At 36.1% G+C, this 220,634-nt stretch overlaps 5 protein-coding genes and 1 long non-coding RNA gene across 20 annotated transcripts in view; 2 read left to right on the top strand and 4 right to left on the bottom strand.

Moving 5' to 3' along the window:
• Positions 1 to 1,592: 1,592 nt before the first annotated feature.
• LOC147846683 (caskin-1) lies at positions 1,593 to 66,460 on the bottom strand. Its single transcript, XM_087236701.1, has 11 exons — positions 65,902 to 66,460; positions 27,173 to 27,224; positions 22,922 to 23,019; positions 20,866 to 21,011; positions 20,333 to 20,428; positions 16,341 to 16,462; positions 14,318 to 14,426; positions 12,294 to 12,402; positions 12,105 to 12,199; positions 9,065 to 9,179; positions 1,593 to 1,966 (listed from the first exon to the last, which is right to left on the bottom strand). The coding sequence occupies exons 1-11, from the start codon at positions 65,993 to 65,995 to the stop codon at positions 1,704 to 1,706; spliced, it is 1,299 nt and encodes a 432-aa protein (XP_087092827.1). The 5' UTR covers positions 65,996 to 66,460; the 3' UTR covers positions 1,593 to 1,703.
• An 8,887-nt stretch (positions 66,461 to 75,347) lies between these two features.
• Positions 75,348 to 127,054, top strand: slc5a10 (solute carrier family 5 member 10). Of its 9 annotated transcripts, XR_015476198.1 has the most exons (16): positions 75,348 to 75,489; positions 75,826 to 75,897; positions 78,180 to 78,284; positions 79,794 to 79,853; positions 82,879 to 82,983; positions 86,079 to 86,184; positions 88,310 to 88,390; positions 93,443 to 93,648; positions 96,208 to 96,343; positions 108,618 to 108,725; positions 108,836 to 108,986; positions 110,994 to 111,162; positions 118,804 to 119,019; positions 121,481 to 121,571; positions 124,754 to 125,632; positions 126,872 to 127,054. XR_015476198.1 is itself a non-coding variant. In XM_087236694.1 (15 exons), exons 1-15 carry the CDS (start codon positions 75,379 to 75,381, stop codon positions 124,948 to 124,950), a joined length of 1,914 nt encoding a protein of 637 aa, XP_087092820.1. In that variant the 5' UTR covers positions 75,348 to 75,378; the 3' UTR covers positions 124,951 to 127,054. The 9 variants fall into 9 exon arrangements, 5 of the variants coding, with proteins under 5 accessions (XP_087092820.1, XP_087092822.1, XP_087092821.1 ...); XM_087236694.1 differs by having other exon boundaries at positions 124,754 to 127,054; XR_015476199.2 differs by lacking the exons at positions 75,348 to 75,489; positions 75,826 to 75,897; positions 78,180 to 78,284; positions 79,794 to 79,853 and adding an exon at positions 81,422 to 81,798.
• On the bottom strand, positions 93,280 to 106,323 carry sack1gb (scaffolding CK1 anchoring protein Gb). Of its 3 annotated transcripts, XR_015476197.1 has the most exons (6): positions 105,107 to 106,323; positions 102,977 to 103,144; positions 102,758 to 102,882; positions 98,908 to 100,141; positions 96,314 to 96,381; positions 93,280 to 96,077 (listed from the first exon to the last, which is right to left on the bottom strand). XR_015476197.1 is itself a non-coding variant. In XM_087236692.1 (5 exons), exons 1-5 carry the CDS (start codon positions 105,563 to 105,565, stop codon positions 95,595 to 95,597), a joined length of 2,469 nt encoding a protein of 822 aa, XP_087092818.1. In that variant the 5' UTR covers positions 105,566 to 106,323; the 3' UTR covers positions 93,280 to 95,594. The 3 variants fall into 3 exon arrangements, 2 of the variants coding, with proteins under 2 accessions (XP_087092818.1, XP_087092819.1); XM_087236692.1 differs by lacking the exon at positions 96,314 to 96,381; XM_087236693.1 differs by lacking the exon at positions 93,280 to 96,077 and having other exon boundaries at positions 96,200 to 96,381.
• A 71-nt stretch (positions 127,055 to 127,125) lies between the features above and the next one.
• grapb (GRB2 related adaptor protein b) lies at positions 127,126 to 152,463 on the bottom strand. 2 transcript variants are annotated; one of them, XR_015475764.1, is made up of 6 exons: positions 152,120 to 152,423; positions 149,471 to 149,568; positions 145,050 to 145,169; positions 130,326 to 130,494; positions 129,188 to 129,440; positions 127,126 to 127,665 (listed from the first exon to the last, which is right to left on the bottom strand). XR_015475764.1 is itself a non-coding variant. In NM_001030080.3 (5 exons), the coding sequence occupies exons 1-5, from the start codon at positions 152,195 to 152,197 to the stop codon at positions 129,261 to 129,263; spliced, it is 645 nt and encodes a 214-aa protein (NP_001025251.2). In that variant the 5' UTR covers positions 152,198 to 152,463; the 3' UTR covers positions 127,126 to 129,260. The 2 variants fall into 2 exon arrangements, 1 of the variants encoding a protein (NP_001025251.2); NM_001030080.3 differs by having other exon boundaries at positions 127,126 to 129,440; positions 152,120 to 152,463.
• Positions 152,464 to 161,766: 9,303 nt separating this feature from the next.
• LOC147846682 (uncharacterized) lies at positions 161,767 to 166,873 on the bottom strand. Its single transcript, XR_015476235.1, has 3 exons — positions 165,324 to 166,873; positions 165,101 to 165,198; positions 161,767 to 163,048 (listed from the first exon to the last, which is right to left on the bottom strand). It is a non-coding gene; the product is annotated as an uncharacterized LOC147846682 (long non-coding RNA).
• Positions 166,874 to 190,424: 23,551 nt separating this feature from the next.
• The window catches only part of cacna1hb (calcium voltage-gated channel subunit alpha1 Hb), a 184,317-nt gene continuing 154,107 nt past the window's right edge, over positions 190,425 to 220,634 (top strand). For 2 of the 4 annotated variants that reach the window (XR_015476168.1, XM_087236665.1), the window contains exons 1-2: positions 190,425 to 190,740; positions 192,627 to 192,921. The gene's annotated coding sequence lies outside the window, so the exon portion shown is untranslated. Of the gene's footprint in view, positions 190,741 to 192,590; positions 192,922 to 220,634 lie in introns of all 4 variants that reach the window. The other 2 variants (XM_087236664.1, XM_087236666.1) reach the window with 2 other exon arrangements.

Below are 220,634 nucleotides of genomic sequence, written 5' to 3'. Positions count from 1 at the left end.
GGCGTGGCTTGTGAGCTTCATTATCATACTGAGATGCTGATTGGTTGTCTGAGTCAGATGAGCCATCCCCCAAGTCAAAAGGACACTGCTAAGCAAAGATATGCATGTAGGCCAGTTATAATGGCAGTCTATGGGACCAGTTTGGGGGCGTGGCTTGTGAGCTTCATTATCATATTGAGATGCTCATTGGTTGTCTGAGTCAGATGAGCCCACCCCCATGTCTCTATGACACTCCTATGTAATGTTATAGATGTGTGACCTTTATAATGGAAGTCAATGGGATCTGCAATGGGACATCCCACCCCATGTTAAGTCAATGGGGCACTTATTAAGGGTCTTTAAGTGGTTTGGGGGGGCGTGGCCTGTGAGCTTCAAAATCATAATGAGATGCTGATTGGTTGCCCTAGTCAAATAAGCCAACCCCCAAGTCTGTATGACAGTGCTGTACTTTGATTGACATATGACATTTATAATGGGAGTCAATGTAATGAATGGGAGTCAATGGGCAATGTAAAGTCAATGGGAACCCTTTTGGGACGTCCTACCACCCCAGGGGTACAACCTATACCCCCTTTCAGGGTATGTTCTCACTTAGGCTGCAACCCCCTACAGATGTTGTGAATCCCATATTTCTGTGAAATTCACACTCGGCGCTGTGATTCGTCAAAGTTCGGCTCCATGTAAAGTCAATGGAGACTTTGGGACGTCCTAGCTCCCCAGGGGTACAACATTTACCGCCTTTCGGGGTGTGGTTTGAAGCCTCCTATAACCCTTTCGAGATGTCGCGAATCCCATGTCTCTACGATATTCACTGTTGGCGCTACGGCGATTTCCGGGAATAGTATCTACGAGTGTCTAGAAAATGAATGGGAGTCAATGGGCCAATGTAAGTCAATGGGAGCACTTTGGGACGTCCTAGAGCCCCAGGGGTGCAACTTAAACCCCCTTGCGGGTTATGTTCTCACTTAGGCTGCAACCCCCTACAGATGATGTGAATCCCATATTTCTATGAATTTCACACTTGGTGCTATAATCTGTCAAAGTTTGGCGTAATGTTAAGTCAATGCGTTTTGGGGGGTGGTTTTGGGGCCCCTGCGGGGCCCCAAAACCACCCACCCCTTACAAAAGTCATAGCACACCATTCCCGATAAAGCCGCACGATTTGAGCCCACTTTCAAGGGTCTGGGACGAAAGCTGCGGGACTAGTTACGCGCCGAAAAAGTGTACGGAAGAAGAAGAAGAAGAAGAAGAAGAAGACAGAATAATAAACCACAATAGTAAGAATGGACTTTGCCTAAGGCAAACCCCATTAATAATAATAATAATAATAATAATAATAATAATAATGTTTTTAGGGATTTTTGCACTAAATAAAATTTGCTGATTTTTCAAACTACTTATTTAAAATGAGCTGAAACAACACAATTCTTGAGTTTTTAGGGGGGGGGGGGGGTAATGTAATTGTTTCATGTTAACTTATTTAATGTTGTCCCAACACAAATTGATTGTGTGGAGCCCAGTATTTTTTACAGTGTTAATGGTAAAGATACCAGAAGGTTAAATCTGCTGAATCCGGCATAACATGTTGACAAGTTAAACACAATGGAAAAAAGAAACAATAAAGCTTTTGAAAATAAATATGGTAAGTGTATGATATGATATGCTCATGATGGATAAATGTGTGTGTTGTTTTTCTGCTGATGTCAGTGTGTATGTGTGTTTATACCTGTGTCTTTTTGCGGCTCCTCTGAGCAGGAGGAGGCTGGTTCAAACCCAATTGTGCTGCAGGTGGGCATATTATAGCCAAATGAGGTGAAGAGGGGCTGATGGGTGAGGGGGAGGGCAGGGGGTGGTGGAGGGGTGAGGGGCAGGGAGAAAATGTGGGACGAGTCACCGTTCACCATGATAACTGAACCAATTGCTGGCGGACGGATGTGTATCTTAAGATACTGTTGGGTTGAGGGACCTGGGTACGACAGAACGGCAACACCCAAAAAACACAAACAACAACAAGAACAACAGAAAACAGGAAAGGAAACACAAAACAAAACATGTTCAAGCAAAAGTAGCTAACTCTATCAGTGAGCTTAGCTTTATCCTCGAAGTTAACATGCAAGGTGAAAAATGAAGTTACATAAACATTAGAAACACTAAATTAAAAAAGGTGTACTCATGCAAACTATTTCAAGAAAACATATAACTACAAATGAATTCCACAGAACAAAAAATACTTAATAACTATGATCTATGTGCTATGCTATGTTATGCATGCAGACTACATTCATGCATGAGAAAGGGGGGTAATAGGGATTTCAAATGTTGAAGTGTCATCTACTGTATGTACAGCATTTAAAAACAATCAATATTGGTGCACTACAATATTGAAGTGACAATAAATAAATAAAATAAATAAATAAATAAATAAAATAAATAAATAAATAAATAAATAAATAAATAAATAAATAAATAAATAAATAAATAAATAAATAAATAAATAAATAAATAAAAAGAGTAAAGTATTGCCCGGCAGTGCATTTTGTGGATACACAGCCCATAGAGCCTCATGAGAGTCTATGGCATGTACCTGTACAACTGATTTTAAAAATCAATATACTGATTGCCCTTCAACAAGAGGTTATTTTGGGTGTAAGGCCTAAATAGAAGTTTGTAAGAGCAAAATAAGGACTTTGAAAAAAAAAAGATAATGAGCTTTCAATTAGAATGGTAAGAGGAAAAATAAAAGTTCTGCTAAAACTATTTAAAATACCTTTCCAGGTTCACTGTTTGGTTTTAGGCTGCACAGTTTGGTCCAAAATTATCTTACTACTACAACTATTACTACTACTGCTTCTGCTAATTTGATACACAGCCTCAATGACCATTGGCACTAGTTAGGCAGTAGTTTGAGAACCATGTGGCATAAAATAATAGTAATTATTAATTAATAAAAAATAAAAAAATACAAATCTAAATATTCTGACACTGCTGTTGTTGTTTCTTCACTCTTAAAGTCAGCATGAAATGTAAGATAAGGCTGTCCCTTTTTATTGTGACTTGACATGAAGTGGTTTTGAGAAATGAGAAACAAATGTAGGGTGGTTAGGAACCGATTGGTGGAAGATGCTAACAAAATGCAGGAAGATTTGCACGATAGTTTGTGAAGGATTACTGTTCACTGGAATCACCACTGGCACCTTCTGGTGTAGAATGTATCCAGATGTCCGATGATGATGAGAACGAAGAGTTTTACTGAAAGAAATTCGTATTCAAACCACTGCCTCCAGCGAAAGCCGGGCAAAATGAGACACACATTGATACCCCTGCCCAAAAGGACTGATAGCTCCTCCCTAAAGGCCCTGATAGCCCTGCCCTAGATGCACTGATAATCCCGCCCTAAAGGATTGAAAACCCCGCCTTAAATACACTGATAGCTCCACCCTATAGGACTGGTAACCCTGTCTTAAATGCACTGATAGCACCGCCCTTAAAGACTGATAACGCCGCCTTAAGTGCACTGATCGCCCTACCCTGAAAGACTGATAGCCTTGCCCTAAAGGACTGATAACCCTGCCTTAAATGCACTGATAGACCTGCCCTATAGGACTGATAACCTCGCCCTAAATCCACTGATAGCCCCGCCTAAAAAGGACTTGTAACCCTGCCTTAAATGCACTGATAGCCCCGCCCTAAAGGACTGATAACCTTGCCTTAAGTGCACTGATGCCCCCACTCTTTAAATGCACTAATGGCACTTCCCTAAAGGACTGATAACCCTGGCTTAAATGCACTGATAGCTATGCCCTAAATGACTGAAAACCCCACCCTAAATGCACTGATAGCTCCGCCCTAATTGACTGATAACCCCTCCTTAAATACACTGGTAGCGCCGCCCTAAATGCACTGATTGCCCTGCCATAAATGCACTAATAACCCCACCTTAAATGCACTAATAGCCCAACCCTAAAAGACTAATAGTCTCGCCCTAAAGGACTGATTACACCACCTTAAATGCAGTGATAGCACAGCCCTAGACAACTAATAACCTTGCCTGAAAGGACTGATTACCCCATCTTAAATGCACTGATAACCCTGCCCTTAAGGACTGATAACCTGCCTTACATGCACTGAAAGCACCGCCTTAAAGGACTGATAACCCCGCCTTAAATCCACTTATAGCCCCACCCTAATGGACTGGTAGCCTTGCACTAAAGGCACTGATAGCCCTGCCTTAAATGCCCTGATAACCCCACCCTAAAGGACTGATAACACTGCCATAAATGCATTGTTACCCCCGCCCCAATGAGAAGAAAAAATCAATTAAACTAATGAAGTGCACACAGACATCATTTGCTACTATCAAGCACTGCAATACACACATAAAAATAAAAAGAGTCAGTTTTGTTTTCATGCCGACTTTAAGAAGCCGTGTTTGCCACTGATGTGTGTGTATATGAATGTGTGAAAGCCTGTCTGCATGTGTGTGTGTGACTGCAGAAGTGCGAGTTTCTGATGTGGGCTGAAGGAAAATAAAGAGGGGGATGGAAAGGATGGTACAGGTGGACGCAAAGACGACTGAACAGTGACAGAGAGATGAGCCGCTCTCCTCTGCCCTCTTCTCCACTCTCTCTCTCTCTTTCATCTCCTCCAGCTGACGCCTCTAATTACAATCACTTGACTGGTGATACAGGGCAGGACAGTTGGATACAGAGTGAATGAACACACAAACACACGCACACACACAAAGATAGAATGGGCATTCATGTGTTCTCATGTATTTAAATACTCCAACAAGACAGCATTAAACAATCATGAAAATACACAAATTCACTTTGTTTACAACAATACAACGAATAATTGTTTATGACACAAGGTTGCTAGGGTGTTCTGGAAGGTTTTTTAATCTTGATAGTAATTGTGTGTTGTGTTGCTATGCAGTTGTTAGGTTGTCCTGGGCAGAATTCAGCGTGTTTCTCTGCAGTTGCTACAGTAGGTTGTTTGTTATAGATTTTGGTGCAGTTGCAAGAATGTTTTTGTTAGCTTTTATTTTGTTGCTTTGCAGTTGCCAAGGTGTTACTGGATGTTTGTGGTGTATTGCTATGCAGTTGCTGGTTGTGCAGGGCAGTTTTAGTTTGTTGCTATGTAGTTGCTTGCTAGGATGTGGATGTAGACTGCTTTGCTTATTCTGCCTCTAGACTGCTTTGCTTATTCTGCCTCTAGACTGCTTTGCTCATCCTGCCTCTAGACTGCTTTGCTCATTCTGCCTCTAGACTGCTTTGCTTATTCTGCCTCTAGACTGCTTTGCTCATTCTGCCTCTAGACTGCTTTGTTCATTCTGCCTCTGGACTGCTTTGTTCATTCTGCCTCTGGACTGCTTTGCTCATTCTGCCTCTAGACTGCTTTGTTCATTCTGCCTCTAGACTGCTTTGCTTACTCTGCCTCTAGACTGCTTTGCTCATTCTGCCTCTAGACTGCTTTGCTCATTCTGCCTCTAGACTGCTTTGCTCATTCTGCCTCTGGACTGCTTTGCTCATTCTGCCTCTAGACTGCTTTGCTCATCCTGCCTCTAGACTGCTTTGCTCATCCTGCCTCTAGACTGCTTTGCTCATTCTGCCTCTAGACTGCTTTGCTCATTCTGCCTCTAGACTGCTTTGCTTACTCTGCCTCTAGACTGCTTTGCTCATTCTGCCTCTAGACTGCTTTGCTCATTCTGCCTCTAGACTGCTTTGCTCATCCTGCCTCTAGACTGCTTTGTTCATCCTGCCTCTAGACTGCTTTGCTCATCCTGCCTCTAGACTGCTTTGCTCATCCTGCCTCTAGACTGCTTTGCTCATTCTGCCTCTAGACTGCTTTGCTCATTCTGCCTCTAGACTGCTTTGCTCATTCTGCCTCTAGACTGCTTTGTTCATCCTGCCTCTAGACTGCTTTGCTCATCCTGCCTCTAGACTGCTTTGCTCATCCTGCCTCTAGACTGCTTTGTTCATCCTGCCTCTAGACTGCTTTGTTCATCCTGCCTCTAGACTGCTTTGCTCATTCTGCCTCTAGACTGCTTTGCTCATTCTGCCTCTAGACTGCTTTGCTCATTCTGCCTCTGGACTGCTTTGCTTATTCTGCCTCTGGACTGCTTTGCTCATTCTGCCTCTAGACTGCTTTGCTTATTCTGCCTCTGGACTGCTTTGCTCATTCTGCCTCTGGACTGCTTTGCTCATTCTGCCTCTGGACTGCTTTGCTTATTCTGCCTCTGGACTGCTTTGCTCATTCTGCCTCTGGACTGCTTTGCTCATTCTGCCTCTGGACTGCTTTGCTCATTCTGCCTCTGGACTGCTTTGCTCATTCTGCCTCTGGACTGTTTTGCTCATTCTGCCTCTAGACTGCTTTGCTCATCCTGCCTCTAGACTGCTTTGTTCATCCTGCCTCTAGACTGCTTTGCTCATTCTGCCTCTAGACTGCTTTGCTTACTCTGCCTCTAGACTGTTTTGCTCATTCTGCCTCTGGACTGTTTTGTTCATTCTGCCTCTAGACTGCTTTGCTCATTCTGCCTCTAGACTGCTTTGCTTACTCTGCCTCTAGACTGCTTTGCTCATTCTGCCTCTAGACTGCTTTGCTCATTCTGCCTCTAGACTGCTTTGTTCATCCTGCCTCTAGACTGCTTTGTTCATCCTGCCTCTAGACTGCTTTGCTCATTCTGCCTCTAGACTGCTTTGTTCATCCTGCCTCTAGACTGCTTTGTTCATCCTGCCTCTAGACTGCTTTGTTCATCCTGCCTCTAGACTGCTTTGTTCATTCTGCCTCTAGACTGCTTTGCTTATTCTGCCTCTAGACTGCTTTGCTTATTCTGCCTCTAGACTGCTTTGCTCATTCTGCCTCTAGACTGCTTTGCTCATTCTGCCTCTGGACTGCTTTGCTTATTCTGCCTCTGGACTGCTTTGCTCATTCTGCCTCTGGACTGCTTTGCTCATTCTGCCTCTGGACTGCTTTGCTTATTCTGCCTCTGGACTGCTTTGCTTATTCTGCCTCTAGACTGCTTTGCTCATTCTGCCTCTGGACTGCTTTGCTTATTCTGCCTCTGGACTGCTTTGCTCATTCTGCCTCTGGACTGCTTTGCTCATTCTGCCTCTGGACTGCTTTGCTCATTCTGCCTCTGGACTGCTTTGCTCATTCTGCCTCTGGACTGTTTTGCTCATTCTGCCTCTAGACTGCTTTGCTCATTCTGCCTCTAGACTGCTTTGCTCATCCTGCCTCTAGACTGCTTTGTTCATCCTGCCTCTAGACTGCTTTGCTCATTCTGCCTCTAGACTGCTTTGCTTACTCTGCCTCTAGACTGCTTTGCTCATCCTGCCTCTGGACTGTTTTGCTCATTCTGCCTCTGGACTGCTTTACTCATTCTGCCTCTGGACTGTTTTGCTCATTCTGCCTCTGGACTGTTTTGTTCATTCTGCCTCTAGACTGCTTTGCTCATTCTGCCTCTAGACTGCTTTGCTCATTCTGCCTCTAGACTGCTTTGCTCATCCTGCCTCTAGACTGCTTTGTTCATCCTGCCTCTAGACTGCTTTGCTCATCCTGCCTCTAGACTGCTTTGCTCATCCTGCCTCTAGACTGCTTTGCTCATCCTGCCTCTAGACTGCTTTGTTCATCCTGCCTCTAGACTGCTTTGCTCATTCTGCCTCTAGACTGCTTTGCTCATTCTGCCTCTGGACTGCTTTGCTCATTCTGCCTCTGGACTGCTTTGCTCATTCTGCCTCTGGACTGCTTTGCTCATTCTGCCTCTGGACTGTTTTGCTCATTCTGCCTCTAGACTGCTTTGCTCATTCTGCCTCTAGACTGCTTTGCTTATTCTGCCTCTAGACTGCTTTGCTCATTCTGCCTCTGGACTGCTTTGCTCATTCTGCCTCTGGACTGCTTTGCTCATTCTGCCTCTGGACTGTTTTGCTCATTCTGCCTCTGGACTGTTTTGCTCATTCTGCCTATGGATTCCTTATTGCTGCTTGCAGCTATATTAAATTTACAATTTTGTTCTGATAATAGTAGTGACGTCAACGTAATTTAATACTTCGTCAATTTATCTATTAAATGCATGAAAAGCCTAGTTCACACTACAGGATTTTAAGCCAGATTGGAGATTTGATAGATTTGAAAGTTAACAAGTTTGCTGACAGATCAAGCTGCATGGGGAAAAAATCAGGGGTTCTTGGCGCTCTCCATTCTTTATATGTGAACTACTGAAAAATGCATCAAAGAGGCTCGCTGACGCGTCGCTGTCACCTCGCAGATGGAAATCCAATATCTAGCATGCTAAATATTCCAAACCAGTCGGCCAACTTGACCCCATGTGTGGTCAGATGTAGTGACTAGGTGCAGCCAATGAGAGAGCATATCAGCATGTCTGTGATGGGCCAAAATGGGCATCGATGCACTCGCTTCAATCTGCGTTTACACTAAAAATATGATCTTGTTGGTAATACAGCCTAGTCAAGCAAGTAAAGCTTCTAGAAAAGGTCTGGGCTTCGCTTTCATTTTCACTTTAATAAACAGGAGCTATTTCGCGACACAGAATATGCTCTTTTGAAAGACAAAGCCGAAATAAATTTATGTTTTTGTTATCAGAAAGTTTTTGTTTATGCTAGCAGGAAGTTTCTGGGCAAAAAAGACATGCAAAAAAGTAGCAGAAATGCATGTAGTCATTTTGACCACTATGGTAATTAAATCATTTAAGTAGTGTCACGTAATGTGAACACCACAGTGATTTAAAGACACAAAATCAAGTCATGTAGTATGAACAGCACAGCGATCTGTTGATGTTTAAAGTCACGTAGTGTGACCTAGGCTTAAATTAATAAAATGCCCATCCTTAACTCACACACACAACACACAAATACACAAACACTCATTCTGTATGTATGCAGAAATGCATGCACTAAATACAAACTCACCCGATCACACACACATGAAGATTTACTGAAGTGCCAGCCAGATGAGCTTCAGACTGACTTTGATGCAGAGTGTATTAAAATGTGCATATGTGTCACATGACATCCTAGGAGGCTCATGTGATGATGCAGTACCACACCTGCCCTTTTGATGACTTCTACCATGTTGGACGGGAAGTAACCCACTCTGTCATTTCCTGTACGGTTGTCATGAATGCAGCCTTTCCATCGCCCGTCTGAATGCTGCTCCAAGACCTGAAGGTCACACAGAACTGTTGTAGAATGCAGCAAGAATCAACCAAAATGCATGCATACATTGTACCATTTGATAAATTGATAATTATTTAATTAATATTTAATAATTTAACACTTTATAATAAGATTTAATTCAATGGCAGTTATTTTTTTAGCACTTGCATCAAAAACTCATTCATTCATTAATTTTCCTTCAGCTCAGCATTCATCAGGGGTTGCCACAGCAGAATGAACCATCAACTTATCCAGCTTGTTTTATGCAACAAATGCCCTTCCAGCTGCAACCTAGTACTGGAAAACATCCATACACACTCATTCACATTCATACACTACAGATAATTTAGTTTATTCAATTCCCCTACAGCGCATGTCTTTGGACTGTGGGGGAAACCGGACCACTTGGAGAAAATCCACACGAACATGGGGAGAAATGTAGCTTTTAGCAGTGGTTCTACCAGGAAGACCTAATGTCACGTCACTCATCACAATCAATTTTAACTAATAGCCACGAGACACAAGGAATATATAAGCTGTCCATTCATTTAATTAATTTGGTTGCAGGTACCGACGCAGACGTTCACCCACCATCCTCCCCACCACCACCAGGTTGGCCCTGTCCAATGGGGGAGGGCTCCGCCCCTGCCTTCATCCTTGGCAGTCATAGCTGGATCTAAAAGCTTTCAAACCAAGCTACTGATGGGGCCTCCGCCAAAGAAATTCTATGTTTTGTCAAATGATAAATGATAAATATAAATAATAATACAAATAATATTCATCAATAAATGTAATTCAATATCATAATTATCTTTCTGGACTTTCTGGTCACTTGCAAACTACACACAGAAATGCCAAATGATGCAGCTGGGACTTGAACCAGCATCCTTCTTGCTGTGAGGCAACAGTGCTTACCACTGAGCCATAGTGTTGCCCTGCATTATAAACTATGCTCTTATAATCTATACATTTTATTTTACTATTTCAATTATAACAATAATAACAAATTATTATTTCTGTGTTTTTGTTTCTTTAAAATAAATGCAACACTTTAAACACTATTTAAGATTTTATTCATTAATAGTTTGCCTAGTTTATACATTATTATTATGGACTAATTCTGAAATACTACCACAATGTTCTAATTTAACATATATTAAATTTACATTTGTTTCTAATCTTTGTTTTTAAAGATGTTACTTCAGTCCTCACTGTCACATGATTTTTCAAAAACATCTTTTATTGGTCATTGCATACACTGTATCTGCATACTGCATACAATTTATCCATGTTGTCTGTACACAAATCGATTAAGTTAGCACTTTTAACAAAATTATGTGGATTGAACATAAAAAAGTAAGTTGTCCCAATGAAATCTCAATAATTGTGTTGTTTCAGCTAGTTTTAAATAAGTAGTTTGAACAAGTAAAAAATAAATAAATAAATATATATATATATATATATATATATATATATATATATATATATATATATATATATATATATATATATATATATATATATATATATATATATATATATATATATGTATATATATATTTTTTTTATTATTATTATTATTTCTTTGAGTATACATAAGCAAAATAGAAATGCTTGATTAGTTATAAGACTTAGTGCTGGACAATAATAAAAAAAATTAAATAAATAAATAAATAGAAATTAAAGGTGGGGTTTGCATGTTCATTGTAAGAAAGTTAAGATCGGGAGGTGGGGGTGTGGTGGGATTGGGGGGATGACAGAACGAAAGTAAGGAGAGAAAAGTGGGGAGCAAAGGTTAGGGGTGGTTGTTGGGGTGTTGCGCCTGAAAGTTAATATTAGAGGGGGGTTATCACAGGCTAAATTGAAGATCTAATAGTATCTTTGATCTCTGTGGGCCCCCAAAAAGGGCATGGGCCCTTGGAATCTTCCTAACTTTCCCCTCCTAGCAGCACCCCTGCATTCCGCTGTGGTGACCCCTGATGAATAGAGGGACAAAGCCGAAGGAAAATGAAATCAAATGAAAATTAAAGGTCAACATGCCCAGCCATATATCTTATTTATTTTTAGATTTGATTTTATTTATAACATCTGTATTAACAGTTCAGTTTAATTGTGCAGGTGCATTTGTGCCCCTAAATGTGTGTATTTTGATCATTTTGGTGCCATGTTGTCCACAAGTACACTTTAAAGTCTAAACCTGTTGCAAGACATCTTTGGATTTAAAGGGATAGTTTACTAAAAAATTAAAATCCTGTCACCATATACACATCCTTCCCTTGTTAAAAACCTGTTGAGTTTCTTTCTTCTGTTGAACACAAAAAAAGATATTTAGAAAAATGCTTGGAAACAACTATTGACTTCCATATTATTTGCCTTTCCTACTATGGATGTCAGTGGCTACCAGTTTCCAACATTCTTTAAAATATCCGAAAAGTTTGGAACCACTTGAGAGGTGAGTACATTTTCATTTTTAGGTAAATTATCACTTTAAGACTTAGTTAAGCTTCAAAAAATCTAATTATTACTATAAAATAGAGCCAGCACAGTGGCTGAGTGGTTAGCACTGTTGCCTCACAGCAACCAGGCCGCTGATTTGTGTCCCAGTTGGGCCACTTGGCATTTCTGTGTGTAGTTTGCATGTTCTCCCCGTGTTGATGTGGGTTTCCTCCGGGTGCTCCGGTTTCCCCTACAGTCCAAAGACATAGGTGGCTATATAGGCTATAGGTGAATTGGAGAAACTAAATTGTCTGTAGTGTAAGAATGAGTGTGTATGGGTGTTTCCCAATACTGGGTTGTGGCTGGAAGGGTATCCGCTGCATAAAAAAAATGCTAGAATAATTGGTGGTTCCTTCCGCTGTGGCGACTTCTGAAATAGAGATTAAGTGGAAGGAAAATTAATGAATTAATACTCTAAAAGAATTGTTTCTTTACCGTAATGATGTCGCCTGCTTTAATGTTGAGGCTTGTAAGGTCATAGTTGTTGCAGTAATCTTTCAGAGCCCTCACTTGCATGGCAGCCGATGCGTCTGTATGCAGGAACACACAGAGAAAACAACAAGCTCACAAAGCCTCTGACATTTTTATGTGAATCTGTGTTTTTATAAACGTCTCCTACTGTACCTCTCAGCATCTGTTTGATTTCCTTGCTGGCTTGAGTAGTGGTGAACTGGTTAACAATATCCAGCGCTGTCTGACAATATGTGTTCCTTACTCCTGCACTGATACCACTCTGAGGAGAGAAGTCACAACACACATTCACATCATACAGTACATAGAGGTTACACTGTCTATATAAACATCACATAAAGTTCCCTCACTTACAGATATGAACATAAACACCAGCAAGCCCATGAACACAAATAAAGCTTTGCCTAAATCAAATACACTAGACAACAACATAATATCCCTCTTTTTTTTTTTTTTTTTGTGGAAAAAATATTGTAGTTTGTATTAATAGTTTGGATTAAATTGTATACTCTTGAATCTTAAATCAATAAAGAGGACCTGTTATGCTCCTTTATACAAGTTGTAAAAAATGTCTCTGGTGTCAGTAGAGTGTGTGTACGACGTTGCAGCTCAAAATACTCCACAAATAATGATTTATCACTCTTTGAAAATATTGGTGACTGCTGCTTTAAATTCAAATGAGATTGGGCTCTTTTAAAAAAAAGAGTTGGAGCTGCAACTGCCTGTGAGTCAGCATAGTGGCAGATTCAAAAACAAGACTAAAGTCCTACACTAATGAGGGAGAGATTGTCACTAGTGGGCGAGGCTTTCCCCCTTTGATGACGTACAAAGGGAGAATATCAAACAAAGTGTTTCTGCAGACACTAAATAAAAATAAAATAATAGTTTTTTACTTATGAAGCTGGTTATATTAACATGATATGTATGACTGTTGCTACACAACTGTGTTTAAACCTCTTATAAAAGATTTTTTTGCAAAATAGGTCCTCTGTAAGCAGGCCCGGATTGGCTAATCGGGAGGACCGGGAGAATTCCCGGTGGGCCGGTCCGTTTTTTGGCCGCGAGGGCCGGTGTCCCTAGCTCCAGAATCTGTTGCTCTCAGCAGTCACACTTTTTAAATAATTTTTTTTTTTACTTGACCACAGTCTTCTTATTCATTATTTTACCACAGCTCTGCTCTTTTTATATATGTTTTTTTTTTTATGTCATCATTAGCCTGCAGGTTAATGATGATATAACTCAGACGGGCCACCTCAAAACTCATAGCTGTTGTGGTCCAGTGCTTTGCACATTAGGTTATGAAGCTGCGGACCTGGGTTTGATCCTCATCTGAGTAATTTTTTTTTATTTTATTTTTTTATTGTTAAGACATAATACTGTTAGGGTTGTTGAACATTTGATGTTCTAAAGCAGCTGTTTTCTAAAAAAAAGACGTGATAGTGTAATTAGAAACTGAATTGGAAATGTCCTTATTTTAATATAGTCAGTCGTGAACTGAGGTGGGCCGGTCTGAGGCTTGAAACTCCAGGGCTGAAAAGGAGTCCCACTCCGGCCCTACCTGTAAGGTTCATGTGCCTTAAAGGGATAGTTCACCCAAAATGTATGTGTTTTCCCTACTATGGTATGGTGTGGTTACAGGTTTCCAGCATTTTCAAAACATCTTCTTTTGTGTTCAACAGAAAAAAAAACTCAAACTAGTTTGGAACAAGTCGAGGTTGAGTTAATGATAATATAATCTTAATAAATAAATAAATAAATAAACTATTCAAAATTGATCATAAGAAAGTTCTAAGAGAAATGTTGACTCGTTGCATGATAAATAAAATTAATTTAAGCAACTATATTAAAACATTCTGTTTAAATAAATTCTGCTTTTTAACTTTTATAACAAAAACAAAATCCTAAAAATGTCAGAAACTAGAGTAATAGTGCTGAAAATTCAGCTTTGCTAACAGAAAAATAACATTACTTTAAATTGCAATAACATTTTACAAAATTACAGATATAAATTTTAAATCAGTGAAAAAAAACAAAGAAAAAATCTTCAAGGTATATTTAAAAAGAAATTTATTTATGCATGAATGTTTGCTTTTGACATGATAAAGGATTATTTTTCACACCACACAATAAAATTCAGCTTTTTTCATGTTCTGTATGCATTCAGATGAATTACTCACATCCAGCAGCAGTCGAACAGCCTCAGTTTTCCCACAGAGCGCAGCTTCATGCAGCGCAGTGCCTGATTTCGTCTGTCGGTTTATATCTATACCAGCCTGGATTAGTAACCTGAACACACACAAACATAAATTATTAAAGCCAGTATGTTTTTCAGTTTAAACCCAATAAATGTTCTCTTTTACAATATTATTTCAAAAAGCTCAAACACAGCCACTATGTTTTTTACAGTATGTGGTAGACTTTTGAAAAAATTATAGATTTCTCCAGACTTCTAACCACTTCTTTTATAGGGAACAATTAGAAACAAATAGAAAGTCCAAACTTTAGTTCTGTTTTGAATATTTCCTTGGTGCTGATTAACAGATCAAAGACAATTTCACTGTATTTCCTATAATATATACATACAGTTGAAGTCAGAATTATTAGCCCCCTTTAAGTTTGTTTCTTTTTATTTTGTATTTTCCATTGGATTCAAGTCAGGTAATTGGCTGGGCCATTTTACAGCTTGATTTACTTTCTCTGAAAGCATTTGAGAGTGTCCTTGGCTGTTTTGGATCATTGTCTTGCTAAAACGTTCACCATGGTTTCATTTTCATCATCCTGCTAATGTAGATGTTGGACAGAAGCAGCGAATATTAATTTACAATGATGAAGAGCAGAAGGTTTCTGAATAACTACTGAAAGATTTCTGCTGCTCTCTGGGCTTTCACTGCCTTTCTACACCTCCCTTTCTTTATGTGTTCAATACTTTTTCCCATCGCCATTTCATTCTTTTTAAAAGCATAAATTAATTTGTAAACTAATTATACTGTATGTGTTTTCTTTGCATTTACTTTATGCATTTCTTAGGTTGTGACCAACATCCAGGGAAATTTTCAAATCAACGCTTTAGAACGCTTTTTAGTTCTCTGAGAAAAATGGTGATGTGTTCAATACTTATTTTCCTTGCTATATTTAACTTTAATTATGTATATAAAACTTCAAATCAATCTAAAAATAAAAAAGAAACAGACTAAAATAAAAATGGAAATCACTGATGATTACAGTAATTTACATAGATCATGATTTGAATATTTGTCTATCTGGATGAACAAATACAGTCCCATATGCATGTGCTGAAATCTACATTGCATTTACAACTAAAGCAGCTGAACTGCAGCCAAGAGAAGCACTCGATCAGTCCAGATTTGAGAGCTGTTTGGAAGAAACAGTGCAGCGATTTGGCTAAAAAAATCAATCCCTTAAAAAGCCTTATAAATGTTATTTACAGGTCAGATTGTGCTCGTTTGCTTGATGAGAAGCCCTGATTTTAAAATTGAGCATCTAAAGAGTGTCCTTCACACCCGTCTAACCAAACACACATTCATAGTGATCCACAAGCAACCTAAAGTGTGTGATGAGCGATGAAATCACTAATTAACGTTGTGCGTCAGCAGGCAGTGACGGCACTGTCCATCAAAGGGAAAAACGAGGACACGCTGTTTGAATGTGTGCGCGTGTGTGTGTGTCTATGTGTGTGTGTGAATGTAATGAATGAAGCCTCCAGGGACTGATCGGACAGTGTCTTTCGTTTCTCCCATCATCCCCGATCTCTTTGCTCCTGACCTGTCTTGGCACATCAGTCATGCAACAGAGACAGTTTTGTGTCAGTGAGCTAAATGCTGTGTCAGGCTTTCACGCCGTCAATGTCTGTCCCCTTACACCGAATTGATGACTGCTAATTCAAAGCAATAATAAAACTGGTGAAATGTCTTGTAAATAACTTCAGTTATAACAATTTAAATACACATCAACTACTATTACAAACGTTTTTCTAATGTTTTTTTTTTAAACTAAGTCTCATTGTCAAAAAGGCTAGAATACAGTAAAAACACTACTGCAAACTTAAAATGTAACGAACATTTTAAATATATGTTCTCTCTTTATTGTTTATCAGCTGATGGATATGGGCCAGTAGGGGCCTTCTGTGCGATCAGGAACAGAGTCTTCATAACAGCAGTAGGAAGTCCGTTGAGCACCTACTTGATGATCTCAATATGTCCATTCTTAGCAGCCAAATGCAGCGGGCTGATGCCATTGGGGTCGGACGGCTTTGGCTCTAACATAGCAGCACACATGTTACTGTTCAGGAGCAACTGGACCACCTGTAGAACACACGGAAACACACATGCAAGCATTCAAACACACCTTACACACATTTCATTTCTGCTATTTTAATATATTATACTACAAATTAGGGTCTGAAAATGCAATAGAACCAAATACCGGCCATTTTGACTAAGGATAAGTTATGTTATAATATGATAAGTTATGACTAAGGATACATATATTTCCTGTAGTTTCTTTCCAACCTGCTTTTGTATTTTATATGATCCTGGAAAAACTTGATTAGCTGCTTTAGTGTGTTTATAAAGATAAAAAATATGAAAATTAATATTCCTTGTCTCTCAGTGGATATGTACTGTATGATTGTCATTAATATTGTTATCGCAATTAGGGCAGCACGATATTAAAAAATTCTAATAATGGAATATTTGATTTTTCTGCAATAAATATTGCAAAATGAATACAGTTTTAAAAGATGGTTTGAATAGCTCGATTTGAAATTTTGGGCCCTATCATACAACCGGCGCAATGTGGTACAAGGCACGATGCAATAGTTTTTTGCTAGTTTCAGCTCGGCGCAAGAGTCGTCTTTACGTTTTGCGCCACGCGGTTTAAATAGCAAATGCATTTGCGCTCAAATGTGCGCCCATAGGAGTTCTGATCTAAAAAAGGAGGCATGCTGAAGTGCATTGCTGGCGTGTCGCTATTTTGAGAAACTAAATTAGATTGTTCAATAGACCAGAACAAAGCCGGTCTATTGTCCAGCGCAGAGAGCGTTAGTCGTGCGCTTTGCTTACACATTGCTTAATACAGACACGATGTAGGTTTTTTCAGTTTATTCATAACAATTTGCTTTTGTATAATGTTATTATGATTAGCTGTATTATTTATTATATGCATATTTATATTTGTTTATATTAAATATGTATTTATATGTATTTATATTATTTATATTTATATGTATTTATATTAAAAACAAGCTTTGCCCACCTGTCAAGTTTTTGACCATATGGGGCACATCATGTGTTTTTGGAAATAACTCAGTTTTTTGACCACACTTCATTATTATTGTTCATTTATTAGTTTACTGGAAATTAGAACTGAATTTAGAAATAGTTTTTAAACTAATCTTTGCACTAAACAAACATAATTAATTATGTGTAGGCTAATAGATGTCTGTGCGTAAAACACATTTCCCTATCCACGAGAGTGAAAGTGAAAGTAAATAATGAGGAGGCTAATTCTCTCATTCTCATGCTGTAGATGCTCTGTTTAACTGTTTTCTTGCAACTGAAATGCTCAGTTTTTCCACTTACAAAGTCCGTCATGTAAATATGTATGTGCTATGGCGCGACGCAACTGGCTCTTAAAGGGAATGGGAGATGAGACTTTTTATTCTCAAAACACACCTATAACTCATTAAGAGATAAGCTCAACCCTGTTAGACCATGCGCCACGGCGCAAAGTGATTTTTTTCCGTCCTTAAATTAGCAAAAGTGAATTCCGTCACGCCCCTAATGTGTTTGCGCCCTGCGCTTTGCGCTTTGCACATGGATCGTCAAAATAGGGCCCTTTCTGTTGAAATACAGTCGTCAACATTTGAAGTGGATCGAAAAAAGTTTAAGATAAAATGGGTGTTGTTCGATAGTTTAGGACAATTTTGTTGGAAGACCCTCCTCAAATGGTGACAACTGTAGTCTGACAGGTACAGAAATTGAATAATCACAATGCAGAAAAATGCTCTTACCTTGCTTTGTCTCGTTTCAAGTTAAGATATTTCAAATTTTTAGATCAAGTAAAATATATCGTTTTGTTTTTACCTTAAGTCCAAATTTTGAGTTTTTCCTTTAAACAAGCTAAATTATCTGCCAGTGAAGGAAATTAAATAAGCTTGCTTTTGCTTTGAAATGTAGATATTTGGACTAAACAAAAACTAGACATAAACTCCAATGATTCCGTATAAATAATTAAATGTAATCAATCTCTGTTACACCTTTAAACATCATAATTGTATGTGTCCAAATGTTTTAATCTCTTTTAAAATGCTCAGTCAAAAAATAAAAATAAAAAAATTAATTATAAACTTTCACTCTATTATGGTTAAACTTGACCCTACAAATTGCTTGTTCTGTGGTTCCTGGTCAACTATTATTCAGACTCAACACTGCATATCTTGCGATGCGACTATTGGATATGCGCACAATGCGATATCAGCACTGAAACAATATATTGCGCAGCCCTAATCACAATAATACTGGAAAATATTGTAATGTAGTTTTAAGTCCATATCACCCCTCCACACGGCCTGATAATTCAAACTGAAAAAAGTATTATGACACATCACACCTGTCCCTGTATGGCTTTAAACCAAACAGCAAAAGGTATTTGATCACTGTTGTTCAGCCAGAAGACTTTGAGGTGTTTGCTGCTGTCAGTCACTCTGAGCGTTACGCTAAGCTGACATCAGCTTTGCTGACATGTTTGTGGAGCGAGATATTTTGGAGAAAGGGAGTGATCTACTTCAATATCTGAGTCTGTCAGAAAGTCAGTGAAACTGAACATCGCTTACTGCAACTTTAGAATACATCATGTAATTTTGCTTTTATAAAGGGATCTGATCATGCTTTAAAAAAAGTCTAAGGTGTCACCAGGATGCTTTTGTAAAGTTTCAGCTGAGCAAAGTACAACAGAGTAAAGTATTTCAGCTTGATGTATAGTATAACTTTTTGAGAGGAAGCAAAAGCACACTGCATTAACATTCTATCACTACAAATGCAAAACATAACATTATTTGCAACAATATCATTTGACCCCTTTAAATTGACTAAAACTTCAGAGTAAATTATTTATTTTTATTATAATAATATAAAATATTTATGTGGTAAAGCTTTTGCTAAATTACCAACAATTATGATAATAATAATAATAATAATAATAATAATAATAATAATATTAAAAACAATAACATTTATGGAAAATATTCAGAATAAATACACTGTACAAATACCAGCTAATGAAATGTTGACAGAGTAATGTTGTTTTATCTTAGATTTGGTTAAAAAGACTTATTATATCACAGTAAGATTGTAGACTTTTACTTTTAAAAATTAATGGTCAAATCCAGGGACTAATGAGCACAAATAATAAAAAATAAATTAATAATAAAATAAAATAAAAAAAATAATAAAATAAAATAAAATAAAATAAAATAAAATAAAAAAAATAAAATTCATTCATTCATTCATTCATTCATTCAATTTCTTGTCAGCTTAGTCCCTTTATTAATCTGGGGTCGCCATAGCGGAATGATTCGCCTAAATGAAATTAAATGAAATTAAATTAAGTTAAATTAAATTAAATTAAATTAAATTAAATTAAATTAAATTAAATTAAATTAAATTAAATTAAATTAAATTAAATAAATTAAATTAAATTAAATTAAATTAAATAAATTAAATTAATAAATAATAAAAATTAAATAAAATTAAATTAAGTAAATTAAATTTAAAATTAAATTAAATGAAATTAACAAAAATAAATAAATAAACAAAAATATTTAAATAAATTTAAGTCAACTGAATATTAAAAACTGTGATAGTATCTACTGAATACATCATACAGTAGACGGTTTGGACTGACATGGCAGTGGGTAAATAATAACAAAAGACTAATTATCCATGAGCTATCCCTTTAACAAAACCCAGGTCAGCATAAAGAGCTCTGAAAGAATCTGTTGTGCTCGTTTGGAAAGCGTGAATGTGCCTGAATGTGGGGCTTTCTGCATTTGGCTGAGGACGTGAGAAGAGGTGTAGTTCCCAGAATCCCACAGGGGTGCAGTGCTCCTCATCCATCTATCACAAACCCCTGTGAACATGCAGACAGACACACACAAACAAAGCGTAACTGACCGTGACTCGTCCAAATTCACAGGCCAAGTCTAGAGGAGTTTTCCCAGCGTGGTCTCTGAGGCAGGGGTTCGACTGATGTTGAAGCAGCATCTCACTCTGTAAACACACAGTACAGTACAGCTGTCATGCGTTTGTGTTTGTGTGTACTGGTTTTAGTGGTTTATGAGGACACAAGTTTGTTTAATGACATCTCAGGTAGCAAAGAATTTGCTACAAGAATCTGTACAGCATGAGGACCAAACATGGTCCAGAGATGGCACCATCTTTAGGGCAGCCCAGATGTTATAAACTGATATGTGGGCCAGATACGTTTGGCCTATCTTGACCCACATTTAAAATACATTTTAATTATTTTTGAGTTAAGAAAAAAAAATTTACCACTAAGGGCACATCAAGAAAAAACATGCACATAGGGCCCCTAAACTGCAATGCTTCATGGGTTTATCAGTTAAAACATACTAGAAATTATTTATTAATAAAGGTAAAATGTGTCTCCAACTCTAGAATTGTTTTGTTTACATGCATGTACTTACTCCTTCATAATGTCCGTGCTGTGACGAGAGGTGTAAAGGAATCTGTCCCTCGTCTGATTGGCTGTTGACTGATGACCCCGCCTTGAGAAGCATTTTCATCGGCTCGCACTTACCCTGCCAAGCAGCATAATGTAAGGGTCGCATCCCTTCAGAAGAGAGAAGAGGCAGAGTTTTAATATTAAAGTTGAAGTCAGAATTATTAGCCCCCTGAATTAATAGACCCCCTGTTTATTTCCTCCCCAATTTCTGTTTAAAGGAGAGAAGTTTTTTTTTCAACACATTTCTAAACATAATAGGTTTAATAACTCATTTCTAATAACTGATTTATTTTATCTTTGCCATGATGACAGTAAATAATATTTTACTAGATATAGACGGCAGAGGGGATGGCACTAGATAAAGTGACATTTAAATGCTTAACTAGGTTAATTAGGTTAACTAAGGCAGGTTAGAGTAATTAATTAATTAATAATATATATATATTTTTTTGTGGGCGAGGCAGTGGCGCAGTAGGTAGTGCTGTCGCCTCACGGTTCATATATATATATATATATATATATATATATATATATATATATATATATATATATATATATATAAATACATACATATATATATATAAATACATACATTTTATATATATATATATATATATATATATATATATATATATATATATATATATATATATATATATATATATATATATATATATATTTATTTATTTTTTTTTTTTTTTTAAGATACTTTTGTTCTGAAATTATGGATTGAAATTGATTGATTAAAAGTAGCATTCATAAAAAACAAATGTTGTTTTCACTGTTGTCGTATTACTATTTATTTATCAAAGAATCCTGAAAAAAATATTAGGCTTCATAATGTTCTCAACATTTCAACACTGATAATCATAAGAATGTTTCCCAAGCAGAGGTTTCTGATTTCTGAATGAAATTCACATGACACTGAAGACTACAGTAAAGACAGAAAATTCATAGAAGGATTTTTTCAAAAAACAATTGTATACAGTCATGCCATATTTATTGTCTTTGATAATTTCATAATTGTTTTTTTTCATAAAGTTCTTACAATATACAGTATGTCACTCTAAAAAATATCTTGTGATTTCAAAATCATTGACTGTTATAAAGTCTATTGAAATGCAGGTTCAATAGACTGTTGAAGATTTATTTTATGTTATGAAAGCAAAAATAACTGTATGAATCTTTATAAACTGTACATTATACATTATAAAAATGTTTCCAATTCAATTCATCTTTATTTCTGTAGCACTTTTACAATGTAGATTATGTCCAAGCAGCTTCACATAGTTCTAGTCAACTGAAACTGTGTCAGTCCAGTTATTTTAGAGTTGAATTTCAGTTTAGTTCAGTTCAGTGTGGTTTAATTTTACAGCTGAAATTATAAAACATTGAAGAGCAAATCCATCGATGCGCAGCTCAAAAACTCCCAAACGAAGAAAGCCAGTGGCGACAGTGGCGAGAAACAAACTTTACCAGTTGACCAAAGTGTATTTGGTATGATATGTAATTAATATCCCACAATCAAGAGTAACAATACATTTTTTTTGACTTAGTTATATTTTTTTTCTATTTTTCCAATAAAAGTTATAATTGTAGTCAATAAAAAACGGAGCTAAATATTCATGGATCTCAGAGGAACACTGCAATGCTTCATTCCAGAATGAATCTATTTTTGTATGAATCATTTGAGTCAACAATTCAGTGATCCATTCATAAAGAGTCTTTTGCTTCATTTCCTCACAAAGAAGCTGTTTTGAATTAATCATTTGAAAGAATAATTCAATGAGTCGCTCATTAAGGCAGAACTGGCACCATCTACAGGCAGTTTCAGTGTTTTATTTACTCATATATGACAGGCCTACACCAGCCAAGATTTCAGCGTAAATCACCCCATCAAAATCATCCACAATTTACTATAATGAAATAATTTTTGTCAATATTGCAGCATAATAACAGCTGATAATCAATTTATTTGTACACTGAGAATAATGTACATATCATAAAAAAACCTTCACCTTTCTGGTCTTTGATGTCAACAACAGATTGTGACTCGAGCAACAGTGAAATCAGCTCCACGTTTCCATTAAGAGCAGCATGATGCAGGGCAGATAACCTGTAAAACACACAAATATGATTCAACCACTTTAACAACATTAACATCTTTTCTGATTAAAGGTGTAAATCGTGGAATAATATTAAAAAAGTTAAAGCAGGAGTAATATTTGACACTTTCATTCATAATTCGCCGTACAGTAATTTGACTCTTAATTGACTCAGTATGATGAGAAGACCATGTCATACTACTAAAAACAAGAGAAGGGTTGGATTGTAAGACATTACTTGTGTTACTATAGGCTATTAACTATTTATATCTCAAGTAATTATGTAAGACATTTCCGCTACATTTAAAATAATTAATATGACAAAAGAGGTTATGACACACAAAATGACAGAAGATATTAAGTTAATATTCTTGCATTAAAAGACATGTCAAAATTACAATGTTTTATGTTAGAATTGTAGCTTTAATGTCCTAAAATATTACTTTTCATTCCTTGAGTGGTATAAATGAGCTCTCAAACATTTGCACAGTCCTCAAAGCCATACAATATTGCTTTAATATGACTGAATATCTTTCACCTTCATATGGTAGCAAATCCCTTAGCTGTCAGAAGTAATGTGTGTTTAAAATAGAAGCAAAAGTGGGACCTTACATTAAAGGTATCAAAAATAGGTTAAATCCTTTTAATATGACATACAGACTGCACTAAAACACTCACAAGCTATAGAGGATTTGATGAAATACTGATCACTGCACATTTTACCGATTGAGTTTTTTTTTTTTTTTCATATAATTTTTTTTATTCTGTGAGCAGAGATACGAATGATAGCACAACCTCACATCAATAAAATTGTATAGCTGTCAGAAACACTGTTGACATATTTTATTACTAAGGATTGAAAGACAGCAGGAAGTTCAGGCAGCAGAAAATATTTTGTACATCTCAAAATCTGTTTTTGATTAAATTTTAAACCACCATATTTATTTTCCTCAGGTAGAGGCAGAGATTGACTTCATGCGCAGAGTAAAAGTCATGAAATTTAGAGTGTTACCACCAATAGTCATACTTAGACATGCATTCTTACAGCCAAAAATAAAAACATTTTATGGAACATGTATTTTGTCAACCCAGGCTCATTCTGATTCTGATTATCCATATCTATATTTCTGGAGAGAGCTAAATACGTCCCAGGAGCTTGCAGCATTTGTTTTTGCAAGTCCACAAGAGGTCGCTGTGTATGCTTTTTCAGATCTCAAATTTCTCTTGCGAGTGCCATTTGTTCTCACGTAAATCCACCAGAGGCCGCTGTCGACTAACTGATTTACTGACTGACCAACTAACCGATACCCCCACCCACTCTCTTCTCTAAACCCAACCAATAGTATTTTAAAAACCACTGAGTGACCTGCTCACCCCCTTCCCTATGCTGTGTGTTAACACCAGATAAGGAATGCATAGATAAATCGCACTATTAGCGCATAAATACACATGTGAACGTTTTGAGTTTACTCACTTCATTCGCGTGTCAAATCTGCTTCATCTGTGCATCAAATTCACTTCACAATAGACGTGGATTCACGTGATGGGCAGGGCTTCTGTCTGCCCCGTAAGTCTAGCTTCGTTGCCTAATAGCTAAAATGGGTTTTATTGAGAGAATAGCTGTGTTTATGTGTTTTATGAAGGCTGAAATACAGCATCAATTCATTTAGAGCCGTGTCTGAGTCCACTAGATCCTTTCAGAGGTGCACCCAGCTCTGTGCTTTTGACTGAGCCGAGCCCAGTTTGATGAACTGTTGCCGGTGTCGGCAGGAGGACACCAACAACAGGTGCTACGTCATAATCACACCCTCACAAGAGCAAGCTCCTGATTGGTTAATGCGGTGTGAATGTCCTCTAAAGTTCATATTTTTTAACTTTGTGATTTGCGTGATTTCGCGATTTGCGCGAAACACGCGTTAAGCGCGTCAATTGCACAAAACGATCAACTCGCACCGATTCATTCTCATGTATCGTACTGCAGGATGTCTGTTTGCTCCTTTGCATTGACTTAACATGTAAATCACTCACACTTGATACTTCTTCTGTGTCTGGTGTGAACGCAGCACTAAACCCAACCTAGTGTTTTAAAAAGCAATCCAGAAAAAATCTGAAAACAATTTCAGATTTTACCACATTCTCAACCTTTTGTTTACTTGTTTATTTTTTTAGCTTATTTTTAGCTTATGGAACCATTTTTTACAGGACTCGAATCCTATTGTCGCAGTCAACTCTACTCTACGTCTCAAGTCCGCAGATGTACATGGCGAGCAAATGGACAAACTGGTAACAGTGAGAAAGCTGGAAAGTGGGTAAGCGCTGAAAAGGAATGGCATCATTCCACCCCATAGTGTTCGTTTTAACAACTAACAAAAATGCAGCCATACATAGCTCTTGCTACATAATTCGAGATCTCCAGAAACGTACAGTATATAGGCAGTAACTGAATAAATGATCGTTTTGTGAGGATCTTCTAATTTCCCACCCTGTTCTTCTTTTGTGGTCTAAATACTGGTCTATATTCTCCAATATAACCTAATTTATCCAGTCATAATACTTCAAAATCTTACAAATCAGCTCTTCTTTTCAATCTAAGCGCTTTAAGCCTTGTGCGTAACTTTAAGAGAGTCCCTAATCGGTCTTCATTGCAGCTCAACTCTGCCACTTTACTCCGATCCCTCCCTTTCTAACTGAGCAGGAGGCTATGACCTACTTCCATGAGTAGGAGATTTCTCTCTGCCAGAGCCCCAAGCCACGAGCATGCACGCACAAACACACACACACACACACACACACACACACACACACGCATGCACACAAAAACACTTGAACACCTATCTTTATGGGGACTACCCATAGACGTAATGATTTTTATAATGAATAAACCAGTGTTTCCCAACCCTGTTCCTGGAGGCACATCAACAGTACATATTTTGGACGTCTCGCTTATCTGACTCATTCATTTCAGGTTTTTGAGTTTCTTCTAATGCTCTGATGATTTGATTCAGGTGTGTTTGAATAGGAAGAGGCTGACAATGTGTACAGTTGGTGTGCCTTCGGGAACAGGGTTGGGAAACACTGGTATAAACTACCTATTCTAACCCCCAACTGGAAACATTCATTCATTCATTCATTCATTCATTCATTCATTCATTCATTCTTTTTTTTCGGCTTAGTCCTTATTCATCAGGGGTCACCACAGCGGAATGAACCATCAACTTATCCAGCATATTTTTATGCAGCAGATGCCCTTCCAGCTGCAACACTGGGAAACACCCATACACTCTCATTCACACACATACTCTAAGGTCAATTTAGCTTTATCAATTCAACTGTACCGCATATCTTAAGACTGTGGGGGAAACCGGAGCACCCAGAGAAAACCCAAGCTTGCTGTGAGGTGATCGTGCTACCCACTGCACCACCATGATGCCACCTCACAGGAAACATTCAGCATTTTTACATTCTACAAAATACTTCATTCTAGTCTTCATTCACATTCATTTGCAAGACATTTTCCTCATGGAAACCAGAATAAATATCTCGACAAGGTAAAAATGACTTGTTTTGCTATACTTGTGGGGACATTTGGTCACTCCTTTTCTGTAGTTGTATTCTGAACTGTGGAAATCTTGAAAATTTTACAGTAATTCACCATAAATGCTTGTTCACCAAATAATATGAGCATGCAATGATAATAGATTGTATAATAGTAACCAAAAACATTATTAAACTCAATGGCCATGCTGACCAATAACATCCACTTTTAACAATCCAGTTAATTACTGAAATCTGGTTAAGTTTTATCAAGGTTTTTTCAGGTTTGTTGGGTTTACCTTGTTTCTGTTTGTTATTATAGGCAATATCCTGAAAAGGGTCTGGCTGCAAACTGGGTGCAGATGCAAACTGAGCAGCATGCACACACCTAACCCTGCCCCTAACCCTACCCCTCCCAGTGACATCATTGGCTTTATTGAGTGAATTGTGTCTGGGATTGCATGTCTGCAGTCGGATACTATTGGATATCATCTGAACAATCCACATCAGCTGATCACTGTTTAGTTTATTGAATATTTTATGAATAATCTCTAAAAAATCAATTTAACTGATAGTTTTCATGTGTGTGTAAACAGTCAGTGATGTTGCTGCAGTATAGCTGAAACTCACCCGTCTGTGTCCTGGAAGTTCACATTCACCTTCTTAGCAGCACCCAGGAGCTCTGCAAAAAGAAGACAAAAGAGTTTTACCTCTGAAAAAACAATAATGATGAAGCATTTTATAACTGTGAATGCATATTTGTTTTTTTCGTCTGGCTTATTTATCGGTTGCTAAATAAACTGAAGATTTAACTGCTTTCATTGATTCAGCTTGACTAATAAAAACATGACTATGGAATCATCTCCAGAAGGATTGGTTTCAGACACTCAAATGTAGCTACGAGGCAAGTTTAGAATAAAAACATATAATTATATGTTCATTTTTACTTGCAAAATGTGCAGAAAATTGCCAGATGAATATGATAATTTTACGAACATTTAAAATGTGTGTTGTTAGATGGTAAAATAATGCAGTTGATTTCTCTACATCAAATATTTGTTTTATAGGGGTGTCAGTGGGTTTTGGATTTAGTTTGCATTACCTCAGATTTAATTTAAACTTATCAGATGGAGTGGGATATTCTCTGAGCAGAACAAAAAATAAAGTTGGTCTATGAGTGCATGGACAATGGCCTGGTTCCCATATTAAAAACACTTCCCTTTCAAGACCAAATAACTTATGTGCATCCTTGAATTCTAAATCAGCATGTTACATTTGAAGAATTGAAAATTAAAATTAAATATGTTTCAGGAAATATAGCATATGTTGTTAATATCCATATAATTAAATTATTAATATTTAATTCTGAAAAACTACAAAAACATGTAAATTTGCATAGTAAGATAAATGAATGTATTTTCATTTAAATTAATTAGTACTTTCTGAACATTTTTATACTTTATATTTGTGTACAGTTGAAGGCAGATTAATTACCTTTCTTGTGGCAATTTTTTTTTTCATTATCTTTAATATTCTATTTTAATTCTCAAAAAAAAATTCAAGGGATGTTTACCAAAGAAAAGATTTTTACAACCCATTTTAAACCTGATAGTTTTAATAACTATTTTATTACAACGAGGCGCAAGTGGGTTTTGCGCAACTTGTTGCTATTTTCAGACCAGCGCAACCCTACATTTCACCTTTTGTGCCACATTGTTTAAATAACAAATCTGTTTGTACCACTTTGTGGACTCATGGGTGTGCAGGTCTACAAAGGAGGTGTGTTAAGGCGCATTGTTTGTGCGTTGCTATTTTTAAAAACTGAAATAGACCACATCATTGACCAAGTAAAAGCTGGTCTAAAGTCCAGCATTAGTTATGCGTCTATGCAGGTCCAAATGCTTGATATACAAAGGATGTAATAAAATACACAAATATCTTTAGATATGAAATAAATAAAGGAATAAAATGTTACAAAAATTCTTATTTACTACATAAATATAAAAACCACTACCTCCATGCGTCATGTCGTGGGGCTTTTTCAGTTTATTCATGATAATTTGCATTTGTATAATGTTATTATTATTAGCAGTATTATTTATTATATACATATTTATATTTGGTTAAATAAAATAAGTTTAGATTTGTCCACCTGTTGAGTTTTGGAGACATATGCATCACCATATGAGGCAAAAGAATAGGACGTGTGTTTGGACATAACTCCACAAATTATTGTTCATTTATTCTTTTGCTGGAAATAAGAACTGAATTTAGAAATAGTTTTGAAACAAATCTTTGCGCTTAATAAACGAAATTAAATATGCAGGCTCATGGATGTCTTCAGTGAAGTGTATACAACACCGTTTCCTTATCCACGAGAGTAAAGGAATAAAATAAAGAGTAAAAGTAAAGTAAAAAGCAAGTAAAGAGGCCGAACGAAGGAGGCTCATTCTTTGCAGATGGTTTGCTTAAATCTTTTCTCGCTATTGGAGCATTTAGCTTTTCCACTTACAAAGTTTGCCATGTAAATAGCATGACTCTTGACTCAAAACAACTGACTCTTAAAGGTAATGGGAGCAGGACTCTGATTGGTTTAATGCACATTATGCTCAAAACACACCCAGAACTCAATAAGAGAATAAGCACAATCCTGTTAGACCATGCGCCGGGTCGCAGAGTGTATATCTCCATCCTTAAAATAGCTAAAGTGGATTCGGACACACCCTTAATGCTTTTGCGCTATGCGCTTTAGACTTTGCACCTAGATCTTTAAAATAGTTCCAAAGGTTTAACTAGGTTGGTGAGGTCAACTAGGCAAGTTACATTATTCATTGGACAACAGCGCTTTGTTCTGTAGCCAATATAAAAGAAAAAATAAATCTTAAAGATGATAATGATAAATAATTGACCTTAAAATTTATGAAAATGTGAAAAGAAAGACTTTTTACAAAAGAAAATACTGTGAAAAATGAATTGCTCTGTTAAACAGCACTTGGGAAATATTCACCAAGTGAAATTTCACAAGAGCTAGAGCTAATAAATTTGCTTTCAACAGTACACAAGCAACGTAAACTGATTAGCAGGTATAAATGTTTACACTGAGGACTAAGGTCAGTCACAGAGGGGATTCCTCTCAGCCAAAGCCAGCAGGTAGACTTTCCATTCATTAAACTCAACCACATTTAGCAGTAAAATACTGACAATCCTAATCAAGACCACCAGAGTAGTGTGTTAAATTCTGGGTGATATTTCCATCAAATGTCTATGGCTTGATTTATTAATCTCCAGATGTATGTGTGTGTGTGTGTGTGTGTGTGTGTGTGTGTGTGTGCATGTTTGTGTGTGTGTGTGCTAAATGAAAGTGGTCCAGATGGCAGCTTTCTCCGAGGGTGAGACAGGGAGTGGGGGGTGCGGAGACTGACAGAAAGCGAGAGAATATCACTAAATGGTGAAATAAACAACCTGTATGTGAATGTGAGTGTGTGTGTGTGCGTGTGTGTGTGTGTGTGTGTGTGTGTGTGTGTGTGTGTGTGTGTGTGTGCTGCTCATCTGACCTTAATAGCAGTCTTATTCTGCTAAACATGCTTAAGAAGCTATTCATTATGCATAAACGATATTATTATTCAAACTAGCTGATCACAGCCTAATCAATTATGCTTATGCCATGGTGGTGGTGATGATGAATTAGTTCATTAATTTCCCCATTTAACATTATCTCTTGAAAACAGTAAATTAATAGATATGTAATTGCACATTTAATACACAACAACTAATTAAGCATCTCATTTTCGTCAGGCACATTCCCAGACATTCAGTCACCTTCAGAAAGCCGAGTGAATAATGAGGAAAACGCAAATGAGCATTTCCATGACGACTCAATGTCACTGTGATTCTAATTAGAGAATGTGACAGAAACGCCATGGCAACGCATCACCTGGAGTTGGTATGCTGCAGTGATGTTATGATGATAAACGAGGAAGTAGACATATACATTTTGCACAGGTGCACATACAGTCACACACCAGGAGGTGTTTGGGAACTCAGTTATAATCCTTCCATGCGATAAATTATTCATACCATTATCACTGCAACCCCATTGGTGCCTGTTGCTATGGAAACCTTGACCTTAACCATGACAATAACAATCAGGGTTTGCCCAGCCCTTGCTGATGAGCACCAAAAAAAAAAATCTGTGGTATCCTAAAGTCCCAGTTAAATCAAAGATAAACATTTTCCGTGTCATACATTTATATATTGTTTTTAAAGAGCCACTATTTTGCATTATTAAAGGGCATATGGTTTTAGGGTCTCCAACAACAGGCTGATATGCATGCAGGGTCAAAAACACTGTCTTTGTCTTTTAATAAGCATTTATTTTTCCCTAATTATCTCAACGACTCCCAAATGATTCGTTCAGCGATTCATTTGTTACCAAACCCCTCCTTAGTGCGAAGCTAATCGATGCTGATTGGTTCGATGACCCAGTCTGTTGTTATTGATCGACTGTGATCAGCACGAGACAGAGAGAAATGCCCACCATGGCTATGAAGTGGCACACAGTATGCAAGAGCCCAATGCAGGTATGCAATAAAGCATTGCCGTTGAACACCAGCATATTGCACTACTCTTAAACCTAACCCCAAGTAATAACAATGACACACATTCAGTATTAATCCACAAACTTCCAAAAGTTGAACTATTTTGGAAATTTACAGCACTGTGTGTGTGAGAAACAGCTGATGGTGGCCATAGCAAAGACAAACAACAGAGGATCGCCACTTCAGAAACGCATTTAAATCGGTAAAGGAAGAAGCATGAGTCTCGTTTTTAACGTGGTTTTGGACAAAATATGTGAACAGCCCCAGAGATACAGAACAAGCACTGATCTATACTAGATACGTGATTACAAGCTGCGTGGGGCAATTACAATTTATAACACACAATCAAACACATATTTTGCAAATTACACAAAACTATTTTAATTCCACTTACAGTTGAAGTCAGAATTATAAGCCCCCCTGAATTATTAACCCCCTGTTTATTTTTTCTCCCAATTTCTGTTTAACGGAGAGAAGATTTGTTCAACACATTTCTAAGCATAATAGTTTTAATAACTCATTTCTAATAACTGATTTATTTGATCTTTGCCATGATGACAGTAAAAAATATTTTACTTTATTATATTTTATATATTATATTTAAAAAAATAACTGCTTTTATTCTAGCCAAAATAAAACAAATAAAACTGTCTCTATCAGAAAAAAATATTATCAGACATACTGTGAAAATTTCCTTGCTTTGTTAAACATCATTTGGGAAATATTTAAAAAAGAAAAAAAAAATCAAAGGGGGGCTATTAATTCTGACTTCAACTTTACATGTTATGATCCGGAGGAAGAAATAACTGGTCCATATGAACTGTAACAGTTACTGACAAAGCCCTTGTCAAAGTCTGACAAAGTCCCAAACATACGTAAGAGTCTCTGCTGCTCCTTCTTTTAACCTTTCTGTCGTGTTTGGGTCAAATATGACCGGTTCAAAACTTAAAACACTCATAAATATTGTGTCGTACAAATGATTGTCTAAAGGCCTTAAAATATCCTCCACACTATGCGCTCAAACATGTAAAAGCGATGATCACTTCCTTTATTGAATTTTGAGTGTTTTGATCAACCTTGTTACACTTGTGGTGTTCCCGGTCAAAAGTGACCACCATGGGAAATGACTGGGTATCCAGATTATTTTGTTAGATATAAAAATATGACTGCTCCCGTTCAAACTACACCAGAGTTACCAACAGTATAACACATTTTATTCACAAATTTATTCCCGCAATAATTGATTTATTCCAACATAGATTTCTATCAGGGTATGTACACTGGTGCTGCAAGTTGGTAGCTGTCCGCAGAGCCCATCTACGACTCAGGGCACTGTTGATACTTTTGCCGCGCCACAAAGCGCCATCTGAATATTAAATAACATTATACATTTCATGATAAGTTTCATTTTAAATAACATGTGAATGTGCACGTCCAGCGATGGTTACTTCCAACTTTTACGTGCACAGTGCAGCGGGGAGCTGAGCGGCGCATCCGATGTGCGACCAGTTTCAGAAGACTAGAACCTCAGGTTTAAGGTGGCACTCATGTCTCATCACAAAGGGACAAACAAGACTTTTTATCTACAATCCTTGCACAACCTACAGTTTTATCTGTTATCTCTCTCTTTTGGTAGTATAGATTTTGGAAACTAGATCTAAATTTAGCAGGAACGGTTGGGTCGGGTAGAAAATTATTCTTAGCGGGCAGCGGTTAAAGGGTCACGAAACACCAAAACACATTTTTTGAGCTGTTGACAGTCATATATGTGTCCCATGCTGCTAAAAACACTATTAGGACACATATATTTCCCTAAAAAGTGAAAATAGATTATTTTTGCGTTACTTCGAGCAAATTAGTTCTTCCAGTTTACAACAAATTTTTTAGCTGCGTCACACCGATTAGATCCTTGCATGTATTCCAGCGTGTAGACTGGCTGTCTGTACCTGCAAGTACTTCATGACGTCTCTGAGTGTGCTGCATTTATTCATGAGAAAGGCTTGGTTCAAACCAATCAGCGCGCTCTATTGTGTATAAGGTGCAACTTCATTGATATGCATGATAGCTTCGTAGAATGTTTTACCTCAAACAGTGTTCAGACGGCAGAGAGATGCCACGTTGTGTTGCCAATACATGTGGGAGAAGAAGAATTGTTTGGAGATACAGGTTGTCAGTGTTGCATTTTTAAATGTTTCACCCTGCTGAAACAGTGGGGTTTCATGGCCCTTTAAACTAAGACCGAATATACAGCGGTAGTGGTCGGGAGCAGAATAAATTCTGGCGGGAGCGCAATTAAAAATCAGTCCTTCGCAGATCTCTCGTTGAGTGTTCATTTAATGTTTCCTTTAAGCTAAAGTGCTCCAAAACAGTGACAAAATTTGGACTTCATTCAAAAATTGCAGTTTCTCACTTTCATTAAATACACAACCTCCTCTGGCCAAGAGACACAACAAAGCGAAGACCAATAATGCAGCTTTTTCACTTTTTTTCACCTATTTTTTGAGTGCCTTGGGATTATAATTTTTATGAATCCCTTCTCCAAAGAGCACCAAAACAACAACTACTCCTGAAGCATTTCTTGTTTGATTCTGGATTATTTACATCAGACCTATTTGAATTGTACACTCAATGCTGTATTTTAAAGTGGAGAAACGGTTAGACAGACTCTGCATGATTATTATAGACTGTGACTGTCATGAGTCAGATGTGCTTTAGCTCAACTGACTGGCAAAGCTGTAGTATAAATGAAATGTCATTGGCTATTTTTAAAAAAGGGGAGGAGCTACCCTATGTTTCACGTTAAATTTTATATCACACATACACATTATGTGAACAAACTCTCCATTCCAAGTCACTTCAGGGGTCCTTTAAACAGAATTTAATAATCATCTTCCCATTGGATTCTCTGTCAATAATGCATTCATTTTATTCAGAGCTTTAGGCTCCAAAGGCCCCAGCTGGAGTGTTTGAGAGTGCGTGAGGAAATCTTGGAAATCTACAAATGGTTAAAGGTTAAGATGACATAATCCATCATCTGCCATGGCAAAATGCTGAAATCCAGTTTTTCTTCATAAGGCTTCTCCTTGAGTAATGCTTAAAAGAATTGAAATCCCTGGCACTATGCTGGCTTATGGCCTTTTAAGGTGTTCCTGTTTTGCTGATTTTAAAGGTTCCACATCTTGTTGGAACAATAGGTTTGTGTGGATTCAAGGTAGAAGATTGAGATTAAGATTGAATTTTCTCATAATATACAGTTAAAGTCAGAATTATCAGCCCCCTTTTGATTTTTTGATTTTTCTTTTTTTAAATATTTCCCAAAAACAATTTAACAGAGCAAGGGAATTTTCACAGTATGTCTGATAATATTTTTCTTGTGGAGAAAGTTTTATTTGTTTTATTTGGGCTAGAATAAAAGCAGTTTTTAATTTTTAAAAATCATTTTAAGGTCTAAATTATTAGACTCTTTAATAAGCTATATTTTTTGATAGTCTACAGAACAAACCATCGTTATGCAATAACTTGCCTAATTTCCCTAACCTGCCTAGTTATAATAATAATAATAATAATAATTCAGGGGGAATTTTGACTGCTCTTCAACTTTATTTTAAATTACTTAATTTTTCAAACAGTCTCAAACAAAACTGGTTCGTTCTAAACTAACACTTTCCAATACTCTATTTTGATTGGTCAGTTTCTTGTAATTGGACAACCCGTGTCAAAAAGCAAACAGCCAATTCTGCTCAAAAGTCTTCTTTATAACGATTATAATAGCTTTTGCATATACATATGTTTAACTGTGTGTATACATGACAGTTGATGTATTATATATTGGTGGTAGTAGTAATATAAATAATAATAATAATAATAATTTAGGTAAGTTTTTACTTAGTTTGTGGTCTCGTACACCACAATGGGTGTATGTTTGTGCAAGTGTTTTATACATGTAAGCCAGTAGTTAATTTACACTACCTGACAAAAGTCTTGTCGCCTATCCAAGTTTTAGGAACAGCAAATAATAACTTGACTTCTAGTTGATCATTTGGTATCAGAAGTGACTTATATGAAAGGCAAAAGCCTCTAAATTACACTTATTTTACCGAAATAAAATATGATCATGCCTTGATTTTTAATTCTTTGATTAGGACAGTAAGGTCTGGCTATGCTTAGACAAAAGTCTTGTCACTTAACAGAAACAATGTACAGTATAGAACATAAAGTCATGCTGCAGTGCAAAGAGAATGAATATTGTGTCTGACTCCATGAGGTTGGAGGACTGCATCCATACATGTCTGCAATGACTCAAATAACTGATTAATAAAGTCATCTGGAATGGCAAAGAAAGCGTTCTTGCAGGACTTCCAGAGTTCATCAAGATTCTTTGTATTCATCTTCAATGTCTCCTCCATCATCTTACCCCAGACATGCTCAGTATTGTTCATGTCTGGCGACTGGGCTGGATAAACATGGAGCACTTTGACCTTCTTTGCTTTCAGGAACTTTGAGGCTGAAGTATGAGAAGGAGCGCTATCCTGCTGAAGAATTTGCCCTCCCCTGTGGTTTGTAATGTAATGGGCAGCACAAATGTCAAGATACCTCAGGCTGTTTATGTTGCCATCTACTCTGCAGGTCTCTCGAACACCCTCATACTGAAAGTAACCCCTTTCTGTTAGAATCTTGGGTCCATGTGGGTTCCAATAGTTCTTCTGCAGTATTTGTGATGCAGTTCAACAGACGATTAATCTGAAAAATCTACCATCTGCCACGTTTCCACACGATCAGCTAGAAGTCAATTTAATATTTGCAGCTCTTACTACTGAGATCAACGACAATACTTTTTGTCAGGTAGTGTATATATGTATGAGTAAAGCATGATTTAAGTCCTACATGGCACCTCAAAATTGTAAATTAACTTATCATCCAAGGCAGATGATTAATTCCACAACTTCAATGATTCTAAATAGAAGTTTTTGTGTATAAACTTATACTTTTTTTTTTAAAGGATGCTAAACCCAAACCATTTGAAGGATAGTGTACATTTCTCAACATGGCCATAAGGCAATGCTTTGGATGCTTCAGGCTATTTAAAACCATTTATACAGCCCAGCATGGTGCCTCTGTCTCTGGACGTGCTGCCACCGGGCATGTGCCCAAATGCCCATATGCTTAATCCAGTCCTGCCTAGCGTTGAGATTAGCTACCAAGTCTCTTAAACAGCAACCAGATCGACTTCCCATATACATCATGGTAGGTTTATAGCAAGACTGAGAAATTATGAACCAGTTCATTAGCAAAGTCACAGCTGGCAATCATAAAGTGCTTCAATAATACCATCTAATATAAAATGTATATGGTAATTACATTTAAAAACATAATAAAGACATTTAAAAAGAACTTATTTTAGAGCAGAAATCACAATACTAATGGTATTTTATCCAAGGTTATCATACTGTCTCAATCTTACACCACCCCATGCCTAGACATCACCATACTCTTGGTATAGCATTCAAGGTAAAACAATTAGTATTTTTGAACTGAGAATTTAGTTTAGAGTTTTGACATTTGCCTCATGTTTTTATTGTAGAGTAACATGTTAATTGTGTAAATACCAGAAATAGGTTGATTCTCAAATTCATGGCAACATTAACAAAAACCACCTGTAGCATTGCAATTTCTTGCAACAAACAGTGGTGGAAATGTAGATGCCCTCATTGCCCTCTGTTAATGGTGAAGATGCTCCATTCCCTCTTTTTAAAATTAAATTAGGCAAAGTTAGGCTATGGGCCAGAATAAGCATATGGGTAATTGGACACAAGCCCAGTGGGCACCATGCTTGGCAACACAACATCCACAGGACAGTCATTATTTTTGCAATTAAGACTGCTGAAGCCTTAGTTACACACAAAAAAATGCCGGTTCCTTTTCAAAATTTCTGTCTTGACTTTTTGACCAACTGTTGAATTGCATGATAGACTGGAATGCAGTTAAAAGGCTGCTTGTCAGCATAGGTGCTTTTGTCCTGAATTTAGTCTGTGGGATCCCTGGCTCTCAAAGAAAAGCGATAATCGTTACATTAAATCAGCACTTTGAAAGCCTCTACATTGCACTTCATTCTGTTCATAATTAAGCAATCAATTCATCAACGCTTTACGACACAGACACCGAGACGATATAGAGACTGACAACAGCTCCACAAGATCAATTGAAAAGAGCAAACACGCAGCCCTACAGGCATTAACTGGATCCCACTGACTGCCATGTATCAGTATATTGACACTTCACTGTAATTCACCCGGTGTGGCTTACTGTACGTTAGGAAACAGTGTGGATAAACGCTCATCAGTGTCACATTCTGGACACAAGGATGACTGGGGAATAGAAGGACGGATTAATTAAAGGGGTCAGGGTTATTATAGTTACTAAAAGCACTAAAACTAAAACCATTAAAAAACTAAATTTAGCTACTTGAAATAAAAATAAAAATAACTGATAACATGTACATTAATAAATATATGTAATATTTATAACAAAACTAATAATAATAAAATTCATACATGTATTTTTCTTCGGTTTAGTTTCTCTATTCATCAGGGGTCACCACAGCAGAATGAACTGCCAACTTATCCAGCATATGTTTTACGCAGATGCCCTTCCAGCTGCAACCCATCACTGGGAAATATTAATACACACTCATACATAGTAATACACTACGGCCAATGTAGTTTATTCAATTCCCCTATACCTGCAGGACTTTGGACTGTGGGGGAAACTGGAGCACTCGGAGGAAACCCACACCAACATGGGGAGAGTATGCAAACTCCACACAGACATGCCAACTGACCCAACTGACCTTCTTGCGACAGTGCTAACCACAGAGCCACTGTGTCGTCAATAATAATAATAATAATAATAATAATAATAATAATAATAATAATAATAATAATAATAATAATAATAATAATAATAATAATAAATAAATAAATAAATACCAAAAAAATGATCTAACATAAAATTCACAATAAAAATCACATTTCTTAATAAATGTATGTAAAATTTAAATAAATATTTGTAATATATTTTAATAAATATATTTAATACAATTTTTAAAAACTTTCTAACAAAATTGAAAAACAAACATATTTGTTAATACATATGTGTAATATTACCAACAAAACTAATAATAATAATTATTATTATTATTATTATTAAAAAACAAAAAAACTATTTAAAATAAAATTGACAAAAAAGAATATCCAATAATAAATATATGTAATATTTCTGACAAAACTAATACTACTAATAATACTAATAGTATTATTATTATTATTATTATTATTATTAATAATAATAATAATAATAATAATAATAGTAATAATAATAATAACAATAGTAATAATAATAAAATGAAACACCAAAAAACTATTTAAAATAAAATTGACAATAAAATTATATTTCTTAATAAATATATGTAATATTTCTTAATAAATGTATTATGTATATATAATATTATATATAAAATATAAAATTGACAAAAACATACTTATTTATAAATATATGCAATATTTACAACTAAATAGTAATAATAATAACAACAACAACAACAACGACAACAACAACAACAACAACAACAACAAAACATTTAGCAACAACAACAAAAAACTATGTTGAAAAACCAAACAATTTAATTTGCTTCTGATTTCAATTTGATATTTTTGTCACAGAATAAAGTATTAATTTATTAACTCATCTTTTAAAACACTGTTCCTATTGTCAAAAATGAATATAAACATGTTTAAGATGTTGTTATTTTATACAAAAAAAAAGAAGCAACATTTTAATTTTAAATTTGGCAGAAACGTCATCAATAGGTTACAGAAAACCCCATAATTATACTGTCACTTAAATCATATTTAAGGCTACTTAGATGGTCTGAAGAGGAGTAAACTGAAAGCAGATTTTTGGTTTTTCTTCACTAAATAAAATGAAATAACTTACACCATTCATTCATTTTCCTTCGGCTTAGTCACTTTATTCATCAGGGGTAGCCACAGCGGAATGAACCGACAACTTATCCAGCATTTACACAGTGGTTGCCCTTCCAGCTGCAACAGAGTACTAGGAAACATCCATACACACTCATTCACACACATACAATACGGACAACTTAGTTTATTCAGTTCACCTATAGCATGTGTCTTTGGACTGTGGGAGATACCTAAGCTCTCAGAGGAAACCCACGCCAACATGGGGAGAACATAAAAACTCCACACCAAAATGCCAACTGACCCAACCAGTACTCCAAACAGCAATCTTCTTGCCGTGAGGCGACATTGCTAACCACTGAATCAGTGTCGCCCTAATTTACACCAACAAAATTAAATCTTTTATAGAGTAAATGAGCACAGTTACCATGTTATACAGTGTCCATCTATTAATATAAATCAGCAGTTTTATGTTTGAAAACCTCACAGAGCAGAGAAATGTTATATTAAACAGTCAAGGAGTTCAGAACGCTCAATATTCCAGTCAGATGCAACATTAATCTGTCAGACTCTTTGATACTGACACAGAGAAACACAGAACATGAGTTATGAGCTTCAAATCCTAACACCCATTCAGCCTTATGACTGCTTATGAAGGACACAATGCAGGCTCAACACATACAAAAAGACGAGAGCTGCAAACCCTTCACAGAACTGACATTATTATTCCCAATTCTGGAATTCCATTAAGGTTACTCAAGTGTACTTCACCAAGGGGAAATGAAAAGAGTGTATAATTTATAGCAGCTGATAAGGTTCACTCTGGGGATGTGATGGGCTTTATGGGAGAATCTCATAAAAGCTGTCAAGTACATGCACAGGTTATAATTCACAACAAAATCAAATCAAAGAAGAAAAGAAATGAAGTTTTCTTGACAGCATTAAAGAGAAATAGTGTAGCATATCTGGCAATAAGTAATATTGACAAGTCAATAGTGTAGCTCTGTTCCTGTACATAATATTGCCAGATAAAATGTTTAATATGGTAATGTTGAAATTAGCAATATGTTAATAAATGAATTATAAATATACCTAATGGTTAGCTAGATAAAGTTTAACATTATTGTAGCGATACAGAAACATTATGTATCATGTTGTTTTCATAAATTGATGCATATTAATTTTATTTAGTTTATTGTTTAATTTAAAAAATATAATTTTAATTTATGGCAGCGCGGTGGCGCAGTGAGTAGCACAATCGCCTCACAGCAAGAAGGTTTTTACTTTAATTTTATTTAATTACATTTTTATTTAAATATATAATTTAGTGTTTAATTTAAAATAATATGAATTATTTACTCTTTGCTGATTTGAATTTACAGTGATTAATTTACTGTTTAATTTAGTTGATGTTTGATGATTATTGTTTAATTTACAAATTTTAGTTATTTTCAGATTCATATAGTTATCTTTTAAATTTAATTAAATTTTTGTAGTTTAAAATATAATTTCGAGTTTAATTAAAAAATTATTGATATTTCATTATTAATTTATTTAAAAAATCTTTTGGATTCATATGCTTGCTTTTTTAAATTAATTTAATTTAATTTACTTTATTTTATTTAAAATATAATTTAGTGTTTAATTTAAAATAATAATAATAATTAATGTATTCTTTGCTTATTTTAATTTACAATGATTTACTGTTTAATTTAGTTGATATTTTATCTAATTTCATGATTCATTTTAATTTACAAATTTAATTTACTATCAGGGTTCACATACTTGCTTTTTTAGTTTAATTTAATTTAATGTTTAATTTAGTGTTTAATTTTAAATAATATTAATTAATTTACAGTGATTTATTTACTGTTTAATTTGATGTTTTTTTATTTCATGATTCATTATAATTAATTTATTCACATGCTTGCTTTTTAATTAAATTAATTTTTTAATTTGAAAATCAATTTAGTGTTTATAATAATATGATTTAATTTTACTTCAATTTACAGGAATAATTTATTGCTTAATTTAGTTTATCATTCATTTTCTTGTCGGCTTAGTCCCTTTATTAATCCGGGGTCGCCACAGCGGAATGAACTGCCAACTTGTCCAGCAAGTTTTTACTCAGCGGATGCCCTTCCAGCCGCAACCCATCTCTGGCAAACATTCACACACACATTCATACACTACGGACAAAGTAGCCTACCCAATTCACCTGTACCGCATGTTTATGAACTGTGGAAGAAACCGGAGCACCCGGAGGAAACCCACGCGAAGGCAGGGAGAACATGCAAACTCAGAAACGTCAACTGAGCCGAGGTTCGAACCAGCGACCCAGCGACCTACTTGCTGTGAGGCGACAGCACTACCTACTGCGCCACTGCATCGCCTAATTTAGTTTAATGTCATGTTTAATTGTAATTTACAAGTTTAATTTACTTTTAGATCCAAATACTTTAATTATGTGAATACAAAATTAAATTAAATTAAATTAAAATACAATTTAGTGTTTAATTTAAAATATTAATTAATTTTATCTGTGCTTATTTCCATTTACAGTGATTAATTTGCTGTTTAGTTTAGTTGATGTTTTGTTTTATTTTAATTTACTAACTTAATTTACTATTTAACTCATTTATTTGAATACTGATTTATTTTATTTTATTTTAATATTTTCTTTGCACAAAACACAATTTTTTTGTCCATCATTTTACTCAGATTCAACAATATGGCAATATGGTAAACAAGCACACATATAATAATGGAATACCACCATGCTTGTTTTTTTTTAAGGAAGTAATTTAATCTCCCAGCTCTGGAGAATAATCTGGGACAAGCACAGTAATCTGAACAACAGACACACACACACACACACCCTTCACGTCTCCCTCCCCCTTCTAACCCAGCGCTATAATTATAGATATTTAATGATTATCATTTTAAAATGACCTGAAAGCATGTACGCTATAAGCGGGTAGAATTGCGAGACACGAGCAGAAATATACAACACACTGCCACATTTACCACTTTACTCCCTTTGAATTCCCAGAGTTATATTTGGTTCTTTGTGTCACAGTAAATGTACCACGGTCTCTTCACTACACCACCAAAAAAAAAGCCTAGTGTGCACTGCATATTCACGCAATACACACACACACACACACGAACACACACACACACAGAAACTCTAAGCATCATCTAACTGTGTGCAGTTTAAAGCAGCCGTGGCCTGAAGCTGGAGCAAGATGACTGTGAAAAGAAAACGAGAGAGAGAGAGAGAGAGAGAGAGAGAGAGAGAGACTGAGAGAGAGAGACAGAGAGAGACCAACAATTTTCTTCCACTAGTTTGGCCTCACATGCTGTACACGTGACTGTCAGTTTCACACCAGAATCTAAAAATATATGGAGAGGAAACCCGTAGAATAGACAAATCACAAATGAGACGTCTTTAATATCTCTAATGTATCTCCAAGATAACAATGGGATTACATAGAGATTTCGTCAACACATTTCTAAACATAATAGTTCAACGCAATCTCACGGCAATTTGTAACTTTTTAATTTAGTGGCTAAAGCCGCCTTTCCACTGCACACATCAAGCGGCAGACCGGAAGTCATTAATTTCCAATGGAGAGTGTCCGGGAACTGCGCGAAAATTCTGATCCGATTTAAGCTGCCGATCTGTTTAAATATTTGAACTTGTCCGACTAGACCGTTATCGACCAGCCGACCGGATGTGATGTATTGCAGTATTGTCCAAGCAGGTCTGTGTGTGCAAGATGAGAAATACTGGGGGGGGGGGTTTATTCGTTATTTTTTAAATCAGAAAAAAAGTCTATGTTAAAAAACGTTTCTATTCATAAATGAGTAATAAAAATATTAGTTTTTAATGTTGTCTACACATTCACTCCAAAATTTTTAGTGGTCTAAGAGTTTCTAGTGTTCGTTCATTAATTTAGGTGAATGTATGGAAAACAAAGGCTCTTGCTTTTGCATGTCTTTATTTCGGACACTGCGAGAATCAGCTTCTCTTCCATGGTGCACGACAAAACTGAAAATTTGGTGCCACAGCCACAAGGGGGCGTATTCCGACAGTCCTGTCCAAATGTTGTATGCAGTGGAAGGTGGCAAAATTCGAACGAATTCGTACAATCTAATTCGTACGATTTGTTCATCCTCCAATGATGTTAGGGATTACTGGCGGGGTTGGGTGCCAGGCCTCCTTTTTAAAACCGTACAGTTTTGTACAACTAAACTCATACCAATTAGCCACTAAATACCAACTCAATTGAGAATTCATCCATATTTATTCTTAATTTTTTTTTACTTTTATAAAACAATAATAATGGAGTATTCTGTATATTCCTGTGATCACAAATAAAGTGATGTAGTTAAAGGGTGTACAGTAGTGAGCAATTTTGGACCAATGAGATTTCACTGTGGGCGGACTATGCAGCACAACACCCCAGATATACAGTAAAATATTATGTACTGTCTGTCTGTCATCATGACAAAAATGAAAGAAATCAGTAATTAGAAATTATTTATTGAAACTATACAGCCTGATCTCACGAGGAAACATAACTATTTTATGCTTTGTCAGTTTAGTGGCTAATTGGTTCTAATTTGAACGAGTTCAGTCATACTAAAATGTACAATTTAAAAAAAAAGAGGCATCGCACCAAATCCCGCTGCTAAACCCTACCGTCATTGGGGGATGAGCAAAACGTGCTAAATTGTATAAATGAGATTGTACAAATTCATACGAATTAGCCACAAAATCAAAAAGTTATTTTTCTCAATTGCCGTGAGATTGTGTTGCAATTTTCACACATTTTTTTGGTTCAAATTAAAGTTTGTAATGGGTTAATTCCAAGTTTTAATTCATTTCATTCATTCATTTTCCTTTAACTTGGTATCTATTTCAGAGGTTGCCACAGCGGAATGAATATGAACTATTTCGGCATTTGTTTTACACAGCAGATTCCCTTCCAGCTGCAACCCAGCACTTGGAAGCACACTCATTCACACACACTCGTACACTACTTCCAATTTCGTTTTTATCCAGTTCACCTATGTATACTGCATGTCTTTGGATCGTAGGGGAAAACGGTGCACCCGGAGGAAACTCACTCCAACACGGGGTGAGCATGCAAACTCCACACAGAAATGCCAACTGGTCCAGCCGAGACTCAAACCAGTGACATACTTGCTGTGAGATGACATTGCTACCCACTGATCCACTGCTGCATTATGCAATATCAAAATAATGACAAAAGTTATTGAATATTACTAACACATCCAATTTAATAAGACAATTCAGCTTCAGATCTTTAGTTTCAGTGTTGTGATGTTCCTCTGCTGTTTTTTCGTCACCTCTGGGATTAGCCGACCCCACCCATCAAATACACACACAGACACACAGCCTTAAGAGGATAAAATCGGATGTGCAATATGTCGATGCCCCAACACACAGCTCTAGTCTGAGCCAATACAGATGCTCAGCATTGCCATGGAAACCCCATTGACAAGTTTTATGATAGTATTTAAGCATCGACACAAACACCAGTTTGGGATTTAGACGTGAAAGTAAAATACAGACAGGTAGAAGTAAAATGTAGCATTTGGCTCAGATGTTAATAATTGATATGTGGGCCATGTAAGTTTGATTTATCCTGACCCAAATTCAAAATACATTTTTATTATTTCATAATTATTATTTTTTTAGATTCTTTATTATATTCAAATAAAGGAAAAAAATTATACCGATCATGTCACTTTGAGAAAAAGCATGTCAATAGCACACCTAAATTGCAATGACGTTTATCAATTTCATTGCAGTCGTGACACATCCACATATCTGGCCTAGTTCAGGTTAAGTTGTGGGTTATTAACTTGGCTGAGACTTGACCCAGATATGATCCATGTTTGGCCCTTGTCTGAAAGCCAGACTTGCTCCGGTCATGTACCGTAATTCACTGCAGCATGTGGGCCAAGCAAAAGCTGATTGTGTGGGCCAGAGATATTTTGCTGTGTGAGTAGTAATCAGCTAAAAGGGCGAAGCAGTAGCGCAGTAGGTAGTGCTGTCGCCTCACAGCAAGAAGGTCGCTGGGTGGCTAGTTCGAACCTTGGCTCAGTTGGCATTTCTGTGAGGAGTTTGCATGTTCTCCCTGCGTTTGCATGGATTTCCTCCGGGTGCTCCGGTTTCTTCCACAGTCCAAAGACATGCTGCAGGTGAATTGGGTAGCCTAAATTGTCCGCAGTGTATGAGTGTATGAGGGTGACAGGCCCAGATGACAGCCCGGCCGGAATGTGTAAAAAAAGTCGTTATCATATGGACAAGTCTAAAATGGCTTTTTCCAAAGAGCCGACCCTGCAACCATACGGGACTAAGGCCGAAGAAGAAGAAGAGGAGGAGTAGTAATCAGTTGAAAGTGCAATTTAAAGGCTTAACTATGCTAATTAGGGTAATTGGGCAAGCTAGGGTAACTAGGCAAGTCATTGTATAATGATGGTTATTTCTGAAGACAATCGAAAAAAAAATTGGTTTACAAAAAAAGAACTGCTATTATTCTAGCTGAAATAAAACAAATAAGACTTTCTCTAGTAGAAATAATATTGTAGGAAATACTGTGAAAATGCCTTGCTCTGTTAAACATCATTTGGGAAATATTTGAAAAAGAAAATAACAATAATAATAATTTTCATCATTTACAATTTCAAAAATTGTGTGAAATATTATTTGATATAAAAAATAAAAGTCTCAAGTATATTTACATGGAGAAACAATCAGAAGAATGAAGTAGCTTTATTCCCTTTTAGTCAGTAGATTATTTGAACAAACTCTTTATGTTTTTTTTTTCTAGGCAATCCTAAAATATCAGTATATTATTCATGTTCATATTCATACTGAAAAATCTTCATTAAATTCAATGAGTTATTTTGAGAGACAATCTTAGATGAGTTGAAATTCTGTTTGTAGGAGATTATGCTCTGTTAATATTGGCATTTCCCCACAGAAAGAAAGTCCTGTGAAGTCAGCATCAAACAGACGAACCTGTTATCACTGAGACTCATTTTCATATAAGGCAGTGTTGAACACTGACACAGCTGTTTTATATTCAATGGAAGCAAACACAGTAGTGAGCAGGAGCTGGGTAAACCTGGTAAGTTTCTTAATTTCAGGGTATATTGCGTAGCATTTCCATACAACCTACTTTTATTACAACCTACAAACTATTTTCTGTAATAACAATTCACCAAAAACTCCTCACCACTTATTTGCATTAATTTCCTTTCTTGCATTGAACACAAAACCAACTATTCTGACAAATGTTGGGGAAATCGCAGCCTTTGACATCCATATACATATAGTACAGTTTACATGTTCAGAATACACACGTAAAAATTCTTCAGTATTTCTTCCTTTATGTTCAACAGATAAGACAAACTCAGACAGGTGTGGAACAAATGGAGGATGACTGAATGACAGCATTTTTATTTTAATGTGAACTTAGAGTGATCTAAAAACAAATGATGCAAACAAATTTAATTAAATGCTGAATTAAATGGTGGGTAATGTCAAAATCTTCCACTTCTGTCACTTCATTCTCTGTCAAATAGCAAAATAAACAATTTAAGAAATGCTAAGCTATTCAAGGCTGGGCCAGAATAAATACAAACTGTGGCTCCAAATAGGGTCAGTTCTCGTCCATTCGGTTGAATTCTGGCTGATATCTGGTATTGCTTTGGCTTAATTGTGTCCCAGATCTGGCAAACAGGAGTGGACCGCCCAAGTGCCATCATTCCATGCGGTATGTGGCCCGGATGCAAGTGTTTGGCGTGGGCCAGATTTGAGTCACATGAACTTTGCTACCTGGGTGAGGAATGTACACAATAACAATGGTCCAAATGTATTCTTTTTTTTTTTATATTGAAAAATAATGTTATGATGGTTGTTTTAACGTAAAGATATGATTGAATTGCCTCTTATTACAGTTATAAAATGTTGTATGATCAGAAGCAGGAAATGTTCATGGGCTAATATCACCACCACATTGAAATGGTCTAGTATGGTTCCTACTATGGACATTCTAGTATTTACTACAAAATACTATAGTATTTTTTCATATTGGAGATTTTGTGAGCCATCTATTTACTAGTTGTAGTATGAAAAATATGTATGCTACTAATACACAAACATTATATATTATATTTAATATATTCTCAAGTTTGTCAAAAATGAGCTAGCAGTTACAATGAGGGTTGAGGAATCAAGGATGGCTGATGAAATGCTATGCACATTCATACCGTAAAAAGCAGCATAAAAGTTATATGGCTACCTACAAGTGCTACAGTTAAACTTACTCCGATGTGCAACTCAAATGTTCACTTAAAGGGATAGTTCACCAAAAAAAAATTAAAACTGATAGAAATAATGGCTAGCAATAACTTTCTCCAAACACTCTTCAACTTATCTTCATTTGTGTTCAACAAAACAAACTAACTCATTCAGGTGAGTATAAGAAGACAGAGTTTTTCATTTTGGGGTGAACTGTCCCTTTAAATACATATATGTGGAACAACAGAGTGAGTAAATGGTAACAGAAAGCATTTTTTGTGCATGTGTGTGTCTAAACTGTTTCTTTTAGTAATAATTACAATATTCTTTTCCAGATCCCAGAATAACCCAGAGAAGCACTCTAAAACGACAAAGCAGATCCAGCGCTAGTCATCTCACTGAAGACCTGCCTTGTTCTGTTTTCATCTACAAGACAAGTCCTGTCAGGCTCTGCTCAGGGCAGCAAAAACCTGTGATGTCCAGACTCCAGCTGACCCTCAGCAACCCCTCAAACATCTACACATGAACATCAGCAGCTTCAGGTGCACACTGGCCAGCACTCATTAAACACTGCAGCAGTATTTTTAACAAGTGGAAAATTATGGTCTAGATATACAGCCAAATCGCACACGTGTGATATTGCTCATATATAAAATACAATTGAAACCAGAAGTGTACATACACTATATAAAAAGGCACATAACCATTTTTTAAAAAAAGTTAGACGGTACTGTCGCTAAACTTTTTCTCTTTTAGGTAAGTTAAGATTATCAAATTTGTTTCTGTTATGCTTAATAGCAGAATAATGAGAGAGATATTTTTTGAGAAATTGTTATAACTTTTCTTGAAAGTCAAGTTTACATACAATAAGTTTATTATGCCTCTGAAAAAGCTCAGATGATGGTGTCAAGATTTTGGAAGTTTCTGATTGGCTAATTGACAACATTTGAGTATTCTGTAGGCACAACTGTAGAATAGTATTTAAGGAAAACCTCAAACACGCTGCTTCCTTGTGTGACAACATGGGAAAATCAACAAGCCAGAAACAACAAAAAAGCCAAATTACAATTTGCTAAATTACACTGGGAAAAAAATAATTGTTGGAGACATGTCCTGTGGTCTGATGGAACTAAGATTGAACTGTTTGGCCATAATGACCAGTGTTACATTTGGAGGACAAAGGGGAAAGCTTACAAGCCTAGGAACACCATCCAAGCTGTGAAGTATGGGGGCGGCAGCATCATGTTGTGGGGCTGTTTTGCTGCAGGAGGGACTGGTCCACTTCACAGCATAGATCATGAAGAGAAAACATTATGGAGAAATACTGAAGCAACATCTCAAGACAACAGCCGGGAAATTAAAACTTCCAAGCAGACCATGACTCTAAGCATACTGCCAAATTAGTTAAAATGTGCCTTAAGGACAACAGAGTGAATGTTTTGGAGTGGCCATCACAAAGCCCTGATCTCAATCCTATGGAAAATTTGTGGCCAGAGTTGAAAAAGCTTGTGCAAGCAAGACAGCCTACAAATCTGACTCAGTTACACCAATTCTGTCAGGAGTAAAAGGACAAAATTCCTTCAAACTATTGTGAGAAACTTGTAGAAGGATACTCAAAACATTTGACCAAAGTTATACAGTTTAAAAGCAAATCTAAAAAAATACCAAGGAAATGTGTGTAAATTTGTGACTGTCTAGAAATTAATAAAAAAATTCTCAAAAAACAATTTTATCATTATTCAGGCATTTAGCAAATGTAAATCATTTAAGTAATCCTAACAGACCTAAAATAGTACACGTTTAGTATGATTCACCATCAGACACTTAAAAAAAATGTTCCTTTTTTTAGAGTGTATGTAAACTTCTGGTTTCAACTGTAAAATATATGTATTTGAGGTAACACTTTACAATAAGGTTCAATTAGTTAATGCATTTACTAACATGAACTAATCATGAACAACACATGTACAGCATTTATTAATCATAATTAAACAATTACTAATGCATTATTAACATCCAAGTCCATGCTTGTTAACATTAGTTAATGCACCATGAGTTAACATGAATGAACAATGAACGACTGTATTTTCATTAACTAACATTAACTAACATGAACAAATACAGTAGTAAATGTATATTTCATTGTTTGTTCATGTTAGTAAATGCATTAATTAACATTAACTAATGAACCTTTTTGTAAAGTGTGACCGTATTTGAAATAACACTAAGTAAACTTTAATATAAAGTAATAACAAATAATAAAACAAGCAATTTAAACAATATAATATAATATAAACATATCAATAAATATATATATATATATATATATATATATATATATATATATATATATATATGTATAAAATATATATATATATATATATGTATAAAATATATAACACTTTATAGCAGAGAGCTAAACTAAAGTCAATATGAGGTGAAAGAAACACTTTGACAGGCATCATAACTGCCTGGTTGATCTTTGGTCTATAGGTTATCATTAAACCAAAATCTCTGCTTAGATTGGTGCCAAGAATACAATTTAACCAAAGAAAACCACCAATGCATGAAAGCATAAAAGGTCTTGGCTATATTTATGAGGAAATGGAGATGCTAGATTTTCACCATTCTGAGTCAGATAAGGATTTTATATTCTTTAAGAAACAGCTTAGATGTTCACAGCGATGCACAGAAGCACTGACCGAGGTTAAGCATTTCTCTGAAGGACACAAGAGCTCAGGTCAGAGCAAACGACATCACCACACACACATACTCACTCATAATCACACACTCACACACACGGCCTTGTACATACAGATGAATCTTCTCTTCACACTCTCAACTCCATGCTCGACCTCAAGTCCAATGAAACCCTCGTTGTCTGTGAAAATTACGACCCAACCAATCAGTGTCAGATGCAGCTGGAGACGGATCAGTTTGAGTTTACAATGGCAAGATCTGACAATGAAAATGACAAGCCGAGGAAACCATCCTCAAACACACTTCAGCAGCAGGGTTTTACTGAACCTGGGGTAATGACTGCATAAAAAGAGCCGGATTAAAACTTAAACAACTGCATGCAAGTCATGCAACTGCTAATAAACAATCTCTCTCCGTCAAGGTCAGACAGCATCCAGAGAACCAACATTGTAGATTTTCACAAGAAATGTTGCAGTAAATGAGGGTAACTTACTATTTGTGGCCTTTATGAAGGCCACGAAATATTAAAGGGCACCTATGGTAAAAAATCTACTTTTCAAGCTGTTTGAACAGATCTGTGTGTTGGTATAGTGTATAGACCGTCATACTGGGGTGATATGAACACACCCAGTCCTTTTTTTTCAATTTAACTACAAAAAAAGGGTCGGCCAATTGGAGCTGTTTTCAAATCGATCGCACCATTACGTAGGTGTGCGATCCCCCCGCCCACCGAATTGATTGACAGCTGCGCGCATTAACATGTTCCGGTAGTCGCGTGTATATGTCAACAAGACCAGGCAGACATACGCAAAGCAACCGGGAATAAAAGCTCTGTTCTGTTCGCTGGGATCAGCAATCATCATCAAATGTGATTAAGAGTAAGTTTCACATGTTTAAAGTGTTTTAAAACAGAGTATGTGTGTAATTAATTACAGCGTTTTACTTCAGCTTTACTTCATCAGCACAGCCGCGTGTCAGAACAATTATAAAAGAAGACGCTTCAATCCCGATTTGTGGAAGTTAAATCAGGTTTATTTTGTACATTAGCATAACAGATATCCACAAAGTACTTGAGGTTAGCCTTAACTAAACTAAGCGCGCTCTGTCTGCCTGCCTGTGTGTGTGTGTGTGTGTGTGTGTGTCATCTGTGGTGTGTGTTTGTGTGCGCACGCGCGCACGCGTTAACTTTGTAACGATATTGTGTGTGACTCATCAATGCAACTTCACAATACTGATTAGTAAAGGTTAGTTCTTACTGTAGTATCTCACAAACGCTACGTGAGACCTTCTTCCTTTAAGTCTGTCTGTTGTCTGATGCAGCTGAGGGAGGAGGCATGTAGTGGGCGAGAAAGTGGGCGGGAAAAACTCGTCTTAAAGGCGCAGTATGACAAAACCACCCTCTGCTGGAAATCAGTATAAAACAGCATCTTGTAAAAGGTATAAAGAAAAATCTGATGGGTATTTTGATCTGAAACTTTATATACACATTCTAGAGACACAAAATACTTATATTAAATCTGAAAAAAGGGGTAACCTAGGTGCCCTTTAATGTAGAATAACTGCCAGCAAAAACACACATTAGAGGAGAATATCAGACAAAATGATGTCAGAATAAACCCTGCAGTGCATATGTATTAAAATATATCACATGAAAAACTAGTTAAGCAAATACTCCTGAAGACAAACTTACTAGCCCTCCTGTAAATATTCACTGATTTTTTTGATTTTCCTTCGGGTTGGTCCCATATTGTCGTGGTTACTGGCTTTTCTCTTAATGAATCAATCTCAGTCTACAGGTTATGAATATGGGAAGAATATACTGTATTGGAATATTTTCCAAAAAGCAGAGACACCCTGGAGCAGATCCATCTCAGTCTCTCCCCAGGACAAATCCCATGGCCCCCCTTTATCCTTGCTTCCTCCCAACTTTGTGTTTTCACAGAGGTTTACTGGTTCAACAGGCCTCTCCCAGCTCCTACTCCTTTTCTTATTGGCCCTTAAAATTCATTCATTCATTCATTTTCTTTTCTTTTAATTTTCGTGGAATGAACCGCCAACTTATCCAGCAAGTTTTACGCAGCGGATGCCCTTCCAGCTGCAACCCATCTCTGGGAAACATCCACACACACATTCACACACACACACACACATACACTACGGACAATTTAGCCTACCCAATTCACCTGTACCACATGTCTTTGGACTGTGGGGGAAACCGGAGCACCCGGAGGAAACCCACACGAAATCAAGGAGAACATGCAAACTCCACACAGAAATGCCAATTGAGCCGAGGCTCGAACCAGCGACCCAGCGAGCTTCTTGCTGTAAGATGACAGCACTATCTACTGCGCCACTGCTTCGCCTGGCCCTTAAAATGTACATATCTAATATAGTCATCACTGTTTTTCCACATACAGTTCACAACTGTTAATCATGACTAGTGTTCATGTTTTCAAACATCTAAACTGGACTCTTCTCTCCCATACAGTTTGTGTCTTTTCAAATATACATGACATTTTCAACATATGTTGTATACATTTCATGCTTTTCTGACACAGATGGTTCTCATTGTATCCCCAAATCCTCTCTCGTGCTCTTTTATGACCGCTACACCTTAAAGGGTCACGAAACACCAAAACAAATTTTTTGAGCTGTTGACAGTCGTATATGTGTCCCACACTGCTAAAAACACTATTAAGACACCTATATTTCACTAAAAAGAGTAAATTGGTTGTTTTTGCGTTATTTCAAGCAAATTCGCACTTCCTGTTTGAAACAAATTTTTGAAGCTGCGTCACGGCTATGAAATAATAGCGTGTATTCCAGCGTGCAGACTGGACATCTATGCCAGAGTGTGTCTTATTACGTCTTACAGTGTGCTGCATTAATGCATGAGTAAGGCTTGGTTCAAACCAATCAGCGCGCTCTATTGTGCAACTTCATTAATATTCATTACTGTGTTTACACGACATGGATGCCACGTTGTGTTGGCAAAACAAGCGTGAAGTGTTGCTTTTATAGTTTGCTGCCGTTAAGTTTTGTTTTCATTTTCTCTCTGTGAGAGCTCAGACTCACGTGTGGATTAACAGTGTACGTGACGCTCGACAACAATAACTTACGTGTCTAAGGAGGATTATTGTTTACCTGAGAGCTGTTCTCATCTGCAAACGCTGAGATCAGATTCACTTGTAGTATTCTCTTCATAAAGACGCGGCTAGTTGCTGTGGATTGTCTTGTCTCTACAGATTTGGTAAGTGAGCGACCAGTGCTCTTTGTTTATTCAGTTTGTTCGTATCAAACTAAGTTAACTATTGCACCGTAACATGTTAGGACCACAACCAAACTTTAACCTCGTGTAGGGTTTTTAACCGCATTTAGTGACCGGAATAACACACGCGGCTTTCTGACGCTACCTGCCGTGTGCATCTAAGTTTCCGGGAAATGCAGAGGTTTTTTTTCTCTCATTCGCCGTGCGGTATCAAACATTGCATGAAAATACACGCTTAGAGCAGTTCCTCGAATCAAATATCTCGTTTGTCGCGAGGAACATGAATGAATTCCCTGAATGAAAGAGCCAAACTGCAGTTAAAGTCCACCATTTAATAATTTGGCAAATAATTCCACTACAGATGTCCATGTAGGTTAAACACCATCACTTTCTACTGTGTGTGAGTATTTTGACTGAAACTCACGCGTGCCCAAATAGACACTCCCACACCCTCCCACTTTAGTTCCTCCGACACTCCTCCCTAAACAGAGCTGGACACGCCCACTTTTCCCAAAGTAGAGGTGTGAAAACACCCTGCTGAAACGAGGGGGTTTCATGGCCCTTTAACCTTTCACCTGTTTTCAAAGACATAATGGCAGATTCATAAGGGCCCTTCACTCAGCCAATTAAATGTATCTTCATATTGGTTTAGTAAATAAAATAAATCTTCTTCAATATTTATCAGGGCTCGCAATTTCGGCATAAACTCTTATAGATTATATTATAATAAAACTATTATAGGTATTATATTATAGGCATAAACTATTCGGCATATGTATTTTTAGATAGCGGATGCCCTTCCAGCTACAACCCAACTAGGAAACACTTACACTCACTCACACATACACTCACAGATACACTCATATTCATTCATTCTTTCATTCATTCATTTTCTTTTCGGCTTAGTCCCTTTATTAATCATGGCTTGCCACAGTGGAATGAACCGAAAACTTATCCAGCATATGTTTTACACAACACACTTCCAGCTGCAACCCATCACTGGGAAATGTCCATACACACTTATTTACATACTCATACACTACACACAATTCAGCTTACCCAATTCACCTGTACCACATGCATTTGGACTTGTGGGGGAAACCGGAGGTCCCGGAGGAAACCCACACGAACACAGGGAGAACATGCAAACTCCACACAGAAATGCCAACTGACCCAGCCAAGGCTCGAACCAGTGACTTTATTGCTGTGAGGCGATAGTACTACCCACTGTCATCTGTGATGCCCAGAGTAATTTACATTATTCAGTTAATTTATTACAAATGTATTTATATATCTTTAGTGTTTATGTGTCATATATTCTAACATTTAGTCAGCTACATTTTAAATGAGTATATCAGTTTTTTTGTTTTTTTTAATAATAATAAATTACTTACATTTATATAGCGCTTTTCTGAGCACTCAAAGCGCTTTACACATACAGTAGGGGGGAATCTCCTCATCCACCACCAGTGTGCAGCATCCACCTGGAGCCATTTTGCAGCCATTTTGCAGAACGCAAACCACACACCAGCTGATAGGCGGAGAGGAGACAGAGTGATGAAGCCAGTTATGATATGGGTATGGATAGGTGACCATGATGGACAGAGGCCAGTGGGAATATTTGGTCAGGATGCCAGCGTTAAACCCCTACTCTTTTTCAAAGGAGATCCTGGGATTTTAAATGACCAAAGAGAGTCAGGACCTCGGTTTAACGTCTCATCCGAAAGACGGTGCTTACTGAGCAGTATAGAGTTCCCTTTACTATACTGGGGCATTAGGACCCACACAGACTGCAGGTTGGGTGCCCCCTGCTGGCCTCAATAACACCACGTGGTCTCCCATCCAGGTACTGATAGGGCACAGCCCTGCTTAGCTTCAGTGGGCGACCATGTGAGATTTGCAGAGAGCAGCTATGAATTTGTAATTCCCTAAGTATTCATTCTGAGAGAGCAAAACATCTGTAGTCACTACTCATAATAGAGTTACATTCAAATAAAGCAAGCGGGAGAATAAATGTAGCAGTCTAGATTCAGATGAATACCTGTACTGCATTTCCAATGAAATATTCCCTGGATTTGAGATGCGCTTACAAAAAAAGGAGCTGTCAATGAAGTCCAGCATGAGCTCATGTATTCAGCTTTAGGGAGAGCTAAATGGTATTTCCCTCTCTCTCTCTCTCTCTCTCTCTCTCTCTCTCTCTCTCTCTCTCTCTCTCTCTCTCTCTCTCTCTCTTTCTTTTTCTGTGAGTGCATTGATGTTCATGGCTGGTTGAACTGATGCGTTCTGGCATTTTCTTTTCGCTGGTTTGGGAATGTCCTGCTCACACCATACACGGTGGCTAGAAACACACACACACATACACACAAAGTGCAAGAATGAGGCCCTGTGAGGAAGCATAGTAGCAGAAAAATAGTCACACATGAATGAAGTAAGTTCATGTTAAGAAATCTAACCGTATTCCAGAAACATCACTCCAGTTTGAGTATACAAATGTTCAGCACAATGCTGGTTTCATGTTATCATGTTATTACAGCGGAAATATATCAATACATCCCATAATGGATGAGTTTGTCCCAACACGAGGGGTTTATCTGATACAGAGAAAGCATTTCCAATTGTCAAAAAAACGGGTTTGATTTTGTTTGTCTGCGATAATGAAAGAGTCAGCGCTGGGATTTGTCATTTTTAATATTTTGCTGACTGCTCGATGAGGTTGTTGTAAGCAGCAGAAAGCATCAGCGCTTTTTCTGCCTCTCACTGTCTGTTGTATTAATATCACAGGACAATTTGCTGGCACTACTGATGTGTATCTACTGAATGTAAAAAGTACAGAAATAACAAAGCAAAATTCCTCATGCATGAAGCCATATAACACTTGATCCAAGGATATCAATCTTTTCTGACTTTGGCACTACAGTGTTTCAAACTCTCGCAAGACAATCATTTAAAAGATTCTTCACAAAGCAGCTAAATATTTGCAACAACAAAATTAATATAGGCTGTAATGATTAATACCTTACAAAAATTCATTAGATAAACAGTGACTTTAGAAACTGAATTGCTATTCACAATTTAAAAATAAACCCAAAAATCTTAACCCAGGCTCATTCTGAAAATGTATGGCTATATACATTTCCGGAGAGTGCCAAATAATCCCAGGATGGGATTTTTAGCAGTTTTTGTTTTCGTGAATCCACCAGAGGTCGCTGTGTACGCTTTGAGATCTCAAATTTATTTTGTGCCATTTCCGCCTGCTGTTCTTGCATAAATCCACAAGAGGCCGCTGTCGAGTGACTGACAGATTGACTGACTGATTGACTGACCCACCGCCCTTCTTCCCTAAACCCAACCAATAGTGTTTTCAAAAGCACTAACTGACATCATACCACCCCATAGCATTTGTTATAAAGATGAAATATAGCCATAAGTACTTCTGGCTACATAATTTGCGATCTTCAGAAATATATAGACTACTCTTACAGAATGAGCCTATGTTAAAAAAATCTGCAACCAGTTAATGAAATCTGAGAAAGAAACAATGTGTTTTTTTTACTGCAACTTAATAAAAAGAAGCCCAAAGTCAAGTATTATAAGCTGACTTGGCAACTGTGCCTGTTATGCTATTTTTAAATGTTTCTAATTTTGTTTTGGAGACATCCTACAGTATGTTTGCATCCATTCGAGGTCAAAAAAACACTTTAATGCTGTTATAATATACATTGCTGCATCAACTCTTTTTCTCCCAGTGTCTGAAATGATTTGATTCAGAAAACTAACAACATTTCTTCAGTCATTTCCTATGATTTAATAATGAATCATTAATTTTATGGCAATAATATCACACTACAGTACACTAAACTTTAGATGCAACACACAGATCTAGACCAGAGATGCCCAAACTAGGGCCAAAGTTGGCCCATGGTAACCATTGTTTTTGTCCTCCAACCAATTAGAGAAGAGATGGACAATAGATAGGGAAGGTTGGGGTGAATCCCTCAAATAGAAATCGTCATTATAATTTTGCATAACTGTTTGTTTGTTTGTTTGTTTGTTTGTTTGTTTGTTTGTTTGTTTGCTTGTTTGCTTGTTTGTTTTTTTGTTTGTTTGTTTTTTTTGTTTGTTTAATTCCTGAGCTACAAATAAATAAAAACTGAAATTAAATGTTTTAATTAAATGCGAGTTCATTAGAATTGTTAAAGGGTAATGAAACTTTAAAAACTTTTTTTTTATTATAGTGACAGGTTTTTATGTGTGGCACATTACTAAAAACACTACTAGGACACATATTTCACTACTGAGTGAAAATGTATTGTTTTTGAAAAAAAAAAAAAAATAAAAAAAGCTATATATATATGTGTGTGTATGTGTATATATATATATATATATATATATATATATATATATATATATATATATATATATATATATATATATATATATATATATATATATATATATATTCAATAAATTATATAATAAATAAATATATAAAATTATTTATACAATTAAATTATGTTTTTCTTCATATTTTTAAATATTAAATAAATGAGGAACTTACTATAGCAACTTTGGTTTGGTATATTTAGATTCGGTCAACCACCCTCGATCAAGTTTGAATTTTGCCCTTAATAAGAAAAAGTTTGGGCACCCCTGATCTAGACATAAAAGTGGACATTGACTGGTAAGTTACCAAACATCTGGTTCACCAAGATTGACTTTTTATCTCCCTGGTCCTTTGGAAATCAAGTGAAAACATTCATCCAAATGTCAAAAAACACTTTAATGCTGCTATAATATACATTGCAGCATCAACTCTTCTCTCACATCGTCTGAAATGGTTTGTTTAAGGATCCAGTGACTATAAACTCCGCCTACCCTACTCTGATTGGCCAGAAGGCAGCTCAGCTGTTGTGATTAGTCATCTGCTTACAGTCGGTGCCTGAAATCAAACATTCTTTACCATATCTGAATTTCAACACAACACATACTATCATACAAAAGAACATAAACATACACAGTACAGTACAGTACAGTACAGTAGAGTAAGATTACACAAAACAGACTACATTTCTGCTAACTGAAAAACTATGGAAGCTATAGAAATAAATAGGCTATTTAACATCCATCGATTTTTCACGCTTAATCTAAGATCACTTGGCAAGTTATAGACAAGTGCAATATTTGAATGTTTTGTAAAAATGCTAGTAATTTCTGTCAGTTACTCTCTCTTCTTTTATAGATGGATGGATGGATGGATGGATGGATGGATGGATGGATGGATGGATGGATGGATGGATGGAGCTGGCATTCCACGAAACAGAAACACCTGAGCATTAAACAATGTTATTAAATTGTAAATGAATACTAAATGTTTCACATAACAGTCCATTATTTCCATATTTCCAGAAACATTTAATCCACTATCGAAAATCCCAACAGCTCAACTCTACCTGCCACCTAACACATGATATATCCAGTTAGAAAGCTCACATTTCCAGAAAACTAATAATCCACCCATGTTTTCCCCAGTCCTACAGTATCTTATGATGCAACAATGCATCCTTCGTTTTAGGGCAATATCACCACACTATATACTGCATTAAATTACAGATGCAACCACACAGCAAACCAGCATAAAATCTAGACTTAAAAATAGCCATTAGCTGCTAAATTACCGAACATCTGGTTCACTATGATTGCCTTTTTATCTCTTAAGACCTCTGGGAATCATGTGAAAATGAAATCAGAGACAGAAATATTCCAAAAATGGGTCAAATGTGCCACCCTGCATGTGGATTTTGGAGAACCGCTTCTGCTGTGAACAAACATTTCTCAAGCGCTTTGATTTTCCCCTCTTTCTGTCTGCTCTGCCGCTTGAATGAATCTGTGGGTGGTTCGTCATTCATAAAAGAATTGAGAAGTAATGAATCACTTCCCAAATCTCAGAATCAAATAAAACTCATACTGTCCGGTTTTTGTTATTGCATATGCTATAATAAGTGCAACTACGAGTTTTTATAGAACTATTTCTACTTGATCTGGCCTTTTAAGATGATGGTAATTGATGCATGTAATGTAGAAAGGTTAAATAAGTCATATTAAATCATATGTTAATGCTCAGACTGAACTGAAAGCTACTCACTGCCGTTTTCTCAATGCTAATCACAGTAGGCTAGCAGGTGCCCTGGTGTCAACAATCAGTGTTTAACTCCATGTTTAACCCCATGCAAGAATAGAATTTAACAAGAGGAAGGAGTTTCCTGAAGCAGGAGGGTCCAATAAACCTTAAAAACTATAACAAGCACTAATTTAAAATTTTGGGAAGCCTAACGGACATCTGCTCTACTACTTTTGTGTGTTTAGGTACTGCTGAAGAACATGCGTTGTTGAAATAAATTGCATTTTGAACAGGAAAAAAAGATAAGTGGAAGCTTACTCAAGATACTATCAATATAAGAGATACTATCAATACTGAGATAATAATATGAACAACTAGTAAAACTCTATGCAGAACAAAAATACCAGCACTAACAGCAAGTCCTTATTCTTGTTTTTTACGCAAGGAACAGTGACCATCCAAAACATCATCTGATTGACTGATTGAAGATGTATTATCAACCCAGGCTCATTATTGATACGTACCCCTATATACATTCCTAGAGATCATGAAATACATCCTAGGACATACGTTTTTGCAGTTTTGGTTTTTGCGAATCCACCAGAGGCCGCTTTGTATGCTTTTTTAGATCGCAAACTTCTTTCGCGAGTGCCATTAACGCCTGCTGTTCTTACGTAAAGCCACCAGAGGCCGCTGTCGACTGACTGACCGGCTGATTAACCCGCACACCCCCATCCCTAAACCCAACCGATAGTGTTTTCAAAAGAACAGATTGACCCGATCACCCCCTTTCCAAAACCCAACCGATAGCAATCCAGAAAAACAAAAGCTTAAGCAAAAGCTTTAACTTAGCCTTATTTTTACCATGTGTTCAGATTTTACCACGTTCTCACCCTGTAATTTACTTGTTTATTTCAATGTTTGGCTTCTGTTTTTGTCTTACGCGGAACTGTTCTTCGCCAGACTCAAACCACATCATTGTGGTCAACTCCCTTTCTGCATCTCAAGTCTGCTAATGTACATAGGGAGCTACTGGACAAACTGGTTACAACAGGAAAGCCTACCATACAGAGGTAAGCAGTCAGCCGGTAAGCGCAAGAAGGAAGGGGGAAATGCAGCCATATAGCTCTGGCTACATAATTCGAAATTCATGCATTTTATGTTGCATATGAGACAACAAAACCAGGCATATTTGAGATTTATACATCATATCAAAACCAAATAAATAAGCTTTATGCATATACTTTGTAAGGACTGTCTGAGATTTGGCTGGGATACAGCAATTTGAATATCTAGAATCAGAGGGTTTAAAAAAATCGAAATATTGAGAATATCCCCATTTATGTTGTCTATATGAAATGCTTGGCATTGCATATTACTAATCCAAAATTGTTTTTTGATATATTTGCAGTAGGAAATGTACAAATATATTCATGGAACATGATCTTAAATTGATATCCTAATGATTTTTTGCAAAAAAAAAAAAAAAATCTCAAATTTTGATCCACACAATGTATTTTTGGATACTGCCAAAATAAACCTGTGCAACATGAGACTGGGTTTTGTGCTCCAGGATCACATTTTGTTAAAATGCAATCATTTCAAGGTAGTTTTAGAGGAGCTTTAAGGCAGATGCTACCAAACTAAGGTCAAGGGAGGGAAAACTCAAGGATGCCGTGCAATAAACCTTTAGAGAACATACATTTTCCTTGATAAATCTCTGGAGAGATGATGTAGCTGTCTGAGACAACAACATCAACAACTGAACGGCAGAACATATTGGACATTGATGTAAAGGCGTTAGCAAGGATTTAGCAACAATCACAGAAAGGGTGCATCCAGTTTGACATATCGACAAAACAACAGATGCCTTGAGGACAACAGTTCACGCTTTTAAAAAAAAGTTTACAAGCGTAAAGATGTCTGCTTTATTATTTACTCTTTCATACCTCAGTGCATTGTGTCCAGCACACTGCCGTTTTCTTCAAATAGACATAAAAGTTTCAATGCTTGATTTTTTCTGACAATGATAGTGAATAAAACTGCACCAAAAATGTGAATCATTTCTTTATAAACACAAGGGAAAGAAGGGCATTTCAGTATAGCTATTATTGTAAAACACTCTCTCTCTCACACTCATACACACATACACACACACAGAGTGGCCTGCTTTCATTTCAGGCCGCCCCTCCTATCATAGCAGGAGATGCATCTCTCACCACCTGGGATGTTACCCAGCGCTGGAAGTGGTAATTGCGTTTCAATTATAGACATGGGTGCGCGTATGTTTGTGTGCCTGATCTTGCGCCACAGTCATGGTAGGACACTATTCATTGCATAAACGAGAGACAACGCTATTTCGGTTGAGCATGATTTTTTTTTTGACCAACCATAACAGTCAAATGCTATCTGCATCCTCTTTCCAGGCTGAGACAGCAATGACTAAAGGGACAGTTTACCAGTAAAATTCAGGATGTGTTTTGTGTTGCTGATGATTAAAAAATATTTTTAGCTGTGGGTTAAAGATAGTAATGTTGTCAGTAATATTTACAGTAGTTTTTAGCACAAGCTGACCTTTAGTATCATCAGACAGAATGGGTACTGTACACTCACTGGCCACTTTATTAGGTACGCCTGTCCAACTGCCGTTAACGCATTTTTTCTAATCAGCCAATCACATGGCAGCAACTCAATGCATTTAGGCATGTAGACTGAGGCTACAATTCGCACAAGCTCACCAAAATTGGACAATTGAAGATTGGAAAACGTAGCCTGGTCTGATAAATCTTAATTTCTGCTGTGACATTCGGGTGGTAGGGTCAGAATTTGGCATCAATATAATGAAAGCATTGACCAATCCTGCCTTGTATCAACGGTTCAGGATGGTGGTGGGGGTGTAATGTGTGGTGGATATTTTCTTGGCACACTTTGAGCCCATTAGTACTAATTAAGAATCGTGTCAACACCACAACCTACCTGAATATTGTTGCTGACCATGTCCATCCCTTTATGACGACAGAGTACCCATCTTCTAATGGCTACTTCCAGCAAGATAACGCGCCATTTTATAAAGCGCGAATCATCTCAGACTGGTTTCTTGAACATGACAATGAGTTCACTGTACTCAAAAGGCCTCCACAGTCACCAGATCTCAGTCCAATAGAGTACCTTTGGGATGTGGTGGAACAGGAGATTAACATCTTGAGTGTGCAGCCGACAAATCTGCAGCAACTGCGTGTTCTGAAAGCACAATGGGGTCCAACCCGGTACTTGTAAGGTGTACCTAATAAAGTGGCCGGTGAGTGTATGCTTTTGTTACTATTATTAATATTAAGGTGCCAGTAGTTTCATTTTATGAATAACCAAAGATTATTTAAATAAAAATCTCCTTTAAATGTTCCACTGAAGAGAATAAATATCTTGAATGGCCTTAGGGTGAGTAAATCAACAGCAAACTTCTAATTTTAGGTAAACTACAGTGTTTTTAATACTACAACCACAGCTACTTTAATGCCTGTTTACAATAAGGATGGTAACTTTGCAGTACGGTGACGCAGTGGGTATAGCACAATCGGCTCACAGCAAGAAGGTCACTGGTTCGATCCCCGCCTGAGTTGGTTGGCATTTCTGTGTGGAGTTTGCAAGTTCTCTCTGTGTTTGTGTGGGTTTCCTCAAGGTGCTCTGGCTTCCCTACAGTCGAAAGACATCCACCATAGGTGAATTGGGTAGGCTAAATTGTCCGTAGTGTATGAGTGTGTATGGATGTTTCCCAGTAATGGGTTGCAGCTAGAAGGGCATCAGCTGCGTAAAACAAAGGCTGGGTAAGTTGGAGGATCATTCCGATATGGCGACCCCAGATTAACAAAGGGACAAAGCCGAAAAGAAAATGAATTAATAATGGAAACTCAAAGGGTTTAAATATCCTTACATTCATTCTAGAGTAAGAATGGTGTAATCTTTCACAACCACTGTATGGAAATATCAGTCACAGGGGAATGACATAACTGTAATCACTTTCATAATGATTTATTTTGCAGTTGATGAAGAATTAAAAGTACAGCCAATAACATCAATACTCAGCATATATAAGTACACCCCTCTAATCTTTTAAATTCATACTTTTAATAGGAAGCAATACAATATTATATTTGTGCATATTAGTCAGTGCTCAAGACAAATCTGGAGCTTATCTAGCAAAAATAACTTACAAAAAAGGTCCAAAAACAAGTACCCCCTAAATATATACATTGAGGAAAAATAATAGAAACAAATTTTAAAACAGAGGAAAAATCAAGAGAAGCAAAAAACATGTTAAAAAAATTTAGTAAAAAAGTTTTTTAAAAATTTAGTAGTAATTTTTTTTTTGCAATATTCTGCTTGAATTGAATTATCTTTCAATTTCTAAATATGTAAGGTGACTAAAATATCATTTTAATAAATATATCTGTTTAATAAATCTGTTTTGTTTAAAACGCACCAAATACATTGCCTATATTCACGGAGAAATGGATAAAAATATTCATTTTCAAAATGGGCTGTTCTTAATTATGCTGAGCACTGTATACCCTGCTTTCAAAAGCTCAAACTTAAAGGCATAGTTTACCCAAAATGACAATTAATTCACTTTTTATTTACCCCGCAAGTGGTTCCAAACCTTTATGAGTTCTTTATTACATTAAAAAGAAAAGAAGATATTTTGAAGAAAGTTGAAAACCTGTAACCATTGACTTCCATTGGAAAAACAAATACTGTGGAAGTCAATGGTTACTTTTTTTTTTTTTTTTTTTTTGCAGCTTACTTAAAAATATCTTATTTTGTGTTTAATAGCAGAAAGAAAGTCTAACAGCTTTGGAACAAGTGAAGGTGCAAACGACAAAACTATAATGTGCCTAATAATAACCAAGCATTGGTCTGCATCCAAACATAGATATATTTTATCTTTATAGTTATTGTTTTTGCTGTGAACACATTTGTTGCTATCTTTATCGTTATCCTTTATGGAGTTGATAAAACACACTATAAGAAATGCATGTGTATTCAATCAGAGTAGTTTTTAATTGCCTATTTTGTCCACCCACAAAGCATACAGTCATGTCAGACGCACTCATAATTACATCAGCCACTCCAATAAAAGCCAGCTATGTAGTCCATCAGTAACATTATGGCGTCAATCAAAGCACACCTATAGCAACCAATAATAATGTGACCTGGCGAGCTCCAATGATAAAGCAGCTGTCAGCGTGAACGCCCCTTTACACGTCATAATGGACAGACGCCCAAACAGCTGAGTGAGTGGACTCTCTCTCTCTCTCTCTCTCATGTACGCGCGCACTTTATTACTCTGACATCTGGCGCTTTTCACTAATATAATCCCTTTTCCCTTCCTGAACGCCATGCTTCCAACAAGCAGAACAAGATGCTATCATCTATCTATCTATCTATCTATCTATCTATCTATCTATCTATCTATCTATCTATCTATCTATCTATCTATCTATCTATCTATCTATCTAATTTGTGGAACAGCTAGTTGGAGATAAACTAAGCCCAGATATAAAGAGCTGATAGCCATAAAAAGCGATATTTATATCTGTCAACAGCTTAAGATAAATATAAGAAGGATGGGTCCCTGGAAATAAAATATGACATAACAGCTCATGAACCATAAACACAAAATGACAATATCCATCTGCACATGTTGCTTTCAATACTCCATCTCTTTAATCTTTGACGATCTTGAGCCACCTGCCATATCCGAGCGCGCGCTCATCTGGACATCAAAGCGGATTTGGCGCGGCCCGCCACTTTCATACCGTTACACACAGCGAGCATCCAGTATTGACAACCCATCATACGCTGAGCAAAACTGGCACGATCATATTGGAATCAATGAACGTAGATTTTTGAGAGGGTAATAACTGAAAGATCCGACTCCCTCAAGAGTCATTCGGACGACACTGGGCGCGCTGTGTGATTTTAATTCACTAAATGGAAAGGCTTGACAAGAGCCGATCGTTTAGAATTTGAATTGGTTCTCTGCTTGTATAAGCGATAGATGCACTGAAATTAAAATAATTTAAACCACTTATTTTGGTTATATTTTGAATAACAACATTTTCCATCCCCTCGTATATACGCGTTTAACATGCACAAGGCCTACAAACTCATCTTCAACATCCTCTCAGGATCAAACTGATGAACAATGTCCTACATTTTCTCTATATATTACAAAATTTCGCGTTTTACTATGTAATGACACGTATTTCCCAGCCGTATGTGGCCATTGAAGCATTAGCAAGGGGGTGTGTAGGGTGTGAGGAGACGTTTAAAGATCGGTGGGTGTGATACTCACTCGCTTTGCCCTGTTTGGGTCTCTGGAGGAGCCGCTGGACGGTAACCAGATCCTCCGTCTTCACCGCCTGCAAGAGTTCCTGTTCTTTCCCCATTCTGTTCAGTCACACACTCAAGCACCCTCTCTCACACATGCAGTCATGGCTATACTTCTACATCCAGCGCATCTTCAGGGGACCAGGCGACCATAACGGTGCCGTAAACGCCAGCACATCCTCGCCGCTCATCGTAAAAAGGTCGAGTGCGCAGAGACGCGTTCACATGCCCAGCAGAGTGACCAGCAGCGTCCACGCAGTCGCTAACCACTAAAAACGGGCTTAATGCGTACTGAGGTGACAGAGTCCAATCGTTTTCAGGTTAAAGGGACGAATCGGAAACCTTGCGCGTATTTACGCACGGTGACATGCTGTATCTTTACAAAAATAGCAGATGCTCTATAAATCAAAACGGAAGACGTCTCTTTGACCCGAAGCTCACAGAGAGACCGCATATATATTACGTAAACATCCAGGCAGATGTGCGCGCGGGTGCTGGAGGTTGTAATCCGCTGTCGCTTTCTCATGTGCGCATGTATGTGTGTGTCTGTGTATGTGTATGTATGGCAAGCCGTTTCAACATTTATTCTTTAAAACTGACAAGTATCAATTTGTGTGCTATTAATGATTGTAAATCACACAGACTAGCCTACTTTTTCAGTTTCATCTTAAAAGGATAGGTCACCAAAAAAATAAATTAAAATAACCACTATTGTTGTACACAACACAAACAATAGGCTATACAATTTTAGTTCTTGGTCATTTGTAAAATAAATGTAACCCAGATTTTGAAAGTTTGATGAAGAGCCAAAAACCTAACTTGATTGAGGGCTGTAGACCGAAGTTAAATAAACCAAAGCGTTTTACATTAAATTTGCTCATTTGTTTGCTTATTAGCTAAAAATAACTAGAAAAGGTTGCTTTAACCTCTTCAGGCCCAAGCTGTTTTTTTTTTTACATGCATTTTTATTTCTCTTTGCTATTTGAAATTATTGGAACCTAATGTGATGATGTCCATATATGTGGACTCGTGGTCTGAATGTCCATAAAACACTTTTTCCTAATTGTTTTTAACACATACTTATTTTTTGAAAATGTTTTGACTATCAGAGAGTAAAAACGATTTTTATGTCCATTTTGGACAATTAAAATAGTGTTTGGGACATTTCATATGCTGCAAAACAGTTGCAGGAGGACATTGTATGTCTGTAACAAAATATAAAACACTCAAGGTATTTTAAATAGCCACTTAAGAGCTAAAATGTGCTGTCCATGTATGTGGCCACAAAACCCTAGGAGGTTAAAACATATTAAATAATAATGCAGTATAATTTTTAACATTTTATAATCAACTTATTATGGTAAAAACATAAACAATCCCACTTATAACACAACGGAGCTCAGTACTGAATACACTAGCTGAGCTGCTCCTGCCTTTGCCTTGATTTGCTCATCGGTGTTCTGGATTGTCCTCTATTTGTCGAGTGACAGTATTTACATTTTAAAAGTCATTTCTTTTGAAACATTTTAGTTGGCTTTTTTGTATCTCCTCAACTCAACAAAGAAACAAAAGGTTACATTAAATTTGAAATGGCGATCTCTGTCACCACTGGCTTGCGTGGTTTGGGACTTGTAGAGCTGCGCATTGATGGATTTGCTCTTCAGGGTTTGGACTCTCCAAATACCAAATACATTGCCTATATTCACGGAGAAATGGATAAAAATATTCATTTTCAAAATGAGCTGTACTTAATTATGCTGAACACCGTATACCCTGCTTTCAAAAGCTCAAACTTAAAGGCATAGTTCACCCAAAATGACAATTTATTCACTTTTTATTTACCCCGCAAGTGGTTTCAAACCTTTATTAAAAACAAAAGAAGATATTTTGAAGAAAGTTGAAAACCTGTAACCATTGACTTCCATAGTAGGAAAAACAAATACTGTAGAAGTCAATGGTTAATTTTATTTATTTTATTTTTTTTTTTGCAGCTTACTTAAAAATATCTTATTTTGTGTTTAATAGCGGAAAGAAAGTCGAACAGCTTTGGAACAAGTGAAGGTTGATGAGCTATCAAGTTAAAAGGTGCAAACGGCAAAACTATAATGTGCCTAATAATAACCAAGCATTGGTCTGCATCTCTGTCACCACTGGATTGCATGGTTTGGGACTTGTAGAGCTGCGCATTGATAGATTTGCTCTTCAGTGTTTGGACTCCCAGCAGTGAATATTAAACAACACTGACTTGAACTAAACTTAAAGACTGAAAACTGAACTGACACAGTTTCAATTCTCTATAATCTTCTAAGTGAAGCTCCTTTGACACAATTGTAAAAGCGCTATACAGATAAAGGTGAATTAAATTGAACTGTCAAAGGCATTTGCCCCAACCAACTCCCCATCATTATTTCTCTCTATTCAGATGGGATGGTGGGCCAAACCAAGGGTTACCATTGTCACCTCTGATGTATATCATTAATGGGATGTTTTGCCTGTCCAACCATTAACCATATAATTTCAAAAGAACCTTTTCATCTAAAAATCTCCTTTATCTTTAAAATAGCTTACATTTTGGATGACCTGAAAGTAATTTAAAGGGATAGTTAACCTCAAAATGTATTTTTTTACTCACTATTTACTCACGCTCAAATAGTTAAAACCTTTATGAGATTCTTTCATCTGTTAAACTCAAAAGAAGATATTTTGAAGAAAGCTGAAAACCTGTAGGGTGTCACGGTGGCGCAGTGGGTCTCCCACCAATAAGGTTGCTGGTTTGAGCCCTGGCTGGGTCAGTTGGCATTTCTGTGTGGAGTTTGCATGTTCTCTCCTTGTTTGCGTGGGTTTCTTCCGGGTGCTCCGGTTTCCCCCAGTCAAAAGACATGCGCTATACGTGAATTGAATAAGCTAAATTGGCATGTGTATGAATGTGAGTGTATGTGTGTGAATGCAAGAGTATATGGGTGTTTCCCAGTGTTGGGTTGCAGCTGGAAGGGCATCCTCTGCATAAAACATATGCTGAAAAAGTTGGCGGTTCATTCCACTGTGGCAGCCCCTGATAAATAAAGGGACTAAGCCGAAAAGAAAATGAATTAAAACCTGTAACCATTGACTTCCATAGCAAAAAACTAAATACATAAACAAAAAACAAATACATATAATGTCAATGGTTACAGGTTTCCAACATTTTTCAAAATATTACCTTTTGTTTTTAACAGAAAAGAGATACTCATAAAAGTCTGAAAGAGTAAAGGGTGAGTAAATGATGACTTAATTATCATTTTTGGCTGTGTACTGTCTCTTTAAAAGCCTTACTGTATGGTATTTAACACTGTTTTAAACAGTTAAGTCAAAGGGTTAACAAATATGTTAGTATACTATTTTCATACATTAATTTCTCTTCGGGCTTAGTCATCAGGGGTCACCAGTGGAATAAACCGACAACTTATCCAGCATATGTTTTACACAGCGGATGTCCTTCCAGCTGCAGCCCAGTACTGGGAAACATCCATACACACTCATTCATATTCATACACTACAGCCAATTTAGTTTATTCAGTTTACCTATAGCGTATGTTTTTGGACTGTAAGGGAAACCGGAGCACCCAGAGGAAACCCACGCCAACATGGAAAGAACATGCAAACTCCACACAGAAATGCCTACTGAACCAGGCGGGCCTCGAACTTGCGACCTTCTTGCTGTGAGGCGACAGTGCTAACCACTGAGCCACTGTGTCACCCTGTATACTATTTTATAAAAGAATAAACAGATGGAATGAATGTTAAAACAGCTTGCCACGGCGTGTGTGAGAGAGATTGCATGGTTAAATTGATGGTGCTGCATCAATCAGGGGGCGTGACTAAATAGACCCTTTCCCATGAGCCTGACAGATTAAACGGGAGGAAAGCAGTGTGTGTTTGTGTTTGTGTGTGAGAGAGAGCATGTTTTTGAGAAGAAAGGTCACTGGACAGATTTTAGCAGGATAGATACTGACCGTGTACAATGAGCCAGAGACACGTGGTCCTGCAAAGATAGCAGAAACACACACTTTTATAGCGATCTTTGAGGGGATTTCCCATCGACATAATGATTTTTATACTGTACAAACTGTAGACTGTGACATTACCCTAACCCTACTCTTAGACACAACTTAAAGAAAAAAAGAATACTTTTATTATATTTTTCACAGTTTTCATGGTTCATAAGCTATTTTCCTCCTGTCCCGACAAGGTCAAACACGGGGGCTCTCCATAGATCTAAGAGTTTTTAATACTGTACAGACTATATTCTATCCCCTACCCCTAAACCCAACTCTCACAGAAAACAATCAACATTTTTACATTTTCAAAATACTTAATTCTCTGTGGTTTAAGAGCTGCTTTTCTCATGTGCACACAAAAAAATGCCCCCTAAAAGGTCACAATTTACTGGTATTGCTAAACTTGTGGGGACATTTGGTCAGCTGATTGTGAATTGTGTAGATATTCCATTGTTATAATGTTTTTTTTGTATTGTACAAAATGTATATTCTATCACCCTACACCTATCCGTACTCCTTACAGGAATTGCATTTGTACTTTACATTTTTGCATTTGTAATTTTGCTAATAAACAAAACTGACATTACAAAAAACACATCACTATAAAGGTAGTAAGCAATGACAGGAAAGAGAACAGTTTTTTACTCATTTGATTTGTTATAAGAGAGCTGGCAAATAAATAAATAAAAAAATATATATATATATATATATATATATATATATATATATATATATATATATATATATATATATATATATATATATATATATATATATATATATATATATATATATATTTCTGGAGTTTAAACTGACAAGGATTTAATATCATGCTGTTTTTTTTTTTGTTTGCTGAGTCCGGAGTAACTGAAGCAGGAGTTGTAAAGGCACCGCTCTCTACTAGAAAGGGCCAGGGCAGCAACTGATTTGCATTTAAAGAGACACTGCATGTGTAAACAATGGCATTTACAGCATGACTGAATCTTCACAGACACACTCATTCATGATCAATTAAAAAGCATAGCCAGTTAATAGAAAAAAAATCATAACAGGACCCTTTTAAGTTGCTTTATGTTAAAAATCTTGCAGTGCAGTGTGTGAATTTCAATTAAGCATGTTCAAACGACATATTTCTACAGTTTGTGTGATAAAATAACTGAAGATTCACAGAAGAGAAAAACGTTAATTTTAGTTTGAGCATTTCCTTTAAATCTCACTGGTGGCCCTCAGACACTGATAGCCAAACTGCATTGATGATTATCACATAATTAAATCGCTCCCTTTCTCTCTATCTGTCTTTTCAGCCATAATTTTAGTGACAATCTCACAATTAAAAGTCTGCGATATGATCCATAACTCCCTAAAGGTGTCAGCAAAACCAGAGCAGATGGTTCTAATTTGGGCTTCATTTTAGTCCACATCAGTCAGTGGGTAATTGGTCGGACTTTATTTATAATATTGTAAAGAGGCTATATTTATATTCTGTTATCTGTGAAGTGCAACTACCAGTCCTTGACTCTTTCTTATCTGGAATCTGCCATATTTGTGGATCTTTTTTAGTGGTTCTCCATCAGTTTACTACTGCAGATCTGCCGTGCAGCAGAGATTAATATTAACTCTAATTAAACACAACTGAACCAACAAATGCAGCAGGTGTGTTGACTGGAGCTGGAAATACAGTAAACTCTCCTGAAAATGAAATATACAGATTAAGAACTGAACTACTACTATAAGGGCTCTCTTAATTTCAGCATACAAGCTTAATACAGTATTAGGCTCAATTGTTTTCTGTTATTCTATGTGCTCATTTTTAGTATTCAATAATAGATTTTTAGTCTTAGTCCCCGTATTCATCAGGGGTCGCCACAGCAGAATGAACCGCCAACTTATTCAGCATATGTTTTACACAGCAAATGCCCTACTAGCTACAACCCAGTATTGGGAAACACCAATACACACTCATTTACACACATACACTACGGCCAATTTAATTTATGCAATTCACCTATGGCGCTTGTTTTTGGACTGTGGGGGAAACCGGAGCACCCGGAGAAAACCCACACTAATACGGGGAGAACATGCAAACTCCACACAGAAATGCCAACTTACCCAGCCGGGACTCGAACCAGTGATTTTCTTGTCGCCCTGATTTTCATTAGATTAGTTTATGTTTATTCATTCATTCGTTTATTCATTAATTCATACATTCTTTCTTATCTGCATCAAAGATGTTAAAGCATCACAACAAGAAAAGTTTAATGCAAATTTTTGTGTTTTTTTTTTTTAATCAATAGAATTTTTCCAGTTTTTTTTTTTTTTTTTTTGTTCTGAGCAAAGCATTTTATCTATGATTTAAACAAGAGATCTGCCAAATTGTCATCCGCTGTAAGAACGGCTGAATGGTAAAAAAAATTATGTCAGGCAGATTTTAAATTATAATTATTTTTTTATAAAAATTATATAGAATAAAATAAATTAACACATAAATAAATAATTATTAATGAGCGAATATTCGCATAATAATAATCACATCCAAAATAAAAAATTTTTAGACATAATTTAAGAGTGTGTACTGTGTGCATGCATGTATTTGAGTAAAAGTTTATTTATATTTAGATATAAAACATATGTGTAATAAAATATATACAAATAATTTATCAATTTAAACATCTGTGTCACAAAATTGTTTTATATAGTTTCGTTTCTATGTGTGTATCATAATATAGAATACACATGGATTGATGTATGATTTCCACAAAAACACTGAACAGTGCAACATTCATAATCCATATTTCAATAAAACAGCATTTTATAAAGATTTCTAAAGAAAACTGAAGATTAGAGTAATAACGCTGAAAATTATTTTGTTTTGCCAATAAATAATATTTAAAATTTGTTAAAATAGAAGCCATATTTAAAATTGTAATAATATTAACAATAATGCTGCATTTACCATATTCTGAGGAAATAAAATCAGCTTTTCTGAGCAGAACCATTCGCACACAATAAATAATAATATGCATTATTATTATTATTATTATTATTATTATTATTATTATTCCACACAATTCCTTCTTGTTTATCTCCTAACACAAATCAATTAAGTTAGAATCATTCATTCATTCATTTTCTAGTCGGCTTAGTCCCTTTGTTAATCTGGGGTCACAGCAGCGGAATAAACCGCCAACTTATCCAGCAAGTTTTTACGCAGCGGATGCCCTTCCAGCCGCAACCCATCTCTAGGAAACATCCACATACACATTCACACACACACACACTCACACATTCATACACTGCGGACAATTAAACCTACCCAATTCACCTGTACCGCATGTCTTTGGACTGTGGGGGAAACCGGAGTACCCGGAGGAAACCCACGCGAACGCAGGGAGAACATGCAAACTCCACACAGAAACGCCAACTGAGCCGAGCCTCGAACCAGCAACCCAGCGACCTTCTTGCTGTGAGGCGACAGCACTACCTACTGCTCCACTGCAAGTTAGAACCGTTTTTACAAATTTAAGTGGACTCAACATGAAACAATGAAGTTGTCCCAAAAACAACTTAAAGGGCACCTATGATGAGAAAAATCAACGTTTGGAAGCTGATTGGACAGAACTGTCTGCAAGTATAATGTGTCCACTGTCATTGGAGTGATATAAACCCAATAAGTCTCTCTTTTTTCCTGATGTTAAAATAGGATCCAAATCCCAGTGATTTTGAGGTCCACTGCAACATGATGTCGGAGTGTGGTTTTCCCCACCCACTGAATTGATTGACAGGCGCCATGTTTCAATTATAACATGTATACACGTGTCCACAGAACATTAGTTTTGCAAATAAACTAGGATTAAACTATTTATTACAACCCTCTGTGATTTCTATAAGGTTTGTGAGTGTAAAACATTTTTAAAACAGAGCATGTTTGTAATAAAGACAGTAGCTACATGATGGAAATGCTAAGATGCACATACATTTGGTAAATGCGCATAAAAACACATGAGCATGACTGAGCAGGATACAAAAAGGTCATGTGATGTTGTTATAGAAGATCATGTAATGGTAAAGATGTGTGTGAACGGACAAACGCAGTCATTTAATTAGGAAATCATAATAATTCTTAACCACTATAATATTAGCCGCTTGGTGTCAATAAACACTAGTATGTGTGTGTGGCTCATCATTTCAGAAAGTCTTGAATAAACTACACCACAAATACATCAAATAAACTTACTTGGTATTTTGGACTAAGCTGTATTTCAGCTTCATCTGTGTCTGTCTCTGTTACTGTGCTGTTTATCTGATATAAGGCATGATGAGAATCGTGGTGGGCGGGGAGAATCAGCTCATTTGCATTTAAAGCCACAGGTTACAAAAACAGCTACGCTGTACTCAAACACCAACATTGGCAGATTCTGGAGGCTATAACGTCAGCTCCAACGCTTCCCATTCACTTTGAATGGGTGATGTCAGGCGTTGCCGAACTGCATTGTGGATCCATCGGCACCGCTTCAATAGCTGCAGAAGTTGGGACTTGCTCAACTTTTCAAGCGTAGATGGAAGCGTCAGTCAATCAGATCGCTGTATGCAAATACACCAGCTCATACAGTGGCCTATTGCTGACTTATTTCATTGGCTGACGCTGCTATGACGATCACGTCAGCCCCAACTTCAGACACGCCCTCTGTCAAGCGTTGACTCTGAAGCCTAGTGTGAATGGGGCGCAATAAATTGTCTGATGGGCATTCTGAGCTTAAACTTCACAGAAACATTATGAAGACACTAAAGGCTTACATCTTAAAACATGTGCCCTTTAAGAACGGTGTTGTTTCAACTCATTTTGAATAAGTAGTTTGAGCGAAGAGCAACGTATTTTTTCCTTCCAGTAAACTGATTGCACAAACCGTACCGTAAAGTCCTGCTGATCTGAAGTCTGACCCCAGTTAACACCAAAGGCATCGCCAGCGAGTCTACTGTATGCTCATGTCCATGTGTAAGATTGATGCTAATGGTTAGTGCATGTGTTTGTGTGTTAATGGCTAGCACCAGTGGGTGTTTAAGTCAATCATTACCTTCGTTAAGTGTGTCCGGGGATGTTTTTTAGACTCTGTCAGTCACATTAGTTTTGTCAGATCACATGTCTCAATGCTTTGATTATATGACTAAGCATGCATGCATATGTTTGTAAGTGTCTGTGTGTTTGTTTGTCTATGTGTGATCTTCTGAACAGTTTGTGTGTCTTCTCATTTGCCTTGTTGTTTTCATGTAGGTGCAAGTCTGCTTCATTAAACTGATGTGTTTAATGATCAATTGGCCACAGCGCTGACTGACCGGAACGCCTGCTGTCTTTCTAGGCTCGGTGTCTTGTTGTTCTAGTCTGGGGTTTGTGTGTGCGATAGCAGGACATGGCGTTTAACTCCACCACCAAATTTTTCGCTCTTTCCCAGTCTTTCAGCGTGTCCGATATCATTGTGATCGGAGCGTATTTTTTATTGAACGTCGCAGTTGGAATATGGGTGAGGCTTATTTGCTTACATCTGCACACAGTGTAAAAATCAATACTAATTTAGAGGATTAAAATAGGTTAATCATGTTTCAACTTTTATTTAAAGTCAAATTAGCTGTGTAAGTCTGTATAAATGTTATGTGTGGAAATTAAGGCAACTAGTGATTATTTGCTTGAGTTAGTTGTGTAAAATAATACTTTATTAATAATCTTTTGAGTTGTTTATACGCTTTTTAGAATTATGTGGATGTAAATTAGAAGTTAGAGTGGGAAATGTAATCCTTTCTGAAAAAATAAGTGTATGTATGTATGTGTGTGTGTGTGTGTGTGTGTGTGTGTGTTTTAGTCATCCTGCAGAGTGAGCCGAAACACACTCAGTGGATATTTTCTGGCCGGTAGAGACATGGCTTGGTGGCCGGTAAGTTATTATTAATGTAAACCGATGCAATTTACATTCAGTTGCCTATACGGCCTTTTGATGAACAAATATGATTTAACTTTATTTTAATTTTTAAGCCTAATAATTAAGATTGAATCTGTTAGAATTAAGCATTTTCATGTACTGTATAAATTGCTTTGCATACTGACAAATGTGTGAACGGTTAAAAAACTAAAAATATAAATAAAGAAATATTTTCTTCATTTATTTTATTCAAATGTAATTTAAAATAAAATAGAAGTTGTCTATGAAATCCCATAGTTGTTCATAATCTGGAATACAAAATTCAAAGATAATTTAAAATAAATGATAACTATTTCTAATTGATGCATAATTACTAAGATTGTGTCTTATGATGCAACTGCTGTAGGATTTTTACCATGTGAACTCTTAAAACAAAAGGTAAAATTGATCGTTTCCTCTGAACCCAAGATTTGATTGAACGTCTTAATTCATTTATTGATAAATAAATTTTAGAAGAAAAAAGTTTTTTTTTTTCTTCTCAAAATATCATATGAAGAGTTCAGATGCAAAAACCTTTAAGTGCCGTCTGAAATTTCCCTCTAAAATCTTTTCTCAGCCTCCTATGTTTATTTTCAGTTATGTCACTTTAAAGGCAACGGAAACAACCTACTTATTGCACTGAAACTAAACACAACAGCCTGGGAAAAATGCTAATTTAATTGAAAATTTCAGATGGCACTTAGAGGTTTTTGCATCTAAATTCTTCATATTTAATTTAATTTGTTACTTGTCATTTCTTTGCCATATGATATTCAACGGCAATTTTTTTTTTTTGTCAATTTTGCTTATACAAACAAACAATTATGACACTAAATTATGAATCATACTGACATCAGCACAATTCATCAGTTAATTAGTATAAGAACTGTTATATGAACTATTTAATATATATATATATATATATAATATATATATAATATATATAATATTAAATATATATCTAATAAACACTACATGTATATACATAGTGCTCTGGATAAATGATTTTTTTAAAATGAATATTTTATGTAGAATACTTTACAATAATATATTTGTGTATATACTCTACCGGTCAAAAGTTTGGGGTAAGTTTTTTTTTTTTTTTTAAGAAAATTATTCTGTTCATTAAGAATAATTTTTAATGTTTTTTTAAGAAAATCATTCTGTTCAATCATTCATTTATTAAATGTAGAAAAAATGGTTAAATATTTATTACAATTTTAAATAACTTTTTTTGTCGTATGTAGTTTTAAATTAAATTATTAGTCTAGTCATTATTGCTTTTATTACCATTACCATTAATAATAACAACAACAACAACAACAACAATAATTAATATTAGACTGATTTCTGAATGCTCATGTGACTCTGAAGACTGCAGTTAAAAAGCTAAAAATTCATCATTAAAAAAAAAAAAAAAAAAAAAAAAAAAAAACTTGACATCGCAGTCCAAAGATTAGAACACCCAAATCAGTTGGGGGAAAATATTAACAACAATTTTAATAAACAGGACAAATCAAGACAAACATAAAAACAAATACTGATAATAAACCTTTTTTTAGCAATAGCTTGTGTGAATTTAAATACCTATATATTCCTATAGATGTTAGGTGGCCAAACTTACTTTAATAGATACAACTGTTTAATGAAGCTGTTTCGTTTAAAATTCACCAAAATTTATTGTCTATATTCACTGAGAAGTAGATGAAGATATTCGTTTACAAAAGCAGATGTACTCATGCATGCTGAGCAACGTACCTATATTTAAACTGGCACAGGTCTGAAGTATTGATTTACAGTATTTGGCATGCTTAAAGATGAAAAAAATATATCTAACCATATTTAAACATTTTATTTTCACAAAAGCTAACTCCCATAGAATATGTTTCTATGTGCATAAAAACTTTTGCAAATGTAATTTGACAGACAGCAAAATATCTTTAAAAAAAGGAAGTCATATAATCAGATTACAGTTTTAATCACGTTTTTTCAGTTTATTAATTTATATGTACTTATTTCTACATTTAAATCCTGTGCTCTCAATTTAAACTAATTCACAAAGCAAATGAGCTCAAACCAATATAAAAATACATATAAATATTATCCACACAAGACATGCATATAAATAAATAATATTATAATTTAAATATAAAAATATATCTGTCATAAACCAGCTGCAGAAACTATAAATAGGTTGTAAATAGCAGAAGAGTTGTAAATCCTCTTGTTTTATGTGTGGGTCTGAACTGTGTGTGCAGATCGGCGCGTCTCTGTTCGCCAGCAGCGAGGGCTCCGGGCTCTTCATCGGTCTGGCGGGGACCGGAGCCGCGGGAGGAATCGCTGTGGCCGGATTTGAATGGAATGTGAGTGACATCATTTTCAAAAGCTATTCCTAAATATCTCATAGACTTATTTTTTATTCAACATTACAATATGAGCATGAATAAAACAAAAATGCACTTTCATTTGCTGACCACTAGAGGAGGCAAAAGGACCAGATTCTGTTTTGAAAAGGAGCTTATGCGTGATATAAATGTCTGTCAAAAAACATTAAATTAAATCATGAATGCAAATTTGATAAACTACATATACAGGACAAAAACATAGTGCTTAGTTAACAAGTGCTTATTTTGTTTTTTAAAACTAACAGCCTATACTTAAAAACATCATTACAAAATTTTTGCCGTTATTTTAGTAAGTTTAAAGAGATAGTTCAGCCAAAACAATGAACCAAAACAATGAACAAGTGATAATTCTAGCATCATTTGCTCTCACTTTCCTTAACATAAGAAGTTATTATGGAAAATGCTGGATGCCTGTAACCCTTGAGACTTCAGTAGTATTTGTTTTTGGAAGTCAGGGGTTACAGGCTTCCAACATCCTTCAAAATATCTTCTTTTGTGTTCACCAGAAGCAAATAAAGGTTTGGAAGTACTTGAGGGAGAGTAAATCATTAGTAGGTTTCTGTTTTGGGGTGAACTATCCCTTTAAAGTGTTATTGTAGTTTAATTTAGCATTTAAAATGTTTTATTGTTCATGAAGTTTCAATTTTTATTTTCTTGTATATAAATGTGTCTGTTCAAAAACTATAAATTAATTAAAAGTAAATAAAAAAATAAAAAATCTGTAAATCTTGCCCATATATATATTCCGTTGAAGTGAGAATTAATAGCCCCCCTGAATTATTAGCCCCCTTGTTTAAATTTTCCCTAATTTCTGTTTAACGGAGAGCAGATTTGTTCCACACATTTCTAATCATAATAGTTTCAATAACTCATTTCTAATAACTGATTTATTTTATCTTTGCCATGATGACAGTAAATAACATTTTACTATATATTTTTCAAGACACTTCTATACAGCTTAAAGTGACATTTAAAGGTTTAACTAGGTCAATTAGGTTAACTAGGCAGGTTAAGGTAATTAGGCAAGTTACAGTATAACAATGGTTTGTTCTGTAGACTAACGAAAAATGAATAGCCTAAAGGGGCTAATAATTTTGTCCTTAAAATGGCTTTTAAAAAAATTATAACTGCTTTTATTCTAGCCGAAATAAAACAAATCAGACTTTCTTCAGAAGAAAAAACATTATCAGACATACTGTGAAAATTTCCCTGCTTTAAGGAAAAATTAATTCAAAGGGGGGCGAATAATTCTCACTTCAACTGTATATATATATATATATATATATATATATATATATATATATATATATATATATATATATATATATATATATATATATATATATATATATATATGTATACATGGGCATACATACAGTATATAAGTATATATGGGCAGAGAGGTTATGTATGTATGTATGCATTTACTAAATACTGATTTCAGTTGTTGTTGTTTTTCTCTGTTAGGCAACTTATGCCTTGCTGGCTCTTGCCTGGGTCTTTGTCCCAGTTTATGTGTCCTCTGGGGTAAGATATTGACAAACACAAATCACTTCTCGAACTGATGTGCAGTGTGCGTGCGTGTGTGTATGTGCGTGCGTAAGTGTGTCAATTAAAGCAAGACGTTGCAGGACATTGTTAAAGCAAGACATCAGTTTTAAGATTTTGGCCATTTTTAAAGGTTTCTTCTGTTTACAATCTAATGTAAAGGAAACACCCAATATTCAGTGTTTTCTCCTGTTACATTATCAATTTGCTTCTATAGACTTCAGAAAAAGTCAATAGCTTTTTCTTTGTTTTTAAAGAACTGTTTTGTTAAAGAAAAAGTCTAGTATACAGCTGTATTTAGCTTGTTTTAAAACATTTAAAACTTGTGGCTAAGAAATAATTATTGTTAGATTTGGTCAGAGATAAATTTGGTCAAATCCTTAATTTTGAGTAAAATATGTAAAACGTCAAATAAAAACTAATTGCAATATAGCACTATGAAAGTATGACCCATTTGCTCATATACGACACACAAAAAGTGAAATGAAAGAGGAGGCATGTGGACATAACACAACATCTGAACTAGGTATTTTCAACCTGATCTCAAGAGAAAACTTAAGTATTTTACGTTTTGGCAGTTTAGTGGCTAATTCGTACGAATTCGTACGAGTTCAGTCGTAAGAAAATGTACGATTTTAAAAAGGAGGCGTGGCACCTAACCCCACCCCTAAACCCAACCGTCATTGGGGAATACGCAAATCGTACTAAAATGTACGAATTAGATCGTACGAATTTGTACAAATTAGCCACTAAATGAAAAAGTTACGAATTGCCGTGAGATTGTGTTGGTATTTTAGCATGTCAAAGTCAGATTCATGCAAATAAAAAATATTTCACAACAACAAAATTGTGGCTTGTAAAAATGCAGAGTGGCTAGTAACGTTGGAAAACTACTAGCTACTGTGGCTTTTGATCAAAAAAAGTTAGTGTCAAGCCCTGGGTATAACATTTGTAATATTCAATAATTTCGGATGGACAGTATGCACACTGACGCGCAGGCACTATTATGTTATCAGACACCCATATAAGTTACTTTAAAATTCATTCATTCATTCATTCATTTTCTTGTCGGCTTAAGCCTGGTTTATACTTCTGCGTCATGTGACCGGCGTAACTCACGGCGCAGGCAACGCGCGTGGCTGTGCATTTATACTTCTGCGCGCTGTCTCTGCCGGTCTGCATTAACACTTCCGAAACGCTAGTTGGCAGTGAGGTGTAAATGTTCCTCTGTGTCGAGTTTCTTCGCTACTTTTTTGCATTTCCTGAACACTTCCGGGATGTACAAGTGGCTCAAACTCGCTCATTTTGAGGCAGGAACCGGCGGACGTGCAACAACTTTAACTATGAGGTAAACACAAAACAAAACTTTCCATCCGGAGCTCCTTCACGGGACTCCACACTAGTAAACAATCGCTCGCGCGGCGTCGCGCCATTCGCGCGCCTCTCGGTCCCGCCCAGACTCGTCAGCGCTACCAAGCCGACCAATCACAGAGCTTATGCTACGCGTCGTTGCGACGTGTAGTTACATTTTTTGAGAGGTGCACGTCAGTGACGGCGATGGCCACGGCGAAGGGCTATGCGTCAGCGCCGTAGCATACGCCGACGTTTGACGCAGAAGTATAAATCAGGCTTAAGTCCCTTTATTAATTCAGGGTCGCTACAGCGGAATAAACCGCCAGCTTATAAAGCAAGTTTTTACGCAGCGGATGCCCTTCCAGCCGCAACCCATCTCTGGGAAACACACACACACTACGGACAATTTAGTCTACCCAATTCACCTGTACCTCATGTCTGTGGACTGTGGGGGAAACCAGAGCACCCGGAGGAAACCCACTCGAACGCAGGAAGAACATGCAAACTCCACACAGAAACGCCAACTGAGCCGAGGTTCAAACCAGCGACCCAGCAACCTTCTTGCTGTGAGGTGACAGCACTACCTACTGCGCCACTGTATCGCCTACTTTAAAATTACATACTTAAAAGTGCGTTGCTTCACTTACAATAATACAAGTTTCTGACATGAGTGTCTTGTTATCATATTAAATGTACTTTCTTTGCTGATTTTATTCAACAAAACTAGCATAAGCCTAGACTTTAGCATAAGTTGGTGCTAACCTTGCCTTATGATCAGTGCAGTGAGAGATTGTATTACACTCTAAAAAATCCGGGGTTATTTTTTCTACCAAAATGAGAGGTTAAGGCATTTGGGTAATTTTATGGGGGTTATTTTCACAGTCTTGGGGTAGTTTTTGGGTAGTGCTATGTAACCCAAACTTGGGTTATTTTCTGGGTAATAATTGCTAAGAGTTTAATCAATGCAAACCTAGCACCACACAGACACATCAACCCAGCTTCTTGGGTCAAATCAACTCACAGCTGGGGCTGACTAGGATACCACATATATGATCAATACTTGTTTAGCACAAAAGTTTGTAACCTACAAAAACTTAAAAACAAAACATTAACTATGAAATGTTCTGCCTTTATGCTTTGTTTTCTTGTTACTACACTTGTATATGCAGCGCAAAAGTCCAGCATCTTCATATTGGCTTTAGTCTAGTGCGGTTGAGTGACATTTGTTCTGGGAGCACTGTACAAATGTGGCGGCGGTATTTACGCATGCTCAGGGTCCGTATGCGATATCTAGTGTATATATCTATGAAAGGTGAGTATATAGTTAGTAAATCTTAATTTTCGGGTGAAATATCCCTTTAAATATGTTGTTTTGGATAAATTCTAATACAAATAAGTTTCCAATTCTTAATGCAGTCAATCAACTAGGGAAGTATGGTGATGAATATTACAGTAGGTATAGTTTTTTACCCTGTTGTCCCTCAGTGTCTTGCATTAATAAATGAGAACTTATGTCTCCACATGTCCTACATACAGTAGACTCGCAGTCTCTTTCTCCCACATGCAGACTCACCACAGATTTGCCTTTTCATTTGCTTAGATCGTGCCTTTCTCTTCTATCTGTCTATCTGACTGTCTCTCTGTCTCTCAGATTGTCACAATGCCAGAGTATCTGGGTCGGCGGTTTGGAGGAGAGAGAATTCGCATGTACTTGTCAGCTCTCAGTCTGCTGCTGTCTGTGTTTACCAAGATCTCGGTGAGCACAAAAACACACACATACATGCACACATCCACACACTCCCGTTTTTGGCCTCTCATTCACACATTCTCCCCCCACAAAGCTTAAAAACATGAGTCTAGTCCTGTATCGCAGTGCTGGCGTGTTTCCGAACTGAAGGAATTTAAAAGTTGTGAAACAGATTATAGTTTTAGCTCTGTTTCAACATCTGTTTTCCATAAAAACACTCACACGCAAGTGCTCATGCTGGCTTGCTGGCTTGCTAATAAACCATTAATGCTTGCTATTAAATATTGGCAGATAAAAAGCATTATTGTTCATGAGAGTGACGAGTGGTGTGAGTGCTAAAACTACTGTTTAACAGTTGAGGATTTTAATTTAGGACACTATTACTTTAGAGCAAAAATGGCAGATTGAGCAAATCAAAAATAACAGAAATACATTAAGTTGAATAAAATGAATGTTATTCTTTTAAGCATTGGACGATTCATGGAAAAGGAATAAATTATGGACGTGACGTTGGAGCATGACGTCATTAAACAGTGATAGCGCAAAAAAAAAAGAAGAAGATTCACAATTATCTCTTCTGTTACGTTTTTTGGCTGACTTGAAATCGCTTTGCTTCTGTCTACTGCTATCCTGGAGTGCATTTCTCAAACAACAACATAACTCATGGCTGAAATATCCAACGCAATCTCACGGCAATTCGTAACTTTTTAGTGGCTAATTCGTATGAATTTGTACAATCTAATTCGTACGATTTGCTCATCCCCCAATGACGGTTGGGTTTAGGGCTGGGATTAGGTGCCACGCCACCTTTTTAAAATCGTACAATTTCGTACGACTGAACTCATACGAATTCATACGAATTAGCCACTAAACTGGCAAAAGGTAAGATACTTACGTTTTCTCGTGAGATCAGGCTGGAACTATCTTAGTATGATGCATCGTGTGGGGAAAGAACGATGTAGTCAGAAGTTTTTCCCAAACCCGTAGTTTCTCTGTCAAATACCCATAATGAAGCTCTTAACGGGTGGAGTAATTACTTCTTTAGAAAAAAAACATAATTTTCTGTGCAAGTTATATTGTTTTATACACACTTAAAATAAAATTCAATAGTAGTTTTGGTAAAAACGTGCACTCGCTTTCCATATTAATTGAAATACATGTAAACGACACATATAGGACCTATATATATTTCCTTTACAAATACGTTTTTCTGATGAGACGTTAAACCAAGGTCCCAACTCTCTGTGGTCCTTAAAAATCCCAGGATGTCCTTCGAAAAAGAGTAGTGGTTTAACCCCGGCATCCAGGCCAAATCTGCCCTCTGGCCTCTGTCCATCATGGCTTCCTGACCATCCCCATATCATAACTGGCTTCATCACTCTCTCTCCTCTCCACCAATCAGCTTGTATGTGGTGTGCGGTCTGGCACAAAATGGCTGCTGTCGCGTCATCCAGGTGGATGCTGCACACTGGTGGTGAATGAGGAGAATCCCCCCATTGTGTAAAGCGCATTGAGTACCCAGAAAAGCGCTATACAAATGTAAGGAATTTATTATTATTATTAAATATTATTAAGAACATTCAAAATAAAATTACTTAGCTAACACGTATTCTAAGCTCATACATAAATCATATCAATCTTTAATGGTTGCAGGCCTAAATTACAGTAGGCTATCTATTAAGAAATGAAAAAAATCCTACTTAATAATAATAATAATAATAATAATAATAATTATTATTATTATTATTATTATTATTATTATTATTATTATTATTATTATTATTATTATTATTATCATCAAATAGGATATTGTTTATTTTTTATTTTTTAAAGGTCTACTTTTACAATTTGACACATTCAAACCACTGCAAAAATGTTCTAACCAACACGCCCGTGTCATATACAGGCACGTGTCAGATACATTTCATAATAAATAACCTACTATAAATTAAAAAGTATTAACCTATGCTATTTTTTTTTTCACAAGCTTTGGAGACATAACATATATTCCGCTTTTAAATAATAGGTCACCTACAGCTTTCGTCATGAGCCACGGCTGTGTTCAAAATGATATCAATGTTTTCAAAGTGCACTGTGGAGGGAATGCAATTGTCAATATGAAGATCATTAAAACTGAACTGTAAAAATATTTGAAAGCAAATTACACCTAAAAGAGCTGACTTTAATGCTTTTTTAAAAATCATTCCAAGTTTAAATGTTAGAACTTTCTAAATGAATAGGGCATACGGGGGATAACTGAGAATAAAACACAACCAGAAACTATGTTTCTAACTACAGCTCTAGAGGTGTAATTGCAAGCGTACAAGTTTGCAACGCAGTTTGTGAATGTTTGTTGGAATGATGGAATTTGGTAACGCCAAATCAATTAACTGTGTTTGTTACGAAGCAACTTGCAAACTTAGTTGGCTAACGATGGAAACAAACCCCAGATCCATTCGCACAGTTTCATCTTCTCAATATCCCTCTTGATCAGGCTCATTGTCAGAGTTACTCATGGTTTTAAAAGATAAAAAAAAATTGCTTGACTGCCACTTTGCCATTTTTAAAATACAAATATTACTTAGGTAGACCACGATGCAATTATTTATATATCACTAATTAATGAGAGTGATTGTAAAATGTAAGAAAGCTGATTGGTTGAAAGCATTGTTAAGGGCCATTAGTCAAATCTGCCTTCTGCTTTAACTTGTGCATGGTGATACCCTCTTTGCTTCCTTTCATTAATATCTCTCACAAACACATACACACACACACACACACAAACACACACACACGCATGCACGCACGCGCTCGCTCAGAGAGAGATATTCAATGGGCACAAGTTAATTAAAATAAAATAAATACCGAAATGCAAAACACTAATATCTGACATTTTCTGGAACAGGATCTGGCTAGATCCGGCTACAAGGATACCAAAAATTATCTTTGGCCATTTTACTCTAAATCAAGAACTGTAGAAAAGTTGAAAAAAGTAGAAAACCTGGTGGAAGATGAAATAAAAGTATCGTATTATTCCATACAGACAACATCTGAGCAGCTATCCAATACTGTAACAACTGGCATTAACTGTGTGTGGTTTGCAGACGGATCTGTACTCTGGAGCCCTGTTTGTCCAGGTGTGTTTGGGCTGGAATCTCTACCTCTCCACTGTGCTCATGCTGGTCGTCACTGCCCTCTACACTATTGCAGGTTTGTGATTGCATTTAAGTACTTTTGCATACACCCTGACAACCCCCTAACAACACCTTAGCAACTGCCTGGAAACCCCTCACCATACCCTAGCAACCACCTAGCAACACCCTAGTAACTTCCTAGCAATGAAATAGCAACACTTTAGCAATTGTATGGCAGCCACTCAGAACACCCTGTCAACCACCTAGCAACACCTAGCAACCACTCAAGACTCCCTAGCAACTAGCTAGCAACCACTCAGAACACCCTAACAACCACCTTAGGTACTGCCTAGCAACCACTTTGGACTCCCTAGCAACACCTTAGCAACTGTCTACCATACCATGTAAAACACCTTAGCAATCACCTAACAACACCCTAGCAACTGTCTTGCAACCACTCTGAACCCTTAACAACCACCTAGCAACCACTCAGAACACACTAGCAACCACCTGGCAACACTTTAGCAATTGCCTAGCAACTACTTAGGACTCCCCAGCAACTACCTAGCAACACCTTAGCAGCTGCCTACTAACCACTCAGAACACCTTAGCAACACCTTAGCAACTGTCTTGCAACCACTCGGAACCCTCAACAACCACATAGCAACCAATAAACCAATTTTCCCCTATTTATTTTTACTGGAGTTATTTGAAACACTCGATTTAGCTTCTATTCATTTCATTCATTTTCCTTCGGCTTAGTCCCTTTATTTATCTGGGGTCGTCACAGTGGTATGAACCGCCAACTTATCCAGCATTTTTTTTATGCAGCGGATGCCCTTCCAGCTACAACCCAACACTGGGAAACACCCATACACTCTCAATCACACACATACACTATAAACAATCTAGTTTATTTAATTCACCTATAGTGCATGTCTTTGGACTGTGGGGGAAACAGGAGCACTTGAAGGAAACACATGCTAATATAGAGACAACATGCAAACTCCACACAGAAATGCCAACGGATCCAGTCGGGACTTGAACCAGCGACCTTCTTGCTGCAAGGCGACAGTACTAACCACTGAGTCACCGTGACACCCTGACATGCTTTCTATTTATTCATTCATTCATTTTCGGCTTAGTCCTTTTATTAATCTGGGGTCGCCACAGCGGAATGAACCGCCAACTTATCCAGCATATGTTTCCAGCTGCAACCCATCTCGGGAAAACATCCATGCACACTCACTCACACACACACTACGGACAATTTTGCCTACCCAATTCACCTGTACCGCATGTCTTTGGACTGTGGGAGAAACCCCATGCGCAGGCAGGTAGAACATGCAAACTCCACACAGAAACGCCAACTGAGCCAGCTCAAACCAGCGACCTTCTTTCTGTGAGGCGACAGCACTACCTACTGCGCCACGGCGTCGCCACTTTCTATTTAAATAAAATTTATTTGTTGAAGACACCAAAATCAGACGTCTCATCTTTGACTCAAATGGATTAGGTAATCAAGTTGTAAAAATAAACATGTGTTAATGTTTTCTGCTAACACATGAATCAAGGATGAGCAATTATTGGAACACAGCACGTTCATAATTCATCCTTCTAATTGTAAAGTATGACTACACATTTCAGCATTGAGCAGTTTTATAATTAGCATTTCCACGACTCCTTTTCTCGACAAGAAAAAACTACAAGAATAATCTTGTAGAACAGCTTTTTACGTCACACCGCACTGCACACACAGATTTACAGCCAAGCGAGCAGATGTGATATTCTCTGTAAACATGGATGGAGTGGAATACTGGTTAAAGCTTATGGTTTGCATCAAGAATGTTGTTCGTTTGGTTACTGCAAAGTGCAAATTACAAACTAAGAGTCCTCAATCAAGCTCCTTAACCACAAGTTTGAGTGCTACTGTAAATTGTTTTGGATGAAAGCTTCTAACTGTTTGAACTCTCCCGGTGAAGTCCAGAGGTTCAGTAAGAGTTAATTTCTCCAGCAGTAATTATAGTCTACATGACTGATTCCAGCATAATTGCATAATTACATTAATCCGCCGCTCTGCTGTCACCGTATTCACTCCTCTGTCTACAAGTGCTGATTCAGACTTGACCCTGATGACTCAGATCACATTAAACCATCAAGAGAGAATTGAGCAAGAACCTTTCAGTCCTGTGTTTCTGCAGGTGGCTTGGCTGCTGTAATCTACACCGACACTCTTCAGACCTTCATCATGATCATCGGAGCTGTCATCCTCACCATCACGGGTTAGTCAGTCTCCGGCCACTTCTTTTATTCTGAACCGGCAGTGATCTAACATCAGCTGACACTATAGGGAAGAGAGAACGTTGAGAAAGTGGCAATGGCAATGTAGAAGGCCAGCTGTGAGTTTGACATATGTGACCCTGGACCACAAAAGCAGTCTTATGCTGTATGGGTATATGCTTTTATGCCAAAAAATCATTAGAATTTTAGGTGAAGATCATGCTCCATGAAGATACTTGGTACATATAAACGCAAATATCAGCAATCTACTTTTGATTAGTAATGTGCAATGCTATCAGTGATGGAAAGAATACTAAAAAAAAGTCCCATTACTTGCCTAAAAATGTAGTGCAAATAGAGTGAAAGTATCTGTTGATACTAAAAAAATACTCAAATTATGATTAAAAAACTAGACCTTTTAAGGAGTATTACACTGTAATACAAATTAATTTGTGGATGTGTCTAAACGTAACATTCTGTAGTGCATTTAGTTGTTGTACACAACATCATAAGACGTTAATGTTAGGTTAGATTTTTAGGTTGTGATGTCAGGTGACCAAAATTCAATGTCTAGGCAATGTCTAAAGACAATGTTATTTGGATGTCCAATAACGACATCAAATGACATTCATGTTTGGTTGATTTTAGGTTGTGTGGGAAGTGACCAAAATCCAACATTGAGCCAACATCTTAAACCAACATCATATTGACATCAAATACTGACATTTATTGGTCAGTTATAGCAACCAAAATCCAACATCTGATAGATGTCATAATGGTAACCTCCACACAACCTCAAGCTGTAACATCATCAGATGTTGATATTCGATTGGTTTTAGGTTGGACATTGAGGTTGGCCTGACATTGGGTTCTGATGTTAACCCGATTTTCATTTCCAAACAAAATGCAATGTCCCCACAACGTTAGGGTACAACGTTAATCTGACACCATGTTGACTTCTTGTGTCTGCTGGGTGTTTCGGTCATCATACAGCAAACATTAAATTAATTGTTCATTAATGTTCATTATTTACCTTCTATGTGCGATTTGATTGGACAGGAATGACAGGACTGATTATCATAATCCCCATAGACAAGAAATAAAGTAGTGACTGCAGGTTGAAGGAAAGTAGTGAAGCAAAAGTACATATACTGCACTAAAAATCTACTCTAGGTAAAGTAAAAGTACACATCTTTAAAACTACTTAGTAAATTACAATTCCTGAGAAAAGCTACTCAATCACAGTAGTTTGAGTACTTGTAATTTGTTTCTTTACACCACTGCTTGCTTTGCACTTAATGTAGGTGTTTTACTCAGTATTCAGCTTTTTTTTTAACCCTCAGATTCCAGAATATCAAATAGGCAAACATCGTCTATCACCAACTATAAACCAATGGAAAGCTTATTTATTACATTTTCAGGTGATTTTTAAAAAAAGACACTTATGACTATGATTCTGTGGGTCACATATGTCGATTTCACGTACACATTTTGTCAAATTAAAAGTCAAATTAAAGGAAAAAAGGGAGAAAGTCTTACGTTTTCTTACCTCATGGTCTATTGCTGCTACTGTATAGGTCACAGTTGTCAAACTCAGTTTCAGGAGGGCCACAACTCTGCACAATTTAGTCCCAACCACACCTGATCAAACAAGCCTAAAGGACTTAATTAGTTTGATCAGTTGTTTTTAATTAGGAAATCGTGCACCTATATGAAGTGCATCTGATGCTGCGGTCACACGAGCTTGAGCTTGTGAAATTCTGTCATATGGCGCTGTAAAAAGGGCAGGATTAAACATGACGATTAGACATAAAAAAGTGAGCGATTGGTCCATATTTGACATTTCTTTCCAGAGAGGTCATGTTTTGATTTTCGATTGGTCTCACAGAATCACAATGCGATTTCACAGGTCAGAGTTCACCAAGCTTGAACTTTTCAATGGAGCGAACTGCGAAACTTGTCGCAGCTTCCATTTCCAGTCTGACGCATTCGCATGCATAAAAATGCAAGTCTATTGAGGCGAAAAGTGCAGTGTGACAGAGGCTTTAAGCCAGCAGTGCTCAACCCTGTTCCTAGAGATCTACCTTCCTGCAGATTTCAGCTCCAATCCTGATCAAACACACCTGAACCAAATGATTAGGACCTGAACAGCAGTTGATAATTACAGGCAGCTGTGTTTGATATGTTGATAGGTTGCAACTAAAATCTGCAGGAAGGTAGATCTCCAGCAACAGGGTTGTTTAACCCTACTTTAAGCCAATCAAAAATGACCTCTCTGGACAGAAATTTGTAATTTGATAAATGTGTAATCATCTTGTTTAATCCCCCCTCTTTTCACAGCACCGTACGACAGAATTTCGTACACAAACTCTAGTGTGACCACGGCATAAGGGTGTTAAAGCAGGGCTGGAACTGAAGCTGGAGCTGCGGCCCTACAGGAACTGAGTTTGACACCCCTGGTATTAGCAAAACATATTATATACAATAAAAATGTCAGTCAATCAATCAATCAATCCAGGTGTTGAGCTGATTACATAAATAAAGATGGAATTTAGCATCATGCCGTCAAATTTCAAAATGTAGTATACAAAAAAAACGCAAGTCCTTTTTTGTTTTGTTTTTGCAAAAAAGGTCTGGAGATGATCTGAGGTAAATTTGGTGAACATTGGACAGCCTGGGCAAGCAGTTAACACAAATTAGGATTTCAAACAAAATGAAAGACCAAAAGTTGATTTGATAATGGTGTAATTACCATCAATGTTCTTGGCATGATCCAAGGAACCTGTCAAGACCAGCCAAGCTATAATGAAAAAGCTATTACAATATTTCATTTCAATTTCTTTATAATTTTTGACCACAAATTGGCCAAAAAATGTTGGGTTTAATTCCCTTCAGGGCATAATGCTGAATAAACTAAGTTGCTGTTTAATATGCTAATGTAAAACATACATCATACCAAAGTTCTAAATGGTTACCATATGAACAATTTAACTTCCTACAGTGCTCTGAATGAGTTTTTTGCTTGTTAGTTTTGTTTTGGAAGATCGAATTAATTGTTAATTGGGCTGTCGCAAACGAAAGTGAAGAGCGAGTTGGTGGGGTTGGGGGGTTTTGGTCATAGTGTCATAGGCGGAGGGGAGGATGGAGCGATGTCGTAAACAAAAGAGCCACGGGTGGCGGGCGAGGTGTGTGGGTTTCCAAACCCTTTATAGTAGGGCTGCACGATATTGGAAAACCTGACATTGAGATTTTTTGTTTTGACGCTGTATATACAGTTGAAGTCAGAATCATTAGCGCCCCTGAATTATTAGACCCCCTGTTTAATTTTCCCCAATTTCTGTTTAACGGAGATAAGATTTTTTTTTACACACATTTTTTCAACACATTTCTAAGCATAATTGTTTTATTAACTCATTTCTAATAACTGATTTACTTTATCTTTGCCATGATGACAGTAAATAATATTTGACTATATATTTTTCAAGACACTTCTAAACAGCTTAAAGTGACATTTAAATGAGAAAGTCTTTTGTTTTATTTCGGCTAAAATAAAAGCAGTTTTTAATTTTTAAAAACCATTTTAAGTTCAATATTACTAGCCCCTTTAAGCTATACGTTTTTTTTTTTTTTTTTTTCGAAACCATCGTTATACAATAACTTGCCTAATTAACCTAGTAAAGCCTTTAAATGTCACTTTAACCTGAATACTAGTGTCTTGAAAAATATCTAGTCATATATTATGAGAATATTTTAAGAAATTTGGTGTTAAAACTATTGTGTTAATAAATGTGTTGAAACACCACTCCGTTACACAGAATTGGGGGTGGAATAAACAGGGATAATAATTCTGACTTCAACTATATTTACTGTATATATATATTGAGATACGAAAAATTTTACTAACTTAGATCTACATAATTATGGTAATAATAGTAAAAAATAAATAGTGCTTTATGGTTTTCTGAAGAGTCTAACAGTAATCAAGTAGAGAACTTAAACAATTCAGTTTAAAATAACATGTTCATCATTGTGTGTGTATATATATATATATATATATATATATATATATATATATATATATATATATATAATCTTTAATAAACAAATCTAATCCTGTGACGCATAAACACATTGAGATATCAATGCTCAAAAGATTTAAACTCACCAGCCACTTTATTAGGTACATCTGTCCAACTGCTCGACATGGTCAAGACGATCTGCTGCAGTTCAAACTGAGCATCAGAATGGTGAAGAAGGGTGATTTCTTTGAACGTGGCATGGTTGTTGGTGCCAGACAGGCTGGTCTGAGTATTTCATAAACTGCTGATGTACTGGGATTATCATGCACAACCATCTCTAGGGTTTACAGAGAATGGTCCAAAAAAAAAAAAAAAAAAAGCATCCAGTGAGCGGCAGATTTGTGGGCACAAATGTCTTGTCGCCACCAGAGGTGAGAGGAGAATGGCCAGACTGGTTTAAGCTGATAGAAAGGCAACAGTAACTCAAATAACCACTCATTACAGCAGCAACTGTGTGATGCTATCATGTCAATATGGAGCAAAATATCAGAGGAATATGTCCAGTACCTTGTTGAATCTATACACAAAGGATTAAGGCAGTTCTAAAGGCAAAAGGGGGTCCAGCCCAGTACTAGTAAGGTGTACCTAATAAAGTGGCCGGTGTGTGTAGTGTTCAGCCCTAATTTATAGAAAATGATATCCGGTTAGGACACCGTAAAACAATTATAAACCTGCAGAGCTGGTTTGCATAGAGATTTAGAAATGGGGAAAATCCCCTGAAATGCTTTTAGCTACTTACAGAAATTCGCCTATAACTGAAACTGAAATGAACAACACGGAAGCAAACAACACACGAGTCTAAACAAGCTAAAGCAATTTAAATACTTTTTTTAATTGGAACTGATTCAAAATGTACATTCTGTTTTTTGACGCCATGCCATTTTGACGTTAGTACAAAAGAGAAATATTAATGCTAAACTGCTACATTTCACCCAAATCAGTAGTAGATTTAGCTGATGTGCATTTACCTTACAGCATTCAACAAAATTGGAGGCTACAGTAACCTGGAGAGCGTGTATTTGCAAGCCGTGCCGTCCAAGATCATCCCGAACACGACATGTCACCTGCCCAGACATGATGCCATGCACCTGTTCAGAGACCCAGTGCATGGAGATCTTCCCTGGCCAGGCATGACGCTGGGATTAACCATCATTGCAACATGGTACTGGTGCACGGATCAGGTATGTTCAAACACTCTCAAAAATACATAATAAGACTACCCTGGTTCACACAAAGTAAAAAGCCTCACAACGAGGAAATTATTGCAACTGCATGCTGCATTGTCACATTCTGCTATAAGAAATATATAGCAGATTAATATAGAAGAGATAGACGTAAGTGGCTTTACAGGGGGAAAGGGCTACCAAGACTGTATAACTGTCCACAAATGGACTTAAAACAAGGCAGACATTTGCATTAGGATGCAAATAAATAAGAGGCTGTGAGGAATTCGCATCAATTCAAATAGAACTACCCTGACTCCTGCGGCACAAAAAATGTCACCAAAACGATTCAAGTATATCCTCTCCTCAGAATCTGTAGGTATCAGTGTGTGCAGACTAGCATTTTTAAAGCAGAATGGTTGAGATCGTTTAGAAACTGTATTTGTAATTAATCGTAACACTTTCCTTCTTTAAAGTACAGTGCACATCAACTCCTTAAAAAAGGGTTTTACTATATTCAAACCTTTTTATGAGGAGAAAATAATAGTTAAACAAAGATTAGAATAGAAACTATACAACTCCTGGAAATACTGACAAAGTTGGAGTCTCTTCAAGACTCTGTAAATGTGGTCCTTTCTGCTGTGGATCAAAATGTAAGTCTTGGTCAGTCTGTCAGTCAGAAATTAATTAATTCAGCATTGCATGAATAGGTTTCTGTTGTTCAAATAAGCAGGTCTAATGGCTGGATCTTTAAGGGTTTGGTCTTGACTCCAAATCCAAAGCTAGTCCTGGAAGCCTGTTTACACCAGCAAATATTCTAAATGAAACAATTGGTCGGATTTTTACACTCAATTTTTGTTAACGCCAAAATAAAAAGACACCATCCTATTGGCTAAATGATGCTAAAAATGCAGTTTTTATTAGTTGACAATTATGGAAAAACTGTAAAGCCCAAGGCTGTTCCAGGTTTTTTCCAGATTTCCAATCAAAACCTTTTACTGTAATGGCAAATTTGGCCTAATGCAGATTTCGGTCTACTTCTTAAAAGTGGTGAGTAGTAGACAAGCTCAACCCTGGCACCTTACAAACCACAAGAGCTTCACACATCTGCCATAAACTTAAATTCACATGTGGAATATGGTTTTCAAACATTTTCATGTGAAATCCATACATGAAAATCATCCAAAACTGCATTTGATGCGTTTCCCATGCATTCCATATGTGTATTTTAACATGCAAAACGTTTTTTCTCTCTCTTATGAACTTATTTACATCTCTAATTAGGGTCGTACGTTTGTGATTAGGTCAACAAAAACACACCTTAACACTAGGTGTAAACAAGGCCTTAAACAGGCTTTTTCGCAGTACAACGGAAAAGAGATTAGAGCACCTCCCTGTAAACAAAGGATTAGCTGCACTAGCGGCATGCAAAACACATGTCATTCTGAACAAATGTCATTCGTTTAAATGAATTTGTTTAGCGCAACAAATTTGAGCACCAAACGTAAAGCTGAGTGTAAACAGGACTTCATTTGTGACAAAACCGAAGAAAACGTCAGCCTCGGTTTAGTCTTTTGTTTTGACTCTGATTTGTGTGCTGTGCTTTTTAAACAATAACTCGCGGTTAGCTTGTACTGTACCTTAATCTTTTCAACATCCTTTTCCCAGAATCTGAGACAATAATTAGTCAACAACAGAGGTGAATGTGAAATTTCCATCACCATGGTCACAAATCCACCACCAAATTCCAGTCCACATTACTCAATAAAGGCACGTCAGTGAAGAGTAAGTCTGTCTGTAACAAATATCCAGAAAAGTATCAGTGTTTGTTTGCCACTGTAATACTCGTGTCAGTTGGAGATCCAGTTGAACTCCATGTGAAGTGGTGGATAAATAATTGCACATTCGCGCCTTTGTAATCAATACAAAGTTGTTTCTGCTGGGAAGAAGCCACCATAAATCAGTTAATTGTCCTTGTGCCTCTGTGTCAGCAATTTATCCCCCAAAGCAAAACCAGACGTGTTCACTGGAACCTTCGCCTTGAGGTGTTTGAAGCTGGCATATTTAGATAAAGGAATTCCTAATGGCGTACGAGTCTCGACCCGTCTATGAGGAGACAAAGACTTTGTCTGAGAGACCCGACGAGCGGGAGAGAGGGTTTGGGTGTGCATGAGCCTCTGAGCAGGCGTTTGGCTGGTTTGCAGTCTTTCAATCCTACAGCCAGGGTTTTGTCTCCTAGGCGATCGTCCAGAGCGGTGTAGGTTTTGCTGGTCGGATCCATTAGAGGGTGGTTCAGGTGCATACATTTTCCCCTGCCAGTACCTGTGGCCCCCGATCAAGTGATCACTGCTTTTAGGGTGCCTATGAAACCCTCCAGGTTTACCAATCACCAGTTTGGCTCGGCCGTAAGTGTCCCGAACAGGCGACCTAGAGACCGTCTTGTAAAGCTGAAAGGGAGGAAGGTATACATGAGACAGAAACAGGATAAACAGGCATGATATCAAATGTTCTGACAGGAATTGTTCTAATAAATTTCTGTTTAAAAAAATAATGATCATGTTGGTGGATTATTGGCAGGTAATCGTGCAGAGGTCTCTGTCAGCCAAGAGTCTGAGTCATGCCAAAGGAGCGTCCATCTTTGCCAGCTATCTCAAGTTGCTTCCCATGATGTTCATCATCTTACCTGGCATGATCAGCAGGGCACTGTACCCAGGTACTACACACACGCTCCAGCTGCTGTATCCGCTAGTGCTGCAAAAATTCAGTGCTATGTCATCTTTTGTCCAAGCTTTGTTGCCTCTCTAAAGTAATCAGGTCATACCAGATTAAGGTTAAGCCGTTTTTTAATTTGTTAAGTGACTTAACCAAGTTTTTCCAAATTATTAAACAGCATGCACTTATAAAAACAACCTTAAGCCTTGCATCCCAGAAAATACTTTTGGTTTTAATATATACTACCTGACTACCTGTCTTGTTGTCGAACCCAATAGTCTTGTTGTCAACAAATATTAACTTTACTTCTAGTTGATCATTTGGAAAAGTGGCAGAAGGTTGATTTTTTAGATGAATCATCTGTTGAACTGCAGAACTTGAACTTGCAGAAGACCTATTTGAACTCGCATGGACATTAGATTCTCACAGAAATCAGTCAAGTTTGTTGAAGGAAAAATCAGGGTTTGGGGTTACATTCAGTATGGGGGTGTGCAAGAGATCTGCAGAATGGATGGCAACATCAAAAGCCTGAGGTATCAAGACATTTGTGCTGCCCATTACATTACAAACCACAGGAGAGGGCAAATTGCAGTCCAGTGACCAGACATGAACATTATTGAGCATGTCTGGGGTAAGAAGAAGGAGGCATTGAAGATGATTACAAAGAATCTTGATGAACTCTGGGAGTCCTGCAAGAACGCTTTCTTTGCCAGATGACTTTATTAATAAGTGATTTGAGTCATTGCACAGATGTATAGATGCAGTCCTCCAAGCTCATGGGAGTCATACACAATATTCATTTTTTCCACTGCATCAAGACTTTATATTCTATACTGTACATTATTTCTGTTAAGTGACAAGACTTTTGCCTAAGCAAAGTCAGACCTTACTGTTCTAATTAGAGCATTAAAAGTCAAGGCATGATTATATTTTATTTTGGTAACATAAGCATAATCTAGAGGCATTTGCCTTTCATTTAAGCCACCTCTGATACCAAATGATCAACTAGAAGTCAAGTTATCTGTTGTTCCTAAAACTTAGATTGGCAACAAAACTTTCGTCAGGTAGTGTACACCAGCCTTGAAAAAGCATTTTATTGCAAACAGCTGACAAATAATTCAATCCCAAGTAAACAGAAACATTAGGAAGAGATGTGTAAGAACTTATAAAGGTAGAGATGCAGCTATACTATAATGCTGTTTAGAAATTATTTGAATGAACAAAGTAAACTGTGAATTTGAATTACACAATTAAATATCCAATGTTAGGTAATATAAATGGGTCAAAGATCAGATGTCAAATCTAGATATTTATATTCATTCAAAGATATTAAACAAGCAAAGAATCATTTAGTGTTTTAATGGATAGTTGCAAAATATAACAATTTTAAATTTCAATCTATTTGTTTGTTACGGCAGTACTGTGATCCTTAAATCCATTATAGTAATGTGTTGTGTACTAGGGTTGGGCGATGTCGACCAATTTGGCATCGTACAATGTCTTATGTGAAACATCACGATTGACGATGGCATCGTCATCATACTAAAAAGGGGGGGGGGGACTGGTAGAGTGTGCGTTCGACATGTCAGAGGAGCGAGGAGGGATCCGGGGGTGAGAAGAGTGCGCGACTTTGAGGATTAGGAGGGATACGTGAGATTTCAGAGAGATTATCACTCATTTGCTCATCAAACTGTTCGATGTGCACTGCTCTCTGACTGGAGCTCAAAGGAGTTCATGACAGTGTGTGTCTATGTGTGTGTGGTCATGTGATGTGCGTTTTTAGCGGACGGAGGGCCGTGCAGAAATGCTAGGTAAAACGATGTGGATGTAAATAATTTTTGTTCTAAAATGCCATTTTGACACTAAGACGTACAGTATTAGTGTAAACAGGGCCTGAGTGTGTATTTTTCGCGAACGGGTTTACGTTGGGGGCGGGGCGGAGAATCGGCGATGCTGGCTCAGCATCGTGTTGTCTATTGGCCATCGACGATGGACGATGGCATCGTCTATCGGCCCAACTCTACTGTGTACAAGTAATTTTTCCACAATAAAAAAACTATGCTTAAACAAGATGCATTGTAATGTATGAAGACAAATAAAGTAGTTACACCACTGTTTTGATGCTTTAAATCCCTTTATCATCGTTGACCCATTATATTGAGTATATCAGATTGACAAACAATATATTGTCCCTCTAAACAAAAGTTTCACATCCTCAGCTCATGTTGACTACAGACAACTTTTTCAGTGGGGAAATTCCACTAAAGTAAGGATCGGATAAAACCTTACGTCATGTTTTAATCTGATACTACATTTGCATGTCACCCTCCTCCTCCCCACCACCCCCCACATATATGTTTTAACACTTATAGCAGGTTCAGGCGTGCAGGAAATGTCAACAACATCCCGGAACGCACACCGACACACCCTTGCGTTCCATAACACACACGCCTGGCTTCTTTTCATCTATCTGAGACACTCCCAGGTTTATTGGACTGGTAGAGTGGAGAGCCAGATCTGATAAAAATCACTTTCACATTCAGACACGCTAAAATTGACACCTACCTTTGCTTTGTCTCTGCTCTGTGCATTGAGTCGATTTTTCTCAACAGTGCTCCGTAGATCAGGGTCATCTGATCGCAAGTCCAGCATGGATTGAGAGAAGCGGGCCATCACGTTAAGCGCATCAGGGCTGTGGTCTCCAACACGACCAGAACCCGTTATCCTTCCGTTAGGGAGCTTATCGCTGCCATCAGAGTCAGTACATTCATAGTATTCATCAGAGGTTGTGGAATTCTCATCTTTATCCTTTAATGAATGTGCACAGGTTACAGCAGTGCTATCTGCATCGTTGTCTTGAAGGTCCAAGTGTGCATCCTTTGAGCCGATGGTCTGGTTTTCCTCTCGTTTCACTAAAGTGACCTCTGCGTCTCCAGAGCCTTCTGACATATTAACTACTAACTGAAGAGTGCGTGGTTTGGGCACAGGAATTTCTACAGCCTGCTGAACTTCTACTGGTTCAGGATTGGGCTCTGGTTCTTGTGCTGGTGGGTTGGGTTTGGGATCTTGCTGTTGATCTGGAGAGTTTGGCGTCTGAGATGTATTGGCTGGAGTATCTTGATTGGCAATGCTAGAATCAGGCTGAGGCTGAGGAACTGATTGAACATTTGGTTCTACAGCATTTATTTTAGGCAGTTGTGTTGCTTTAGGACGAGGAGTTGCTTTTTCTGGGAGCGGATCCTCGGGTGGCGCCGTAAAAGGGTCTTTAAAGCGGATTGCTTGAGATGTTTCGAACATTTGTGAGCGCATTAAATGCACTTGTGCTGGCTTGCTTGTGTCACGGATATTAATGAACCCAATAACATCACTAGATGGATCTGGTTCTGGCCAGATGGGCAGATAGAGAATAAGATCTGCCTTTGGCAAACCTACAAGTCCTGGGTGCTTTGGTGGTGCTTCCGGCAATTCCCGTTGAGGCTTGGGAAGCTGGACCATAGGATTTGGGGTGTTACTGTTCTTAGCACTGGCTTTGTCAGAAGATGCTTTGCTTGAAGCATCTGCATTGACCAACGCATATTTGGGGTTGATCATTTTTCTTGCAACATTTACGGGAACAGGGGGAGGAACGGCGACTGGAATAGGTTCTGGCTCCGGAGGTTCCGCCATTGGGATCTTGGAGAGGTTGACCCCACGAGAACTCATGTATAATTCACGGAACTGCTTGTCGAATGTCTCAACAGCCTGTCCTGTCAGAACAGTTATGATGTTGCGGTCCAAACGAGAAGCAGTCCATGTAAAACTGAAACATAAAAATGACAATAAATAAATGAATAACATGAGCACCCCTTGAGCACACATTGAATGTCATGATACTTCTGTTTTTCATTAGTGTGACAGTAGCTCACCAACTTTGTTTTGTCTGTTCACACTTCCCTTTTCTTTTTGTATTCTGGCATTTCCTGCCATGTGCCATGCGGTTTATGAGGCTTGTCTTGTGATTTGATTATTGTTTGACTACTCCTTTATATTATTCGGTTTCTAGTTGAATTGTTTTGTTACACCCTTGTAAATGTTTATTCTCTAAATTTGCCTTTGTGTAATGACGGCCCTTCCATCTTCTCCCTCAGGTGTGTGCGTGAGATTGTGGAAGTCTCTAGTTACCAAATTTTAAACCCTTCCTGAGATTGAGGGTTTATTCATTTATGTATTTTTTTATTTGTATTTTTATCAAGGGTCCCACTCTAAGCGAAACATTAAATTCTCTGTCTTTCCCTGACTTTCACTGATTAAAAAGCTAAATTTCCATAACCTATAATTAATGAAAAACAGGCTGCTGTTGTGCTTTGCATAATATTTAAATTGACTTAGCTTGAATATCCTTTTTCAGGACTTCAATAGTCATGTGATGAGAGCAACAGTGGATAATTTACATTCAAGACAACGATGCAGGTACTTCCATTTTGTGTGGCTGAGAAGTGCTCCCCCTCCTATAATTGATAGCTCTAAAGTAGCTTTACAAATTAACATTTCATTTTTCTGTCTTCTGCTTTTTACTACTTGGAATTTGAAGTGGTCCTTATGAAGCCACAGCTCCTATAATGTATATTATCTTGACATGTTGGCTCTTAATTAACAGCTGCAGTCTGGTGACTGCATTTTACTTAAGTGATTGCAAGTTGATGAGCATGACAGAAAGAAAAAAGCAAAGCTAAAAAGTAACTTAACCCTAACAAAAGATGTGAAACAATGCATTAAAAACATAGTGTAGAAAAATTCTGATAAAATATTTTAACAAATAGAAGAGAAAAACAAAAATCCCTGATTTACCATAATTAGGATAAATATAATTTATTAAAAATCCCTGACGTTCAATGTATAATAGATCTTTTAAAATTCTATGATATTACATAAATTCCATGACTCATGGAATGAACTACATTAAACAAAGTAAGTTTCAGGTAGGTGATAAATCAGAATTAGAGACACTTTTCACCATTAACAAACTTCTTCAGCAATTTCCCACAGCTAAATGCCATGGCATGTAGCTTTTACTAGTATACTAGGGCTGTGTGATTTGGGGGAAATATGTAATTGCGATTTGATTTACGATTTAATTAGAGCTTCAAGCTAATTTTTTTTAATTCAAGCTTCAGCTCAATAATCTGTAAGCCGTAGCAACAACTCTGCGACAGCTCTTAAAAATTGTCTGTTTTTTGTTTGATGTCTGTGACTTTGAAACCAAAATATTCCCATATTACAAATGCTGTTTTTCTTTTAAATTAATTCATCTATTAATGCTTCTGGACCAGCAGATGCCATAATCCCAATAGTCAGCACTTTCCAGTTTGTTTTCATTTTCATTGATTTCCGCACGATTTCCTTGACGTAGGGTGTCATGGGGGTTGTAAACGACAAATGGTTGTCGTGACACAAGATTCAATCGTTTCTTCTTGTGTAATGTGGCATAGTGCATGACAAACAATACCATGTCTGCGATGCCTCACGACACCATCGCAGACAGTCTAGCATATTTAATTTTCTGAAGCATAGCGGACTGGTTCTGAAGATGTTATTCTTTATTTTTGTTTATATATATATATATACACAAGCGCTGTCAAAATTAACGCGTTAACGAATGCGATTAATTTGAAATAATTAATGCGTTAAAAAAAATTAACGCAGTTTTTTTTTTTTTTCCTGTTGTGGCCAGGGCAGACGCCGGGCAGTTTACCGCTGTTTCGATGTACTTTTTGGGCCAGGCTGATCGTCTTCTTATGATCTGATCAGCCCATAAAACACTCAGCAGACTGTCATGTCTTTCTGCCTCCACTTAGAATCCAATATGAAAATCAATGTTTTCTTTATTGGCATTGATTGTTTTGAAATTCAAGTGGCATTAACATGCCTGTGTTTTAATTTCTGTAATAAATATGGCTGTCAAACCAGGATCTTGATGGTTTATTGTGGGTATGTTGTTTACATGAAGAAATCTGTGTTACAAGTAAACAAAAATTCAAATAAAGAATTATATTTTGAATTTAAATAGTATTTGTCTTGCGTTAACATTAATTTTACACTCGAATAGACAAAATTACAAGTTTCAGTCTTTTAAATGCGATTAATCGTGATTAATTTTCTTTAGAAGTGCGATAAATTAGTTAATTTTTTTAGCGATTGACAGCACTAATATATATATTTTTTATATTTTTTTTTAATATATATATTTTTTTTATTGCAGCCTCTCGCGATTAACTAATCGCAACGTTTCAAATTGTGATTCAATTTTGATTAATCACACAACCCTACTCAGCACAGTATATATCTAAACTTCTTCCAGATGAGTGTGATTCCCTTATATTTTATAAACACCGCCTCATGTATACATACAAACACAATAAAGAGCACACATACAGACCTGTATGATCCGGACACAGCACGGTCTCCATCCACAAACATGAATTTCTGACTCAATGAGCCTCGCACTTTCTGAGCGGAGCGTGTGTAGAATTCAGAACCACCGATGCATCGTACCCGCAGATGCTGCAAACACAAATCATCATTATTGCATAAACATAAATTGCACTTATCTTGAAATTGTCTTCAAAAAACATAAGTGTATGCATCTTTGACCTACATTAAGGTGTCCTTTATGCATGTTGGCTCTCTCGCACATAAGGAGAAAGTGCTGTACGGCTGCATTATCAATAATAATGTATATAGCCACTTTCTTTTTAAAACCAGCCTCTATTAGATCCTTAAAAATGTCAACGTCTGTGAAAACGTCCATCACCACTGCTATCATCTGCAAACACACACACACACACACAGTAAATGTATGTTAAACAGTTCCCAGAAAAAAACACAGATGCTTTTATATTCTTAGTGTACAAATTACTATACGGGTCAAATTACAATTACAATTCTATTGTCAGCATTGTATGATCTCTTTATTAAGAAGACAACGTGCTGATGTAGACACAGAACAACTCCTACACACCCTGAATCAGTCGTACTGCACCCATTAAGACCTAGATCTCATTATAAGCTCTCATTGTGAGAAATGTCTTTGAGTAAAGAGACAAAGTAATTGAGTGTGTGTTTCAAGGAGAAGGGGGAGGAAGAGAGTTTGTGCCGGTATGTGTCATGGCCGAATCACTGGGTTCGAGCTTTAGCAAGTTTCAACAAGAAAAATGAGTCAGTTGGAAACCAGTATAGGATTGTGAAACTTGATGGATATTTGGACATTCAGCATGTTCATGTTGTTTTCTGCTGAACTCAAGTCATTCTGCAAAGTTCTGCGTTATCTTTTGAAATATTAATTAGCTTGGAAGAGAAGGGTTGTGATGAAAAACACGTGTTGACATACATACAGCAGCTATTTTGCTTAGTTTGGCCGCAACCACCTAGGACAATAGTTAAATCAATATTGACATTACTGTGTAATCATCCCCCTGATGTTGCCATTTAGAGGTAAATGATTTTAATAGCATTAATATTCATCCTTTTTAAATTCAATTTAATTAATTGTATTTTTTATTTTTTTTTTACAGTGAAAGGAAAACTACATTCAATATGGATTTTTGAGCTTGATTAAAAACAAAATCTAAATAAATACAGTGAACAATTGATTTCAAAAACCTTTACATTTTGGGAAAACATACATTTTCCAAATGTTATTGCAATATCCATTATGGGGAAAAATCCTATCCAATTGTTCACAGCAAGCAGCAGATCAAAAGCAGTTCAAAAGCAGAAACAATCCATAGTTTATGTGCAGATATTTTTTCTTATCAGGCTGATAATGGCAACTTTAAAGGAGCAGTTCACTTCCAGAGTGAGATTTCATCATGTACATACCCTCCATTTGCTATAAATCTTTAGTAGTTTCTTTTTTCTATAGAACAAAAAAGAAGATATCTTGAAAAATGTTGGAATCTGAAGAGTTGATGATCACATATTAGTGGTAACATTGGAAATCAATAGTGACCAATGATAACAATATTTCCAACAATTATCATGATGCATTACAACCATTTAAAAGATAGTTCTAGCAAAAAAATGAAATTCTGTCAACATTTACTTGGTTCAAACCTTCATGTTTTTTTTATCTTTAAAAAAAAACATATTTTGAAGAAAGTTGAAAGCCTGTAACCATTGATTTCTATTGTATTTCTTTTTCTTCCTGGAAGTAAATGGTAACAGACCTCCAGCTTTCTTCTAAATATTCTAAAAAAAAAACTTTTTCATTCAACAGACGAAAAAATTATTAAAGGTTTGAAACGTTTTCATTTGTGGGTGAACTATCCCTTTATTCAAATGATTTTTTTAATTGAACCTAGCTTGGTCCAAATTATCAGTGGGGATTAAGAAGTATTTAACTGCACTTATAGAATATATATTTACATACTTGCTTATGGGTGAGTGTAAACCCTGAACCCTACTGAATATTCGGTCTGAAATCATGTAAGCATTACTTCAAAACAACTTTAGCACGATTATTTGACCGTGAACAATGTTGTACTTTGATATTCATTGGCTGCTAATATGATTTCACTGTTAGGAATTACCAAAGAATAATGTTCTTAAAATGTTAGAATTAAGGAGAAAGTCAGAACGTGTGAATATAAAACCAACTTCACCTCAATAGTCAGATGATGATCACAAAAGAACCGGTTTAGTGCTTATCTTTTAAGGGTCTACAGTTTCTGGGACAGAGTGACCATACAGTACAATCGTGCTTTTCAAGATTGTCTAGTTTACCAACCTTCTGTGCTTGCGCGATGGCCTTTCTCACAACCTCTTTTATATGCGTTTGTCCGTCAATCGGCGGTTGCGTGTACACATTAACACGCGTCACTCCGCGGTAAGAATTGCAGTCGGGCCATCCGAGATCCAGATTCGGTATGGATGTGTCAGAGCGATCCGGCCAGTACTGTAAAGACACTGCCCTGTCCTCTCCCTCCGTCATACCATCCTGTTTTTGATGCTCAGAGCCGGGTTTATACTCTTCTATGCTCCTGCGAAACATCTCGAGTTCGGGTTCCGATAGGAAAGGACGCAGTTCACGCTCCTTCACAAAGGCGTCAAACGCGTCGCGTCCTTTCGTGGCAAGAGATTCAAGAGCGAGCCGCTGGTCCTCGCTGTAGAAAAACTCCGGTTTGGACTCATTTAGACGCCAGTTCACATGATTGTCATCAAGACACTGAACCTGAGAGAGAGCCATTGTGTTTCCAAAAACAATCCAAAATTGCTTATAAAAGAAGGAGATTCTTTCTTCGAGTTATAAGTAATGTAATTAGTTAAGAGCTACTGTAATCCCCCAAAATGAAGTCTTGGGGAAAAGTGTTTCCTCCGTTAACGGCTGGAAAAGTTCCTCGTGTAAAGCGTTTCCATATTAAAGGAAGCACTTTGTTGTCAAATAATGCGGATTGGCGGTCGTATAGAATCCTTTTATATATTTACATCAAGGTAAAACTGTGTCCTAAAGATAGAAACTGCCCCTCAGATGTTACTTGATCATGTTACCCCGGGTAGTCCTACTTCAGTACAGAACGCAGTTGACCGCAGAGCCGCAGCAGATCATCTTTCAGTTGACAACAGGTAGAGTCGAACAAAGCATCTCCAGAGGCTCTAGTGATTAGACACACCTCAGTCACCTGACCGGGAGGAGCACACACACACACACACACATACACGCGCCCAACAGGCTTCAGCCACGCCGACTGGATCCGCGTTCAGGCTCTTCCACAAAAGCAGAAAGCCTCGATATCACCGACTCCGACGAGCAAACAACAACAACCATCGTAAAACAAAGTTTACGGATTGTCACTACAGTGTTGACAGCTGAGCATAACTTTCGCGTTCTGTCCGATTTTAATAATGTCCGGTTAAAAATTTCCGTGGAGTTTTTGCGTGACTTTGCGCCACTTCTGCTGACTCTGAGCTACAAAGAGGAAGAGGCCAGACGTCGGGTTGCATGAGGGTCGATGACGCGGCGTCCTGTCCGAATATTACACGGCTGAGTCAACAGCTACGTGGGTTTGGGCGGGGTATCCGGGAAAAAAAGTGACAGGAAACTGTAGAAAGTGAAACAGACAGTTCCTATTTCCCACCAGACCTTTGGCAACAATGTAGCTTCTGGAGACAGATAGACAAAAAGTTGAATGAACAATAGGAGGACTGGTTGTCAGACACAACTGAACTTCCATGAGAAATTTAAACCTTTTTATTAAAATATAGATATACCTATAGTAGGCTATTAACCGTGTTTTGGCGATTGCCATTTGATTTGTGTGACCACAGATTAACAAAACCCATGCTATGCTAGAAAATAGGGCTGCACGAAAAATCGAACATTGCGATTTTTTATGGCAATATAAACACAATTTCACAATTTTGAGTTGAACTATTTGGAAAAAATTTATAATTTCAGATATTGATTAGGGTGATTCTGTAGAGGAATGCATACAGATATAATAAACAATCTACAAGTATAGATAAGTTCAATAAAGAAAAGATGCAATGAACAGCGTTTTCCAAACTGCATTCAGGTATACAGTAATTTGAATAATCAAATGTAAAATAATACTGCATTGTTTCCATTTTATAAACAATTCCATAACATGAATTGTTGTTAATTTGTCAAAGGTACAAGTGGTACAATTTGTTATGCTTGAATGCTTTTAAAAACTTCACAGTCACTGGCCAAAAAAAGAAAAAAAAAACCTTCTAAATAATAATTTTTAATCCAGACTCATCTCCAGACTGTATTCTCACGATGTGACTATTGTGAATGATCACAATACGATATCGATGCTGAAAGGAATGATGTACTGTGCAGCCCTACTAGAAAACTAATTTGTGGTTACCATTGTTTTCGTAAGCAATGTTCCATCGTTATTCAGCTTTTTTTTATTTTTATGCTAAACCCCAAAATATTTATTCAGATTCTATCTTAAGTTCCAATAAAATCAATGTTCCCAGTCTTAACAAGACTTTGTATTAGTAAAAGTAAATATTTCAGTTTGATAGACAAAAATACTTGTGCATAAAATGCACAAACGAAGTTACTGCTGTCACTGTACTGTATATGTAACAGAATCTTATGTCTTTCTCTTCGGCTTAGTCCCTTTATTATTTCCTGGGTCACCGCAGCGGAATGAACCGCAAACTAATGCAACATATACTTTACACAACGGATGCCCTTCCGCTGCAACCCATCTCTGGGAAACATCCATACACACTCATTTACACTAATACAATACGAACAATTTACCCTTCCCACTTCACCTATACCACATGTCTTTAAACTATGGAAACCAGAGGAAACCCATGCGCACGCTGGGAGAACATGCAAACTCCACACAGAAAAGCCAACTGTCCCAGCCGAGGCTCGAACCAGCGACCTTCTTGCTGTGAGGCGACAGTATCTTATATTTATTAATTTATCTTATAAATAATTTATATTATTTGTTCTAGCATTTTCTGAAATGTTTTGTTTATTAATTGTTCCTTGTTTAAAATTTAAGTTAAGTAACAACTTAGGTGATAAAGTAGTTATAACTAATAAGTTATAATTTATATCAGTTATAACTATAAACTTAGTTATAACCATAACTTAGTTATAACTAGGCTCACACGAAATCTGCACAAGCAGAAATCCAGATTTTTTAGCCCATCATTTAGTTTATTTATTTACTTGTGTATATGTGGGTACATTAATATTTATTCAGTTTTTAAAAATAATGTCAGTAATATTATTGACGAATATGAAAATGTTCATTTCATTTATTTACAATACAGTTTGTAAAATAATATTTTCTTTCTTTCAGTAGATCTATTATATGAGAGACCTGCTTTGTTTACCAAATAAGTGGATGTAATTGGATTTGCATCAAAAACATTAAATAATTTTTTATTTAATTTTTTTTATATATATTAAGTTTTTAGTTACGAAAAATCCTCTAAATCATTCCTCATTAAACTGAAGATTTTTTTTTTTTTTTTTTTGTTTTTTTACAAAATTCTGCACAGAGATAGCAAAAAATGTCAGCAGATTCTGCCTGGCCCTAGTTATAACTAAAGCTATAATGGCTGTATTACATTTATTTTTAAATCAAGACATTTTTAACAAATAATAAAAAATAATGATGCAGTTTTTTCAAACTAAAGGAATGTTTTCTGTCTCTTAAAAAAAGGTTTTCACAATTTTTCCCCGAATAAGGGGAATAAACCTAATATAAATAGCTGCATTGAAAAAAATTATTTTTTCTCAGACACAGTGGCTTGTGTGGACCCTGAAGAGTGTGTGAAGGTGTGTGGCGCAGAGGTGGGCTGCTCCAACATTGCTTTTCCTAAACTGGTCATCGAACTCATGCCTAGCGGTAATCAGGAGCTCTTATTCTTTTTTACATTAAGCATTTTGATTGTCATTACATATTTTATCAAGTGTGTCATGAACGTTAATAATCATGTAGTTGTAAACGTTTTTCAGGCCTTCGGGGGTTAATGATAGCTGTAATGATGGCAGCATTGATGTCATCACTTACCTCCATCTTCAACAGCAGCAGCACCCTCTTCACCATGGACATCTGGAAGAAATATCGAAGAGGTGCAAGCGAAAAAGAGCTGCTACTTGTTGGCAGGTATTAATATTTGTTCATGACTGCTTTTGACAAGTCATCCAGGAACCTGTGTCAGCTATTAAAAATGATCAATTATTATGACATGCATTAAGATAACATGTTGTCTAAGATCCAACATTACGGTGTTTGGTGCAAAAGCTATCACAGGAAAGAATGTCGAAATTATTTTTGGCATTAGAAATGCAATCCAAAATCGTGATAAGAAATATATATTAATCATTTAGATTAGCTTGTAACTCGTTTGTCATTAGCTGAGATCAGTTTATGAAAATAAAACCAAACATTTTCTTTATTTAATTAGACTATTGAAGATTAGTAGCCAAATATCATATCTGAAAATAAAATAAAAATAAATATGTCTGGAAAGTATTCATAGCGCTTCACTTTTTCCAAATTTTTTTTATGTTGCAGCCTTATTCCAAAATGGATTAAATTAATTTATTTCCTCAACATTCTACACACAATACCCCATAATGACAATGTGAAACAAGACTTTTTTAAATTGTCGCAAAGTTATTAAAAATAAAAAACCTGGAAAATCACATGTGAGTAGGTATTGACAGCCTTTGCTCAATACTTTGTTGATGCACTTTTGGCAGCATTTACAGCCTCAAGTCTTTTTGAATATGATGCCACTAGCTTGGCACACCTGTCTTTAGGAATCTTTGCCCATTCCTCTTTGCAGTACCTCTCAAGCTCTATCAGGTTGGATGGGAAGTGACAGTGTACAGCCATTTTCAGATCTCTTCAGAGATGTTCAATAGGATTTATATCTGGGCTCTGGCTCGGCCACTAAAGTACATTCACCGAGTTGTCATGATGCCACTCCATTGATATTTTGGTGGTGTGCTTTGGGTGATTGTCCTGCCGGAAGATGAACTGTCACCCAGTCTGAGGTCAAGAGCACTCTGAAGCAGGTTTTCATTCAGGATGTCTCTGTACATTGCTGCATTCATCTTTCCCTCTATCCTGACTAGTCTTCCAGTTCCTGCTGCTGAAAAACATCCCCACAGCCTGATGCTGCCACCACCATGCTTCACTGTAGGGATGGTATTGGCCTGGTGATGAGCGGTGCCTGGTTTTCTCTAAACGTAACGCCTGGCATTTACTCTATCAGATCAGAGAATTTTGTTTTTTAGGTCTAAGAGTCCTTCAGATGCCTTTTGGCAAATTCCAGGCGGGAAGTGGCTTTCGTCTGGCCACTCTACCATACAGGCCTAATTGGTGGATTGCTGCACAGATGGTTGTCCGTCTGTAAGGTTTTTCTCTTTCCACACAAGAATGCTGGAGCTCAGACAGAATGATCATCGGGTTATTGATCACCTCCCTGACTAAGGCCCTTCTGCCTCGATCACGCAGCTTAGATGGCTAGCCAGCTCTAGGAAGAGTCCTGGTGGTTCTAAACATCTTCCACTTACAGATGATGGAGGCCACTGTGCTCATTGAAATGTTTAGAGAAGCAGCAATTTTTCTGTAACCTTCCCCAGCCTTGTGCCTCAATACAATCCTGTCTCACAGGACTACAGACAATTCCTTTGTCTTCATGCTTGGTTTTTGCTTTGACATGCACTGTCAACCCTGGGACCTTATATAGACAGGTGTATGCCTTTTCAAATCATGTCCAATCAACTGAATTTACCACAGGTGAACTCATTTAAGCTGCTGAAACATCTCAAGGATGATAAGTGGAAACAGAATGTACCTGAGCTCAATTTAGAGCTTCACGGAAAGGCTGTAAATACTGATGTACATGTGATTTTTCATCTTTTTTATTTTTTATAAATTTGCAACAATTAAAAAAAAAATCACATTGTCATTATGGGGTATTGTGTGTAAAATTTTTGTGGAAATAAATGAATTTAATCCATTCTGGAATAAGGCTGAAGCATAAAAAACTATGGAAAAAGTGAAGCGCTATGAATGCACTATATGATCAGCTTTATGACCATAATGATAATTTCCATATCAAGTTCATATCAAAACTAATATGTTGATTTGTTCTGTCAGGATAGTGACTGTCATTCTGGTGGTGATCAGCGTTGTGTGGATCCCAATTCTTCAGAGTGCTAACAGCGGTCAGCTTTATGTTTACATCCAGTCGGTCACCAGCTATCTGGCCCCTCCTGTTACTGCCATTTTTGTAATGGCGGTTTTTTGGAAAAGAACCAACGAAGCGGTAATGCACACACAAACGCATTCATACAACAGATAAACAGTGTCTGTTGCCTCACTTAGACTGTGTACATATTGACATACCAGCATTATCAGTCATATGCGTTTGAAGAAAGCTCTTCTCTCTCGCAAAGAAGGAATGTCAGGCTTTAATGCTTCCGATTGGTGAGGGTGTGTGTTTTTGTCTGTGCAAACACAAAGAGTGTTTCTGAATGACAGTGAAGGAGAGAATAACTTTCACTCATAAGTGACTGAGATAAGAGAAGTTCATATCTGTTTATAAAAAGTCATGCAATAAAGGATCACTCCACATTTTTTTGTTGGCAATAGGCTCATTTTACAGCTCTCATACAGATTAGTGTTACCATTTTTGAATCCATTCAGCCAATCTCTGGGTCAACCAGGAATGCTTTTAATCAGATTAGAGCCTTAGTATCTCACTCAAAAAATTCAAAATGGAGTTTAGATAATTTCCTATTTAAAGTTTGATTCTTCTATAGTTACATCTTGTACTAAGACTGATGGAAAATGAAAGGTTGCTGTTTCCTTGGTTGATATGGAAAGGAAATTCTAGTGTAAAACTGGTGTAAAAACTCACTCATTCTGATGTAAAAAGAAACTTTGCAGCTGTACCATGGCTGCAGCAGGCACAATAAAATCATGCAGCACCTGAAAATCACCCCCAGCCAGGTAACTAGGAAAAAGCGCTGCATAATATAATTTTTATTATAGAAATTATCAAAACTATTTTTTTGAGTGAGATGCTAATGGTCCAATCCAATTGAATAAATTATGCTAAGCTAAGCTAAATTTCCTCCTGCCAGACCCAGAGATTGGGGGAATGTATTCAAAAAGGTAAAATTCAACTGTTTAACTCTATAAGGAGATTTAAAATCGGCCTGTTTGCAAAAAATAAATTAATTTAAAAAATGGATTGTTCTGTAAATACAAGTCATTTTATTGTAGTGTTTATGAATCGTTATAACAAATAGTTTTTGATTAATAATGAAAGCATTAAATCAAAATTTTTCTGAGCAGCATTTTTAGTGAGATGCTAATGGTCTAATCTGATTGAATGATTTATGCTAAGCTAATCTTAGTAAAGTCCTAGCTTAAAGTCCTAGTCCTAGAGACTAGTCCCCCTGCCAGACCCAGAGATTGGGGGAATGTAATCAAAAAGGTAAAACTCATCTGTTTAGCTCTAGGGGAGATGTAAAATGATCCTATTTGCAAAAATAAAATAAATTTTTAAAAAGTGTTCCATTAATATAAGTCATTATATTGTAGTTTTTTTTTTTTTAGTCGTTATAAAATCAGTTTTTGAATAGTAATAAAAGCTTTAAGTAAAACTTATCTAAGCAGCATTTTACTTTGTACATGCAAACAAAACATATATATTAAACAATCAAAATGATCAAAAGTCTTTTTTTTATTATTTGAGTGAGATGCTAATGGTCTAATCCGATTGAATGATTTATGCTAAGCTAAGCTAAAAATCCTCCTGCCCGACCCAGAGATTGGGGAAATTTATTCAAAAAGGTCAAACTCATCTGTTTAGCTCTAGGAGAGATGTAAAATGAGCTTTGCAAAAATAAATATATAAATAAAATAAAAAATGGAGTGTTCCATTAAACTACGTTATACTGTAGTTGTTGTTTTTTTTGTTGTTGTTGTTTTTTTGAGTCATTATAAAATCAGTTTGTCTAAGCAGAAATTTACTTTGTACATGTAGTATAAAAATTATAGATAGATGAACGGATGGATGGAGGGACAGACAGACAGACAGACAGACAGACAGACAGACAGACAGACAGACAGACAGACTATAGATAGATAGATAGATAGATAGATAGATAGATAGATAGATAGATAGATAGATAGATAGATAGATAGATAGATAGATAGATAGATAGATAGATAGATAGATAGATAGATAGATAGATAGACATTGCTATCAAATAGACAGATGGATAGCATGACAAAATTGCATGACGTTTTACTTGAGGTTTTTGCTAGGGAAAAACAAGGATATAGAAACAGAAGTAACATTGTGTGAGAGTGCATAAGATACAGACCTTGTGATTCAATAATTTGATACTTTGAAAACCCCTCTAACCCAATGCGTTTTGACAGATATGCTTAGCACGATCCTTTCAGAAGGCATGCGGTGTACCAGGCTGATTATCTTGGATGTTTCACTTAGAGCAAAGAGCTAAACACAGTTCTGCACATTGGCTGCATTAGAGCGACTGAGTCTGCCAAAGAGCTCACGTCATCTGTAACTCAGAGTTTTCGGTTCAGGCATGTTTAAAAAAGCATGAAAACCTGTTAAACAAAGCTTTTCAGGGCTCTGGAGGGTGGGATTTTAAAATTGGTGTGTTTTTTACCCTGAAGGCTGTATTAGTGGAAAGTTATTCCCCATCCCCCACAGGAGAAAGAAATACCCATTTATCCGGTGAGATCTCAAACAAGTTTAACTGCTCAAAATAGGGCTTGCATAATGTCTAAATTCAAAAATAAATTCAAGTAGCTCAAATACAAAATATATTATTTAATAAATAAAAAAGTTATGATGGCATTCAATATCGAATATATATGGGATATTCCACCAGAAACGTACATTATCTGTCCCTGAAGAAATAAAATACAGTAAATAAAAAGTATTTCATGCCAAAAATGTCTAAAATGGACTGATGGTTGATTTCTGTCAGTTGTTCCATGAATATGTCATTTATTTGGCTCTCAGATTTTTGTTTTTTATAAAACACTTTACATCATCAGCCCAATTAAACCTTCAGCTTTAATAATTTTCTTCTGCTAAAAACTGTTATTTAGAAAAATAAATCAGAATTAGCAAAGTTTAAGTTGTTATTGTTAAGTTGTTATTTATGTAACAAATTTTATTTAATTATAAATTTTTTTATTGTCCCTGAACAAAATAATGTGAAAACCTAGTAGGCCTACCTTAATTATTTTATTATACATTTTTTTTTATCAATTTCTTAATGAAATCACGGTTTTGAGCCGAACATATGAAAGAAATAGACACTTGAATATGACAGACGTCCTCATCAATATACGTATTTTTAATCTCATTAAATCAAACTTTACTAAAAGAGACAAAAAAATCTTAACAAATAACTGTAGACAGGTAGGGCGAAGCAGTGGCGCAGTAGTTAGTGCTGTCGCCTCACAGCAAGAAGGTCGCTAGTTCGAGCCTCGGCTCAGTTGGCGTTTCTGTGTGGAGTTTGCATGTTCTCCCTGCATTAAGTTGGGTTTCCTCCGGGTGCTCCGGTTTCCCCCACAGTCCAAAGACATGCGGTACAGGTGAATTGGGTTAGCTAAATTGTGCGTAGGATATGAGTGTGTGTGTGAATGTGTGTGTGGATGTTTCCCAGAAATGGGTTGCGGCTGGAAGGGCATCCGCTGCATAAAAACTTGCCGGATAAGTTTTTGGTTCATTCTGCTGGGGTGACCCCGGATTAATAAAGGGACTAAGCCAACAAAAAAATGAATGAATGAATGTAGACAGGTAGGGCAGCTAAACACTACAGCTGTTCTTACAGGAGAGATACCTATACACTGAAAAAAATGTCTGCCAAATTGTTGCAAACAATTTATTTGTGTTGAATTTAAACAAACAAATTAAATTTAGTGATTTTCAACTTAATTTATTTGTTTAACTTCAACATAAACAAATTGTTTACAACCCCTTAACTTAAAAAAATTACGTAAATTCAAGGAATCATCTTTGAATAATTTTTTTCAGTGTACCTAAAGCTCCCTTGAAAAGAATAGTACAGCTTCTTTTGGAAACACCAGTTAGTGCAAATGCAGTTTCAAACATATATTGATAGTGGCTCATCGAAGCATGAGACATGCAACATTTGTATTCAACCAATTTGTGAGAAAATGTAAAAAGACTGAAATAGGCTGTATATTCTTCCTACTATTAACATAGCCTGACATGCAAAGGGATATATTTTTGGTAGCTTGACTGGAAAGCATAATTGCCCAGGGATATCGGGCTAGCAGTTTTGCGAGCCCTGGCTAAAAAAAATGTTGTTCACTTAGAACAGAACTTCATTTTAAGCTTAATCATGCCCTGAGAAAAAGCAGCTTACCAGAAGAAACTAAAACTAGCTGAGTGACATTCATAGGGTAAAACATTTGTAGACACGCATCTGTGTGCCTCAGTGACAAATCTAAAATCATGACTAAAAATCTGTTCAGCCTATAGACCATATCAATGTGGCCATGTCATTGGCCCATGAACATTTCCTGCTTGTAAGTAAGCTACAAGAGGGAATTCAATCAAAGCTTCATGCTAAAACGATCAAAACATTATTTATCAAGGTTCTTTTTGGATTCTCGGAAACTGTAGAAGTTAAAAATGTAAAACAGGACATATATTGGGATCTTTTTTTTGCTTACATCTCCCAAAATGGTCTATAAAACTTATAAAAATCTTCTGTCTGTACACACTGCATATTTTTTGTGAAAACACACTCATAAATAAGGACTTTTGTTCACAGTTCCTACAATTATTAGTGGAAGTATCCACTTTTGGCGCACTTGAATTGCAGGAACTGGGAACAATTTTAATACTAGGAATGCCATTGTGGCGGAAATAAATGAGCTCTTACCTCAGAGTGGTCTAATCAAGTACAATAGGAACTGCAGTGATATAAGTGTAAACTGATTGGCTAAATATTGATGAATAAATAATGATGAACACTCCAATGCTTCATTTTTCTCATGTCTCTGGTGATCAAATTGCACAATGTACTTTCAGATATACTGTATATGCAAAATCATCATGCTTCAAATATTTGAACAAACTGAGTATGCTTTGTCAAATGACAATCTTTTCAGCTGAAGTACAGAACAGGTTTAACGTCAGGAACGATGTCAATATCTGGCCATAACTGTTCCTGAATGTGTTGAGGATGAAATATAAAATAAATTGTAATTATACCCAACAAAAGAATATGTATATAATATATAATATGTGAATGTTCATGTGGGTTTCCTCCAGGTGCTCCGGTTTCCTCTACAATGCAAATTTTAGATAGTATATTTAACTACCTTAGAGTTAAAATTAACACTCCCTCAGAGTTTATATGGGAACCACTATAAAAGTGTTAAAAAGACACTTTTGAAAGTGTTAACATTATCAACACTGGGAGAGTGTTAATTAGCAAACTCTTATAGTGTAAAATATATGTTAAATTTACGAAGTTGGTGCTAGTGGTGTAGTGGTTAGTGCGTTGACACATGCACTCTGCTGCTCGCGGCGACTCGGGTTCGATTCCGCCTCGCGGTCCTATGCCGATCCTTCCCCTCTCTCTGCTCCCCATGCTTTCCTGTCAATTCTCTCTACTGTCCTTTTAAAAATAAAAGGTGAAAACCCCGAAAAGATAATTATTAAAAAAAAATTGTTATATTTACGAAAAAAAATACCAGCAGCTGTGGTTGCCAGAGTTTCTGTGAAAAATATGGAAGTTTTATAGAACTGTATAAATTTATTAAAAAAAAAAAAAAAGTATTTCATGAACTGATCCAATGATCAGTTTACACAATCATAGCGTAGTGCACAAAAATGTAAAGTCATTAGATGCAATAATGTGTTCATGTGTGATTGAAATTAACAAACAGATTTTCACTGCATTAGTAACTATATAATTACCTATAAACAAAAGAAGATGCAGCATAACATCAAAAACTCTCAGTTCATCTTGGACTTGAACAGAGATGCTACTAACCTCTACAATGTTGATACAAAAAACGTTTTTTATTTTCCTTTCTTGATTTTGTGGAAAGATACCGGCAGCTGTGGTTGCCAGTAATCTACTGTTTTTAACATTTTACATTCGTAAATTCAGTTTACAGAATATTTCTGTTAATAAAAACACATTCCACAGTCTGTATTTTTTATCGAACACTATCCAAAGACATGTGGCACAGGTGAATTGAACTCAATTAGCTGTAGTGTATGTGTGTGAATGAGTGTATATGGATGTTTCCCAACACTGAATTGCAGCTGGAAGAGCATCCGCTGTGTAAAACATATGCTGGATAAGTTGGCGGTTCATTCCGCTGTGGTAACCCCGGATGTAGAAAGGGATTAAGCAGAAAATGAATGAATAAATGCCTATATATCATATATACGTTATATATCATTATGTTTGTCAGATATACAGTTGAAGTCAGAATTATTAGCCCCCCTGAATTATTAGCCTCCTGTTTATCCCCCCCCCCCCCCCCCCCCCAATTTCTGTTTAACGGAAAGAAGATTTATTCAACACATTTCTAAACATAACAGTTTTAATAACTCATTGCTAATAACTGATTTATTTTATCTTTGTCATGATGACAGTAAATAATATTTGACTAGAAATTTTCGAGACACTTCTATACAGCTTAAAGTGACATTTAAAGGCTTAACTAGGTTAATTAGGTTAACTAGGCAGGTTAGGGTTATTAGACAAGTTACTGTATTACGATGGTTTGTTCTGTAGACTATCGAAAAAGAATATAGTTTAAAGGGGCTAAAAATTTTGTCCTTAAAATGGTTTTAAAAAATTAAAAACTGCTTTTATTCTAGCCAAAATAAAACAAGAGTTTCTCCAGAAGAAAAAAAAAAATATTATCAGACATACTGTGAACATTTGCTTGCTCTTACAAACTTAATTTGGGAAATATTTAAAAAAGAAAAAAAAAATCAAAGGGGGGCTAATAATTCTGACTTCAACTGTACAATCATTCATTCGTTCATTTTCCTTCTGCTTAGTCCCTTATTTATCAGGGGTCGCCACAGAGAAATGAACCGCCAACTATTCCAGCATATGTTTTACGCAGCGGATGCCCTTCCAGCACTGGAAAACACCCATACACTCTCACATTCACACTCATGAACTACGGCCAATTTACTTAATTCAATTCACTTATAGCTCATGTCTTTGGATTGTGGGGGGAACCGGAACACCTCAAGGAAACCCATGCCAACCCAAGAAGAACATGCAAACTTCACACAGAAATCCCAACTGGCCCATTCGGGACTTGAACCAGTGACCTTCTTGCTGTGTTGCTAACCACTGAGCCACCAAAACAGACACATTCAGAATGCTAATGTTAGCTGCATTTACCTGTTTGTCCTGTCTGTAGATGTTTTCGTTAAATGATTTCTTGGCCAAACTGGGTCTGGTGGCTAGTATCTGTACCTATATCTGACTTTCTGTAACTAAATGCTGTGAAAGCACGCCCTTAATATCAAATACTTTCCACTTGAAAAATGACAGGAATTCACAGGAATGTTCTGTCAAGGTAAGAAGACGGATTGATTGATCAGGTGATTTCAGACACCCATCACTACAGTGTTTCACAGGTATTTTATGCTTGTCAAAGAACTTTCACAGCGCACTCCACCCTTAAGTCTCTTGAATAAGCAAATGAGAGGCTGTTATGTCAGGAATCTCAGCTCAGAGTTCATTTGGTGCATCCAGTCAAGGCACTTGAACGTTTAAGTGTTTAAAAATAATAATTAGGTTAACAGTCTCTCACGGTCATGTAACTGGCTGAGTAAAAGGGAGCACCGACTTTGGCATGCAGAGCTGAAAGTGTTTGTTTGGTATTGTGTTTGCAGGGAGCGTTCTGGGGCCTGATGGTGGGTTTAGTGGTGGGATTGACACGGATGGTCCTGGAGTTTGCGTTTCCTCCCCCTCGCTGTGGCGTGTTTGACCCTGCTCCCTCTGTCTTGAGGAGTATGCACTACCTGCACTTCGCCATCATACTGTGTGCCCTCACTGCTATAGTAGTGGCTGTGATCAGTCTATTGACCCCTCCACCCACTGAGGAACAGGTAATATTCTCTCCTGAATAGTGTTTTCAAGGTAAATCAATGAAATAAAGTTTCATTGTTTTACACCAATGCACTATAGTTCATAATGCCCTTGTTTAAAATCTAAAATCAGAATTTTGAGACGTTTTGAAACCAGTCTAAATGGATTCTGTTTGAAATGCTGATGTAAGATTCTACAATTATTATTGTCTGCAAAATACATTCATAAATGTCAATTGCCAGTTTTATCTGTGTAGCGTCACAACCCTGGTTTCGTGTGGAATAAATATACTGTGCCTTGTAAAAGTTGGTTTGTAATATCTCACATGCTTTAAGGATTTGAGGTCTTTTATATTGACTAAATCAAATATTCTGACCCAAAATACAAAGACAAAGACAAAGTTGTATTGTGGATTACTGCAGTCTTCATTCTCACATGATCCTTCAGATGTCACATGATAATTTGGTGGTTATGAAACATTCTTTATGACATAGTTATGCTGGTTCAAAAAATTTAGAAACTTTAAAGAAGCCATACAATGAAGTTACTGTCACTTTTGATCATTCGAATGCATCTTTGCTGAAAAAATGTATTAATCATTTCTTAAATGAGACCCTGAAACCCAAACCTTATTGCACGAGTACATATTTAGAAATAGATGTTTTCTTTATGCCAAAAATCATTAGAACATTAGCGCAAGTAAAAATCATGAATATATTTCCCATTTTAAATATATCAAAGCTCAATTTTTGATTAGTAATGTGCATTGCTATAAGCACTTCATTTAAACAACTATGTTGTTTATATATTATATGTGTATGGCCATACACAATAAATGCACTATTTAAATACACACATTACATTACATATGAATATATATACAGTGCTTAGCATAAATGAGTACACCCCATTTTGAAATGAATATTTTTATCCATTTCTCAGTGAATATGGGTAATATATATTGGTGCGTTTAAACAAAACAGATTTATTAAACAGATATATTTATTAAACGAATATTTGAGTCACAGAACATCTTTGGAAAGATAATACAATTAAATTCAAGCAAAATATTGCAAAAAAATAGAAACTACATTTCAACAATATTTTATATATTTTTTTGTTTCATTTGATTGAAGTTTTTCCTCAAGATATAAATTACTACTACAAATTTTTTAACCATTATCATATGTTATTTTGTTGGATTAGCACCAGATTTGACTTCAGTACTGACTGAACTATATATGCACGAATATAATATATGAACTGTATATGCACGAATATAATACTGCAAAGCATCCTATAGAAAAAATAAATTGAAATGAGAGATGTGTGGGGGGTGTACTCGTATATGCTGAGCACTGTATATACAGGTGTGTGTGTGTGTGTGTGTGTGTGTGTGTGTGTGTGTGTGTGTGTGTGTGTGTGTGTGTGTGTGTGTATATATACATTTCAAGATCAATTTCAATTGATTTCAAACAATAGGCATTTATGACTGGTTTTGTGGTTCAGCATCACAAATTAACCATTGTATTGTGTACTGTTCATATTGACTGCCATGTTCGTGGCTGTTTTTGCCCCATTCACTTCCATTATAAAAAATTGTTTGATTGCAAAGCATTGACACCAAATAATCATGTATTCTTGATTTTGGGTGTTTTTTCCTGTTGGGAAGAGGTCAAACATTTAATTTTTGCTGTTGATCATCAGTTGACACTATTAATGGTTTAAATAGGCCTGTGCAAAAAAGTTTCTGATTTTTATATTCTATGGGCTCTTTGGAGTTCTATGGAGTAAAACAGCAGATATAATATTTATCTACAAACTAAGCTGTTTGTGCACTGCAACTAATGATCAACAGTAAACATTTGTAATTTTACCTCTTCCCAACAGGGAAAACCACCAATATTCAAGAATGCTTGATGATATGAGGTCATGGCTTTGTCAAAAAAAAAAAAAAAGTCACTGTAATGGAAGTCAATGGGGCAAAAACAGCCCTGAACATAACGAAAGGGTAGTATATTTGCCCAGAGTGTTTTTAAAAAAAAATTCCAAACATTTTCCCAAAATATGTGTCAAAATAAGATTTGCCATCAAAAACCATTCTATTGCTGAAACACGGCAAAAGCTGTGACCAAATTATGACATCTGTGCTGTGACCAAATTAAAACATCCCCAACAGCACACAAGGGTTAAGCAAATAATGAATTAATTTTATTAAATACATTGTTATCATGTGTCCTCACTATTATCATGTTTAATTCAGCAATACAAGCACTGAAAAACCAAAACACTTTTTAGTTTGTACTTTTAATAAAACTGTGTGTAAAATTGACAGTTTAGTCAAACAATGAAAAGAAAGAATAAAGAAATTACTTAAAATGATCAATCAATCAATCCCTTCATTGAGGATTTGTTCAAAATGGTATTTAATCAAATCCAGTAGTATATTTGCATATGTACTTGTGTTTGTTTTTGTTTCAGACACGTAATCTTACATGGTGGAATCTCCACAACAGCACTGAGAGAGAAATCCCTCTGCAGAAAGTCTCTACACTCAGCCGCAGGACAGACGGTAGGAAACACAGACATTTGTTTTCACTACTTTAATGAGGTTAACAAATATATATCACCTATACTATTGCTGCAGAGTACCACAAAACATAACCAGCAAAGGAACCTGCTTGATTTAAAAAGAATTGATTCAGAAAAAATAATTCAGAAAGAAACAATCCAGCCAATTTAGTCAAGCTATTATGTCCTTTTGACCTGTGATTGGCTAGTCCATGTTCAACAACTTACACTATATCAGTAAGGAGGACATTTCTGAGTGATGAGGACATGTTTTACGGGACAGTTTATAGACTAATCCAGCTTCCTTCCACAAGTCGAGGTGTGAGAGGAGTATATATTGTAGTATGATTGATCTCCTGAGGATTGTTGTGGTCTATTCATCAGGGTGTGGCGGTGTTCTGCGTTTGTGTATCAGTTGACAAAACAAAAGTCTTATATGCGTGAGAACACACACAAGGAACTGAGAAAAATACCAATTGGCATTTTGTTGCTTTTCAAGTGCAAGTGGATTATGTTACCAAACACAGCGTTAGGATATTGCATTGTGCTTTTAAAATTAGTCTCAGCATATTCTCAGCATATATGAGCACAGTCCTCACAAATCTCTTATTTGTATTAATATTTTCTCTAAGATGCTTTACAATAATATATTTCTGCATATACAGTTGAAGTCAGAATGATTTGCCCCCCTTTGATTTTTTTTTCTTTTTAAAATATTTTCCAAATGATGTTTAACAGAGTAAGTAAATTTTTACAGTATGTCTGATAATATTTTTTTAATCTGAAGAAAGTCTTATTTGCTTTGTTTTGGCTATAATAAAAACAGTATTTCATTTTTAAACACCATTTTAAGGTCAAAATTTTTAGCCCCTTCAAGCTATATATTTTCTCTATAGTCTACAGAACAAACCATCGTTATACAATAGTTTGTCCAGTTATCCTAATCTGCCTAGTTAACCTCATTAACCTAGTTAAGCCTTTAAATGTCACGTTAAGCTGGATAGAAAAGTTTTGAAAAATATCTAGTAGTATATTATTTACTGTCATCATAGCAAAGATAAAATAAATCAGTTATTAGAGATGAGTTATTAAAACTATTATGTTTAGAAATGTGTTGATGCACCTCTTTTGTATATTCCCTCTTTTGGATATTACCAAGCCTCTCATGTTAAATGACAACATATGGACTGAACAAATATACACAGTACACTCTGTTTTCTCACTGTCAACTCAGGAACTCTGGAATGATGTGTATATGTGTATATGTATGTGTGTATGTGCATATATGTATGTATGTATATATATATTTTTTTTTTCTTCTCTTTTAACGCAGTGGTTTTGGTTGGGTAGGGGTAATGTAATGCTTTAAACTGTAAATGCAAAAACTTAATAAATAAATATTCAAAAAAAAATCTCTCAGTTAAACAGAAATTGGGGGAAAAAATAAACAGGGGGGCTAATAATTCTGACTTCAACTGTACATTAGATTAGTCAGTACTGAAGCCAAATCTGGAGCTTATCTAACAAAACAACTTATGATAATCGTCCAAAATTACCACACCCAAATGTATATGTCAGGGAAAAATATTAAATAAAACATTTAAAAAGAACAAAATTCAAAATAAACAAAACAAATTTGTTGACGTTTTCTAGTTTGTAATATTTCCCCCCCAATATTTCACATGAATTTAAATAAAAATGTAATCTTATGGTCACTAAAATATACCCTTAATAAATATATCTATTTAATAAATCTGTTTCAAATGCACCAAAATACATGACCTACATTCACTGAGAAATGAATAAAAATATTAATAAAAATATTCATTTTCAAAACGGGGTGTAATTATTTATGTTGAGCATTTACACGGTTCGTAAATCAGAATTTCAGATCACAAATAGATGAGGGGGGTGCGTTCTTGTTTTCACATGGTGTTCTAAAGGGCACCTGTAATGCAAAATCAACATTTAGACCTTTTAGACCATTTAGACCTCAACATTTGTGTAGGTATATGTGTCCATGATAATACTGGAGTGATAAAAGTATTTTATTATTTTCTGACGTCAAAATAAGATGCAAAGCATTGCGGTTGTGTGGTTTTCCCTACCTACCGACAGGTTTGTATCAACATGTCTCTGTGGTAACACAAAAGTCTACAGGACAGGATTTGCAAAAATAAAATAGGATTTAAAAAATCTGATCCAACTCCCTGTGATCAAACTGCGCTTTAAGAAGCAGTAAGTGGTACGATATGTGCTTGTGAAATACATCCTAACATTTACTTGCAGTTGACGCAAGAAAAAAATTCATTCAAACGTCTGAAAACTGGCCGATTCAGAGCACTGAATTTCTTTCTCGCATCGACTGATTGGTGCGATTATGCATTCACATCGGTATGAACCATTTTAGGGGGCTAAAATCAATATTTACATAATATTTTTTAATAATCAATATTACTTAATAGTGAGATACAGGTATTTCTTACTATTAAAGTTCTGACTCCCCATACATCTTGTGTTGACATCCTTAAGGTGTACCAAGCTTTAATTAGAGGGGTCAATCTCCCCCAAACCAAAATACATTCATAAATTAGATTTACTGAAGCATGCAATACACCAACTATTACCAAGAAAGTTGACCCCGTGGATCATCAATGTATAATTCACACCCTGATTATAAATAGAATATATCGTTATTCGTTTATAATAATAATAATAATTCATTCATTCATTCATTTTCTTGTCGGCTTAGTCCTTTTATTAATTTGGGGTCGCCACAGCAGAATGAACCGCCAATTTATCCAGCAAGTTTTTACACAGCGGATGCCCTTCTAGTTGCAACCCATCTCTGGGAAACATCCCTACACACTTATACACTTTGGACAATTTAGCCTTCCCAATTCACCTGTACCGCATGTCTTTGGACTTTGGGGGAAACCGGAGCACCCGGAGGAAACCCACGCGAACGCAGGGAGAACATGCAAACTCCACACAGAAATGCCAACTGACCCAGCCAAGGCTCGAACCAGCGACCTTCTTGCTGTAAGGCAACAGCACTACCTACTGCGCCACTGCGTCACCCTAATAATAGCAATAATAATAATTTTTATTATTATTAAATGTAAATACTATAACTGTTCTTAAAATGTACATTTGACATCCACCCTTTGTCTTCGATTCTAGGCTGTGAGTCTGTGCGCAGAGGTAAATGTGTCCGCACCGCTGGCTTCTGCAGCCCTCGACCAGGCCGTTTCGCATCCGGGACTCCACCCCCCATCATTCACAGCACCACAGAAGATCCCTTCTGGTCTCGTTTCTGCTGTGTCAATGCCATCATTCTCATGTGCGTTAACATCTTCCTCTATGCTTACTACGCATAACATACAAAGCAGCTTTTTTGTGTTTTTGATACAAATGCTCCACTTAAATATCTTATAAAACCTTTTGGATTTCAATTATTATTTACCTTCATTAAATTTGCTATTCAATTGAGTGGAAAACATTGCAAGGCATCATCAGCGGACTCAACTGACTGATAAATAGTGATACAGTAAATTATTTGTTATTTGTGACATAAAACTGCACATTTGGCTTTGAGAAACAGGTTTTACCATCAGCAATAGGTTATAATAAGATCTAACTGTATGTTTGATTAATACGTTTGCAATGGCTGGGAAAAAAAAAAAGTAAATGTGATCATTATCGAATACTCCCAAAGAAATGGGCGTAAATTTAACTGCAGTTTTAAATAAATGAGCAGTGATTAAAGTGTAATTTTCTGTACAGCACATCCATTGACTGTGTAATTTCAGCCTTAATTATTTTTTCAACAATAGTGGGAGAATAGTCAGCGATTATATGGTTGTGAGATAAGCTCATAAATGATTTGAAGCCTTGTGTGCTGTTGGGGATGTTTTTGTCCACTCTGTGGAGATGTTGAGTCTTATTTCTACACAACTATCCCTTTGTTTGAGCAAATAAAAGGATATTTGGTGACAAATCTTTTTTTTTTGACACAAATTTTGGGGAAATGCTCTGAAAAATGTTTAAACCTCAACAAATGTACTACCCTTTTCTTATGTTAGTGGCTGTTTTTGCCCCATTGACTTCCATTGTAATATATATATATTTTATTCCAAAGCTATATTAACACTATATTATTATGTATTCTTGATTGTCTGTGGTTTTCCCTGTTGAATAGAGGTACAATTTGTCATTTTTGCAGTTGATCATCAGTTGCAATGCAAAAAAAAGCTTATTTTCTGGCTTTTCTATGGAGTTGCATGTGGTATATTGTGTTTTAGAGTGTGTGAGAGTGACCTTCGTGCACTTACACTGACCGCATTTACACGGACATCAGTAATCAAACTATTTGCCTTAATCTGAATAAGACAATAATATGATTAAGGTGTTTACATGAGCTTCTTTTTAAATGTTCCTTTCATGATCCGTTTTACATGCACATAATTCAATTAACGTCATCTAGTTTTCCTTCGGAGTTTCATGTAATTTCGGGTGTTTCATTTTTATTTTGTTGACTTTGAGTTTGGCACTTTCACTTTCATTCAGGAACATTTCATGCATCTTGCTGTGACAAACGTGATAATAAATGCGAGTATGAGCTGCTAGAAGAGTGTAGTTTTAGTGGAATATGATACTGCATGTCATATGGGGAAAAAAAAAAAAACTCAGCATTTCATGATGCAGGTGTCTGTGGTCCTTCACTGACTCGGTAGGTGCAGAGAATAGCGTCAAACAGCCGAGTGTGTATGGAATATCCTGTCGCAAAATGCAGCGAAAGTCTTACACAATGATAATAGTTTGATTGTGGTGTTTACATGCCTGTACTGCACTTCAATAATGTGAAAAATACTCCATGTCTTAATTCGATTTCTGTTCAGTTTGATTATGAACTTAATAGCATTAATTAAAAATCGCTGTTTACATAGTGAACTCTTTATCAGAGTATTGTTTTAATCGCATTTAAATCAGATTATCGGTGTCTGTAAACATACTCATTGATTTGTCTGGGAAAATCTAAATAAGCAGCTCAAAACATAGTAAACACAGTAAGTACAGTATATTTATGCACACACACTCCATATAAAAGTCAGATTTCTTTTGTTGCACAGGCATATCTAAAGGGTTAATGGTGATAGCTGATGATCAACAGTGACAATGACAAATTTCACCTCTTCCCAACAGGGAAAAACACCAACAATCAAGAATGCATGATTATGTGGTGTCAAGGCTTTGCAGTAAAAAAATATTGTTATAAAAATATTAACGGGGCAAAAACAGCCACTAACATAATGAAAGGGAGGTCAACTTAAGCAACACACAAGGGTTAAACACAGAAATGTATGGAGGGTTACTTTAAAAGTGAAATGTTGAATATTTATGGATTTTATTTGTTCTTTTTTCTCTTAATTTTTTTGTTGTTTTATTATAAATGTGAAAATTGACATTAAAATCGTGAAGCAGTGTGTTTGAATGTGCAGATTTTGTGCACCTTTACAGCATTTAGAGTACAAAAGGGAACATAGCAAAATATATTTAGTAAATAAAACTTTATTTTATCACTGGAGTTTGGAATTCATAGAGACCATGTGTGCTTTTACAACACATCTTTTCCTTATTAAGCAATGTTACACCTAACATTGGTATAATTTACAAAATTGCACATAGAAATTGTCAGTCCTGTTGAATGGATAATGAATACAGTATCACTTCTTGCGATCAAATTCACAGTGTGCAGGCAATTTAAATGTTAATCGGTGTGAAGATGAGTCAGCGTTTCACTGAATCAGATTTCATCACAGCTCAGAACAGTTGCTGCAAAGCCTTGCCTGCTGATACACTGGATTTTTTGTATATCAAAATAACAGTTTAACTTTCACAAAGCACATGTCAATATAATTTATATTACATTACCTGTTATAAATAAACCGATCATCATAGAAATACGTTTGCCACTCCAAAAATAATATTTTCTTATTATTGCTTATTTTTATGATCATCATGTTGACGTCATGGAGTCCCAAATGTTTTCATATGGTGTGGGTGGATCCAACATTTTTCAGTCAGAGGTCTTCCTGAACATACATATGAATGATAACAATCTGCTTACTCTAATGTGAAGCACAGAAATAGATATAATGTCATGAAAAAAGTACATATAATTTCCACATATTCTGTACAATACATTTTTATAAAATAAATTATTATTTTATTACATAATTACATTTCCTGTTAATATTACAAATGATTTGTTAACTTGTGTTTGGAAAGTAGCATTTTTATAATAATTCTAGTAGTCAAAGGGACATTTAAGTTATATTGTATTATCTGTATTATTATTATTATTATTACTATTATTGTTGTTGTTGTTGTTGTTATTATTACAACTATTATTATTATTATTATTATTATTGTTGTTGTTGTTGTTGTTGTTGTTGTTGTCGTTATTATTATTATTATTATTATTATTATCATTATTGTCGTTATTATTATTGTCGTTATTATTATTATTGTTATTACTGTTGTTGTTATTATTAGTATTGTCGTTATTATTATTATTATTATTATTATTATTATTATTGTTATTACTGTTGTTGTTATTATTAGTATTATTATTATTATTAGTATTGTCGTTGTTATTATTATTATTATTATTGTTATTATCATTATTGTCGTTATTATTATTGTTGTTATTATTATTATTGTTATTACTGTTGTTGTTATTATTAGTATTATTATTATTATTGTCGTTATTATTATTATTATTATTATTTTGAAGTGTTTAAACTGAACTGCAAACACTCCCCCAGTCTACCATTAGCTGTACTAAATATTAGCCCCGCCCTAAACTCACACCATTGGTTGAGCAAATGTTTTATAGCACCACAAACCCACAGTGTTTACAGAGACGGCATCAACATGCAAATGATTTAAGCTGTCTCTGCATATTAACCTAGGATTGAACAAAACATTTTCAAAGAAATTAATATTAAAAAACACAAAAAAATGTCATTAGTAATAAAAAGTAAATAGTAAATATAAGGATAAGTACAGAAAAAAAGAGATTTACTATGTACATATCAATTACACTACCTGGCAAAGGCTTGTCATCGATCCCAGATGTAAGATCCTAATTAAATAATTAAAAATCCCAAAAATATTTCATTGTGGTAAAATAAGCATAATCCAAAGGCCTTTGCCCTTTATATAAGCCACTTCAGATACAAATTGACCAACTAGAAGTCAAATTATTTGTTGTTCCTAAAACTTGGATAGGCGAAAAGACTTTTGTCAGGTAGTGTATATAGCAGTTCTGGTTTGAAAACAAAGCATTTTTTTGCAGAACATATTTAAATGAAATATATTTATGAAAGTATTTGAAAGAAGAAAAGACGGGAAGCTCGGATGACGGATGATCAATGAGTGCTGAATACTCAATTGTTACGATCTGCAAGGGTGTTACAAAACTGGCTTGTCGACAAGTTAAAACGGCTTTCTGATTTACTGAAAATGAGGATGATGCAAGTGCAGACTTTGACACCTGAGGTTTAATTCAAACCTTAATTACCAAACATTGATGCGAAAGGCTTAGCTCACCTTTAGATCTTTAAGGAGTGTGTGTAAATGTGTCTGAATATGCCTGTGCTGTAGAGGACGGTGAAGATGATGTTCAGTGGTAAATTGGCTGCACATATTCAGGTGGGAAGATGCCCACTCTTCCACGGCATCTACCCCTCCAGCACTGAGCATCCGAACAGTCCAGCAGGTCAATCACATCCCCGCGCAAGAAACGCAGATGAGTCACGTGATTAGATGTGAAGTCAAAGATGGCATGAGCATGACGCGGCCTCTGAAACACACACATTTAACAGGAAAAAATTAATGGTTTACTATTTATGACAAATCATGACAAAACTGTGAATATCCCAGCATTTAAGTGCCAGTTTACCAACTTTGAGATCCAAAAAACAACCCTGACTCTGGACCACAAAAGCAGTCTTACAGTATGTTGCACAGGTATATTTTTGGACAATAGCCAAAAATACATTGTATGAGGTAAAATGAACATTTTCCTTTAATGCCAAAAACATTTGAATATTAAGAAGTGATCATGTTCCATTAAGATCATTTGTAAATTTCATATTGTAAATACATAAAAACTAAATTTTTGGATAAAGATTAGCACTGGAATAGTATGCCACTATTGTTTAAAAAACTGATTATTGGAATAAATAAAAAAACTGTCTACAGTACAAGCTCTTCATCATGTCCAACATTTTAGTTTTATCATTAGCGCTACATCTCACCGGAAACCAATAGTTATCCTAATTTACCAATAAAGTGAAAAAAAAAAAAAAAAAAAATATATATATATATATATATATATATATATATATATATATATATATATATATATATATATATATATATATATATATTTGAAGTCATAATTATTAGACCCTCCTTTTTCCCCCCAATTTCTGTTTACCAGATAGCAGAGAGCAATAGTTTTATTAACTCATCTCTATTAACTGATTTATTTTGTCTTTGCCATGATGAAAGTAAATAAGTTTTTACTAGATATTTTTCATTTTTCAATTTAGCATTGATTCAAGAGATTTTTACATCCTCTACTGGCCAAACATGCTTTCGCTTTATAAATGTGCAGATCAGAGTTCAGCGGGGTTGAACTTTGGCACCTCAGTAAAGCTCAAAGAGTCAGTGCTGCTCTTACAGCTAATGACCCCTCTGGCTCGCGCAGGAACACCGTCCGCTCCTTGGCAATGCTGTTGATTCTGTAAAAATCCACCAGCTGGTTGAGGGAGCTGAACACTTCATCCCATATGAAGTACTGGCCCAATCCATCTTTCAGGACTTTAAAGTGCTGCACGTGGTCCCCATAACTGGAGGGAGAGAGAATTATTAGATTATATATTTAATTACAATGCAATTATAAGGGATAACATGTTCCACAAGAAAATACACACAATTTTTTTTTTCTGTTTTTGCTTGTTCAAACTACTTACTGTATTTAAAAATGAGCTGAAACAACAGAATTCTTGAGATTTCCTTGGGACAACTTAATTGTTTTGTTCAATCCACTTAAATTTGTAAAAACAATATAGTTAACCTAATCGAGTTGTGTTGGTACAACGAAGGAATTGTGTAGAATTCAGAATATTTAACAGATTCCTTTTGTTATATCAGCATTCTTATATCTGTGTCAGAGTTCACCCCAAATGTTCTATTTTTCCTTGCATAAATTACAATTTTACTTTCAAGAGAGAGAGAGAGAGAGAGAGAGAGAGAGAGAGAGAGAGAGAGAGAGAGAGAGAGAGAGAGAGAGAGAGTGATACTAAGTCTTGTTTACCTTTAAGTCGATAGATCTTGGCTTGATTTACCAGTTTGATAAATCAGAGCATGAAAGTGTTTGATTAAAGGATTTGCGCAATAAATCACACTTTGACATGTCAGCTCTCAGCAAGTTCTTGAATCACAGTGATGTCAAAGCACAGTGTTAATAACTTTAATCAAATTAGGACCTGAACAAGTCTGTTCTTATTCTCCTGCAGATATATTACAACATTTATTTCTCCCCGCATTTGTAGATTGAACAGCATATTAATAATAAATATGTTCAAAATGAATAAGAACCAGATTAATATGCAATGGCAAAATGTAAATGCATATACAGTCATGGTGCAAGAATACAGTAACTAAATGTCCTGTTGTACGTTTGCATGAGTTTAAATCAATGAGGGTTTTCTAGAAACAAACATCAGTACTTGTTCCTTCAAAAATTGGGTTATTTCAAACCAAATTTGGATGAAACATAGACAAATCCAAGCACTGAGTTGAGTTTTTACATTAAATGTTAAACAGTTTGTTCATACTGCACTAGTCTTTCATGAACCTTATTAACCAAAACATATACTTTGGTCAATTTTTAAAATATATATGTAAAAATATATCCACGCAGTATGCAAAAAAATAAAATAAATAAATTATTAAATTATTAAAATTAAATTATATATATAATAAATAATGCCTATCCTAGATACTTTCTTTCTTTATTTATAATTATATTATAAATGGTTATTTATTAGTTTTATTTATAGTTATATATTAGTTTTAATTATAAACTTAAACTTAATTGACTACGTTCTATAATTATTTTCAATTAATTAATTTAATTTTTTTAGATTCATATAATTTGTATAATTTAATATTTTTATAATGTATACAACTATTTTTTAAACAAATTTTGTTTTTTATTTATTACATTATTTACAAAACTGTTTAAATTACAATATCATATAGGAAAACTATGATTAGCATGATAAAATGAAACAATAATCCACTTCAAATTATGCAACATATTCATCATTATAGCATCAATATTTGTTCATCTGTTCCATATACACTAATACAATGTCATTTGTTATTTAAATTTTTATAAAATTTTTACTAATTAAAATTCAAGCAATAATTTAATAATTATTTTAACATTATTATATAAATGACTTAGTAAAACTATATGTTTAAATGTAAGTTGCCTTTTGTAAACAATTGATTAATCCTATTTTAATGGTAGTTTGTCATTACTCATTCTAGAGATGTTTAAAAAAAATCATCTGTGAGCATGTTTTTAATTGTTTGTGGTGTAGTTAGAAATGTGTAGGCGCTGACGCACCACCCCTGCGCCTGCGGCAGGTGTCTTTAATCACCTGATGACTCCACCCGACCACACCTGCTCTTAACACACACACACACACACACACACACACACACACACACACACACACACACACACACACACACACACACACACACAGAGAGAGACACAGACATATGGATCACTCTGCTTGTTGAGACAGAGGTGGCAGAATGAGGAACTGCCTGAGGGATGTGGATCTGATCTGCAAGTGTAAGTTATGCTAAAGATCATCAAAACAACTGGGCAGCGACACTGACTCAAGTCTAATCACAGTCATTAGATATGACTTATTCCAGACCCATACAAACAATTCTCAGACACAAACTCTCTCACGTTCATTTACTCATTTTTGTATCGGATGGTGCTTTTCTGTATTTAAGATTTTAATCCCCAAACAACACCAACACACCTCTCGGTCAATCTCTGGTTCAAAATTAGCTAAATACCCTTCAGTTTAAATGTTTGAGGTTGATTTCGTGAGAAGTGTCTTTTGGTCGCCATGCAGTGCCGCGTTTATTGGATCAAAAATATACAGGAGTTTCAATAAACAGTCAAATATTTTTATAATTTAAAATGACTAGTTTCATGTTAATATATTTCAAACATTTATTTCTGCAATTCAACGCTGAACCTTTATTATCGTTATATCACACAAGTAGCAATTACAAAAAAGATGTGTTTTTATTCAGCAAGGATGCATTTAATTAATTTAATATTCAAAATGACATGCAATGCTCTATTTCAAACAAATGTTCTTGTTCTATTCTTATTAAAAAAAAGTTTTCAAAAGTATTTAAAGGGTCACGAAACACCAAAACACATTTTTTTAAACTGTAGACAGTCGTATATTTGTACCACACTGCTAAAATCAATATTAGGACACAATTATTTAGCTAAAAAGTAAAAATTGGTTGTTTTTGCATTATTTCGAGCAAATTCGTTCTTCCGGTTTGAAACAAATTTTTGAAGCTGCGTCTTGCCGATTAGGTACTTGCGTGTGTTCCAGCGTAAAGAGTAGATGTCTGTACCTGGGAGTACCTTATGACGTCTCTGAGTGTACAGCATTAATTTATGAGAAAGACTTGGTTCAAACTAATCAGTATCAAAACTAATCAAACTAATCCAATTAGTAGACTGCCTGCTTGTATATCTGTGATGCTGCTCCTTCAACAGACATTTAACTCACTATAAGAAATTTTGTATGTACATGTCAACTAACCCTAACCCTATCCTAACAGTCTACTTATAATCTAATGAGAATTAGTTGGCATGTAGATACAATGTAACTTAAATTCAACAAACGGACCATCAAAATAAAAATAAAAAAAATAAAAAATAAAAAGCTGAACGAGGAAGGTAAATTTGTTACATGTATTGATGTAATAAAGGCAAATGTTAAAATTGTTGTGATTTAAATATAATATTGGTTAAAATTTTCAATATCCAATCACAAAAAAACCTTGTGTGTTATTAAATTTGTAATATTAAACAAGTCATAAATAATTAACTGCTTCCGCAGGGAACATAAAATATGTCATAGATTTTAAAAGATTAATACAATGAAAGTGTAATGCAGTAAATCAGTTATGTGTTTACATTTAGTTTAGCAAAAATAGTAAATAGTAAATATTAGAATACATTTTCACCATAATTCACAGTAACATTAAAATTAATTTGATCACATAAAGATTAATTAGATGACATATTAAAAGGCTATTTTAGGGATCACATTGCAGCTCACTAATTAATTGAAAAGATTTCAGATTTAGACTTTAATGCATTTTAATAAGTGAAGGTCAGAATAAGTAACATCTTTAACACATATATACAGTATATACCTGTCAAACTGAATGACAATGCATTATTTCACCCATGTTTTAATACTTATTTTCACAAAAGTTCATTAAAACTTTGCTACACAATTATCAATAAACATAATTATTGACACTTCACTAGCAATGTGTATAAGGTCAATTCTGTGTTAACATTTATTTCATTTAGTTTAGCAAAAAGAGTGACTATAATACGTTTTCACCATGATTTAAAGTAACATTAAAATTAATTTGATCACATAAACATTAATTAGATGACATTAAAAAGACTATTTTAGGGATCACATTGCAGCTCACTAATTAATTGTAATAGGTGTTTTAATCCATTCAAATTTGGACTTTTTTTATACATTTTAAAAAGTAAAAAGTCAGAATAAGTAACATTTTTACCACATATATACAGTATATACCTGTCAAACTGAATGACGATACATTATTTCTCTCATGTTTTAGTTAATTTAACTTTGCTACACAATTTACAGTTATCAATATACACAATTTTTGACACTTTACTAGCAAAAACTAATTAAAATGCATTCTGTGTTTATAATGTCCATTCTGTTTAAAATTATTTCATTTTGTTTAGCAAAAATAGTTATCATAATACATTTTCACCATGATTTACAGCAACATTAAGATTAATTTGATCACATACGGATTAATAAGGATACAAGACTCTATTTTAGGGATCACAATGCAGCTCCAAAAACATAAATTAACTGTATTAGACGTCAATTCAAATTGAGACTTCTTTTATTTATTGTCACAAAAGTAAATAAAAACTTTGCTACACAATTACCAAATATTAATATACATAATTATCAACAATTTACTAGCAGTGTGAGCTGAAGCTGGTTGGGCTGCAGAGCTGTGGCCCTCCAGGAATTCAGTTTGAGAACATTACTGTAAATGTATAACTTGACGCAAACAACAAAATGAGATGTCTCGTTTTAGACCCAAAAACGTAGATAGTTCATTCCTGAATGATGAATAGTCAACACAGCATTCCAGCTGTGATAAATTACACAATAATTTAACAACCGACACAAAACACCTGTTCACCAGCAGCTGAGCACATTCCCTGAGGGTCTGCAGACATGACACATGAACATCTGATAATATTGTCATGTATTTTCTAATAGATAAACATCATGCTGGGTTTGACACAATCGATTTGTGTTAGGACAACAAGAAGGAATTAAGCTGGCTTTTTAGTTTTTACAAATTTTAGTGGATTGAATATACAATTAAATTGTCACAAACCTCAAGAATTGAGTTGTTTTAGCTCATTTTATATAAGTTGTTTGAACAAACAGTTAATCATTTTCGCAGTGTAAGTTAAAGAATTAATATTAGCAAAAAATATTTTGCGATTAAGAACTGCCACCGAGTAAAATTAATGATAATGTATATTTACTGTAATATTTTCAGTCTTACAAACAACAGTCAAACCAAGCGGTTTAAAGTAACGTATTATAAATCCTCAAAGATTATTGTAATTGAGTAGTTTTATCAGGAATTGTACTTTACTACCCTGCATCAGACGCTTTACAAATGCAGCAAACATGCACAGTACACTCTCAGAAATAAAAGTATGTGAGCTGTCACTGGGGTGGTGCCTTTTCAAAAGGTACACATTTGTACCTAAAGGGTTTATATTGGTACCTCAAAAGTTTATATTAGTACCTAAACTTTTTAAAAGGTACACTTTTGTACTTTTTAGGTTCTAATATATACCCTTGTGGTATTAATTTGGACCTTTTAGGTACAAATTTGTACATTTTGAAAAGGTACCACCCTAGTGACAGCTCACGTACTTTTATTTCCGAGAGTGGAACCATTAAAAGTGTCCATGAAGATGGAAAATAATGACATTCAATGATGGAGAGACTGTTCAGACTGACGAAGATGAAGGATGCCTGCTGTATGATGACTGAAATCGAGAAATAGCCTTAAACTATAACTAAATGCACTACAGAATGTTACTTTTCAAATCATACACAAATTGAACGCGGCCACAAATATTTAAGTTCAGGTTTGAGGATTTACAGCAGTGACTACAGGCCATCATTGAGACTAAGGGTGAACTACAAAGTATTGATAGATGGGTAAATATTGTCATGCTGACAGCTGTCTGGATTATTTTTGGTTGATTATAATCCATTACATATTGTACAATTCTACCCAAATTTATCTGACATAAATTTGAATTAGTGAGTTCTTGTCATATTTTAGTAGCTACAATTTTCTCACCTATGGAGAATAAACTGTGATAATGTGAGAAAACTGTCTGAGTAATTTCAGCTTAATTATATGAGCCACAGAAGGTCCGAAATTGCGTACTCAATAGATATTGCGTCTGAATTTGAATTTACAACTTGACCGTTAGAAAAGTACATTCTATACAGTATGAATGTATGAATGAAGCTTGAAGATACTACATTACCCATTTTTATTTAGCTGTATCAGTTGCGTCGCTTCACTGCCATTCATGAATTCTCTCGCAATGCATCATGGGACAGTGTACGATGCACACTTAAGAATCTCACCAGAAGTAGTAGGTCCTCCAGGTATTTCTCGCATGCTGTTTTTCAAATTCTATGAATTCGGACATACTACTCAGCTCACATACTGTTTTTAGCATACTATATAGTATAGAAGTATTCGATTTCGGCCGCAGCTAATGTCTTTATATTTGCGCTGTCAGTTTAACACACACTTTCTATGTTGCTAATGACTTTAAATAGCAGTAATCTTACTTTCGTTTTTACAACTTATAACTACTTTTTAAATTAGTTCATACAACTAGTTTTAGTTTTAATGAAAGAAGGTGATTTTTGGATGCCAAATATATAGAGGCACTATGGCTGATGGTGACTTGTTAGGATGGGTAAGTGTTTATAAGTCTTTTTAAAATGGTTATATTAGTGCCATGTGCTATTAGCATTTATGCTAGCAAGTAGGCTTTTTGGCTAAAATGTGTATAATGGTCAATTCTGTTTCTGTCAAACTATGTTACTAATATAGAGTAGCAATAATGACAATTTGTAACAGACTTGACAGAGTTGACAAATAAGATAATGAAACTATTAGTATAACAGGTGTTAGAGGTGATGATGAGCTGTTAACATATGAGTTGAATCCTTGGTCACATTAACATCTTAGTTGATGACTAAAATTGTTTCATGACTAGACATTATTTTGTAAAGACTTTGATATAATACAGTAGCATAATGTGTCATATCAACACACGTGTCATGTGCATGGGGGGATTTTGAAAGTAGGCAGTTAAACTATAGGTTCTCGACCTAAAGGTTGATTTATCGAAACAGAAATACTGATTATTACTGCATCTTTCCCTGTTTCCCCTTGCTTTTCTGTCTTGCTTCTCTCATCACACACATGTAAACAGAGAGAAACATCTGTGCTGGCCTCAGGTATTTCAGCTTGTTAAGAGTCTCTACGCTAATAATACCTGACAGGATTTGATTCATTGTGCTGCGACTGTGTTGCAACTGTCCCTCGATTTCTCTTTCTATTTCCTCCTCTCAGTCTCGATAGATTCAGACGTTTTAGGTCAGGTCTTCGGAGGTGTAAAGCGATCTAAAAATAATCATGTCCACCCTCCCAACACATGCCAAGCTTTTCAATACAATTCTACCAAGTGAGGTGAGCTGTAAATAAAAGGATGCTAATCCAGTCATTACTGTACTTTACATTATATGTTAATTATAATATGTTTATATTGGTTTATTCAATATAATTAATAATGAATAAACCAATATAAACATATTATTAACATAATAAACATGTAATATAACATATTATGCTGTAGCTCGGACATGAAAGTATGGTGAAAGAGAAAGCTAAATATTTTATTCAATTTTACATCACACTTGCATGCAAAATATGACAAAACATACAAATACCAGCACAATATCACGGCAACTTTTTGATTAAGTGGCTAATTTGCATTTATTTGTACAATTTTAAGTGTACATTTTAGTAAACTTTGCACATACCCCAATGAGTACATTGACAACAATAATCTGATTGTAATACGATTAAGACAATAATCTGATTAAGAGTCAACCATGTAAACAGCGATTTTTTAAAAATTTAATCCGATTAAGGTCATAATCGAACTAAATAGAAATTGGATTAAGGCATGTGGAGTATGCAGATTTTAGTCGCATTATTGAAGTGCAATCAAACTGTTACCTCCGTGTATGATTTTCGCTGCATTTTGCGACAGGATCGTTTATAAACACATGGCAGTTTGACGCTATTCTCTGCACCTACGGAGTCATTTGAGGACCACAGATACCTGCATCGCGAAATGCGAGGTTTTTCTCTCATATGGCATGCGGTATCAAATTCCATTAAAACAACACTCTTCCATCAGTACATACTCGCATCCAATACCTTGTTTGTCACGGGGGGGCATGCATGAAATGTTACCGATTGAAAGTGAAAGTGTCAAACTGCAATAAAAGTCTACAAATTAAAAATGAAACACACGATATACATAAAAAATCAGAAGGAAAACATGGATAGCATGGTGACGCAGTGACGTTTATCGATCTATGTGCTATATATGTGTAAAACGGGATCATGCAAGTAACATTCAAAAAGCAACTCATGTAAAGACCTTAATCATAATATTGTCTCATTCAGATTAAGGCAAATAATTCGATCACTGATGTCCATGTAAACATACACTGTAAAATAAACTTCGTAAATTTACAGTTTATTAAAAAAAACTTAAAATAATGGCCATTAAATTACAAAAATTTACCATAAAATAACAAAGGTTGAATTAAGTAATGTAATTAATTAATTGTCATTTAATGTTCGTTATTTTACGTAAAATTTCTGTAATTTAACAGCCATTATTTTACTTTTTTTTTCCGGCACCCCAGCTGGAAGAAATAAACCGTTAAGTTACAGATTTTTTTTTAGTCAATGATGGGTAAAGTTAGGGGTGAGTTTGGGGGCACACCTTTTTTTTTTAAAAATCATACATTTTCATATGAATGCAATCGTATGAGTTCAAACTAATTATTATTCTTTTTGACAATACGTAAAGTAGTTGTGTTTCCTCATGATATCAGGCTGGCAAATACAAATACAAATGCCTGTATGGAAATGTGTCAGAGGGACCCCAAAAAATGAGGGACCCGGCTGCTTCCTGTTTTGAGTTGATGGTGTTGTCAAAGATCTGAGAGTTTGTTTATTTTATTGTCCTGTTCATTTGGTGTATTTGGTATATTTTTAGACCTAATAATCTGTAATGGTGGAGCAGTGGGTAGCACAATCACCTCACAGCAAGAAGGTCGCTGGTTCGAGCCCTGGCTAGATCAGTTGGCACTTCTGTGTGGAGTTAGCATGTTCTCCCATGTTCGCGTGGGTTTCCTCCGCATGCTCCAGTTTCCCCCACAGTCCAAAGACATGCGATACAGGTGAATTTAATAGCTAAGTTAGATGTAGTTTTTGAGTGTGAGTGTGTGTGTGTCTGAATGCAATGTATGGATGTTTCCCAGTGTTGGGTTGCAGCTGGAAGGGCATCTGCTGAGTTGGCGGTTCATTCCACTGTGGTGACCCATGATTAATAAAGGGACTAAGCCAGAAAGAAAAATGAAAGAATGAATGAATGAATAATGTGTTCTGTACGTTTAGGGCATTAAAGAAAAAATCTCAACACAGCTCACTCTAAACAGGAAGCAACCAAGTTCATCACTTTTTGGAGTCCCCGACATATTTGCATTTGCAGTATATTTCTGTATTTTCATGTCTTGTGAAAATTTGCGTGTGCATGTGTTGTCAAATCGATTAAGCTGTTTTTTCATTTTGTTAGTAATTTTCTATTTGCATGTGTTTTCCTAACACGCAGCTTGTTTGAGCTCTCTAGGTCATCGTATGAAATAGATACAAAATCATGCTGTCTATTACTTTTTAGCTATCTGGGCTTAGCAATTAGTGGATAATACAGACCAAAACAACTTAAGTCAAGAATATCATTGGCCACATACACATTTCATCTAAATTCAGTTGTCAGTTCACCATTTAGTGCTTAATTTTGTTTTGTACACAATTCAGACATATGACACCTGAGTGCAACAACCATTTTTAACGCTCGAATTACACTGCTTTTACAAAGCTTATTGTGTGGGGAAGAAACTAGTTGTTAATGGTGTGTTTAAATGTGTATCAGAGCTGTGTGTCTTCTTTATGCACAGTGCAAATATAAATCACATGGACTAAGGTCAGTGTTGACTCATTCGGGTTGCCAGATCTTGGCAGGAAAAGAAACTGCAATTTAGAATAAGCCAATAATAAAATTAAACCCAAGCGCATTGTCTTGGAAAGAAATAACCTACACACCAAAATATCATGACCTGCAGCTTACTACTTTTTATCTCTAAAAACTAAATTGCATAAGCCCACAGGTGGTTAAAAAATTACTTGCATATTGAAAATATGCATCAATCTTAACTTTGTAGAGTGTACATGGGCATTGTGTGTGTGTGTGTACTGTACAATGACACAATGTAATACAATGTAAAATCTGTGCAATACTATTGTATTATAACTATTTAAATAACTGTTTTAAATGTAATGCATGTTAAAACAAATACAGTATTATACACTCACTGGCCACTTTTTTTTTAGGTACTCACTGGCCACTTTTTTTTAGGTACACCTTACTAGTACCAGGTTGAACCCCCTTTTGCCTTCCAAACTGCCTTAATCCTTCTTGGCATAGATTTAACAAGGTACTGGAAATATCCCTCAGAAATGATGGTCCTTATTGACATGATAGCATCACGCAGTTGCTGCAGATTGGTCAGCATCACATCGATTATGCAAATCTCCCGTTCCATCACATCCCAAAGGTGCTCTATTGGATTGAGTTCTGGAGACTGTGGAGGCCATTTGAATACAGTGAACTCATTATCATGTTCAAGAAACCAGTCTGAGATGTTTTACGCTTTATGACATGGCAGCAGATCGTCTTGATCATGTCTACATGTCTAAATGCATTGAGTTGCTGTCATGTGATTGGCTGATTAGAAATTTGCGTTAACGAGCAGTTGGACAGGTGTACCTAATAAAGTGGCCGGTGAGTGTATATTCCTGTGATGGTATAAATACTATACTAAATCGATTCTAAAGCTTTTAAAGTCTCCAAGTGTCATCTGAAATGTTATTTTTAAAACTCGGCTTAACGTTGTGACCCCATCACCACATTTCTAATAGTCTATGGGTTGTAATTCATAGTTCCTTACATATACTTCTACTTATATTAGCATACTACACACATGGTATTAGCTTCTTAGCAAGTACGTTTAGGTTTGGCATATTTAAAAGGTTTCAGTTTCCACCAGCATATCCCTGCACTGCTTAAATAGGTTCTGGAGTGCTGGGAGCAAAAGGATTACATCACAGCAACATGCTACCATGCACTCCACTCTAATTAGACTGTATTAATGAAGAGCCGGATAGAGTAACAAGGACACGCATTACCATACGCATATGCAAGAACACTCATGTCCGCTGTCGACAGTTGCAGCACATGCAGGGAATAATTAAAAGCCTTCATAGTGAAAAAATGTATTTGGGTGACTCTAGGTAGTGTAGGTATATTTGGTTTCCACCGTCACTCACTATTATTATTATTATTTTCAAATTATAGTATTTTTTAAATTATTTGAATAATATGTTATTCATTGTCTCAATATCTTACAGGCCATAAAAAAATGTGGTCCCACTTTATATTAAGTGTCCTTAACTAATATGTACTTGCACAGAAATTAATAATTCGTTACAATGTATTAATTATGTAAATACATGAATTTACTGTGTACTTATGCTTAATTAAATACCTGTATGCAAATACATCTGTAATTAACTTCTGTAATTACATTCGTAAATACACTGTTGACCCTCTCTTACACCTCAACACACCCTTAAACCTACCCATACCACCAAACCTGTCCATAACCCTACCCCTATCCCAACTCACGAGCACCACAAGTGTTCTCAAATACAGTATGAACACAGTAAGTACGATTTATTTATTTTTTGATGCAAGTACATAGTAGTTAAGGACACTTAATATAAAGTGGGACCAAAAATGTTTCTGCAAAAGGAGTGTCTTATACACCTAAAAAGATTAGTCAATGATATGTTTCCCTATGAAGTCTTAACGCTACATTATATTTCTGCTTTGAGTGATCGGCGTGACCCAGGGTTCCTGCCTTGCGCGTAGTCGTGCATTTATACTTCTGCGTGCTATCTGTGTTGCTCTGCAACAACACTTCAGAAAAGCTAGCTGGCATTAGGCTTTTAAGTTCCTCTGTGTCGAGTTTCTTTGCAGGTGTTTTGTTTTTTCTGAACGCTACCTTAATGCAGTGGTTCCCAAAGTGGGGGTTGGGACCCCTTGGGCGGTCGCAGGACAATAATGGGGGTTGCTTAGTGATCTCAAAAAATCTAACTAATTTTATTAAACTATTAGAATGACCATATTTTAATATTTTATCCTACTAAAGAAAAAAAATGTAGTTAATAGTTATATTAAAAAAAAAAACATGCAAATAAAAATCCATTAGCCTTTCGATTTTTTGCGAGCCCTGGGGTGATTGTTATATTAAGAAGACAGTACATTGATTTTATGGCACCAGTTTAAACTTTCTGACACCTTTATGACACTAACGTACATTAAAGTAAATACAGGCTACAACTGAAGATGGAGGATGGTCTACAAGTGGTGTTCTTCACAATTAAATGATGAATACACTTGGGCCTATTGGTATGTGTGCGCCACTGTGAGCAAGGTTTATACAGTATAATAACCACCTCAGAGGATATTGGGGGTCGCGAGTCACTGGTATTGTAATTTTGGGGGTCGTGGGCTGAAAAGTTTGGGCACCCCTGCCTTAATGTACAAGTAGCTAAAACTCGCTCTTTCAGAGGCGGGAACCGGCAGACGTGCAATAACATTAATCATAAGGGTAAACACAAAACAAAAGCCTACATCTAGAGCTCCTTCATGGGACTCAACACTCACTCCATCGGCTTGCGGCTCTCAGCACCGCCCACACTCGTTAGTGGCAGTGCTACCAAGCCAACCTAGCACAGAGCTTGCGCTAGATGTCGTTGCAACATTTAGGTTACGTTTTTTGAGAGGTGTGTGCTGGTGTTATCCACGGCAAGGGATATGCCACCGCATGATGGCTGTGTCGGACCATACGTGTTCTCTTAACGAAGAAGTATAAATCAGCCTTTAGTGTGTAATTAAAATATTTTTATTTAAATGTCTTTCTGTAATATTTTTTATTTTATTTTATTTTATTTTATTTTACAACATTAAATTGTTTAAAAAGGTACTTTTATCTTATAAAAATGTGTGTCAGTAAAATTTCAGTTCTGTTTACCATATTTTACTTTAAACCAATGGTCTCAAACTTAATTCCTGGAGGGCCACAGCTCTGCACAGCTTGGCTCCAACCACCTCCAACTCACACCTGCTAACAGTCCTTAGTAGTCTTGAACACCTTGATTAGTTTGATCAGCTGTGTTAGATTAGGGTTTGAGCAAAACTGTGCAGAGCTGCGGCTCTCCAGGAATGCAGTTTGAGACCTATGATCTAAACTTATGGAATGATCTACCATAACTACAGTATGTAAAATGCAGGAAATCATGTCACATTCTCTAACTGATATGATCTGAAGCACTGAAAGGCATGTGTGCTCTTTTTGAGGAAGTATTTTTATCAGAAAAGTTCTTACTCCAAGAGTTAGTTTGTAAAAAGTCAGATCTGTTAACAAAATATTAAAAAGAACAGAATTGATCGCAGATTACAGAGTGGGTTGTTTAATAGTTCCAACTCTTTTAGAAATGCCATCATTAGTGCCATGTGCTTTTAGCATTTATGCTAGCAGTTTTTGGCTAGTAGGTTTAAAACGGTCAATTCTGTCACCATCAACAAAGTCAATAAACAATACAATTATTATTATTATTATTATTATTATTATTATTAGGGCCAAACAGAATCTGCTGACATTTTTTGTTATTTCTGTGACGAATTTTGTAAAAAAAAAAAATTTGCAGATTTATGAGGAATGATTTTAGGAGTATCATAATTAAAAACTTAATATTTGAAATAAAAAAATTATAAGTTTTTAATGTTGATATTTAATGTTTACAATCCAAATCCAGTTAGATTTACTTATTTGGTAAACAAAACAAGTCCCTCATATAACATTGATACTGTATATCTACTAAAAGCCATATTACCTTACAAACTGTATTGTCAATAAATCAAATGAACATTTTCATATAAGTCAATAATATTACTGAAATTAGTTTAAAAACTGAATGAATATAATTTTTACTTTTAAATTTCATAGTAAATGAATACTTAAGTAAATAAATGGTTTCAATAATTGGCTAAAAGTCTGTGGAAATCTGCGAATTTCTGCGCGCACAGATTCTGTGTGGGTCTGATTATTAGTAGTAATACTGAATTATTAGATTTGAATATGATTTAGCATATTTTAAATAATAACTGTTTGTGATTTACTAATTGTTCTATTTTTTTTTATATATATATATATATATATATATATATATATATATATATATATATATATATATATATATATATATATATATATAATTACCTTAACTTCCCGATTTTGATTGGAATGCAATAATGTGCATTTTATGTAAAACTTCTTTTCACAAAACCTACTGTAAAAAGCGCAATACAAATAAACTTAAATTTATTTTTATTTTATTTTATTAATTTTTTTTTAATAAATGCACATTGTATTTCTAATGAAGAATATAAAATGTCAGTGTTAGTGTTATCTGTATAGTCCAGGGAAGGCAGGATCCATCTGACCTGACAGACACAGAAAACTCTCCTGGTGTGCTCTCGCTCTCCCGAATGAGAAACGCTCCACACTCCAGCGGCCTCAGACGGTTTTCTGCAGCCTGACGGGAAATTCCACCCACAAACCACCTGTGAAACACAAGCTCATCTGTCACATCACAATCATATTGCATATTTATGTCTGTCAATACAGTAAACGTTACATAAACGATTCTTTGATCAAAAAATCATACTTAAAAATGCTTGATTTTGTTTTGAGCACTGATATGAACCTTTATTTTATATATGATGCATTTGAGGTACATTTCATCATTTTGATTCATTGTTTTAGAAACTAACCTTTGACCTTGTGCCATGCATGTTGAGCTACAGAAATATTAAGTTGTTACTACGATAATGTTACATTTTTCACAGCCAATAATTTTAAGTTAAGATTTTCAAGTTCGGCGACGCAATGGCGCAGTAGGTAGTGCTGTCGCCTCACAGCAAGAAGGTCGCTAATTTGAGCCTCGACTGGGTCAGTAGGCCTTTCTGTGTGGAGTTTGCATGTTCTCCCTGTGTTCATGTGGGTTTCCTCCGGGTGCTTCGGTTTCCCCCACAAGTCCAAAGACATGCGGTACAGGTGAATTGGGTAAGCTTAAATATTCCATAGTGTGTGTGAATGGATGTGTATGAATCCGCTGCATAAAAGCACATGCTGGATAAGTTGGCAGTTCATTCCTCTGTGGCAACCCCAGATTAATAAAGGGACTAAGCCGCACAAAACATAATGAATTAATTGTCAAGTTCAAAATAATTCAGCGAATTTAATACATGAAGATCTACAAATGGCAAAATTCTTCACTTATATTTTTTGTTTTTGAGTTCTGATGGATTGGTTTGTTGTATGCGTATTGTATTTCTCTCATCAGATATATCAGTAAACCTGCCATTTTTATGCTTAGTAAGTATATCTTTAGCAGCATTCACTGTAAGCCAACATTTATGAATGGTTGAATGATCAGAATCATCATTTTGCAGTACAATAATTAGTTATGGAAATTTTGGTGGATATATCCAATGCAATATCAAGGTAATTTTAATTTGGTAGCTACTGTAATTTGTATGAATTTGTATGATCTTATATGTACATTCTAGTACAATTTGCTCATGTGTTGTTTAGGTGCACAACTTCTTTTAAAGATTGTACAGCAAACAAATCATTTGTACAAATGAAATTGTATGAATTAGCCACTTTTCTGACAAGTTACATTTCGTTTTATATCGGGCAGGAATTTGACCCCCCTAATTAACAATTGATCACCCCTGAAGGACATAAAAACAAGACGTATGGGGTTTGGGGGGATGGGGGTTGCTTTCTTTGATCTCTAATCTATTTCTTAAAGATTATCAATTAAAAATGTATAATATAAATATACATTTAAACCCCTCCCCCTACTCATAATGGTTCATACCATTGTGAATGCATAATCAAACCAATTATTGCTAGGAAAAATATCATTTAACAGTCTGAAACTGGCCGTTCTAGAGCACTGATAGACATCTTAAGTATTCACAAAACACAAAATATGTGTTTATATTTGCATGTAGCCTAAAAAAAATAAATAAAAAGACATAATTTGTAGAGTTTAACCTACAGTAACCTCTAAAATAGTCACTATTTGATTCACGGAAGCATGTATTACCAAACTACTACCGACTGTCAATGTATAATTTGCAAACTATCGATAACCAAATGTACTTTATATTTGGTATTCAAAATTGATATACAGGCCAATAAATCTTGAATTTATTTTTTTTACATTAAAAACAGAACAAAAAGGCATACAAATACAGTGGACTGTTATATTACAACCATAACTGCACAAAACGAGAAAACAGCAAGAACTCATGTAGACCTTTCTTTTCCCAAAATCAATTACAAAATCGCAGTTCAGGAGTTTTCAAGAAGAGAGCACACACACATTTCTCCAGCAACCACAACATTTGAATGTATTTTTTGTTGGAATAAGCCTACACTGAAAAATTGATTTGTAGTTCAGTCCCTGTCGGCCTCTTCCCAACACGCACTAGGGCATGTATAATTAATGTGGTGGCAACATTTGGCCATTTGCCAGTTTTATTGTTGCTGATTTGTTTCCTCTGGGTGCTCCGGCTTCCCCCAAAGTCCAAAGACAATTCATGGATGAATTGGATGAACTAAATTGGCAGTGGTGTTTGAGTGTGTATGGGTGTTTCCTAGTACTAGGTTGCAGCAGGAAGAGCATCCGCTGTGTAAAACATATGCTGTATAAGTTGGCGGTTCATTCTGCTGTGGCAACCCCTGATAAATAAAGGGACTAAGCCGAAGGAAAATGAATGATTGAATGAATGAAACTTTTGCTTAAAGTTTAATAAATTAATTTTAATTATTACATATAAATTTCATAAAAAGTTTTACCTTTGACATTGCTGTTGTTTGCACCATGCTCTAAATATTAAGCGACCAAAACACCTATTACAACAGTAATGATAATTATTTCACAGATGACTTTAAAAGGAATAATGTAAAACTCTTCCAACCTGAAACAATTTCTTCTGTGATTTGTGAGAAGTATATTGTCTTATTGATATCATAAATGCAAAGTGAGCAAACCTCATGATTACGTAGCTCTTAACTGCATTGACTGTAAGCCAGTGGTTTGATCTCATTCACTCCTCTGGTTTATATACAGTCGTGAATTTTAACAGCCTCATCCCTTTAAATCAGATGTAAATGGTTGCTTTTCAGTCATAAACTGCTCTGTTCAGATCAAGCCAAAGCATGTCTGTTGGGCTTGGGTCTGAACTATTGCCAATCGTTTACATAAAAAATAATCATCCACGTCATGCTTAAATTTCAGGGTGAGGAAGTCCTTATTTAGTCCTTACCTCGAGGAGTTTTACCTGCAGTTTCAGTGCTCGTCAACACTGTCAGGAAAACCACACCTACAGCAGAGTCGTGTGACATCACAGCAGGTGTATTGCTGGGAAATCCCTAATTTGCATGGGTTATGGGGAGCTTAACCTTTTTGGAAATGTTAGCTTGTGTAATACATGCATCTATAAATCAAATTAATGTATTTATGTAAATTAAATAATAGTATAATAGTAGAAAACATGTAGTTTTGTGGGACATTTAGTGTATTCTGACCGCATCCTGTGATTAGCTATTTCAGATGTTACAGTAGGTCAAACTTAACTAACTATGTATTTAATTTGACTTTACTTTTAGGCTATTTGTAAAAACTAACTTCTATTTTACGAGAAAACAGTCTTGTGAACACTTACGATGCCTGTCGTTGCTCTGAATCTGACGGTTTCAGACTGTTGAATGTTTTCAGCATACTGTTTGGCGCGATTATGCATTCATAATGGTATGAACCGTTATAGGGGTGGTCAATGTATATATTATCTATTGTTTTAATAATTAACATGTTTGTACTTAAAATACATTACTTCTCTTGGTATTAGAGGGCATCCTTCCACCATACATCTCATTTTGATGTCCTTCGGGGGGAATCAAGCGTTAATTAAGGGGGTCAATTCCTCCCAAACCCCCCTTGTAAATCGCACCGTGGTTAAGGTTAGGGTTAAGATCAAGCCGCTTCTGTTGTAACTGATGTACATTGGATTCAGTACACATAAGCTTAAACTTCATTTTAAACCAGCAGAAAATCCAACACCACCATTCCTAGACTGGATCTGATGCAATCCTCATCCACAAAGTAAACGTCTATCAAACACTCGGTGGAGCACAGACTACAAGAGATATCAGGAACACAGAGCGAAGGCGAGAATATTAGTGAGAAATGTCCTACTTTCAATATCAGGCACACATAACACCACAACAATGTGCTCTGAATGTGTGAATAAGGAAATTTTTTTAAAGGGTGTTTAAAAGATTTTTGTCTATACTGTTTCCTTTTTTGGCATAAAACTTTAGCACTTATGCCCAATAAAGAATTAAAAAGAAGAAGACTTTAAAGGTTTTTGGAAAATAATGGAGAGAATTTGCTTGTCTTTAAGTATCCTAAATACAATGAAACATTGTATAATTTTTTTGTATCACTTTGACAACACACCATTTAAAACATCCATTGTAAAATATAGAAACAATACAGACATAAAGTGTTTTTTTTTTAGTATATTCTTAATGAAGATTCAGTAAGGAGTTTTTAAAAAGTGAAAAAATTATAACATTTTCTAAAAACTTTTAGAAACCATTATGGAAAAACTTCTGTCAAAGATATTTATGTAAAATGTTCTTCATGGCACCATCGATGTCATTAAAGTACCTTTCTTTTTTTTTAAACGTGTACACTGAAACAACATGTTATAAAAATCTAAATAACAAAATGAATGTTGCCTTATCATTCACACATAAAGCTAGATGCTAATGTGATACTTACGTGTGAGGTCTTACATTGATATAGTTCTTCGGGACATAGCCTCGTCTACCCAACAGCTCTGCCGTGTACCAGTTTGGATCATCATCCATGTTGGTCACCTAAAATAAACATTTAAAAAAATGATAAATAAACATAAGCAGCGCTCATATTTCCCCACCTTACTTAGGAATACAGTAGGCCAGGTTTCATAACAATTCATCAAATTTGCGGGTTACCAACTGATTCACTTGGTAATAACTGGTTAACCTGACACAAGCATTTCTCTGTACCAAAGCATATACAAAAATAGGATAACAGAAATTTGTAGATTTCTTAATATGTGATGTATGTAAATACTTTATATTGAATTTGCAATAAACATCTGAAAATATCGATTTAACAATTTTGATTAAACCAATTTATAGGTAGACAAAACAAAATGGCAGCTATGACCGTTCTGTAAAATTCTAAACATATTTACAAAATTTCACCTTTGTAAATCCTACACTCTAACATATTGCTGGGTTGTTGTGGTAACCCAATGTTGAGTTAAATATGGACCAACCCAACATTTGATCAATTTTTTATTAAATTTAAATGACACTCTTTCATTGGGAGCAGAGAGAGGGGAAAGATCACCGGGAATCAAACTCGGGTCGCCATGAGCACCTTGGTGCTATATGTCACCAACACTTAACAATTAGGCTATTGGCCCCGACTAAAATGGCACTTTTAACAACAATTGGGTTTGTGTTCGACTTGACATTAGGTTACAACTTTAGTGTGTATATACATTCATTCATTTTCCTTTGGTTTAATGCCATTATTAATCAGAGGTCGCCACAGCGGAATGAACCACCAACTTATCCAGCATATGTTTTACACAGCGGATGCCCTTCCAGCCGCAACCCAGTACTAGGAAACATCCATACACACTCATTCACACACACTACGGCCAATTTAGTTTCTTCAATTCACCTATAGTGCATGCCTTTGGACTCTGGCCCAGCTGGGACTTGAACCAGCGACCAGGCGACAGGGCAAACCACTGAACCACCGTGTCACCCCTTAGCTTGTATATATAATAAAAAGTATCTATATTTAATGTAATATATAAAAAGTGTCTATAATCTGTTTATAAATATTTTAAAATCTGAGTAGATGGTCTAGATCAGTGGTTCTCAACCAGCATCAAATCAGTGGTTCTCTTTTAATAGGCTAAACTGTTAATTTAATTTAATTTAATTTAATTTAATTTAATTTAATTTAATTTTATTTTATTTTATTTTATTTTATTTTATTTTGCTTTTTTTATATTATTTATCAATGCTTGTTATGTATTCTATCATTTGAAGCTAATCTCCCCATATTTGTAATGGTTGTTGGGCGCGTTTCCAGTATTTTCCCAATGTTTACAGATTACAAAAAGCCTACTCTAACGCACAGTGAGCAAATCTGATTTCTAATTTAAATATGTAAATCTAAATCTTAAAATACAAGTTAATTTTTAGATTTCAAAGATAAAAAATGAAGTCATATGTACAAACATCTATTTCAAAATGTATTAAAAAGAGTTTACTAGTCAAATAAATATGAAGACATTTAGCCTATATTTTATGAGATCCAAGGAACATTTCCAGCTTTTGATGATCAGGCTACTGTATGTAAATACTTTACAATTAGTTTTCTTTTTCCTTTTTTTTTTTTTTGAAAGCACAGTGTAATGTTAATGTTCAAACTATTTGTAATGTTTGAAGTGGCTGACAATAATACATATTCATAATAATAGGAATTAATCTAACTTGATTTTGAACTGTGCAGAAATGTGGCTGCTTAATTAGCCCTATACGCTACTGTATTTATGGTGGTACTTGGAGAGATTTTTTTCTGAGGTGGTACTTGATGAAGTTATGAGTTAGAGAACCACTTATCTAGATTACATCATGGACATGTCAGTCTACAAATTAACAGTATTTACAGTTAAAAATACAATAATTTATTACAGTGTAGTCAGGGGCGTAACAAACAAGGGGGACGGTGGGATACGTCCCCCTCACTTTTAGAGACAGACCATTTAGAAACAGGTGATTTTTAATAATCATATGAACGTAAACTTTTGGATCTCATGCAGCTGTCCCCTCCACTTTTAAAATGTCAGCTACGCCCCTGAGTGTAGTGTAAATTTTAAAGTTTTAAAACATTTAAAAGTCTCCATGGTAAATATGTAAAAGCCCTAGACAAATTTGGTAATCAAAAATTAAAAACAGTTTGCAAAACCATGCAAATGATCTGCCTCATGCTTAATAATATACAACTGACCAGGCTATAGTGCTTTACTTGACTGTATAAATCTACCCTGACAAACATATTATCCAAAAATAGGTCTGTTAGTAGACAATGTGAGTTAATCCATGATTAAAACATCCTCAGACAAGAATGTCTCTCATAAGCTCCAACTCTTCAAATACCACCACATCCACAAACACAGATCCTCACTCTCCAAAAAAAGTAATCTGGTATTTTTATTCTTGAACCCTGCAGCATGCACACTGCAGTCTGATTGTTTCATTCAAGTTTTTACAGTCAATTTTTGCACACACACACACACACACACACACACACACACACACGCACACACACACACGCACACACACTCAAATTCAGACTCACCTTGAGGATTTCACCCTTCTGGAAACTGAGCTCATCACATTCAGTGGCTCTGAAGCTGTACAGCGCCTCAGCCTCCATTGAAGAAGGAGCAGAAAGAAGAGAACAGACGGCCACTGAAGTGGAGATGTGGATGAAAGCAAGAAAGAGTGAGGAGAGAAAAGGATGGGGCGAGCACAAATGGAGAGAGATTAAATGGATATGTGTAATGGAGAGGGTGAATGAGGAGAGTAATCTATGGAGGGATGGTGGAGCGACTACAACATTCGGCGAAAAACTGAGGAAGCAGAAATGTGATGGAGAATCTGAGTGAAAAATGTGTGTCTGCCGTTGTACAGCTGTGCACTGAGGGAACGAAGGGGGGTGGAGAGAGAGAGGGAGGGAGAGAGAGAGAGCATTAAAGAGGGAAGAGAAATGGTGAACAGATCAGAACATCTCACACTGAATTTTTTGAATGCTTTAATGTGGTTGTGGTGAATTAACTGGACGTTTCTCATGATCTTAAAATGCTTTGCTGATGATCAAATACTTCAACTTTGTTTTGAAGTCAAATACATTTAGTCTTTTCTCTTATTTTTTTCATAAATCTTAGATCCTCAAATCCATAAATCCACCTTAATTTTTTTATCTAGTAATTTCTAGGAGTTTTTTTTTCTAATATTTCTAATATTTAAACTGCTATTTAACAGTTTTTTTTTATTTTCTATAAATGTAGAAACAATAATTTTAATTAAAAAAAATTAATAATGGATTTATTTTGTATTAAAAGCTTAACTCATCTGTAGATATGGCTTAAACATGATATAATGCAGCTCCTGAGAATTTACCCCAGCTAAGTTATAGGCCTACTTAAGACACATTTTGCCAACTTTCAGGCGTAATATTATTGCTCCTGCTTCAGCCATGGTACGGCAGCAAAGTTATTTGATTGGTATACCAAAATGGCTCTTATCTGTGTTATCTTATGTCCTCTGAATCCAATCTTTTACATACTAATCAGTTAAGTATCAATGGTGTGAAAATTATAGACAATAAATTTAATAAGTTTACATTAAAAGGTTATGCAGAACCACACTGTAACAAATGCTGGGTTCCACACAATCGATTTGTGTTGGGACAACATGATGAATTTAAGTTAACTTATTAGCTTTTACAAATTTAGGTGGACTTAAGATAAAACAATTAGGTTAGCCAAAAAATAAAGAATTATGTTGTTTCAGCTCATTTTCAATAAGTAGTTTATATAAACAGCAAGTGTAATCTTTTGAGTGCACATTGTCGCCTAAATGCAAACCTTTTTGGAATTCTTTCTTTGAGCACATTGGGGGAAAAAAAGTTTGTAACTTACTCTGTAAAGAATTTTATGACTATTTAGTCGTGATTTGTGACAGCATATGTTTTTAAGTCATTGTAAATTATTAATTTACAATATATATAAAATGTTAGAGACGTTTACAAAAGGCTAGTAATTTTGATCAGCAGATGGCGCTGTCTGCTTTACAAAAGGTTGTATATATATCCCACTGTAATCTTGGAATTATTCTAGATTAATCTAGATTAAAATGGCTCATGAACCGCCAACTCATCCAGCGCGTTTTAACGCAGCGGATGCCCTTTCACACTGAAAAAAGTGTTGCATGCAAAACTGTTGCAATTTATTTGCGTTGAATTTAAACAAACAAATTAAATTCAATAATGTTCAACTTAATTTGTTTGTTTAAATTCAACACAATTAAATTGTTTCCAACCACTTAACGAAAAAAAAATTGAGTAAATCCAAGGAATCATCTTTGAATAATTTTTTTCAGTGCAGCCGCAACCCATCTCAAACGCAAACGCAGGGAGAACATGCAAACTCCACACAGAAATGCTAACTGAGCCGAGGATCGAACCAGCAACCTTTTTGCTGTGAGGCAACAGTAATACCTACTGCGCCACCGCTTCGCCCGAATACCTAACATAAGGTACAAAAAAAGAATTATAATAATCCATCGATGAACTACATTTATTACGTAACATAATTGCTTCAGGCACAAATAAATTTAGAACGATTTGTGAAACATCTTATTGTCCTTGACATTGACCAAGGGGCATCCACTCAAAATGTTTATTTAATGATTGTGTGCTGTCACCTGGTATTTTATGTCCCATCCTCAATACCTGCTTTTGTAATAGTATGCAAGACTTTGCAGGGGAACTCCCAAAACCTTTGAGAATGAGTTTCTCAAGCCAGGTAGCGCATTAGACCAGGGGCTCATCTCCTGTTTCCAAAATGCATCACAAACTGCTTGAGAAACTGTTCGACTATGATTATTAGTACTGCAAATAAATAATGTTCAATAAGATGTACTTGTTTTTAACTGTTTTCTCAGTTAAACACAAATTTTGAACTGCATCCATGTTAACTTAGCACGTTTGATGTGGTAATTTCACAGTAGGAATACACACAGATGCAATTCGGCCAGGTATACATCCGCGCTATAATATCAAGGTGAAAGTCATCTCAAATATCAGCTACCAACCCAACTTTGATAATAAATTAACGGCAGTATTTTTATTATCGCCCGATAAGAGTCTGATAATGCTGATAACGGCCCACAACTAATGTATATATAGAAAATGTGCAACTGCTACAGTGTGTTTAATATGTAAACTGTTATTACTCCTGTTATAACATGATGAAGCATTGACCTGGAAATTTAAGGAAGTTGTAGGTTTGTTTCCAATTTTGATGTCCACAATATACTGTATATGGTCTAAAATGTATTACATATGTATAAATGAAATCATAAATCTTGCTAGACGGGCCCTATATTTGATATCCCCTGGCAGTTTTGGAACCAACATCATGACCCATATATCAGGAGCTCTTGGTTGCAGCTGTGCATGTGTTTGATTGTTCTGCATGTTGCTCACGTCCTCTCTGATTCAGATGACACGACATTTAATAAACGCACATGGTCACATAATATCTCATTTCTCTCTAGCTGCCTCCAGACTTAGTTCAGCTTGATTAACCCATTTTAAAGAGCATTTCAGTGCTCCAACACGAGACTGCACTGAATATATTATTCTGCGTTTGCAGCATGAAGATGATTTCGGCTCTCTGTATGTGACAGCTGACAGTCAGTTGGCATCTTTATGAACATGTGTTGGTGGCACATTCACACAGCCCACTACAACCAACACACACATAAATGTTTTAAAAACCTTCAGTGCTCACAATGAGAGCTTTAATGGATCATAGCTGTGAGCCGGTGAGTACCGAAACAATATTTTCCAGAGAAGTCAAAGTTATTGAAGCCATGCAATCTGCAAGACTAATCAAATGCGAGGGATTTTTAACCCTCATGAATGTTTACTATAGTAACACTAATTGCATGTGGTGTGGTAGTATAACTTTGAGGATTTATGTATGAATGACAGAAGAAGCTTTAATATATTTGAAGCAAATTCCACAGTTTGGTTGGTTGGAATCATAGTTACAAACCTGAATGTGGAGCCAGTCATTATTACCCGTGGTTAGTATTCGGTCTAACTAGAAATACCACAGTTTAAACGATGGTTACTATGCAAGGAATTTTGTACATTTACATATTTGGGAGGATGATTTATTTAAGGATATTATGATGAAGCTATACATATAGAGAAAAACATTAAAAATACATTTAAAAAAACAAATATTTTGCAAAATAACTGTACACTGCAATGACACTAATATCAATGATAAAGCAATTATTACTCTGCAGACCTGTCCGACAAGCACATGGCTACTGTTTTCACCTCACAGCTATCCAGTGGCCTGGAAAAGATTGATCAAAACTTACTGCCCGGCAAGTTAAAGGTTTGGTGTTACCTTGATGTAGCCCAGGGATGGCCAACCCTGTTCCTGGAGAGCCACCTTCCTGCAGATTTCAGTTGCTACCCATATCACACACACCTGAACTAATTAATTAGGACCTGAACACCACGTGGTAATTACAGGCAGGTGTGTTTGAAATGGGTTGCAACTGAAATCTGCAGGAAGGTGGCTCTCCAGGAACAGGGTTGGCCACCCCTGATGTAGCCCCTTAAAATGTGACATCGTCTCATCAGTAATTCAGAAGATGGACTCTACTAACAACTACATTCGGATGTGGCTGGGCCGTCTCCCATGTCTGTCAAATGCAGCCCTTTTTGGAAGTGACATCTTGAGGCTCCTGTTGAAATCCAACAGCTTGGGCGACAAGCTAAAGAAGGTGAGGCTAGTGCTTGAGATGCAGGACTCAATAGATTCGCGCAACAAGGTAGAGCAGGTGTGGGTTAGAGAACATCACATTGAATGTGGTCCAAAGCCTCAACGACAGAAAGGAAAAAGCTGGTGATCTTCAAAGTTGCAAGGGAGGAAAAAGAGAGTTATAAGATCAATGCTGTAAGCCAATCTGAACAATCTGATCATCAGCTGAAGTTCCCACAGCAAATTGTTGTAACCTCCCTTCAGTCAGATATTTTGCTCTGGTCCACAAAAACAGTCATCATGGTCGAACTAACAGTGCTAAGGGAAGACTGGCTGGAGGCTGCATTTGAAAGGAAAAAGGAGAGATATGCAGACCTTGCAGACATGTGTAATGAAGCAGGGTGGCACGCGATCACTTACCCAAGTGGAAATTGACTGTTGAGGCTTCTCTGGACGCTCCACCCAACAGCTTCTGAAGTCTATTGGTGTCAAAGGCACCAAATTATCAAGGGCACTAAAAGAGGAGGCAGAGAAAGGTAGCTTCTGGCTATGGCTTGAGGAAAGACAAGTCATGTAGGAGAGAAGGATCCTAGGGTTGGCTGCGGGAGGTGGTAGGAACGTCTCCACCACCCAGAGATGTTCCGAGATTAATAAAGTGGCAAAACATCAACGATGAAGGGCTCCTGGTTGATGACCCTGCAGCTAGCCTAAATGGCACCAGCGGAGGTGCATATCAGGCAGAAATGCCTTGCAGGTAGTTTATTTAAAAAAATAATAAGAATACAAATTTGCGTAAACATTTGCGACACGGTGGCTCAGTGGTTAGGACTGTCACCTCACAGCAAGAAGCTCGCTGATTTGAATTCCGGCTGGGCCCGTTGGCATTTCTGTGTGGAGTTGTATGTTCTCCCTGTGTTGACGTCGGTGTCCTCCGGGTGCTCTGGTTTCCCAAAGACATAGGTGAATTGAATAAACTAAATTTGCCATAGTGTATGTGTGTGAATGAGTGGGTATGTTTCCCAGTACTGGGTTGCAGCTGAAAGGGCATTTGCTGTGTAAAACATGTGCAGGAATCATTTATTCCAGTGGTGACCCCTGATAAATAAGGGACTAAGCCGAAGGAAAATGAAAGAAGGAAGGATTTTTGTTCTTCCATTAAACGCAAAAACAGATGTTTGAACAAATGCTCATGCTGCTCTTACAGTCTTTGTGTATGCAAGCATTGAGGCTGCCAAGTTGCAAAAGGGCAAGAAGCACATATTACTCATGCAGTATGCAATCGAAAAACTAAAAATAGACAAAAAGCATTGTGACAAACAAGCAGACCATTATGTAGCTTAACAGCCTCTGGCCACTATATGCTTTTGTATGTGAAAGAGCAATGTAAACATTCTTGAAAACACCTCTTTAAGCGTTCAAAAGAAGATGGGGTGAGTGGGTGGGTGGGTAAGTAACAGAATCATTATTATGAATAAATATGGCTATGTAAATAGAAATTGCCTCTATCCTGCCTAAGGCAGCACCTATTTATATCCTAAATACAACAGATCCATTCTTTTTCGTTTCTCTTTGCACAAGAGCATGACATGATGAGAGCTCTGACTTTTGTTTGAATCTGATACTTTTGCTCAACTCTGATTGGTTGTAGGTGACAGGAGGAGGAGCATGTTATCTTATACCGCCGTGACATGATTAGTCAGCTCTAATCTCCTCCATCCCTATTGGATAATGACAGGCCCCACCCACATCAATTGCTCGAAGCACAGCTCTTCAGGGTAACCAAGTGGTTCAGTAAGATTTCTTTCATTAATAAATACTTATTATTTATTTATTTCATTATTTATCTTTAATTCCGGTTTTCGCCACAGTCCAAAGACATGTGCTGCTGGTGAATTGGGTAAGCTAAATTGTCCATGTGTGTGAATGAGTGTGTATGGGTGTTTCACAGTGATGGGTTGCAGCTGGAAGGGCATCCACTGCGTGAAACATATGCTGGATCAGTTGGTGGTTCATTCCGCTTTGGCGACCCTAGATTAATACATGGACTAAACTGAAAAGAAAATTAATTAATGAATTTAATACAATTGTAAATACTTTGAACTTTTTCTTCTTTTAAACATTTTGGTGCAAATTGTTTGCTCTATGGTTATTATTTTTTCATGTAAAAGAAAGCGCTAAGTACAGTGAGTTATTATTAATGAAAACAAGTGTTTCCCAGAGGAAAATATCATTGCTAAGCTGTTTAATGCAGTGTTTTACAGCCCTGTGTCCTGAAGGCACATACACACACCGGCCAATTTATTAGGTACACCTTACTAGTACAGCATTGGACCCCCTTTTTGCCTTCAGAACTGCCTTAATCCTTTGTGGCATAGATATGACAAAGTACTGAAAATATTCCTCAGAGACTTTGGTCCATATTAACATGAAAGCATCACACAGTTGCTGCAGATTTGTCTGGTGTACATCCATGATGCGAATCTCGTGTCCCTCCACATTCCAAAGGTGCTCTATTGGATTGTGTTCTGGTGAATGTGAAGGCTACTTGAGGACAAATTCTGACCCTATGCCAAATTCTGACCCTACCATCTGAATGTTGCTGCAGAAATGGAGACTCATCAGGCCAGGCAATCTTCAATTGTCCAATTTTGGTGAGCCTGTGTGAATTGTAGCCTCAGTTTCCTGTTCTTAGCTGATAGGAGTGGCACCTGGTGTGGTCTTCTGCTGCTGTAGTCCATCTGCCTCAAGGTTGGACGTATTGTGCATTCACACTCACAGATACTCTTCTGCACTCTTCTATTAGCTAAGATCATGGCCATTCTTCTCTGACCTCTGTCATCAGCAAGGCATTTGCACACACAGAACTGCCGCTTACTGAATATTTTCTTTTTTTCAGACCATTCTCTGTAAACCCTAAAGATGGTTACGTGAAAATCTCAGCAGATCAGCAGTTTCTGAAATACTTAGAACAGCCCGTCTGGCACCAACAACCATGCCATGTTCAAAGTCACTTAAATCACATTTCTTCCCCATTCTGATGCTTGCTTTGAACTGCAGCAGATCGTCTTGACCATGTCTACATGCCTAAATGCATTGAGTTGCTGCCATGTGATTGGCTGATTAGAAATTTGCGTTAACGAGCAGTTGGACAGGTGTACCTAATAAAGTGTCCGGTGAGTGAATTTTGGATGTCTTCCTTATCTGACCCATTCATTTCAGGTTTTGGAGTCTCTTCTAATGCTCTGCTGAGTTGATTCAGGTGTGTTTGACTAGGAAGAGGTTGAAAATGTGTACTGTTGGTGTGCCTTTAGGAACAGGATTGGGAAACACTGGTTTAATGTACTGTAAGATTAGATGTTTCTTCTAAACTGCAAGCTAAAGAGAAAGGGTTTCAGCTAACAAGTCCTATTGTGCCCCGAAACTGTGTTTCTTGTGTTCTCTTTTGAATAAAGAGCCTTTTAATACAAGCTCATCTGTCAAAACACAGATCCTAGAAAAGGACTTAAGAGCTTAAGGACAGCATTCAGTAAGATATCTCCCCATTACAGCCCAGTCTCTGGATTGGCTTGTAGCAACCTGACAGAAGTTTCCATACACGATTGCAAAGCATATCTTATACAATTGACCTACCAAAGTACAGCCTCGAGATGTTCAGAAGAGCAGGATTAATAGAAAAAGGCCCTGAATTTGGCATGTTGTATCTTTTGTAAATGTTTTTTTTTTTTTTTTTTTTTTTTTTAATTGGAGGTGTTTTGATCACTCTCAGTAAAGACCTGTTTCTGCTCTGGATAATGATCGATTCACTGTGCAAAGTTAGAGGTCCAGCACCTTTTGTCCTGGAGTTGTTTTCACTTGGCAGCATTATAAAGCTTTTTTTTTATTATTTATTTTATTATTGTTATGTCATATATACATTACCTGATCACTTGGTATCAGAAGTGGCATACTGAAAGACAAAGGCCTCTACATTACGCTTATTTTACCAAAATAAAATATGATCATGCCTTGATTTTTAATGATTTAATTAGGACAGTAAGATCTGACTTTGACAGTAAAAGTCTTGTCACTTAACATAAATAATGTACAGTATAGAATATAAAGTCATGGTGCAGTGGAAAAATAATTAATTTTGTGTATGACTCCATGAGGTTTGAGAACTGCATCCATACATATCTGCAATGACTCAAATAACTGATTAATAATGTCATCTGGAATGGCAAAGAAAGCGTTCTTGCAGGACTCCCAGAGTTCATCAAGATCCTTTGGATTCATCTTCAATGCCTTCTTCATCTTACCCCAGATATGCTCAATAATGTTCATGTCTGGTGACTGGGCTGGCCAACTCTGCAGCACCTTGACCTTCTTTGCTTTCAGTAACTTTGATGTGGAGGCTAAAGTGTGAGAAGGAGCGCTATCCTGAATGGAACCCCTGGTTTCGGGTTCCATTCCATACTAAATGGAACGCCAAACCATGATTTTTCCTTCACCAAACTTGATTGATTTCTTTGAGAATCTTGAATTCATGCAGGTTCCAATAGGTCTTCTGAAGTATGTGTAATGCCTGGATTCACTAGAAGAAGGCACGGGATCTCAGGATTATCAAAACACGTATATTTATTTACAAGATTTATAGAGATGAACACAGGAAGAACATGGAGTGAAGACAGACATCATACCAGACTACCAGACAATAGAGGAACTGAATACAAGGACTTAAATAAACATGAGGGTAATGACAATGATTGAGTACAGGAGGATGAACACAGGTGGAACAGATGAACATAACTAGTGGCGGGAACTGGAACAAAGGAGCACATGGTGAAGGTCACATGAGGAAAACAAACACAGGAAGGGGTCTGATTGTGACAGTATGTGTGATGATGGGGATGCAGTTCAACAGATGATTCATTGGAAAAATCGACCTTCACTTTTCCAAATGATCAACTTGAAGTCAAGTTTTTATTGTTGCTCTCACAACTGGGATTGCAAACACACAGCTGAAGCTTGTGATGACTTATAAGCAGGACTATAAATACGCCTCACTCACACACACATTTCTGAGTCTTGTTTATCTGTAGAGACCTTTTCAGAGCGTTTCCTTGTCCTGCCTTTCGTGGTTTTTCTCCTTTGCTTTGTTTATTGTTCTGTGTTGTTTTGCTGCTTGTCCTGACCATTCGCCTGCTTTTCTGACTACACTTTGAGTTATTTGTATGCTTTAGTTTTCTAAACACTTTGGTCACGTGACCTGCGTATTTCAGATTATGCTTCGGTGCAGTGTTTCAAAACACTGTGTCGAAATGTCAGTTTCACGTCAGCCATCCCTACCTGGGATCTGTTTAATAAAGCTGCATGTGGATACTTACCTCTCTTGTCGCCGACTCTTTACATACATGAATTAAATATAACATTTTTATTAAATTAAAACATAGTATTAGATATTAAGAATTATTTTTTTATTTACATTTGTTTCTTTTCATCTAACAAAGAGGTTGCAAATCCAAATGTGAGCAATACTACAATAAAGCAGCTTTATGTAAATGAGCAGTGATGCAATGCAACAAGCAGTGAACTGCATTCAAATAGAAAGCCCTGCTGGCACTGACTTGGTGAACTGCAGGCTTTTAATGGCTGTCAGTGTGAATGTACCTTTGAGGTCTAAGATTTAGGCTTGTTTTCTGAAAGCTGATGATTCAGACTGCCCAAAGAAGTGTTTTAATAGCAAAAAATTTAGCAGGACTTCCTTATGCCTCTGTGTCCTTGAGCAAACCACTTAACCCTGGATGCTCCAAGGGAACGTGCCAGCAGTCAATGTATTCTAGATAAGAGCGTTCAGAGGGGAACAGCGCTGAAAGAGCTGTGCTCACAGCAAGTCACAAGTGCTCCAATACTCACACACATGCATTTCAGGAAAAAGAGACCTGTCAGAGTCTGTGAGAGGCTGAATATCTTCTCCATCTCAGAATTCAGTGCGTGCCCCTAATATTATGTCAGCTGAGCCATATGAGAACATTTCCTTGGGACACGAATGACATTGAATCTCACCTAAACTCAATATACAGGAATTATGCTATGCTATGCTATGCTAAATTAAGCTAAGCTAAAGGTGCTCAATTGCAAGACAGGCTCATACTGAAAATGTAGCCCTACCCAGCTAGCAAAACTCATGTGGCTCAGATTAATGAATGCTGTACAAGTTTTGTTCATTCTTGTTAGAAATATATTAACTATTTAACATGAACCAATTAAACCTTGTTGTAAATTGTGACCTCTAAATAAAATACTAGATATGTACACTGAATGAATACCAAATAAACTTTAAAAGAGTATCCCTGACTATTAACAGAAATAAGTTCATGACTTATGAACTGCTTAATATCGAACTGTAATAAATATAAAGGCAAATGCAAACAACGTACAATGCATGATATTCTATGCATGATAATCTAACATCCTGTTCTCTATATAGTAATTGTTGGCTTGTACATGTTGCAGTTCCACAGGTCAAACACAAGTATGTTTAGTACGTGTGTGTGTGCTCTCCAGTGTGAGTGTGATGGACCAGCAGTGCATTGAGATGTGGGAAAGGAAGACGTCTCATTGACACAGAAGGTGGAGCAATAATCCCCGGGTCTCCAGGGCAGGAGATGGAGGGCAGGGTGTAGGCAACCACACTCATCTGCTGCTCGAAAGGCTAATTCGCGGAGGTGGAGAGAAGCCTGTAGATATGCGCACACATGCTAAATTCTATGCTTTTTAAGGTTGAACTTATAATATTTTATCAAAAATAAAGAAAAAAAATAAACAACTGTGAATCATCTATTCATTATTTGTATTTAAAAATATAATTTATTCCTTTCATAACATTTTTAGCATTATTCTTCCAGTCTGAAGTCACTTGATCATGCATTTGTTTTAGGAATGTTAAATAGAACATCATTTATTTGAAATAATATTACAATAACAATATTTACTACATAATTAAAGGGATAGTTCACCCCAAAATTAAGATGTCCTCAATATTTCCTCACCCTTAAGTTGTTCTATATGCTTATGAGTTTCATTCTTCTGTTGAACACAAAGCAAATTATTCAGAATTTCTTTACTTTTTTTTTTTTTTTTTTGGAAAAAACACCCATTGACATAATGTACTATAGAAATGTACTATAGAAGTCAATGGCTGTTTTTTATTACCAGTATTCCTAAAATATCTTTATTTGTGTTCAACAAAAGCAAGACACTCAAACAGGTTGAGTTAATCAGGACAGAATTTAAGTATTAGGGTGAACTATCCGCTTAATATGTAAATAATGACATCATTAATCCTTATGTAATCCTTACATTAATATAAATGATTAATACAATATATATTTACAGTCTCTAGTGGAGAAGCCTGTAGATGCACACACACACACACACACACACACACACACACACACACACACACACACACACACACACACACACACACACACACACAAACTCCTATGCCTTTTAACGTTAAACTTTTAGTATTTGATCAAAAATATAGAAAAAAATGTTTATTAATGTAAAATAATATTACAAAAATATTATTAATAACTACATAAAAGAGATAGTTTACCAAAAAATGAAAATGTCCTCAAATATTTCCTCACACTTAAGTTGTTCTATATGCTTATGTTCTGATTTTAATTTTTTTAATTTTTTTTTTTTTGTTAAAGCCCCAATGACATCCATAGTAGGAACAAAATATACTATAGAAGTCAGTGGCTGCCAACATTCTTCAAAATATCTTCATTTGTGTTCAACAAAGGCAAGAAACTCAAGCAGGTGGAGTTAATCATGACAAAATGTAAATATTGGGGTGAACTATCCCCTTAATATGTAAATAATAACATCATTAATCCTTATATAAATGATAATTACAATATACAGTCTCTGGTGGAGAAGCGCGCACACACACACACTCCTATGCCTTTTAACGTTAAACGTATAGTATTTGATCAAAAATAAAGAAAAAAATGTTTATTAATGAAAAATAATTTTACAATAATATTATTAATAACTACGGGATAGTTTACCCAAAAATGAAAATGTCCTCAATATTTCCCCACACTTAAATTGTTCTATATGCTTATATTCAGAATTTTATTTATTTATTTATTGATTGATTTATTTATGTATTTATTTATTTATTTTTAATTTTTTGAAAAAAGCCCCATTGTCATTTATAGTAGGAACAAAATATACTATAGAAGTCAGTGGCTACCAACATTCTTCAAAATATCTTCATTTGTGTTGATGTCTCTTAATCTATTTAATGTCTGAATAAAATGATTGTTTTATTACTGATCCCGCTATCATATTTGGCCTATTTTATATTTTTTCATACTTATGAGTGCATTTTTAGAAAGGTAATACTAGTACAAAGTACATTCAGTGCCTGTGCACTCAAGTTATCAGTCAAAGCTCATCTTACAGTATTGCATTACAGTGAGAGATAGAATATAATTTACTGCCCACATGAAAGGCCTTATTAGTGTAGCACAAGAAACAAGAAATATAAGGGAAGGTGCATCTGATAACTCCAACTGCAACACACACTGGAAAATATGTAAATGTTATGACATTAAATAATAAAACCGACGACCCATTTCAGGCAGTTCAGATCTGAACTCCTCTTTGATCGACTTTATATTCAAACTACATGAAAATAATAACTGGAGTTTTTAACTGAGCCTTGATTTCAAACACTTATATTTACATCTTTCTTGGTCTTTTGCACTTACAGTCACAGATCTCAGACCGTGCAGCAGACTGGAAGTAGTGTCAACGTTTGACCCCAAAACACTGAGGAACATTTCTTGCAGGTCGGCTTCAACATTTCCTGTTCAATGAAATGGGAAAGTAATTTTTGCATTCCGTATCATTGCCAACAATATATTCATTCATGTGATTACAGCAATAAATGTACAGTCAGCTATTGTGTGGTTTCCTCTTGACTGAACATACCCAGCACTCCACTGGCTGTGTGCCCATCTGTAAGAGAACACTGGCCTCTCCGTACAGGCAGACCAGAACCCAGAGAACGGGGAAAGTCAGGGGCAACGGCAGTAAAACACCATTCACCTGAAACTATAATTCAAGCATTCACTTGAGTGTTTATGTTATTGTCAGTATTTTAAATGCTTAATGTTAAAAGTTTCTTTTTTTAAATAGAACTGTGACCAAGGGGAGTGACACAAACAACTGAGTTTGGATCCAAAATGCAGGTTTATTCGTCGTCAGGCAAACAATGGTCAATACAGGAACAAACGGGTATGTGAAGGCAGTCCAGAATGAAAGGTCAGAAGGCAGGCGGCTAAACAGGAGAACAAGGATAATCTAGGCTAGGGTCTAAACACAGAGATACAAGACAGGGAGAATGCGTTGTAGTGTCATCAACAGAATAACAAAACTCGGCCACCTGAAAGGGTGAATGAGTGGCTTAAGTAGTGAGTGCAATCAGTCACTGACAATCCTCAGGTGTTGCGAATGTAATCAGTCTAGATGAGTAAGCATGTGTGTCTGGGCGAAGTGCATGTATGAATATGTAGTCCACCAAAGGTGGAAGTGTAGTCCATGGTTGTTGTGAGTGAGAACCAGCGATCTAATGGAATACGATCGCTGGTAATCGTGACAAGAACAGATTAAATTATATGGTTTTATACCTTAATAATACACAACTTAACATATGTATGAATGACACCATAAGATTTGCTGAAAGAAATACAGTACTTTTTTCTCAATAATTTTGCTGTGCTGATCAATAATAATAAATTCTCGCCTTCTCACAAAATTATATGCATTTCTTAGCATTTTTGCATTTGACAAGCCTAAAGATACAATGTTTTATCAAGTATTAATCTGTGGAAAAAAAATTAAAGGTCAAAAATGTATCTCATTCTTACAATTATGTGTTTAATTCTTTTTACATGCATGATATTAGTTTATGCCTAATCTTATCAAGGTTAATAATACTACATTCTTATTTTAAATGAAGAAATAAAAGAATAAAAATTCAGATGTGACCCAGATGTTATCAATGTCTGCAACCCAGGCTCATCCTGAAAACGTACCTCTATGTACAGTTAAAGTCAGAATTATTAGCCCCCCAGAATTATTCCCAGTCGGCACTCGAACGAGTGACCTTCTTGCTGTGAGGCAACAGTGCTAACCACTGAGCCACCGTGTTGTCCGATCTATAAGAGTTTTTACTGAGAATTAACGAATGTTTAAAATTGCAGGTACACATGTAACAAAAATCATATCATATCAGGCTGTGATTGTTAGACAGGAATATTTCTGCTGGACCAACAAAGGATATTGATCAATGAACATACTAAATCACGTTGTTCATGCCGCAGCTGCTGTTTTCCATTTTCACGATTTAAACAATGTTGGTCGAGTGGCTTTACAAACGTTTTATCCGTGTTATTTACATACTTAATTTGAATCACCCTGTGAGTAGGTGTTTGCTGAGAAAATGAGCCAGGAGTGGGCTGGAACTGTCACATCTCCCTTCAATCTGAGAACTTCCCTCTCGACCAAGATCACGTGGAGGAGCCGGAGACCGAGGAAGGGGAGAGACAAGGAAGAGAGAGCTCATTTGTGACCAGTCACTGAATTTTAACCAGTTCTGATTTATTCCTTCATGTGCTCAATTATTGATTTTAGAGGAGGACGTTCTGCTCACAGAGGGCAGTGGCACATGATGGAGCATGTCTAAGAACCCAAACAGGGTGACAGTTATTTACATGATTATTTACATGAGCTTGGGTTGAATATATCACTTTTAAGCTGTTGAAATGTTAATAAAAGTTCTTTTTTTAAAGTTGGAAGAAAGATCAAGGTCGCATAATGCAATTCAAAAGCATAAATAAATAGGGAAAAATAAAAAACATGAATCATGAATCTCAGAAAACTGCTAATTTACAGATATTTTAATATCTAAATTTATCTAAATTAATATCTAAATGTAATGCATAAATTTAATACATTAGGATATTAAAGAAAAGGTTAATGGTTTGGTAACAGTGAGAATTCAACCTTTATATAAAGTATGTCCAGGACAATCAACTTTTCCATATCTGTCCTACAGTGTGGCATGTTTACATTTCAGGCCCTTATCTGCTGATTTATCCAACGTTCTGATAATAGTGTGTGTCCATCCTCAACACCTCCATTTATCATGCTCTGATTCTGCTCTTTTAATCTTTGTTGCCCTTTTACATTAGCAAACAGCTATTACACGCCACATGTAAGGTAATACCCAAAAAAGCCTAACAAGGGCACTTTAACGCTTCAGATTTCCACAAAGGCTTTATTTAGATATTCTAAGAAGCTGCTTTTCTTGTTGGGGTTAGAATCCCAAAATGATAGAAAAGCATGCGCGCACACACACTGACATGAAAAGAGGTAACCTGATTCTTGTTTTTCCAGGCCAAACTTCCGAAAGGAATAGAGAATGTGAGGCCACATCTGGAGAACATTGATAATGTTCCTGTGCTGGTGCCTTCATTGGCAGACCGCTTCTCACAGAATAAGACACAAACACACACACGTTTGAATTTGCCTTATTACTCACCAAACTATTGGCTTTTATTATTTTTATATTATTTTAACAATTTTTGATTTTTAGATTTTTAATGCTTTTAATTATTTACTTTCTATCTGGGGATCTGAGGGTAAATTTTAATTCTTACTATCCTTGTAATGATATTTAGTTAAACAAGAACACACCAAAAAATTATAATTCAATCATTCATATTCTTTTTGGCTTAGTCCCTTTATTCAGGTTGTATTATGTTAATTTAAAGACCTTTTCGGCCTGAGTAAAGAAATAGTAAAGTCCTAAAAAGTCAATATGCTCAATAAATGTGTAGGGAGAACATCATAAAGTAGTTATGAATAGAACAAACAAATATATGCCAAGGGTGTTCATTCATTCATTTTCTTTTTGGCTTAGTCCCTTAATTAATCTGGGGTTGCCACAGTCTTTGGACTGTGGGGGAAACCAGAGCACCTGGAGGAAACCTACGCGATCAAAGGGAGAACATACAAACTCAGAAATGTCAACTGACCTAGCTGAGGCTCGAACCAGCGACCTTCCTGCTGTGAGGCGATTGTGTTGCCCACTGTGCTATCATGACGCCAATAATATTAGAATATAAATATTATATAAATTACTGTTCTAAAGTTTGCGATTAGTAAAGATATATTGTAGTTTACATGATCAAAAATTCCATTGTGGTCATTTATGAAAGTTGGGTCTGTTACATGTTATATTCATTAGTATTCAAAACAAAAAATAAATTGTCAAAAGAAAACTGAATCAATAAATCCATAAAAGTCAGTAAAAAAAGAAGCAATAAAAACTTTAATGCTTAATATTATGGCAATATATTATACACTTTTTACTTGATATTATTAAATATTCATCACAAAATGCACTGCAATGACTGAAGTGATGGCTGATACAATTTCAGCTTACCTTCAGAGGAATAAATTATACTTCATATTTACACTCACTGGCCACTTTATTAGGCACACCTGTCCAGCTGCTCGTTAACGCAAATTTCTAATCGGCCAATCACATGGTAGCAACTGCATTTAGGCATGTAGACATGGTCAAGACATTCTGCTGCAGTTCAAACCGAGGATCAGAACGGGGCAGAAAGGTGATTTAAGTGACTTTAAAGGTGGCCAGATGGGCTGGTCTGAGCATTTCAGAAACTGTTAATTTGCTGGGATTTTCACGCACAATCATCTTTAGGGTTTACAGAGAATCATCAGAAAAAGAGAATATATCGAGTGAGTGGCAGTTCTGTGTGTGCAAAAGCCTTGTTGATGCCAGAGGTCAGAAAAGAATGGCCAGACTGTTTTGAGCTACGCACAACACATTGAATCTTTAGCAGCAGAAGACCACACCGGGTGCCACTTCTGTCAGCTAAGTACAGGAAACTGAGGCTACTGTTTGCACAGGCTCACCAAAATTAGACAATAGAATATTGGAAAAACTTTGCCTGGTCTGATGAGTCTCAATATCTGCTGCAACATTCGGATGGTAGGATCAGAATTTGGCTTCAACAACATGAAAGCATGGATCCATCCTGACTTCTATCAATGGTTCAGGCTGGTGGTGGTGGTGTAATGGTGTGGAAGATATTTTCTTGCCACACTTTGGGCCCATTAGTACCAATGTAGCATTGTAAAGCAAATAGAGTATTGTTGCTGACCATGTCCATCCCTTTATGCCTTTGTGCCTTGTCATAAAGCACAAATTATATTAGGCTGGTTTCTTTAACATGACAATGAGTTTAATGTATTCAAATGGCCTCCACAGTCCCCATATCTCAATCTAATAGAGTACAATGGGATGTGGTGGAATTGGAGATTTGCATCATGGATGTGCAGCTGACAAATCTGCAGCAACTGTGTGATGCGATCATGTCAATATGGACCAAAATCTCTGAGGAGTATTTCCAGTACCTTGTTAAATCTATGCCATGAAGGATTAAGGCAATTCTGAAGGCAATATGGGGTCCAACCTGATTCTAGTAAGGTGTACCTAATAAAGTGGCTGGTGAGTGTATATTGAAATAGAAAAAAATTACTTGAAACTTGATTATTTAATTTAACATCAAATAAATGAAGTTTAAATGAGGTTTAGAAATGTCTTTCAAAACCAAACTTACAATTATAATATAAAGTTTTAAGTTTTAACGTTTTTTTTTACCTCTGTGTGGGTGCATGCGTGAATGAGTATGAAGGTAAAATATGTATTGAACAGTTTCTTTGCTGCACAATAAAGTGAACCACACACCCCCTAGAGGAAATGCAAAAAACTGCATTCACTCATGTTCCGCTTGTTTTTGTCAGAGCAGGTTGCTTTTCTAGTTAAATCTGGCAACTCTGCTCAGAATTATTTATACCATCAACTACAAAGCAGCCTTTCTAAACTGTGTGTGTGTGCATGTGTGTATATGTGTGTGCAGCTGAATGTGAGATGGTGTGTGTTATGCAGGAGTATGGAGAGGTCGTCTGCTGCCTCGGGAGCAGTCAAAACATCAACAATAATGAAATCTTCTTAAAAGTGATATCAGGTGATCCGTCTACCCTCAGCTCACCTCTGCTCAATTCTCTCCATGTCAGCAACTGCCAAGAACGGATTTACTCATGACATGACGTGACTTATTTTAATGTTTTCTTTTACAAAACACCTTAATCCCAGTTCATTGAGCAGCATGAAACTCACCAACAGCTCATAGAGGAGGGCAGGGCTAATTGTCACACGTTTTACTCAGGTTTTGTACATTAAAGTCTTGGCTGCATAAAAAAACTATTTGAAACTACATTGTTCATAAAAAGAGGCAGTTCATCGAACACATTGACCTTTGTGAGCTGTTAGCAGGCCATGTTGTGTTTTAAGAGGTAAGTTGACAGAATAAGTAATGAGATTATTATTAGCCAGTAATTTACTGTGGATCTAATATTTTAGAGTAAATGGATTTGGTTTTCCATAGAAGCATCTTTGTGGAATCATTTGCATTTTGCCGCATGATTACATTATATGCAGTTTTAATTATTCCTAATGCATAATGCCTATAACCCCATAAAACATGTATGTATAATGCTTTATAAGGGCATTTCTGTTGCATAATACCTTATAAACCTATAAAACTTGTATGTATACTTCTTTATAAGGGTATTCCCAATGTATAATGCCTTATAAATCTATAAAAACTTGTATGCATAATGCTTTATAAGGGTATTTCTATTGCATAATGCCTTATGAACCCATAAACACATATGCATACTGCTTTATATGGGTATTTCTCTTGCATAATGCATTATAAAGCTATAAAACATGAATGTATAATGCTTTATAAGCATATTCCTAATGCATAATGCTTTATAAACCTATAAAACATGTACATATATATTGCTTTTTAAGGGTATTTCTAATGCATAATGCCTTATAAACCTATAAAACATGTATGCATAATGCTTTATACAAGTACTTCTCTTGCATAATGCATTATAAAGCTATAAAACATGTATGTAAAATGCTTTATAAGGGTATTCCTAATGCGTAATGCTTTATAAACCTAAAAAACATGTGTGTATGTGTGTGTGTGTGTGTGTGTGTATTTATATACATGTTTTATAGCTTTATAAGGCATTATGCATTAAGGCATTATGCATTAGAAATACCCTTATAAAGATATGTATATATCTATATATATATATATATATATATATATATATATATATATATATATATATATATATATATATATATATATATATATATATATATATATATATTTTTTTTTTTTTTTTTTTTTTTTCTTTATAAGGGTATTTCTAATGCATAATGCCTTATAAAGCTATAAAACATGTATGTATAATGCTTTATAAGGGTATTCCTAATGCATAATACATTTTAAACCAATAAATCATGTATGCATAATGCTTTATTAGGGTATTTCTATTGCATATATTATATTATATTATATTATATTATATTATATTATATTATATTATATTATATTATATTATATTATATTATATTATATTATATTATATTATATTATGATACTGTATTAGTCCTGTTTCGAAGTACAGAGACTGTTTACGTGTAATTCATTTCTCTAGCGCCATCTGTGGGCTCGCCTGTACACTACAGTTAAACCAGCATGACAACAACACTATCATCATACTCATCACACAGGTAAACGCGGGCACACGCATTAACCCTCACACATGTACACTGATGGATGTATAATGTATTAGCATCGATGAAATGTCAGTTTGATGAATGCCCTGTATAATGTTGTTTTCTTCAGGCTCGTCACACTACAGCAGGCATCAGAAAGTGTTTTCTGTTCTTGCTCCAGTGTTGGTAATCACTTGTTCTCATTCAGGTTCAGTATGACAGGATTTCGTATTATTTAAGTATGTGTGTGTACTTGTTTATATGATTAATGAGGATACAAAATTGTAAAAATTCGAAATTTGCAATATTTCTGTATTCTGCAATATATGGTACACTCAACGGCCATTTCATTAGGCACAAAAGTCCAACTTCTCATAAACACAAATTTCTAATCAGCCAATCACATGGCAGAAACTAAATGCATTTTGGCATAGACATAGACATGGTCAAGACAATCTGCTGCAGTTTAAACTGAGCATCACAGTGGGGATGAAAGGTGATTTAAGTGACTGAATGTGGTATGTTGTTGGTGTCAATCATGTTGGTTTCAGAGGATTTCAGAAACAGTTGATATGAGATTTTCACCCACAGCCATCTCTAGAGTTTACAGAGAATGGTCCGAAAAAGAGAAATACAGTGAGCGGCAGTTCTGTGGAGGCAAATGTCTTGTTGATGCCAGAGGCCAGAGGAGAATGGCCAGACTGGTTTGAGCGGATAGAAAAGCAACAGTAACTCAAATAACCACTCGTTACTACAGAGGTCTGCAGAAGAGCATCTCTGAATGCACAACACGCCCAACCTTGAGGCGGATGGACTACACTGAGTGACAAGTGAGTTTTTCCTTAAAATAAGCAAAATAATCTGCCAATGGGGTAAGCAAAATGATCTTACATAAAAAGAAAAAACAGGATTATTTGCTTACCCCATTGGCAGATTATTTTGATTGTTTTAAGGAAAAACTTTATATTGGCATATTATTTCTCAAAACAAGACAATATGTTTTGCTTGTCTAGAAAATGCTTCTTGATATAAGAAATTTTAGATATTTAGACTAGTTTGACTAGTGTTGGAACAAAACTCTGCAGGGACATCGGCCCTCGAGGATCAAGTTTGCCCATCCCTGCTCTAGGGACACCAGACTTGTTTTGTATCTTGAAAAAAATGGCATAATAGGTCTTCCTTATAGCATTATAAGCCTTAAAGCAAACCAACCAACCAACCGGGAAGTGAATCACAACATTATAAACTTTGAAAGTCTTTGTACTTAATGGATTTAAGAGAAAGAACTACAATCCCATGAAGCACTGCAGAATCCCTAAACTGATTAAACATGATAGAGGCATGTAAAACTATTCGAAAGCTAAAAAATAAACAAATAAATAACAGGGGCGGCATGGTGGCTTAGTCGTTAGCACTGTTGCCTCACCATAAGAAAGTCGCTGGTTCGAGTCCCAACTGGGTCAGTTGTCATTTCTGTGTGGATTCTGCATGTTTTCCCTGTGTTGGCATTGGTTTCCTCCACGTGCTCCAGTTTCCCCCATGGTTCTATGACATGCGCTATAGGTGAAATGGATAAACTAAATTGATCCTAGTGTATGTGCGAATGCAAGAGTGTATGGGTGTTTCTCAGTACTGGGTAGCGGCTGGAAAGGCATCTGCTGCGTAAAACATATGCCAAAATAGTTGGCGGTTCATTCCGCTGTGGCAACCCCTGATAAATAAGGGACTATTTATCCCTGTGTTGTATTTATCTGTGTTGGTTTGCTACAGAATGAGAGTGAGATTCCAGAAATGACAGAAGCTACAGTTTGACACCAAACTCGGCATGAACTCCCCCTTTTGACACATCTGTCAAAAACAAGTCACAGACATATTTTAATGTGTCGTTATTCAGCGACACCACAGACTAGAAAGTACATTTATATTCGGTGTTAGAGAGGAGCATTTATAGAGCTGACCTCTGGATGGCAGTATTGCAATAAAGACGAGACTCAAAATCCAAAGATGTTTACTCATCTGATCAGCATGAAGATTTATTTAATTTTTTAATGTTTCTCCAACTACTCGTGTTGATTTAACCCTTAGATCCTTCTTGTTTGTCTTATAATCAAGTCTGAATGTGAAAATGTTTTTCCCACTTAGATTTGATGTCTTGTTTCTAGTACAAATATCTAAAAATTCTTAAATCAAAAAGGATTTACTAGACAAGCAAAACATATGGTCTTGTTTTAAGAAATGCTGAAGTTTGCCCTGCGTGCTTGCGTTTTTTTTTTAAGAACTTCTTTGGTTTGGTGCGTCAATCTTATCAATGATATTTTTCAAAAAAGGAATTGCTTCATACTGTTTTTATTTTTCCTTTCTCTTACATTCTAAGGGTGATTAAAAGACACAGACGTTTGGCACAATGCCTTCCTCAGTGTGTTTTAAGAAATAAAATGTCAAAATGAAGTGCGTTTTTCCTTAAAACAAGCAAAGTAGTCTGCCAAAGGGGTAAGCAAAATAATCTTATTATTCATTTGTTCATTTTCTTGTCGGCTTATCCATTTATTAATCCGGGGTCGCCACAGTGGAATGAACTGCCAACTTATCCAGCACATTTTTTTATGCAGCGGATGCCCTTCCAGCCGCAACCCATCTCTGGGAAACATCCACACACACACACTCATACACTACGAACAATTTAGCTTACCCAATTCACCTGTACCGCATGTCTTTGGACTGTGGGGGAAATCAGAGCAACTGGAGGAAACCCACACGAACACGGGGAGAACATGCAAACTCCTCACAGAATTGCCAACTGAACCGAGGATTGAACCAGCGACCTTCTTGTTGTGAGGCGACAGCCCTACCTACCGCTCCACTGCATAGCCTAATCTTATTTTGTCAATAGAAAAAACAAGATTATTTTGCTGGTTTTAAGGAAAAACCCACTTCATTTTGACATATCATTTCTGAAAATAAGACAATATTTTTTTTTAATGTAAAAACGCTTTTTGATTTAGGAATATTTAGATATTAAATTAGAAAAGCATTTTTTGAAGTGTATTATGTAGTTTTTAGTTGCACAAGCACAACATTTGATTAGTACTGTATACTTAGTAATATTTAAGTATTGTAATATCATAATCACAATATGGCTTATTTCTTTCAAATTCTCAGTCCTTGAATGTTTATTGTCTAAGCTTTCTACTTTTTACTTACTTTATTGTCTGCACAGTGGTTCTGGACAGAAATTAATATTCGACACCGGCATACAACATACATTTACATACTTCAAAACACACCCATAGAGACCCATAAAATAATGTTTTTTGTATATATATTTCCAAATATGAATGTAGACAAGGCAACACAGTGGCTAGTATTGTTGCCTCACAGCAAGTAGGTTGCTGGTTCGAGTCCTGGCTGGGTCAGTTGGCGTTTCTGTTTGGAGTTTGCATGTTTACCCCGTGTTGGCATGGGTTCCCCCAGGTGTTCATTCCGCTGTGGCGACCCCTAATGAATAGGGACTAAGGAAAGGAAAGAAAAAATGAATGAAGGTAAACTATTCAAGAAGCAGAGGTCTGTTAGGTTTTTTTTTTACTTTTTTTATTGTTTTATTATTTATTTATCTTTCTATTTATTAATCTGTCTATTTATTCATTTATTTATTTACCTATTTATTTGTTTGTTTTATTATTTGAAGTGCATATACACACACACACACACAGGCTCATTGTGAATACGTACCCCCGTATACATTTTTGGAGAGCGTGAATTATGTAGCCAGAGGTGTGTAAGGCTGCATTTCGTCTTTAAAACGATCACTATGGGGTGATATGACACCGCTGACAGCCTCTGTCTCTTTTCAGTTGGGTTTAGGGAATGCGGTGGGCAGGTCAATCTGTGCTTTTGAAAACACTGTTGGTTGGGTTTAGGAAAGGAGGTGGGTGGGGGGATCTGTCGGTCAGTCAGTCAACAGCGGCCTCCGGTGGATTATGCGAGAAGAGCAGGTGCGAATGACACTTGCGAGAGAAATTTGAGATCTGAAAAAGCATACACAGCAGCCTCTGGTGGATTCGCATAAACTGCAGAAAATATACCTCCTGGGACATATTTGGAGCTCTCCAGAAATGTATGCAGGGCTACATTTCAATAATCAGCCTGAGTTGATATATTCTCCCAGAAGCCTCTCATGTCCAGGTTTTCTAATGGATTTCTCCTTCCTGGTCTGTACTGACATTTGATGTTATCATAAAAAGCTCTTTTCCAATATATATTATCAGCCAGCCAACAGATGGATGTGTTAAGTGCTTTTGATAAAACATCATTCATGAGATGCCAGGTCAGCAGATATGAGAGTAATTGAGTTGTCATTCAGAAACCTCGTCAGCTTTACCTGAACACACACTTTGATACTGGTGCCCGGATTTACACAATATATTGTGAGTGTTCATGCAGCTTTATGGATGTGCACACTAGGGGAGGTGTTTGCATGTGTATTAGTGAGTGTACTGTATGATGTATATCTCTTTGGGCCATCTCCCCTTTGCTGTCTGTGTTAAAACAATGGAAGTCGCTGATTCGGCAGTGCAGAACACACTCTTGTGTTTGCTATAAAACTCCCTTATCAGCTTCCTGTACCTACGGCAGAGCTTCCTCCGTCCTCATTAATCTCTCACTGATAAATGAAGGTTAACAAACTCTTAATTCATCTACAGAATATCAGCTGCTGTTTAAATGTGCTGGACCACATGTGTTTGTGTGCGTTTGTGTGGGGTGGTTGAGTGTGTGCAAGAGAGTTTGTTTGTGTGTGTGTGCATGTTTGAGTGTGTGTTTGTGTCCCTTTGAGTCCGTTTTTGTGTGTGTTTTATGCGTGTGTGCGTATTTGTCTGTCTTTGAATCTGTTCGTGTGTGTGCGTGCATCCGTGCGTGTTTGTGCTTTTGTGTGTTTAAGTATGTGTTTGTGTGCATGTCTGTGTGTGCGTTTGTGTGCCTTTGAGTCTGTTTGTGCGTGCATGTGTGTGTGATTGTTTGTGTCATTTGTGCCTCTTTGACTGTTTGTGTGTCTTTGAGTCTGTTTGTGTGTGTACATGCGTGTGTGTGCGTGTTTGTGTGTATGTTTGAGTGTGTGCATGAGTGCGCGTGTTTGTGTGTATGTTTGAGTGTGTGTGTATGTGTGTGTGCGTTTGTGTGTGTGTCTTTGAGTCAGTATGTGTGTGTGTTTGCGCACCTGGTTTTTTTAAACATTGTGGGTACCAAATGCCACCTAAAGTATAGCACGACCAGTAAATTTTGACCTTATGGGGACATTTTTGGTTTCCTCTTTGGTTAAGAGCTAGGATTGGGATGCTAGGAACTAATATACAGTATTAAAAAAACATTGTCTATGGGGATCCTCATTAAACATGAAAACTCAATGTTGTCTCTGTGTGTGAGTGTGTGAGTGTGTGAGTGTGTGTGTGTGTGTGTGTGTGTGTGTACCTCTGATCATTTAGTGGTGACTATAGTTTCCTCTCATCAAGGCCAAAGGTTGCTAAGCAACTTGACTTTCATTTACTGTCTTTTTGGCAGATGAGGCTTTGAATATGAATATGTGTGTGTGTGTGTGTGTGTGTGTATTTATATATATTACATGCATAAAGTAAGTAGATACACTATTTGCGCCTGATTATACCTGCTGTGCCTTGTTGAGTCATATATACAGTTTGCGTCATTATTCTTTTGAATATGTAATATCAATGAAGACATAAACTACAGATTAAGTATATAAAGTTCAGTAAGAGTTGAGTTTTTTTTGTCTAAAGCTTAACAAGCCTGTACTGATTTTAACAAATGTAACAACAGTTAAAACACACATTACTTTTAATTTACAATGATGATCTGTATTAATCAAAATGTGTAATGTAACATCAGAATTCATTCAAACAAATGCTGGTCATTAAATTATGATAAAAATATCTGAACACCAGTAATAAATGAAAATACACTTCCCGGCCACTTTATTAGGTATACCTTACTAGTACCGGGTTGGACCCCCTTTTGCCTTCCGAACTGCCTTAATCCTTCGTGGCATAAAGCCAACAAGGTACTGGAAATATTCCTCAGAGATTTTGGTCCATATTGACATGATAGCATCACGCAGTTGCTGCAGATTTGTCAGCTGCACATCCATAATGAGAATCTCTCATTCCACCACATCCCAAAGGTTCCCTGTTAGATTGAGATCTGGTGACTGTGGAGGCCATTTGAGTACAGTGAACTCATTGTCATGTTCAAGAAACCAGTCTGAGATGATTGCTGCTTTATGACATGGTGCGTTATCCTGCTGGAAGTAGCCATCAGAAGATGGGTCTACTGTGGTCATAAAGGGATGGACATCGTCAGCAACAATACTCAGGTAGGCTGTGGTGTTGACACGATGTTCAATTGGTACTAATGGGCCCAAAGAAATTATCCCCCACACCATTACACCACCACCACCAGCCAGAACTGTTGATACAAGGGAGCATGGAAAGAAATGCAGCAGAAATGGAGACTCATAAAACCAGGCAACATTTTTCCAATCTTCTATTGTGCAGTTTTGGTGAGCCTGTGTGAATTGTAGCCTCTGTTTTCTGTTCTTAGCTGACATGAGTGACACCCGGTGTGGTCTTCTGCTGCTGTAGCCCATCTGCCTCATGGTTGGTCGTGTTGTGCATTCAGAGATGCTCATCTGCATAACTCGGTTGTAATGAGTGGTTATTTGAGTTACTGTTGCTTTTCTATCAGCTGGAACCAGTCTGGTCATTCTCCTCAGACCTCTGGCATCAACAAGGCATTTGCGCACACATATCTGCCGCTCACTGTATATTTTCTCTTTTTCTGACCATTCTCTGTAAACCCTAGAGATGGTTGTGCGTGAAAATTAAAGTGGATCAGCAGTTTCTGAAATACTCAGACCAGCCTGACTGGCACCAACAACCATGCCACATTCAAAGTCACTTAAATCCCCTTTCTTCCCCATTTTGATGCTCAGTTTGAACTGAAGTAGATCGTCTCGACCATGTCTACACGCCTAATAAAGTGGCCGGTGAGAGTACACACACACACACACTTCAACTCAGAATAATGAATGTGTTCTAGTGTTGATCAAACAGCATTCAGTTAGTAAATCCAAGCAAATAATAATCACCGGATATTCGTGCGACAGAGAAAGTGACTGGCATTCTTGTGTCTTCACTCCATGTGTAATTATAATGAGCTGTGAGATGTTACTACAAAGAGAGCCATTAATCAGTAGACCACTAGTTTAGCGGATTTTAGTTGAGCTGAATTATTCACATGTAAAGGGAAACTAAATTATGCTAATTTATGCACAGAATGTAACTGCCAGCTATTTCATCATTACCTGGCACTTTCCACAAATGAGCTACAAATTAGTTTCCAATTAATTTTAAAGCCTGAATCACATGTCCATTATATAGAGAACAGTTTATTCTGTCCATATATATATATAAAGTCAGAATTATATGCCATCCTGTTAAATTGTAAATCTTTCATATTTTCTTCCCAAGTTCTTTTTAACAGAGATATTTTTCAACACCTTTCTAAACATAATAGTTTTTAACTTATTTTTAAAAGCTGATTTGTTTTATCTTTGCTATGATGACAGTAAATAATGTTCTACTGGAAATTTTCAAGACACTAGTATTCAGCTTAAAGGGACATTTAAAAGCCTAACTAGGGTAAGTAGGCAAGCTATTTTATAATATATCTTAAAAGGGCTAATAATTTTGACCTTAAAATGGTTTTAAAAAATAAAAACTACTTTTATTCAAGCCAAAAATAAAACAAATAGGATTTTCTCCTGAAGAAATAATATTATAGAAAACACTGTGAAAATATGAGAGTGTCGCGAATAAAGGTGAAGAGGGGTGGTTGGTGTCGCGGATGCCGAGGTCGCCTTTATGGATGCACCGACCCTGAGGTTACCCACCTAAACCCAAGTACTACTAACTATTAATGAGCAGCTTATTAGTAGTTCAGTTGCAACAGCGGCTCATGCTGAAAACGTAGCCCTATATAGAATTCTGGAGATCACAAATTATTTAGCCAGAAGTACATACTGTATGGCTGCATTTCGTCTTTAAAACTAACAATACAGGGCAGTATGACGCTGTTCCTTTTTACACTTACCAGCTGACCGCTTACTTCCGTGTGGACAGCTTTCCTGTTGCTACCAGTTTGTCCACTCGTCATGTCCATCTGCCGACTTGAGATCCAGAGAGTTGACTACAACGACAGGGTTCGAGTCTGGCGAAGAACGGTTCCAGAAAGCGGTTAAGACAAAAACAGAAGCCAAAAAATAAAATGAACAAGTAAATAACAGGGTGAGAATGTGGTAAAATCTGAAAACATGGTAAAAGTCAGACGAGGGCTTTTCTTTTTCTGCATTTTTCTGGGTGGGCTGGTCAATCGGTGCTTTTGAAAACACTATTGGTTGTGTTTAGGGAAGGGGGAGTGGGGGTCAGTCAATTGGTCAGTCAGTCATTCAGTCAGTCAACAGAAGGCGCGAATGGCACTCGAGAGAGAAATTGGAGATCTGAAAAAGCGTACACAGCGGCCTCTGGTGGATTCGTAAAAACGAAAACGGCAAAAAAACATAGCTCCTGGGAAGTATTTGATGCTCTCCAGAAATGAGTATAGCGGTACGTTTTTAGAATGAGCCTGGGTTGTTTATTGAGCTAATAGTCTTAATGGTTTGTTAATAGGGAAAATTATACCCTAAAGTAACATGAGGCCCATAACTTTAACTTCACCAAGCCCTGTTCATTGTAAGTTCTACATTATCCATGTTACTGGATTTGCATGTATTAAGCAGTCAGAGCTGGTCACTCTACCTTGGTTGAACTTCTCCCTCATGTGCTGCTAACTGACTGAAGAAGAAGCTCTGCAGTGGATGAAGCGCACCACGTCACCTGAGGTGTTGTTTCCCTTCATTTACTCCGCTGACTGATCACATTGATTTCTGCTCTGTCCTCAATCCATCACACACTCCTCATGCTAAATCCACACTGCAAGCCTTCCCTCCAGTATTCAGCCATTACAAGCACTCTTACAATTAAAGCATCCAAGGGGAGTTTCTGCAGTAAGATAAGGGAGGTTTTCCTGAAAAAAAAAAAAACGTGTTTTTAAATAGCGCCGTGGTGAATTGGGTAGGCTAAATTGTCCATAGTGTATGAGTGTGTATGGATGTTTCCCAGAGATGGATTGCAGCTGGAATAAGGGTATCCGCTGCGTTAAACATGTGCTGGATAAGTTGGTGGTTTATTCCACTGTGGCGACCTCGGATTAATAAAGGGACTAAGCCGACAAGAAAATGAATAAATGAAGGAACATTTAAATTGAGAGTGACATGGTGGCTCAGTGGTTAGCATTGTCACCTCACAGCAAGAAGGGCACTGGTTCGAGTTTCAGCTTGGTCAGTTGGCATTTCTGTGCAGAGTTTGCATGTTCTCCCCACGTTCGCGTGGGTTTCCTCTGGGTGCTCCGGTTTCTCCCACAGTCTAAAGACAAGTGCTAGGGGAGAGCGGGGCACAAAGTAACACTTTTTGGTTTTGGTCAAATAATGAACAAAGTAATGGGGTTAGACAAACCATAGCTGCGTCCTAAGTGAAGTTTTTAAACTAATTTCGAGAGGAACACGTGATATAATTGACTGCAGCTGGCCGCCTATCTACACTCATTAGTTAGCCAATCAGATCTATCCTAACTTACTATAAATAGCCTAGCTAGATATTACTCCCTTATCTTCGTTTTCCGAAGAAACCCCCCATCCACCCCCTTTCTCCTCCTCCTTTAAAAAGGGGAGCTCTCGAGAACCACCTGATCTCGTACTCCCCTCACATGCTCTATGGACCTGGCGGGAGACCTGGGCTCAACTATCTCCGAGCTCAGGGTTCTCTCCCGGGACAGCATGCCAAACCTGCTAACAGTTGTCAAGCAATATCTAAGTGTGAACTCTTGATATGGGTGACTCTATACTATGCACTCATGCACTATGTACTTATGCACTTACACACTCAATAGGATAGTATATGTATGTAGTGTGGTCCCAAATGGCACACTTATGTTTTTTTACTAAGCGGAAATTCAAATCGTTTCCCTAATGACGTTTGACAGTTGCCAAATCAGTGAAATAAACGACTGAATTATCAAATAATACCTGCCGTGAGTATTGCCGCATTCACCATCGGGAGGCGCTATAATCACTCTCGTAGGAGAATTTTCAAGTGGTGCTCACTGCAGAGCCATAAGGGCAGAGCTGAGCTCCAGCGAAGGGGAGAGCTCTCGCTCCTCCTTTCTTGCACTTCTTCTACGAGTGATGTCACTGGGGGTAGGGTTAGGGGTGGGGTTGGTGTACGCATTAAAACAGCTTATAGGAGGAGGAGCGAGAGCTCATGCTCCCCCTGGCTGGAGCTCAGCTCTGCTCAAATGGCTCTGCAGCGAGCAGTGTCTCAGAATTTTGCTTTCACCATCCAAAATAGATAAAGTTATCCAACATGTGCGTCCGATAGCTCCGCCTCTTCCGCTAAGTAGGCAAACCTGCGGTCGTCGAGTGCGTGAAGTGCCCATCATTCCACACTTAATTTTAGCGGCTGAATGAGTGCATCATCCGGATAATTAAAGTGCACTTATTATTTTTAGAGTTTTTAGTGTGAACACACTACTTACACTATTTAAACTACAAAATGGCGTAGAATAGTGCATAAGTATGCGATTTGGGACTCAGCTCATTTTTTTTTTTTATCAATAACACACAAGCCTCTCCTACAAATGAGCACTGGAATTATGATCGCCGGACCTACGGATTCTGTGCTGTATTGGCAAAAATGTTTTTTTGTTTTCTATTAAAAATATTTTCTCTTAAAGTTTTCAACATTACACTCTGAATAAAAATATATATTTTCTTAGTTTAGTTGGTGTCCATCAGTGTGTGGCTTAATTGTAGCACCCTGTTTTCCTCAAAACTGGCTAGCAGTCACTGTGAGTTTCTTACATCTTTCAAAACGGTTCCATTTTTTAGCCTGGAAGATGGTAATCACAACAATATAAGATTTTACACTTTCACAGATTTTGTTTAAATAAAAAAAAAATATTGACTGCAAAAAAATACTTTCATGCTGCAAAAATTATTTCTCCAATGTTTCTCATCCAAATTTCGCCGAATTTTTTTAAATAATTGGCAGGAAGACATCTACCGACATTGTGGTGAAAACCTTGGAAGCATGCCATGATTAACCCTTAGCAAATACCTTAAAACTCCGCATTACATTTAACCCTGCGTTATTTTGTGCACCGCACTCCCCTATAGGTGAATTGGGTAAATAAATTTGGTTGTTGCGAATGAGTGTGTATGGGTGTTTCCCAACACTGGGTTGTGGCTGGATAGAATCCAGCCCTTCCTGCTACAACCCATCACTAGGAAACACACTCATTCACACACATACACTACGGACAATGTAGCTTACCCAATTCACCTATACCACATGTTTTTTGACTTGTGAGAAACCCACGCCAACGTGGGGAGAACGGTGGGACTCGAACCAGCGACCCTCTTGCTGTGAAACAATTGTGTTATCAACAGCGCCGCCGCCTGCCCATTTTAAACTACTTTTTGGGTCTCGTATTGTCATATTTAGAGAAATTACATAAATACGTGAAATGACATCTCGTTTTATGCTTTATTATATAGTTTTTCTTTGATTCTCATTTTTTCACCTTTATTTGTATTTGTTTTTATTTTGTTCTTGTATTTTTTATGTCAACTGCATAAAAGCAAGTGGTAAATCACAAGTAATTATTATTATTATTATTAAGTATTTGTTTGGGTTAGGACATAATTAGTCTGTTTTTTTAAGCTTCATCAAAAAAGCAAGATGAGCCAAATCAATTCTAATACCTAAGTATGCAGGTAAGGTGCGTGTGTGTGTGTGCACGTGTGTGTAATGGTGTATTGCCCATGTTGCAGTTTTCCGGCTCTGCAGCAGTGAGAGTGGAGCGCTAGAGGCCTGTAACCTGTTTAAATCTATAACCGCTGCTCTGCACTGCTCCAACTCTCTCAAAGCCAGCACAAAGCACACTCTCGCTGTAATAGATGCTTACATGCATCATTAGTCTGAGCGCTTCATCTCCACAATCATTTCAAGAGTATCACTTACCATTAACCCCTTTACACGGTAAAGCATAAGGGTTTGTTATTCTTATCAGATCCTGTTTTCCTGGAGAGTCTCCTTCCTGAAGAGCTTCATTAGCTGATTTAGGTGATGTGCGTAATTACAGTTGGAGATCAACTTCGCTTTAACTCTGTCTTCACTGCTCACAGGAGTTTTTCCCTCTGAAATATTGTGCACACAAATCAGGAAAACACTGAATGCATCTTGTTGTGGTGTCATCGCAGCGGTCGCTATGGCAACCTAACCTGGGTCACAAAACTAATGCACATATCATATGTCTGGAGAAGAAGCAGATACTCGCATAAACATGTTTACTAAGCCATCGTATTTATCAGTTGTTATTTTAATGTTAGTATTTATCATAGCTTAATAGCTATGTTTGCAGAATGCTTAGCTTTTTTTCCCCATGCATATATATATATATATATATATATATATATATATATATATATATATATATATATATATATATATATATATATATATACATAGATAGATAGATAGATAGATAGATAGATAGATAGATAGATAGATAGATAGATAGATAGATAGATAGATAGATAGATAGATAGATAGATAGATAGATAGATAGATAGATAGATAGATAGATAGATAGATATTATTTATTTCTTAGATGAAAAAAATATAGTACCCAAAATAAAGTTAAGGAACCCCCAATATCTTTAAAACTTCTCTCAAACAACAAAAAAGTCCTAGCTGTTGGATGTTGGTCTTTTCTTTAGGTTAAGAAAAAAAAACTGGTCACTGATTCGGGGTAAAAAAACATTGAGTGCGTTGAAATTATTTGATCTACTTTTGAGTTTATTTAACTACTTTCAGATAATTGAGGAATGAAACTTCATAATGATTATATCATTCATTCATTTTCTTGTCGGCTCAGTCCCTTTATTAATCTGGGGTCACCACAGCAGAATGACGCCAACTTATCCAGCAAGTTTTTACACAGCAGATGCCCTTCCAGCCACAACCCATCTCTGGGAAAGATCCACACACACACACACACACACACACACACACACACAACGGACAATTTAGCCTACCCAATTCACCTGTACCACATGTCTTTGGACTGTGGGGGAAACCGGAGTACCCGGAGGAAACCCACGCGAACGCAGGGAGAACATGCAAACTCCACACAGAAACGCCAACTGAGCCGAGGATAGAACCAGCGACCTTCTTGCTGTGAGGCAAACGTACTACCCACTGCGCCAGTGCGTCGCCCATGATGGTATCCAAAACATCAAATCTTATTCAGACAGCATACCAATTTGTTTTGCAAAAATTGAGTTATCTGGACAATAAGGAAGTCCTAAGGCTGAGCTTAAAACTCATGGTTTCCCAACAAGGACTTTAAAATACAAACAGTTTGAAGTAGCTCCAAGCAACCATGCTCCCTACCACAGCTAAATCTCTTCTTCATTCACCCACTCACCTATTATACATTCCAGGTGTCTGACCAGCGCCCTCTAGTGCCTTGTAGTTCCATTAGAACAACATTTTTATTTCCATTATTCCATAGATAACATGAAAAAAGACAAGTGACAGACATTTTATTCTGTTACAAATATATATATATATATATATATATATATATATATATATATATATATATATATATATATATATATATATATATATATATATATATATATACACACATACTGAAAACCCTAAAAAGTTGACTGAACCGGTTTTGTTTACTATACTTAAATTGTTCAGTTCACTAAACTTACTACTTAGTTTGGTGAACTGAACATTTTAAGTGCAATTTAAGTATTAAGTTCAAGAATTAAATTTAAGTATTAAATTCACCAGACTTAGTACTTAGAGTTTAATTATTTAAGTATAGTCTACAAAACCGGCAAGTTAAATAAACTTAAACAGGCTATTTTTGGGAGACTCCTTTACTCAATTAAATCAAGGCAACAAGTTTACTCAATTAATTTAGTTCAGTCAACTTATTAGGGTTTTCAGTATATCAAAGACACTGAAAAGATATTATTCAAATACCCAAAGGCAGAATAGCAATGTGAGATGCGTTTGCTCCTGATGCAGGAAATAAAATATTTTATTGTGATTAGAGGTGCAGAAACTATTTTTTTTACAGAGATTACCATGAAGACACCCATTAAATGTAAATACATATAAGTGTCACTAGAATACAAAATGGATTATATACCAAAACATATAATGTATGGCATATTTGTAGGGGAAAATATTTGATGACATATAAAAAATTTAAATAATGTATGAAATATATTTGAAATATATATATATGCATTAAACTATAAGGTTTTAACTATTTGTCGGCTAAAATATTTAAATCTTATTAAAGTCTAAAATGTTGTGTAATAAGGTGGGTGTATACTGTAAATAAAATTACTTGATGCTAACACAACAATGTGCTTGTCATACGTGTGTTCATGCAAAGAATTCCATTATAATTATTCATGCTTAATGACAGAATGTTTCCAGTAAAAGTGCATGTTACCTTTAGTGAGGTGTTCATTTTATAATTAATAGTATAAAATAATTTTTGATTTAACTTTTATATCGGCTACAATGGTCAAACAGTTTTAATATATAATTTTAATATATAACGTAATATACTGTATGTAGTTTATTACAATGAATATAGACCTCCAGTGTTCTCCAGCCTCCATCATCTAGACTGCAGCTTTTATCGCATAGGGACCCTGAGCAAGCGTCAATAGCGCCGCCACATTGGTACAGTGCTCCCACGACAAATGTAATTCAACCGCACTAGTCAAGACAGTGTTATTACGTGAAGATGCGGGACTTTAGCGCTGTCTACGGGTGTAGTAACGATCAAACAAAGAAAACAAAGCACAAAGGCAGAACATTTCATAGGTAATATTAAGTTTTTTTTCTGTTTTTGTATGTTCTGAACTTTTGTGCTAATCAGGTAACGTTATTGATGATAACAGTCACTTACTGCATTCACCATACGGCAAAGCAGCTCCAACTCGCACTAAACACTCGGCTTATGCTAGTTTTGTTGAATAAAATCAGCAAACAATGCAAAAGAAATATGACAATGAGATGCTGCACTGCCAGAAACTTGTATTGTCGGCTAGTGAAAGAGTCGTTCGGGGGATTCATTCACAAACGAATCGCTCCCTCCGTCAGTATGAGAAGTGAAAGCAGGAGAGGAGCTGTGTTTCAGGACACGGATTATATTAAATTTAACAGGGAGGGTAAATAGTAGATTTCTGTACACACAAACACAAGCTTTTTGCCCGTGCGGTCACTGATCCATCAATGTAGAAAAGTGATGTAAAATAATAATTTTCGTAATTAGAAAAAAAAATTACATACTAACATCCAGGAAAACTCCTGATCATAGATATATGTGTATATGTGTATATCTCTGGCTTTGCATGGCCACAGTCCTCCACTGTACCTCGGTCTCGCATTCATTTCAAAGGAGCGCTACCCTGTAGCAAGATGGCGGCGCTATTGACGCATTCCGTCTAATAGACAACAATAGGCCAGGCGACATCTAATGTATATATCTATGAATCAGAATGAAGTAGTCCACCTGTTGAGAGGAGGTCAGAGAACACAGACCTGTGAACTTTGGTTCCGACCACAGTTGTTCCCAAGAGTTTGATTATCGCGGTTGCTGGATTTTCAATTATTGAAAATCGCGACGACGCGGGGCCCCCTAATCACCCTGCGGGCCCGTCCGCTACGCCACTGACTGTACTGAACTAAACTGAACTTCAACTCTGAAAACTGGACTGAAACTGCTTCAGTTCACTAGAACTTTTTGTGCTTTTTATTAAGCACCTTTGACACAACCTACTTTGTAAAAGCACTATAGAAATGACCATGAATTAAATTGAATTATAGATACATATACAGATCTCCTTATGTAGAAAAAGTAGTTTGTGTAACATTTGTAATTGTCTGTTGTATGTCCTAGTTTAGTTACCCAGGTAAATATATGCCCCTATGTTGTTGTTATGTGTTGTTTCTTTTCACAGCAGATGAATGAAGCGAAGAATAATAAATAGCCTGTATAATGAAGACCCGACACTGGCTGAAAATGTAATTTAAGGTACTCAAAGTTCAGTCTTTAAAAGGTCAAAGGTGAAAGTGAACAAAAAGTCTTCAGAGATGAGCTCATTAAGAGCAGCAGGAGGATCACAGACGACCATCTCTGGAGGTCGCCTAATACTGAATAAAGACACGCAGTAGTGGATCTATGCCCTCAAAATAACATAAATCTGATCTTTAAGGCAAATTTATGCCGCCGAGGGACTGTGTGAAAGAAGCTGGAAATGTTTTGCCAGAATCTGGATCTGTTCCTGGGGGAATCCCTGTCCTCTGCATCTCTCTTTCTTCCCAAGGAAATATATTGTGTTTTCTGTGGACGAGCACACGTTCTGAACCATAAGAGAGAGGGAGAGAGAGAAATGTTCACTGCTGCACTGTGAACATTACCACAACATTAGATCAACATAAAAATTATTCAAAGATGATTCCTTGGATTTACTGATTTTTTGAAGTGGTTGTAAATTATTTATTTTGGCTAAATTTAATAAAAAAAATTAAGTTACTAAATTTAATTTGTTTGTTTAAATTCAACACATAAATTGTTTGCAACAATTTTGCAGGTCCTAAAAGGTACATATTATTACCTAAAATCAACACAAAAGTACTTCATAGTACCTTAAATGTACACATGAAAGAGAATTCCTGTCCGATATCAACAGCAGTAAAATATGTGTTATCCTGTCATAAACACAGTGAGTCGGCCATTGGACAAAATTAGTCAGAAATGTCATTGAGTTAATATATTTTATGCTATTTTAATTTTAGTTCTAATTATTATTTTTTTCTTTCATTTACTTTTTAACAATCTTATTAGCATTTATGTTGGTGACAAGATGGCTCAGTGTCTATCACTGTCGTCTCACAACAAGAAGATTAGTGGTTCGAGTCCAGGCTGGGACAGTTGGCATTTCTGTGTGGAGTTTGCATGTTTTCCCCGTGTTGGTGTTGGTTTCCTCCGGGTGCTCCGGTTTCCCCCACAATCCAAAGACATTCGGTATAGGTGAATTGGGTAGGGTAAATTGTCTGTAGTGAATGAGTGTGTATGGATGTTTTCCAATACTGGGTTGCAGCGGGAAGGACATCCGCTGTGTAAAACTTATTCTGGATAAGTTGGCGGTTCATTCTGCTTTGGTGACCTCTGATGAATAAAAGGACAAGGGAAAATGGATGGATGGATATTGTTTATTAATTAATCATATTTGTGGGTGATTTTTTTTAAATATTGTTTTTATATGTTTACTACTGCACTGTGAACATTACCACAACATTAGATCAACATACGCTCTCAGATATAAAGGTACAACATCTGTCTCTGGGACGGTACCTTTTTAAAAGGTACATTTTTGTTATTAGCAGGTCCTTAAAGGTACATTTTACCTAAACAATACAAATGTGTTCCTCATAGTACCTTTAAGGTACAAAAGTGAACATTAAATGTATGAAAGGAAACCTTAAAGGTACAAAACTGGAGCCCTAAGGATACAAAAAGTGTATCCAAAAGTACTAGTGTCCACCTGTACAGTACAAAAATGTTTTAAAAAGGTATCACCCTACATAGTTTGTACCATGGTTTATATCTATATTTCTGACTTTATCAATTTCCAGATAAATAAAAATAATTTTAGATTTCATAATTAAGGCTTATGGGAGAGAATTCCAGTCTGATATCAACAGCACCACAATATGCATTATTCTGTCCTAAACACAGAGTCGGCCAGTGGACAAAACTAGTCAATACAAATTATCCGAATGAATGTATTTTATGTTGTTTTCTTTTTTTTTTTCGTTTTAATGATCATATAAGTCTTTATTAATCAATAATTGTGGGTGTATTTATCACATTTTTATGTGTTTTTATGTATGTAAATGCATAATATAATCGTTTTACTATTTTATTAATTGTTTTTGTAATGTGGAATGCTTCGGTAATACTTGACAAGTCATGCCAATAAAGCTCATTTAAATTGAATTGAAGAGAGAGAGAGAGAGAGAGAGAGAGAGAGAGAGAGACAGAGAGAGAGAGAGAGAGAGAGAGAGAGAATTGAAGAGAGAGAGAGAGAGAGAGAGAGAGAGAGATCGAGTGCGCGCACAGGAGTTTTCCTCGCGACACCGAGCGCGCGTCACGCGTCCAGTAGAAACTTCAAGCTTCTGAGGCGATTGAGCCAAAACGCTGATCTGACCCTCGCGCTTTTACCAGCAGTATTTCCACACGAGGAGTTCCCGAAATCAGGTGTAACTAAGAGTTTTACGCATCATCCTTGTTTCTCGGATGCTTTCACGAAGAAGGGACGTGATGGGACTAATTTTATGTGGGATTGGGAGCCGCAGTTGAGAGCATGAGCCAGAACGCGCTGTCATTTCACACACGGTAAGAAAACTACTCTTGTCTGAATGTTTGCTGCAATTTATGTCAAGAAACTGTCAGAACTTCACCGTGTAAAATGCAGTGACGATGTTGTATACGTTAGGGGATGTCTTTTTTTTTCTTTCTTTTTTTTGGTGGCTGCACATTTTACAGTAGCTGAATATGCCAGTGAGTCATGAATCAGATATTGAGGATTTAACAAACTACTTGAGCTTTTTCACATATGTTTGATTTTGGAAAATGTATGGAAAGAGGCCAGTCAGACTTTGTAAAATGTAGTAATTAAATGATAGCATGTAAACAGTGTTATTCAAAATAATAAAATACCGTCAGTGTAACTAAAATGATCAAATGTATAGCATAAAATTCATCAATACTGTTATTATATGAAATTAAATAAAATGGTACAAACAAAGGAACATTCTGGCATTTTTCTAAATAACACGGAGGGGACATAATGTTTAGTTCAGTTCAGTTATACATCATTTACAGTAATTTACCTTAATTAATAGGTTTGTAACTATAGCCTTCTCTCAATATTTCATAGTTTTATGTAGCATTTAACCAGGGCTGCACGATATTGGAAAATCTGATATCGCGATATTTTATCTTTACGCAATAAATTTTGTGATGTAAATACACTTGCACAAGATAGTTGAATAGCACTATTCACTATATCAGTATTAATGTACAGAAATAAATAATCACAATGCAAAAAAAGCTATTCTTAGCTTGCTCTGTCTCATCTCTAGTCCATATACAAATCTTAGATCAAGTATAATTATTGTTTTGTTTAAAAAATTCTGATAAAATAAGTACAAATTGGGAGTTATAATAAGTTAAATTATCTTATTTTTGCTTTGAAATGTAGATATTTGGACTGGAAACAAAGACAACAATTTTAAGTAAGAAAAACATAAATTTTATAAATAAAGTGATTAAATACAATTCTGTAGTTCCTGATCAACTATAATCCAGACTTAACATTACATTTCTTTGAGATGTGACTATTGCAGATGTGCACATTGTGATATCAATGCTGAAACGATGTATTGTGCAGCCCTAATTTTAACTACATATTACAGTATATGATTATGAAGTAATATACCTTGTGTTTATTGTTAAAATAACACTGTACTGTTTACTGTAGATTGATAACTGATTTAAGAATACAGGTAATGGAAAAAATGCAACAAATAAACAAAACAATGCTTTATAATCATTTATATTCATAATATAGTTTTAAATTGTATTACTTTTCATCCAGGTAAACAATCTAACTTAAATTGGCAATTTTACACCTTAGCAGATATTTCTACTGTACAAGGTTTAAATATTAATGAATATATCTCTAAGCATGTCTGCTTATTCATAGCACCCCCCCCCCCCCCAAAAAAAAATGTGTGCAATATTTTTATTCTTTGCCCTTCAGTTGTTCTTTATTATTCTAGTGTTCACATTTCCTTCAAGTTTGCAAAATGTACAGTTTGTTCCACAGATTACATTATGCGGTGTGGAAGGTAATACTAATAATCCTGGCTGAAACAATGGAGTTGCCAGCACTTTTGGCTTGGAAAAAAACTGCTGCAGGGAAAAGATGTCAGTTTTGGCTCCATTCTAGTGATGGCATTAATGGTAATGAACAGAGAGAGTGATTGATGTTCTTCTGGCTTACCTTATGATTAAAGGAACTTGTATTTTAATACGCCAGTATGTTTAATACATTGGGGAATTTACACAATAGGCTATGACTAACCAGGTGGGCTTAGAACAACATGAGGGCGGGTAAATGACTTTTTGGAGGAATAACTGACAAGGCTAAAGGCATAATGCCTGTAAGTACATCTTCTTAGGATGGAGGACTGGTATATGAGTGACGTTCCCATCAGCAGGGTCACGTCGCTGCCCATCGCTCTGTCATCATGACCACCGGTGAGGACACAGAAGCGTCCCTGTGGCCGGATCGGGCTCGTGCGGTTCAGACTGAAGGTCTGAGTCTTGAGGAGGGAGAAGAGCCGACTGGTGGCCTCACAGGAAGCACTGGAGCATCTTGGGAGTCGACTGGCAGCGTGGCAGAGGTGAAGGAGAATGCACAGCTTCCATACCCGACCCTGGCACCAGTGGTTTTCTTCTGGCTCCACCAGAGCACAAGACCCCGGAGCTGGTGCCTTGCGCTTGTGTGCAGTCCATATCCTTTCCTAGATTTAATCTAGTGTGGTTTATTTGCTTCGGGAAAAAAAAATCGATTAAATTCATCTTTATTTCTTTAGTGCCTTTACAATGTAGATTGTGTCAAAGCAGCTAAACACACAAGTTTTAGTAAATTAAAACTGTCAGTCGAGTTTCAGAGTTGAAGTTCAGTTTAGTTTAGCTCAGTGTGGTTTAATATTATTGCTGAAAGTCCAAACACTGAAGAGCAAATCCATCAATGCGCAGCTCCACAAGTCCCAAACCAAACAAGCCAGTGGCGAGATATAAACTTCACCAATTGACGAAAGTGAAGGAAAAAACCTTGAGAGGAACCAGGCTCAGTTAGGAATGACCATTTCTCCTCACATCTTGTGCAGAGCTGCAATTATTCATTAATATTGAATCCATGAGTAATTATTTGCAAATAGTACACAGAGAAATAAATAGTAACACAAATACACCTCATTGAACGTGTACACACTTGAAATCCCCTATACGTAGGCCCACACGGAATCTGCGAGCGCAGAATTCCGCAGATTTTCTGCAGAATTCCGCAGATTTCTGCAGATTTTTAGCCCATTATTAATTCTGTTTATTTACTTGAGTAAATGTGTAAATCTGAAATTATTCAGTTTTTATTCAGTAACTTATTACTTTTTATGTAATATATTAAGGTTTTAGTTATGATACTCCGCTGGATACTCCCAAAATAATTCCGCAGAAATCCGCAGATTTTAAAATTCTAACATTCTCTGTAGAAATAGCAAAAAATGTCCGCAGATTCCGTCTGGCCCTGCCTATAACCCATAAAACTGCATGTTAAATTTGTTTATATATAATAACTTTAACTATTGAAAACTGTCAGTTAGTAGTTAATTAGTAAATAGTTATTAGTAAATAATTGTTATGGTAACTGATAACTTTTCTGAATTAGAGTGTAATGCAATACTGTGCACCTTTTGTAAAGCTGCTTCGAAATATTAGTTATTGTGAAAATCGCTATAAAAATAACTTGAATTAAACAATAATGTAAAAACTAATCAAGCAACAGTATTGTTTAGTTTATACATTTTTGACTTCTCCATAAACTACAGTAAACTAAAATAAATATAAACACATTCTACACATTGTTTCAAGTAATCAGTTTTAATTATAAAAATTACTGGAAATATCATATTTAGGGTAACACTTTACAGTAAGGTTGTATTAGTTAATCTTAGTTAATTAAATAAATTAGTTATTTACTAGCATGACTACCCAGCAGGCACACAACTTAATATTAGGTTAGATTTAGATTGTGACGTCAGGTGACCAAAGTTCAATGTCTAGGCAGCGTCTAAGGACAACATCCAATAACGGCGCCCAATAACGTTGATTTTAAGTTGTCTCGGAAAGTGACCAAAATCCAACGTCTAATAGATGCCTTAGTGGTATCGTCCACACAACGTCAAGGTGTCATATGATTAGACGTTAGATTGGATGTTGGACATTGGGTTCTGACGTTAAAATTCAATGTCTAGCCTGCATCTAAGGACAATGTTATTTTGACATCCAATGATGACGTCAAATTACATTGACATTTTGTAAATTTTTGGTTGTGTTGGAAAGTGACCAAAATCCAGTGTCTGATAGATATCATAGTGGTAACGTCCACACAACTTCAAGGTCTAACATGATTAGACGTTGATATTTGGTTGATTTCGGGTTGGATATGCCTGACATTGGGTTCTGACGTCAACCCGATTTTCATTTCCAAACAAAATCCAACGTCCCCACGACTTTAGGGTACATTAGGGTACGACGTCAATAAGACGTCATGTTGAGGTCTTGTGCCTGCAGGGAATGAATAATACATTTATTACAGTATTTATTAATCTTTGATAGCATTAGGTCATGAAAATAAAGTCGTTCATTCTTAGTTCATGTTAATTCACGATGTGTTACATAATGTTAACAAGCATTTTAATAATGGATTAGCTAATGTAAAACTATTTCTAATAAATGCTGTACTGGAATTGATCATTTTCTTAGTCAAAAAAGCAAGTAATAAAAAACAAATAAACCAATAAATATAATCACTACAATTTCTTATTATAATTATACGGCAACGTTTTTTTTTTTTGTTATTTGCTACCCCTTAGATGTTCAATCCTTTAATTCAGAGCATAAAATACATGCATTTATATTTATATATATATATATATATATATATATATATATATATATATATATATATATATATATATATATATATATATATAAATCAACAAAGAGAATATAAAATAAATGCATAGTGTATAAAAAAAACGTAAGTTAACTGAGGCATAATTGACAAGGCATAATCATATTTGATTTATTAACAAAATATTACATTGTTATATTCTGTATATAAATCAATGTGTCTGTTTATATTTATTCTAATTAAAACGAAGATCAAGTAATTAGTTATAAATTAAATAATTAATACAACACCTTCTTAAAGTCATTTCCATTTTCATATTAGGTCCCTTAAGGCAATAGTCATATTGTTTGTTTTTACAGCGTACGATAATTAACCGCTGGCAATTAAGCACACTGTGCAGTTAGTGCACTGCCCCTCTGTCTTTATCAGGGTGGAGAACAGCTTTTGTTTTTGTCTCACTTATTCATTGTTGTCCTTCTCACTTGGTGATGTTCGCTGTGGCCGTGAGCCAGCCTCGCGCTGATGAATAATTGCTGAATGCAGCGTGGTTTGTCAGTTTTGTTCACCTGTTTTTCCCTTCTGTACAGTGAAAAAAATGCGAATTATCACATATTGCATTTTCTTAAGTTCTTAAGGGGCTTTGAGAGCTAAGGAGGTCTGCATGTGAAGAAACAATTACGAGCGAATTCTCCATGTTGCGTCATAAATTCCATCCAGGGAGCTTTCTTGTGCATAAAGTTATGAGATACGCAGGAGAAAAAAATGATATTCATAATTTAGGTCTCCGTATATCTCATAAGGATTGCCTCGGAAATTACCAAAGTAGTGTCACACTGTCCCTTTAGTGACATTATCTGACTCGCAGCGGTGAAACAAAGCAATTTGGCCGTGTTATGTAACTGCTGGTCTTCCCAGTGAGTGAGTGAGTGAGTGAGTGAGTGAGTGAGTTTTTCTGTCTCATGTCTTCTTTCATGCCCTTTGATGTTAACCATGAGACATGAGAGTGTGATTGGGTGTGATTTTGTGCACTTCCTAGGTTGTAAAGCACTTGTCGATTTATATTTCTGAAGGGAAAGCATCTCTGAAGAACACAAAGCTGTGTGTGTGTGTGTATGTGTGTGTATGAAATAATATTGCTGTCATATTGAGAATGCACAGACACTAGATATTTACATTTTCCTATCGAAACAAATGGATGTCAGGATATGGTTATGTGGTTACAGGAGTGTTTCTTTTGGTGATGCTATGTGGTTGCTAGGCTGTCTAGGTGGTTGCTAAGGGATTATTTATTAGCTTAGGTCAAAGGGGTCTTTATTCATTTGTTTATCATCTCCTTTGTTTACCTAAATCGGGTCTTTAGTATTGATTGTCCACACTCTTATTTTAAAGGCAATTGGATCTAATGGGTTTGTCCAGACAATGTAATCAATATCTAGCCAATATCTACGCTGTTTACTATATTATTGATTTAAGTGTTGACATGATGCTTAAAGACTTGTGATATTGGGTTTCAATGTGTTAAAAAACAATGGAAAACTGAACATATCGGATTTTCTCATTTCATGGCATGTATTATGTGAGTAGCATTTTACAGATTTCCGAAATGTACTCAGTAATGCTTTGTTTGCCATATTACTATTTCATTTTGAGGGATGTGAACAAAAACAATGGTCCCAACGCGTTTCCTGACTTGCATTTTTATTTCAATAGCTTTCAAGAATCCAAAAAGAGCCACATATTGGTAAATAATGTTATGAAAGCTGTTTTAAAATGAAGTTATGATTGAATTGCCTCTTGTTACAGTTATGTAACAGTTTGATAACAAGCTGGAAATGTTCAAGGGCCAATGACATGACCACATTTAACTCACCGGCCACCTTACTAGTACCGCATTGGACCCCCTTTTGCCTTCAGAACTGCCTTAATCCTTCGTGGCATAGATCCAACAAGGTACTGGAAATATACCTCAGATATTTTAGTCCATATTAACATGATAGCATCACGCAGTTGCTGCAGATTTGTCAGCTGCAGATCCATGATGCGAATCTCCTGTTCCACCACATCTCAAAGTTGCTCTATTGGATTGAGATCTGGTGACTGTGGAGGCCATTTAAGTACAGTGAACTTATTGTCATGTTCAAGAAACCAGTCTGAGATGATTCACACTTTATGACATGACAGGTTTTATTGCTGGAAGTAGCCATCAGAAGATATACTGTGGTCATAAAGGGATGAACATGGTCAGCAACAATATTCAGGTAGGCTGTGGCATTGACACGATGCTCAGTTGGTACTAATGGGCCCAAAGTGTGCCAAGAAAATATCCCCCACAACGTTACACCACCACCACCAGCCTAAACTTTCGATTCAAGGCAGGATGGATCCATGCTTTCATGTTGTTGTCGCCAAATTCTTACCCTACCATTCTAATGTCACAGCAGAAATCGAGACTCATCAGACCAGGCAACGTTTCTAGGCAATGTTCTATTGTGCAATTTTGGTGAACCTGTGTGAATTGTAGTCTCAGTTTCCTGTTCTTAGCTGACAGGAGTGACACCTGGTGTGGTCTTCTGCTGCTGTAGCCTGTCCGCTTTAAGGTTTGACATGTTGTGCATTCAGAGATGCTCTTCTGCAGACCTCAGTTGTAACGAGTGGTTATTTGAGTTACTATTCTATCAGCTGGAACCAGTTTGGCCATTCTCCTCCGATCTCTGCCATCAACAAGGCATTTGCGCCCACAGAACTGCTGCTCACTGGATATTTTCTCTTTTTCTGACTATTCTCTGTAAACCCTAGAAATGATTGTGCGTTAAAAAAATCCCAGTAGATCAGCAGTTTCTGAAATACTCTGACCAGCCTGTCTGGCACCAACTAACACACCACGTTCAAACTCACTTAAATCTCCTTTCTTCACCATTCTGATGCCAATTTGAACTGCAGCTGATCATCTTGACCATGTCTACGTGCCTAAATGCATTGAGTTGCTTCCATGTGATTGACTAATACGAAATATGCGTTAATAAACAGTTGGACAGGTGTACCTAATAAAGTGGCCGGTGGGTGTATGGTGCTACACAGAGTGAACTCTGAATACTTTTCATACAAACTGAAACCTATTAAAAAACTAATCATGTTTTAATTACATTTCAGGCCACATGTGAATGTGATCTGAATGGGGTTTGTAAATGTGGGATTTCATTTGTGACTTTTTACTGTTTAGATTACAGAATCCGAGAAAACAAAGCATTGTTGTTGTCTGCCGGGCAGAGAAATCACAAGTCTGATTGGGAAGTCACAGCACACTGCTCTCTACTCAATCAGCCAGTTTTTGTTTTTAAAGAGACAGACTTGAAATGATGTGAGGATGGGTAAATGAAAGTTTAGACCATCCTTTTATCCCTACAGTATCCGTTTCATCTTTACAGTAGCAGAATATTTTTTAAAATACGTGTTAGTAATAGAGTGAATCAGTGGCCTTTGTTCTGGAAACGTTTTTAATGAAATGAAATATGGATCAACAAATGTGGTGAATCACAACTACACAGCTTTGAATGGAAAGCAAGGCAGATTTTTATATATAGCACATTTCATACAATGGAAGAAAATATATATAAGAAACTTAAAAAAACAAAGAATAATAATGATTATAAACAGATTAAAATGTTTTTAACATGTTTAAAGGTTTAAGAAAGCCATAGTAGTGGATAAAAAATATATATTTTGGAAGCAAAAAGCTAAATAACATATAAAGATAATAGACAGTTGTAATTTTTAGAAATATGGGTGATTAAGCATTTGCCACTGATTAACAACCTTGGATATCACATTTGATCTGTCTTTAATAAACTGTCTCACTTACAGTGAGTTTTAGGCTGATTTATTCCAGATTTATCCCTCCCAACAATCTGAGAAAAAAATCAGCATGCAATCTGACACATCGCAATCACACAGTCTGACACAGGGACTACCATAACAGACAAAAGTAGTGTAGTCTGACTCCAAACCCCAAAAAAAACATCTATATAAAACATCTATTTTGCTGTGGAAATATAAATGGGATTTTGACTATTGGGACCCTGCAATTCCACTATAATTAGGGCTGCGTATTATCTCAGCTTCAACATCGCAATTGTGAAGTACAGGGGTCAACCAGACAACGCAGTTCATAATGCATTCATGGGGAAAATTGCAAAGTTGAACCATAATAGAGTAAAAGTTTATTGTTTGTGAATGTTTTTAAGGCCTGTGTAAATATTTCAAGCCAGTTTAAATATTTCAGAAGCAAGAAAAGGAACAATAAGATTTGTCTCTTTTAAAAAGGATTACCTGTGATTAATTGATACAGTGGAAAATATGCAGCATTATTTTAAATTGATTATTCTATTTATTTCCTCAGTGATGAGTTGCAGCTGGAAGGGCATGCTCTGCTTAAATGTGTTGGATAAGTTGGCGGTTCATTCTGCTGTGGTAACCCCAGATTAATAAAAGGACTAAGCCGCAAAGAAAATGAATGAATGAATATTCTATTTATCTGCATTCATACATCTCTGTAATGAATCAAATAACTTATTAATAAAGTCATCTGGATGGGCAAAGAAAGTGTTCTTGCAGGCTGTTGATGTTGCCATCCACTCTGCAGATCTCTTGCACATCCCCATACTCAATGTAACCCCAAACCATGATTTTTCCTTCACCAAACTTGACTGATTTCAGTGAGAATCTTGGATCCATGCGAGTTTCAATTGGTCTTCTGTAGTATTTGTGATGATTGGCATACAGTTCAACAGGCGATTCATGGGAAAAAATCCAAATTGATCAACTAAAATTCAAGTTATTATTTGTTGCTTTTACAACAGACAAGCTAGATATTGAATGCGAGGAACTGCTGAAAGAGTGTAGTTTTAGTGGAGTTTTTGATACCGCACGTCCTGTAAAAACGTCCTCTGCATTTCTTCATAACTTAGATGCACTTGGTAGGTGCAGAGAATAGTATCAGAAAGTCGTGTGTGTTTAGACTATTCTGTCTCAAAATGCGGCAAAAATCCTACACGACAGTAGTAGTTTGATTAAGGTGTTTACATTCAGAGAATAGCATTTACATCTTTCAGCATATACTACTGTAGTGATATTAACATACTGTAAACTAAGTAACTAAATCATTTTTATTAAATATGACTTTCAAAACTGAAAGAGTACTGCTGACGGTACGAACTAACTTTGCCCCTGAATAAACATAAACAAAGACACTGATCACATACTTACCAAATCCGTAGAGACAGGACAATCAACACGAACTGGAACCACGTCTTTTTTTTAAGAGACAAGCTGCAAATCCGGATTTCCAGATGCGGAAAAAAGATTCCATAAATATGTATTTTTGTTGCATGTTAGCAGACCACTGTAATCCACACAATGCAAACAATACCTTCATTGCAGCACATTTATAAACGCAACACTGACGACCCATGTCTCTAAACAATTCTTCTTCTTCCACTTGTTTTAATTACGGTTGGCAACACAACGTGGCTTCTCTCTGCCATCTGAACACTGTAACAGGTAAAAACAGTTTTCGAAGCGATTATGCATATTAATGAAGTTGCACCTCATTCACAATAGAGCACGCTGATTGGTTCATACAAGTCTATCTCTTAAATTAAGGATGAAAGCTAAAGACCTAATGATGTACTGGCCGGTACAGACATTCAGTCTACAAGATGGAATTTACACTAGGATCTCATGGCCATGATGTAGCTTCTAAATTTCTTTTTAAACCGGAAGAACAAATTTGCTCGAAATAAAATGAAAACAACCAATTTTCATGTATTTTTGAGTGAAATATGTGTTCTAATAGCATTTTTAGCAGCGTGGGACACACATATGTGAAAAAAACAAGTGTTTTAGTGTTTGGCGACCCTCTAAAAACAGCGCTAATTACTGGTTTTCGATTAAATGTCATCATAAACTGATAAAGCAAACATTTACTATATATTGGTTGAAACACACGTGCGCGTACGCATGTGTATGTAATCTTCAGATGCATAGGGTATCGGAGTGTGAATGTGTGACACTGTGAGCTTCAGGTGTTAGATTTGACAGGTTTTAATTGATTTATAGCATATGTGGGGGTTAGAGGTGTTAATTGAAACCTGGATATGCATATGCGCTTTAATCCTTAATTGCAAGGAGATTCCCAAGGGGAGCCTGAATGCACTTAATAGAAAAAATAACAAGCCCGAGCTCGTCGATACCTGTGTGTCTGTGTGTGACAATGTCCATGAGGATAACAGAGATGTTGAGAAAGTGAGGGAATGTCAGATGGTGACACTATGTTGTGGAGATATGATGCCGTTTATGTCTCAAGTGTACATATATATATATATATATACATATTTCCCAAGGAAACTCTTAATGACACTGGTGCAAAAACTTCACTGATTGGCGATCTCCATGGCTACTGTCACTAATGAATCTCCGGGGTTACAGGTGCTTGTCATCGCTGTCAGGGTAACGGCGGTGGTTTCTCACTAATGTAGGCGCAGGGTTCAACTTCCTAACACGAGAGAGGAGGAGAAGAAGTGATAAAGTCAGGAAAGAAAACTGATAGGGAATGTGTGATAGGAGGGCGAATATGAAGAATAATCATTTCTGTGACTGTTCGAGATGATTATGAATGCTTGGAGCGTGCTTATTTTACTGTAATTGTATTATGTTTTAAAAATACATGCATTGTATAAAATTTTGAGTTTGCATGTTCTCCCTGTTTTTGCGTGGGTTTCTTCCGGGTGCTCCGGTTTTACTCCCTCAGTGCAAAGACATGTGCTATACGTGAATTAAACAAACTAAATTGGCTGTAGTGTATATGTAGTGTATAAGTGTGTGTGTGTGTGTGTGTGTGTGTGTGTGTGTGTGTGTGTGTGTGTGAATGAGTGTATATGGGTGTTTCCGAGTACTGGGCGGCGACTTGAAGGGCATCCATTGCGTAAAGCATTTGCCGGAATATTTGGTGGTTCATTCTGCTGTGGTAACCCCTGAAATAGAGACTAAGCCGAAGGAAAATAAATGAATGTATATGTCCCTTGATTCATTCATTCATTTTCTTTTTGGCTTAGTCCCTTTATTATTCAGCGGTCGCCACAGCGGAATGAACCACCAACTTATCCAGCATATGTTTTACACAGTAGTTGCTCTTCCAGCAGCAACCCATCACTGGTAAACATCCATACACACTCATTCACTCACATACACTACGGACAATTTAGCTTACCCAATTCCCCTGCAAACTACTGTACAAACAGTAACGCCAACTGACCCAGCTGAGGCTTGAACCAGCAAACTTCTTGCTGTGAGGTGATCGTGCTACCCATTGTGCCATCATGACGCCCCCCTAAATTCATATTAAAGGAAAAGTTCACCCAAAAACGAACATTTACTCACTATTTACTCATCCTCGAGTGATTTCAAACCCTGAAATGTTATTTCTTGTGTTAAATACAAAATAAGATGTTTTGAAAAATGTTGAAAACCTGTAACCATCGACTTTTATAGTATTTGTTTCATCTACTATGGAAATGGTTACAGGTTTCAGCTTTTTTTCAAAATATCTTATTTTGTTTATAAACAGAAGAAAGGTTTGAAATCATTTGAGGGTGAGTAAACTTTTATTTTCTGGGGAACGATCCCTTTTACAGTTCATTTGTGTATATTTTAAAATATATAAATAACACGTTTTGGAGTAAATAATGTTATGTCAATATTAACCACCTGCTGCAATAAAAATAACTACCATAATTAATCCCGGTCAGCTTAGTGGTTAGCACTGTCACCTTACAGCAAGAAGTTTGCTGGTTTGAGTCCTTGCTGGGTCAGTTGGGTATTGGCTAAATTGTCTGCAGTGTATGTGTGTGAATGAGTGTGTATGAATGTTGCCTAGAGATGGGTTGCAACTGGAAGGGCATGCGCTGCGTAAAACATATGCTGGATAAGTTAGTGGTTCATTCCACTGTGGCGACCCCAGATTAATAAAGGGAATAAGTCGAAAAGAAAATGAATGAATTAATATTATATTATATTATATTATATTATATTATATTATATTATATTATATTACATTATATTATATTATATTATATTATATTATATTATATTATATTATATTATATTATATTATATTACATTACATTACATTACATTATATTATATTATGTTAAATTATATTATATTATATTATATTATATTACATTACATTACATTACATTACATTATATTATATTATGTTAAATTATATTATATTATATTATATTATATTATATTATATTATAGTTTATTATATCTGGAAATAGCTAAATAAATAATAATGATAGCTTTAAATAAAGATATCAAAAAAGAAGCAATAGTGTGGTCTTAATCAGTGATATTTTGATTTGATATAGCGATATAGTAATTGTTTAAGGATGTCTGGTTTACATCTTGACTTAGTCATGAAAAACATCCCCAAAAATATTTGTCATCATACAGTAGCTTGTTAACAAAAATTAACACTGCAATCTTCTCTTCAGCAGATTAAAATTAATTATTGTGAAAATATATTAATTAGTAAAATATATAATGTATAAAAACTCATGTTTCCCAAAGATGGGTTGCGGCTGGAAGGGCATCCGCTGCGTAGAAACTTGCTGGATAAGTTGGCGGTTCATTCCGCTGTGGTGACCCCGGATTAATAAAAGGACTAAGCCAGCAAGAAAATGAATGAATGAATAAAAATTATCTCCAGTATTTAATTGATGTTCAAGCAGTCACAGTCCATTTATATGAGATATCAATGGCAGTATTAATGTATTTGCTGAAATTCTTTATGATTAACAATTACGTAAGATGAAGGACAATGCCACACGAATAAATATACCTTAAAACAGACAACAAACAGAGATATGATTGCATCATCGCACACAAACACAACAGTATATCCACACACCTGCAATCTTTTTGATTATTGAAAGTAATTTGTGTCTGTCAGGCCGCAGGGAAGCTCCGTCGTCTGCACGGCGTGTCCTGACAGACAGATTTGACTTGTACGGTGATGTAACGCCCTTGTCATCTAGCATCAGTCCACCTGAACACTCCCAGACTAGAGACGGGGCTTATTTTACGAGCTCATGTGTGTCTTTCAGCGCTATTTATGTTTACAACCTGACAGTCGCTCCAGCCGCTTGTGTACTTTCTGAGATATAAATTGCTGAATACATGCAGACAACATCTGAGGCGAAAAAAGCAGGATGTACTCCAGCACTTCACAACACACACACAGTTTAACTTCTTTTGTCAGCGGGAAGGCAGCGGTTGCTATGGTAACGTCACCGTGGGTATGGCCTGTTTGAGTATTGTGTCAGTACCTTGCCACTCTCGCACACGGGCGCAAACACTGACCCAGCGAGAGCCGTGGAAGACAAGGCTGAATATCAAGCCCTAGGTGACATTAGCCACACGCTGCCTCAAACCTAAGCTAATAAATGCATAAAACAAGCTTTCGTTAATATGTAACACAAAGGCTTTCTACTGTGACACCGGTGTGTAATATGCACTTTTGACCCACTTGGACACCCTTTGTAGCGCTTGGAAAAAGAATAACTTTCTGGCTGTTTATTGAGTGTAAAGGCTGATTTCTGCGTCAAGCGCATGTGTAAGCCTTCCTGCAGTCGTATAGCCCTCACCATGCCTGAAACCAAAGCTGATGCGTACTTCTCAAAAAATATAACTACACGTCACAACGATGCGTAACAAGCTCTGTGATTGGTCGATTTGGTAGTGCTGACAAGTGTGGGCGGGGCCTCCAGCCACACTAACCTGTTGGAGCGAGTGTTTACAAGTGTCGAGTCCCATGAAGAGCTCCAATTGGAGACTTTCGTTTTGTATTTACCTTATGGTTAATGTTGTTGCACGTCCACCAGTTCCCGCCACAGAATGAGCGAGTTTTAGCTACTTGTATATTAAGGTAGTGTAAAAAAAACACCTGCGAAGAAACTCGACACAGAGGAACATAAAAACCTACTGCCAGCTAGTGTTTCGTAAGTGCTATTGCAGAGCAACACAAATAGCACACTGAAGTATAAATGCACGACGTGGGTCACGGTCGACGCAGAAGTATAAACCAGCCTTTAAAGGGCCATGACACCCCCCTCTTTCGGTTAAAGTCTACTTCAGAATTTTTTCAAAAGATGCATGATTAATGGGCGTGGAGCTCCGCGAGCATCGGGCAGGAGTGGGCGTGGCCAGCAGGGGAGAAGGGGAGCGAATAACTGCTGTTGTCAGTTAGCTCACAAAATGAGACACAAAGAGGAGACGCATGAGTTTATAGTTTACAAAGTTAAAATGCAAAGAAATGAACAGTGATTTAATGCCCTGCTACATTTGTTGTTCGTAATTTCATATACACATAACCACAATTTATATAATTATAAAGATAAGTGTGTTCATGTAAACACTATAAATGAGGACTTCTCCCTCAATCCCCGTATCCAGCAGACTCAGTGCAGCAGGTCTCCTGACCTGTCTATTTTAACCATTAGCCCTGCTGGTAATCTGGAGGATTTAGGCAAACACAGCAGCACGGCGATGTGTCTGAATGTGAACAAACCCCTGATAAAAGACAGCGTCCGCCATTCTCTAATTCTCGGGCTGCTCTCCCGACAAAAATGCTTGCAGCACACACACAGCTTTGCTGTATGATCGGCCCTGACAAGATCGCGGGGGAAAACATGCAACAAACCCCGTGGATGATGGAAACAAACACATACGAGCCTTCATGAACGGCTAAATACTGTGCCGTGGTTTCCGTGTCTCTCAGCTCGGGCTTGACACTAGCAGGTCTGGCAGGTCTCATGAATAATTAAGCAGCCGGCTCTTCTCATAGGATAAGAAAACTCCGCTATGAATAATAATGAGAAACCGACGCGTCATCATTGCACTTGCAGTTCTGCGCTACGTCGGCGATTTTGATCCCGCCCCAAAAATCATTTTAAACCCGGAGGCTGAAATTAGCTGACAAAAGCTCAAAATTATCCAGTTTTCCCCACAATTAAAGCTGACAGGTGCTAGCATTGTCTTAACTGATGCTCAACACACACACATCTGTTAATACAAAAAAAAAGTTCTCTGGGGTGTCCTGAACTTTTAAAAAGAGGCTATGCCTAGAATTCGGAAAGTCTTATTATTAGTGACACCTGTGGATGTTAAGTGAACAGCAACAGAGTAAAAAAGTCTCTGGGTCTGTTGGCATTTCTGTGTGGAGTTTGCATGTTCTCCCCATGTTTGTGTGGATTTCCTCGGATGCTCCGGTTTCACCCACACTCCAAAGACATGCGCTATAGGTGATATGATAAACTAAATTGGTTGTAGTTTATGAGTGTGTGTGTGTGTATGAATGTGATAGTGTGTGTGTGTTTCTTATTGATGGATTGCGGCTGGAAGGGCATCCGATGTGTAAAACATATGTCAGAATAGTTGGTGGTTCATTCCACTGTGGTCACCCCTTATATATAAGGGACTAAGCCAGAGATGGCCAAAGTTGGCCCATTGTAAACTTTGATCTGGCTCACCATCCCATGTGAAAGGAGAGTGAGAGTGATGGAGAGGGTTGAGGTGAATGTCTTAAAAGTGATAGTCATTTCTAATTTGACTTAACCTTTTTTGTTTGTTTGTTTAATTGCTGAGCTACAAAAAAAGCATGTTTCAATTAAATATGGTAAATTAATCAGATTTTTGTAAATGTAATGTAAATAATGTCACTCGACAGATAGAGGACTATGGAGAACACATCGGTGAGCAAATCAAGACAAAAACGAGTGGAACTCCATTCTGTTATGAAAGAGATTTTGTTTTTACTGTAATAAGTTCAGTATACATCGCAAAATAATATGCTGTATTAGTTGATTTAAAGCAATGGTTTTTTTTTTGTTTAAATATTATTAAATAAATTATGGCAACTATATTTACCTTCAGCCCACTAGCCTCAATCAAGTTTGGTTTTTGGCCCTTCATAAGAAAAAGTTTGGGCATCCCTGCGCTAAACCAAAATAAAATGAATGGATGAATGATTTTTACATTTTTTGATGTGCTAATGTCAAGGATTTTTAGTTTTTGCAATACCTACTAGCAGACAATATAATCAAAGCACTTGACGACTAATAATAAAATACTTTTATTATAGTGTTGAGATTCAGATAACAGTAATGACTGTAGCACAATGATTAAATTGCATTACATTTGTCATTTATGAACTATTGAAAAGTCAGATTGGTCATGTTGGCACATCAAACATTTAATACTGGCCGTAGGTGGTTCCACCTGCCAGTTTAAACATCACTATTATTGCTCATATCTTTCTTTTATTAGTTTGTTCCAAACTCTTAGTCCCCAGGTGATTTTGGAGCATCACTTCTTCCATGGTTTGGTTTTAACATTTAAAAGTGAAGAAATAGTGACAGAAAAATACGTCTGTGCTGCAAAGTAAATTATAAATTATTACTAATACTCTACTTAACATTTATTTAACAATTACTCTGAATTACATTCATTTTTAAATATATTTTATTTTGAATTTTTCGTATTTATTCTTGTCATTACAGTATATATTCTGTTTTTTTGCCCAAGCAAATGTAGATAAATTTGGATATACTTGGTATGTAGTTTTGACATTTCTGATAAAGCTCCAGCATGCTTCATCTTTTATTTTTAAATTATATCATGAAGAGGTTAACACAAATTAGACATCAAACCCATTTGCAAATGTTTCAATTCACAAAATAATCAAAGTCATATTAGTTTTCTTGAAGATTCTTGAATAATGGCAGAATTTATCCAATTGTGATGAACTATACCTTTAACATTAGAAGCCATCTCAGATGTGTCCACAGAACACAGGTGAAAACAGTGTTTTGCTACTAAAAGCTGAAGAGATCCCTAGTGACTGGCCTATAATCACTAACTCATGTACCGAGCCCGTGGCCCCTAAGGGCCCGTCTCTTTTGGCGATGCCAGTGAGGTGAGAGTGCTGACAGATTCCTGTGAGGCGAGACCGATATGTGTGTGTGTGCGCTTGTGTGTGTGTGTGTGTGTGTGTGTACCTCGCATACCTTACATCTTGGGGACTAACTGTCCTCACTAGAACAGCAATATCAGTAATAGTTGATCTTGTGGGAACATTTTTTTTTTGTCCCCATGAGTAAAATGGTTCATAAATCACACAGAATGTTTAGAACATGTAAAAAGCAGATTGTTTCCTGTGAGGGTTCGGTTTAGGGGTAAAGTTGGAGTAGGGTAGGTAAAATAAACAGTTAATACAGTGTATAGATAGCTACAGTAAGTCTATGGGAAGTCCCTATAAAGATAGCTGTACAAGTATTTCCCTGTGTGTGAGTGTGGTATTCTTTACACTAAGGACTAAATGTCCCCACAAGTATAGTATTATCAGTAATTTTCTCAACCCCGTAAGGAAATGGCTCATAAAGTATTTTGAAAATGTAAAACTGCAGAATGTTTTCTGTGAGGACTGGGTTGGGGTAAGGGGACAGCATATGCAGTATGTACAGTATAACAATCATTAAGTCTATGGGGAGTCCCCATAAGACATGAAAAACAGAAACCAAGTGTGTATGGGTGGGTGGACATGAGTTAGTCAGGAGAAAGCGGGGGGGTTTGCTTTATATTACAGCACTACCCGTGGACTCTCTTCGGGATCAGCCCTTCCTCGGAAAGCACCTGGTTGCCTGGCAACAAATGAGCCGAGACCCCAGTCCATCCCCGAAGCCTCCAGCACATGTGATTGGCTGACTCAGGCAAATTATTTTTATTGTTTTGAAGAAGTCTCCTCTCCTCACCAAGGCTGTTTTTATAGGTGTATTTACAACTAAAACAGTTATACTGATGTACTGCATGCAGTTTACATTTACAATAACTGTTCTCATGTGATTTAGAATGCAGTTCATTCCTGATTCAAAATCGAATTTACTGCAGTCTTCAGTGTCACGTGATCTTTCTGAAGTCAATATAATATACTGATTTGTGTTCTGTTGTCATTCTGTTATATTCTTTTATTGTTCGTATTCTGTCAGAAAGAACATGTTCAAAAGTTAAACTAAAGGCTCCACACTAATACCTTAATCTAGAAATTCATACATTTTAGGTACAGTGTGTACCTTTTGAAAGGGTACCACCACAGTTACAGCTTGTGAATCTGGTGCAGTTATTAATCTTAATCATCAGTTATTAGTAATTATTAGTATTTTTTCCTAAAATGGTGATATGTTTTATTTTTTTACTATTCCTTGATGAAAAGTTCAAATTAGCAGCATTTAAATGCAGCATGGCGAGCAGAACACTCTTCAATTAAAAACATTTAAAAACGCTTCCAAACTGCAATGCAGATAGTGTTTATCACCTGGAATAGTTTGATATATCACGGTTATGGTTGAAGATTTCATTTTGAACATGCAGTGTTTGTCGTGGGCCCAATGTGTGTGTTTTTTGGCGAGCGTGAGTTAGGCTTGATTTCTCTGCGTTCTGCCTCCATCACCTTGCGTTTCATCAATCAGCTGTAAAGAAGTGCAACACACCGCCGGCACGGTTGCCTTCTCTTTCCGCACACTCTGTCCATGTGCTCTCCATGCCTTTCTGTTTGTCTCCTGGGCTCCTCCTCAAGCATCATCATGAGCAACTAATGCTTTATAGCGAGGTTTTAATCTAATAGCTGATGTGTTCGTCCAATTGGGAAAGCTGCAGTTTAATGGAATGATGTCTGATAATTACAGACTTCAGCTAATTTTCCATTACGGCTGAAATATTAGTTTTATGCTAAATTACAGCAAATTGATTGCGTAATTGTTTTTGTCCGCGCGCGTGCTGATGAGTTTTGAGTCATATGAGTTTGGATGTGTGTGTGCGTGTGCTTTTATGGATTTTGATCACTGTCTAAAATGCTTTAAAACAGGAAAAAGCTCAACTGAATTAATGTGAATGGCTCTTAATGCTTCCAATGTAGATATAAAAGCATCTTGCATTAAAGGATTTTTTATGTTTTAAATGGGACGAAATCAACGAATTATAGATTTAACTGAATCAGGTATTAACATGTTGTATACAGTTGAAGTCAGAATTATTAGCCATCCTAAATTATTAGCCTGCACTATATTTTTCCCCAATTTCCCCAATTTTAATAACCAATTTCTAAAAACTGATTTCTTCTATCTTTGCCACGATGACAGTATAAAATATTTTACTAGATATTTGTTAGGATACTAGTATTCAGCTTAAAGTGCAATTTAAAGGCTTTACAAGGTTAATTAGGTTAACTAGATAAGTTAAAGCATCTGCATAGAGAGACACTGTATAGCGCTGCTGAAGATTGGGGCTGTTTTGACAGATAAATATGATTTTGTAGCTAAATTCTTAGCGGTGCCAAACAGCATTTCCCATTGTTTACATCCTCATTTATGTCCTCGCTACAACATACCGTTAATGCTAGGATGTGATGTGTAATTGATCGATTTTAACAAATAAAAACACTTACAGGCTGTTGCTCATTTTTAGGCCAAATCCAGCACTGAACTGAGATTCTAGAAGTTCTCCTTTGTCAAATGCTAGAGCTGTATATTTTTTTATAATTCTCAGGAACATAATTAAAATTAAAGCACTTCTCTCTTTGTGTCCTGTCCTTTGGAAGCCTAAATACAGAAACAGAAGAAGCTCTGTGGAAATAGCAGTGTTTGGACGGCATTTTAGCTTTCTCTGCTGTAACATTACAGTGCCTCTGGCCACCTCTTCACACTTCACTGCGCGTAACTGGAAGCGTTTGTGATCTCACAGTATTTTTTTGTAGTCCCCAAACTTCATTCGCTGTAGGCTAGCTAACTTTGTAAAAGTCAATGTCTCCCTTTGCATTGGCTTTTACATTCAGAGATATTGTTTATGTTTACACAGCTACATCAACAAAAGTTTCAAATATGATATTGCAGTGGACCACCCCTGTAAAACGGTATTTAAAAAATTAAAATCTGCTTTTATTCTAGTCAAAATAAAACAATTAAGACTTTCTCTAGAAGATAAAAAATATTATGAATATTTATGAAGTTGCATGTGTTATATGATTAGTATATTTAAGGAGTTTTATTGCAATCTGCTGTCAATACTGTAAGTTGTACTGTATTATTTCTTTATACTATTTTCTAATGCTATCTAATACAAATAGTATGTACACTGAACTATATAATTATACATTATATTTTATTTGATATTTTTCAAAATACTACCTTAATGACCTTTTAGGCTTAACTAGGTTAATTAGGTTAACTAGACAAGTTATGGTAATTAGGCAAATCGTTGTATAACAATGGTTTGTTCTGTAGCCAATCGGAAAAAAAAAAATGTAAAAGGGCTAAAAATATTGACCTTAAAATGTTTTTTAAAAATTAAAAACTGCTTTTATTCTAGCTATAAAATAAAACAAATGTGACTTTCTCCAAAAGAAAAAATATTTTAGGAAATACTGTGAAAAAATATTTGCTTTGTTAAACATCATTTGAGAAATATTTGAAATATTGAAAAATTATGCTATATTGACATCAGTTTCCTCAGCTGTATCCCATCTAGATTTCTCCACGCTGCAAGAGATGGTGAAACCTAGATGGGATACAGCCGAGGATACATATGTCAATATAGCATATTTTTTGTGACACTGTACAACAAATAATATTTTTACTTTATAGTGAGGATTGGGTGTAGGTTTGAGATAGCGGTAGTCGCTAATAAATTAATGCGGCATTGAATAAATAATATAAATGCTTCTCTTTAACTGTTAACTTCTGATCGCAGCTCTATCCCTTCTAGCAACAACAGGCACTCATTATCAGTAATATAACAAATAATATGATCATTATTAAGCTGTTTAAAAAAACAAAACATATGTTCTGTTGCATATTTTAGAATTGGAATATTAGAAAGTTCACAATATTATAAGAACATTTGTCAATATTTACAGAAAAGGGCAAAAAGAGTAGATCGTTGAGGCTGGTGGTGGGTCATGCAAAAAGCATTTTGCTATAAAAAAACTATTTTCAATTATTTATTTTTAATCTGAAGTACATTTTAATATAATTTTCCATAATACATCTTCCACAAAAGCGACAAAAAAGTCATCTAAATCTAAAATAATGGTATTTAATATATTCTGGAAAACAAATTAAAAACTTGACTTGTGTTGTTGTGCTGTTTACAATCTCACATATTTCAGTATTTTTGAGAAGCACCCCTTATTAGATGAAAGGCATCATTGTGTTAGCGTTTCACCTGGAGGCTGGAATGGCTGTGTGTCGCTTGGAAAAGCCCCTTGTTTATTTTAGCGAGTACACAATCCGCCAGATGTCTTTCTGCGTCTATTCATCACTCTATTTCCTGCCTCTGCTCTTTCACTCGCCGTTTCTCTCCTGCTTTTGGCTCTTTCTCTCTGGCCTGTTCAGATCGATCACCGTCACAGATCAATAACTCTACACTCCTTTGCTTTGCTTTGTCTGAGCACATTACACAGACCCGCCGTTGAACCTCCAGAGCCCGTTTGTGCCTCTGCGCTCTGTCGTTTCACTTAATTGCCATTAACTCTCAAATTTATCATCTTTTCACTGCTTGGACCCTTTTTTGTGTGTGTGTTTCTGTTCTTTTTTTTTCAAGCATTGAGTAAACAGTATGTTGGGATACTAAGATGGATTAGAGTTTATTTTTGTGCATCTGTGTCAAAAAATGTAATACCTTTTAAGTTCTGACCTTTAATTCTCTTTTATCTAATATGGAATTCTGAAATAATGTTTAATATCCATATTAGGAAAACAACTATATAATTAAGTTAATAATGATAAACTATAATGTTCACACATGTGGTGTTCTTTTATTAAATCATAATTTTAATAGAAAATAAATCTAAATACATTTTTTAAAAGAATTTTTTAAAAGTTTTATTGTATTAAAAGTAGGTTTACATGCACACATTATACTTATATTGCCTATTGGCACACATTTTCTTACATTTTTGTTTACATTTGTTATTATTATTACATTATATTTGTACATGAGCTAATATAAACATTTATTATTTAAGATTAGCACACATTTTTCAACAATCTCTCAGCTTGCAAATGCAAAAATTCTTTATGAATTTTTTTCATTACAGTAATTGATGGCTAAAGGAATATCTATTTATCATACTGTACATTATAATGTTATGATGATCTAATAGCAAACAACCTTTAATATTAACATAATAATTATAATGATGACATTTTATATATTTTTTTATTTCTTTACAAAACACTATAGTTGAAACATTATTATAGAGCAGTGGTAGCCATATGTGGCTCTTTGACCAAAAATACGTGGCTCTCCGGTCAGTGTATCATTTGGATTGTAATTGGATTTTCATTTTAGAAACAGATATTAAAAAATGAAAAATTAGCCATTTTTTGATAAATATATAGCATATAACCAGCCCTTATATGAGAAATATGTATTAATGAGGAAAATATGTCTTAACAAAATCCCGTTATCACAAGAAAATACCTTTTACAACATTATTAAGTGGAACAAATAATAGCCATTGTTCGTTTTTGTTTTCTGGTGATTTTATTTTTTGTTATTCGAAAAAACAATAATAAAAATCAAGTCAATTTTGAATTTTGAGTTTTTCGTTTTTCACCATAAAAAAGGCCTCGTATTTCAATATTTGTTTTTTTAATTTTAGAACGAAAATAAAAAAAACGGCTTGTTTTTCATTTTTCAATAGCTGTTTCTTAAATGAAAATCCAATGATCAAAAGATACACTGACCACCCTCTCCATCTGTCTTCCTTCAACAATATTTTACCCCTTTAAAAAGTTACAAGAAATCAGTTTCCTATCGAAAATACAATTACAATTCCCTTTTTCTTGTATTTTTTTTACAGCATGAATAAGAACTCAGTTAACACTAAAAGGACGTCTCGTCGGTTTTGTCTATACCTATATTATTTATAGTAATATTATACATAATAACAGTATTAGTAATACTATATTTTAACATATATACAGTTAAAGTCCATTAAAACCATTTGAGGAAACCGAATGCTACAAACCATTTAAGTTCAAAAACTAATCCTGATGAGTACTAGGAACTCAATCCATTTGAGTAAAAAAAAGCTATTTGAGCACAGTAAAATCCAATAAACGAAGGGAACTCAAACCAACTGATTCCTGTAAAACCTTAATTTGAGTTAAAAACGAATCTATATGAGTAATGTGAACTTACTTCATTTACGTTAAAGTAATGAGGTATTTAATTAGCTCTTTACCTTCAACATTGAGTTCAAAACAGCCACAGCGGAATAAACCGCCAACTTATCCAGCATATGTTTTACGCAGCGGATACCCTTCCAGCTGCAACCCATCTATGAGAACATATAAATGATGTTTAATAAACTTATTTGTAATATTTATTTTGAATAACATTCTAAAATATTGTCCAATTTGTTGGTTTATCGATTATAACCTTAAGATATTCATTGGCTAATTGACATCAGGCCAAATTTTATAATCTTTTCATGCCTAAAAACAATCAATATACTGTTCAAAATCAAGAAACAATAAATTTAGTCACCCTTTGGATTTTTGAATTTACTGGAAATAAGTAGTAAATGTGCTGATTTACAGCTTTGTTTTTCTTTTCGATAATGTTACTGAAATCTATGCAAAGTGAATATATTACAGTATATGACGGATTTGTAAACTGGTGCCGTGGGACAACATGCCTGTAGTTCCCTAAGAAGCATCCTAGTGACCCATTTGCAGAGCTTTTATGATAAAATGAGACCAGGAGCCAAGCATTGTACATGGCACACATTTACCTGCCGTCTCAAAGGACGGAGTTATACAGCCTGCCGTTTATTAGCAGGAACTGGGCATCTGGGTAAATTAGTGTGTGAAAAAAGTGTGTGCTGTGAAACACATGAAACCTGTTTCTTCCTGCTAAGAACTGAAGTTTGGGGAAGGGTTGTTTTTCAGCAGGACACTGATCCCAAACACAAAGGCAAATTCAAGTTGGAACGGTTTAAGAAGGGGAATGTTGTACAAAGTCCCAGTCAAAGTCTGATCTCTGTCCAAATGAGAATCTGCGACACTAAATCTGCAAATTGCATAATCTTCATCCTATTAACCCCAACAACCTGCAGCCAAGCTGTTTGGAGGAACAAGCCAAAAGCACACCTCAGTAGCTTGAGGCTCTTTCATGGTCAACCGTAGGCAAACACACTGCCAACATAATAAGAAAATAATATACTGGCATGACTGTTGATGATGGTTTTATTTTAAAGCATTTTTATTTGATCAATTATTGTTTTATATACTACGATGACTGACTCCCTGACTGACTGCCTGACTGATTGACTGACTGACTGACTGACTGAATGAATGACTGACTGACTGACTGAATGAATGAATGACTGACTGACTGACTGACTGACTGACTGATTGACTGACTGACTGACTGACTGACTGAATGAATTAATGACTGACTGACTGACTGACTGACTGACTGACTGCCTGACTGACTGACTGAATGACTGACTGACTGACTGACTGACTGACTGACTGACTGACTGACTGACTGAATGAATGACTGACTGACTGAATGACTGACTGACTGACTGAATGAATGACTGACTGACTGACTGACTGAATGACTGACTGACTGACTGACTGACTGACTGACTGACTGAATGACTGACTGACTGACTGACTGACTGAATGACTGACTGACTGAATGACTGACTGACTGACTGACTGACTGACTGAATGACTGACTGACTGACTGACTGACTGAATGACTGACTGACTGACTGACTGACTGAATTAATGAATGACTGACTGACTGAATGACTGACTGAATGACTGAATGACTGACTGACTGACTGACTGACTGACTGACTGACTGACTGACTGACTGACTGACTGACTGACTGAATGACTGACTGACTGACTGACTGACTGACTGACTGACTGAATGACTGACTGACTGACTGACTGAATGAATGACTGACTGACTGACTGACTGACTGAATGACTGACTGACTGACTGACTGACTGACTGACTGACTGAATGACTGACTGACTGAATGACTGACTGACTGACTGACTGACTGACTGACTGAATGACTGACTGACTGACTGACTGACTTGCTGACTGAATGACTGACTGACTGACTGACTGACTGACTGACTGACTGACTGACTGACTGAATGACTGACTGACTGACTGACTGACTGACTGACTGACTGACTAAATGACTGACTGACTGACTGACTGAATGACTGACTGACAGGCTGAATGACTGACTGACTGACTGACTGACTGAATGACTGACTGATGGTTTTATAGCATTTTTTATTTATCAATTATAAATGTATGTATTACAATGACTGACTAACTGACTGATGGTTTCATTTCATATCATTTTTATTTGACCAGTTATTTTATATATGCATTTTATTTAGCATTTTTTACATGTTTTTGTTATAAATTATACTGCTACAACTACTGTAGTACTGCTACTGCTAATAATAATATTACTGCTAATAATAATCAAAGCCATTGATAATAATTGATGACTTATATTAAATTAAAAGAGAAAAATAAAATAAGAATGATTTCTTTGAAGTCTGAAATTTGTAGAAAAATTAGCGATATACTATTACATAAACACATTTTCTATCACTATATATTGATCTGGAAACTGCCTTTTTTATGTTTTTTTTTTTTTTGAGTAAATAAATTCAGCCTTGGTGGGCATATATAAAATAAAATAAAAAAATAATATACTGCGATGACTGACTGTCTGACTGATTGCTGGTTTTATTTCACATCATTTTGATATATTTTATATATACATTTAATATAGCATTTTTATTTGTAATAATATTACTACTTATAATAATCATAATCATTGGTAATAATTGATGACCAATTAAAATAAATAGCAGAGAATAAAAATAGAAAATAAAAGAGAAAATAAACTAAACATGTACATTAAAGTGATTTCTAAAGCATCACGTGACACTAAAGACTGAAATATGTAATAAAATAAGCATTATACTGTTACATTAACAAATGATATATCACCATATATTGAACTGTAAACTGGCTATTTTAAAGAGGTTTTTGTTTTGAGTAAATAAATCCAGCCTTGGTGAGCATAAGAAACTATTTAAAAATACATAAATTACAAAAAAACATAATTAGAAAATTATTTAACATTAAATATTATCATTAAATAATTAAGAATTATTTTTTTTATTAGTTATTCAAAGCTTCAGCTCAGAGTATGAAATATTATTTTAATATAAATGTATAATATCGAAAAAAATGGCATATGATTTATATAGTATTTATACTATTCTAAAAATATTATAATACTTAAAAAAACTTTAAAAAATGACAAATAAACTATGTTTAAATAAAAATTAAAAGTAAGCAGCAGAACTCTTAAAGGTTTTCACCTTTAATGGAAACCTTTAATGGGATGGATCGGCATAGGACCTTGAGTTGGGAATCAAACTCCCTTTATTAATCAGGGGTCACCACAGTGGAATGAACCAACAACTTATCCAGCATATGTTTTACACAATGGATGCCCTTCCAGCTGCAACCTATCACTGGGAAACATCCATACACTCTCATTCAAACACATACACTACGAACAATTTAACTACATGTCTTTGGACTGTGGAGGAAATCGGAGCGCCCAGAGGAAAGCCACGTGGTGCAAACTCAACACAGAATCGCCTACTGACCCAGCCAGGGCACAATCCAGCGACCTTCTTGCTGTGAAGTGATTGTAATCACTGCGCCAGCGTGACGCCCATTTCAATAAATACATCATTAAATAATTCGACAATATTTTTAAAAAGTCATATTATTATTCCACACGTTGGCCAAGAGTGTATAAAATATAACTTTTTATTATAAATGTATACATGATATTCAGGGCTTGACATTCACTTATTAATCAACAGCCACTGCGGCTAATAGGTTTCCTACATTACTAGCCACTCGCCATTTTCACTTGCCACAATTTTGTTATTGGGAAAATATAATTTATATGCATAAAATTGGAGTGACGCAGTGGCGCAGTAGGTAGTGCTGTCGCCTCACAGCAAGAAGGTCGCTGGGTCGCTGGTTTGAACCTCAGTTCAGTTGGTATTTCTGTGTGGAGTTTGCAATGTTTCCCTGCGTTTGCGTGGGTTTCCTCCGCGTGCTCCGGTTTCCCCCACAGTCCAAAGACATGCGGTACAGGTGAATTGGGTAGGCTAAATTGTCCGTAGTGTATGAGTGTGTGTGTGTGTGATGAGTATGTGTGGATGTTTCCCAGAGATGGTTTGCAGCTGGAAGGGCATCCACTGCGTAAAAACGTGCTGGATAAGTTGGCAGTTTATTCCCCTGTGGCGACCCCGGATTAATAAAGGGACTAAGCCAACAAGAATGATGCATAAACTTGACTTTGGCTTTCTAATAATTCTGTATTTAAATGTTGTCTTATGTCCACATGCCTCCAAATTATGTCCAAATGCCATCGCTTTTATTAAAGTGTTGTGTTTGAGCTTGTGGGCAATAATAGGTTGTGGTTTCATTGTGTCGCAGTTTATTTCACATGACTTTTCAGGGCTCAACACTATAATCATTTACCTATTTTTTCTCTGGCCAGTACCAAACTAATTATTTGCTTGCCACATAATTTAAACAATGTGTCAAAACAAGCGAAATATAGCCGTATGCTAAAACTAAACATAAGTTTTATACATAAAACTATACATAAACTAAAATTCAAATCTTTAGAGACAAGCCAGCACTGGCCATTTCATTATTTTCAACTAGCCAAAGTGGCTAGTGTGGGTGGTTGTCTAACCCACCTCAGCTAAAATCTACCGCATTTGGTTAATGTCAAGCTCTAATGATATATAATATTGTTAACAAAATGGCATATGATTTATCTAATATTATCTAATATTTATACTATTCTATACATATTATCATATTTATAAAAATGACAAATAATGCTTAATAAAATTAAAGTAACTGGGGTTTCAAAGCTTTACAGTAGTTCAGGATTATTTATTAAGTGAGAATAAAACGGGGTGTTTTGCAAAGCACATAATGCGCTAATAAAACGGCACAATGGCAGATCCTAAATCGGCTCCCACTGAGCAGACTTTTACAGTGCACACTATGAGCTGAGGATGTCAGCTATAATGACCCTCGTCTCTCTGCTTCTTCACCATCTGATCGTTTGATCATATTCACAGCTCATTAGGACGGCGACGTGTCAGACTCTTCCACACGAACCCACAATTAAAATGTTCTTTACTGCGCCGCAAACATGTCAAGCAATCACACCGCGAGTTACAGCGCAGGCAGAATTAAATCTTTCTGATTAGCAGGAGATGCGCGTCTGTCAGCTCAAGTGGCCAAGCTCACATAATGCTTTGATTTGTTAAGTTTGACTTTTAAAGGGCCAGTGTTTGTCAATCTTATTTCAAGTTTCTGCATCAAAGTCAATCGCTGTTTAGTGTAATATGGCCATTTTGGCTCTCTCTTTTGCTCTCTGATTCTTGTAATTTATTCTGTTTTGATTCTTTTTGCATGTGGGTTTTTTGAAACAGGTTTTTAATATTTAGAAATGGGCAAATCTACAACTAAAGTATGAAAGAAAAAAAGAGACCACATGAAATTTCACAGTTTCTCTGTATATACAGTTTTAATTCAGATAATTCAGAATTATTAGCCACACTTTGAATTTTTTTTTCTTTTTTTTAATATTTCCCCAATGATGTTTAACAGAGCAAGGAAATTTGTCTCAGTATGTCTGATAATATTTTTTCTTCTAGAGAAAGTCTTATATGTTTTATTTTGGCTAGAATAAAAGCAGTTTTTATATTTCCTAATAACATTTTAAGGTGAAAAATTATTAGCCCCTTTAAGCTAATTTTATTTCGATAGTCTACAGAACAAACCAGCGTTATACATTAACTTGCCTAATTACCTGCCTAGTTAATCTAATTATCCTAGTTAAACCTTTAAATGTAATTTTAAGCTGTATAGAAGTGTCTTGAAAAATATCTAGTCAAATATTATTTACTGTCATCATGGCAAAGATAAAAAAAATCAGTTATTAGAGATGAGTTATTAAAACTATTATTTTTAGAAAAATGTTGAAAAAGCTGCTCTCCGTTAAACAGAAATTGGGGAAAAAAATGAACAGTGGGGCTAATAATTCAGGGTGGCTAATAATTCTGACTTCAACTGTATATCTAGGTGTTTTAGTAAAGCATAATTCATTTTGTTTTTCATAAAGTGAGCAGCATAAGATGATTTTTGTTGCACAAATAAAAGATGACATGTTTTCAGAAATAGTTACATAAATTTTTTGAAAAAACAATATCAATGTTTTAGGGGCGAGGCAGTGGCG

Source organism: Danio rerio, chromosome 1, assembly GCF_052040795.2.
Source record: "Danio rerio strain M-AB ecotype USA chromosome 1, GRCz13ab, whole genome shotgun sequence".
Classification (NCBI taxonomy): Eukaryota; Metazoa; Chordata; class Actinopteri; order Cypriniformes; family Danionidae; genus Danio; species Danio rerio.
This window is presented reverse-complemented; position numbering and strand designations above follow the sequence as displayed.

Excerpts from the sequence above, each read along its gene's own strand:
- LOC147846683 (XM_087236701.1), bottom strand. The coding sequence starts at position 65,995 with ATGGGGAAAGAACAGGAACTCTTGCAGGCGGTGAAGACGGAGGATCTG. Across the intron at positions 23,020-27,172 it reads AACTTCCAGGACACAGACGG|GTTATCTGCCCTGCATCATG; the intron begins GTGAGTTTCAGC and ends TGTGTTTTACAG. Across the intron at positions 12,403-14,317 it reads CTGTTCGACTGCTGCTGGAT|AGTGGTATCAGTGCAGGAGT; the intron begins GTGAGTAATTCA and ends TTCTCTCCTCAG.
- slc5a10 (XM_087236694.1), top strand. The coding sequence starts at position 75,379 with ATGGCGTTTAACTCCACCACCAAATTTTTCGCTCTTTCCCAGTCTTTC. Across the intron at positions 75,898-78,179 it reads GAGACATGGCTTGGTGGCCG|ATCGGCGCGTCTCTGTTCGC; the intron begins GTAAGTTATTAT and ends CTGTGTGTGCAG. Across the intron at positions 108,987-110,993 it reads GAGCTGCTACTTGTTGGCAG|GATAGTGACTGTCATTCTGG; the intron begins GTATTAATATTT and ends TTGTTCTGTCAG.
- sack1gb (XM_087236692.1), bottom strand. The coding sequence starts at position 105,565 with ATGGCTCTCTCTCAGGTTCAGTGTCTTGATGACAATCATGTGAACTGG. Across the intron at positions 102,883-102,976 it reads TGCATAAAGGACACCTTAAT|CATCTGCGGGTACGATGCAT; the intron begins GTAGGTCAAAGA and ends TTGTGTTTGCAG. Across the intron at positions 100,142-102,757 it reads GCTGTGTCCGGATCATACAG|TTTTACATGGACTGCTTCTC; the intron begins GTCTGTATGTGT and ends TTTATGTTTCAG.
- grapb (NM_001030080.3), bottom strand. The coding sequence starts at position 152,197 with ATGGAGGCTGAGGCGCTGTACAGCTTCAGAGCCACTGAATGTGATGAG. Across the intron at positions 149,569-152,119 it reads AGAAGGGTGAAATCCTCAAG|GTGACCAACATGGATGATGA; the intron begins GTGAGTCTGAAT and ends TGTTTATTTTAG. Across the intron at positions 130,495-145,049 it reads GAGTTTTCTGTGTCTGTCAG|TTATGGGGACCACGTGCAGC; the intron begins GTCAGATGGATC and ends CTCTCCCTCCAG.